Source organism: Anabrus simplex, chromosome 1, assembly GCF_040414725.1.
Source record: "Anabrus simplex isolate iqAnaSimp1 chromosome 1, ASM4041472v1, whole genome shotgun sequence".
In the NCBI taxonomy this organism is placed as follows: domain Eukaryota; kingdom Metazoa; phylum Arthropoda; class Insecta; order Orthoptera; family Tettigoniidae; genus Anabrus; species Anabrus simplex.
The window spans coordinates 268,992,702-269,281,059 of NC_090265.1; the positions used below are offsets into that span (position 1 = coordinate 268,992,702).

A 288,358-nucleotide genomic window follows, 5' to 3' on the forward strand; every position below is an offset into this window, starting at 1 on the left:
CCTCATCAGGCAACATGGCCCGTTTACATGAGGTTGGGTAGTCAGTTCCTTCCCACAGCACCACCTGCCAAGAGTATGTAACCAGCCTTCGAAGTACTCACCACTTCCACTGTTGCTCATCTATTGAGATTTCAAGGGATCCAAGATTTTGACATGGCTAAGCCATCAGCATATCTTATCCAGGCCTTAGATTATTTCAATGACTGTAGCCTGATGTACTGCTGAGCACAATAACAGTTCCAGTAATTCTTCTTCTTTAAGACCATGTTCTAACTCAAAAATTACAAAAGAACACACAATAAATTACCAAGCTCACTTATTGGCAGTTGCAAAATTCTCAGCAGAAGTAACTCCAAGAATTCTTGTTAGGATGTACATTTTTCACAAACTCGACCAAGAATATATAAAAAGATATCAGGTTATCATATGATTGCACATTTCAAACTTTGGAAGACTACACTGAGATGTTATATGTAATACCTTCACACTTTTCTCTTACAGACTACCATAAGTCACACTAACAACCCAGGCTCCACTCTGAGAGTAATTATTGCTGTCACATCATAGCTAAGTGTTACATACTTACTTCAGCAATTATGATGTAACAGCAATATTTATATTACACACCAAACTGTATCTTTCAAAGAAAGGAAATTGCAATATACAATCAAGAAGAAGCTACTCAGCCCTCCGCTTACAAAAAGCATCCATCAGACCAGAAGCACAATGAAACAGTCAAGTTCAAATTTTCTCCCACAACAGGACAGCAGCCTGGAAATTGAGGAAGCTGTTTAAGACTTTCCCTCACAATGTTTGTGGCACTGGCTGGTCAAGTCCTAGTTCATGAAGTAGGATTGCTCGGCCCTGTAAACCTGCAGCAACTCCTCCTGGTGGAAGAACGTATGTACGTCCATCGACAGCACGTCCAGGGTCCAGCTCCATCAGGTTCTCATTGCTCCTCTGAAGTTCATCGTATGGCCATAGAGCGAGGTGTCGACTCTTACCCTGCCTGGCTACTAAGTGAGGCATCTGCTCAGGTAGCGCTGAAGACACAACTCCTGATACTACAGCCCAATGGGCTTTGTGGCCCTGACGGCAACATGGAGCATGATTGGCATCGGCATCATAACTGATTGTTAAGTAAAGGAAAAGACTGACAATTAAATATTTCCAGTATTCTCTTATGTAGATACACATGCATATATAGAATTATTTTCCTCTCCTCTCTAAAAATCAGCCTTGGTCTTGTAGTTGTATAAAAGTGTATGGAACTCCTTGCAGTTATGGGAGTGATTGTGTTTTAGTTTCTGGTATACTCTAGTGAAATTCTTCAATGTTGTAAGAAAATTTGCATTTAATAAAAAAGAGAAAAAGGGAAAATATGTAGTAATAAATTAATTATATTTTTTAATCTTTCTATTTTTTAATTAAATGTTATTATCTAAATGGTAAATATAAACTAAAGAGTTTTGTCTGTACATTGCTCAGAATTTGAAAAGAATGGTATTTCTGTATTGGTCATGTCCATAGTAACAAGCAAATGCACTTTTTACTTTTCCGTAATTTCTGTCTGTCTGTATGTACACGCATCACGAGAAAACGGCTGAAGAAAATTTAATGAAAATCGGTATATGTCAGGGGATGAGTCACTACATTCCAGGCTATAAATCATTTTACTCATACTGAGTGAAATGGTAGTTTAGGGGAAGGCCTAACATTGAATTCTCAAATATTTATATTATTAGTGGTCCTATCGATAAATACTACATAACTAAAGTTATATAAAATTAAATTTCCGATCATTTATGTCATACATTATTACTGTACCGGCTTTGATAATACAGATATTCATGAATTTGTATTTTTGTTGCCAAGTCTATATCAACGCCGAGCCATGAGTCGGAAAAAAACTAAATATGAAGGCCTACAATATTGAAAGCGCATAACATTGGTCAACAATAATATTACATTGACCATTCTTTGTGGTGATGTTCGTCACTTATGCTGCCGCTCAACTCCGATAGATGGGATTACTGCTGCGTACCGAGTATAAAAGCCTGATGGAATATTGACGGGAAATATCTGGGGAGTTAGAAAACTTTCTTCTTTAGCATGCCATTTCTCTGGTTCATACATTTTCTGATACCGTACTGCTGGTATGTATCTCACTGGTTCATCATAGTATTCCAGCTATTCGATCCCTACTCTGATGCGCTGTTTTGAATGAGCAGTATGCACTCTTAAGGCAGAGGCTCACTTAGTAGTAGTAGTAGTAGTAGTAGTAGTATGACCTGGTCTAGAATTACAGTTTAGGCATATTCCAAATTAAAGCACCACAATTCACTAAATAACTCGAAATTCAACCCTTAAGAGAGCTGTTATTAAAAAGAGCTTCTTCCTCTTCACTTGTATTAAATTCTACATTCATTTTATTCAAAATTAGCAGTGAAGAGAGGCAATTTTTTCCTCCAAGTCAGATAGCTATTTCCGCCGCCAGTGTAGTGAACTGTGATCTTCTGACTCATCGGGTACTCCTAGGAAATAGATTAATAAAAGGGCATAATTTTTGTCCTGGGACTCTCCACTATTCAACACACACACCCCCCTCCGAAAAAAGACTAAGAGTGTTCACGGATCACAGCTGTCTGCGGCTGGTCATTCCAACTCTGGAACTTTGGACTGTTAGATTGGCAGTGTAGTACTGTAAAAAGTTTCAAACAAATTTATTAAAAACCACCAATCCAATATTTTACAATCTTTAAGTTCAAGATACAAATATTACATAGATGTTAAAATGGGACATGTTCCGCTTAAGCTTTGTGAGCATCTTCAGCCACACTTAATCTAAAGCTAAGTCAGGGCCCTGAACAGGGTTCCTCATTAAAGTATAATACATGCTTTAATACAAGATAAAACAGTCATAAAAATCTAGTCTGTGGAGAAAACAATGCTTAAATGTAACTAAAATTCAACAATAAATTTGTCATCTATATATATACAAAGCAAGATGTCCTGACTGACTGATAATCAATGCACAGCAAAACCTACAGGAGATAATTGCAAGAAAATTTGAGAATATGTTCCTACCATAGTGTAGGTGTGCACTAAGAAAGGATTTTTAAAAATTCCTATTTTAAAGGGGTGAAAAGGGGTGAAAAGGGGTGAAATGTAATTTTACATTTTGTGTTCAATATCTCTGTTTTTGTGAAAAAATTGTACATACTGTACCATTCTGTTAATTATGAGAATGGATATTTAACGCTGATATCATATTGCGCAGCAGGACGCTAACTGCAAAGGCGTGATGCTATACTGAAGGAGATTCCCGAGGCAAGGCGTGGTCATGTGTGGCGGAGAAGGAATATATGAGGAAGAAAGAAAGAGAGATGGGATTCTGTCTGGGGGAGAGACCTGCCATCTTAACAGAGATTTTCAACGGGAGCAGACAGGCTCACCACATTACGGAAATTGAGTCGAAATTCCTATATTTGAAGGTTTCCCAGGAAAATAAAAGGATGGAAATCATTGCCAGAATTTTATGAAGCCATAGGTACATCAAAGTCTATTAATATATAATCGAATAAATAACTACGTGGGAGACCGACTACCATGAGAAAATATTTTGAGGCCACATGCCAATCTCAAGTTGTCTCCCGGGACTTCCCAGGGCGTCGCGTGGGTTCCTGCATTCTATAAGAGCTGAGAAAGGTGGAAGGAGGTATTCAGTCCATGATAAGATCGCTGTCCGTGCGCGTCGCGTCTTTGCTGATATTTGCGCCAGAAACCTTTGTCTAAGACAAAGCCTGTGACTAATAAGTGTTGTGGCGATAACTTGATTCAGTAGATTCGAGATTTATAAACTTCCCGGTAGCAATTTAAGTGAATGACAATATGTAGACGTTTGCAGTGAGACCACGAGTGTTTAATTATTTGACGCAAAGAGTGCTGCATGTGTAAACTTTCATTATAAGGCGATGAGAGGGAAGTGGCAACGAGCGAAAGAAGTACCAATAACAATAAGCTAGGATAGTTGGCATTATTCCGGTCAGACGTAGAAGACTAGATTAGTGGAGTAGGAATAGTAAAGTCAGTTTCAAGATTACAGATATCCAATACTGATTCCCATGTCAAAAGGGAATAAATAGATCGGGAGGTGGTGTGCTGTAAATAAACTAGATATTTCATTTTAGTGAGGAGCGGTGAGGTGTGCAGGAGACGGGTGTTATGAACTACCGTCCACTACCCCAAGAAGACGACCAACGGGCCACCCAGACGGAAGGAGACATCATGAACGTGATACACTGGAAGACTGGACCTAAGGGATCAATCCGGGACAACGCTGCCACCATGACTGCTTAAGCAATCGCAGTCAGCCCGGACGGAGAGGAAGAGGAATCCAAGATGATGGATAAGTGAAGCATAATTAATATATATGTGCAGGGTCGGGGGGTTGTTATGCAGAAATATGGTGATTAATTTGTAAATATAGTAGGGGATATGATTATGGCCCATTAGGCCATTTATTGAGGTATTTTCTTTATATATTCTAGGGTAAGACATATACATTTTATTTTATTTTATAGAAAGCAAGGATTAAGGTAGCTTATGTGATAGTGTTGCTGTGTACATAGTCGTAGGGAAGCTTAATTATGAGCTTAGATCAATGTTTCTTAGTGCCTGGCAACAGACGATATCTGCTTGTAATTATGGGTTATTTATGATTGTGTACCATTTCTCTATATTGGGAAGGGAATCTGTCTGCATAATGTAGAGCATGCATGCTGCCTGGATTAAATTGTTTACTTCATGTTTGTATTGAGTTTGATCAACTGTGAGTGTAATGAAACTACACCGTAGGCTATGTCACGAATATTTGCGACCCCTCATACTCTGCCAAGTAAGGTGCTGAACCCTAGACTTGAGGGTTAGCAGGAACTCGTCGCATGGGTTGACGGCGAGGTTGGTGTGAATAACGGAGTGTAATCCTTCATATGTTATAATCAAGACCCAGGGCAGTCTGTCACGGGTGTTGGACAGTTAAAAAATTGTATGTGATTCCTCACTCATTTATATGGCTATTTTCGTCATGTGTAGAAGAGGGTAGAAGCCGTGGCGAAGGGCTCTGCCTGCTTGGAAACTAGGCTATGTTATTTTCTTTCTTTTGTGGTGAGGGTGTGTTTCACGGACGAGTCTTGGAGGTCATTCCCCCAGCCTGCACGGCAGGGAGGCTCACTGCCATTTTTTTAAAAGAGACAGTGGTGTGAGGAATTCTTTCTTGCAGGCGGGACAAGCATGCGACGGCGGTTTCATTCTTTCTTTCTTTCTTTCTTTATTAATTTTTTGTTTGTTTGTTAATTGAGGTGTCTTAGGTAAGAACTGGGCACTAAGGAAACTAGCTTAATCAGTACATTTTGTAAATATAACGTTTGTTTAATGGACCTAGGTTCGCATCCATAAAATATATTTTATGCGAGAATGGAAAAGATATGCCTGTAGTCGTAGAATCCAACTTGCTATTTTTGTTGTGTGCATTTCCCAAATATGTGTGGGGACCTTTTAGTGGCTTTATTTCTGCAGGACAATTTCTCACCCTGGCATCATATACTTTATTTGTAGGTACAGCGATGCTGTTCCGTGTAAGGACACATTTTGTTTCTTTGGTTCACTCATCGTCTCCCGCACGACATCAACCAGCTATTGTATATTTTTTTTAATGTTTATCTTTGGATTTATAGATGTGAGCCTTTGGGGCATTCATTTTAGTGCTATTAGTGCAATCAATTGTAAAAAAAGGAAAAAAGAATATTGGTTTAAGAATACACAACTCAGGCTCAAAATGTTAGTAAATGCATTTGTGTTCCTCATTTCGTAAGCATACGCATAGAACAATTTTTTTAAATCTCCTTACTCTCGTCACAAGAACCCAGTAAACGACCTTTCCTGCCAACTGCAGTTGAGCTGGCGCATTAATCAAATAACAGGTAAGAAGGTAAGATCGATTATGCAATGTTGTTTATGATGTAGATCATCATGATGTACATCATCTGATGGCCAAGCAGGCATCAATTTTTGATGGTGAGACAATGTCTCTCATAGTGCATTGGCACTGCCGGTGGCTGCAATTAGCCTACGCAGTGGCCTCCATGGTGTGCACTATCCAGCGTCTTGGTAGGTGTGCTAGGTACCAACTGATGAGCCCAGCCTAGCACACGGGGGCGAAACGCTGGCAGCCAGGAATGAGTTAGCTGGAAAATTTATAATGTCCAATAACGGACCATTTATATTGGTATTATTAATGTTGTTTATGCCCTATAGGGTATAATATATGTTCATTCAATGCCCCAAATCATCTCAATAGTACAGCAAAAATCTTGCATTTCTTGAAAAGTCAACGGAAATATATCTATTTTCAAGATTTTCCAGATGAAATACTTCCCTTGCGTGCGTGAATCTTTGGCTTTTGCCAATCAAAAATCGCCGCGGCACTTTCCAACAGCTCCAATTCACTCCGATTCCATGTATTTCACGACGGTAATCAACAAAGTCCTTAACGAAAATAAATACAATTAACAGTAGAGGGGCCTATATGTACGAATATTTGTGAGTGAATTAATGAGAAGGCACTTTGCACAGTGATGATAGCACATCGGTTAAGACAACGGCCTGCAGACTGCAAGAATGTAGGTTCGAATCTACCTCTCGGCGGGTTTTTTTAACACAGGAATTTTGTTTTATCAAGGAGAATGATTACCGTTTTATATTTTGTTACTGATTTATGTCCGCTTCTGTGGTGTAGTGGTTAGTGTGATTATCTGCCACCCCCAGAGGACCGGGTTCAATTCCCGGCTCTGCCACAAAATTTGAAAAGTAGTACGAGGGCTGGAACGGGGTCCACTCAGCCTCGGGAGGTCAACTGAGTAGAGGTGGGTTCGATTCCCACCTCAGCCATCCTGGAAGTGGTTTTCCGTGGTTTCCAACTTCTCCTCCAGACAAATGCCGGGATGGTACCTAACTTAAGGCTACGGCTGCTTCCTTGTCTGAAGCTCCAGGACACTGCCCTTGAGGCGGTAGAGGTGGGATTCCCTGCTGAGTCCGAGGTAGAAACCGACCCTGGAGGGTAAACAGATTACAATACAATACTGATTCATGCAGCCGCTTACAGTATAAAGGAATTATTTCATCTGTACAACTGGTAAAACAGGCTAGGCGAAAGCAATATAAGTTCATTATGATCGGCGTGCGCATGCGTCATTAGCAAAGCTGTCCAAGGTTCAAAGATATGTCACTCATATTGACGACTGAGAGACCAGAGGCAACTTGGATATTGTTGACCAGTAATGAATTGAGTGTGATAGAACTCTTGAGCAAGAAGGCTCTGAACCTTGGCACTCCTTGGTAATAACTATTCCTCCTTGAAGAGTACCGACTTTTCATATCAGCAGATTCAACATACTGGTGTTTGATATTTCAAGGAGACAGCTAAATAACAGACTGCAGCGCAAAAACCTATTTTTTCATGCGCACAGCATAATGTCAGTAACTGATCTAAACATCAATGGTGAAGTGTTGCCACATAACATTGTTTCTATTGTAGGTGATGGTGCATGTCTATTTAGATCTCTTTCTTACATTTTATATTCTACTCAGTTACCGGTACGGCATAAAGAAGTTCGTGAAGCTATTGTTTCGTATGTTGTGAACAATTGGGTCGAGTTCTCCATTTCGTACGAAAATCATCTTGGTAATAACTATTCCTCCTCAAAAGAGTACCGGCTTTTCATGTCAGAAGATTCAACGTATGGTGGAACATGTGAGTTGACGGCAGCAGGCAAAATATTTCCATTCCGCTTTGAAGTTTATGTTGATCAAAAGTTATACTGGGCATTTAGTTCTATAGCAAATAATTGTATTTTAACTCTGTGATTTGATTTAATAATGAAAAGTTAATTTTTAACATTGAAATGATTTAAATAACCTCATTTATATCCTTAATATCTCATTATTATTTCATTCCACAAATCGGGCAAATACACTGACTGACAGTGACAATGCAACACCAAGGAGGAGTGGTTCGAAAGGGATGAAAGTTGGGGAAAAAACAGAGACGGCACGGATGAATAATTGATGTTTATTTCAAACCGATATGCAGGTTACACAATGTGCACGGCATAGACTCAGTAGGATGTAGGACCACCGCGAGCGGCGATGCACGCAGAAACACGTCGAGGTACAGAGTCAATAAGAGTGCGGATGGTGTCCTGAGGGATGGTTCTCCATTCTCTGTCAACCATTTGCCACAGTTGGACGTCCGTACAAGGCTGGGGCAGAGTTTGCAAACGGCGTCCAATGAGATCCCACACGTGTTCGATTGGTGAGCGATCCAGAGAGTACGCTGGCCACGGAAGCATCTGTACACCTCGTAGAGCCTGTTGGGAGATGCGAGCAGTGTGTGGGCGGGCATTATCCTGCTGAAACAGAGCATTGGGCAGCCCCTGAAGGTACGGGAGTGCCACCGGCTGCAGCACATGCTGCACGTAGCGGTGGGCACTTAACGTGCCTTGAATACGCACTAGAGGTGACGTGGAATCATACGCAATAGCGCCCCAAACCATGATGCCACGCTGTCTAGCGGTAGGGCGCTCCACAGTTACTGCCGGATTTGACCTTTCTCCACGCCGACGCCACACTCGTCTGCGGTGACTATCACTGACAGAACAGAAGCGTGACTCATCGGAGAACACGACGTTCCGCCATTCCCTCATCCAAGTCGCTCTAGCCCGGCACCATGCCAGGCGTGCACGCCTATGCTGTGGAGTCAATGGTAGTCTTCTGAGCGGACGCCGGGAGTGCAGGCCTCCTTCAACCAATCGACGGGAAATTGTTCTGGTCAATATTGGAACAGCCAGGGTGTCTTGCACATGCTGAAGAATGGCGGTTGACGTGGCGTGCGGGGCTGCCACCGCTTGGCGGCGGATGCGCCGATCCTCGCGTGCTAACGTCACTCGGGCTGCGCCTGGACCCCTCGCACGTGCCACATGTCCCTGCGCCAACCATCTTTGCCACAGGCGCTGCACCGTGGACACATCCCTATGGGTATCGGCTGCGATTTGACGAAGCGACCAACCTGCCCTTCTCAGCCCGATCATCATACCCCTCGTAAAGTCGTCTGTCTGCTGGAAATGCCTCCGTTGACGGCGGCCTGGCATTCTTAGCTATACACGTGTCCTGTGGCACACGACAACACGTTCTACAATGACTGTCAGCTGAGAAATCACGGTACGAAGTGGGCCATTCGCCAACGCCGTGTCCCATTTATCGTTCGCTACGTGCGCAGCACAGCGGCGCATTTCACATCATGAGCATACCTCAGTGACGTCAGTCTACCCTGCAATTGGCATAAAGTTCTGACCACTCCTTCTTGGTGTTGCATTTGCTCTGTCAGTCAGTGTAAATTATTACAAAAGAAGTAATGTAAAACATTAACATATTTACATTTCGGGATCACAGGGAATTTTAAATTTCATTTAACAGGGAACTCGGAATACACGTGAAACTTTTCAATTCCGGTCGAAGCCAGGACGGGAAAACACATCATTTACGTTCACGTCTTTCATTTCTTACGAAAGTCGATGAACGCGTAAGGTTGGTTTGGTGGCCTTAAAAAAAAATGGGAAATAAAAAATATAATGGGACATAACTATGACGCGAGCGAAGCCGCGGGCAAAGCGCTAGTAGTATTATATGTACATGGAATGAATACTAATGTTTGTCTAAGAAAGTACAAGTTGGTTATTTGTAGAACGAGACATAGTCATAATGATCTGACATACAATTGGATCAAATAATTTGTTAATGAAGCATGCCTTTGCTGGCAAGATGTAGTGTTTACAGTGCACTATGTCTTCTGGTATGGGCTATATCAAATTTGTTACTTTCATTGACCTGTCTCAGTCTCATCCTTGGCTTTGACAATATGAAAGTGACTGAGGTATGAGTGATGCTAGTAATACAATTCCTTATGCAGCCAGTCCCTGTTATGAATGGTGTGAAAATATTGTTCACAGGGTCGGTTGGTGCTGCATTTCAGTGGGTTTGGCAGACCGATGTGTAATAGCAATGGCTGGTTCAGTGAGGAAAGCAACGGGAAACTACCTCACTCCTCATTTCCCTAGTACGCCTCGGCTGTTTGACAGCTGTTGGCGGAGCTGCAGAGGATCAAACCAGCCTTCGGGCTGAATACCCAACATACACATACATACATTAATGAAGCGTGGATTAATTAAAATATTGAAAAATAAATCTTCGAATGTTGTTGAATGAGAATCAGGTAGATAGAATTACAGTAGAGTTGTTGACTCCAAGTGGTTGCGTGATAACATCAAAAGGCGCTTGAAGAATAATCTTTGTAATAGATTGTAGGTGTGAACTGTCTAACGTATATTCAACAAATAGGGTGTTCAAAAAAGCCTTAGATGTGGGAGAATTCACAATGTGGCGCGTGTTGAAAACTGAAATGTGTAGGAAAAATATATGTAAGTTTTGGAACACAGAGAACATTCTATTAGTGAGTGGAGACTCCTAACATGTAACTAAACTAGTGTAGTACTGTTCGTTAAAAGTGAGAAAATGTGTGGTTTTTCATTTGATCGAGTATTTCATGTGAAATCATTGCTTTTACTCGCGCCATTCCTACTGACGTCATTGTAATGACCTATGTTCATTTCAGTTGGGAAAACCACTAAGGCAGTTTAACTGAGGATGTAAAAAGGCAGGTGGAGAGCGAGTGTCTGCCATTATATTGAAAACTCCCCAACCTGATTGTGACTCGGGCCTACCATTGCAATGAAAATTCCCTAACGCAGTCTTCTTATGAGAAAATACGTTTGGTGATTTCTCCATCGCGTTTCCAGGGTAACGTTAAGAGCTATGCAATAAAAATACAGTCTTGCTCACAACGTATCCTCTACCTAACCTACAATTCTGTATACAATGTAGAATTCCATAGCGAAGCACAGGTACATCAGCTAGTTTCTTACATAAATTATAAAATTTACATCATATAATGATGGTGCTAACTGGTGAAATTTAACTGAATATACTTTTTTTTTTCTTTTTGGAGGAGGGTATGCTGTTTCAAACATTGTGAAAACTTCTCAACTACTACTCACTCACATTGCCTCTTTGAAATGCAGAGGTAGAAAAGGTTTCTTCTGTGAAGGGTAAGATCACAACAAAACAAAAAAAAAGTATAAAACTAAAAATGTTGATTGTCTACTCAAAGTGAAGTTGCTTCATGAATAAAATGTACCTGGCTTGCTTGTTATTTAAAGAGGCCTAATGCCTAGGTTATTGGCCCTAAAAAGTATCTATTTGTTCTTTGATCTGCCCAATTACTGAAGATGATGATTATTATATTTAACAGATTTTGTGTATACCTTTACCAGATATTGTAACAGGAGGTGAATTAAAGCTGAGAACTGATAATATGGATGCAGAAATTTTCTCCTAGAACTAGTGTGTTTATTGCAGAAACAGGATAGACTTTATAGGAGGGGGAGTATTAATTCTGGTGAAAGAAGAATCTGTAAGCTATGAAAACATAATAGATAAGAAACATGACATTCCAGGTGTTAGGCTCATCTCTGAAGATAATAGGCAACTTGATAGTTTTTAGGGTGTATAGATCTAGAAGGCATAACGCTGATGCAGAATTATTTGACAAGATAATCAACTATGTGGAGAACAACATAGAAAAGAACGTGATTGTATGGAGTAATCTCAATTTACCAAACTAGGAAGATAATACGAATGACAAAAAGCATCACCAACAAATGGTAAAGTTAATCTGGGAAGGACAACTGAATCAGAAAGTGAGGGATCCAACAAGAGGGAAGAATATTCTAAACATGGCATGATAAAACAAGATGAGCTCTAAAACAGAAGTAGTAGATGGTGTAGGTGACCACAAAGGGTTTTTAATTGTAGTTAAAAATGTGTAAAACTAGGATTATTAAGTCACATCATATGTTTTAAACAGGCATGAGGGAGTTTTAAATATTAATTATGATCGGGGTAAAATAGTAAAAAAGAAATGGGATTGGTTTAAAGCAATTGCTGAGGAATGTGAAAACAGATATGTACACTCAACCACACAAAATTTGACCTATAGCTAAAATCAAAGAATCCACCACATTAGTCACCTACTCGTCACAGAATAACCTGTGCAGTACTGGCCATGACATGGAACCATAATACTGCCTGGCTTTAGACATCACTGAGATCCGATTCTGAGACCAAGGCATAACGCATAAACAACATATAGCGCAAGAAATAGTTTTTAACGTTCCAATAAACCTGTTTAACATCATCGCTAAGTGGAGGTTAAGCGACCTGTTCCGACAGTGGGATGTAGCATCAATCAATCAATCAATCAATCAATCAATCAATCAATCAATCAATCAATCAATCAACATTTACGACGGTCACCCAAGTGGCAGATTCCCCATCAATTGTTTACCTAGCTTTTTATCAAACATTTTCAAAGAACTTGGAAATTTATCGAACATTTCCCTTGATAATTCATTCCAATCCCCTCCTCATCCTACAAATGAATATTTGTCCAAATTTGTCCTCTTGAATTCCAATTCTCTCTTCAAGTTATGATCTTTCCTACTTTTAAAAGCTCCACTCAAGCTTATTTGTCTACTTATGTCATTCCACGCCAACTCCCCACTGACAGCTCGAAACATACCACACATGATACAGATGTTCATTCCCATAGGGAACTTGAAATATTTGTCCTGAATGAGTAAATTTATAATACCAATATAGTTGGTCCGTTATTGGACTTATAAATTTTCCAGCAAACTCATTCCTGGTTGCCAGCGTTTTGCCCCATTGTGCTAAGGTGGGCTCATCAGTTGGTAAATAGCACACCTACCAATAACTGATCAACTGTATTGGTATAACATACCACACAGTTGAGCATCTCTTCTTCTTACTCCAAAGTCTTCCTAGCCCAAACTTTGCAACATTTTCGTAACACTACTCCTTTTTTTTCTTCACTTAAAACCTTCTTTTAAGAATAATCCACCTTTTCAATACAATGTAGTTTTTATTTACATAAAAATTTTTACATTATTAATGGCTTCACAGGACATGTTCCGCCCACATTTTGGGCATCATTAGCCATGGTTTCTATACTCAATGATCAAAATATCCAGGATTCTGGGTATTTGCATCCTGATAAAATCTTTAAAACTAACATGCTAACTAGGGTGTTATTTAAGAAAACATGTTTTCGTATAGACATATGATTTAAGTTGATATCTGGCTATTTTTTTATTATTCCGGCTGGTGAAATAGCAAAACAATGATAATAAGTACAATTATTCTGTTAAAAATAAGCATTAATTAAAACCAAATTGCTATGTTTATATCTTATTAAAAGACATTAGCTGGTTTGATTATGCAGTCTTTACTGTCCAAATGGTGTACTATTCCATGATTGATCAAAATACGTAATCTACTAAGTTAATTATTTTAACAAGAAATGATAGTTGGTGTAGTGAAGACATCCATTGGCATTAGCGATAGAGGAAATATCCCTAGATCATAATATCCTTCTCAATTTCTCCAAATCCACTAGAAGACGGCAAACTTTGATTGGAAACTGGACATGAACGAGCTAGTCTGGATTTCTTTGCGACCTGCCCTGGGCGCAGGAATGGCACAAAGAAAAATTGGCGCTCCACCGTTAAGCTAAAAAGAGAGAAAAGAAAGATGGATAAAGCCAAAGAAAAAGTTATGCCTCAACGTGGAACCAAGAGAAAAGAAGGGTGACCAAAGAACAAAGAAAAATTTGCATTCCATCGTGGGACTCAAAAGAGAGAAAAGAGGATGGCTAGAGAAGAAAGAAAAGTTTATGCCCAACATTTGAGCTAAAGAGAGAAAAGAAGGGTGACCAAAAAAATTATGTATCAATGAGAGACTTGAAAAGAAGGGAAGCCAAAGAGACAAAGCAGAATTGGCAAGACAAAGAAAGTAAGAAAAAGATGATGCAAAGAGACAAACAAAAATTCACTTACAACAAGAAAGCAAGGAAGATAGTAAGAAGAAGAAGGCAAGTGAGAGAAAGCAAGAAAGAAAATGCAAGAGAGAGAGATGACAAACAAGTGGCAAGGAAAACCAAAGGAAAATTTATGCCTAATATGAAAATGGCGAGGAAGATAAAAGAAGACTTGGAAATAAACGTTGGAGTAAGAAAAAGACGAAAAGGATAGAACCAATGTATAAAAATAAACTGTGAAGCCCTGGATAAGAAAAGTAAGAGAAAGATACAGATATGAGGAGAAAACTTGATTCAGCAATAAAAATAATGGCTGATAGTAAAAAAATATTGCTACAATAATAGTTATAATTGTTATACATTTGCCAGAAATATGCAGATATACAGTTTAGATATTAAGAAATCACAGGATAAAATTTGAGAAAATAATGGTATGAAATTTTAATGACCATGTTCAAATGAAATCACATAATGTAAAATATTTAAGATGAGTGATAAAATGATAAAACTGGGATAAGTAATGTCACTCAGGAAGGTCGATTCCGGACAATCGAGCTACTTATTGAAAATGCATATACAAGCAGATTGTAGTTTGTAAGTTGAAGAATAAGAAATATTTTTCTTAGTATTGAAATAAAGATAGGGATATTAGAGTTTTTATAGAATATTAGAGAAACAAAGTGAATGTCAAGATGTCAACTTTGAGTCATATGAGAGTACAATTTGAAGATGATCAGAAGGAGCAGGAGGAGAAATCACAGAGAACGGAGGAAGTGATAAGAAATAACCAGGAAGAAATAGAGAAATCAAAGGAAGAACAAAGAGGAATGTTGTAAATTCTAAGAGAAAAGATGGGGAAACAACAAGAAATGATGGAGATGAGCAGGAAACACGAAGAAAAACAAGAAAAGATGGAGGAGATGAGCAGGAAACAGAAATAAATAAATAGAAGGCAGAAAGAGAAACAACAAGAAATCATAACGGATGTGAGAGAAGAGCAACAGAAACAAATGGAAGAAATGAGCAGAATTATCCAAGGAGGACAGCAAAAACAAAGAGAAGAGATTAGAAATATGGCAGAAAGCCAGATTGAAATAATGAAGACAGAAGTTGGAAAAATCGGGTCAGCAATAGTTAAAATCAAGAATGTTATAATAAATTTGAGAGGTGAAATGTTCGAGATAATGGAAAATAAAAATAGAGAAATACATGAAGAAGTTAGTAGACTTAGGGAAGAGTTATCAGAGAATAGAAATTGTCTCCAAAACTTAAAAGACGACAAAATTAAGAAGTTAGCTGAAAACAAAGAAACTATGAACATTGACTCACAAGGAAAATGGGAGCAATGTCCAGTGAAAATAAATAAGATGAATTAGGAAATTGGCATGACGAACAAAACCATAGAAGTAAATTTTATAGTAGCCAGAGATCAGATCAGAGATAAGTTAGATATCACGAAGGAAGATACAGAACGGAATAAAGTAGAGGCTAATGATAGGATAAATAGAACAGAAGAAGGGATTAGCCAAACCCAGAAAGAGATACAAGAAATACGAAACGAAACACAAATGACTAAATCGGTGATGTAGCTATAATGAAAGGTAAAGGGCAATGGAACTGCAAATAAATGAAAGAGAAACAACACCTACAAGGACAGCCCAAACTAACCAGAGTAATGGCGAAGTAATAATAGGAGATAGTAACGGAAACCCATCTACAGTATAATTAATATTATTAAAACTTACGATGACAGACCAAAACATTTTATAATTCTGCGAGTATATCTCCAAAGAGATTTCTAAGAGAGATGGAAGATTATTTCAAGGAGAATAAAATTCCCGAGGACAGAAAGTTAAAAGTAGTGGAAAAATATTAGATTCAAACACGAATCTATGGTTTCAGGCATCCAAATATAGTTTCCATGAATACAATGATTTTAAACAGCATTTTAAAGAATATTTTGGAACTCGGAAGTGCAACAAAATTTGAGACTACCATTGTATTCTAGAAGATATGCATCCAATGGACAAACCAGATTCAGTGACTATTTTGCGTATCAGCTTCATTGTTTCCAAGATTTGGATACAGCTCCTAGTGAGTTAGAAGCAATTAAGACCATCCCAGAAGCAATTTCCACCTGATGTGCACAGGTTACTGGTAGCTGCAAACGTAGAAAGGGCAACTGAAATATAAAATATCCTAAGACAACTGGATATGACCACTGTACGTCATACAGAGTGGTGCAAAATACAAATAATGAAGAAGCAATAAATACTTTAACTCAGGAGAACTTGGATACAAACATACCAAATGAACAGAGAGGAAATGAAAGAAGATATGAAAGAAGAGAGTGGACTGAACAAGAAGAAAGAAGGGGAAATTAAGATAGGTGTAAATGTAGAAGCAGTACTTATGGTTGTGAAAGGTACAATGGAAATAATAGATTTATATCATATAATCGAACTAGAAATCAATTTGAGGTAATGGGGATAGATACAATTATAGAAGAAAGGCAAGATATGAATGAACAGAAAATGGAAATGATAAGGATAAAGAATACAGGAATCAAAGATATATTCAGGATTTGAAAGAAGCATCTAGAAATAAAGATAAATGGGAGAGAGCAATTAAGGATCAAGACAAATGGAGATATTGAAGGAGCAGAAAGTCTTGAATTGCAGAGGTACAAAAGGAAAGAACAGGTAGGACAAAGATTAAATCCAACTGCTCGATCTTTTGATTATAGTTTAGAAGCAGATAAGGATAATAAAAAAAACATTGCCAATTTCTGGATAGAAGGAAAAGTAGAAAGTGTTAAGAGGTGAAGAAGATAACAAAATTTCAAGTTGGATTATAGCACAGATCAATTCTTGGGAAATAGAACTGGATGGGTTAGTAGAGGATATAAGAGCATATCCAGGAAAGCATAGATACAATTTACTCATAATAATAGTGAGGATAAATGACATGAGAACACATTGTCTCATACATTCTGGAGCAAGCATTAGTGTAATATCAAGAGAATTATTTTAGGAAATGGATCAAAAGATGAAATTACTGATAATTCCAGTGTCAAGAGTCAAATTTAGAGGAACAATACCAGATAAGTCTGTCGAGTGTAAAATCCAGACATATTTGAAAATCAGTATAGGAAGGATAAATTTTGAACACCCCTTCATTGTCATGAACAAAATAAAATACAATGTTCTACTGGGAATAGACTTGATCATAATAACAGGAATGACAACAGACATGGACAAGCAAGAAATAAGGTTTCCTATTCATGAACACGATATGGATGAGATTCGAGAGAGAACTAAATTAAATGAAGAGGCAGATAATAATAATATGAAAATAGAGGGACAGGAAATAACTAATCAAACTGAGAAATATTCCAGACATGAGGCAGAACAGGAAGAGATGCATGTAATGCAGAAAGAGATATTCAAGAGAATTGAAAGAGTGATGAATGTCGAAGAAAATTAAATTCCAAACATAGGAGAAGCTATCACCAATACCATGGGCACTGGTATTTCATTGTTGGTAAAGTCAAAATTATACGAAATCCTCAAGCAATATTCAGAGATATTCAGAAATAAACCCGGACAGATTCCAAATTTCAAATATAAGCTATTAGTAAAAAATTGGACACCATATAGAGGAAAATTATATGGCATACCAGAAAAACATTTTCAAGAAGTCAAGAAGCTAATAAAAGAAATGTTAGATGATGGTATAGTAATTAAAATGGCTACACCATATTTAAACCCACTCGTAATCGTAAAGAAAAGCAATGGAAATTTAAGAATATGTCTAGATGCAAGGAAGCTGAATGAAAAGTTAATACCAGAATATAACCAAGTTCCAAAAATCAAGGACATCATAAAGAAATTTAAAGACATGAGATACTTCACGAGTATGGATTTTAAGTTTTCCTTTCATCATGTTGTTTTGGAGGAAAAGTTGAGATTATTAACTGGATTTTTGTTTGATAATCAAACATGCACACTGGAGACATCCATTTGGACAAAAAAATAGCTGCGCAGTCTTAATAAGGGTTTTGGATAGAAACCTGACACCTGAAGTAAAGGAATTTTTAACTTATTATGTAGATGATTTGGTTTTGGCAATGGAAACATTTGAGGAACACACTTTGATAAATTGTTAAATCTGTTAGAGAATTTGAAAAATACTGGATTTAAAATAAACCTAGCGAAATCCAAGTTCTGCCAGAAAGAAATTCGTAGGACATGTTACAGTAGGTGAAGGAATATGGCCTAATCCTGTCAAAATAAAGGCAATATGTGATTTCCCACATCCGAACAAGATTAAGCAAGTGGGATAATTCCTTGGAATGACTCAATTTTTCGCAGATCGTTGTGAAGGCTATACAAATATTCCAGCACCATTACAAGATCTGTTGAAGACAAATAATCGATCAAAATGGAACGAAAAACCAGAAAGAGCATTCCAGGAAATGAAAGATTTGATGGTGAAAAGTATAAAATTAGGATATCCGGACTATGAAAAGGAACATACGAATAGGTGCATGCCTATACCAGGAAGAAAAAGGAAATCCTCAGAAATGAATTTATTTGGCCTTTACAAGTAGAAAATTAAGAAACTATGAAGTAAGGTACACCACAACAGAGCTAGTGCTGTTGGCAATCGTTTATGCTTTACAGCAATGGAAAAAGAAGATATATGGATACCCTACTGTAATAAGATCGGATCATAAGGCATTGATATTCAGATTAAAAGCCACAATGACAAGTGAAAGGATAACCAGATGGATGCTATTTATGCAGCAATTCCAGATTAAAATAGAATATTGTAGCGGAAAAAGTAATGTACTGGCAGATGCACTCAGCCGAAATCCAGTAGAAAAATAAGAAATTCAAAATATAGAGTTGATACAGCAGGATGAAGAACTTTTCGTTAAGAAACTTACAGTACAGAGATGAAAAATTATATCAAATTATAAGAGAGAAAAGAATAAAAAACTATTTGTTTTACGTCGCACTGACACAGATAGGTCTTATGGCGATGATGGGGTAGGAAAGGCCTAGAAAGTGGAAGGAGGCGGCCGTGGCCTTAAGGTACAGCCCCTGCATTTGCCTGGTGTGAAAATGGCAAACCACGGAAAACCATCTTCAGGGCTGTCGACAGTGAGGCTCGAACCCACTACCTGCCGTTTACTGGATACTGGCCGCACTTAAGTGACTGCAGCTATCGAGCTCGGTAATATCTTGATTGTGAATAAGGAAATGCTGAAATAGGTCACAGCATATCACTACCCAGAAATAACCCTGATAGACTGTAACTTAGATGGCAACTGTTCAGCAGGTTTTCAAATCCCTCACAGAGCCATAATTATTCCCCGTTGCAAATCAAATAATTTGATAAGTTGATGGCGTGAAGATAATATGGCAAAACTTACTCCTCTTTCTTCGTAGGAAATAACTATCATAGAAAACACCGATTATTCCAATCAACATTATGAAGATACACAATATTTTTTGTTTGATTACCTGGCGCATAAACAAACAAATTGATGGTTTTCATACACAGGAACAGGCTACATACAACTGGTCATGCGAAAAACATGGTTTTTCAAGATTAATGCCGCAAACAGTCAGTGACTGCCCCTGGGATTGATTTATGGTCATAGCAAAAGCAAGCTGCACTGGAAACTGCAGTCGTTTAAATTCAAATGGTATGTCAGTCGGAATCATAGGAATGCGTGGTATCAAAACGTCTTCTCCTTTATACTTCCCGATTAGAATGGTTGCTTCGATCACATTGCTCAGTAACTTTTTCACTGCTAGCCGTGTGCCATTACAAAGACGTGGTAGATTGATATTTCGCAACATTATGACCACGGATCAGACCTTTATTTTAAAAATGTGAGGCGGCAATCCTGGCAAATCCAGCGAGTTCAAAAATTCAGATGGATAGTTCTGATTACAATTTTGTGATTAGGCCTATCAGATGGCATGAGATCCAGGGCAGTTCTGAACAATCAACTGATTGTGTTGATGAAAAAGGTTTGTAATTGTTCTACAATAGACTTCTTCACTGAACTGTTATGAGCACAACGCAGATCAATTTCTTGTATTGAATTGCCCATGAAATAAATTTGCAGAAATTTGTAGTCGCCATCTAACACCGACAACAGTGAACCTGCACTGTGATATATTTGGCCTTGTATCTGTAAATTAAGAAGAACAGGTTTATTATTTTTGTCACAAAAACTATAAAATAAAGTAAACAAAGCAATATGGGGGATAAGTCTGCTTGATATATGTTACCTTGAAAGTTGGCATTAAATTGTCCCGAAGTACATTTGTTGGCCCAAATGAAGTCATTTGAAAGCAGTTGTTATATTTTTGTTTATTTGTAAGGAAATGCATAGAATCTGTTCCTGTTCCTGAAACCAATGAGTACAATGGATCTGGTGGTGAAATCAATGGCACTAATTTCACTTTGCCATTTGCGCAACACAACCCAGCGGCTTCATTTTTGTATTTCAATGCCTTACAATATTGGCAAACTGAGTTCATAGATCTAATAGCAACGCATTGATAGGCACTGTAGTAAATTGAAATATCGTAACTGAAAGCAGCTCGATTCAAACTTGCAAGATTATTAGCTGAACGACGCGCTGCACGGGTTTGTGATATCTGAATCCTTTCAGTTTTATTTCGCTCTTCATGTTGTTGTGCAGTTCTGTTAGACTGAAAATTGCCTTGGCTTGTAGCTTTACGAGTTCTTCGACTGAAGTTGCTCCGCCCGCGTCTTATAGGCGGCATGAGTCTTGAGATGAGTATACTGTGTATGGAAGCACACACAAAATAAATCAATCAACCAAAGAAATCGATGAACTTGTTTGTTGAGAAGCAAAGATTTAAAAACAATCAGGGTAGACAAAGGTCTCCAACTATAACAAAACACGACACTGCATGCGACTGTCTGGAGAGCATATGTTTGGGAGATCCGCACCGGCAGTCGAGGCAGCGGGACAGCCAGCCAGCCGAGTCATGCGCAAAACCAAACCCCAAGGAGACGTTCTTCCCGTCACAAACTGAGAACTAAGCGAGATAAGAACTTGGCGCTTGTTTTAAAAATAACTTCCATATCTAAAGACCATTTGCCTTGCTTTGACCACCCATGCAAATTCAATAGCAAAGAAGTTGGCCAGTGACTGACTTTTTCGTGCCTGCACATAAAAATCTCTGAACATGACTGAAAAGAAACACAAATAGTGCATGTTCTTATCATTTAAATTTAAAAACAAACCTATCTATGTCGAGCTGAAATGTTCCTTTACCAGCAGTGAAAAAATTACAAATAGTGAATACGAAATAGGAGTTATGGCATGATAATTTCTATGCAATGAAGATTTTGCATTTGAGGTAATATTCCATTATTTTAACATTTTCACACTCAATTATTTTGTAAACTGTTTTTTGTTAACGGCTTCAAATGCGGCTTGAAATTTTGTACATAATCCAATATTCACCCATTTTAACCGATAACATTCAGATTTATGGACATTTGGCAAATGTGCTGGATTAGAGGAGGACAGCGCTAAGCATAAATGTGGGAGAAGGAAAGAGAGACGAACAGTTTGAAATGAAAAAGAGAAATGGGACTTTTACATTTTTCCTGGCATTTTTTCCAATTTTTCTCTTCGTAAAAACCTTACCCGGACTTTGAGGAATATTTGAAAAGAAGAATTAGCTCAATTGGTCCAGCCGTTCCAGAGTTTTGGGCTTAGTAACACATTTAGCGATTCATTTTTATTTATATAGATAACATAGCAATTTGGTTTTAATTAATAACTTTTTAACAAAATAATTGTACTTATTATCATTGCTTTGCATATTTCACCAGCTGGAATAATAAAAAAATAGCCAGATATCAACTTAAATCAGGATAAATTTTAATTTTTATCAGGATACAAATACCCAGGATCCTAGATATTTTGATCATTGAGTACAGAGACCATGGCTGATGATGCCCAAAATGTGGACGAAACATGCCCTGTGAAACCATTAATAATGTAAAGTTTTTTATTTAAATAAAAACTATATTGCATTGAGAAGGTGGATTATTCTTACAAAAAAAATTTTAAGTGAAAATATAAGTTGTTCAATACAGACCAAAAATGAGATTTATAACTTGTAAGACCACTCCAGAACAAACCGTGCTGCTTTCCTTTGAATTTTTTTCCAGTTCTCATATCAAGTAATCCTGGTGAGATTCCTACATACTGGAGCCATACTCTAACTGCGGTCTTACCAGAGACGTATATGCCCTCTCCTTTACATCCTTACTACAACCCCTAAATACTCTTATGACCATGTGAAGAGATCTGTAACCTTTCTTGTTAACAACTTCGTCAATATGATTTACCCCAATGAAGACCATTCCGTATATTAACATCTAGGTACTTACAGTGTTCCCTATGAGGTACTATCACCCCATCAATACAAGAATTAAAACTGAGAGGACTTTTCCTCTTGGTGAAACTTACAACTTGACTTTTCATCCCATTTACATTCATACCATTGTCTGCTGTCAATCTTACAACATTGTTTAAGTTCCCTGCAGTCGCTTACAATCCTGCAACTCATTTACTAGGCTGCTCTATACAGTATAACATCATCTGCAAACAGCCTTATCTGTGATTCTAGTTCTTTACTCATATCATTTATATATTTAAGAAAACATAAAGGTTCAATAATATTGCCCTGCAAGGCTCCCCTCCCCCTCTTAATCATTACTCTAATTCTCCGAGTTCTATTTTCTAGAAATGTAGCCACCCATTCAACCACTCTTTTGTCTAGTCCAATAGCCCCCATTTTCATTAGTAATCTCCCATGATCTACCCTATCAAGAGCCTTGGACAGGTCAATAGCAATACAGTCCATTTGACCTCCTGAATCAAAATTATCTGCCATATCTTGCTGAAATTTACAAGTTGAGCATCAATGGAATAACCTTTCCTAATCTCGAACTGCCTTCTATCAAACCAGATAGTAATTTTGCAAACGTGTCTAATATAATCAGAAAGAATGCTTTCCCAGTGCTTACAAACACCACATGTCAAGCTTTCCCTTTCCCTTGTACACTGGGGCTACTATGGCAACTCTCCATTAATTTGGTAACACTCCTTCATGCAAACAGTAATCAAATAAGTATTTCAGGTATGGCACTATATCACAACCCATAGCCTTCAATATATCCCAATAAATTGTAACAATCCCAGCTGCCTTTCTAGCTTTCAACTTTTGTATCTTTTCATAAATGTCTTTATTATCACAGGTAAATTTCAGTATTTGGTAGTATTAGTGACCTCCTCTATCAGGACATTATCTTTATATCCACTGAATACTTCTGCCGTCTGGAAGTCCTCACATATACACTCGCCCTGTTCATTAATAATCCATGGAATGTCCTTCCTGGAACCTGTTTCTGCCATAAAGTATCTGTACATATCCTTCCACTGCCCCCTAAAATTCATATGGCTGCCAAAAATGTTTGCCATCATGTTATCCTTAGCTGATTTTTTCACTGAATTCAATTTCCTAGTGAGCTCCTTCAATCTCTCCTTACACCTGCAACCATTCCTAACTCTATTTCTTTCTAATCTGCACTTTCTTCTAAATCTCTTTATTCCCTGTTATAATGTAATGGGTCCTTATCTCTTTTAAAGGTACATATCTGTTTTCACACTCCTCAACAATTGCTTTAAAACCATCCCATAGGTTGTTTACATTTTTATTTACCTTTTCCCATTGATCATAATTGCTTTTTAAAAATTTCTCCATTCCCCTCTTATCAGTTGTATGGTATTGCCTAACAGTTCTACTTTTATGACATTCCTGTCTAAGACATTTATTTTTAACTATACAATAATGTAACAAAAACAATAATTGCAATAATAACGTTCCTTTCTGTGTCGTTTACCACATAGCTGATTATCTTACAAATAATTCTGCCTCAGTGTCAGTCCTGCATGGTCTGTACACTGTAGCTTAGTTGGTAGAGGCGCTGTATATAATTAGGATATGAATTGCAGTGATTTTAATTCACCCTGTGCTTGCTACCCTTTTCTTAAAAGTCACTAAATTGAACACCTTGTAAGCACAGTCGCTCTTTGGAATACACTAACAATATTAATGGGGAACAGTTTTCATAATTTCCTTTTTTTGTTTAATTTCTCAGTATAGCAGTATGTATGATAGTATTTGGTCCATTAGTAACTTAGGTAAGAAGGTAAGCTTAGAGAGAAGGCACATTATTTCTTTTTATATTTGTGATTACCTATTTGCACTTAACCGCTCAAGCCGGTTCGATGTGTACGTGTACGGACCTACAAAACACAAGCCAGGAGCAGTTAGACATATACCTGTACGGACTAGGCTAGCGATGTTTTAGATGTACATCTGCATGCCATCTGTTGGTTGTCAATGTGAACTTTTAGCACGGCTTGCAGCACAGGATATCATCCTATGCAGGGGAATATCTTCTACCATAATGCGGCATTGTGTCGGTGTAAAAAGAATTTGTTTCACCAATGTCGATCATTGTAAACAACAAGGCGGTGTCCTCGCATGGTCCATATTTACCTAATGCAGCTCTCGAACGCATATTACATGAAAGTAGCTATGGGAATAATCTGAGTGATAATGAAAGTGTCAGTGATGAAGATTATGCACAGCAGGAAATTACGTGTGATGTACATAATGATAGTAATATAAGTGCATGCTCACCCGAGTGGTCATGGACACCTGTTGATTCGAATTTTATTCCAACAAGAAGGTAATTAGGCATTTTTTTTACTTCGCATGCCACAATTTTGTTTGTAGATACAACATCTGCATGTTGTATCCTCTTATTTTGAACAAAATCAGACAAGTTGTTTATAAGTTATAGCAATGTTTGTGACAGCATGTAAAATTGTGATATTTTTCTCAAATTTATTACCGCTGTAGGGTAAAATTTGGCCAACTATTAATACCGGTTTGAAGGGTTAAGTGAACATATTATTTTGTGGTTTAATGTACAAAACATGTTATAGTCCAAATACTTAGTAGGCGTCCTGCAATGAGAAACGCTGCACATGTGGTAAGAGGCAAGCGAGGCGGTTGCCTCATCTCTCAGTCCTACCGCTGCCTAGTATTTGTTTACACATTGTGTTAAACTAATGTTAACAGTATGTTGAGGTGGATGACTGACAGGCTCCTTGCTCGCTTCTAGGTCAAGTTCTTAGTTCCTCGCACAGTTTCAATACGTGTTTATAGTTCTATAGTTTGGTTTGGTAATGATGTGAGCTTATATTTTGTTTATTTGTTTTTAGCAAAAGTACGCCTTATATTTAGTTTTAGTTAGCTTAGTTGTAACGAAACTGTAATATGTATGATACCTTCCATAACTGAAAAGTCTTATAACTCTGTGGTAAACATATGTGCATTTCCTGCCTCCATTCCAATCCTCTCCCTATTACAAACACACACATCAGTACAGTCACCACAGTTACACACGTTATTATATAAATTTTCACACTTATTGAGTACTTGGTGTTGTTGACCATGATGTTGCGAACCCCTGTCATGAAACAACAACAGAAGCATATGTGCATTAATTTCTTTGTTTGTTTCTTTGTCTAAATTAGAAAAGCAGGGAAGGTACTATCTTATTCCAAGCATACCATTATTAACCCATCGGGACGTGGTATTTTTTACCAATGGCAATGTGAACTGTGAAAATTTCTACTCTAACGGGTATTCTGCCATCCACCCTTTGTTACTTTCCCAACAGACTCTCCCAAGTATTCTTGATGGCTTGATATATTCCTAATGTCTGTGCCATCTTTGGTCTGTGTCATTTGAGCTGTTGACGAGTTTGTATGTTGATTTCAGTCTCGGATAATTTCTACCCAGTGTGCATGCTGATGTAAGTTTATACAGAGTTATAATTTTCTCACTGTTTGCAAAGTGATAATTATGTAGTGATAAAAATATCATGAAGTTATTAGTGGAAATGACGATGATATAGACTTAGTATGAAAGTGACCATAGAAATAACACAGAGTAGAAGAGCTGTGCATCAGACAGCAAAGTTTTTCTTTCAATTAATCTCTTCATAAAGTTGATCAGGACTACAGTATATCTTGTTAGCTATGAGACTTCATATTTATAAACATGCTAACTTATCACAGTAAGGTGTATGCTAATTTATTACCGAGAGGTGTAGACTTCATAATTCTATTTTTATGTTCCATCTGTATATCAGTCTAAACAGTTCTTTGAAGTCATTATTGTTTCATCAACTTAACATCAGTAACTTTAATAGGCTTATAGCAAGCACTGTAAGTAGTGCAGTCATTTAACTGAATACTTTATTTAACAATGCAAATTACTCATGATAAAAATAGACACATTTGATTCTATGTTGCCACAGGGTTAATATGCAGGATTAAGATTTATGTTTTGCATGAACGTTTAATTCACCAGCTTACCTAACCGCCGAATCGACGGGATGCACGAGCCTGTGCCCGGCTTACCTAACCGTCGAAACGACGGGGTAATGCAGCGTCCTGCTTTAACGATGGTAAAGGGAAGGTAGTACATTAAAAACTTAACAGATGGCATTACAATCATTCTTTATATCTGAAGGAAGTCTCTTCAGCTGTATTTGAGTCATGTTTAGGGGATTAACCACATAAATTGAAGAGAGCATTGAGCTGATGTCATGGGTATTCAGTGAGTAAAGATGAGCACGCGCGAGGCTATTACCGAGCGAGAAGTCGTGGATATTTTACTGAATACTGATTGTGAAGAAGATTATAATATATCTGAAAGTTCTTCCTGTGAATCTAGTGATGTGGATACATTATCTGTGCTTAGTGAAGTTAGTGATAGTAATACGAGTGAAGAAGCAGAGGTAAATATTACGAATGAAAATGTTCCGAGGCACCGTAAGAATTACTAGGTTAGTTTATAGGGCATAGTTCATATTTTTCACTGTAATGTAGCACATTCCATTGAAATGATTATTTTTTAGTATTTCTATGAAAGTTTGACAACATTTGAGCCAGTAGTTGCAGAGATATTATCATTTAAGCACAGTCTTGCATGGACCTTATAAATACCAGCATTTAAATGGTAATTTAAAGGTCTGGAACTGATGTTTATAAGGTAAGCGGATGAGTTAATGTAACTTTCTATCAACGATGTATTATTAGATTCTTATGTTGAGTATTCAACTTGAAGGCCGGTTTGATTCTCAACAGCTTTGCCATCAGCTGTTGTAGATAACCTAGGCATCACAGAAGAGGCATACTACAGAAATGAGGAGTGAGATAGTTTCTCACTGCTATTGCATATCACTCTGCCAAGCCCACTGAAATACATGCACCAACTGACCCTATGAGTGACATTTTTACATCAGTCATAACAGGGACAGGTTACATACGGAATGGCATTACAAGCATCACTCATACTTCAGTCACTTCCATATTTTTTGTTTGTTTGTTGCTATTTTGCTTAACGTCGCACCGACACAGATATGTCTTATGGCGACGATGGGATAGGAAAGGCCTAGGAATAGGAAGGAAGCGGCCGTGGCCTTAATTACGGTACAGCCCCAGCATTTGCCTGGTGTGAAAATGGGAAACCACGGAAAACCATCTTCAGGGCTGCCGACAGTGGGGCTCGAACCCACTATCTCCCGATTATACTGGATACTGGCCGCACTTAAGCGACTGCAGCCATCGAGCTCGGTCTTCCATATTTTCAAAGCCAAGGAAGAGACTGAGACAAATCTGATCTACCTCATCATCATCCTAAACCACCTCCAGTTTCCCGGGTGGGGTATATGCGCCTCCTCCATCTCATCCTGTCCTTGTACCATTCTTCCTCCACCAACTTGTCCCAATCATGACCTCTCAGCAGTACATCGCTCTTAACTAAATCTATCCATTTCCTTCGTGGCCTTCCCATGGGTCGTCTTCCTTCTACCTTTCTGTCAAATTCCTTCCTTGCAGTTCTGTTTACTGGCATCCTCTTCATGTGACCAAACCACTTCAGTCTTGATATCTGAATCTTATTGAGGAGAGAATCATCTATTCCTACTTCTTCTCTAATTTTCTAATTCCTAATCTTGTCTTTCCTGGTTTTCTGGATCATAGTGCGTAGGAATTTCATTTCAGCTGCCTGAAGTTTGGAATTATCTCTATTGGTCAGTGTTGTGGTTTCGAGACTGTATGTAAGAATTGGTGTATAATAGGACTTGTACAATGTCATTTTTGTTTTCATGGGTATTTGCTCATCCCACAGCAGGTGTCTTACCTGGTGGTAAAATTGTGTTGCCTTATTGATTCGATTGTTCACCTCATGTTTTACTAGGTTGTCATTTGATATAACGCTACCCAAGTATATGAAAACTGGAACGCTGTCCAGTTGAGCTTCATTTAACATGACTATTGGTTCTGCTCCTTCCCCATACACTTTCATCACCACCGTCTTGGTCTTGCTGATGTTTAAACCATATTTCTTAAACTCCTCATTCCAGCTTTGTATTCTCTCTCCCAATTCCTCTTCTGAGTCACTCCAGATCACAACATCATCTGCAAATGTGAAGGCTTTGATATCTCCATGTTCTTTCGTTTTAATAGATTTCATTACTACATCCATTACAATAATAAATAGAAGTGGTGACAATGAGCTACCCTGCTGCACTCCTCTCTTTGTTTCAAACCAGTCCGACAAACCACATCCTACTTGAATACAGCTTCTGTTCCCACTATACAACATTTTCACTTTGTCTATGAGGCTGTCTCGCACTTGAAGTTCTTTCATGCATTGCGAAATTCTTTCCCTTGGTACACTGTCGTATGCTTTCTCAATGTCCAAAAATATTAGAAATAAAGGCTTGTTCTTCTCCCAGTATTTTTTCATTAGCATCCTAATTGCAAATATAAGGTCTGTAGTTGATCTTCCTGGTCTGAAACCATACTGCTCTCCTTCCAAAATTGGTTCAACAATATCTCTGATTCTGGTCTCTATTATTATTTTTTCCAATATTTTCAGGACATGAGACAGTACTGTGATACCACGATAATTAGTACATTTTCGTCGGCTTCCTTTGTGAACAGAGGTACAATGATGCCCATCTTCCAGTCCTCAGGAATAGTATTTTCCTTCCATATCTTGTTGAGCAGTCTGTAGAGCCACTGGATTCCTGGAATTCCCGCTGCTTTCAGCATATCTGCACTTAGTTCATCTATGCCCACTGCCTTTCCTTTCTTCATGCTCTTGAGCGCATTTTCAACTTCAAGCCATGTAATTGGTGGTTCAGTTGTGGTTTCTGGACTTGGCTCTCCTCTATCCATTGTTATGTTTTCTGTATCTCCATTCAGCAGCTTTTCGAAATAGATCTTGAGTTCTTGTTTAATTTCTCCCTCTTCTTGTGCCAGAGTTCCATCATCACGTTCTATTGCTTTTATGGTCTCTTGATCCCTTCGCTTGTTTTTCACTACTCTGTATAGCAATTTCATATTTCCTCTACTGTCCTCTTCCAGTTTGTCTGCAAACTCATTCCATTTCTTCTCTTTTTCTTCCCTTACAATGTTCTTTACAGCAAGTTTCTTGTTCCTCTATACTCCTTGAAGTCTTTGTATTTCTTGTTCATTTTGTTCTTGTCCCTGTTTTTGTTTTTCCTTGTCCAGTGCTTTCTTTATTTGGTTTCTTTCTTTCACCACTGTTTTCACTCTATCATTCCACCATGGTGTCTCCTTTTTTCTTTTGATAGAACTTGTAACTCCACATAGGTTTTTGGCTTCTCCCACAAAGGTGTCTTTGAAGGCCTTCCACTCTTCATTAATGCTGGTTACTTCACACTTTGGCAAACTCTGTTGAATCCTTAGTTTGTGTTCTTCCTTTATTTGGACTGCTTGCAACTTCCAAGTTTTAACCCTTGGTTTTTTCATAATAAGTTTCTGTGTTTCATTTGTCCTATGTTTGAAGTCTACTACCAACAATCTGTGGTCACTGCCCATGCTTTCACTAGGGATGACCTTTACATCTGTGATGTACCTGCCACCATCTTTATTCATGATTACGTAGTCAATCAATGTTCTATACTGGCCATCCCAACTGTACCTTGTTATTCTGTGAATGTCTCTTTTTTTGAAGAATGTATTTTTGATTATAAGATCATTTCTTCTGCACAGATCTAATAGTTGTTCTCCTTCTGGGTTCCTTTGTCCAAATCCATGTTGACCAATGATGTTCTCGTACCCAAGTCTGTCTACCCCAACTTGCGCATTTAGATCTCCAATAACATTTTCCTCATTAACTGTATCTTCCAGGTCTTGCCGAAATTTCTCTTTGTCTTCCTCACTGCAGCCTGTTACATTAAGCATAACATAAATGGCCTCGTCTTTAATTCCTATAATTGAAGGTAATAGATAATGAAGATTGCTGTATTTTAGTGGAAGTATGTCAATTTATTGATGGACTGACCAGTCGAATAATTTAGTTCAGCCTGTAAAATGGATGGATAGTGTCAGATGCTGTAGTTGTAAATTGAGGTTCCAATGCCAGTTTCTACTTTTTGTGGGTGTGTGTGTGTGTGTGTGTTCAATGTTATTGTTATGTTTGGCATTACCAGCTGTCACACAATGCTAAGGAGGAATTGGAATAAGAATATCTCACCACAGTGAGTTAATGACTGCCGATGATATTTTTACAGCAGCTGCAACATATGAGAGTTGGGGCATAAGTCATGGCAACTATAGTTTTTTGCACGAATACAGGATCTGTCAGACAAATGGAAATATACAAATGGGAGTGGGGAGCGTAAGGTGCTGCAGAATGTATGAATAATGCTGAGTCGGTCTGCCAGATGTAGGATATAAAGCAAGGAAACTGTCAGCCATGAGGTCCCTAATGTTTATTCTTAGAAAGCGAGTACAATAACCTTGTGATTTATATGTTGATTCCCATAGGGAACCTGAAATATTTGTCCCGAATGAGTAAATTTATAATACCAATATAAATGGTCCGTTATTGGACATTATAAACGTAACCTTTACAACACATTGCCAATGATGCAAGAGACATCAGATACTAGTCGCCTCAACATGTGTGAATTTTGAAATCTCATATTTCACAGCACTGGCAATGTCCTCTCGTGTCCCAAACTATCTCCCACACAATGGTTCTTTCAAAATCCTGCTGGTAGTGTACCAAGTGGTCAGAGCATATGGCATACCGTGTCCACTTTTTCACATAAGTGAGTGCACGTGGCACCAACTGTGATGCAATTTTATGCAGATGTAGATCTTGCTGTAAAATTCTGTGGGTGGCTCATTTTTGGTGTGTTTTGGCTTGTAACTCAAGTAGTGTCCGTCTTCTGTCCGTGTCTTGTTGCTTGTTTCACGTCCATGCAGAAACGCTTCTGCCCATCTTGCAACAGTTTGATATGAAAGGGCAATATTCCCCACAGCTTCCACAAGCTCTGTATTTATGACATACTTTGGCATTGCAATCCTGGCTAATGCCTAGTCTGATGTGTGCAAGCATTGTCACATCCATTCTGCATGGAAGCTCACTCACTACTGCAGGCCCATCACCCACTGTGTGGTACTTGTTCAACACATCACCATCTCGTGCTGTGTCCATGTACTATTAGTGTCATACTTTCCAGGACATTGTCACTGCACAGCTGTTAGGAAAAAAAAAACTGCTTGCTCTTGGCAACCTCCTCCTAGACATCAAGAGCTAGATCCCGAAAGTCATCTTAGAATCTTGGGGAAGGGTCAAGCCAGTTCTCCCACTATGTCTCAGCTCACACATTTTTGAAGGCAATCTACTGGACAGGAGGAAGTGGAGAGCACTCATTCACTTCACCCGGGCAACTGGAGCTGGTTTATGATGACGACTGTTTTTGGAGTATCAAAAATGAAGTATTTTTCTTGTAGATTACAACCGTTTTTCCACAGCAATACAATCACATCAAACAAACCAAACAAAAATTACATTAATTATATACAAAAGCCAACAAAAAGGATACGGTATTAGGAGAATGCTGCCCTGCATGAGCTGATTCAAAACATAACTTCTATCTTGACCTAAGCCACCAGACAGAATCTCTACTTGTCGGCAACTCTGATGAAACATGTCCCGAGCCAATGTAGCCATGTCATCAACAGAAAACATTTCCCCGTGGTTGGTGAAACCACGACGATGAGCTTCTTGAAACAAATGTTCAACAGAAAGAGGCTGGGAAGTGCATGAGGATGCCATGCTTAGTGCTACAAGTCCACACCTGAAACAAGTGAATACTGTACCAAGTATACAGTACAACCAGTCAATAACCCACATATATGAACAAAGAAACAAATCAATACCAGACTTGAACAGACCAATACAGACGTCATCAGAAAAATGGCTCATTACATACATACTTTGTCTTCGTCTAAAGATTAGATAAGGAAGGATTTTCAAACAAGATAAAAAAGTGGAAGAAATCATTCAGGACTATGCATTTTGTAAACATAATTAAGCTCCATGTGAACTAGTAACAATATATTTTAAGCATTCTTAAATGCCAACAAACTAAGTTGATTCAATTCTACTACTCTGAGCACTGTTATACACTGTCATACTAAAAAGTAAGCTGTTTGTCGGTTGGTATAGTCTTGAAGGTAAATGCAGCTTTCATCCGAAAATCCGTATGTTGCAAAAGAAGTATGAAGTGACAATAACTACTAAAGAATGGAACCAACTTCACTATTAGTTTTAAGGGTAAGTATTCCTGTACTAATCGTCAGATACTGAGAACACTCCTGGTGTGATCTCTTGGGTAGAAACATTAGAAATCCAACTGTAAACTGAACAGGATCTTGATATCTACTGTATGTGGTAAATAACATTTCAGTGTTTTTTGTTTTAAGTGCGGTGGCACAGTACGAGTTCAAAATGTGTACCATCATGTGCCACACATTGTTCATAATGCTTCTGAACATCATTGATGTTGATGAACAAAGGTGTACGGACACAAAAAATTATGTTATATTCTCGTGTCATTCGGGAATATTTGTAGGTGGGTCATCTGTCTTGAAACCTGATTCTTTCAACATGCCACATATGTAGGCATCTGGAGCTGTGAAATCCAGGAAGCAAGAAGGGTATTTGAATGAAGTTCCACGAGAAATCAGGTAATCTCCAAAGTGTCATTTCGGAAGGATGACTTCCCTGCAGTGTGGGCTGTAGCTCCATCTTGTTACATTCACTGTCATTGCAAGACTAAGCTTCTAGTATGACAAAAACGTCGTAAATTCTGCATGAATGGAGTAATAATGAGGTCTCTGTAGACTACCTGGTTAACAGTTCTGGATTCTGTGCAGTATCCTCGACAAAATAAGGGCACAATATTACATGACCAGATACGGCACACCAAATCGTAACCTGCACACTGTGTAGTGGCTTCTGTGTAACGACATCAGGCTGTTCAAATCCTAAAAAGTGAGTTCTTTGTTGGTTGGTGTAGCCATCAAGGTGAATATGGCTTTCATATGGAAACTATTCATTGAAGAAGAAATCTGAATCCTCATATGTTGTGGCTGCAAAAACCGTAATTGAGCTCACGCATCCCTTTCTGTTAGACGCTGATCAAGTTGAATGCAGTAATGCAAATCCACTAAACTGAGCTTCAGTGATGTTCGTCATAAACTAAACTTTGGGGGCTGCAACACCTTGTGGAGATGTCATCCATGATTCTTATTTAAGTTGATGGCTCTTAGGTGTCATATTGCCCGCTTTCATTGACGTAAGACAGATCGCGTATGACAGAACTTGTCAACAGCAGCCACACTGTTCTGTTATTTGATGCCTCCTTATTAAAGTGCTCTCTGTACTGTTCTTTAATATGAAGCAAACTCGTCCCGTTCTGACGCCCTACTCTGTATGGCCGAAAATTATGTTGCATGATAAACACCTTCTCCTCTGTTGAGAGAACTATAATTGGGGAAATCAATACAACTCTTAATTCATATGTCAAACTCTTATATACAATAAATAAATACTTCATTGCTGTGGAAACGTGGACAGCAGATGACCAATAATTTCAGTGCCATCTGTTTTGCTGCATACCGTATACTCATATATAATTACTGTTGCTTATGCACAGTTATGAAATAATTACAGCACCTATGATGGTGCAAAATGTATCATTCGATTCATTGTTAATTGAATAAATGTGCAAACAATACTAAACCTCAAAATGATTGTAAATAAAATAAATGTATGAGTCAAATACCACTCACCGACATCTCTGACACCCTTTATTGTAGGAAATTCCAATTTCACTCAATGGTTGCCCTTATATCTTAGGTGCTCACATAGAAAGGGTTTGAATAAATTCCTCTCCTAAGGGGGTGAAACCTAAAAAATGAAAATATTCATTCCTCCCAAATTGTCTTAGATGTTAAATAAGACAGGCTTTTAAAACATTCCACCTCTTAGAGGGTTAAGTGGAGATAAAGAGCAGAAAACAAAAAAAAACAAAAAAAATTCATTCCTTTAAAACGATCTGACTTATAAAGGTGAAATTTCACATAGTGATTGCTCTTTTATGTCTTGGATGTTAAATAAGAGATGAGATGAAACAGAGTTAGACCCGATAACAGAAAAAAAAAAAAAAAACCTGTTTGACACATTTACATGTTTTCTGTCCTAGATGTTAAATAAGAAATGATTTTACAACATTCAAACCCCTTATGGGGGTTACGTCCAATAAGAATATTGATTCCTCCAAAACTATCTGATGTAAGTTGAAATTTTATATCCTAGATGTTTATGTTAAGCTAAGAAAACAAATAGTGTATGCTTATTAAATTATTTCAGATTATTTGAAGTACGAAGATGAAAAATCTCTTACTTTTCTGAGGTCTGAAAGGGGTTTAGATAATTTTTGCTAGTGGCTTTACGTCGCATTAACACAGATAGGTCTTATGGTGACGATGGGATAGGAAAGGCCCAAGAGTTGGAAGGAAGCAGCTGAGGCCTTAATTAATGTACAGCCCCAACATTTGCCTGGTGTGAAAATGCGAAACCACTATCTCCCGGATGCAAGCTCACAGCCGCGCACCTCTAACCGCACAGCCAACTCGCCCGGTGTTTAGATATTTCAGGGGATTAGAAAGGGTTCCCAGCTTGAAAATCAAAATTACTCAATCCTCCAAAACCATTTACATAAAAAGTGGTCATTTCACAGCATAGTTCACCTCATTTCCTAAGAATTTAATAAGAAATGGTTTTAAAAATTCAAATCATAAGGGCGTTTAGAAATGGGTTACACACCAAAAATCATGCTATGCACATACATAATTTCACTGAAAGAGATATTTGACTTGCAAAATTAATTCCTAGGAAATAAAATCTCAGGATTAGGGCATGGCGAAGATAAAAAAGACATAATAATGAACACTCAAGGACCCCACAAGGTCATGCACCATGCAAATACTGGTCATATTTTTACACTGCACATCTGGCACATGGTTTTGCTTCCCACCACTGTGTGAATGCATGGAAAGTATGCATATACGCTTATGTTTGGTTCATGGTACGAACCTGGCACTTGAGATTTATGTCTGTTACAGGTCTCCCTACTTCCACAGTGGAAGAACCTTGTGGTCATGGGCATTTGATCGTCTTCTTCCATAATCGTTAGGCCTCAAGTCTTAAAAGGTCCACATCGTGGTTAGCCAGTGTGAGTCCCATTGGGGGAAAAAAATTTCACCATTAGAATGTTGGCCAGCAGGGTAGGAGGGGTGGTGAGATGGTGGTATACAATTTTTAATCACTAGATTGTGTGCCGAAAACCTGGAATCAATTACAAACCTCTTTGCAGTGTTCATACGAAGTGAGGGAATATTGCTGAATTAAGTACCGCTTCCAACATGGAAACAGAACAATTAGAGATTACAAAGCTGGTATGCGAGTGATCTCAGTTAGAGGAATAAATCATTTGTGTTTGGTGTTTGTTGGAAGTAGACAAGACTAGTGATAATTTTATAAATTTCAAGTTGAGTAATGCTGTTGGTGTTCAGTAGATTATGTACTGTAGCTAACATAGGTTAGTTTTACTTTGTTTTGCACTTGCGTTGGACAAAATAGGATATAATATTACACTTTTGTTTTTGTTTAAATATAGTGTTGTTGGTAGGATACACATAACGACAGACTATTATATGGAGTTGTGCCTTCCATAGTTTCTACATTTATAATCATAAGGTACTAGACACAATGGCACATTTTGATATAGAATTTTAAGATTTGCTGCAACTATCACAGAGGAAACAATTTCTTTAAATAAACAATATGATACTGGAAGCACTGTAAGTTTAGTTAAAGAAAATAAAAAGACTTCAGGAGTATAAACAATATTTCACTGAAAAGATAGCCAAAAGTCTTTGCATTTTTGGTGTTCACTGCTGCTCTTCATCCTGACTGACTGACTGATTCATCATTGCCGAGCCAAAACTACTGGACATAAAGAAATGAAATTTTGGGCATAGATTCATATTAAGATGTAGGTGCTCGCTAAGAAAGGATTTTTGGATATTCCTTCGCTAAGGGGGTGAAAAGGGGGTTGGAATTTTAAAATGAGTGTATCTATATCTCAAAACTTTGAAAGTTTACAGATGTAAAAATTGGTATTTAGAATCTCCTTTAAAAATAAGGAAATACGTATTTTTTTGTTTTCAGAAAATCCCAATAGGAGGGGTGAAAACGGTAAAAAAGGGGGTTGAATGCCTTTAATCAGAACACCGGTACTTATATCTCAGAAACTGAAGATATTACAGACCTGAAAATTGGTACTTTTGATCTCTTTTAAAAATAAAGAAACACGTATTTTTTTGTTTTTGGAAAATCCAATTAATGGGAGGGTGAAAAGGGGGGTGAATTTTTTTTTTTTGCTAGTTGCTTTACGTCGCACCGACACAGATAGGTCTTATGGCGACGATGGGTGAATAAAAAAAAAAAAAACAGTGCATCTATATCTCAAAACTTTTCAAGTTTACAGATGTAAAAATAGGTATTTAGAATCTTCATTAAAAATAAAGAAACATGTATTTTTTTGTTTTGTTTTCGGAAAATCCCAATAGGAGGGGTGAAAAGGGGTGAAAATGGATTGAATGCCTTTAATGAGGATACTTATATCTCAGAAACTGAAGATATTACAGACCTGAAAATTGCTACCTTTGATCTCTTTTAAAAATAAAGAAACACGTATTTTTTGTTTTTGGAAAATCCAAATAATGGGGGTGAAAAGGAGGGTGAATTTTTAAAATGAGTGTATCTATATCTCAAAACTTTTAAAGTTTATAGATGTAAAATATGGTATTTAGAATCTCCTTTAAAAAAAAATAAAGAAACATGTTTTTTTTTGTTTTCGGAAAATCCCGATAGGAAGGGTGGAAAAGGGTGAAAAAGAGGTTGAATGCCTTTAACGAGGCTACTTATATTTCAGAACCTGAAAATTTGTATTGGGGATCCACTTTAAAAATAAGGAAACACGTATATTTTCGTTTTTGAAAAATCCGGATAATGGGGGGTGAAAAGGGGGGTGAATTTTTAAAATGATTGTGTAAAAACTTTAAAAGTTTACAGATGTAAAAATTGGTATTTAGAATCTCCTTTAAAAGTAAAGGAATAAGTATTTTTTCGTTTTCTGTAAATCCCAATAGGAGGGGTGTAAAAGGGTGAATAGTGGGTTGAATGCCCTTAATGAGGATACATATATCTCAGAAACTGAATATATTACAGAACTAAAAATTTGTATATGGGATCTCCTTTAAAGATAAAGAAACGCGTATTCTCGGAAAATCCAATGAAGGGGGGGGGGGGGGGCGGAAAGAATTCTACAATTAATTGACTTAATTGTATGAGAATACATACATCTAATAAAAACTACAGTTGTTACGGACGTGAAAATTGGTATTTTGATCTCCTTTAAAAACAAAGAAATACGCGTTTTGTGGGGGAAACCATCTTGGGGGGCGGGAGTGGAAAGGAGTTGAATTCCTTTCATGAGGACACATAAATCAAAAACTGAAGAAGTTAGAGTCGTGATAATTGCTATTTAGAAGATCCTTTACTATTAAAGAAACAAGTATTTTTTGTCGGAAAATTCACTTAAGGGGGGGGGGGGGGGGAGAAGTGTGAAAGGAAGTAAAAAGAGCGAATTATTTTTATGGGGACACTTATATCTCAAAACTCAAGGTAATAGACGTGAACATTGGGGTTTGGAATCTCCTTTAAACATAAAGAAACACTCCTCCTTTTAATTTTTTTTGGGGGGGGGGTAAATAAACTTAACGGCGGTGGGGTGTAAAAGGAGGTGAGACCAATTGATTTTGCTGTTCATAATGTACTTATAAGGAGCCTCCGTTGCTCAGGCGGCAGCGCGCCGGCCTCTCACAGCTGGGTTCCGTGGTTCAAATCCCGGTCACTCCATGTGACATTCGTGCTGGACAAAACGGAGGCGGGACAGGTTTTTCTCCGGATACTTCGCTTTTCCCTGTCATCATTCATTCCAGCAACACTGTCCAATATTTCATTTCATTTGTCATTCATCGATCATTGCCCCAGAGGAGTGCTTCGGCAGCCGGCACAATTCCTACTGTCACCGCTAGATGGGGCTTTATTCATTCCATTCCTGACCCTGTCGAATGACTGGAAACAGGCTGTATATTTTCGATGTACTTATTCTGATCATAAACCGATCTTTTTAATCTTTCCTGGGTTTGTTTTCAACAGCCAACTTTTCCTTCGGAGAATGTTCTTATATTACAGTAGATTCTCCTGGCATATGAATAAAAATTTAAACACATTTGAAATAAACGATAGGAATAAGATTGACCGTCCAATTGTTCACCTCTATAATAAGGTCAATAATGCACGGAAGTATGTCATTCGTATCGCCAGAAATCCCGCACACTTGCCTACGCGCGACATTGGTGCTGGTCACATTCTCAACAATAACAATGGCAGCAGATGTAATTTACCGCCGAGTAGCGGTCTTGCATCTTGCTGTGGGGTCCAGAACATCTATAATAATAATAATAATAATAATAATAATAATAATAATAATAATAATAATAATAATAATAATAATAATAATAATAATGTTCTGGACCGTCGTCAAATATGCGGACAGCGGTGGAAACGGGTCCTGGACGGGTAATGACTAAGAATGCAGTCTGCCCGCGGGTTCAGTACCGCCAAGGCACCCAAGACAACACCACGCCGGATCTCCTGAAAGATTTGTTCCATATTAAAAATGCTTATAAGAAAAGATGGCAAAGATTTAGGGACCCAACTGACAGGGTGGAATACCTGGACCTAGCCTGGGAAGTACGAAATCGATTGCTGGAAATAAAGATTGAAAAATGGGAGGAAACTTGCCATAATCTATTAGAAAACGAGTCAGTCGTAATCTATAATCTTCATTTCCGTATTGACAATTGCACAATTAAAAATAGGAGAGGTTTCCACCAATCAATAAGCCCAAGAAGAACACGAAGTAGTACATTACAAGCTCGCATGTCAAACACAACTCAGCTACACCAACAACAGTAAGTACATATTCCAATTCACACACATAACCCTTAGACATTCCTCCGCACAATATCATTTATAACTCAATCTTATCTTCCACAGATAAACATAACATCATTGCACAGCTACAAATGGGAAAGGAGCCACTACTTTGAAACCAATGTCACCCAGATTTACGGACGCCAATAAGTAAACATGAACTGGTTCTTATAAAAGGGCAACACACACAGCAGAGCTGAACATATTTTACTTGAATTTCATCCATACATTTGGCACCCTTTTTAAATTGAAAGTGTTTTATCTCACATACGCACAGGAAGACAAAACTTTTATCCATGCAATTTTACAAACTCTATGAATAGCAGCTGAAGTGTACAACTGTGAATAAGACTTAAATACGGAAGTTAGTCGATGTATTGACCACCAAGCAAGAACGAATGTTCATGTACATGAAGTGTTTTTATGTATTGTTTTTATCTTGTACATATATATAAGTTAGTTTAGGAAAAGACGTGTTTTATACACTAGTTTTAAGACCTTCAACATTTTAGACATACAGTTGCAATATTGCACAGAATGACATATACGCCAGCTCACGCTAAGACGTGCCCCATTTGTATGTAACTAAATGTACATCATCATCATATGGCATTCCTTCAACACCACAATCTTAATCAAAGCTTCATTATATTAATATGTATATATGGTTCAGCTGAAGATGACCTTGAATATGAGGTCGAAACCGGTCCTGTAGTTTAATGTGTACAATAAATAAGTATTGATTGGTGGAAATCCTCTCCTATTTTTAATTGTAAAAACGAGTCAGATCGCGAATTTTGGCGGATTCTCGCAGAAAACGATTCAGATCGTGAATTTCGGCTGATTATATATCTAAAACAACAGTCAATTATAAATTTCAGTATAATACCGTAGCGAAGCACGGGTATTTTGCTAGTCTATATATATAAAAGACCATGTCCTGACTGACTCATTCATCACCGCCGAGCCAAAACTACTGGACATAAGGGAATGAAATTTTGAGGATACCTTTATATTACAATGTAGGTGCTCGCTAAGGGAGGATTTTTGGATATTCCGTTGCTAAGGGAGTGAAAAGGTGTGTGTGTGTGTGTGTGTGTGTGTGTGTGTGTGTGTGTGTGTGAATTTTTATCTCAAAACTTTAAAAGTTTACAGATGAAAAAATTGGTATTTAGAATCTCCTTTAAAAATAAAGAAAAACGTATATTTTTTGTTTTAGGAAAATCCCACTAGGAGGGGTGAAAAGGGGTGTAAAATGTGTTGAATGCCTTTAACGAGGACATTTACATCTCAGAAACTGAAGTTATTACAGACTTGAAAATTGGTATTTCGAATCTCCTTTAAAAATAAAGAAATACCTATTTTGTTTTGTTTTTGGAAATACACTTAAGGGGGGGGGGGGGGGAGGGGATTGAAAAATTAGTTGAATTATTTGTATGAAGATACTATTATCTCAAAAACTGAAGATGTTACAGTCGTGATAATTGGTATTTAGAGGAACCTTTACTAATAAAGAAACAAGTATTTTTCCTGGAAAATTCACTTAAAGGGGGGTGGGGGGGAAGTGTGAAAGGAAGTGAAAAAAAGTGAATTCTTTTTATGGGGATACTTATATCTCAAAACGGAAGGTAAGAGGCATGAACATTGGTATTTTGGAATCTCCTTTAAACATAAAGGAACATGCCTTATTTTTTTGGGAGGGGGAAGGGGGGGTGTTAATCAACTTAACGTCAGTGGGGTGAAAAGCGAGTTGAGACCAACTGATTTTACTGTTCATAATGTATGTGATTCTGATCATAAACTGACCATCTTTAATCTTTCCTGGGTTCGTTTTCAAGAGCCATCTTTTCCTTTGGAGGACTTAAATTTAGATTACAGTAGATCTCCTGGCATATAAATAAAAATTCAAACACATTTGAAATAAACAATAGGGAATGATATTGACCATGCAATTGTTCACCTCTATAATAGGGTCAATAATGCACGGAAGTATATCATTCGTATCGCCAGAAATCCCGCACACTTGCCTACCCGCGACAATGGTGCTGGTCACATTTATCAGCAATGACAATGGCTGCAGATGTAATTTACCGCCAAGTAGCAGTCTTGGATCTAGCTGCGGGGTCCAGAACATCAACAATTAATAATAATAATAATAATAATAATAATAATAATAATAATAATAATAATCACAACAATATAATTCAATTAAAATCACCCACCCTAATAATAATAATGTTCTGGACCGTCGTAAAAATGTGCGGACCGCGCTGAAAACGGGTCCTGGCTGGGTAATGAATACGAATGCAGTTCGGCTGCAGGTTCAGTACCGCCAAGGCACCCAAGACGACATCACGCTGGATCTCTTAAAGGATTTGATACATATTAAAAATGCTGATACTAAAAAATGGCAAAGATTTAGGGACCCAATTGACCGAGCGGAATACCTGGAACTAATACCAAATTAAATGGTCCATTATTGGACATTATAAATTTTCCAGCTAACTCATTCCTGGTTGCCAGCGTTTCGCCCCCATGTGCTAGGTTGGGCTCATCAGTTGGTACCTCGCACACCTACCAAGACACCTGGCTAGTGCATACTGTGGAGGCCAAGCAGGCATCAATTCTTGGTAATGGGACAAAGTTTCTCATAGTGCATTGGCACTGCCAGTGGCTCCAAGTAGCCTACGCAGTGACCTCCACAGTATGCACTAGCCAGGCATCTTGGTAGGTGTGCTAAGTACCAACTGATGAGCCCAACCTAGCACACGGGGGAGAAACGCTGGCAACCAGGAATGAGTTAGCTGGAAAATTTATAATGTCCAATAACCGACCATTTATATTGGTATTATAAATTTACTCATTCGGGACAAATATTTCAGATTCCCTATAATAATAATTTCTTGTGGCTATTTCTAGCCGAGTGCAGCCCTTGAAAGGTAGACCCTCTGGTGAGAGGGTGGGCGGCATCTGCCACGTGTAGATAACTGCGTGTTATTGTGGTGGAGGATAGAGTTATGTCTGGTGTGTGAGTTGCAGGGATGTTGGGGACAGTACAAACACCCAGCCCGCGGGCCACTAGAATTAACCAATGAAGGTTAAAATCCCTGACCCGGCCAGGAATCAAACCCGGGACCCTCTGAACTGAAGGCCAGGACGCTGACCATTCAACGAGTCGGACAAATTCCCTATGGGAATCAACATCTATATCTGGAACTAGCCCGGGAAGTACGAAATAGATTGCTGGAAAGAAAGATTGAAAAATGGGAGGATTTTGCAGTAAGATCACGAATTTTGGTTGATTATAAATAAAATATTAAGCATTCAATTATAAATTGCAGTATAATACTGTAGTGAAGCACGGGTATCTTGCTAGTATTAAAATATTCTGCTCTTGGCATACCTCCACGGCACTTAACGCAGCGACTGCTGCTCAGCCCGAAGGCCTGCAGATTACGAGGGGTCGTGTGGTCAGCACGATGCATCTTCTCGGCCCTTATTCTGAACTTGCGAGACTGGAGCTGTCATTTCACCGTCAGATAGCTCCTCAATTCTAATCACGTAGGCTGAGTGGACCTCGAACCAGCCCTCAGATCGAGAGAAAAATTCCTGACCCGGCCAGGAATCGAACCCGGGGCCTCCTGGCGAGAGACAGGCACGCTACCCCTACACCATGGGGCCGGCACTCTTGGCATACCAAGTAAATCAGCTGTTTCATGTATTGTAGATATTTGTAGTTCAAGTCTTCTGGATAGTTTTGAGAGAAGTCCCTGATTTAGACATCGTCCCTTGTACTTTTGAAATTTCAGCAATCAACTTATTGGCAGTTTTCATTTCTGTTAGAGCATAGCAGATTGAAATAATAATAATAATTTTAAACTGCCGCCTGATCTCTGACTGTACCGTTATCTATTCTGATTTGACTGAACTACATTATATTATATCCTAGTAGTTTTATCTTTTGGGAACAGATGTCCCTAGCAAAAATTTTCTAATGCTACCTTGTGTTGAAGGACTGTAACTACAGTATTATTTCATATTATGAACAATGCCCTGAGCAAACCAAGAAGGCTAAATAATGGACTCCCGCAAGTTTCCATATTACCCCCTTTGTTATTCTGTGTTTATCCTGCAGACATCCCAGAAATGGTATCAAGACAATTTGCCTATGCCAATGATATTTGCATAGCCATGCAACATATAACAATCCACAGCCTTGAGGACATGCTAATTGCGCCGTTCCCGCTTCCAGGTCGAGTAACATGAGATCCAGGCTAGCTCGAATATATCTTAATTTCTCATTTCTCAGAATTTATGGGCTATGGGTTCCGCATTCGAGAAAAGATCGCCGGCTTATGCTTGCAGGAAAGACCTAATCTACGTAGTGGACGTCTCCTACCCGTAATTTGATTAGTTTCCACATTTGGCTCATGAAAATATAAAATAATCATTGCTTATATCTAATACTTATTCTAAGAAGTCACTGAAAGAGTGCTTAAGTTTTACAATACAATATTTATTTGAAAATGAAAATAAAACTTGACGAGAATAATTAAATGTTGAATTCTTCTTCAAAAAAGTAGATAATAAATAACTGACTTGATGTCGTATAAATTAAACCAAAAGAAAACATATATAATATCTCGGAAATATTAGATTGAAAATATTAGATGCATCTAATTGAATGAAGGGAAATATATCAGATTACATTATTTACAACGTCGTCGATTGAGAGTTATCACATGCGTTGGTCGCAGATTTTTACGACTGAATTACAATCACATCTTTCATCTTATTAACTCTTCTGCGAAATGTTCCTACAATCTATCTTGCCTTCATCAAACACTTGCTAATTCCATCACAGTGTAACGATTTCGCTTGTTTGTAACTGTTCATGTTCAATTACGGACAACAGGTTACTCATGAGAAAATGTTTTCAGAAACCATAAAAATATTCAACATGTATTACACTTTTCTAACATTCTTTCAAGATTCTTAGCGCTTTCTTCTTGCAGAGAAAGATAATTCATTTAGTTATTATATCCTTCGGAAAAATATGATTAAAACACAATGCCTAAAAATTACTCAAATTGTTCTCTTAGTTGTACGTCTTAATTAATTTAAGTGCTTATCTATGTCAGTCATAATATGGTACTATTATCTATATCTGACAATCACTCAACCACATCATGATGTTTTCCGGTGATGTAGGTTGTATGAAGACTCTGTTGATTATTAACAATCTTCAATTGTGAAGAAAAATTACCAGTGATATTGGGTAATGCAGTAAAATAAACTTCCTAGCTTTGCTAACCTGAGTAAGAATTCTTGTGGTTAGAAGAAACACATGAAAATAGGCTACTTCTATGTTATCGCTCTTATTAGGGATTATTTGATGATCTACCAACTGAATATCAGCATAAGAACATTACTGAGATTGTATTCTACGCTATATGTGGCTTATTCAAGTATCAATGGTCGACTGAAAACAAATTGTAATCATCCATCATCTCAAAAATACGCAAATTGAAACAATATCATCACTAAAATAAACTAAAACTTCACTGGCGATGAAACAATAAATATCACCAACATTATTCATCATAATCTCTTACCATTACTCGCATATAAAACCATCACTTGACATTATTCATCTCATATAACATTCTACATTACCTTAAACATATCAATTCATTTTAATCTGACATATATTATTATGCCATCATTGACCATTCACCTGATTATTCCGTTGTATTCTCAATCTTGAATAAATTCATAAATATCACATTTTACTATTAAGCCCTCAAAATCTTATATACGATCTCATTTCCACTCAATTTCATGTCACAAGTTCTTCTACAAACCTAGTGGCTACCACAACGTCGTATATCATTCACCTAAAGGAGAAACTTTTCACTTAATATTGACAGCATTACAAATGGAATACCTGAATACTGGTTAACTGCCTCCTATATATGGATTTGACGTCTATGTCAGATGATTACCTACCAACCTCTAACCTATTTATAGAAGTCGTCTTCTCATATGTTATTACTCCTACGATATTAAGATAGGACTTTCAAAAGAAATGAATTTCATTCACAATAATAACTCCAATGACTTATCTCTCTCTGTATTCCCTCGTTGTCATCACGTTTCGGTGGTTAGACATGCAGGCTTGCTTCACGGCATTTCCCTCATCTATTTGGGAACTCCTGGGACAGTCTCGGTCGGTTACCGGTCATCAAGGGTTGGATCCGTTATCTCGTGTCGCCATAATCTAGGTAGCTGTGTCTCCTCTTCCTTAGTGCATGATGTTCTTGGTCTCTTGTGCAATCAAAACAGAACAATACGTGAGCAGGGTTAATTTCGTCATCTTACACATATAGCCTCCTATAATCTATATGTCATATGGGAATACCGCTTCTTAAAAATGATCTTTGGGTTACTCTAAGACTTGTAATGTATCAACGAATATTTCGATTGAGCTCTGGTAGTAAACGTTTTTCTTTTCTCTTTCGCTATGCTGATATCACTGCTATGTGGCCTCTCAAAGTCAATTATACCAGCTAACACGTCGTTTTATAAAGATATTGTGACGTAGTAGTACGGAAGTCTTTTTATTCTGTAGGGACAGTTTCAATTTTCGAAGTGAAATATTATTCAGTGCCGATATCTCGCAAAATAGTTCGTGGACAGTAACCCTTATCTATCTAATGTCTTAAACTTCGTCTAGACGATATTGTTCTTCCTCTCGAGTAGTTCTCGATGAGGTTCTCCTTCTGTACCTTCAGTGCGAATCAAATGTTATATTCCAATAATAAATTTTAACAGTCTTCTTGCGTCTTTCTTTACCACCCCCTTCTATGCTCCTTTCTCATCAAGTACCTGACGAAAACAGTACTCCTTTGACATGTAGGAATATTCTGACGCTTTACCAATGACGTTCTCATGGCTCAAACTCCATTTTTGTTCCAATTAGACCTGCTTGGGAACAGTGAAATGGCACATAATGGAAGATTTCTGCCTACTGACAAATTTCCTTTAAAAGTGGCATCTGACACATAGCACAACCAAAACAGAAACATCTTAAATTCATCTGAGTAACATATTGGCTCATGCAACCTTAAAAGTGAATCTCCATGACAGCATTTTACTGTACAACCCAAACCCAAAATATCTCTGTAACACTGGATCGGACACTGTCATACAGTAAACACCTCTCCAACCTTGCAGCCAAACTAAGTACAAGAAACAACATCTCTGGCAGCATATGGGGACCCACAGTGGCAACTTTACATACTTCTGCCTTAAGTCTGATTTATACAACAGCTGAATACTGCTCTTCTGTCTGGCTGAATAGCGCCCACACCAAGAAAATTGACACCGTCATCAATCAGACAATGCGGATTATCAGTAGTGTCATCAAAACAACCCCACTGCACTGGCTTCCAGTCCTTAGCAACATCCTTCCTCCAGCTCTACGCCACATTAACAATCTCATCCAAAAAGCACGTAAAATACAGGCCAATAAATCACTTCCAATTCCAATCGCTTTAACGCGACTGAAATCCAGACACCCTCCCTTGCTGCTGGCTCAAAAACTGATGAAAGAAAACCACTGTGAACTGCAAACTTGGAATGAAGAATGGACTGCTAAGGCCATCGACGAATGGAGATAGATCTTTGACCCTACGCAGCCCCCGCCCGGATTTCATTTCCCGCGGAGTGTATGGGTCCCACAAAACAGAATGCACACTGAGCATGGAAGAAGTGGCTCTGCGATGCATTCTTGGGGCCTGCGATCATCTCCAACCTGTGACTGTGGTGAAGAACTCCAGATAATGCGACACATCACCTTCAGATGCCAACATAGAGCCTTCCGCGGAACTATTGACGACTTCCTGACAGCTTCAACAACTGGACATCCTAGTTTAGTTTTCATTTTTCATTTGTTAATATTTTACATCATTTTTTAAATTTTCATATTTTTTCTTCCTATTTTTCTGTATTGTACATATCTCTCTCGATTTACTTCATGTTTTATCTTGACTTTTTATATTTATTCTGTAAATAATTTGTTGCTTTCACATGTTACTCAATTTGTGTGCAGCTTAACTTCTACCATATGATGATGCTTGTTGTTTAAAGGGGCCTAACATCTAGGTCATCGGCCCCAAATGATATGAAATGTAATGAAAAACTGAAAGTCCAAAATCCTCCACTGACCAGAATTCAAAATGTGAGGACGAAGAATGAATGGATGGATATGAATTTAAAACAATCAGTGGATCTGACCCGCAATGCCTCACATTCACAGAAAATGACGTAAAACAATAGTATTACTGACCAAGGGAATGCTTCTATAGCATAATAATGAATCAGTGATATTGAAGTCTAAAGAAGTCCAAAATCCAAGTCATCGGCCCTTCATAATGGTACTTATCGCTAGGAAAGTAGAACCATGATATTTGTCATGTTGCGGTACTATTTAAAAGTAACGTAGACTCGCGGTATTCCACACATCATGGTACTACTTACAGATAATGAAATTCGCACATGTAATACAGACCTATGGCGTTTCGCACATTGCGGCGCCATTTACAGGCAACGCAAACCTATGATGTTCATCACAAACGTGTACTAACCACAGGGACTCGTACTATCCCGTGGTATACCTCCTATAGTAGGTACTAATCACAGATAAGCCAGAACCATGGTGTCATTCATATAGTGGTACTAATCACAGGTAGGCTACTGTATAAGCCGGCAACACACTCTGTTGCTACTAATTACAAACCTATTTTGTACCTAACATAGTGGTACTACACGCAAGTAAAAGCAACCCATGGTGTTCTCCGCATGATGGTATAAATCACAAGTAGTTTCATGGTTCTAATTCAATCATCCCTTGGTCGCCCCTTTTAGTCGCCTCTTACAACAGGCAGAGGATACCGTGGGTGTATTCTTCGTCTACATCCCCCACCCACAGGGAGTTGTGTGTTTGGTCTGCGAGAGGTATTTTATTTCCCTCATGTCCACCGGCAAGCCGGTTAGGACCCCCTATCCGCCACTTGGGACGCGCCACATGGGAGTATCACCTCTCCACCTGCTACGCCAGCTTGTACCATAAGGTAAATAAATAAATAAATAAATAAATATTAGTAAGAATGTTTGTGTTTGGAGGTTTGATAACCTAATCCACATTCTACATTGGAGTTATCAACACTGTTATCAAATTAATCCACCTACCAAAAGGCTTGATATCAAAATCTAATCTGTCAATCAAAAATAAAATTACCTAATCTGTTCTGGAGCTAGAAAAGCTGTGAGTTTTTTTTAACCAAGGGTCTTGCTACAGTGAGTAGTTGGCAAATTAATATTTTGAACAACTTTTTAATCTACAAAAGAGAGCTCCAAGGATAATCTTTCGCATTCCAAAACAAAGTACAGTACTTGCAAACATCCTTTCATAACTCATAATATTATGACACTTTCTTCCGTATTGTACCCAGACGGCCTAGGCTTTGTGTCGTAATTTGATCTACCATAGCAATATTATAATTTTATACTGGAATGTAGTTTCATGGCCCATGGTTTGTTCTCTATGGCAAAATATTAACTCCACACAATAGCTGCATAGGGAAACTGTTGTCTCCATGTATAATAAGGAAGTTCCATTCTGTAACAAAAGGGAGTATTGGTAAATATTAATGTTAAAGGCATTTCTAGTTAAGGAGCTTATATCTTGAGGGATTGGCAAGGCAGATAAACTGACATTAGAGAAATGTCACACGGCAAATTTGTCTCATTTTGGTAATGAGACAAAGTCTCTCAAAGTGCACTGGCACTGCCGGTGGTTCCAAGCAGCCTACGCAGTGGCCTCCATGGTATGCACTAGCCATGCGTCTAGGTGGGTGTGCTATTTACCAACTGAAGAGCCCAAACATAGCACAATGGGGTGAAACGCTGGCAACCAGGAATGAGTTAGCTGGAAAATTTATAATGTCCAAAAACGGACCATTTATATTGGTATTATAAATTTACTCATTCGAGACAAATATTTCAGATTCCCTATGGGAATCAACATCAATATCATAAGTGGTATGTTCCAAGCTGTCAGTGGAGAGATGGCACGGAATGACATCAGTAGACGAATAACTTTGAGTCATGTAGGAAAGATCACAATACGAAGATAAAGCTGGAATTCAAGAGGATACATTGGGGCAAATATTCGTTTATAGGAAGGGAAGTTAGGGATTAGAATAACTTACCAAGTTAGGGATTAGAATAACTTACCAAGTGGGATGTTCAATAAATTTCCAATTTCTTAGCAATCATTTAAGAAAAGGCTAGGAAAACAACAGATAGCAAATCTGTCACTTGGGCGACTGCCCTAAATACAGATCAGTAGTGACTGACTGATTGATTGATTGATTGATTGATTCATTCATTGATTGATTGACCTCATATGGCAAGCACTGCGAGAGCATGGCATACCAGAATACCTTGTCAACTGGGTTCAGCTGCTTTATGTAAATCCATGGAGCTATATTCAGGCCACCGCAGGAGCATCCAGTGACTTACCAATCACCGCCGACGTTCACCAAGGTTCAGCGCTGTCACCGCTCTTGTCCATTCTAGTGATGGACACTGTAACAGCAGACCTGCATCGTTCTTTGCCATTGACGCTTCTCTATGCAGACGATGTCATGTTGGTCTCTGAGACCCAGGTTGATCTGCAATGCCAAACCCAAGAATGGAGCGATCACCTGACACAATACGGCCTGCGCTTAAATAAAAAGAAGACTGAATATATGACGACAGATCCACAAGCAATCGGAACCATTCAGATAGAGGGTGAAGACCTTCCACGAGTGACAAGATTCAACTATCTTGGCTCCACGATCACTGATGATGGCCGACTTGTCGAAGAGGTCAATGCAAGGACATCCGCAGCTTGGATGAAATGGAGAACAACTAGCGTCACTTGCGACTGGAGAATGAAAGATAATCTCAAATCAAAAATCTAATCGTACTGTCACTCGACCTGTTGCACTGTATGGTTGGGAATGTTGGTCGACTACGACTGAGACAGAACGTCGACTAGGTGTCATAGAGACTAAGATGCTGAGATGGACAGCTGGCATCACTAAATTGGATTCCATCTCCAAAGAATCCATCAGGGAGAGAATTGGCGTTGCACCAATTCAAGAAAAAATGCGCAAGAGTAATCTACGATGGTCTGGACATGTACTAATGGTAGGCGCCGACACTATCGCGAAAACGGGTTACATGTTAGAAGTCGCCGGTAGGGAACCAAAAGGATGATCAAAACAGCGATGGCCTGGTACTTTTCACAAAGATCTGAGGAGTGTCAATCTCTACCCTGACATGGCGCAGGACAGAACTAAATGGAGACAACAAATCCACGTAGCGGACCCCGCCAACAGGAGGGACAAACGCTGAAGAAAAAAGAAGAAGACAATAACATCTGCTGCATCATTAGGCCCTGACATAGTGAGAATTATCAGTCCTTATTTTGGAACCTTATCTATTTTTTTTAAACTTTTAATAAACTTAAATTCACAATTATACGAATAATAAGGAAAACACCACACTTCTCCACACTATGAAATATACACTAAAAGACTGCACTGGTATTGGAAATGTTTGGAGCAGGCAGGATGTTTATGAAACCTCATCACCGAGCTCGACAGCTGCAGTCGCTTAAGTGCGGCCAGTATCCAGTAATTGGGAGATAGTGGGTTCGAGCCCCACTGTCGGCAGCCCTGCAGATGGTTTTCCGTGGTTTCCCAATTTCACACCAGGCAAATGCCGGGGCTGTACCTTAATTAAGGCCACGGCCGCTTCCTTCCAATTCCTAGGCCTTTCCTATCCCATCGTCGTCATAAGACTTATCTGTGTCGGTGCGACATAAAGCAATTAGCAAAAAATACCTCATCGTCATCAATGTCGCATTCCAGTCGCCCGGGTGTGGTTAACAAGATTCCTCCACTCCTTTCTGTCCTTCCACTTTTCCAGCTCCATTACTTCTGCCACATTCAATCCAGCTTGTCAAATGTCCTTCCAAATCTGATCCATCCACCTTCTTCTTGGTCTTCCAACTGATCTCTTTCCCTTAACTTCTTTTTCTAATTCTCTTCTTGCTACCCGTTCCTTTCTCATTCCTTTTACATGTCCGAAACATCTCAGTCTTGCTTTCTGTATGTTCTGTACTAATGGTTCTATATTTCGCTCTTCTCTGATTTTAATACTTTGGATTCTATCTCTTTTTGTCTTTTTAACCAATGTTCTTAAAAATTTCATTTCTACTGCTTGGATTTTACCATCTTGTCTCTTATTAGTTACCAGCGTTTCTAGTCCGTATGTTACAACTGGTATGAAATACTGTTTATATAATGTTAATTTTGTTCTCTTGGGTACTTTGTCATCCCATAAACGCTCTCTGAATTGATGATAAAATGTTGTACCTTTACTTAGTCTGGTATTAATTTCAGGCTTGATTTCATTAATTCCATTAATAATGCTACCCAGATATGTAAACTGTTCTACATTCTCTAATCGTTCTCCGCCTACGTTCAATTGGCTTCTCTTTTTCTCTTTTCCACAGTGCATGACTATAGTTTTCTTTTTACTAATTACCATTCCAAACTCCTTCAGATTTTCATTCCAAATGACCAGTCTCCTTTATACTTCCTTTTCTCCCTTTCCCCAAATCACATCATCATCTGCAAATACCAAAGCATTCACTTCAGCACTACTGATACTGTGTTTTACTCATTTTATGATTTCATCCATCAATATAATAAACAATAATGGTGACAGTGCACTTCTTTCCTTGAGACTTTTTTTTTTTTGTATAAAATGTTTCAGAGTCACCACTCCCCACTAGTACACTGTTTTTACTCTCAAGATACAACATTTTTATCTTGTTAATTAATGATTTCGGTACATTCCTTTTCTATAGGTATTCCCATACATGTTTTCTCTTAACTGTATCATAAGCTTTTTCCAAATCCAAAAATACGAAGATGATTTCCTTGTTCCTTTCCAGATGTTTTTCCATTATCATTCACACTGTAAATATCAATTCTATTGTTGATCTATTTGGTCTAAAGCCATACTGTTCTTTCTCTAACTGTGTTTCTATTATATCCCTCAGTCTTTTGTCTATGACTTTCTCCATTATTTTTAGCCCATGTGATAATAGGGTTATACCTCTATAATTTTCACATTTCTTCCTATTTCCTTTTTTGAACAATGGTACAATGCTTCCTTGTTGTCAATCTTCAGGTATCCTTTCATCCTTCCATATGACATTGAGGGTTCGGTATAGCCACTGTAGTCCACTACTTCCTGATACCTTAATCATATCAGCATTGAATTCGTCTTTTCCACTTGCTTTACCTTTGGTCATTGCTTTCACTGCCCTTTCAAGTTCCAACCATGTTATCAGGTTCTCTTCCTTTTCTCCATCTATTATTTCCATTTTCTTATCTTCTTCCTCCGAGCAGTCATCCTCACTATAAAGTTTTTCGAAATATTTTGCCATCACCTTTTGAGGACCCTTTTTGTCATGCACTATGGTTCCATCTTTCTCTCTCTAATGCCTTGATTTTTTTCTTGATTTATTCTTTTAGATTTCATTACTCTGTATAATAGTTTCTGATTTCCTCGACTATCTTGCTCAATTTTGTTCGTAAACTCTCCCCAACATTTCCCTTTTCTTTCTTGTTCCTCTTGTTTTAGCAGTGATTATTGTCAGAGGGCTTTTGAATTTGAGCAGTGAGTGGATGACTGATGAAGCAATCCATCCCTCTGATATGTTTTTTGTTTTTCCTTATCCACTTCTTTCTTCACCTCCTTCCTTTTGTTTATTTCTGTTTTTATTTTGTCTGTCCACCACCGTGTCTCCTTTCCTTTAACCTTTGCTTTTGTTTTCCCGCATACCTCAATTGCTTCGTCCACAAATGTCTGTCTTAAATTGTCCCACTCTTCTTCTCCACTTTGTATTTCTATGTTAGGCAACTTCCTTTTTATACAATCTTGGAATGCCATTCTTTTATCCTCCTATTTGTTTACCTATTACCTTTAAAAGTGCCCAGCTAGGGTTTATCATAAGATATCTGAGACATCTTATCTTATGTTTGTACAGCTGTGAGCACAAGCGGGTAAGTGTGTGGAGCCTCTCTTACAATGTGAAAAGTGGTCCCTTTTCTTAGTATTAAATAAATCTCTTGTTTCGGCAGTGATTATTGTCAGAGGGCTTTTGAATTCGAGCAGTGAGTGGATGACTGTCGAAGCAATCCATAGACATCAAAAACGAAGATTTGACACTTTATTCCCTTGAGAGGTTTTTAAAATTTTTTTTCTGAACTGTTGACCAAGAAGTGGTGCCTTTTCTTATGCACGCACACATATAATGACACTAAAAGTTACAGCATAAACCAAGATTAAGACTGATTCCAAAACGTGACTAATTTAATAAACATTTCTTCTGTTCATCACTTGCGACTGATGGACATGGTGCATATCTTCAAGATATATTTCACCACAGACTTGTATTTTAAAGTGTTTTCTTTTAAAAAAAAAAGTGTTTTGTGTGTTTCAATGTTTTTAATGTGCCAATTTCACTACGTAATGGCTGACGAAGACTAAAGCAACGTTGAAACTAGTACCATGAATTAATGTCTTTTCCATGTGAGGCGAATGGAGGAGGATAGGTTACCTAGGATAATAATGGACTCTGTTATGGAGGGTAAGAGAAGTAGAGGGAGACCAAGACGACGATGGTTAGACTTGGTTTCTAACAATTTAAAGATAAGAGGTACAGAACTTAATGAGGCCACAACACTAGTAACAAATAGAGGTTCATGGCGACGTTTAGTAAATGCACAGAGGCTTGCAGACTGAATGCTGAAGGGCATAGCAGTCTATAATGATAACGTATGTATGTATGTATGTATGTATGTATGTATGTATGTATGTATGTATGTATGTATGTATGTATTGTACCTTTCCAAGGCATATTTACATGAACCAGTTACCATTGTTCATAAATATGACGTTAGAATGGAGCACCATCGGTGAGCCTCGAACTCAGCTCGGTTTGTCGAAGCCTCACCCTCCCCTACTAGAATAATTCGCTAGCCGAGTCGGTATTGCATTTTCGGGTCTGTAGACTGTCCGATGGGGCGGTAAGTTCTTTAGTAATAGTCTCTATAGTAGGGGGAAAAGTTAATTATGAGAGGAATACCATTTCATTACTAATGAGAAGAGAGACAATATTTCGTATAACAAATTTTTACTTATACTAGTGAAACACATTATTTACATGGGTATGCCATACAAACACCTTACATACAGTAATTTGGGTGATCTTGACGTTTAAATGTTCGGTAGTCTTTTTCTACACTTCATTATACGTTTAAATATTCAAACTTAAGAAGGCGTTCCCTCTCGAACTATTACACTACCTCAGACTTAGAGAGGCGTTTTCTCTCTAATTATTTCACTTTACACTTACACTGATCACTTTACACACAAATCTATTCAACATAGGCATACCCCGCTGTAATTCTGTTTGTTTGCCGAGAATTAATATATTGAAACTATATCAGGTTGTGATATAGGCCTACGAACACATATGAACTGAAATATACGATGGTTACTTGTGTGTACGCTCCCAAGCCTTTGAAAGTCGTGTTACAACACTTCCCTATGTTAATCATTGCCGAATAGACAATATAATAAACACGCTCATTTCATTAGGATTTTTATCAATACACATGACATGACAGTATCCACACAACGTTGCTACCTATGGACAAGCACTTAGCGACTTCAATACCAAAACATTATAAACATAGCATTATAACACTTCCTGCAAGAAAAGGGGCAAGAACAAATACATTTCACATACACACAATGAATCACAGGTGGCTTTAGTCACCTGCCGCTTGTGACAGTAAGCTTTACTGTCTCCTGCAATGAACTCAGGACCTTCTGAGACAGGGTATATCTGTCCTGGAATTCCCTACACGCTCTGAATAATTAAAGAAATAAATTGGAGGGGTCCTTCATTTAATGCTCATCTGGAATCACCGCGACGTTGATAATACTTAAATCGATGCACGTAATCGTTGCACCGAGAGGCACGAAATAGCTACTTTTATCTGTTTACTTTCAGTGTAGAAAACACTTTTCTTCGTCCCTACAGCCAGGCTCGTAAATCTATTCAACTGATGGCCTTCCAAGACCCATCTCTAAAGAGCGGGCGCTGGGCTGCCTTCATACAATGACTTCACGGTAAACGACCTTGCTTTCTTTTTCTCGAGCCACAATGGCCACACATTCAATATCGGCTATGTCCGGCCGTAATTAACATATTCACAACACGAGATCCACTTCGTGTACCATTACTAAAGAGTTCCAAGGGAACTTCACATTTTTATCTCACAGTATATATCACGGCTATGGCCTACTCACTTGTTTCGTTTCTCCTCTCGATACTTCGAATACCATGCTATTTATTGATGAACTCCTGCCACACGGGTCCAAATTAACTTGCGCATTCGCGAACTAATTAGCGATGTAAGATACCCACTGTCTCGATGCCTTGTTCCAGGTGCCTTAGTTACTAATTAGGAGGGATCTCTACCAGGTGAAGTGCACCAAAAAAAAAATGAATTACTGAAAAATCTTGACGACTCGTATATGCTATGGAAAGATGATAACTGGAGTCACTTTTACAGAATATTTAAGCCCTCTCTACTTGACAACGCTTCACACTTAATTAAGCCAAGGTCCTTATAATTACGTCATGCATTTTCGAACCCTTATACAAGGATGGAAGTAAAATATGGTCGTCCCAAAACCATGATGAAAGTATAGACCCAAATAAAAATGAAATTATTATTATTATCCCTCTGAAATGGCGTGCTTGTAGTCTACGTTACATCTAATTGGAAAGTCTACATATTTACAATGGGACACGACCTTCAAAGATATAAATACTTGGAAATGTACTCAGCCTTCTGGATACCATGTTCACAGCTTTACAGGAGGGCACACCATGGGCTTAAGCTGCTTGCATCACGTCATCGGCGATGTGAAGACCCATGATGACTTCCTGGCAGGTCATACACATGACAGCGACGTTCCAGACGTTCTCGGCTACCAGGAGAAATTCCGGCAAACAGCTAGGTGACTCGTTCACTCCGGTACACAGGCAAAACTCTGGCATTCAGCTGGATGTCGACGTTCTCATAGACATGTAAATGAGAGGAAGTTATCTCATGTGAATGCGTTAGTTTAATACACATCACAATTTGAATATATGGTTGGATCTGCTCAATAGCACGAGCATTCCAACCCAATGCCGGTATTGTCTCTGTAGCCCGACACTGCTCCCTTCTCATGTACCTATTCTTTTATAAACAGCATACAGCTATTCTAGGTCCTGAATAAAGAATGTCACTGGTTAGGCCACTACTGGGTTAAAATTTCTCGTCTCACACGACCACACTTCATGCATATTCTATTTCACCTAGTCATGCGTAAGTCAGGCTCTCAACTGCATTATGGATTTATAGACATGACACTACCCTTAATTATGCCGACACTGAGCCGTTCACGCACTTTCTTTGTATCTCTCATTTATGTCGAGAACACACACGCAACTCCACGCACTGAGATACCTGGCTATTGAGGTTAATTGAGCCGTATTAGTTTAGGCACATATAAGGCTCGACGCACGACCTCTTCGACTCACGGACAGCGGTCATTACGGTTTCGTGCTGCTCCTACTATATTAATTAGCAACACACTGTACTCGCAAAAGCTTACTTAGATTGTGGGTATTTTCGCAGATATTCACAGGCTTTAATAAATCATTGCGTTTCACTGCTCACTTTATAAAAATTATTTCTCCACAGACGACTCTCACGCACTAATCACGACGAACCACTACCGAACTGGCATTTCACTGAAAATGCACTGGGGTGTCTGCCTCCCAGCTCTTGAATATATAAGCGAGCTACGCGAGAGGCTCGAATGCTGAGGGTGAGGGGAAAATGCAATTTCTTCTCAGAATTCGGTCCGGTAATATGCAACCTAGAGTAACGAACAGGGTATCAAAATGTAGCGCCTGTATTCCCATCTTCACTGAGTGACTGTTTTTGAAATAGCTTCGTAGATTCTCAAGCAATCTCAAAAGCGTCCTTTTGTCTCTGGCAGTGAATGATGACGAGCACAGGGGATTCCTTGTGTTCGCTGTCACGGTTAGGGTCCAACATCTGTTAGTCATTAAGACGTGCCCTTGTTTACAGCGTAGTTACCGCTCTGTCAGTTAAGTAGAGCACTTCTCGGTCTCATAATTATGCGTAAAATTCCCTGATTCAAATGAATGTTTGCGCTTAATTATCCATTGGGTATTTTGCGATTTATAAAAATTAACAGAAATAAAACAGCTGAACGCAATAAGTTGGCAGTGGTGGATGAGCGAGGAAAACAGGGTATAATGTTAGTTTTCACGTTGGATATACTCTCTGGGCTCAGCTAGTGACCTAGATTCTCTGTCACGTGACAACGCGTCTCCTTTCATCTCGCTTGTGGTTGGAGTGAGAAAACTTCGAGTACAAGCGCTCTTGCACTGCCTTGCTGCTAATTACCAGCAACTAGAGCTCGGTCGCGCGACTCTGGATACTGCAAATCAAGTCCTGGTGCGGGCAGAAAAATTCTAACTTGGGCAGTTTTTATCGTAGAATGACGCGGAAAACGGCATATTTCATCTCCTGGATATCATGACATACCACAGGTGACGTTGTGAACGGTCACAGTATGTATGTATGTATGTATGAGAATAAAATAACAGATTTTTATGAAATATTTATGAAATATTTGTCATCAATATTTATTAATTGAATAGTGGGACCCATTTTGCTTTATTTCAAGAATAACAACTGTCAATACCAATCTATGAAGTTTGTATCATATAAAGAATGAGTTAGCTGGAAAATGTATAATTTCCAATCACAGACCATTTATATTGAAATTATGAATTTACTCAATCAGAACAAATATTTCAGGTTCTCTATGGGTATCAACATTTTTATATAATGTCCAATAACGGACCATTTATATTGGTATTGGCTTTATGTCGCACCTACACAGATAGACAGATAGGTTTTATGGCGATGATGGGATAGGAAAGGCCTAGAGTTGGAAGGAAGTGGCCATGGCCTTAATTAAGGTACAGCCCCAGCATTTGCCTGCTGTGAAAATGGGAAACCACAGAAAACCATCTTCAGGGCTGCTGACAGTGGGATTCGAACCCACTATCTCCCGGATGCAAGCTCACAACCACACTCCTCTAACCGCATGGCCAACTCGCCCGGTCTCAAAAAGTTTTGCTACATTTGTGGAATTTAAGTGTTTGGTTCCAAGGTGCATCAAATAGATTCATTCGTGAAGAAACTTTATTTTTTTTACTTCCAATTGAAAATTGGAGCTCAAGATAAATCTTTTCCACCTCGTACTGCAAGTAATACCTGTGTCAAGGGACAATGTTACTGGTATGAGGGCACACGAAATGCAATGTCGTATGCCACACCCATGGAATGGCGTGAGCAGAACAATCATTATGACGACTGTTATCTTTGTATGACCAACATTGTCAGTTACGATACGAAAAACAAAAAAACGAAATTATATTTCCAAACCTCTTGTCAGCTTTTCAGCCCATTCCTCATGAACCTGACTTACAAGTACCTACTCCACCTGGTAACTTGAGTGATGAAACTGAAAGCAGTTCCTTGCAAACAGACGCAGAAGAAATAGATGTCGAGCCACATCAACATGACACACCAACAAACAAATTTACACAATCTGAATTGAAAGATTTGATAAGGGATTTAGAGTTAACCAAAGAAAAGAATGGATTACTTGGCTCAAGAATACGCCAAAAGAATATGTGTATTCCAGGGTTATACTTTTTTTGCTAGTACTTTACATCGCACAGACACGGATAGGTCTATGGCGATGATGGGATAGGAAAGGCCAAGGAATTGGAAGGAAGCGGCAGTGGCCTTAATTAAGGTACAGCTCCACATTTGCCAGGTGTGAAAATGGGAAACCACGTAAAACCATCTTCCGGGCTGCCGACTGTGAGATTTGAACCCACTATCTCCTGGATGCAAGCTCACAGCCATGCGCCTCTATCCGCACGGCCAACTCGACGGTATATAACATTTTGTACAATTACCATTTAACCAGATGTGATAATGGCAAAACAAAATTCATTTTTGAATTCAGCATTATGAAATTAATAAAACCCACCTATTTTAGTTTGTATCAGACAAAAAAAGTTTTTTTTGCAGGCTAATGAAGGATTTTTTTAAAGTAGGAAAGGTCATAAAATGAAGATAAAGTTGGAATTCAAGAGGACAAATTGGGGAAAATAGCCTATTTATTTATAGGAAGAGGAATTAGGGACTGGAAAAAATTACCAAGGGAGACATTCAATAAATTTTCTACTTCTTAGAAATCAAAAAATGAAAAAGACTAGGTAAACAACTTTTTTTTGCTAGTGTCTTTACGTCACAGCGACACATGTAAGTCTTATGGCGACGATGGGATAGGAAAGGCTTAGGAGTTGGAAGGAAGTGGTCGTGACCTTAATTAAGTTACAGCCCCAGCATTTGCCTGGTGTGAAGATGGGAAACCACGGAAAACCACCTTCAGGGCTGCCGACAGTGGGACTCGAACCCACTATCTCCCAGATGCAAGCTCACAGCTGCGCGCCCCTAACCGCACGGCCAACTCACCTGGTAGGTAAACAACTGATAGGGAATCTGTTACCTGGGTGACAGCCCTATACACTGATCAGTGGCAACATTGATTGGTAAACCTAGGAGTCAAAGAAGAATTCAGCCTATAAACCGTGAATTTTTGTCATTCATAAGCAAAGTAGATGATAGGTGTAGCCTTTTTGCAATAGCCAAAATACAGTAATAAAAGGTAAGTAAGTTTGTGTCCCCATATTTCTTGAGATGCTGCTGCAGGTCTTTTCAGTCACACCCCCCAATGGAGATGAGCAGCATATATGCCTTTTTTAAACACGCACCAACCCTCCCGCCAATCTAACAACTCTGGCAGTACCAGAAAGCGAATCAAGGCCTCTGAGGACAGCAGCTAGTATCAGATGTGTATACTAAATGCAAGCCAATGAAGTAGAAGACTTATCACAACATCCTCGAAGGTGCAGTTCTGTTAACAGAGGCAGAATCCTTCTTCTTAAATGGGCTCCCTTTAAGAATAGATTTTCGTAGCTGGAGATATACGATAGAGCGCTACCATTGAAAGCACTCTTTTCTTTTTCTACTAGCAGAAAATAGAAATCAGAGAGTCTTACTTTGGTCCATCCTGCAAAACTGGTTTAATGTGCCTATAGCACAGAATAGCTGGAGATTCTTGAGTTCCTTCCATATCCCAGAGGCGATTTCTAACTGCAAGCAGCTCTTCTTCTGGTGTTTGGATGCATTGATAAGCCACTAAACTCACAAGTGTGCAGTTACCTGTTAAAGGAATTACTGCACATGGATTGGAAAGTTGAGGTATATTATTCATAAGTAAAGGCAGAAGAGGAGGTGGTGGAGGTTGAGGATAATAAACTGCATCTCTCTCTGATGACATTTCCTGAAGGAGTTCAAAACTGAAAAAGAAAATACGAAGAAAGATAAAATATATGTTAATGAAAAATAATATAAGTTATTTAGAATCATTGGCAACTATGATGAAAAGACTGCAAAATTCACCTGAATTTTTTGTAAATGAACCTAAAACAGCATAATCACTTTTACTGCAGTTTCACCAATAGCCGTTCTTTAAAAACAGAAAAAGCTGGCTTTTTTACCAGCTGTTAATAATATTAGAGAGATATCCTAGATAGCGCCTGAAATGCCACTGACAGGTACTACAACAAACAGAATTACTTTTTTCGGTTTTCTTTTGTTTTCAGTAGATACAACTAGTTCGTAGGTTATGGTTCAGTGTGTTTACACACTTCATCTGTATCGTTTTACATAAATACCATTTAGTACATAGATGATCGACAGTTTTTCTACCTTTATATCAGTTGGAAGTGATATTTTAGCAATTACTTCCAGGAACCTATTTGAAATGGAAAAATTCTCGTGTTAGTCATTGTAAAGTGAGGATCGATCAAATGTTGGTACGAATGATCAAAGTAGCATGGCAGTGTTCATGTGGACAGGATAATATAGGACGAATTGTTTTGAGGAGAATTTAAACTAGAGAATGTGAGAATTAAAGTTAAATTGGTATTAATTGGCTGAAAGGCGTAGTCCTCTCTTATTGAAATGTACGTTTCACTTTTTAATCGTATCGTTTATGTTGAGTTTTTATGTATTCATTCTTCAAAATGTATGTTTTGCCACAGGACGTATTATACCGTACTGTTTTACTACATAAATCTGTAATCATATTACATTATACATTTAGAAATATTAAGACATGCTACTAATAAACTTGACCTTTTGCGTCTTGATTTATTCGCATTGGTACCTATCAGTCGATCAATACTGATCTGCATTTAGGGCAGTCGCCCAGGTGGCAGATTTCCTATCTTTCTCATAGCCGTTTCTTAAATAATTGCAAAGAAATTGGAAATTTATTGAACATCTCCCTTGGTAAGTTATTACAATCCCTAAATCCCCTTTCTATAAACGAATATCTGCCCCAATTTGTCCTCTTGAGTTCCAGCTTTATCTTCATATTGTGATCTTTGCTACTTTTAAAGATACCACTGGAACTTATTCGTCTGCTGATGTAATTTCATGCCATTTCTCCGCTGACAGCTCGGAACATATCAGTCGAGCAGCTTGTCTTCTTTCTCCCAAGTCTTCCCAGCCCAAACTTTGCAACATTTTTGTAACTCTACTCTTTTGTCTGAAATCACCCAGAACAAATCGAGCTGCTTTTCTTTGGATTTTTTTCCAGTTCTTGAATCAAGTAATCTTGGTGAGGGTCCCCTACACTGGAACCATACTCTAGTTGGGGTCTTACCAGAGACTTATATGCCCTCTCCTTTACATCCTTACTACAACCCCTAAATACCCTCATAACTATGTGCAGAGATCTGTACCCTTTATTTACAATCCCCAATGAAGATATTTCCTTATGTTAACACCTAGATGTTTACGGTGATCCCCATAAGGAACTTTCACCCCATCAACACAGTATGTTATGCGTTCCTGTCATGATTTAAAGGAATTGCATGATTTGGTTTTTGACAAATTGTATTATTTCAGTGTATACGATATAACACCAGAAAAAAATGCCTGCAATCGTTGGTCGACCTAAGAGGACCAAGGCTATGTGGGGAGCTCTCAAGGCACACATTATCAGGGAACGACAAAAGAAGAAACAAGGTGAGTGTGACTAACTACTGTGTTGTTAACGATACCTTAAGAGTGCAAGTTTACGCTACTGATATTCTGTGGTAAGCTCTGTTTATTGTCTCCTACTTTTAGCACATTTTATATTCAGACTTCTTTTCTTGTATGGTAATGAAAGTTGGGGGAATTCGGGTTATCACATGCTTAAGTTGAAAATAACTGATACCAAGAGGTAAGGAAAATGTTTGGGAGGGGGTGTGTTGAGTGGGTATATGTGATTAGCAAGGCCAGGATTTTGATGACCTAAAAATGTTTAAAAAATGATCTATAAAATGACAGCAAAAATCTAGTAAAATGACATAAATTTTAAATTAAATTTTACAATCAATTTACTAGGCCTAATCGAGTTGGTATAACGTATATTTATGTTATAGACATTATAATAAGTTTTTGGGCTTTTGTCTTGTCAAGAAAACAAGGTGAAATTTGTACGTTTCGCAGAGAAGTTTGCTCCATGGCTCGTGAAGAAAATCTCGACTATTGATAAGGAAGATCTTTCCAATTGGAGGTGTCTCTCCTGGAATGGGGACATTTCCAAGAAGTAAGTGATGAACAAAGATTCTTTAGTCCCCAGATTGACAAAACGTTGTGAAGATTCTCAAGTCTCCATGTTCATCCTCACTTAAAGTTGCGATAAGTGCAGTGTTAAGCACTGGAAGTACTTAGGTTGTGTGTGAATTTGTATATGATGATGCTGAATTTACAGTGTTAAACTAGTAGTAGGCCTATTTCTTGTAAGACCAGTATTTTCTTTCCATGGAATTGCTTGTTGTTTTTTAATTTTACTTTACCAAGCTCGATAGCTGCAGTCGCTTAAGTGCGGCCAGTATCCAGTATTCGGGAGATAGTGGGTTCGAACCCCACTGTCAGCAGCCCTGAAGATGGTTTTCCATGGTTTTCCATTTTCACGCCAGACAAATCCTGGGGCTGTACCTTAATGAAGGCCATGGCCGCTTCCTTCCCACTCCTAGCCTCCTCCTGTGACATCGTCACCATAAGACCTATCTGTGTTGGTGCGACGTAAAGCAAATTCGTCCCCACTACGGCAAACTAGCGAAAGTGACAAACTAGGGAAACTGTAGTTCTGAAGTTTTGGTCTAGATTTTATTATTTATACAATGTCTACCCTCTGCAGCTCCTTCCTTGTGGCTAACACATAAAACTGATCATTAAATATAAAAGTTGATTTGATGTGAGTAATCACAACTCCTTTCAACTCCCTTAATTTTTTGCCAATTTGCAGATTCGTTAGTTTGCCAGAGCGGGGACGAATTGTAAAAAAAAGAAAAAAAAAACAACTTTATCACACTATCTATTGTAACTGATCTTTGCCACTGGGGTATTTCCCAGTTGCAATGTATTTGTTTAATAATATCCAATACCACATGCATAAATGCTTCAAAATATTCAAACATGTAACAAAATGACTCAGAAAGTCTTAAGTTCTATAAAATGATCAAATAATGAGTTTTAGAAATGCAATGAAATGAAATGCAATGTGAGAAGCATGTCACGTATATACTGCATCGTTTGCGAAGTGTCTGTTTAAGTAGTACTGTAGCACATGTCTAGAATGACTAGTGTGAGTTCTCATTTATAGGTTGGCTGAAGAAAGGGTCCACGTTATTGAAGAGGCAGAGCAAAATGGTAATCGTGCTATGGGAAGTAAATATGATGTGAGAGTTACGGCACGGGCACCACCGGTCATTTCACGTGAAAAAAAAAAAAAAAAAAGCAAAGTTTCCAGATATCAAAAACATATTGTGCAAATATGAGAGAGAATATGTATGGTTATGAGTGAATTGTATGTGTTGAAAGGTATAGCAATAGCAAGAAGGTTAAAAATTATAGGTTGTAAGGTTACTCGTGGATGGCTCACATGTGGTTTTGAATGAAATAACTTAAGTTTACATATGAAAACTAGCAGCACAAAATCTCCCAGCCAGTTATGAAGAAAAGATTCCAAATTTCCACAGATTTGTCTTCAGTTTATGTTGGAAAAAATTGTATTTACTCTCGCAAATAAATAATGTAGACCATACGCCAGTATACTTCGGAATGCTGCTGGACTATGTTAATGAAAATTGTGATGCAACTGATTGCTTCATAATTTTATAACTGACCGTACTGTTTCATAAGTTATGAATTTCATTATGGTCCGTATTGACAATTGGTTGCTCTCAAAGGGTAGAGAAAAGTCCACCTATTCAATACCATTAGACCTAGTTACCATACTGTAGTACAAACATTTAACAAAGCTATATAAAAGGTAAAGAAAAAAATGAAGAAAAGAAAATTGAAAAATTCTCTTCCCAAAATTTGGTTGCGGGGTTTGTTAGATGGCAGAGATTATTCACGTATGATATTTTTTAGTTACATTCATTTCTTCTTCTCTTTCAGAAACAGTTGTTTTGAACTCCTCTGAGTTTGCTGGGTGATGTATATTTTTAGGTGCTCATTTCCAGTGTTCTGGGTTTTACAGTCTAATGCTGAGGGGTTTTAATTTAAGAACATTTTATTGTAAGAGAACTGTGGCAATAGGTTTACTGGTACTTTAAAATTACCTCTTTCAGGAAAAAATTCTGTTTTAGGGATCTTAAACGCGTAACATTATTTTACCCTATCAGGTGCACACCACAGTGATTTTTCTCGTCGTATCAACTAAAACATTGAAGTTCCTATAGTGTGAGTCCACTAATTATAGAGAAGTTACACTGGGTAATGATGTCTCATTCATAGTGAATTCCTTTTGGTTCTCTTCCACTGCGTACAACCATGAACAGTTGCAGTATATTCTTTCAAATGAAAATAATCTTATTATGAATATTTTATGAATCTTTCCTTTCATTGCTTATTTGAAAATATTACATCTAATATGCTGCTTCAAAGTTGTTGGTAATCTCTTTTAATTTCAAATTAGTTTTTTAAGTGAATGCCAGAGCACAGTTTGGTATTCTATGAATAATTTGAATGTCATAGAACAAGAAGCTGATGCAGAAGTGGAGCGGCAGAGGAAAGAACGAGAGCGGCAACAAAAACAAGATGTGATGACGTTGGGAGAGACCCGTGAGCAGATTTCACAGTTGGAGGCACGCTTAGCACAACTGAAAGAAGAGAAGCATCAGCTTTTCCTACAGTTAAAGAAGGTTCTGAATGAGGATGACAATCGTAGGAGACAACTTGTAAAAGAATCAAAGTATGTTGAAATGTTGTTTATGATGCTGTCAGGACTTGCAAAATGTTTAATGTGATAATTTGCAGTCATGTTTACAACTCAATATTTCATTATGCAAGCATTGACACTCAACTATAGGGGAGATGTTCAAAATATTCATTTAAATTTCAGTGTTATTTATAGCTAACAACTTTACAGTAGAGTATGTTACTACATTTTTACCAATGTTTAAGATGTTCTTCCTGCTGATGTCTAAGTTTGGCATCTTGCTTCCTGGTGTATAAATTATTAATGAAATCTACCTTTTTTATGTAATATTTTTGAAATATATGTGAAAATGTAATTACAGGTAAAAAGAGCAGTTATATTAGCTGGTAATATTGTGATTTGGAGCAAGGGTGAGAAAGATGTCTTAGAACAGTTTGAAGCAGTAAATAGGAAGATTCAACACAGATGAATGAGATTCAGTGTTAAGAAAATCAATACAGTGATGATAATGAGAGGGAAGTGGAGAAGGAAAGAAGCAGAAAAGTTCAAAGCAAATTTAATTAAAGTTGTTGAGAACTTCCAAGTACAGTACATAAGAAGTGACTTAATGGATAAGAAAGAAAGAAATGGCATATAGCTTTTAGTGCCAGGAGTGTCCAAGGACAAGTTCGGCTGGCCAGATGCTGGTCTTTTGATTTGACGCCCGTAGGCGACCTACGCATCGTGATGAGGATGAAATGATGATGAAGACGACACATACCCCAGCCCCCATGCCAGCGAAATTAACCGATTTTGGTTAAAATTCCCGACTCTGCTGGAATCGAACCTGTGACCAAAGGCCAGCACGCTAACCATTTAGCCATAGAGCCGGACTTAATATATAAATCAAGACTGGAATGAAATCAGTCCAAAATATACACTCGAGTCCATGTTAAGGGATTTTCGAGATCCACGAGAAATCATTGAGTCATGGCGATGATGCGCAGACTAAACTGTGGCTGGACAACACAAAAACACGTGACAAATTTGGCAGCCCAGTATGAGACCGATTAGTTTGCCTGAAACAGTCCATGTGGGCAGAGGTCTTGGATAAAGCAGTTCTGACTGCGTGCTGTGTGCATTTGGCACACAGTATTCAAGTCGTAGGGAAGTGGGATGGCACAGAGAACACAACTGAATGACATTATGCGTGGATGGATAATCAACAGATTAGAGGCCGGCCACAGTCAGCGCCAGGAGATGAATGTCACCCATAGTTTCATTTCACGGCTGTAGAGAAAATTACAGGAGGGAGGAAACATTCAACAGCAATATGGGCAAGGTCGCCCACGTGCTACAATCCAGCATCAGGATTGTTATCTTGCCTTAAGTGCCAAAGATGTCCAACCAGGACAGCATCTGCACTGGCTAGAGACCTCGCAGCAGCCTCTGGGTCACACTTCTCCCTTTAGACTGTGTCTCATCGGCTTTAAGAGGTTGCTTTGTATGCTTAGCAACCTGCCAGATGCATTCCCCTCGCACAAAGTTACCACGTGGCTCGTCAAACGTGGTGTCTTGCTCGTCGTGATTGAACCCAGGAACAGTGATGTAGTGTCCTGTTCACGGATGAGTCACGGTTTAGCCTGGAGAGTGGCTCTCACCATCTGTTCATCTGGCGTGCTCCTGGGACACGTTGCAACTTCGCCAATATTTTGGAAAGAGACCGAAATGGTGTTCCAGTGTTCTCACGAGGGGGTGACATCATGTTAGGAGCGTAGGAGCACGTACCCCAGTGCTTGTTTTTCCTAGGGGTACTGTGACAGGTGCTGTCTATATGACATTCTGCACCAATATGTGCAGTTTTTTTTTGTGTGTGCGTGCGTGCGTGCGCGCACGCGCTTGGGTTTTACCTGATGGACGATATTGCCTGTCCACACAGGTTTGGCCTGGTGGATGAGTACCTGCAAAATAAGGACATCATAGTCTAGAGTGGCCAACTCACTCCCTGGACTTGGATCCGATTGAACATGCATACGACATTCTAGGCTGAAGGACTGTATTCCGACCATCACCACCACGGCCCATTGTTGGCCTCCAAAGGGTGCTTGTCCACCAATGGAATGCATTACTGCAAGCCATGCTGGACAGTCTGATCAAGAGTATGGGGAGCCATTGTGCATCCTACATTGCCGTTGCGAGGTTATCACACCCCGTATTGACATTCTGTATGCCACCGGTGGAGGAACACCACACACGATCAGTGCCATCCTCTGTCCATGTCTGGTTTTTCTGTATACCTGGTATCGGTAACACTATGTAATGAGTCAAATTGTTGCCGGGGCACATTTTAGTACCCACATTATCACCGTGCCCCACATTTTTCGTGGCTCTTGAAGATCCCTTAACTTATGGAGATGAATGTATGACTTGTGAATGTTTTCGGTCATGAAATATATAATCTGCTGTATAAAAAGGTACCTCACCACTACGCTAGAGAAACGATGTACAACGTATCTCACTCGCCTTAAGATATACTCAGATTATCAATTGCCTCTATAATCTGAATTAAGAGCCTTCATCCAGGTGGCAGATTCCCTTGGTTGTTTATCTAGTCTTTTCTTCAATTATTTCAAAGAAGTTGGAAATCTATCAAGCATCTCCTTTGGTAAATTGTTCCAATACCTAATTTCTCTTCCTATAAACAAGTGCCACTTTTTTTTTCTTGAAAGCCAACTTCATATTATGATCTTTCGTACTTTTAAAAACTTCATTCGAGCTTATTTGTTTACTAATGTCATTCCATACTATCTTTTTGCTGACATCTCAGAATATACCACTTAGTCGAGGAGCTTGTCTCCTTACTCCCAAGTCTTATCAGCCCAAAGTTTGCAACATTTCCATAACACTACTCATTGGAGATTACCCAGAACAAATAGTGATGCTTTCCTTTGGATCTCTTCCAGTTTTTGAATCAAGTAAATCTGGTAAGGGTCCCATACACTGGAATCATATTTTAATTGGGGTCTTTCCAGAGACTTATATGTCCTCTCCTTTACATCCTTACTAAACCCCTAAATACCCTCATAACCATGTGAAGAAGGCTGTCTACTAGAAAAAGACCTGCACCAGTCTCAAGCTTTCACACAGAAAGAAACTATGTTGGAATTCACAATCTGAATCCTAAGTTAAATTTCTCACTACAATTGATGTCACTTGTGACACAAGGTATAACAGTACTCTTTAAGTTGCGAATTTTGAAGTCTTTACGACGTGAAAATATTCTAACACGTGTCGAAGTGTACTTTGAAGAATAATACAACACTTTCTGCACAATTGTGACAGAACTTTCCCTCAGCCCACCAGCACGGCTGGACTGTGGAACACAACTGACTGACAAGTCTCTGGCCGGGCTCTTTTTTTATACACAGGTTGCCTCGTGCAGTGCAGAATTCTCCAATTACTTCAGCCTGCTCTAATTTTGTTATTCTTACACAAATTTTCATGAAATTTATTAATCATGCATATATTAACATAGGCTACATGAAGGTGTACTTCTTATGCTTGGACGATTTTTATAGTAGAAGTTATTAAACACAGAAGCGATGGAAGTTTCTGTATGATGTCGCCTCACCTTGAGCCACTAGCAGCGAGCTCAGTCGAAGTCTGCAGGCTGGCTTGGCTCCCCTCTCACGCCACATATTTTGAACAAGAAATGCTTCAGATAGATCACGGAGATTGATAGACAAAAGTTTCCAGTACTATATATATATATATACACACACTAAAGAAATTTAGCAAACACTTTCCCCACTTGAGGGTTTGAGGGTTGCCTGAAAGACAAAGTATAGCAAAACCATGATAATATTTAAAAATGTCCAAAAGATTAGAAAGAAATATTATTTCTTGCCTGTGTTAAGGCCGGTCTACACTGATTAACATTTATCACCACCATGTTAAATTGAACATGTTAGAATTGACATGTATGTTTGTCATTGCATCTTCCAATTGATTTTGCATGTTAACTCAGAATGTTGAGGTTAACACTTTTAACATGTTGGCATGTTTTCTGCTCCAGGTGGAAAACTTGTCAAGTTAGTTCGTTTTTCGTGAGATGTTAGCACAGCTTTGGCAATTTCTATGCTGTTTCCATGCCAACAGATTGCTTAAACGGCTTGCTTCTCGTGCAAAAACCCAAAAAGTAGGATTATAGTTACAAGCTACAAATACAGTACGCGCACGTGTGTCGTTCTCTCTGCACTATACTAAAATTTATAATCAGAAATGGAGTGGAGCAGAGAGGTCACTCTGAACTTAATTAATGATATAATAGAAAGCCCTTCCTTGTGGGATGTCTTGTTGAAGGAATACCGAGATAAAGCGAGGAAAGCCGACAGTTTCTAGAAACTCAAATTTATCTATAATTGCTCCTGTGAATTCATTAAAAAAAATAGCATCTCTGTTCCCAGAACAGTTGAGAAATGCAAAAAGTTCAGAAAAGCCGGTAGTTGGAAGTTTATACTGTGCATAAACGCAGTTATCCCAAGACGCAGGTGAGGTGGAATAGCTGCTCGTAACTATGTGTCCTCATTTCTTATGGTAGGAAGTTTTTTCCCCCCAAATTATATTAAACTCATGCTCAGACATTCTCAAAAGTTTTAAAATCCAAACCTGTCTTCTACTTTTAGCTCATTCAGTATATCATCCACATTGTGCCTTTTATTGGGATATCGTCGTACCCACACTCCCCAATCCTTTCTTCTCAAGGTCTTGTAAGAAGCAACGGTGGCAGTAACAAAGGCCAAATCCTCTTCATCTGAGTCTATTGTCCTTGTTTGAAATACAAGACACCATCTGAATTTATTACCACAAACTGATATGATGAACTACCTGTATATAAAACAAAGGAAGTCAAGTTAAATAATAAAATTGTTTTCTTTACGTCTCACTAACTACTTTTACAGATTTTTGGTGACACCAAGGTGCTGGAATTTTGTCCCGCAGGAGTTCTTTTATATGCTTATAAATCCACCGACACAAAGCTGACGTATTTGAGCACCTTCAAATACCACCAGACTGAGCCAGGATCGAACCTGCCAAGTTGGGGTCAGAAGGCCAGCGCCTCAACCGTCTGAGTCACTCAGCCTGGCAGAGTCAAGCTTAACATGTTTATAAGTGCGGACACAATGTTAAATGAAACAATATTTAACATGTTAATGGTGTCACCATTTAACATTTAACAGTTTTAACATTTAACATGTTATTGTTGTTAAATGTTAATTAGCGGAGATCAACCCTTACGTTAAACAAGTTTTATTGTATAAAGCCTTTTTCAGTTATTGCATATCTGCTTAATTTATCAAGGGAGTACTGTTATGTATGCTCCAAACCAATATTCACCACACCTGCTGCTGTTTAACATGGATTTCTTCTTGATTGTTATGTTCATCTACAAATCATTGGCCTATGATGCAAGTAGATATGATTTTGTTGAAGTATCCTGTTTAAAGCATGAATTGTTGCATTTCGTAGCCCAGAAGTATTATTATTTTCGTCAAGCTGGGGTAACTTATGTCGAAAATCGTTAGATTTTTTGGTGCGCGTGAGTTTTACTGATAGCCCTTTTCAAAAGTTGGCAGGTATGGTATTGTCATCACCTGCTACCTCATCCTAGGCCGCACTGACAACCTCCCAGAGAGCGTTGTTTGTATTTGGCATGGGGTTGGGCCTGGTCTCCACCATTACTGTCTTTGTCTTGGTCCACTCTTGGATGGTATTCATAAACGGGATCAAATAGGCCTCCACGATCAAGCGATTGTCCTGTTCCTGGTTCAAGACCTGCCACAAACACGAGCCAGCACATCATTGTACTCTGTGGGATAGTATGGTGTCGTCCATCCTCTGTTGCGGTTAGATTTCCTTGTTCATCAAGAGCAACTACCTGCTCACGGATGTGAGGTCCTTGGTGAATCATTGTTGCCAGGAGAATAACCTGCCCGTGTGTGTTAAGCATGATGGTGACATCCTGTAGTCTGGTTTGGCCGCTGTTGCTGCCAGCGGAGTGAAAAAAAAAAAATCACAATCAGATTTGAACCAACCATCTTCCTGCTGTGAATCTGTTAACACACCTGTTAGTCTGCCCGCTACCTTCCAGCTCTCTCATATTTAAGGCTGTTTACAGGGAATGGTGCTGTCTAATTGCTTCCCACACTCATAGATACTCCAATTATGATGGCAACTTTTATATGAGTAATGTTTCTTTACCCGAGTATCGAACTAGGAACCTCAATATCATGGTTGCATGTGACAATGGTCGTCACTTGATATTTTACAGCGTATTAACATTTTGTGTCGGTAATTGTGCTTGGTAGTTTGGACTGTTGCAAAGGATATAACCTGTTGTCTGCCAGAGGAAAAGAAGATCCCAGTGTGAAGTGACTTAAGATGACAAGCACTTTGGAGGAGAAATGTAGAATACTATAAGTTGAGGAGTGACAGAAGGGACATCAGGAAATAGGGTGAGTTTGTTAAGATTGGTAATCCAATATTGAAGCTCAGGTATTGTAGTCTCTCATTGCTGAAAAATAAATAGAGGTACATACTTATGACTTTCAATTTTGGAGCTACATTTTAAAACATTTTGCTTTACTCTACAAGTAATTGCAAAGCTTTTTATTCAAAAGGTGTACATTTTATTTTTATCTAGCAGAAGATCCAAAATCTAGATTTTTCTCACTCTTCTCCACCTCTCATTTTTAGTTTCCAGTTATGGAGTGGAAACTTAATATTAATTTTCAATCTGTATGTCTGCTCCCATCGACAGCAGTTATGACCACTTTTCATTATGTATGTCATTACAAGCACTGTGTTCTTATAAGGTGGCAGGAGGTAAAGGAAGTTCTTATGCTGTTTTTGGGGATGTTCCCTGTCGAAGTAGGGCATTGACTTCATTTGCTCTGGTTGACCATTTTGCTCTGTATGTCAGCAATCTCTCTGAAGAACAGTACTTTGACTCCTCCTTTTATCCAGTTCTCTCAAGTAGTGTTCTTATGGCAATGGTACACTTGTCCCATGACATCAGTGTGACTCTCTCAGCACTCCATATGGTAAAATGTGAAGACTCATAGTGTGTGCTATTCCTCCACCAGGGAGAAGAGTGGCTGTATTACCTGAGGAAGTCAAGCTGGACTCGATGATGATGATGATGATGATGATGATGATGATGATGATGATGCTTATGCTTGTTGTTTAAAGGGGCCTAGCATCTGAGGTCATCAGCCCCTGGCCAGGACTCCATGTGGTAAACATTGATGGGGATCTTTCAGCATGGAGTTTGCTATTTCTCAACCAAGGGAAGGGTGGTTGCAATCCTTGAGGAAGTCACAGTCAGAATGATCAGAATGATCTTGTCCTCACTTCTCAGTTGGGCAGGAATCAAGTTTATCAAGTAGGTCTTTCTCGTATCTCCAGAAGCATCAAGAAAAAACAAAACAACAACAATAATTTTTCAGGCTGGTATCATTCGTAGTAGGCTAGAAAGAATATTTTGATAAACTTGATGCTGCTTGTTTGTCCGGTCTGGTTCATTTTGATCGACAAAGGACAACAGGCGGGGTTGTAGCTGATCTCTGACGTACTCAGGACAGTGCTACAGCCCATGAAAATCCACAGCCTGTTTCCAGTCATTTTACCAGGTCAGGAATGGAATGAATGAAGCCCTCATCTAATGGCAAGGATGGGAATTGTGCCAGCTCGAAGCCTGCCACACTCCTCTGAGGCAATGGTTGTTGAATGACAGATGACATGAAATTATATTGGAGATTGTTGCTGTAATGAAATATGACAGGGAAAACCAGAGTACCTGGAGAAAAACCTGTCCCACCTCCGCTTTGTCCAGCACAAATCTCACATAGAGTGACCAGGCTTTGAACCATGGAATGCAGTGGTGAGAGGCTGGTGCGCCGCTGCCTGAGCCATGGAGGCTCTTGCTACAGACCATACCCCTCTTAATTCTATAGACACTTGGCGTCAAGTTTTTGATGACCGGATAATTAGTAAATCAGCCATCCTAACTTATTGTGATTATTATCTTTGGGGAATCCTGAAGGCCAAAGTTTACCTAAATATACATCCCTTACTATTGATGAACTGAAGGCCGGAATAACACATGCAATAAAGTCTATTATCGAAGTGGAATTAGAAAGTGGCAAATAATTTGTTTAAAGGATGTGAGGCATGTCTTGCTGCATTAGGTCATTTCCAACTGTGTCTGAAATAAATGGTGAGTAATAAACCTATATACATGTACAGTATTTTTAATAATATTTAAATTTGTGGGGTTATTTTATTTTTACTTTATTCTGTAGTTAAATGTCTTGATTTGTCAGTAGTAATGGAACAGACACACCATAGGATGGTGTGAGCCGGTTTCCATTGTAATCTAGTTTCCTTGTTTTGTCACCTATCCCCTGGTTTCCCACGCTGCAGTTGAGAGAGCCAAGAAGTTGGCCAGTAGCAGAATGATCTGAAGTAGCCTTGTAAAAAGAGCACTGTAGCAGCCAGGTTAAGCTGTTGTGAGGTAGTCCTCAATCAGGGAGTCATATGAATGTAGATAAGTAAACTCTGTTCAGAAATACTTATTCTCATATTGCTACCTATGCATGCAAAAAGTTAGGTCTGCAATAGAGGTGAGGCGTGGAGGAAATCATGTGACCCGGACAAGGAGTGGGGTTGGTTGGGAGGGGGCACATAGAATGTGTGGACATAGACAGGTTATAGACCAATACACAGATAAAACTGAAATTGAACGTTTGCTCAGATGTTGCTCATTGGTTAAGAAAAAAGACCTTTCACAAAAGGTGTTTAAATCAGCTAAACACTAATGCCAATCAGCAGACTTAATTCATAAGACCTTTGATGCAAAGCAGAGAGGGGGGGATGTGGCTCAGGCAAGAAGAAGGTCAATCAGATGTGACTCCGGTGTCTTAGTGGCTTTGGTTTTGCTGGGCGGCGTTGTTTCATATTTAATCAAATTTGGATAACGTTTGGTAGTTAAGGTAATTATAGTTTTCATGTGTGGTGTTATATGTTGAGTTTCTTTAAACTGGGGTTCCGACTGTTTTGTATTCATTATTCTCGAAGTTCGGTTTTGCTTGTTTTCTCTTCATGGAGTTTCCTGGAAAACTATCACAATTAAAATAGTCCTAAGTGTGAGTCCATTGTCTCATCTATACCTGTACTAAATTTATGTTCAATCCATTGAGCCTGTTTTTACATCAGCTTGTTGCAACAAAACTTCACAGACAGGATACAGGCACCATTGCAATTTTATTTATATAGATAGCATTTAATCTGTCAGTCATCCAGAGCTGAACATGATGTAATGTGAGGATTTTAAACTTATATATTTGAATAATTTTACAATCAGACAAGATGAACTGTTAATCTAGCCGGGCTGAGCGACTCAGATGTTGGAGGTGCTGGCCTTTTAACCCCAACTTGCCAGGTTCGATTCTGGTTCAGTCCAGTGGTATTTGAAGGTGCTCTGATACATTAGCCTTGTGTCGGTGGATTTACTGGCATGTAAAAGAACTCCTGCGGTACAACATTTGGCTCCTTGGCATCTCCGAAAACCGAAAAGTAATTAGTGGGATGTAAAAGGCAATAACATTAACTGTTAATCTAGAATAATCAGGAAGTACAGTTTTCTGCCAAATTATTATACTCACAAGGAAAATGAGATATTTTTTATTTCCTTTTCGGAATATATAGCATTTACGGATTAGTAAAAGATTACACTTACTCTTACTCTACTATGTGGTCATTTGACATGGTTTACATTACATTTCCTGGACGAAAAACAATTATATAGGTTAATCGCCAATTTTCTTCATACTGAACGAACTACAATATCAGTACTTTGTGAAGTCAGGATTAGCTACAATCACTTGAAATGCACTTTCTTGTAGGTTCCTGTGATTCTCCAAGCCCCATTTACTGTTTGTACGAGCATATTTTTGTTGTAATAACTCTTTCTCTCTTAATGTATTTCTTCTGTGCCATCCAAATGTTCTCTATTATGTTCAAGCCAAGAAAACTTGTTGGCCAGCCTTAGACATTAATTTTACGATTGTATGAGATGGCTGTCAGAGATTTTTCCGTATGTCACGGTGCGGCATCAAATATGAGTGTATAATATTTAAGATATGTTAGTTACTTAAAACTACCTCGTGGTGATCCTTCTGAATTGTTTGTTGAACAATATACAGACTTCTTTACAAATGCAGTACCTACCAGCGAGTATAATAATTTGGCAGACCACTGTAAATGCTGAGGAGCATGAGGCACTGGGTGGGTTACACTTGCAGTGCCACAAACTCATCAGCATTGACACAGGTGCTGTATTATAAAATTGTGTCCTTGCTGTTACTTTTATCATCTGTTTAGAGCAGTACAGAACTGACATTGTCACAAATAGTATATCTTCCAATCAAGCTGTATATTTTTAGTAAACCATGATTTGTCTTACAGTTACAGTGACATGATGAGTATGCATGGATATCCCGCTGTTGCACTCAGTGGCCATCCACAGATTTTCCTGCAGCAGAACTTGTCTTTACCTGGTCGAACACCTATCTTTAAAGTAGCATCATCTCATGGAACACAGCATACACTCTTACCTCCAGTAAGTACAGTTGTGGAATATTTTATAGTAAATATGTGGAAAGGTAACAGTAGTGTTAATATTTTAAAATATTCAATGCTATAACTTGAGTCTTACTGGGAGAGTAATATTGATGGTGACATGTAATAACTAATCATTTGTGTTATAAAATCACTTGTAGAGTTTGTTCTAATAAAAGGTTAATTGTTGCCATGCGATCAGTACAGATGTTTTCTGGGAAAGATACCAAATATTTTATAATTGTTATTACAATACTGTACAGCACGTGCTTTTCTAGCCAGGCTGAGTGACTTAGACGGTTGAGATGCTGGCCTTCTGACCCCAACTTGCCAGGTTCAATCCTGGCTCAGTCCGGAGGTATTTGAAGGTGCTCAGATACGTCAGCCTCGTGTCAGTAGATTTACTGGCACGTATAAGAACTCCTGTGGGACTAGATTCCGGCACCTCGGCGTCTCCGAAAACCATCAAAGTAGTTAGTGGGACATAAAGCCAATAACATTATTATGTTTTTCTAATTCATAAAATAGTTTTCACCAAGCTAGTAGGCTGTGCGGTTTGGACCATATATACATTTGGTTGCATGTGGGAAGTGGTGGATTTTCCTATTTTATAGAATATGTATAAACCTTGCAGTTTGCAACTTGAGAAAATCTTTCATATTTTATAGGAATGTATTTTCCACAGGGTGGATTCAAGACGTCCGGAAGTCTTTCACCTCCACCACTAAATTATCATCAATTTTGGTTTAGAGGCAGTTTCCACTTTTAAATATTGATTATTATTATTATTATTATTCTCCATTACCTAGAACTAATACTTAGCTTAGTGTGGCTATTTTAGGGCGTTTCATCACACGTGTGAGACATCTCCAGCTAAAAAATGCATGCAAAAAATGACAGAAAATCAAAATGCATTGAAGCAGTTTGAGAACCTTAAAAGTATGTTGGACACTGATAAAATGTTTATATACCATATTCACTCGTGTATTAGACCCCTTCGCATGTTAGTTCCCCCCTGGCTTTTCGAGACGAAAAAAAAAAAAAATCTCGCATACAAGACCGCCAATGTAATTTGTCAGAGAAGAGCAAAGATTCTACTTCGAAGCGGGTACAAGTCTTATTGCAGCTCTGATGTCATCGCACAAATTTGTGAATAATTTCGTCTGTACAATCCACGCAATGAAACCACACAAATCTCTATAGAACACTTTCCCGCCTTGTCAGTACTTTACATATTTTGTTATATTTAGTTCCATACATGTTTTGAGAGCCAACTACTCTCTTCTTCAGCGGTGCCAAACATTAATTAATCTTTGGACTTGGTACATTGGTACAAATAGAACAATTATATGTGTTCGAGTCATCAGTCCATAGACTGGTTTGATGCAGCCCCCCATGCCACCCTATCCTGTGCTAACCTTTTCATTTCTACGTAACTATTGCATCCTACATCTGCTCTAATCTGCTTGTCATATTCATACCTTGGTCTACCCCTACCGTTCTTACCACCTACACTTCTTTCAAAAACCAACTGAACAAGTCCTGGGTGTCTTAAGATGTGTCCTATCATTCTGTCTCTTCTTCTCGTCAAATTGAGCCAAATAGATCTCCTCTCGCCAATTCGATTCAGTATCTCTTCATTCGTGATTCGATCTATCCATCTCACCTTCAGCATTCTTCTGTAACACCATATTTCAAAAGCTTCTATTCTCTTTCTTTCTGAGCCAGTTATTGTCCATGTTTCACTTCCATACAATGCCACGCTCCACACGAAAGTCTTCAAAAACGTCTTTCTAATTCCGATATCAATGTTTGAAGTGAGCAAATTTCTTTTCTTAAGAAAGCTCTTCCTTGCTTGTGCTAGTCTGCATTTTATGTCGTCCTTACTTTTGCCATCGTTAGTTATTTTACTACCCAAGTAACAATATTCATCTACTTCCTTTAAGACTTCATTTCCTAATCTAATATTTCCTACATCACCTGCCTTTGTTTGACTGCAGTCCATTACTTTTGTTTTGGACTTATTTATTTTCATCTTGTACTCCTTACTCAAGACTTCATCCATACCATTCAGTAACTTCTCGAGATCTTCTGCAGTCTCAGATAAAATAACAATATCATCGGCAAATCTCAAGGTTTTGATTTCCTCTCCTTGGACTGTGATTCCCTTTCCAAATTTCTCTTTGATTTCCTTTACTGCCTGTTCTATGTAAACATTGAAAAGGAGAGGAGACAAACTGCAGCCTTGCCTCGCCTTTCTGGATTGCTGCTTCTTTTTCAAAGCCCTCGATTCTTATCACTGCAGACTGATTTTTATACAGTTTGTAGATAATTCTTCGTTCTCGGTATCTGATCCCTATCATCTTTAGAATCATAAATAGCTTGGTCCAATCAACATTATCGAATGCCTTTTCTAGATCTACGAATGCCATGTACGTGGGCTTGTCCTTCTTGATTCGATCCTCTAAGATCAGACGTAAAGTCAGGATTGCTTCACGTATTCCTACATTTCTTCTGAAGCCAAATTGATCTTCTCCCAACTCAGTTTCAACTTGTTTTTCCATTCTTCTGTAAATAATACGTGTTAAAATTTTGCAGGCATGAGATACTAAACTAATGGTGCGGTAGTTTTCACACCTGTCAGCACCGGCTTTCTTGGAAATAGGTATAACAACATTCTGCCGAAAATCGGATGGGACTTCTCCTGTCTCATATGTCTTGCACACTAAGGGCCGGTTGCATAAAAATCGACTGGGCGAGTTGGTCGTGCGCGTAGAGGCGCGCGGCTGTGAGCTTGCATCCGGGAGATAGTAGGTTCGAATCCCACTATCGGCAGCCCTGAAGATGGTTTTCCGTGGTTTCCCATTTTCACACCAGGCAAATGCTGGGGCTGTACCTTAATTAAGGCCACGGCCGCTTCCTTCCAACTCCTAGGCCTTTCCTATCCCATCGTCGCCATAAGACCTATGTGTGTCGGTGCGACGTAAAGCCCCTAGCAAAAAAAAAAAGCATAAAAATCGCTAACTGTAGTTCAGTTTTGATCGAAGATCGGAAATGAACTTCGTTCTTTTCTCTGTGTGAGTTTTTACAATGCTTAGTAAAGCTAAAGGTTCCACCTATTCAATACGTTATCAGGCAAATGCTGGGGCTGTACCTTAATTAAGGCCACGGCCGCTTCCTTCCAACTCCTAGGCCTTTCCTATCCCATCGTCGCCATAAGACCTATGTGTGTCGGTGATAACGTATTGAATAGGTGGAACCTTTAGCTTTACTAAGCATTGTAAAATCTTGAGTCAATACGGACAAAAAAAATGAAGTTTTTAATACTGTGTGAGTTGTATAACACTAATCTGAGATCACTGAACCAAGTTCAGTTTTGATCTAAGGTCGACGAAACAGAGTTGACAACATCGCTAAACAAGAGAGATAATTGCGATTGTATCGAATCGAGTTGTATCGAACATGCGATTTAGATAGAAACGATTGACAATTCTCGACGCCATTCGACATTCATTTGTCTGCGATACATAAACAAAGCCGCAAAATGGAGAAGAAAGATGAGTAACAAGAAGACGCGTACTGCAAATTTTAAGAAAGAGGAAAAAGATATGTCCTTCTTACTTCACCCTCCTCAGCAGGCATCTTGATGAATTGAGGTTTTAGAGCTGCAATCTCTCTAGTGACTTTGTGTATAGTCCTACTTGCAGTTCCTTTATTTACATTGAATACATCTCCAATTACTAGCCTATTTGGAAGCTTCCAGTTGCGTAAAATCTTTAGTGTGAGAAGGATCATGAACATTGGATTCAGTGCATGATTTCGTTTAGTTTGTGTCCTTGATTGTAGATGTAATCTTTGTTCTAGTTCTTCAACTACACGTTTTCCTAATCGAAACCGTATTTTAAATTGTCGATCATTTAGTTCTAACAAGGGATTCCTTCTATGTTGAAACACGCGAGCTGTTCTTTAGAGTTCAAACTCTCCATTCTCGGATGGAACGTCAGAATAATCTGAAATCTGAAAATAGCATAACCTATAGGCCCTAAGCATAAAACATTGGAGAACAAACAACTTGTTAATAGTAGGATTATTGTTCAAATAATTACAATTAGCATTAGGCCTACTTATCATTTTACTTTAATTAACAGTAGGCCTATTTATTATTTTTCTTTGTAATTATGTCATAGACACCTAAACAGATTTATTTCTCACAAAAATAATAATTATATTCCTTCTGCTGAACTTAGTTCAACCAGGTTAATCTGAGAAAATTCACCAGTCAGATTTGATCTTCCATCAAGAAGACATGATCTTGGATTAATGTTTATACAAACAAAATTCTAAGTTCAACTTGACTGGAGATCAGTTTCGGGTGGTTGAACTCACATTAACTTTTATGCAACCGGCCCTAAATTAAATAACCTTGCCATGCTGGTTTCTCCTAAGGCAGTCAGTAATTCAGAGGAAATGTCATCAATTCCAGGTGCCTTGTTCCTATTTAGGTCACTCACAGCTCTGTCAAACTCTGACCTCAAAATTGGGTCTCCCATTTCATCAGCATCAATAACCTCTTCATGTTCCAGAACCAAATTATCTACATCTTTACATTGATACAACTGTTGGATATGCTCCTGCCATCTTTCTGCTTTGTCTTCTTTCCCTAGAAGTGGCTTTCCATCTGAGCTCTTAATATTCATACACCTAGATTTCCTTTCTCCAAAGGTTTCCTTGATTTTCGTGTATGCAGCATCTACCGTTCCCACAACCATACAGCCTTCGACATCTTTGCACTTCTCCTTCAGCCATTCTTCCTTAGCTACCTTGCACTTTCTATCCACTGCATTCTTTAATCGCCTATATTCTTTTCTGCCCTCTTCATTTCTAGCATTCTTGTATTTTCGTCGTTCATCAATCAGGTCTAGTATCTCCTGAGTTATCCACTGATTCTTAGTTGATCTTTTCTTCCTTCCTAACATTTCTTCAGCAGCCCTACTGACTTCATTTTTCATGACTCTCCACTCCTCCTCTATAGTGTTTCCTTCAGCCTTTTCATTTAGTCCTTGTGCAACATGTTCCTTGAAACAATCCCTCACACTCTTTTCTTTCAACTTGTCTATATCCCATCTTTTTGCATTCTTTCCTTTCTTCAATTTCTTCAACTTCAGATGGCATTTCATGACCAACAAGTTGTGGTCAGAGTCCACGTCTGCTCCTGGGAAAGTTTTGCAATCCAACACCTGGTTTCTGAATCTCTGCCTAATCATAATGAAGTCTATTTGATACCTTCCAGTGTCTCCAGGTCTCGTCCACATATACAGCCGCCGTTTGTGGTGTTTGAACCAAGTATTGGCAAGGACTAAATTATGATCAGTGATCAGTGCAGAATTCAATCAGCCGACTTCCTCTTTCGTTCCTTTGTCCCAATCCAAATTCTTCTACTGTACTACCTTCTCTTTCTTGGCCTACCACTGCATTCCAGTCTCCCATCACAATTAGATTCTCGTCATCTTTTACATATTGTATTAAATCTTCTATCTCCTCATATACTCTTTCGATTTCTTCATCATCCGCTGAACTAGTAGGCGTATAGACCTGCACTATTGTGGTGGGCATTGGTTTGGTGTCTTATCTTGACGACAATAATTCTTTCACTTTGCTGGTCATAGTAGCTTATCCGCTGCCCATTTTTCTTATTCATTATTAAACCAACTCCTGCATTTCCCCTGTTTGATTTTGTGTTGATAATTCGGTAGTCGCCTGACCAAAAATCTTGTTCTTCCTGCCAACGTACTTCACTTATACCAACTACATCTAACTTTAGCCTATCCATCTCCCTTTTCAGATTCTCTAACCTACCACAACGATTCAAACTTCTAACATTCCACGCTCCGACTCGCAGAATGTCAGTATCCATCTTCCTGATGATCGCCCCCTCTCATGTAGTCCCCACCCGGAGATCTGAATGGGGGACTAGTTTACCTCCGGAATATTTTACCCGGGAGGAAACCATCATCAGTACATCATTCATACAGAGAGAGCTGCATGTCCTCGGGAGGTAGTTACAGCTGTAGTTTCCCATTGTTTTCAGCCGTGTAGCAGTATCAACACAGCTAAGTCATGTTGAGTATTATTACAAGGCCGTATCAGTCAATCATCTAGACTGCCGCCCTTGCAACTACCGAAAGGCTGTTACCCCCCTTTCGATGAACCATTCGTTAGTCTGGTCTCTCAACAGATACCCATCCGATATGGTTGCACCTGCGGCTCGGCTATCTGCATCATTGGGACACGCAAGCCTCCCCACCGCGGCAAGGTCACATGGTTCGCAGAGGAAGAACAATTATATATAAATCTTGAAATTGATACAATATTTCTCTGTGTTTCACCTTTCACTTACTTACTATGTCATTTGTTACAGACTTTAAACTAGAATTTTCAAATTATAAATAATAAAATCTATTAAATTAATCACTGTATGTTAATTTTACTTCGTTATTTACATTTAAAAAGAATAAAATGTTTCTTCGTGTCTAAATTTAACATTTACTTTGCCATTTAGTGGAACCCTTTAAAATAAAATATTTTCAATTCGTAAAATAATAAATAACATCTATAAAGTTAGTCACTATCTTAAAATCATAAAATAATAAATAGCCAGTTCGTAAAATAATAAATAACACCTATAAAGTTAGTCACACTCTTAAAAATATTTTCTGCTCTCTTCTTTTTCTTCTTTCCTTAAGTCTGGTATAATTCCGAGACCTCACATGAATTAGAATTTCCTCCTGTTAATCCTGTCCAATTCTTCATTTCATCTAATTTATCCACAAATTAAAGTGATGTAACATTGGTCTGAACCAAGCAATATGTCCTTGCTGTCAGTGACCTTACGGGGCGAGCTGCTACTATGCTGCTGGTTACTTGATGACCATGCTAGCTACTTTTATAACTGTCAAATTCTTCAGTTCGACTGGTTGCCAAATTTAACCATGAACGAAATATTATTGCACTAGTCTGAATAAACAAACATGTTCTTGCTCTCTGCTGTCAATTACCTTATTAGGCGCGTTGCTACTTCATCAGTCATGCTATATGTCTGTTTTTGTAGTTGGGAATGTCCGCCAGCATAATGGTTAGCTCAGTTAGCTGCCATTCTCGGGAGCCTGAGTTCAGTTCCCAGTTCCATATTGCCAGAAATTTACGAAATGGTACTTGTAACTCCCCTCCACTGGGAGCGTCTCTAAAAAGAGCTGCACCACGTCGGGATGAGGAAACGAGTTTACTTTAGTTGAGAAATATTCACGGTCGTTAAGCATGCAAGATCATTTACAAAGTGATCATTTAATATCTCGTAACTCAGGCCAATATAGGTATTTTTTGGAGAGAAGTAAGTTTAAAATGTTGTAAAAACTATCCCGTAATAACGATTGTTTTACTCGTCAACGTACCTTGGTACCTTGTTGAATGCGCCAGCGAGTGGTTGGCTGTTCCAAGAGCTCTGTATTATCTTAGTAACGAAGTAGTTGATAATTGTAGAAATTTAGCAAATTTTGTGTGTGGGTGTGATACATTTAGTTCCACAAATATTGGTGTTTAGTGTTTGTTTGTAATAATTGAGATTAGTGGTACTTATTTACAATTTTTATACTGAGTAGTTCCGTAGGCATTCGCTAGATTACAAGCTGTAATTTAGGACTGCTTGAAAGAAGAATATCCTTTTTAAAATGTTAATAAATATCAGTAGGTTTGTTGATAAAATACTTACAAAGGCGGAAATGAGTCATAACTTCGGCAGCGGTTATGTTAGTGCAGGCAATTGACAGGGTATTTCAAATAGCAGTTCAACTGTTCCACCTAGCACGAAGGTAATAATTTCTTTAAATAACGCTATACTGTTGTAAATTTTGTTTAAAGAAAGGATTTCAACTGGTAAAATTGTTAACAGTCTTATTGTTATCAATTATTGCGTTGTTGGCTACAGTCGTGAAGAAAGGGTCTAGTATAGTCAAGAAAATATAAATAAAAATCAGCTGATTCTTGTATTCCGATCATTTGTAGTTCTGAGTAGGTAGTATCCATAATTTATATTTCACACCCTCCATCTTTCAGTATTTTTGAGCAGTTACCTAATAATAATCAAGTGCCTATATCCCAGTATATGCAATTCAAGTCCCTGGCGTAGTTTTGACAGAAGAATTTTTGAGAAATTATTGTAGACAACCTCATATTTTTCAGCATTTAAGGACACTTTAATTCTCTGTCCTGTGGAATAGGGAAAATAATAGTAATCCACCAGCTTTAATAATCACATAACCGCATTTCAGTTGAGAATTGTAGCGTAGATACGGTATATTAGATAGTATCTTGCCTGTTATATTCGTGTGTATCTTTGGTATGGTAACCCCTTCGATACTTTGATATTTAACCAAACAGCAGGTTTCATTTCTATTAGAGCATACCTGTAGTAGGATAAAGTAGTACTAATAATAGTCTGTCTACATGTTTAACTTTGTTGGTAATCCTTGAGTAGTTCTTGCAAATTTCAAACTTTAGGCCTAATTGCAATTTTCATTTCTATTTGTGCTTAGTATAAACCTGTTGTAATTAGGATTCGTCTGAACGTAGTTTAAAATTATTGTCGTGCATTGTAGTATCTGCACGTAGTTTAAAATTATTGTAGTGTTCAATCAATCAATCAATCAATCAATCAATCAATACTGATCTGCATTTAGGGTAGTCGCCAAGGTGGCAGATTCCTTATCTGTTGTTTCCCTAGCCTTTTCCTAAATGATTTCAAAGAAATTGGAAATTTATTGAACGTCTCCCTTGTTAAGTTATTCCAATCCCTAACTTCCCTTCCTATAAATGAATATTTGCCCCAGTTTGTTCTCTTGAATTCTAACTTTATCTTCATATTGTGATCTTTCCTACTTTTATAAACGCCACTAAACTTACTCGTCTACTAATGTCATTCCACGCCATCTCTCCGCTGACAGCTCGGAACATACCACTTACATGTAATTAATCTCATAATCGCAGTTACTCTTTAATGAGTTCATTATTGATGTTCTATGTTTTATACGTTTTCAATTTTATTGCTAGCGCGTGAATGTGGACTAGTTCAACTTGTATTTCCTTCTGGCATTGTTATTGTCTCTCCTACAGAACTCGCAACTACCGGAGATCACGTCATATCAACCTTGGTTACGTCGTCATGCGCCTTTTGACGGGTTCTATTTGACTTGTACTATTCAATTAACTCTATTTCAACTTTTTTTTTTTGCACAATTGAAAGAACTCCATCGTCAATAATTAATCCACGCTTCACGCATTGACGTATATTTTAAATGTCTACAATATCTGTTTTTTACTTTAACAACCCCACGATTGTTTTTAACTTCACAGACTACCATCGTTCAATGTATTTCACCACAAATTCTCGCTGTTGATCTGTACATACTGTTACAAATTAAGTCTAATGTTCATATTACTTTTTATTACGACATTGTTATTCTTTTAACAATTTTGATCACTTAAGTTCAGGGCCCTGACCTAGTCTTTGTACATTAACGGCTGATGATGTTCGCTATGCCGAACGAAACATGTTCCGTTATTTAAGCCATTATTTAAGACACTTCATGATTATTTTATAATTCAGTGAGTGTATTATATTGTATTGAGTAGGTGGTTGTTAATAAAAGAATTTTATAATTTTAACATACCACTTAGTCGAGCAGCTTTTCTTCTTTCTCTCAGTTCTTCCCAACCCAAACTTTGCAACATTTTTGTAACATTACTCTTTTGTCGGAAATCACGCAGAACAAATCGAGCTGCTTTTCTTTGGATTTTTTCCAGTTCTTGAATCAGGTAATCCTGGTGAGGTTCCCATACACCGGAACCATACTCTAGTTGGGGTCATACCAGAGACTTATATGCCTTCTCTTTTACATCCTTACTACAACCTCTAAACACCCTCATAACCATGTGCAGAGACCTGTACCCTTTATTTAAAATCCCATTTATGTGATTACCTCAATGAAGATCTTTCCTTATATTAACACCTAGATACTTACAATGATCCCCAAAAGGAACTTTCACCCCATCAAAACAGTAATTAAAACTGAGAGGACTTTTCCTCTTTGTGAAACTCACAACCTGACTTTTAACCCCATTTATCAACATACCATTGCCCGCTGTCCATCTCACAACATTTTCGAGGTCACGTTGCAGTTGCTCACAATCTTGTAACTTATTTATCAATCTATAGAGAATAACATCATCCGCAAAAAGCCTTACCTCGGATTCCACTCCTTTACTCATATTATTTATATATATAAGAAAACATAAAGGTCCAATAATACTGCCTTGAGGAATTCCTCTCTTAATTATTACGGGGTCAGATAAAGCTTCATCTACTCTAATTCTCTGAGTTATATTTTCTAGAAATATAGCAACCCATTCAGTCACTCTTTTGTCTAGTCCAATTGCACTCATTTTTGCCAGTAGTCTCCCATGATCCACCCTATCAAATGCTTTAGACAGGTCAATCGCGATACAGTCCATTTGACCTCCAGAATCCAAGATATCTGCTATATCTTGCTGTAATCCTACAAGTTGAGCTTCAGTGGAATAACCTTTCCTAAAACCGAACTGCCTTCTATCGAACCAGTTATTAATTTCACAAACATGTCTAATATAATCAGAAAGAATGCCTTCCCAAAGCATACAATGCACATCAAACGTACTGGCCTGTAATTTTCAGCTTTATGTCTATCACCCTTTCCTTTATACACAGGGCTTACTATAGCAACTCTCCATTCATCTGGTATAGCTCCTCCAACCAAAAAAACATCAAATAAGCACTTCAGATATATGTACTATATCCCAACCCATTGTCTTTAGTATATCCCCAGAAATCTGATCAATTCCAGCCGTTTTTCTAGTTTTCAACTTTTGTATCTTACGGTACCGTACTGTAAATGTCATTGTTATCATAATGTAAATTTTAATACTTCTTTGGCCTTAGTCTCCTTCTCTATCTCAACATTATCCTTGAAACCAACGATCTTTACATTCTGATGACTGAATACTTCTGCCTTTTGAAGATCCTCACATACACACTCCCCTTGTTCATTAATTATTCCTGGAATGGCCTTGTTGGAACCTGTTTCTGCCTTAAAATACCTATACATACCCTTCCATTTTTCACTAAAATTTGTATGACTGCCAATTATGCTTGCCATCATGTTATCCTTAGCTGCCTTCTTTGCTAGATTCAATTTTCTAGTAAGTTCCTTCAATTTCTCTTTACTTCCACATCCATGTCTAACTCTATTTCTTTCCAGTCTGCACCTCCTTCTTAGTCTCTTTATTTCTCTATTATAATAAGGTGTGTCTTTACCATTCCTTACCACTCTTAAAGGTACAAACCTGTTTTCGCATTCCTCAACAATTGCTTTAAACCCATCCCAGTCTGGGTCATCATCAGCCGATTATAACTCGAAAAACAATGCATAAGTAAGAAAGAAGTTAACGGTCAAGTCCACACAATATCAGTCGAAACCGGTACCACTTTTAATTAAATAAGAATGTAATCTCTACATCTCTTATTGTATTGAATAGGTTGAACTACCATATTTATTTATTATTTCAATTTAACTGTGATACTTTTCAATATGGAACAATGAAATTTTTATCTTTAAATGCACAAGCTAACCAAGCTAAACAAAAAGCCTTCTCTTACATCACTAAATTAGGAAAAGATATAGACTTCCTAAAACAATGCATTTCCTATAATCTTACCCCCAAATTTCTTCAATGTTGCATCAGGAAAACCCATTCTTCTCCTCACATATTAAAAACCCAAAGAACAACCAACAAAATTTGGTTAAAAAACGAAATTCGTTTCTTACACAAGAGAATTGCAGATCTCAGAACTCCAGTTGGATGGACAGTTCACTTGTGGAAGACTGGGTAAAGTGTGTTTGGCAACGTCGCCCTGGTGCCTTTATGGGACAAAAGAGCTTGCTTGTTCTTGATAGTTACCGCGGCCACATAACAGACGCTCTGAAGAAACATATAAAGGATGGGAAAACTGACCTAGCAGTCATTCCGGGCGGGATGACGTCTATGCTACAGCCGCTTGATGTCTGCGTGAACCGTCCATTTAAAGCAGCCTTGAAACAGCTCTATACAGAATGGATGGTGGCTGATAATCACACACTGACGCCAACTGGTCGCATTCAGCTTTCGGAACTTCAGCTGCTGTGTTCGTGGAAATGTAGCATTTCTAATGCTATGGATGGCAGCGAAGACGGCATTTTGTGGGAAGGTGATGGTGATGAAAGTTCCGAAGTTGGTACTGATGATGATGATGATGATGATGATGATGATGATGAATGAACTTGTTGGATATCGTTCTGGAAATGTTTGTTTACTTTTATTTGTATTTTCTAATCATTTGATGTGTGTTAGTAAAGATTGTAAATAATTTTGACTTTTTTTGAAAATTTTTCAAAGTAAGGGTGCAGGTCTTATTCGGTGGCGGGTGGTATTCGAGATTATATAGTACTTTGATAAATATAAATCACTGTCTTGATCTATAAATAACTTCCTGAACACTTGTACAAAATTTAAAGCAATTGGTGAAAAATTAAGATAGAATAGATTGATGTTAAATTAGATCTTAGTTGATTATGATTAAAATAAATTGAAGTACTAATTTTATGTTGTATTGATTAGGTGGATTCCTCATTTGTCTACAATAATTAGAATTTGGTCTTATCGACATGAATTAAGAAGGACTGCAGAATTTTAGTGGTGTTAACATTCTGCAGACAGTGTATAAAAGTAGGCCACCTGAATTGATTTACAACCAAGAACTTTTACTCTGCTGTTAACAGAGGATTCCTTGCTAAATTGTTGAGATTGCATTTTAGATCATTTATAACTTTTTACTGATCGAAAGTATTTTTGTTATGAAAGTTGACTCCAAATATTGAATATTTTCTTTTAGTTCAAGGTGTCGAATAGTAAAAATGTGCTCTTCAATTACCAAAGGGCAGTAGTAGAACCTTCCCCTTACAACATTTATAGCCACTGATTTAAATGGATTTAGCTGAAGCCCAATTTCTCTTAATGCCATGTTGGCCATGCCAGTAAGTACAACAGTGTATTCTTGGCTATTGGCTATTATAACGGTGTCATCTGCAAACTCCATCCAAGTTAGCTTCTGAAATCCTGGAACAAGCTGATAACCATACTCAGAAGAGGCTGACTCCTCCGAAAGTTCATCCAATATGAAGTTCATAGCTAAGTTGTATAGAACTAGTGAAAGTGGCGCACCTTGCGTAACTTCTCTTCTAGGTCGGATCAGTGCAGCGATGCACACCGTTCCCCATTTGCTTTTATAACGGTCAAGTTACCTGTTTCCAACTGAACTGTTATTTGCTTTAGTTTGGATGGTAATTCTAGATTGTCTAATGTTTTGTTGATATGGAGACAGCCTAACATCTTAGCCTTAGTGATGTCTAGAAATACTATGGTCACATAATCTTTTCTTAATTTTGCAGTTCTTAAGATACTGTCCAGAATTGTTACAGTCATACACATCCCAGGACAAGAAGAGAAACCTCGTGGATTTCTGTGGAAATTGACATAACTCTGCAATCTGAAGTCCAGTATTCTCTCAAAAATTCTTCTTGATATTGAACAAATTGTTATTGGCCTCTAGTTTCCTATATCTGTTTCATCGCCACCCTTGTGGAATAATATGGTTCTAGCCTTATAAAGGCGTGGAGGAACATAGCTTGTTAATGTCATACGTTTAAAAATCACTGTTAGGATTGACAAAATCTTTAACTGCTTTCATCAGTACTCGATCTGGACCAGGCACTGTAGCCATCTTAATTGACTTCATTGCTAGTATAACATCCTATTGGCTGGCTGAAATGTCGTAGGGATCATTAGTCAATTGTTCACTGCTGCTGGTAATATGTTCGTTATAATTTCTCTGGATGTTGGTGTTTTTCTGTGAAAACCTTGCTGAAAATGCATTAGGTAATTTATCATTAATTATTTTATATGGTTTATTGGATCCATTTTGTAATACAGTACATACAGTTATTCATTTCTGGTTATAGAAGTCAAATTTAGCTTTCGGGTGCGCATACTTTTCACACCTATTTTCCCCGAAGCATTTTGGAGGATGTAGCAGGATTGCTGGAATATTTGTAATTTCTGTTATTTTCCAAAATTAATCCTGCTTTTCGAGCTTGATAAAACTTTGTAGCTGGATTTTTAGGCCCTGGCAAAAGTGTGATAAATTGTGCTAGGAATTCAGTAAATGCTCTACCTTCTGACCAAATACATCTATTTCAAGATTCTCCGTGAATGTATTGTGTCATTTCTGCAATTCCGTGTTAAGAGCAGTAATTTGGTCGATGTTGCTTTGAATCTTAACTGCCAAATTATCGTTAGCTTCACTGTCATCATTTGAGGGAGTCGCTAGAAGGGATTGATTGTTAGCTGTCATGTGGAGGGCAATGTTCTCCCTATGCTGAGATGGTTGAGCTTTATTAATGTGAATGCTTACTGATCGGAATTGTTTACCACAAATAGGGCATGGAATGGTTGGTTTTTCACTTTGAGGTGATGTTACATCTTGGGGTGTAGTAGAATTATGTATTGTTGATTGGGAATTCTGAAGCGGCACACTATCGTTGACGCAAATACTGCTTGTCATTGTTACAACCTCTGAATAACCTCAGAAACTATCAGTAACAGTGGGAGGAGGATATCTGTTTGGCTCGTACTGAAGTTGCGATAGTAACATCTTCTATAAATCCACCAAATACTGTATCTATATATAAAACACTAGGCTGATTTTTATTACCGAGAGTTTGAGAGAACTGCTGAACTGATTGACATCATAAAGCATTCTGATGAAAGCACTTAGTTTGTAGATTTGCAGTGAGTCTTAAAAACATGAACATTTCTTGCCATATATTTTTAAATTATTAAAGAAAAATGGAGCATTCTTATTGGCCAAAGTGCTCACCAGTACTTCAAGGGCAGCCTGAACTGTAAGACCGCTGAGGCATGTGGCAAGATAAAGGGGGTGGAAGGGGATAAGCATGCATGAACATTCAGACATCTTCCTGGTCAGCTATACTTCAGCTTGTGCAGCCTGTGCTGTAGCAAGTCACTTGGCTGAGAAGAAGCTATTCAGTGCTATTTTACTGTCTCTTCTGGAGTTCACCCTATCTTTGCTAGCTTGAAATGATTTCAGATTTAAACATTTCTTTCTCTATGTTGTCACTCCCTATATTGGTTAGCTTAAGTGATTTTGGAAAAAAATTTACTTTTGTATGTGTTGTAATTGTAACGCTGTGCCTGTGAACTTCTTCCATTCCAGTGAGTTGATCCGCTGTGTCATACTGATGTGCTAATTTTCAATTTTGATTTAGCCGAAATGGTACTCATAACAAACCAAGAACAAATTCAATTATTAATGAAATAATTAAAGTGCTCCAACAAAAGAACACAAATGTCAAGAATGCATTTTTCATCAGTGGTCCCGGGGCCACTAGAAAAACATTTACGCTATATAATAGACTGCAAAAGTGTTTGAATTTAGGGCTTCATGTTATATCAGTAACATGCACAGGAATAGCCATTGTTTTGCTGCCCAGCAGTTGAACAGTGCATATTACATTCCAAATTCCTCTAAATTTAAATGACCGGGCAAGTTGGCCGTGCGGTTAGGTGCGCACGGCTGTGAGCTTGCATCCGGGAGATAGTGGGTTCAAATCCCACTGTTGGCAGCCCTGAAGTTCCCATTTTTCACACCAGGCAAATGCTGGGGATGTACCTTAATTAAGGCCATGGACACTTCCTTCCAATTCCTAGGCTTTTCCCATCCCATATCGTTGCCATAAGACCTATCTGTGTTGGTACGACGCAAAGCCACTTGCAAAAAAAAAAAAAAAAAAAAAGAGAGAGAGAGAGAGATTTAAGTGTCTAAATTAAAATAAAATTCCAAAGCAGGTGACGGTATTCGATTAGCATGACTCAAAGGCAAATATAGTAGAACCTTGATTATACGTTCCCGGGAACTACGTTTTCCCGTATTATTCGTTCAAATTACGTGGTCCTGTGAGCATCCTAATTAAATCACATTGTAAAAATCCTGCCTTATCCGTTCCTCGAAGAAATGATTTCCCGGATCAACCGTCCAGAAATTTCAGTCCCATCAACGCTAAATCCTCAATCACGCGGTTTTCAAGAAACTGTATCTTACGAAAGTACGGCTACGGCTTACTTACAGATCTTGGTGTTGACGTCCCATCATTGCGGTAATTTGAGGAAGTGCTGTACTGGAAAAGCGATCGGCGGTGAACTTGCGTAAGGGATCATCTTAGCATCGCATTCGGATAGTATTGTTAAGAGAATCCTCAGAAATCATAAAGTAGAGAGTGCCCACAGCAATTGGGAGGAGGCAGAACGCATTTCGACAGCTCTATTTGAAGACTGAACTAGTTTCGTCAAATGTTCATATGTGCAAAACATCTACATTATGTTCAGGGTTAGATGTTTCGAGTGAATCGCCGAACAGGTTTTCGGCATTTCCCGTAGGGCACTGTATAGTCACTGGTCTTTTAGGCAGGAATCGAAACTGCTCCTTCTTAAGCAAAACAAATTTAGTACCGGTATCTTAATATTATGGTACCGATTATGCTATCGAGACCAGAACGGATGTTGCATCTTACATACATAAAGCCATGAAATGTTTTGGGATTGCCTGTTACTGTTTTCATCCTAATACAAGACTGGGGATTTCATGTTTTTGTGTTAAAATGTTATAAAAACTGCAGTCGTTTTATTTGCGCATGTTACATTTAAAAACCTTTGTATCATTTCTCACTCATGCCGATTTTTACAGCGAGCGCGCTTTCCAGTTGAGTTCAAGGTTGCGAATAATCGTAATTTCGGAAATGTTAATGATATTTTTTCTCTTTCTAATTTGATTGTGATTAGTGACGGGCAGAATTGAATATAATGCATTAGAGAACTTTAGGACTGATACTTACATACGAAACCTTATTCTCGAGTTCAACATAACCTTTAAAAGTCGATATAGGCCTAATTTACGCGCTACAAGATTTCCATAAACTGACTATGAACAATATATTATACCGGTGACCAAATTACAATGGAAGATTAAAAAATAAAGGATTTTGCCATCATGCTGGGCGCTTTTGTATTTAATGTGCTTTTATTAGATTAGAGAATTAAAAACTACTTGTGGTCGATTGTTGTTTGGCTTGGCTTTACGGGTATTAGATTTTGCTAATCAAAGTTGGTGAACGGAAAGAAGTTTTCAAAGAAATTTGACGAAGTTTCCCCGGAAAAACTGAATGTAAAGTTTCGAGATTTTTAAGTCGCGTACTGGTAATTAACGTTTGAAGCCAGCCCCGCGGTCTAACTTGCCTGCCTCTCACCCGGAGAGCCCGGGTTTGATTACTGGCCAGGTCAGGCATTTTTACCTGGATATTAGGGCTGGTTCCAGGTTCAGTCATTCTACGATTATCTTTAATTGAGGAGCTATTTAATGGTGATATGGCGACCCCGGTCTAGAGAGCCAGGAATAACGGCCAAGAGGATTCGTCACACTGACGTCACCTCGTAATCTGCAGGCCTTCGGACCGAGGGTGGTCGTTTGATAGGCGGAAGGCCCATTGGGGCTGTAGTTTGGTTTGGTTTGGGGGCGTTTGTAAGATTATAAGGTAAGGTAAGGTAAGGGTGTATTCTGCCCGAAGGCAGGTCTGAATCTCTGCAGAGGTGTGCCTGAGTCGGAGTTGACGTTCGGTAAGGTGGCCAGTTCCTTTCCGCTCCTCCATTCCCTTACCCCCCCCCAGCAGTGCGTGGCAACCCATCAAAATCTTGACCACGTCCAATGTTGCTTAACTTCGGAGATCTCACGGGATCTGGTGTTTCAACACGGCTGGGACCATTGGCTGTAAGATTATAAGTGTACGTATTTCATTTTTGTGATGTTTAGCCCAATTGTGATGGTTCATTCGTTCCCGGATTTTTCGTTTTCCTGTGTTGTACGTTTTTGTTTTCGTGGTCCCTCCAAAAACGGAGAAACGAGGTTCCACCGTAGTAATTTATTAATGTGTGTGAATCATCTTCTAAAATACCATATATCATAGGTAACGGCATTCCATTCCTTCTGGTGGAAAAATTATTGTTCTCGAGAGAGATTTCATAAAGGTTTTGCCTATTTTGCCATGTGTTTATCTCCAAATAATTTTTTCTTTGTAATTTTATTAAATACTCTCCTCCTTGACCTTTCTTCAAAATATGCCGCTTACATTAAAATATGTGGGCTAAACCACAAAAAATGGAATTTGCAGGGGGTTTTTGCAAAAAATTGATAATGGCAACTACCCCTCTGTAGATGGTGATGGATCAAATATTATTGAACTACCAACAAGAATTTTAGCACATGGTGATAATGTGATTGAAATTTATGGCAAACGGCTCACTTCTGCAAAAGATGTCACCATTTTCTTGAAAGTTGGCATTCTTAATTAACTAATTAATTCATTTGGAGGTCATTGGGTTTATACCCGGTAGTTCAAGGCGATACACTAGTGTTAACGGATTAATACTGAAGTTGAAATTTAGCTACTTAAATTTCCTACGTAATTCTTGAATTCCTTGGAATTAATGGTTTGCCTCCACATATTCTTATTCAAAAAATTGGAGCCATAATTATGTTCTTTAGAAATCTGAATTTCCCAACAGCTCCAAAATAGAATCAGATTAGGGCCTGTACGAGAATTGTTTAGATTGGTAAATAATAAGTGGAGATAAAGCTGGGTGGAAAGCTCTAATCCCTCAGTATGACTTGACAATATCCGTTAAAATGCTTCCATTTTGTTCAAGAGGTATCAGTTTCCCATTCGCTTGGTATTTTGTATCATGATTAGTAAACCTCAAGTGATTTCAATGTCTCTGTTTACCTCGGCCAGTTTTCAGCCATGGCCAGTTAAATCTTGCAATGTCAAGAGAGCGATATTTTCAAGTTACAAGAGTGTCAAAGGGTAATGGGACAAGGAATGCACCGAGCAAGTGGCTGCGTGGTTTGGGTCACATAGCTATCAACTTGCGTTCGAGAGGTACTGGGTTCGAATCCCACTGTCGGTAGTCCTGAGGATAGTATTCTGTGGTTTTCCATTTTCACACCAGGCAAATGCTGGGGCTGTAGCTTAATTAATTAACGCCACTTCTAGCAATTTCCTATCCCATTGTCGTCGTAAGACCTATCTGTGTTAGTGCGACTTGAAGAAAATTGTAAAAAATAAAGTACAGTGATTGAAAGAATTTTGTCATAGATGAAGATAAAAATGCATAATTTATTACATCTCAAGGATTTATAACCAGACACTTTTCAAAATTATTATCATGCTTAGTACATATCTATAAAAAATAAGAAAGAAGAAAATTCATGTGTTCTTATGATGTTTATAGAAAGGAAGTGGTCACCGTGTAGGAGCGGACTAGTTAATACCTATCGGTAGGTCATAAAATGCATTTGGGAGTGGCGACACCATCTTAATAATAGCCTAAAATGTTGGCAAATATGGTTCAAACTCGAGAAATGCTAGGATGTTTTCGGCAGGCGAAGCGCAGTTCTCCAGATGCTGGGGGAGCTGGGAGAAATGAACGACCAGCGTCACGTTGTATCTGAATAGGGACAGTTAACATTTTAACCTTGATGGACAAAACTGAGGAGCTAGTGGAGTTTATGAAAGAGAAGGACATAGTTATCCTAGGTCTCAGTGAAACAAAATGGAAAGGAAAGTGGGAAAGGAAACTAAAAGAAGGATACAGACTATTTTACAGTGGAGGTCAGGAGGCAAGAAATGGAGTAGGGATGATTATAAGAAAGGATGTCCTAGAGCGTTATAAGGAAATAATAATAATGGGAAACCTAATGTCCCAATGGCGGAGAGAGCGGAAGAACCTAGTGGAGTAAAGCACGAATAAAAAATCATTTCGGACTAACAATCCGATCTTATCTTGGAATGAATTTCATGCCTTGTACAATGTACAATTTCAGTTGCAGAATGGAAAGTCCGCTGAATGAAAGCACTACCCCAGGTGGTAGCTCGGAAAAGTAATCCACCATTGCGTTATCCAATGGATCAGGACCTAGGGTTCTGGGGAGTCCCAACATCTGCAATAAGGGTGAGTCGGAGCATCCTTGGAATCCTTTCAGACTTAAATTTATGAGGAAATTCTTTGCAGGCACTCTTAATGTAAATTCCTTGCTAAAAACTGGCAAACAGAAAGAACTGGAAATTTTCTTAGATAGACATGAAATCCAGATCTTAGCAGCTCAAGAGAGACAGTTTGTGGATGAGAATGTAACAGAAACCAAAGATTATAGAATCTTTAAAGGTAAACCAGCAATCAAAATTATGAAAGGAATGCCACTACTAGGTACTGCCTTGTATGTCCATAAAGCAATAGTTGATAATGTTATGGAATTCGAATCTAGTTCAGAAAGGTTATCTCTTCTCACACTTAAATGCAAGAACAAAAAGTATACATTTGTTAACTGTCATGCACCAATAAATGAAGATAATAGGAAGAACCCAAGAAAACTGAAGAATTCTGGAGTCTTCTAGATGATGAAATATCAAAAATTCCAAAATCAAATGTTAGTATTCTACTAGCTGATTTTAATGCACAGATAGGCAAAGAAAAAGTTTTCAGTAAAACAGTAGGGGCATATCCAGCACACAAAAGAACAAACAAAAATGTCATGAGACTAATTAATCTCTGTAAATCCTTTCACCTGAAATTAATGTCGACCTTCAAGAAACTTCCAAGAAAGGCTAAAACATGGGTGTCCCCAAACCAGATGTTAGGTGAATTTCAATTGCACCATGTAGCTGTTTCTCAAAAAAGTATTAAGGAAATTATGAATGTTAAAGTAATAAGAAGTGGGGAGTTTGACTCCGATCACTACCTCTCTAAAATTAAGCTAAAGCTTCTACCTCGTAGGAATCAAAGAAGGCCGAAAAAATTAGTGAAATACAACATAGATAGGCTCAACATTACACAAGCAACTATAGAAAACTTTCAGGAAGAAATTAAAATAACTCAGCATGGCAAATGACCAGAATTATCTAAACAGATTAATAGTGAAGCAAAGAAAGTTTTTGGATCAGTTAAAACTAAAAAGAAAGTATGGTGGAATAACGCGTGTGAGAAAGCACGAATCGAAAGAACAAAAAAGTGGAAAAAATGGAAATGTTCCGGAAAGAATGAACGCTATGAGCTATCTACAAAGAAAAGAAACAACAAGAATAATAAGGCAGGTTAAAAGATCTTTTGAAAAATCACAGCTAGTAGAAATTGAGAATAATTTTGTAAGAAATAACTCCCGGAGTATTTGCTTCAGAGATGCAAATGGTAAAATTGACCTTAACAATGCCGAGAATTGTGAGATTCTGGCAAAACACTTCGAACACCTGCTGAACTGCCCTGAGCCAAATCATAAATTATCAGTTTTCAGAAATTCATGAAAATCTAGAAGCTGATTCACCTCCAGCAGTGGAAGAAATTAAGGAAGCATTAAAAATACTTAAAAATAACAAAAGCTAACGGGGAAGACTCCATAACAGCTGAACTTTTAAAATGGGCTGAACCAAAAATTATAGAAGATCTACAAATAATCTTCGAAGAAATTTGGCAAACAGAAAAGATCTCAGAGGTTTGGAAAGTGGCTCTAATACACCCATTACACAAGAAGGGTAACAAGCAAGATGTCAATAACTACACAGGTATATCTCTCTTGCCAGTTGCTTACAAGATATTCTCAACAATACTACTAAACAGAGTAAAATCGACACTGGACAGTCAATTAGGTGAATGTCAGGGTGGATTTAGAGAGGGAAAATCTTGCTCCGAACAGATTTTCAACCTGAAATCTATAATTCAACACAGATTAATAAACTCTAAAGACATAGTTGTAACATTTATTGACTTTAAAAAAGCTTTTGACTCTGTTGACAGGGAAACCCTAGATAAAGTAATCCATGAATTTGGAGTTAAAACTAAATTGGCAAACCTAATTCGTGTAACCCTTACAGACACTATCTCGAAAGTAAAATTTATGGGTGAAATATCTCGACCTTTCAAAATATATACAGGTGTCAGGCTGGGTGATTGTTTATCCCCACTCCTTTTCAACTGTGTCATGGAGAAAGTTGTAAGATTTTGGAATGAAAAACTGAAAGATTCCAAAATATTGCCACTTCTACTGGGGAAAAAGAACAAAGGTGTTGCAATAAATTGCCTAGCATTTGCAGATGACTTTGCCATACTTTCAGAAAGCCTTACAGATGCAGCAATGCAAGTCAGTCTCCTTGAAAAGACAGCCAACATTACAGGCTTGAGAATCTCTGCCGAGAAAACAAAATTTTTGACGAATATAAAAAGTGCCCCGATGTTTTGAGTAACAGATATTGATCAAATAGAAAAGGTAAAGAAATTCAAATATTTGGGTGAGACAATTCAAGAAAATGGTTTAGAAAATTCTGCTATAGAGGAGAGGATATAAAAGATGGAAAGAGCTTATGGTAAAACTAAGAATACTTACAACAAAAAGTGCTTATCAACAAAACTTGAAATAAAGCACTACAACACAGTAATGAAACCAGAATGCCTGTATGCCAGCGAATGTCTAGCACTGAACTATAAGCTTGATAAATTAGAAATATTAGAAAGAAGAATTGTAAGAAAAATATTAGGTCCTCTAAGAATTGCAGAGTTTTGGAAATTAAGAAGTAACAATGAAATTTACAAAAACATAGAAAACATATCAGAAACAATAAGAAAAAAGTGATTGCTATTTCTTGGACACATTTACAGAATGGATGACAATAGACTCACTAAACGAATCTTCGAGTACCTTTGGGAAAAGAAATCAACCACCACCTGGATACAAGAAGTCAAGAAAGACCTGGGAAGGAACAACATATGAGAAGAAGAATTATTGGAAAGAAAGATTTTTAGGAAGAAAGTCTTACAAATGGAAGGATTCCAAGGGAGGAAGGAAAAGAAAACAGGCACGAAGTGGACTGAAGACAGGAAAAAGAAGCACAGTGAAACAATGAAAGAATACTGGAAGAAAAGAAAGAACAACTAAGGAGGAAGAATTGAAATTGTAACGTGGTCCTTAGAAGACCGAAACACAAGAATAAGAAGAAGAAGAAGAAGAAGAAGAAGAAGAAGAATGGGAGACCTAAATGCTCAAGTGGGAAGAGACAGACAAGGAAGAGAGGAGATCTTGAGATCATATGGTTATGGAAGTAAGAACCCGGAAGGAGATGTTTTAATGGACTTCTGTCAGCGGAGTTCAGGAAGAAAAATAGCCAGAAGATAACGAGGTATGGATGGGGAGATAGAAGAATGAAAACTCTGATAGACTATATACTAGTGGAAAAAGGACATTGGAAAGAGCTAATGGATGTTACAGCCATGCCAGAAGAAACCTTTGGGGGTGATCATAGGACAGTGGTAGCAAAATTAAGAGTGAGAAAGGTCATTAAACAGCCAGAGAAAAGAGAAAGAAAGATTAAGGTCTGGAGATTAAAAGAAAAGGAGGTTGGAGAGAAGTTTAAGAAAGATTTGAGAGTACACATACCAAGGACAGATATCAGCAATGTGGAACAGGAATGGGAAAATTTTTAGGAGGACATTTGTAAGTAGTGCAGAGAAAACATGTGGATGAACATCGGGAAAAGACTACAAAATGGTGGAATAATAGAGTGAAGGAAAAGGTAAAATAGAAAAAGGAAACTTGGAAGGAAAGGAAAACTAAAAAGACTTAGAAAGCAAAACAAATATATAGAAGCAAAAAGAGATTACACAAAAGTAATTGCAGAGGAAAAGGAGAAAAGCTGGGAAGAATTCACCTATGATATCAGGGAGGATTTAAATTGTGGGAAAACATTATTATTTGGAGTTGTAAAAAAATAGAAGGAATGAGGTGAACACTGGATTCGTAAAAGAACAAAAAAGGAGAAATATTGATTAAACCAGAAGAGATGACGGACAGATGGATAGAGTATTTCAGCGAACTACTAAAGCTGAGACATCAGATAAGTGGAGAAATTACACAAGCAAACAAAATTGAGAAGGGAAAAGTAAAAGAAGAATCAGACATTACTATGGCTGAAGTGGAATAGGCAGTTAGTAAAATGAAGATGGGAAAAGCTGTGGGAATAGATGAAGTATCAATAGAAATGATCAAAGCAGCAGGACCAGTGGGATTGCAATGGACATACGGACTTCTCAGATGTGTGTGGAGAGAGAAGAAAGTTCCTGAGGACTGGAAAAGGGAATAATATTACCAGTATATGCCTTTGCTGGCAGGACCTAGTGTTTACTGTGCACTATGTCTTCTGGTACGGGTTAGAGCAATTTTGTTACTTTCATTGATCTGTCTCTGTCTTATCCTTGGCTTTGACAATATGAAAGTGACTGAGGTATGAGCGATGCTAGTAATGCCATTCCTTCTGCAGCCAGTCCCTGCTATGAATGGTGAGAAAATGTTGCTCATAGGGTCGGTTGGTGCGTGCATTTCAGTGGGTTTGGCAGACCGATATGTGATAGCAACTTCTGGCTCAGTAAGGAAAGCAACGGGAAATTACCTCACTCCTCATTTCCCTAGTACGCCTCTTCAGTGATGCGTAGGCCATCTATGACAGCTGATGGCAGAGCTGTTGAGGATCCAACCAGCCTTAGGGCTGAAGACTGAACATACACACATTACCAGTATTCAAGAAAGGAGATAGGAGGATATGTGATAACTACCGAGGAATCACAATCATATCACATATTGCCAAAGTAATGGAAAGAATACTAGAAAAAAGAATTAAAGGTAGAAAGCCAAATAGAAGAACAACAATTTGGATTTAGAGGAAGCAGGTCAACAGTGGAACCCATTTTCATCCTGAGACAAAATGTGGAAAAAAGTTGGGAATATGTGAAGGATATGATAATGACCTTTATTGATTTGGCAAAGGCTTATGATAGCATCCATAGAACAAAAGTTTGAGAATGCCTAATAAACAGAGGGATTGACAAGAAATTGAGAAACATGATAAATGCAATGTACAAAGATTGCTACAGTAGTTTGAAGACTACAGTAGGGGCATCAGAATGGTTTAGAATTGAGGATGGACTAAAACAAGGAAGTGTGTTGTCACCCTTACTGTTCTTAATGGTGATGAATGACATCGTGAAGGCAGCAATGAAATATTACGTTAGGAAGAAGATGAAGGTGATGTTTGCAGATGATGTGGTGATTTGGGATGATAATGAAGTGGTGGTACAAGAACAGTTAGGTGCAATAAATAAAAATATTGAAAAATGGGGATTGAAGATAAATGTGGAGAAGAGTAAAACAGTGGTGATGTGTAGAGGCGAGAAAGAAGGAAAAGGAATTATCAAAGTGGGAAATAAGAAATTGGAAGTAGTAAAACACTTCAAATATTTGGGAAGTGTACTGTCTGAAGATGGAAGAATAGATTTGGAAATTAACAGAAGAATACAACTGGGGAGTGCTTTCTATCAACAAGTGAGAGGGCTAGTATGGAACACGAATTTACCAATGAAGGCTAAAGGAGTTATGTATAAAGCTTATTATGTTCCTATAATGGCATATGCAGCAGGAACTTGGACAATGACTCAGAGGGATAAGAACACAGTACAACCAGCTGAAATGAAATTCCTGAGAAGTATGGTACAAAAAACGAGGAGAGACAGAGTAAGAAACGAAGATATATGGAAAGAACTGGGAGTACAGAAATTAAAGGACAAACTAGAGCAAAACAGATTGAAATGGTTTGGACATGTCAAACGGATGAATGAAGTAAGACTACAAAGACGAGCACTGGAAGGACGGATGACAGGGAAGAGAGGACGAGGAAGACCAAGAATGCAGTGGATCGACTTGGTGAAGAGTAGCATTGGATTGAACATCATGTCAGAAGAAGGAGGGTGGAACGATAGAACAAAGTGGGGAGGAATCATATTTGCTCCCACCCGGTGTCAGGTGGAAATGGGAAAATGATGATGATGATGATGATGATGAAGGAATGTCGTATATGAGGAAATCCTTCAAAAAATAGTGCATTTACCTCATTGACCGTCATGTCTTGATGGGTTTCAGCTAGATAAATATTAAAGCGTTTACATCAAATCACCTGTTTTTGACAGATATACTTCTGGTAAATAGTATAAATACCTTTGTCGGCAATCATATAAAAAAAACTTCAATCAATCAATCAGTACTGATCTGCATTTAGGGCATTCGCCCAGGTGGCAGATTCCCTATCTGTTGTTTTCCTAGCCTTTTCCTAAATGATTTCAAAGAAATTGGAAATTTATTGAACATCTCCCTTGGTAAGTTATTCCAGTCCCTAACTCCCCTTCCTATAAATGAATATTTGCCCCAGTTTGTCCTCTTGAATTCCAACTTTATCTTCATGCTAGCTGATGTACCCATGCTTTGCTACGGAATTCTACATTGTATACAGAATTCTAGGTTAGGTAGTGTACACGTTGTGAGCAAGATTGTATTAAATTGCAAAGCTCTTCACGTTACGCTAGAAACGTGACGGCGATGTCACCAAACATCTTTTCTCATATGAAGGGTACACGGGGAAAAAGGGGGAATGTCATATCTTCTACAAACTGAGATAATTAAATTTGAAAGTTTCAACCTTTTTTTTTTTTGCTAGGGGCTTTACGTCGCACCGACACAGATAGGTCTTATGGCGACGATGAGATAGGAAAGGCCTAGGAGTTGCAAGGAAGCGGCCGTGACCTTAATTAAGGTACAGCCCCAGCATTTGCCTGGTGTGAAAATGGGAAACCACGGAAAACCATCTTCAGGGCTGCCGATAGTGGGATTCGAACCTACTATCTCCCGGATGCAAGCTCACAGCCGCGCGCCTCTACGCGCACGGCCAACTCGCCTGGTAGTTTCAACCTTTAATACTGTCTACAATAATACATGTACATAAAATTATATTATGTAACGTTAGCGTAATGTATTGGTATTGTAAATAGATAATAATGAAAATATGGAATCACAGTCTTATGAACACATTATCACTGAAATAAAGGGGAATGTCACTTTTAACAAAACCTAACAAATAACCTGCCAATTAATAGTGAGGGAGTCTATCAATGAATGATCTACCCTCTGGTCCACAAAATGATTTAAGGACGTGCAGATCAGAAAATTTTGCTGTAGAGATTGGATGTAAGCCTGAAATAGAAATAAATTACATATTTAAAATCTCAATCTTGCCAGCATGTTTGCGAATGTAGAGCAACTTCACGTACACCAACTCTTGCACTTACGTTCATAAGATGCCTCTGGAAGTACAGACTCACTAACTGGTGTTTCTGGGAAGTGTGGAGTAGATTTTGGAGCATTTACAACAGGTCGTTCCCAATGGCCATTGTAACTGTCCCTGTATTCCATGAATCATGGATGCTCAATGGAGATGACAAGTTCCCTTATAGGTCTTGTTTTAAAAGGGCAAACTTTTCTGTACAAGGGAATAAAAAACTTGGTCCACAGACGAATCATTGGTTGATCAACTTCGATTTCATGAAAAGGGAAGGGCTTATTTCTGGCACTTCAAAAATGATCTGCCCAGTCTTCTGGCATTTCAGCTGCAAATTTCTGATTAATTAGTGCCATGTTTCTATCGCACTCTAAGTTCGAGTGCCCATGAATTGGAAATACTATTTTCACAGACTCGAGACGTTTGGCATGATGTACTATAAAGTGAAGAAATCTGAAAACAGTCCAATTCTTGTTCTGTCCACATGCAGAATCACAGAAGATTGTCAAGTGTTTTATCTCATCCCCAAGTTCACAAAATATAAAATGATGTAACACAGAACACACGTCATCTGCTGCTTTATGTGCAACTGTTTCCGAGTATGTATAGAATACCGAGTGTCCACTAGACAAAACATGAATATTTGAGGAGAACAGTGACAGCTGCCTACAGTAATCACGTCGTTAGTGGATAAATTAGGTATGCATAAATACTTTTGGAAATCCATCGCTATTGCCACATACCAAACTGACATTCCCCCTTTGTTTCTTGTTCTGTGATGACATTCCCCTTTCATCAATTGTACATGTATTCTTAAACTTGTTATATATCCGTGACAATTGCCTTTACTTGGTTGTACATTGTCTTAAACTATTCTCCTGACCATAAAGTATATATGGGTAGTGATAATTCATTTTTTGTTTTACATTGACATTCCCCTTTTTTCCTGTGTACCCTTCATATGAAGACTGGGTTAGGGAATTTTCACTGTAATGGTAGACCCGCTTGCATACCATCAGTTAAAATCAGGTTGGGAAGCTTTCATTTTAATGGTAGACACTCACTCTCCACCTGCCCTTTTTACATCCTCAGAAGGACTGTCTTACTGGTTTTCCCAACTGAAATGAACATACATTACAATGACGTCAATGGGAATGGCGCGATTAAAAGCAATGCTTTCATATGAAATATTCAATCTAATCACAAATCACACAATTTCTCACTTTTAACGAACAGGTCTAAGATTCCGATATTACATTCCAAAGTTTCAGAGCTGGAATGACCAAGTCGCAGACAGCCGTGATCCGTGAACACTCTTCATCTTTTTTTCGGCAGGGAGGAAGTCAATTAGTGGAGACTCCCAGGGCAAAAATTGTGCCCTTGTACTAACCTGTTTCCTAGGAGTACACGATCAGTCGGTAAATATCAATTCACTACACTGGCGGCGGAAAAATCTATCTGACTTGGAGGCAAATTTCTTCTCCAAGCCAGAGGAGAAATCCCCTCTTCACTGCTAATTTGGAATAAAATTAATGTAGAATTTAACAAAAGTTAAGAGGAAGAAGCTTTTCTTAAGAAACGGTTCTTTTCAGGGTTGAATTTTGAGTCATTTAGTGAATTGTGGTGCTATAATTTGGAATAGGCCTAAATTGTTATTCTAGACCAGGCCATACTACTACTACTGCTGCTGCTGCTGCTGCTCCTGCTGCTGCTGCTACTACTACTATTACTACTACTACTACTACTACTAAGTGAGCCTCTGCCTTAAGTATGTACACTGCTCATTCAAAACAGCGCGTCAGAGTGGGGATCGAACAGCTGGAATACTATGATGAACCGGTGTGTTACGTACAGCTGTATCAAAAAAATGTATGAACCAGAGGAATGGCATGCAAAAGAAGAAAGTTTTCAAACTCCCCGGCTATTTTCCACCAGTAATCAGTCAGGCTATTATACTCGATACGCAGCAGTAATCCCATCTATCGGAGTTGAGCGGCAGCATAAGAGATAAAGATCACCGCCACTAACAATGGTCAATGTAATGTTATTGTTCATCTATGTTATGCGCTTTCGATATTGTAGGCCTTCACATTTAGTATTCTTCCGACTCTGAAATACCACTCCTATCATAGTCGGTAGTGTTGGCTACTGAATGCATGATTCGAAGCAGTGTATCGATTCATTCAAGTGTTTGAGTGAATCGATTTACAGGAAAGGCGAGCTCACGGCACACGATTCAGCTTACTCCCAGCGGACAGTGCTGAGTGGCGCACTAACTGGACGTTGATGGGAGCCGAGCTTCTGCTGCAGCGAGACAGTGAATCATGGCACATTGAAAAAATCGTGAACGAGCGCGGCTCAGTGAGACACATGATACACACGGCTCCTTATTGGCTCACTGGACACGCGAAGAGCCGAGCTTCCGCTGCAGCGAGACAGTGAATCATGGCACATCGAAAGAATCGTGAACGAGCGCGGCTCAGTGAGACACATGATACACACGGCTTCTCATTGGCTCACTGGACACGCGGAGAGCCGAGCTTCCGCTGCAGCGAGACATACAGTGAGCCATGCTACACTGAAAGAATCGTATGCTATAATGGACTCTCGAGCTCAGCTCATTTGAAAATAATACCCATTTGCATTCACTGTCCTCTTCTTACAGGGAGGTTTAAATAATAGATGGATTTATTTGCAGTGTTAAAAAGGTAGTCACAACATAATTCTGAAGTAGCTAGTAAGTAGGTAGGCTATTAGGTTATACTATTTATTAGTTTAATGAATCTTAGTATTATAACTTAGTTGGCATTTGACAATTAAACTCGACTCTAGCCTGACCTATGACTATAAGTCATGCTCATGACCACTCAAAAGTACCTGTTTTATGTTGGGAAGAACGGCTCAGTATTCTCTCAGTTCATATGTCACATCGTTGCACAAGACTTCAATCATATGTGGCCAGACGCAATAACAGTATGTTGAATCAGAAAACAGTGGGCTATTGTACATCTCGGGTAGCCTATACAAAATATGACGATTAAAAAAAATCCTCAGCTGATAGAAAAATACTTTTTTTTAAAAAAATGACTGAGCGAGTTGTCGTGCGGTTAATATCGCGTGGCTATGCGCTTGCATTCGGGGGATGGTGGGTTCGAATCCCACCGTCGGCAGCCGTTAAGATGGTTTTTCTGTACTTTCCCCATTTTCACACCAGGAAATGCTGGGACTGTACCTTAATTCAGGCCATGGCTGCTACCTTCCTAACCTTTCCCACCTTGCGTCGCCGGAAACCTTCGATGTATTAGAGTAACTAGCATTGTTTCTAAGAACGGAGTTCATAGTATGAAGACCAGGTGGCAGCTGCGAGCACTGAATGCTGTTGCTGCTGTCTTACCAGCACATACTACACAGATGCAGTAGGAGCGGTGACCAATGAGCCGTGAATTGGATCACTGTATCGATTCAGTAACGTGAACGGAATCAAATGAATTGATTCAGTAAAATGAATCGAATGTCCCATCACTAATAGTCGGTACAGTAAACCTGAATAAAATATACATGATCAGAAATTGTATTCTCTGTAACTTTTGTTATGTAGAGCTTTTCGATAGGACTAATAACATAGGTATTTAAAAATTAAATTTTAGGCGCCTTCCCCTAAACTACAATTTAATCCAGTTTGAATAAAAATTTTTATAGCTTAGACTGTAGTTTCTTATTCGCTGTCTCTATGTACCGATTTTCATTCAATTCTGTTAACCCATTTTCTTGTGGGTCAGCGTTGATATGGACTTAGCAACAAAAATACAAATTCATGAATATCTGTGTTATAATAGCCGGTACGATAAAAATGTATAAGACATAAATGCCCGGAAATTTAATTCTATATGACTTTCGTTATGCAGTATTTATCGATATGACCACTAATAATATAAATATTTGAGAATTAAATTTTAGGCTTTCCCCCAAAGTACCATTTCACTCAGCGTGAATAAAATTATTTATAGCCTAGATTGTAGCGACTTATTTCTCGACTTTGCATACCAATTTTCATTAAGAAACCACCACTAATAACATAAATATTTGAGAATTAAATTTTAAGCCTTCCCCTAAACTACCATTTCAATCAGCGTGAATAAAATTATTTATGGCCTAGTTGTAGCTACTTATTCTCCGACTTTGCGTACCGATTTTTATTAAGTTCTCTTCAGCCGTTTGCTAGTGATGAGTGTACATACATACATACATACATACATACATACATACAGACATACAGATAGACAGATAGACAGGCAGACAGAAATTACGGAAAAGTAAAAATTGCATTTCCTTGTTACTGTGGACATGACCAATTCAGAAATACCATTCTTTTCAACTTCTGAGCAATGTACAGACATAACTCTTATTTTATATATATATATATAGATGTACAGACAAAACTCTTATTTTATATATATAGATTGTGATCTTTCCTACTTTCCACTCAAACTTATTTGTCTACTAATGTCATTCCACGCCATCTTTCCGCTGACAGCTCGGAACATACCACTTATTACATGTAACTAATCTCATGATTAGACCCGTATTGAACTATGCTATGATATACTAACAATTTGTTGGTTGTTTTGATCCACCTTTTCAATACGAATAATTCGGTGGATCAAAACAACCAACAAATTGTTAGTATATCACATACCACTTAGTCGAGCAGCTCATCTTCTTTCTTTCAGTTCTTCCCAGCCCAAACTTTGCAACATTTTTGTAACGCTATTATTTTGTCAGAAATCACCCAGAACAAATCGAGCTGCTTTTCTTTGGATTTTTTCCAGTTCTTGAATCAGGTAATCCTGGTGAGGGTCCCATACACTGGAACCATACTCTAGTTGGGGTCTTACCAGAGACTTATATGCCCTCTCCTTTACATCCTTACTACAACCTCTAAACACCCTCGTAACCATGCGCAGAGATCTGTACCCTTTATTTACAATCCCATTTATGTGATTACCCCAACGAAGATCTTTCCTTATATTAACACCTAGATACTTACAATGATCCCCAAAAGGAACTTTCACCCCATCAACGCAGTAATTAAAACTGAGAGGACTTTTCCTATTTGTGAAGCTCACAACCTGACTTTTAACCCGTTTATCAACATACCATTGCCTGCTGTTCATCTCACAACATTTTTGAGGTCACGTTGCAGTTGCTCACAATCTTGTAACTTATTTATTACACTATAGAGAATAACATCATCCGCAAAAAGCCTTACTTCAGATTCCACTCCTTTACTCATATCATTTATATATATAAGAAAACATAAAGGTCTGATAATACAACCTTGAGGAATTTCCCTCTTAATTATTACGGGGCCGGATAAAGCTTCACCTACTCTAATTCTCTGAGATCTGTTTTCTAGAAATATAGCAACCCATTCAGTCACTCTTTTGTCTTGTCCAGTTGCGCTCATTTTTGCTAGTAGTCTCCCATGATCCAGCCTATCAAATGCTTTAGACAGGTCAATCGCGATACAGTCCATTTGACCTCCTGAATCCAAGATATCTGCTATATCTTGCTGTAATCCTACAAGTTGAGCTTCAGCGGAGTAACCTTTCCTAAAACCGAACTGCCTTCTATCGAACCAGTTATTAATTTCAGAAACATGTCTAATATAATCAGAAAGAATGCCTTCCCAAAGCTTACATACAATGCACGTCAAACGTACTGGCCTGTAATTTTCAGCTTTATGTCTAACACCCTTTCCTTTATACACAGGGCTTACTATAGCAACTCTCCATTCATCTGGTATAGCTCCTCCGACCAAAAAAACATCAAATAAGCACTTCAGATATATGTACTATATCCCAACCCATTGTCTTTAGTATATCCCCAGAAATCTGATCAATTCCAGCCGCTTTTCTAGTTTTCAACTTTTGTATCTTACGGTACTGTAAATGTCATTGTTATCATATGTAAATTTTAATACTTCTTTCACTGAAGATGGCTCAAACGAGTCGAAATGCCAAATTGTACACATAAACACCAATATTAAATTATTATTATTATAAATTATATAAAAAATACTTAAATATACATATATCAATTCAGGTTGATTGTTTTCATCCAGTGCCTTCTAATCACCTTTCGTGCTTTATGAGAATGTATTTTCCACAGGGTGCACTCAAGAGGTCCAGAAGTCCATCACCTCCACCACCAAATTATCATCAAGGTTATGGATATAAACCTACAGCAATACCCGGGTATCCACAGCAAAGTGAGTATCTTGGGATTTCTGCTATGAAATACCCTTCTGTTGAAAATCTAGATAACGAAAATGCACCATAATTTACATATTGTAACAGTATTAATCCTTTCTGAAATTTTCACAAAAACTTTTCATTGAAAGGATGTTTTCACTTTACAAAGGTAAAATTAAGTGTATCCTCCTAATTCAATACAACAAATAATTCCATCATTAGATGGAGTAATCAAATTCAAAGATGTTTCGACGCGTTTGAGCCATCTTCAGTGAAAAGGGGGGGTGTGAATGTAATTTACATAATACAAGCTAAAAATGTGCCAAAAAACATAATGAAGGAACAAATGAAAAAAAACAAGAGATACACACATGATGGGAATAAAAACAGCACGATATACAATATTTACATCATCATATGGAGCAATAAACAACTCGCTGCATAAAAATTCAGTGAAAACAGGGGTTAATACAAAACATTCTTAATGATGGTTTTTAGGTCTCTTTGTATTTTATTAGTTGGATCTTTTTTTAGAGGTTATGAAGTTGTTCTCTGCAAAAAACTGATGTGCTTTATTAATATAGTCACTTTTGTCCATGATTACAGTAGCGTTCCCTTTGTCGGCTTTTGTCATTATTAAGTCATTGTGTTTGACTTTTTTCTTTAGTTTATTTACTTTAGCTATATGTTCTCTGTTTGGTTTAATATTTTGTTGTTGATTAAGGATAGAAGATAGCTTGCGTTTGACTTCATATCGGATTATCCCAATTATGTTTAGGTATTCCTTCTAACCGTGATAATTTAATTTCTACCATAGCTGAATCAGAATTGGCCATTAATAAATTACCCATAAACATACAAGAAGAGGTCCGATATGAACTCAAATGTAAGCTACCTTCTATCCTTAATCAACAACAAACCATTAAACCCAACACAGAACACATAGCTAAAGTAAACAAACTAAAGAAAAAAGTCAAACACAATGAATTAATAATAACAAAAGCTGACAAAGGGAACGCTACCATAATCATGGACAAAAGTGACTATATTAATAAAGCACATCAGTTTTTTGCAGAGAACAACTCCATAACCTCTAAAAAAGATCCAACTAATAAAATATAAAGAGACCTAAAAACCATCATTAAGATAGTTTTATATTAACCCCTGTTTTCACTGAATTTTATAACACCGAGTTGTTTATTGCTCCATATGATGATGTAAATATTGTATATTGTGCTGTTTTTATTTTTGTCATTTCTCTCTTTTGTTTTTTCATTTGTTCCTTCATTATGTTTTTCGGTACATTTTTAGCTTGTGTTATGTAAATTACTTCAACACCCCCCCCCCCCCCCCCTTTTTTTCACTGAAGATGGCTCAAACGAGTGGAAACATCTTTGAATTTGATTACTCTAATGATGGAATTATATGATGTATTGACTTAGCAGGATACACTTAATTTTACCTTTGTAAGGTGAAAACCATCAATACGGAATGACTCAAATATTTTTTAATTGAAAGGATGTACTTTTGGTCTTCTTGAAACCAGAAAACCCTGTGTAAACATCATGATTTCTTTTCAATATAAAAGTGAGTAAAGGAGAGAGTATATCAGACATGTGGATTCCTTAATGCTGCGTTGTTTTTCTGTGCTAAATGAATTTCTGTGCCCTGCTTGATCTTTCAGTGGTTGTTTTACTCTTGAAATATAGTATTTTTCAACCTGCTTTGATGTTTATGTAACTGTGTGAATGTGACCACAGAATCCTGATCATTTGTCATTACATTTTTGTTTTCAGTCAGTCAGTCACCATTGATCTGCATTTAGGGCTGTCGCCCTGATGGCAGATTCCCTATTGTTTGTTTACCTAGTCTTTTCTTAAATAATATCAAAGAAGTTGGAAATTTATCAAACATTTCCCTTGATAAATTATTCTAATTTCTAACTCCTCATCCTATAAAAGAGTAGTTTCCCTAATTCGTCCTCTTAAATTTCAACTTTTCCGTCGTATTATGATCTTTACTACTTTTAAATACTTTACTCAAGCTTATTTGTGTATTCACGTTATTCCAAGCAGTCTCTCCACTCATAGCTCGAAACTTTCCATTTAGTTGAGCTGTTTATCTCCTTACTTCTGCCCAAAGTTTGTAGAATTTTCATAAAACTGTTTGTTTGTCGAAAATCACCCAGAACAAATCACACTGCTTACTTTTGGATCTTTTCCAGTTCTTGAATCAAGTAGTCCTGGTGAGGGTCCCATACACTAGAACCATGCTCTAATTGGGGTCTTACCAGTGACTTAAATGCCCTCTCCTTTACTTCCTTACTAAAATTCCTAAATACCCTCATAACAATTTAAAGGTATCTGTAAACGTTATTTACAATCCTGTTTATCTGATAACCCCACTGAAAATCTTTCCTTATATACTGTATTTACTCGTGCATTAGACCTGCTCACGTATTAGACCACCCTTGGCTTTTCGAGACAAAGAAAATGAAAAAATAAATCTTGCATACAAGACCCCACAACGTAGTTCGTCAGAGAAGAACGATTCCGCTTCGAAGCGGCTGCAAGCCATGTATCTCTGATGACATCACACAAATTTGTGAATAGTTTCGTCTGCACGACCCACGCAATGAAAACATGCATCGAAATCATGCGGCACATCTGTGTTTCGTAGTTAAAAAATGTACGCCTCCGTAGCGTAGGCCTACTGCTGCTGTGATGACGTCACACAAATAGGCGAATAGTTTTGTGTCCGACCCGCGCATTGCAAGCACGCATCAGTCATGTATATATGTCTGTGTTTTGTAGTTAAGAATGTCTGCCAGCGTAATGGTTAGTACAATTAGCTGCCGTTCTCGGGAGCCTGAGTACGATTCCCAGTACCGTATGCCAGGGATTTATGAATGGACGGAAGGTTGATTTGTGGTAAAAATGGTACATGCAACTCCCTTCCACTGGGGACCTGTCTAAAAAAGAGCTGCACCATCTCAGAATGAAGAAACTAGTTTACTTTAGTTAGGAAATATTGACGGTTGTTGCTAGGCCTATTAATATAGGCAGGCGAGGTCATTAACAAAGTGATCGTTTAATGTCTCGTAACTCGGGTTAATATAGGGTTTTTGTGGGAGAGAAGTAGGTTTAAAACATGATCAAAACAATCCAATCACAATTGTTTTACTCGTCAACGTACCTAACCAGTAATAATAATATTGACTTTTAATGCCTCACTAACTTTCAACGATTTTCGGAGACCCCAAACAAAACATACTAGGGTGTGCGTTAAAAAAAAATGGGAGACAGCGAATGTACAAAATTAGACAGTATGATAATAAAACACATTACCTCCACACCTGTAGATATCCATAGATGCGGCAAGCTTTCCTGTTATTTATTTTTATTCTTTCCGTCGTGGAACTTCTGGCACTATTAAGGCGATACTATACCTAACCTAAACAATTAGAATTAAGGAAGGTTCAACCTTTCCAATACAAAATGTGTTCTACAAGGTGTTCACAACATATTATTTACTATATTATTAGTACTGGTTTCGACGCTTATTGTGTCATCAGCGTCGAAACCGGTACTAATAATATAATAAATAATATGTTGTGAACACCTTGTACAACACATTTTGTATTGAAAAGGTTGAACCTCCCTTAATTCTAATTGTGAATCTCAGTTCAATACGGGAAAATGAAGTTTTTAACTTATAATAACCTAAACTATGCGGTCTCTTGTCTCGTTTACAGCTGTGATAAATGTAGAGAACAAGCATGAAATATACTTAAAAATGAGGGTCTAGCTTTCAACAGCCGCAGTTATCAAAAGAATGCTTCTTCCCTTCTCTATAGTATGTATTACATTTGGAAATACAACTCATAACATACGCTAGTTATCAGCTGGTGTTTTGGCACGCTTTCAACAACATGGCTTTATTCAGAAGGGGTGGCTTCCGCTACGCATACAGTACACCAACTGAGAATATCAGAGACCATCTCCAGAAACCATTTGGGAATAGCTTCACACAGTTTGGACTCTATAGTCGGAAAAAAAACCAACCTATTTTTAAAAGGTTCAAAAGACGGGACCTTGAAGGCTCTCTGTCTTGATCGCTGTGCATGGCTAACGAAATGGCAATGAAGGTGACGTCACTTGGATGACGACACGCCGATAATAGGGAAGTTGGCAGCCCAAGACAATTAAAATGAAAGCAGTGATCAGGTTTACTGTGTGGTAGGCGTACTGCTCAACTGACAGAGACAAATGACTGGCCATTGAGTTATATTGTATTAATATTGCATTATATGATAATATGATACACTTATCCCTTTTCTCTACGGGGTCGAGTATGAAGTGAGAAGAATCTTCGTAGCAAGTTTTTACAACCATATGCCCTTCTTGACGTCAAGCTCATCAGAGGATTTAATTAAATGAAACGAATGACGTGATATGAGTAACTAAAACAGATTGTGTATACTTTATGTGTAGGCTTGAAAGCCGTGTTCACCATTTATTGACTTTTTACATTTAGAAATGCTGCCTTCCAACGAAAATAGCCAGTATAACTCAAATACATTCATAGGTTTGTTAAAGAACAGTGTAGAATGTTTACATGTAAAATTTATAGCTCTCTAAATCCTAGAAGTCATGTGTTCACTGCACAAAATTTGAGGTTATCACATATTGGACCCCCTTTCACTTCTTTTGGCTGTAAAAGTGGGGAAAACAAGGGGTCTAATACGCGAGTAAATACGGTAAACACGGTAAACACCATGGTACTTACAGAGATCCCCATGGGTTACTGTCACCCCGTCAACACATTAAGTAAAACTGAGAGGATGTTGTCTCTTGGTGAAACTTGACTTTTCATCCCCTTTATCATTGTACCATTGTCGCTGTCTGTCTCACAATATTGTCAAGGTCTTTTTGCCATCACTCACAATCTTGTAACTCATTTATTACTCCATACAGTATTACATTATTGCATCATTATTTGAAATAAGCTTGGTACCGCTTCACCTCAAACAATGGATCCCTTTAAACTATTGCATTGTCTAGTCTTGGCTTTTTGAGGTGCCTGTGACACGTTAGAATGAAGTGTGAATCACGTATGAAGCATGGCTACAAGTTCTCATAATCGCTCATTCACAGCGGAAGATAAGTTTAGGGTTATTGAAGATGCAGAGAACATTGGAAACTGCACAGCAGGAAGAAAGTATGTTGTCAAAGAAAGTTGTACTCATGACTTCAGAAAACAAACAGTATTCTCAGGGGATCTCGCACAACATGTTCCTATACAGCTAATAAGCTAATACTAGACAGCACACTCATTATAACAACTCACATGTAAAATTAGTATGTTGCATAGGTAAGCAAACCACATGACAATTCTGATCAGCCTACCCAACAGCATGTATTTTTTGGACCATAAGACACACTTTTTGTTACAAAAAATACTGCCTAAAATAAGGCTGCATCCTATGGTCTGAGGGTCTATCGTACTTGCACACTGAGTATATGTGACTTGCCACACCAATGCTCAAAATATTCCTTGCTATACTCTCAGCCATTGACCCCTTAATGATGTTTCTACTCAACATGATATAAAAGACCAGGAAGGACAAGTTCAGGAATGAAAATGTCTGAGAGGAGGTAGGAATAGGAGACTCTCTACGACAGAGGATCCAGAATGCAACACTTAAGTGGTTTGGCCATGTAAGAAGGACGAGTGCAAGCAGGACTGCAAGAAGAGAATATGAAAGAGAAGTAAAAGGAAAAAAGACCAATGGGCAGATCCAGAGGAAAATGTCCGATCTGGTGCAGAAAGGTGTTGAGGAGAGAGGAGAAGATTGGGAGTAGGTCACAAGAGAACAGTAGTTCATGGACAGATAAAGATGGAGGGGGCTCGTACACCACAGCCGGGCAACTGGAGAGGGTCGATGATAATGATGATGATGATGATGACTGTCATTAACTATTTGACAGAGCAGCTGATGCCTGAAGTATTGTGGACTCTTTTATACGTGGACGACATTGTGCTAGTTGGTGAAGTGTATGAAGAGCTAGAGGGAATCTTAGAAATTTGGAGGGAAGCATTGGAGACAAATCGACTTAGAATTGGTTAGGATGTTAAAGGATTTAATGTGTCACCTATTCCATACAATATACATTTTTAAACACTAGGAATTTATTATTAATTCCGTTTGAGACATGTTTCACCCTTCACTGAGGGCATCATCAGTCAAATTACCTCCTCAAGGCAGACTTGATTTTTGCCTTGAGGAGGTAATTTGACTGATGATGCCCTCAATGAAGGGCGAAACATGCCCTGATTTTTGCCTTGAGGAGGTAATTTGACTGATGATGCCCTCAATGAAGGGCGAAACATGTCTCAAACGGAATTAATAATAAATTCCTAATGTTTAAAAATTCATATTGTATTGAATAGGTGACACATTAAATCTTTTAGCATCCTACATTCACTATCTTCAATACGGACAACAATGATTTTTATCACTTAGAATTGGTTGTAAAAATGTGGAGTATATGTTTTGTAACTTTGCCAAGCCAGGAGTTCAAGGTCCACCTAATACAATCTACCTAGCTTGTGAGCCATTGGTAATAACAGACAAATACAAGTACCATGATCGATGATGACGCGAAGCACCATATCTTTGTTGGATGGACGAAATGGCGTTTGTTGAAGGTGTCTTTCGTGACAGGCAGTTAAGCTGAAAGGCAAGATAAAAAAGACTGTCGTGTGACCTGCTCATTTACAACTCTGAATGTTGGACAACACAGAAGAAGCATGATCAGCAAATGCACGCCACGAAGATGGGAATGCTGTGATGGTCAGCAGGTTGGATTGATTGCACATTGAACAGGTGCGATGATCATTTAATACTGCCTCTATGAGTGAAAAACTGGAAATGCGGCAGTTGCACTAATATGGGCACGTATGACGTTCAGATAAGATCACCCCGTACAGAGAGCTCTTGCTGCCGAGGACTCAAGGAGAGGACGTCCTAGAGCAACATGATGGCGAACAGCCGAAAAGGCTTTGAAGAAAAACAGCATTCCGCTGGTGCAGATATTAAATTGGAGGGAATACTCTCCGTGGATCAGAAGAGCCGACCCCGAGTGATACTCGGGAATGTTGATTATGGGTACTTACACAGCCTGGGAAAAAGAAGGAATACAATTACATAATAAGAGAAAGAATCAATCAATCACTACTAGGAAGTAAAGAATACAGGGAGATGCCTTGAAGCTCTGAGAGTGAAGCCCAATGACAGTGGTCTACATAGGGGGCATGGTCGTAATAGGCTCGAGAACGCATGCTATTTTTCGATAGTCGAATCCGTCACAGCTCATTGAAGTGAATACGGTGAACGCAAATTGTAATTGTGGGAATTTTCAGATGCAAACGCTGTACGACACGCTAAAACATAAAAAAAGATACTAATATTTAGTTGATGTTGTAGCTCTTACAATGTCGTTTTGTGCACACGGTTGCACGAATTGGAAATCCAAAAATATTCCTGGAATAACATTTCACAGGTAAGATTCTAAGTATGGCTTGTAATATGTAGTACAATATATTATATTACCTCCATTGTTATTATGCTAGTATTTCAGAGTCTCAGAAGTACTGTCCACTTTTCGTAAGAATTTTTAGGTTAAACTTGTTGTTTATTGTCAATTTTTCCTGAGGTTTCCTGTTCGTGAAGAAAGGAGAACAGAGTGGATTGAGGCCATTACAAGGGAAAATTGGATACCTTATCCTTACACCAGAATATGTTCAGCACATTTCAAACCGGAATTGTTTGATCGGTCCATGAAGAAATTTGTTTATAAGGAGAATGCAGTACCGACTATTTTCGAAGCATTCCCTTACCTACAGAATTAGAGCACTCGAGGCCTAGAGAGTTTAATTTTCACGCCCTTCGTGGCCCTTGTCTTCCTTTGGCCGACACCTTCATTGCCTAATTGTACTCCCTCTTAACGCAATTATCACCACCACGTGTGTCTGGCTCCATGACTAAATGGTTAGAGTGCTGGCGTTTGGTCACAGCGGTCCCAGCTTCGATTCCCGGCAGGGTCGGGAATGTTAACCATCGTTGGTTAATTTTGCTGGCACATGGGCTGGGTTTATGTGTCGTCTTCATCATCATTTCATCCTCATCTCAACGCGCATGTCGCCTACGGGCGTCAAATCAAAAGCCGTACACCTGGCGAGCCGAACATGTCTTCGGACACTCCCGGTACTAAAAGCCATGCGCCATTTCATTTACCACCACGTGTCTTAACCCTTTGGCACTCAGCCAATATGCAGGTGTTTGCTCGAAGACACTCAGACTAATTTTTGTGATTTTCCAAAGCAAATTACAAAAATTCAACACGTAAAGAGTTTAACACACATTAAAATAAAATTAATCACACTAATACAGGAAACTATGAGCATTTCAGAAATGAATATACTTTGGACGTATTATTATTGGTTAAGCCCAAAAAAATATTAAATTTCGAAAATAAATTTAAAAAAATAAATTATTGTTTTCAATGACAGAAAAATTAGACATTGTTGCGTCTTCCTTCTTTACTCTTAGACGTGAATGAAAGAACATTTAATTCTGAATAATTTGATATCAATATGATGTGTGTGCTGCAATTCACTCATGAAGCATTGCACAAAGTTATTCAGTGTACATGTAACGGTCATCGATGTCAGGTCCTCGCGGTCCGATGCACGGTGAGCAGTTACGACCGTGTCACTTCCCACATAACGGGAATCACTTTCGGCAAAAGAAGGTCATTACTACTGTCTAAATCATCTGAAAATTCAAGGATATCGGCCTCATTCGGTCTTGAATATGGCCTAGCCATTACGATAAGATGACGCAAGCACGTGCAACAACGGAGTTATGAAAAGGAGTAAAATTATAGTTTACGAAGTACATCGAACACACGATATACCAAAGGAACGAAATAAACTATAAACAAAACTCATAGCAAGATCAACGTGTTGTATTCATAAGCCAATCAAAACAGATCCACGCAATAACAACTTCAAATAACCACAGCATAAACATTCATGGTCAACAGATTTCATTTGTCGAAAATAAAAATATTTAGTAGGGCTGGTGGATATATCTGTTGAGTTAAACGCAAAATCAACGCTTTAAGGTACCGTCACGATCAACTGTTACGATTTAACAGCTACGCAAATGACCAAAATCCGCAAATAAGACAGAGCCGATGTATCGGCGCCGTGAGCGTTTTCGCCATAACCTCTCACGCCGATAGATCGGGGCGCTGAGTGCGAAAGGGTTAAAATAGGACTTAGGGGGCCCAAGGGGCTCTTACCTTCGGAGTGTGGTTTGGCGTCCAAGTGGCTCTTAGCTGAGTCGTGCATTGTTTCCACTTGTGTCAGAGGATGGTTTACTTGATGTTTGTACATCCTATTAAAACAATAATCACCACCACCATTCCAAAATATGGAGTAAGCAATGTTGCTATGCCCAGTTCGGTGATTTATTACGCATTCCCATAAAGCATTCGGATTGCGGTATGCCCTTATTAATAGCCTACTCCTTATCTTTACTGATATCTGGTGAAGATTTGCATCTCCTGTTTTTAAGATACTCGGTTTATTAGTACCGATAGTCAACTAGCAAGAGAGTAGATTTAAGGCTGCGGGTCATGAGAAACGCTTCCTTAGAGTTCATTCAACATTAAAAACTTCATATCTGGTCCATATTGAAAGGAGATAACATACAATAGAAGGAAATTTGATAGATCCACCTTTTTTCAATACATAATATGTTGTTAATATGATCACAACATTTTTATTCAGTACCGGTTTTGGTGTCTATGGACACCATCATCAGCTGAAACAGGTCGTATGAACAAAGGTATACAGGTATGTAGTACATATAATAGACCCTTAGTAAATGACATTAATAGGATGAAGTAAAAATACAATGCTTAAAAGAATATGAACAAGTTATGTGCTTGCTGGTCAAAGTATAAAATTAAAGTGAAGATATTAACAAATGTTTGAAGATATGATCACTTTGAAATAGTTAAAAAGTCTCAAGCGTAGCACTGCTAAACACTAGGTTAACATAAAACATGGACATCCAAAAGCTGTTGTAGTATGCAGTCCTTCCACAGAGTATTGAATATAAAGTAACATAAGTAAGTTTGATGGTGGCTTGTAACACCAACTCATAAAAAGAAGCCATCATTTATGAGGTACTCAAAGAAGTGGATCATATTGCAGGCAAAGAGAAAGTAGGTATATGGCCAGAAAGTTCTCGATCCAATTCGGAACCTGAATTATGAAGAGAAAGTTAAAATGAAATATTGGAAATAGGGCAAAACACTGTAAAGTAGGAGACTCACCTCTAACGGCCTGATGTGTGCGTGGAGAGTGGCAAGGAGCAAGTGGTGGAGTTTGCTAGAAGCATAGAACATCGTTAAGGGGGGAAAGGGGTGGGTCAGGAAGGGGGAGAGGAGGGGTGATGGAGAGGGCGGAGTCAGGTGGGCGTGGTAGGGAAGGATAACGTGTGACGTATAATCTGAAAAAACAAGCTGTTTTTAGGGAGTTTAACATTGTTGAGAACTGAAATAAGAAAATCAATAAAATTCTGGGCTTTTCGGAAATGTCGTTCAAGTTGAAATTAGGATTGAAATATTGGTCTAGATGAAAGTAACAGGCTTCAGTGATATCTAGTAGGGGGGCCTTTGCTCAACGTGTCTAATATTGTTAAATCTTGATTTAATCCATTAAATTTGTGTTTATAATCTTTTATGTGCTGACCAACTGCAGAAAACCTATTGTATTTAATTGCATTGAGATGTTCAGCTTATCTAATCTTGAAGCTCCTGCCAGTTTGTCCTATATATGAACTGTTACAGTCGCTGCACTCAAACCTGTAAACTCCTGACTTAGTAAAAGGGTCCGATTTGTTGACCAGGTTGGAATTGTGGAGAATATCCATATTTCTGTTGTTGGTGCGGAAAGCAATATTGACGTTATGTTTCTTGAATAGGTTGGTAACGCTGTAGATATTTTGATTGTATGTAAAAGTTGAGAATAATTTAGGCCTGGGATTTTTTATTAAGTTAGATTTAGATCGATGTCTGAATTTGTTGATAATACGTTCGATGAAACTTTTTTTATAACCATTAAACCTGGCTATCGCACGTATAGTATTAAGTTCTTAGTTTAGGTCTGCTTTCGACATTGGAATTTTGAAAGCGCGATCAACTAAGCTATTGTAAGTAGCACATTTGTGGGAATAGGGATGCATGGAATCCTGTTTTATTGTTGAGGCTGTATGGGTAGGTTTTCTGTATATTTTATAAGAGAATGAAGAAGGGAGTCTGGCGATCGTTATATCTAAAATGTTGACAGAAGCATTAGTTTCTAAATCCAGTGTGAATTTGATATCAGGGTCTATGTTGTTGAGGTTTGGGAGGGTATTCAGTGCATCGACAGAACACTCATCGATGATGACAAACGTGTCATTTACAAATCTGGCCCAGAACTTAATATTACTAAACTTATCATTCATTTCAATGGCATTGTGTTCCAGAAAGTCTAAGTATATTTCTGCTAAGATGCCAGAGGCCGGTGATCCCATAGCCAAGCCGTTTTGCTTATAGATAACCTTGTCAAATCTAAAAGAATTATTGTCCAGTAATAATTTTTAAAAAGACATAAAATCAGAGATTTCAAGTTTGCTCAATTGAGGAATAGAATTCAGATTATTCTCGATGATGGAAAAAAGTTTGCTTGTTTTTATGCTTGGGTACATGTTAATGATATTGAAAGAATGCAATGTGTGATGTGGTTGCAAGTTAAATTTATCTAGTTTCTGAATTAGCTCTAGAAGTGACAGTACATATGACAAACTTTGTTTATACAATGCACAATTTGTGTGCTGTATCTTTATTAATATATGATGATTAATAAAGTGTTTATTATTATGAATTAGCTCTACAGTATTTTTAATGGATTTTTGAACAGCAGAAGTGGAATGTTTTTTAAGGAACTGTTGAACAAACTGAGCAAGTTTGTATAAAGGGCTTGTCCTATAGTTTATTATAGGGTGTATGGGAACACTGGCCTTGTGGATCTTTGGTAGTGCTTTCACAGTTGGTAAGCTAGGGTTCATGTTGATGAGCTTCAACTTTTCTTTTTCAGTTAAAAGAAACGATGCATTCTTGAGTGTTTGTTTAAGTTTCCTCTGAATTATCAATGTGGATCTTTGAGCAATTCAAAGTTTCCCTACTCCAGAGAAAATGACTTAGTTTGTATATATCCACAACGTAAGAATTGCCATGTTTTGGTAACCATGGGGGCGTGGCCCTTGGCTTCAAGCGATAGCCACAGAGAGTAGTGTAGCGGGCAGCTCCCTGTATTCTTTACTCCCTAATCACTACTCATCTGCATTTAGGGCAGTCGCCCAGGTGGCAGATTCCCTATCTCTTGTTTTTTTAGCCTTGTCTTGAATGACTTCAAAGAAATTGGAAATTTATTGAACATCTCCCTTGGTAAGTTATTCCAATCTCTAACACCCCTTCCTTCCGTATCTATTCCAAAGACAGCAAAGATGAAAACATTTCGATTTAAGAAGATACAGTTTTTTAAATTGAAAGAAGCAGAATCTGACAGATTTTCTGATTATGAAAATTAAAGTTAAAGGAACTGGAAACTTGTTGGATGTTGTTGATTATGTGGTCAATAGAGGGAATTGCCGTTGCCCCTCCCCGCTGCAGTTACCGTTGCGAGTATTCACGGAATGCTCATGATCAAGGTCTGGATGTCCTCTTGTGGTACGCTTTCCCATTCTTCTTGCACTGCAACCTTTAGTTCAGGCAGATTGTTGAAAACTCGGTGCCGAAGGCAACAACCAGTCATGTCTCGCACATGCTCGATAGGGTTGACGTCTGAAATCCTGGCTGACCAGTCCAGAGTGGGAATGTTAACCTCCCGAAGAAACCCCGTGACACACTGAGCAGCATGGGTTCTTGCGTTATCATGCATAAGCCCGAAGATTTTGTTGTAAGTGAATTCAAATGGCATTATGTGATTAATGAAAATCTCCTCAACATATTTGTGTGCCGTCAGGGAGCCATTCTCAATGAGTACAAGATTAGTACGGTTATCTTAAGTTATACTACCCAACACCATCTTGGAATCTCCTTCAAACAGTGTAATCTCGTTGAAGATACAGGGAGAAAAGCGTTCTCCTACCTTTCATCACACCCTATCTCTTCCATCATGTGATCTCAGGTTGAATCTGGACTCGTCATTCAGAGTACGTGTCCCTACTGATCCTCAGTCCAATGTTCGTGCACCTGCGCGAAATGAAGACGGTCTCTCAAGTGTTGTGGCAGAAGTGCTGATCTCCTGGCTGGTTTTCTAGAGTCTAAATTTCCCTCATAGAACCTCCTCCTGACTGTGTTCTCACTCACAGCAACCTCTCTCGATTGCTAACCATCTCGCAAGTCATTTTGTGGATGTGTCTGGCTCTGGGAATTATCATCGTGATTTCCTTGCTCTGAAGCGGGAGGTTGAACATCGTCACCGTAGGTTTGCCCCTCCAGCTTCAGAGGCGCTTTGCAAGGGTACGTCTCTTGGGCCAGACAATGTCCATAACCAGATGTTGAAACACCTTAGTGAGGATAGTCTATTATATCTCTTTTGCGTGTTCAGCTGACTCTGGATAGAGGGTGAGTTTCCGTTTCAGTGGCGAGAGGGCACAGTTAATCCTGTCCTCAAGCCTGACAAAAATCCTAAGTATGCAGGAAGCTATAGACGTCTCACTAACTGTTTGCTTAAGCTATTTGAGAGGATGGTAAATTGCCGACTTGCGTGGTGTCTGGAGAAACAAGGACTTCTGTCTGATTACCAATGTGGTTTTCGAGCCGCTCGCTCGACCAGTGACCACCTGATACGCCTGGAGAGTTCTATCCAGGATGCATTTCTCTGCAAACAGCATTTGGTGGCTGTTTTCTTTTGACTTAGAAAAGGCCTATGACACCTCATAGTGATATGGTATCCTTTCAGTCCTGCATCAGTGGAGATTCCGAGGTAACTTGCCAGTATTTATTGTTGTGAATTTTTTGTCCCTCCGTCTATTCCGTGTCCGAGTTGGGAGGGCATGTTCACAATACTATGTTCAAGAAAATGGAGTCCCACTGGGATCGGTTCTTAGTGTCACTCTGTTTGTGATTGCCATAAACGGTATTGTCGCTGCTGTTGGTTCAGCAGTAATACCGTCGCTATATGTGGATGATTTTGCTCTGCATTATAGCTCACATAATATGGCAGTCGCAGAGTGACAATTACAGCAAGCTATTAGGAGAGTAAAATGGTGGATTTTAGAACATGTCTTTCGGTTTTCAAGTAGAAGACCACTGTTGTCCACTTTTGCCGGAAACGAACTGTTCATCTGGATCCTGATCTTTTCTTAGGGAATGTTGCTCTTCCTGTAGTTGACACTTACCGATTTCTTGGGCTCCTTTTTGATAGCAGATTATCGTGGGTGCCACATGTGCGGCAGTTGAAATTGCAATGCACCAAGAATTTGAATATCATTAAGTTTCTTAGCAGCACTACCTGGGGTGCAGACTGCAGGGTGCTCCTATGATTTTATCGGGCACATATGTTGTCCAGGTTAGACTACGGCAGTGCAGCATATGGATCAGCAAGGCAAAGCGTCATTATGCATCTGAATAGCATCCACCAGAGTGAGGTTAGGTTGGCGACGGGAGCTTTTCGTACAAGCCCCATTGCTAGCCTGCTCACTGAATCTGGTGTGCCGCCTTTACGCCTGAGGCGCCAGCAAATGCTTCTGTCCTATGTTGCAAATTTGCAACAGACGCCACTTCACCCAAGCAATCCTTGCGTATTTCACAATGGAAACCGTCCGCTGTACGATGCTCATCCTCAAGCAGCGCAGCCAGTTGGAATCTGCTTGGATAGCAGTCACAGAATGTTTGATGTACCTTTGGTTCCCTGCCTCATTAGCCAACCAAGTAGGGTGCCTCTGTGGATAATACGACGACCTGAAATAATCCTGGATCTGCACACTGACCTGAAGGAAAACACGGACCCTTCGATTTATCCGAGGATCTTTCTGTCCGTTGTTGGTAGGTATCCAGGTTCAGTTGTCGTTTACACGGATGGTTCAAGGACAGAAACGAAGGTGGGCTGTGCGTTCGTTGTCGACAATGATAGGTTTCTTTTTGCTCTCCGGAAACCTGTAGTGCGTACAGAGCAGAGCTCTATGCTATCTGTGAAGCTCTGCATTACGCAATGCCCGATGAGCGCCGACACTTTCTTCTGTGCACTGACTCCTTGAGCTCGCTACAATCTATTGATACCTGTTTCCCTCGGCAATCTCTGGTGCAGCGGATCCAGGACCTGCTGGCTGGGTGTTCGGATACCGGCACCAGAATCACGTTCATGTGGTTCCCAGGCCACATGGGTGTAGAGGGAAACGAGTTAGCAGATAGGGTTGCCAAGAAGGCAGTTACACTGCCCCCGTTGCCTTACAAGGTTCCAGCAAGTGATATTTATTTATTTATTTATTTATTTATTTATTTATTTATTTATTTATTTATTTATTTATTTATTTATTTATTTATTTATTTATTTATTTATTTATTTATTTATTTATTTATTTATTTATTTATTTATTTATTTATTTATTTATTTATTTATTTATTTATTTATTTATTTATTTATTTATTTATTTATTTATTTATTTATTTATTTATTTATTTATTTATTTATTTATTTATTTATTTATTTATTTATTTATTTATTTATTTATTTATTTATTTATTTATTTATTTATTTATTTATTTATTTATTTATTTATTTATTTATTTATTTATTTATTTATTTATTTATTTATTTATTTATTTATTTATTTATTTATTTATTTATTTATTTATTTATTTATTTATTTATTTATTTATTTATTTATTTATTTATTTATTTATTTATTTATTTATTTATTTATTTATTTATTTATTTATTTATTTATTTATTTATTTATTTATTTATTTATTTATTTATTTATTTATTTATTTATTTATTTATTTATTTATTTATTTATTTATTTATTTATTTATTTATTTATTTATTTATTTATTTATTTATTTATTTATTTATTTATTTATTTATTTATTTATTTATTTATTTATTTATTTATTTATTTATTTATTTATTTATTTATTTATTTATTTATTTATTTATTTATTTATTTATTTATTTATTTATTTATTTATTTATTTATTTATTTATTTATTTATTTATTTATTTATTTATTTATTTATTTATTTATTTATTTATTTATTTATTTATTTATTTATTTATTTATTTATTTATTTATTTATTTATTTATTTATTTATTTATTTATTTATTTATTTATTTATTTATTTATTTATTTATTTATTTATTTATTTATTTATTTATTTATTTATTTATTTATTTATTTATTTATTTATTTATTTATTTATTTATTTATTTATTTATTTATTTATTTATTTATTTATTTATTTATTTATTTATTTATTTATTTATTTATTTATTTATTTATTTATTTATTTATTTATTTATTTATTTATTTATTTATTTATTTATTTATTTATTTATTTATTTATTTATTTATTTATTTATTTATTTATTTATTTATTTATTTATTTATTTATTTATTTATTTATTTATTTATTTATTTATTTATTTATTTATTTATTTATTTATTGTGCGACCAACAGAGACACGCTCCAATTATAGGTGGCTTTTACAAATTATTTGAACAAATAACATAGAAATACCAAAAGGAAGAAAATGTATGTCCCATTGGGAGATTGATTGGCAGGCCATTCCACTTCCAAATAAGCTGAGAGCGATAAAAGGAACAACGAAGGTATGGAGAACGTCCCTTCGGGCTTCTCGTAGGGAAGCAGTGGTATTATGTTGTCTTTGGATCGGCCATGGGATATTAACGCACGCCTATTTACTGAAGGGTGAACCCCCTCCTGTGTGTTCTTGCGGCGATCATCTTACCCTGGTACACATCCTTACGGAGTGTGTGGACCTGGTCGATTTGCGCCCTAGGCTTTACCTCAATCTCCCTCATCGTGCGGGATGACGAGCAGTCAGCAGACCTCGTCATCCGTTGTTTGAGGGATAGTGGCCTTTTTTATCATGTGTAATGATGTCCTTTTTCCTTGTGTATTTGTGTTAACTGCACTTGTATCCAATTGACTTAATTTTAATTCGTGTTTGCATATTTTAATGTGTTATTTTAACTTCTAACTCGAATTGTATATATACACACACACACATCCAGGCTATGCCTTATTCCTTTGTCACCTGTATTTTCTATTATTTTATTAGCAAATGAGGCATTGCGAATTAGATCGACTGATTGTTTTAATCTCATAATCATTTTTCATCACCATTTTTTTTAAACTACAGTCATTGGATTCATTTTAAAATTTTAATTATCGTATCATATCATGTCGTCCATCTCGTTCCATTAGGGGCCAAGAATTTGGATGTTTGGCCCCTTTAAACAACAAGCATCATCATCATCATCTTTCCTCTTTTGTAGTTTATTGAATTACAATGAAAGTGATATATTCTCCATGATGTACTATTAGTTACCTTCATAAATTTTTTTGCTATTGACTTTATGTTGCACCGACACAGATAGGTCTTATGGCGACAATGGGACAGGAAAGGGCTAGGACTTGGAAGGAAGCGGCCGTGGCCTTAATTAAGGTACAACCCCAGCATTTGCCTGGTGTGAAAATGGGAAACCACGGAAAACCATTTTCAGGGCTGCCGACAGTGGGGTTCGAACCTACTATCTCCCGAATACTGGATACTGGCCGCACTTAAGAGAGAGAGTTGGGGGGAAAGGTGATGATGACAAACAGATAGACTGAGTTTGTTAGTGTTGATTTCTTTCTTTTAAGTACTCCTGATCTGCTTTAACTTTTTATTTTGCCATTACTTTTTCTCCATTGCAAATTTGATGAAACCTTCATTCATACAGCATTCTGTAAAACTTGACTGTACTTTTCTATGCATTACAGACTTTTAGTTTTCCAATCAGAGATATTGAATTCCTGCACCTGGAAACGATATTTCATATTGGATGTGCCTTTTTGTTTAGTGTGGTGTGTATGAAAATTTAAGTGCTAGAATTTTTATTGTAATTTGATGAAAATATGTACTTCTTCCTTACTTTCCTTCCTTCAAGCTGATTCCTTGTTAAAACTCTTAAATTCAGATTTCATCTTATTGATCTATACCTTTTGTTTCAGAAGTGGATGATGGTCGGAGAGGTCATGAATACGTGAGAGCAGTACTGTGGAATAGTAAGTTATGTTTTACTTCTCTTACATACATCAAAGAAAGCTATGAAGAAAACTTATACACGGACAGGTTAATGAGGGTAGGGGGGGGGGGGGGGGGGGAGATAGCAGAAACAAGCTTATCGATGAAAATACGGAAGGGCTAGGACATACTCAACATTTTTGCACGTGACCATCTTTGTGGATTGTTTCTCTCCTCATCAGTTTCATATCTTCCTATTCTATCTCTTATTTAACCTTCCCAGATTCATTTAGTTGAGTTGATAATTTTGTTCCTTGACTCCACCTGTGTTCTGTGTTTCTTGTCATCTTGTCCCTCTCCTTTCTTTGTTTTTATTTGGATTTCTGCTGACATCAAGACAGGTGACGTCTTAACTCATATATGAATTCAGATGCCCATCCTCTGTGGAAGCTGGCAGCAAGAATGAACTTGTCATGAACTGAGGAGAAATGGATTAGAAGAACTGAGTTTGATAAGGACAGAAGCAAGCTGTGGAGATCTGGAGTTTATCTTCTTGCACTGACCTGTCATTTTTTTTAACCTTTGTATATGCACTTATCCTCCTTTGTAGCTTTCTGTCTTTCATGTAAATTTGTATGCTTGTTTGGTCATTTTATGTTTATTACTTCCCTTAATTTGTTAACAAATTCTGTGTTATACTGTAATAACAATCGTTTGGCCTCAGCTACCATGTACAGACGTTTTGATTTGATGCCATCTGGCTGTCTGCTATCAGTTTTGACATTCCATTTTACCCTAGGCCTACTAGATGGCAAAGTAAACCAAATATCTCCTGGGCTTGTATTGCTGAGTTTTAATGAGTTTTGTCAGGTAAACACCAAATGTGTCAACAGAGATCTTTTATATGCTGATATCGTAATGGAGTATCGAGTGGACATTTTTCTGCCTTTCAAAAATCCAACTACCTCTGCTGGCAGTTTATAAATTTCATTATAATGATCTATAATAGACTTTGATACAATTTTGGTTCAGAGGCAGTTTCCACCTTTCATTGTTGTTGGTATCATCATCATCGTCATCATCTTCATCATCGTCATCATTATTATTACATAGAACTAACACTTAGCTTAATGTCTTGAGGACATTTGAGATCCTTAAAAGTATGTTGGGAACTGATGAAAGGTTCATTTACATGCCAAAAATGCTTTGTAACAATTCAAAATCCCTAAAAACACATTATACACAGGTGAAATGCTTGGCTATGTGTTGGTTTCTTCTTCCTATTCTGCTTTGTCTTCTTCTTCTGAAGAACGAGGTGTTATTGTCTTTTGCACTGCACGGTGATATGATGAAATGTTCAGTTTAATTGGACACTTATCAATCACTTACGTTGTTACTTATCAATCACTACTGATCTGCATTTAGAGCTGTCGCCCAGGTGACAGATTCCCTATCTGTTGTTTTCCTAGCCTTTCCTTAAATGATTGCAAAGAAATTGGAAATTAATGGAACATCTCCTTTGGTAAGTTAAACTAATCCCTAACTCCCCTTTTTATAAACAAATATTTGCCCCAATTTGTCCTCTTGAATTTCAGCTTTTTCTTCATATTGTGATCTTTCCTACTTTTAAAGGCACCACTCAGACTTATTTGTCTACAGATATCATTCCACACCATCTTTCCACTGACAGCACGGAACATACAACCTATTCAATACATTGAATTGTATTGAATAGGTGGTTAAATAATAAATTAATTAGCATCCTACAAGTATATTAATCTTCAATACGGAACCATAATGATATTTATCACTTGCAAAATACCACTTGGTCGAACAGCTCGTCTCCTTTCTCCCAAGTCTTCCCTGCCCAAATTTTTGCAACATTTTTGTAACGCTGTTCTTTTGTCGGAAATCACCCAGAACAATTCGAGCTGCTTTTCTTTGGATTTCTTGAATCAAGTAGTCCTGGTGAGGGTCCCGTACACTGGAACCATACTCTAGTTGGGGTTATACCAGAGACTTAATATGCCTTCTCCTTTACATCCTTACTACAACCTCTAAATACCCTCATAACCATGTGCAAAGATCTGTACCCTTTATTTACAATGATATGTGATTACATCAATGATGATCTTTCTTATATTAACATCTAGATACTGATACAACATTATCAAGGTCATTTTGCAGTTGCTCACAATCTAGTAACTTATTTATTACTCTGTACAGAATAACGTCATCTGCAAAAAGCCTTATCTCTGATTTGACTTCTTTACTCACATAATTTATATATATAAGAAAACATCAAGGTTCAATAATACTGCTTTGAGGAATTTCCCTCTTAATTCTTACAGGGTCAGATAAAGCTTCGCCTCCTCTAATTCTCTTGAGTTCTATTTTCTAGAAATATAGCTAGCCAATCAGTTACTCTTTTGTGTAGTCCAATTGCACTCATTTTTACTAGTAGTCTCCCATGATCCACCCTATCAAATGCCTTTAGATAGGTCAATCGCGATACAGTCCATCTGACCTCCTGAATCCAGGACACCGGGCGAGTTGGCCATGCGGTTAGGAGCGCACAGCTGTGAGCTCGCATCCAGGAAATAGTGGGTTCGAACCCCACTGTCGGCAGCCCTGAAGATGGTTTTCCGTGGTTTCGCATTTTCACACCAGGCAACTGCTGGGGCTGTACCTTAATTAAGGCCACGGCTGCTCCCATTCCCAGGCCTTTCCTGTCCCATCGTCGCCATAAGACTTATCTGTGTCGGTGCAACGTAAAAAAAAAAAGCCAGGACATCTGCTATATGTTTATATCTTGCTGGAATCCTACAAGTTGAGCTTCAGTGATATAACCTTATAAGCTTTCCTAAACCCGAACTATCTTCTATCGAACCAGTTATTAATTTCGCAAACATGTCTATAATATAATCAGAAAGAATGCTTTTCCAAAGATTACATGCATTGCTTGTCAAACTGACTGGCCTGTAATTTTCAGCTTTATATCTATCACCTTTTCTTTTATATTCAGGGGCTACTATAGCAACTCTCCGTTCATTTCGTATAGCTCCTTCATACAATCAATAATCAAATAAGTACTTCAGGTATGGTACTATATCCCAACCCATTGTCTTTAGTATATCCCCTGAAACCGTATTGATTCCAGGTGCTTTTCTAGTTTTCAGCTTTTGTATCTCACTGTATAGGTAAATTTTAATACTCTACCTGGACATTATCCTTGTAACCAACATACTGCTGACTGGATACTTCTGCCTTTTGGAGAACCTCACATACACTCTCCCCTTGTCCATTAATGATTCCTGGAATGTTCTTCTTGGAACTTGTTTCTGCCTTAAAGTACCTATACATACCCTTCCATTTTTCACCAAAATTTGTATGACTGCCAGTTATGCTTGCCATCATGTTAGCCTATCCTTAGCTGATTTCTTTGCTACATTCAATTTCCTAATAAGTTCCTTCAATTTCTCCTTACTTCCACAGCCATTTCTAACACTTTTAATTCTTTCCAACCTGCACCTCCTTCTTAGTCTCTTTATTTCTCTGTTATAATATAGTGGATTTTTAGCATTCCTTACCACCTTTAAAGGTACAAACCTGTTTTAACATTCCTCAACAGTTGCTTTAAACCCATTCCAGAGTGTTTAAATTTCTATTTACAGTTTTCCACTGATCATAGTTACTTTTTAAATTACCTCATGCCTGTTTTGTCAGCCATATGGTACTGCCTAATTCCTAATTTTAATACCTTCCTTTCTATCACACTTATTTTTATAGACATGATACTGTATAGACTTTTGGGCTTATGCAATAACAGGAAAATAAGGTCAAATTCTTTACGTTTTGCAGAGAACTGTGCTCTGCGTCATCAGAAGAAATCTCGACTGTCCACGAGAAACGTTTCTTAAACAATGACTCTTTAAAATTTAGATGTTATAATAGAAGTGGAAATGGTATGTTCATTCGCCACCAGATGTCTCCCAGGATGTGGCACAGCGCTAGCGTTCGAAGCGGAAGCTGACCGAACCATCGGCATCAGTCTAAGATGTTCACATAACCTGTGTACGTAACATAAGACATTGACACAAGCCTGGAATGAAACATCTGGCGATGAGGAACGTATGAATTTGGAAAATTCCGAGACGAAATAACAATAGTGAAGGGACAGGGAAGGGAACTACCTATGTAAATCGTTAATGGCTGGCAACCAGGTATTATTTAATTGATAGCTGGTGTTCCTGTTGAAATTGTTAGGATTTTTACATATAAGCTACCTGACAAGAGCTATTTTTCTTGTAGGCAGATATTAGAGACCCCCCAGTACTTTTGGAGCTGTTCTCTGAAAGAAGATTTCATCTCTTTCTCAAATTCTTACACTTTGTTGATAACGAAGCATACAATGAAGCCACATGTGGTCCAAAGAAAATGTACAACTAGAAACCTCTTCTGGACCACTTGAATTGCAGGTTCCGAAGTGTGTACACATCTGAAAGCGATGTGTCTGTAGATGAGTCTCTTATGTAATTGTAGGTTCCTGTTGCTTGAGCCAGATTCTATTTCCTTGCCCTTGACACTGTAATCATTTTAATAGCTTGAAAGTGAGACTTTGTTTTTTTTAATTTTTTAAACCTGATGAAAATACCTGACCAATTAAATGTATCTCACCGTAAGTTCCTGTTGCTTTCCTCAGCAAGACAGACACCTTGCGCTTCGTACTATGATCACTTTTGACACCTAGATACATATTCTGTACTTTTTAAACCTGATAAAAATACTGAACTACAAAATAGTATCTCACTGTATGTTACTTTCCAGTACCTTATGGAAAATGTGCCATTGTGTTAGTAGCTACTCAAAAGAAATTTACCACTTGAAAGGTTAACTTATAACAATGATTAAAGCAATATATCATGGCCGGTCTTTACTAAGGCCGTGACATTGGAGATCCGACAACGTCGCTTGGAGTCAAGCATGTGACTTCTGTGTTCGTAATTTGTAAACAAGTGTAACATGGTGTATCATTATAGTTTGTGTTGAGCGTGAATTCACTTGATGGCATTCTTTAAAATTCAAAGTATACTGAAGATATTTTATGTGTTATAGTTTTAAAAATTAATCTACACTCTATTTGGCATCCTGGAACGGCATTAAGTTACGGCAAAGGTGAGCTTTCTCATGTTGCAGTATGTATAAGAGTGACAATCCACACCGTTTTTTAAGCCATTCTGTGTTTGTAGTTTTTAAAATTGATTAGTTTGAAAGAGCAGAATGATAGTGTTATTTTATTTTACGTTGCACAAGTATGACAATAACAACTAAAGCTAGGCTTAATTTCAGATGCTAAGGCATTGCTGTGTTCCTTCGTGCTCTAGCAACTATGATTCTAATAGACAGTTGTGTGGTGCCAATTATAATGTATCTGTTTTGCAAGTTTTTGAAGCTGAGAAGAACATAAGAGTGCAGTGTTTGCTTAGGATTAAGGTCTGCAAAATATAAAGAAATATATTTAAGCAAGGACATGTTTGAATTAGATTCCGATTCATTGAACATAATTGACGAAACAGGTATATGCAATAAATTTTCCAGTGTGCTAGTGAAAGTAAATGAAATAGAAGTAGACTTTGATAACATGTTTCCTGTCATTTACATTTCAGGTTATGTAGCTGTTAAGCTGTTAAGCTAGCCAGTAAACTTAATTGCAGGTACTGAATCTCGAACATATCAAATGAAACAGTTGAAGATGGCATGTTTAATAGCTTAAACAGAGGTGGGTTATCGGTCCCATCAGAATTGCTCTTAAATGTGTGTACAAGTATATATAAGATCATGCAGATTTTAATCTCTGAGGAATAAGAAGTAGCATTCTTTCAGAGTAAGAATCAGAAATGTGTACTGATTCAGCTTGCTAGGCAAAGTGTAAGTGATACAAGGGAGTGAAAAACCTCTATATTAACTTCTCTGCCTATCTTTGCCCTATTTTGCAAATATTTTGATCAACAACTACACGAAACATGTTAATGATGCTGATGCCATGATTAAGAACTGGAAAAAATCCTAAGAAAAGCAGCTCGATTTGTTCTGGGTGATTTCCGACAAAAGAGTAGCGTTACGAAAATGTTGCAAAGTTTGGGCTGGGAAGAATTGAGAGAAAGAAGGAGAGCTGCTCGACTAAGTGGTATGTTCTGAGCTGTCAGCGGAGAGATGGTGTGGAATGGCATTAGTAGACAAATAAGTTTGAGCGGCGTTTATAAAAGTAGGAAAGATCACAATATGAAGATAAAGTTGGAATTCAAGAGGACAAACTGGGGCAAATATTCATTTATAGGAAGGGGAGTTAGGGATTGGAATAACTTACCAAGGGAGGTGTTCAATAAATTTCCAATTTCTTTGAAATTGTTTAGGAAAAGGCTAGGAAAACAACAGATAGGGAATCTGCCACCTGGGCGACTGCCTTAAATGCAGATCAGTATTGATTGATTGACCTAAAACAATACAATATATCCAAGGATAGGGTCCAAGACAGACAATATTAGAAGAGGATGACTAGAAAAGCTGACCCCAGATGATTGGGAGAATGCTGAAGAAGAATAAGAAGAAGAAGAAGAAGAAGAAGAAGAAGAAGAAGAAGAAGAAGAAGAAGAAGAAGAAGAAGAAGAAGAAGAAGAATACAACAGCAACAACAGGTGAATGTACTTTTCTTTTCATTATTCAATAAAGAATGGCCAAGGAGTGCAAGTTAGGGACTGTGGGTGTGGCCAGGCATTAAGGAGTATGTGGGATGAGTTGGAGAGTTTGAGGGAGATGATTAGGTTTCTCTCAGAGGACAGGAAGAAAGGTAGGCCTCCCTCAAACAATGTACAGGATACAATAGGTGTAAAAGAGGGATGGGAAGGAAAAAGGGGAATTGTAGAAGACAGGTGGTCTAATGGTTTAAGGGGAAGGAGATTGCAGGCTAAGGGCTCCATTCAGGATCAGAATTCAGGACAGGTGTCTGTGAGAAATCGGTACGAGTCACTGCAGGTAGAACAACCGAGGGAAGATGAAGAACAGGGAACTGTTGCTGAGAAGTATGGAAGTAGGAGAAAGGGAAAATGTAGGAAAGGGAAATCTGGGGTAGTGGATAGGAAAATACAGGTGAAACAGGATCATGGGATGGAGAAAAGGGAGAAGTAAGTACTGTAGCTTCTGAAGCTATCAGGAAAGATAGGACTGACCAGGAGGGGAGGGGATCAAATGAGGTGGGTAGGGTTGAGGCTCTGGTCATGGGGGGATTCCATTGTTAGACATGTGGGGAAAGAGTGTGGAAGAAAGGGAACCTCGGTAGAGTGTTACCTAGGAATTAGGTTGAGGCAAATATTGAGGAAAGTAGAAGAGAAGGAGGAGGGAAAGGAGAAGGTGGTAGTGTTTCACATTAGTACTAACAACGTAAGACAAGCAGGTATAAGTACAGTAAAACCTCTCTATAATGGACAACTTCGGGACCGAAAAAAATGTCCGTTACGAGAGAGGTTATAAAACCGGTACCGTTAAACATAAGTTGGAACACAATAACTCGTGTATTGTATATGTTAACAATTCTCGCAAATGTACCTTTAATTGTATACTGTATACAGTATTGTACAGTATACTGCACTGTACTCACATAAGAAAGTTGTAGATGGGCTACTGCAGCTGCGATGTACTGTATTAAAGAGACAAAAACACTTCTTTGGAAACCTCTATTGAACACACTGTACACTATTACCCTTTTCCATGTTAAGAACATATAAGTTTCTGAAACTTTACATCAATATGTAGACGTAGCAATCTCTAGCATAGTGCAGTAAAATATTAGCACTTGAAAAAATCCTTAATGTTCGTTTGTTTTGTCCATTTTGGTTTAGCAATGATATTTTCACTATGTGCAATTAAATCCTGGGTCGGATTTACACCTTTTTCATCGTTTTATTTATAATAGAATTCTTTCAGCCGCTTAAAAAGCCGAGAGCCTCTTTGTACGAGATTATTGGCAGCACATTAATTTCCATATTTTCTTCAAAGTCATCATTAGCTTCACCTTCACTCCCGCTTTTGTCAGAATCTTCATTTTTGTCCTTCTTCCCTTGGATTGACTGAAGAATCGTTTTCGTGTCTCCACTCTCACACTCTGTTGGAATATCTGAATCAATTTCGATATAGGTGTTCATTTGTACACTGTAACCTGCTGCATTAATCAACTGTTGTGTTGTTTCCATGCTGTCGAGAAAGGTATCCGATTCTATTTCGGAATGTCCAGCACTAGCGGGAAACCCAGCTTTCAGAAAGCAGTTACGAATTGTTGAGAATTGCTTGGAGAACATTCAGTTCCTTCGTCAGTGTTTGAAGTGTTACTCCATTCCCGTTAAGTTCTGATACTATGTGCTTCATCACTAACTGTCTGTACATAACCTTGAAGTTCTGGATCATGCCTTGATCAAGCGGCTGAGAAACTGATGTTACATTTGGTGGGAAAAAGACAATCTTCACATTTTGCAACCTGATTGTATCCGGATGCGATGCTGCATTATCGAGGAATAATAGCACTTTTCGCTCTTGGCGTATCATTTTTCTGTCCAATTGTCCTACCCACTCTGTCATTATTTCTCTGGTCATCCATGCTTTCCTATTTGCTTTCCATTCATTGCCAAACTTCGTAACATCCATATTCTTAAAACACCTTGGTTTTGCAGCTTTTCCTATCACAAGGGGCTTCTCCCGTTCTCCACTCATACTTGCACATGACAAGAGCGTAAGATGTTCTTTCGCAACTTTTCCACCAGTACAATGATTTCCTTTGAAACACAAAGTTTTGTCGGGTAAAGCTTGGAAAAATAATCCAGTTTCATTGGCATTCAAAATATTTTCCGGAGCATACCCGTCTATGATTGAAGGTATTTTACCTGCCAGTTTTCAACAATCTCCATATTAACACTGGATGATGATTCTCTACAAATCACTCTGAGGTTGATACCATGTTGGTTTCTGAATCTTTCTAGCCAGCCATGGGAGGCTTTGAAATCTCCAATACTTAATTCTGCCGCGAATTCTAACGCTTTTGCTTGTATCATTGGTCCTGACACAGGGACGTTCTGACTTCTTATTTTAGCAAAGCACTCTAGCGTTGCCTTGTCATTGAGAGCTCCTCTACCACTTTGAAACAGTTTAATGTGCTGTTCGTTGCCATTTAAATGCCATTCTTTCACTAGTTCCTCTTGCTTTTTCACAATTTCAGCTGCCTGTGTCTTTCCAATCTTGAACATTTCGGACAGTTTACGCACACCACACTTCTCACTTTTATGATAGTCTGTTATGCCTACCTTTTCTTTTAGAGTTAAAAACTTCCCCAGAGTCATGTTTACACTAATTTACTAACGTAAAACTGAACACAACAAAAGCCCACGAGTCGATGAAAAGTAACCTGACAGTGAAGGTACTAATTCCAGCGCTGTCAAGCATGTCAGATCACACAACTTCCGGAAGTGATATCGTAGCTTAGTGTTGCCTTCCAAGAATGTGTACAGCCTGGACGAAATGTTACGGTGTGTGTGATTCTATGCAAAAAGTAAGCGAATACATACTGTACAGGACACAAATACAGTAGTTTTTGAAAAAGAAAGTGTCTGTTAGGAGAGGTTTAATTGGAGTTTCTCGTGGCTATGGTGTGTCCGCGTCTGTAATAAAGGGTGTCCATATAAGAGGGGTAAATTACTCATACACAACATGGTATTTAATTACAGACCTAGAAAATTGTCCGCCAATGAGGGGTGTCCGCCGGTGAGAGGTGTCTGTTAAGGCAGGTTTTACTGTACCAACATAGTTAGGGATGTGTGGGACCTAGTAAATGCAGCATGGGTGAGGTTTAAGGAAGCAGAGATTTTATCAGTGGAATACTGTATAGGAGGTATACTGACTGGAAGGCGATTGGGGATTTAAATGAAATTATGGAGTGGTTATGTGGGAAACTGGGAGTGAGATTTCTAGATCCTAATGGGTGGGTAGGAAATAGGGATCTGCGCTCAGATGGCCTTCACTTAAATCGCAGTGGTACATATAAGTTTTGTTTAAAGGGGTTATATGGAGGTACATTGAGGGAAACGGGATGGCCTAGGGAGCAGCGATAAGGAAACAGGGAACTGGAAATCCCTACTTGATGACATAAAAATGTTAGTGCTGAGCTGTAGAAGTATTTAAAGAAAGTAATAGAATTAAGTAATTTAATAGGTATATACTTACCAGAGTTGTAATAGGAGTTCAATCATGGCTAAGAAATTATATAGTGGATGCAGAAATGTTCTCACGGTACTGGAGTGTGTATCGTAGAGATAGGATAGGAATGGTGTGAGGGGGAGTATTCATTCTGGTGAAAGAAGAATTTGTAACCTATGAAAAAGTTAATGACAAACATGAAATTCTAGGAAGGCTCATCTCTACAGATAATAGGCAACTTGAAGTCTTTGGAGTGTACAGGCAGGGAAAGGGTAGCACAGGCGCTGATTCAGAATTATTTGCTAAGATAATCAGCTGTGTGGGAAATGATAAGGAAAGGAACGTGATTGTAGCGGGTGATCTCAATTCACCAAATGTCAATTGGGAAGGTAATGTGAACGACAGGAAGCATGACCAACAAATGGCAAATAAGTTAATATGGGAAGGGCATCTGATTCAGAAAGTGATGGAACCAACTAGAAGGAAGAATGTTCTGGATGTGGTGCTGGTAAAACCAGATGAGCTGTACAGAGAAACCGAAGTAAAAGATGGTATTAGTGATCACGAAGCTGTTTTTGTGGTAGTTAAAAATAAATGTGAAAGAAAGGAAGATATTAAAATTATGACTATTAGGCAGTACCATATGGTTGATAAAACAGGCATGAGGGAGTTTAAAAATAACTATGATTGGTGGAAAACGGTAAATAAAAATGTAAACAGACTCTGGGATGGGTTTAAAGCAGTTGTTGAGGAATGTGGAAATAGGTTTGTACTTTTAAAGGTGGTAAGGAATGCTAAAGATCCACTATATTATAACAGAGAAGTAAAGGGAGTAAGAAGGTGGTGCAGGTTGGAAAGAAATAGAGTTAGAAATGGCTGTGGAAGTAAGGAGAAATTGAAGGAACTTACTAGGAAATTAAATCTAGCAAAGAAATCAGCTAAGGATAACATAATGGCAAGCATAATTAACAGCCATACAAATTTTAGTGAAAAATGGAAGAGTATGTATAGGTACTTTTAAGTCAGAAACAGGTTCCAAGAAGAATATTCCAGGAATCATTAATGAATAAGGGGATCTTCAAAAGGCAGAAGTATTCAGTCAGCAGTACGTAAAGATTGTTGGTTACAGTGATAATGTCCAGATAGAGGAGGTGACAAATACTAAAGAAGTATTAACATTTACCTATGACAACAATGACATTTACGGTAAGATACAAACATTGAAAACTAGAAAAGCACCTGGAAATGATAAGGTTTCAGGGGATATACTAAAGACAATGGGTTGGGATATAGTACCATATCTGAAGTACTTATATGATTATTGTTTGCATGAAGGAGCTGTATCAAATGAATGGAGAGTTGCTATAGTAGCCCCTGTGTATAAAGGAAATGGTGATAGATATAAAACTGAAAATTACAGGCCAGTCAGTTTGACATGCATTGCATGTAAGCTTTGGGAAGGCATTCTTTCTGATTATATTAGACATGTTTGCAAAATTAATAACTGGTTTAATGGAAGGGAGTTTAGGTTTAGAAAAAAGGTTATTCTACTGAAGTTCAACTTGTTTTTTTTCTTGCTAGTTGCTTTACGTCGCACCGACACAGATAGGTCTTATGGCGACGATGGGACGGGAAAGGGCTAGGAGTGGGAAGGAAGCGGCCGAGGCCTTAATTAAGGTACAGCCCCAGCATTTGCCTGGTGTGAAAATGGGAAACCACGGAAAACCATTTTCAACTTGTAGGATTTCAGCAAGATATAGCAGATATCTTGGATCCAGGAGGTCAGTCAGACTGTATCACGATTGACCTATCTAAGGCGTTTGATAGGGTAGATCATGGGAGAACTACTGACAAAAATGAATGCAGTTGGACTTTACAAAAGAGTGACTGATTGGGTGGGTATGTTTCCAGAAAATAGAAGTCAGAGAATTAGAGTAGGCGATGCTTTATTTGGCCCTATAATAATTAAGAGGGGAATTCCTCAAGGCAGTATTATTGGACCTTTATGTTTTCTTATATATATCAATGATATGTGTAAAGAAGTGGAATCAGAGATAAGGCTTTTTGCAGATGATGTTATTCTGTACAGAGTAATAAATAAGTTACCACATTGTGAGCCATTGCAAAATGACCTCGATAATGTTGTGAGATGGACTGTAGGCAATGGTATGATGATAAACGGGGTTAAAAGTCAGGTTGTGAGTTTCACAAATAGGAAATGTCCTCTCAGTTTTAATTCTTGCATTGATGGGGTGAGAGTTCCCTTTGGGGATCATTGTAAGTACCTAGGTGTTGATATAAGGAAAGATCTTCATTGGGGTAATCACATAAATATGATTGTAAATATAGGGTACAGATCTCTGCACATGGTTATGAGGGTATTTAGGGGTTGTAGTAAGGATGTAAAGCAGAGGGCATATAAATCTCTGGTAAGACCCCAATTAGAGTATTGTTCCAGTGTCTGTGACCATCACGAGGATTACTTGATTCAAGAACTGGAAAAAGTCCAAAGAAAAGCAGCTCGATTTGTTCTAGGTGATTTCCGACAAAAGAGTAGCGTTACAAAAATGTTGCAAAGTTTGGGCTGGGAAGACTTGGGAGAAAGGAGACGAGCTGCTCAACCAAGTGGTATGTTCTGAGCTGTCAGTGGAGAGATGGCGTGGAATGACATCAGTAGACGAATAAGTTTGAGTGGTGTCTTTGAAAGTACGAAAGATCACAATATGAAGATAAAGGTGGAATTTAAGAGGACAAATTGGGGCAAATATTCGTTTATAGGAAGTGGAGTTAGAGATTGGAATAACCAAGGGAGATGTTCAATAAATTTCCAATTTCTTTGCTATCATTTAAGAAAAGGCTAGGAAAACAACAGATGGGGAATCTGCCACCTGGGCGACTGGCCTAAATGCAGATCAGTAGTGATTATTTGAATTATTTGGATATTAAATAGAAGGATTGAAAATGGGAATTGAGGATCAGTGTGGAGGAGAGCAAGACAGTGGTGATGAGGAAGGAAATAAAGGAGTAAAAGGAGCTATCAAAATTGGAGACAAGAAACTGGAGATAGTAGAACACTTCAAGTACTTGGGATGTGAAGTGACAGAAATCGGAAGATTGGATATTGAAAGTGGTGGAAGGATACAATTGGGGAGTGCCTTTTACCACCAGGTAACGAGATTGATATGGAACAAAGATGTACCAATGAAGGCTAGAGAGGTAGTGTGCAAGGGATATTACTTACCTATTATGACATATATGGCAGAAACCTGGTCAGTGACACGGAGAAAGGGGAGTAGAGTATGTATGTTGTATATTGGGTGCTCGAAGGGTGGTTGGATCCTCAACAGGTTCACCATTAGCTGTCATAGATGACGTAGGTGTCACTGAAGAGGCGTACTAGGGAAATCAGGAGTGATGTAGTTTCCCGTTGCATTCCTCACTGAGCCAGAAGTTGCTATTGCACATCAGTCTGCCAAGCCTATTGAAATGCGTGCACCAACCGACCCTATGAGCGACATCTTCACACCATTCATAGCAGAGACTGGCTGCACAAGGAATGGTATTACTAGCGTCACTCATAACTCTGCCACTTTCATATTGTCAAAGCCAAGTATAGTCGTGAGACAGATCAATGAAAGTAACAATTTTATTCTAGCCCATACCAGAAGACATAGTGCACTGTAAACACTACATCTTGCCAGGAAAGGTCTGAGAGTAGAGTACAGGGAGAAAAAATGAAATTTCTGAGGAGTATGGTACAGAAGAAAAGGAGGAATAAAATGAGAAATGAAGACATTCAAAAAGAACTAAAAGTGCAAAAACTAAATGATGAACTGATCAGTTTGAGGTGGTTTGGACATGTCAAGTGGATGAAAGAAGAAAGACTGGCAAGACAAGCACTGGAAAGACAGTTGACAAGAAAGAGAGGACGAGGAAGACAAAGATTATGATGGATGAACTCTGTGAAGGACAGCATTGGACAAAGGAACCTGGACTAGAACACGGTGTTGGATGAGGAATGGTGTAGAAACAGGACAAAGTGGAGAGGAACCATATATGTCCCCATGCAATGTCAGCTGGAAAGGGGAAATTGTGGTGGTGGTGGTGGTGGTGGTGGTGATGATTGCTCCTGTCCAATATTTATGAATTTTCACCTTGAATATAATTTTATTGAAAAGGTCTGTAAACCACTTGATTCCTTTGGCCTTCATAGTCTTCCATGCTTCAGTGGGGAGATTAACTAGACCTGGGGCCTTTCCATTCTTCCCATAGCTTTCGCCATGTCTTCAAAAGATACTGGACACACAAGAACTAGATTGTTGCGGAGTTCTTAACTGGGAACTTTGGAAATCTCTGCATTCAGCAGTTCTTGAAAATATGATTTCCAGTGGCTCTTAACTTCCACCTTCTTTGTCAAGACAGTTTTGCTTCTTAATGCATGTAATATGGACAATGACCTTCTTTGTTTTTTTGTTTTTTTGCTATTTGCTTTACGTCGCACCGACACAGATAGGTCTTATGGCGACGATGGGACAAGGAAGGGCTAGGAGTGGGAAGGAAGCGGCCGTGGCCTTAATTAAGGTACAGCCCCAGCATTTGCCTGGTGTGAAAATGGGAAACCACAGAAAACAATTGTGTTTTTTTTTTTCTTTCTTCTCTCTTTTCTCCAGAGTTTCCAGTTAAGAGCTCCCCATCAATCTAGGTCTTGTATCATCACAAGTTACATTGTCTAAACATGTAGTTAAGAGGTTTTAGAATTGGGGATTATTAAGTGATATAATGCTATGTAGAAATGTAATCTTCAACAAAAAGCACAGTGATTGCTTGAAATAATATTTATTAGAACATAGAAAATCAATACATACTGTAATATGATAAGTGTAAATTATTTTAAAATGTTGGTTCTATTTGTTCTTTAAAAGAAATCACCAATTAACTTGGTGTGATAAGTTGTCCTCCAGTTTAATGCGGTAAATTGTCATAGAAGGAATATACATCTTTTGGTAAAACTTCCTTAAGCTGTTAAAGATGGTGATATTTTGAAGTCGGAATTTTCAGTGTGCTATCGTATATTTGTTTGTAATTTAATTCACAGCTGATTTTCTTTGGCTACCTTGGCAGATCACAGAGTTGATCAGAGAAATAAAGTTTGTAGCGTATGATTCCCGAGCAACTGAAATTTATAACCTTCAAGTCTCTGACAGTGCAATCTGATACACCAAATCCAGGTTGAATAGAAGAGTATCTTTGATGCTGTGGATGTGCAAAAATCAAAAAGAAATCACACGATATAAATTTTGCTTCAAGAGGGGAAGTTTTCCTTTGGGCCACCTTTGTTACAACTGCATAATCTGTTGGAAGGCAAATGTGTTTCTATTCCTTGGCTTGAGTTCAGTCATGGCATGCACACAGTCTACTTCCATGTGAGTGTGTCCTTTCACAAATATTTGTGCTCTATCTCAATATTATGTTTCCCTGGAAACTTGACTAAGGCATTCACAAGCACAGTATTTTTGTTTTGATGTCCACAGCTGTCACTTCAAATGATTACTTTCTTGGCATTCATACAGTTCTTATTCAAATAGTCAATTAAACAAGAAGCAAGATTTGATGCAAGAAGTTCAACTTCACACTTGGCTCACCAGTAATAAGTACAATGGCTGGAGGTTAAACCATAAATTGTGTAATTGTGCACGCACAGCTTTGTCTTATAATACAGTGCACAAGCCTTTAGGTTAGAATACGATTTGACTGACTGTAGGTCCACTGTAAGAACTTTTGTATTTCCGTTTCCATTTTTTGACAAAATTCCTTATCTCTTCCCTTCTCTTCTCTTCTCTTCTCTTCTCTTCTCTTCTCTTCTCTTCTCTTCTCTTCTCTTCTCTTCTCTTCTCTTACCTGTTCCTTTTTGAAAATGTAATTTTTCCATTCTTCTTCCCCTAAATTACCTGCCTGATAAGAACAGCATGCGTCATACTGATCCTTTTTCGGTTGGTGGAGAACAATGTTCTCTTGATTTGCTTAGATGTAAAACGTGTGAAGGTTTAATGGTTTCCTTCCATTGGATACACATTTCTCTTTGTAAATATCAAATAGCTATTGCTTGCTATTAATAACCATTTCAAGATACAACTTCGTGATGTTCTTCCTGCAGTAGTGAGCCAGAAGTTTTGGGAGATCCTTCAGGAAACGAACTGCATACTGTCCCCGACTAGGTCTGCCAGAGAACTAGACACCCCAGGGGTGCTCAGTTCGACGGCTGCAGACTTAGAAAAGAAATATGAAAGTGGCAGGATTGACATAAGGTTCAGAAAATAAGAATGTTCTAAATGTAGAGAACATATTATACATTTATTCAAATAAAATATTAGCCATCCTGACATCTATGATAATGAAAATGATCGCTACTTTACGTAAATTACTGTGGCTCTTGATGTAACAAAAAAAAATACAAACAAATGGGATGGTACACGTAACTTATTTGCCCTATCATTCTAACAGAGTGTTTTAACATAACATAGTATTTCTTTGTTTTAAAGTATTCATTTAATAATTGAAAGTCGAATTAAAAATTTTTTTTTTAAAGAAAAATTAGGTCTTGGGTATCATCCCTCGAACAATCTGGAAAAATGCATTAATTTTAATAAAGTGTATAATAAAGAAAAATCCAAGATTAATTAATTAAATTTTCTACCTTGACCAAATAAGAGTGAAATTCTGTTTATAAAATTTTTGTTAACATTAAAAATGAAAATTTGGATTTGCCTTTATTTTCTACAAGTTAATTCGAGACGTCGAATATATCCGTTCAAGTCTTCCCACTTATCTCCTCGTGAGAACTAATAATATAACTTATTATCACTTGGCCATTAACTGAATGAAAATAATTAGCATTATGACCTTACGGAAAAATATATCTCCAACGTGGAAGTCCCGTCCACAATCAATTAACACTATCGAAGTGTCACACATCAGCACACTACAAATGTATAGGAAATAACTGTCTTACAACTAGGAAATCTCTACATCTACTACTACTAGCCACTGAAAATGTCAAAGAAGAAAATATCTACAATATTTACACATCAGCATCAGGTTTCAATCACTCTCGCCAATCTCCTATCAACACGCTCCATTGTGTTCAAAAGATAAAGTCTCCATGTGAGTATGAAATGATACTTTGAAAAGTGAGCATGCCTGGGTTCGAACTGAATATTATTAGAATATATAATTGAGGATCTGATCTCAAGACCTAAGGTCTTCCAGTAAATTTACACATACCTTAAACTCGGAATTATTGACTTTCATGAACACTATTAGGATATTATCTCGAATTATGGAGTACACCGATTAACATGGACTTGTCCTTATCATCAAAAGACATTATCATCTTAACTACACCTCGAAAAATCTCGAAGATTCCATATTTCCTTTATATCATGATCAGCATCATGTATAAAAATATTACTACATTAACATGTGAAAAACTCAGTTTCACGAAGCCTCATATCGTACGTACAAATTCTTCATAAATTACATGTACAGTACAACATAACAATGACCCTAACTCATCGTAACCCATTATCACTCATGTGTAGTCATGAACGTTATAAGAACCTATCATCGTCCTAAAACACGTAATATCCTCCTTAAATTTGCCTCGATGATTAACTAATCCATTAATTATCACATACCACTATGCATGTACTCTAAATAAATTCATACACACGATTCGGAATTAATATCCTGATGACACACTATCGTAACTGTAAGGTACAAGTAAAAGTCCTATTTCCATGAAATGTTAAAAATATTAGAAAAATATCACCTCAATAAATTCGTCAGACACAGATCAGCTCACTGTCGTAATGAAATTCATACAATAAGACAGGATGGTTTCGATAACACATGGATAACTTCAACTGAACCATCATTGTCAAGCTCGTCAACACGTGGTCATGAATCAAGCAAGTATTCAAATTAAGCAACATGTCCTACCTCATATCTGAGAAACAACCAGTGAAATGTCGTTAAAATAAACCAACTAAATATTATAGAACAAGTCTAAGAAAAGATGAAGAGTAGAAATAAAGAGCTACATAGAACAGATATAAATAAGACGTAGTCGACTTATTTAGATGTCTTCACATCTGGAAGTCTGGGTCCTCAATCAGCCATTCTAAGGTGAAAGTCTCTGCATTTCGGTGCTGCTGACGATGGTCGTTGGCTTAGAACTACATGATGAAATATGTGGAGTCCATGGCACGAAGTCCCATCTTCTTCTGGCGATGATAACGTAGAGGTCCTTTTCCACAGTCACTCGTGAGGTTGCTGAAACTTGTACAAATGTGTTAAAACAAATCCTGAACACACACATAAGTTAGGGTAAAAAGAACACTTACTTTATAAATGTTATCTGCTCTTTCGACGTCTGTTTACTGCACTAACTCAAGTCGTAGTTTTGCATAATAGTACGAAGCGTCGAACACAGGAATAAGTCCACTATCCCTGATGATAGTATTCCCCTGATGTTCTACGTTGAAATCCGCTAGCGACGTATCCGAAGTAACTGCAGATAGAAGACTAGGAACATGTCAGCATGTGAGAGCTTGTACTCATATGACTTGCCTTAAATATCGTGCATGGCACTCGTGGTCGGAAGTGAAGTCAACTCAAGTACTGAATTCTTCTGGGGTTTGATTACATAATTTTATCATCATTTCTAGCCGAAATACTGTTGAAATTCAATAAAAATTCAGTTTTTAATTTTTATCATTTACACGTGATATTACTAACACGGTTCATTCAAATATGATCATATTATATTATAAATATTTCATTTATTACTAATCGGTGTAATTGCAAATGAACACACACTGGTTACTCGCCCGCTTTTATTTTTATTATTTTTTTGTCAATCAGCCAGCTACCCCTTCAAGTCAGAAACTGGTTCTCTATCACCTGGCTAAGGCCACACGTGCCTCGCCGACAAACGAAACCCACTAGCACACTGACCCATATTCAGTCAGCCGTGACCTGATTACAGTCACAATACATCTTATCAGATTTCTTCCCATCTCCACTTATGGCTAGATGTACGGTTTCGTTTCACTGAGGTTTAATTCTTTCCTGAAATTGGAATGCAACTCTCTCCTGGCATCCTCAGGAATGACATTACAGTATCTCCATTTTGACTTTTCACAGAATAATTTGGTGCATCTTTGACCAATTTTTCTGGCAGGTCTTGGGTCGTCTTGAATTGATTTGTAGCCCATACTATAGTTTCGTCGATAGCCAACGTACTGTTCTCCTGTTATATGAAGCCTTTTACTCATTTACCTCATGTTACCTGCAACATCAGCTTTCTTCCTTTATTTCCTTACTCCCACTGCCCGATACATTCAGGATGTTCTTGGCTTCCCTAATATTACTCGTGATAGGTGGCACAAGAGGTAATATTTGGTCACTCTGAATGTCATTGTCTACAGCAGAATAATCTGTATTATCTTCTTCGGTAGCAGCGAGGGTTTTTTCAATATCTGAACGAGTGTTGGCATTTGGATTAACTTGTTCGTTAGTTTCACTGTCCTGATGAATGTTGACATCACCAATGTCACACTCATCATAGCATTCTTGATTAGTAATCAATTCTGCCAAGTTTAAATTGGAATCTATATTTGGTATATCATTCCCTAACCCAACCACTTCAATTATCAAGCCTTCTTTACCATTAATATGAGGTATATTTTGTTTACTAGCAAGAGGATGTAACTGGTTTTGTAGGCTAATGATATCATACCCGTCATTTCCTTTCGCTTGCGAGTACCCCCAGTTTATAAACGTCAGGTCCCAATCTACAATCTACAATCTTCTTGGTTAATTTCTACGTCATTTGACAGGTCCAGCAAAGACGAATCACACTCCATCCTAAAAGCAAACAACAAAGATATTAGCCATGTTTAGCATGACAAGATACTGTTTCTGTATCTATCTAAACAATGAATAGTATTTATTAATGTGCAACTAATTCTTACAGGTCATGTTAAGTGTATACTACACCAACACAATTGCAAACATTCCCAAGTAAAGATGTGTACTATCTGCGCACTTTTTAGTGATAGATTTACACCCTAGTGCTGAAGCGGTCAACCTCGGCAATCTTCGAGATTCGTACTGGCAATCTTTGAAACACAAACTATGAATCACGTATGCATCGCTGTGCGACGTCTGGCATACTCTTTATGTACTAATACTGTTGTTATTAGGAATAAGATTCGCATCGAGAAATGTTATATAATGTTGTTGGCTTAAAATAACAAAGGTTTAGAAAATTCATATCGATCGATCGTATTATCGATTCAATTCAGATTTCATTTCCACTCAGTTGGCAGTACTAACGGAACCGGAAGGGCTCCCTCCTTACTCTTCAATACCGTATGCAAATCTATCGCTAAAAAGTGCGCAAATAGTATGTATATAAACTTACCTGGAACAACATATCAATCTTTAGTGAAATGGCAATGTGTATAACAAGAGCTCAACAACTACTATTTAATATAATCTCACAAAGCGTGCCAACAAAACTGACTTACAAGGTATTTTTATGTATCCACATGGACACCCCTCATACGAGCTATTGCAGTTGTTGATATCTGAGGTATTTCTGCTCGTAAGTACATAAAGGGTATCGCTTATTACGTTGTTTCCTAACAAACTAATTTTTTCTGAGTTGCGAGGTGTTCTCTATCTGAAAGAACACTTGTGTTTACATAAGAACATGCAAAACAGTAAAAATTGTCAAAAATTGACCTACGAGGTATTGCTTCTTAGCAGTCTATATATAAAGCCATGAGAGGACTTGGGATTGCCTATTACTGTTTTAGTTGTAATATAAGACGGGGATTTTACATTTACGTTTTTATGTTTAAATGTCCTTATAATAACCACTGTTTTTTTATGTGTGCAGCATAGCATTTAAAAAGTTTGTATCGTTTCCCACTCATACTGGCTTGTGCAGCGTCTCAACGCACTTTCCAGCTCAGCTCAAGGTCACAAATAAACCAAAATTTCTGGAGTCTCAGTGATTTTTTTCTCTTTCTATTGTGCTTGTGATTAGTGATGGGCAGAATTGTATATAATGTATTCTAAAGCTTTCGAGAATCGATTCTTACATTCAAAATTCTCGAGTTCTACATAGACTTTAAAAGTGATATAGGCGTAATTTATGCAGTACAAGACTTCCAGAAACTTACTACAAACAGTATACCAGTGACCAAATTACAAGATAAAAAAAAAGAAGGGATTTTGCCATCATGTTGGGCACTCTTTTATCGGATGTGCTTTATTGTATTAGATTAGAGAATTCAAAACTATTTGTGATTGATTGTTATTCAGCTTGGCATTGTTATTTAGTTATTTTTTGATGGGCTTGGCTGATCAAAGTTGCTGACCCGAAAGAAGTTTCACAGGAACCTGACGAAATTTCCCCAGTAAAACTGAATGGGGCTGTAGTTACTTGTTAATGGACATTAGTTTTTATGCATGTCATCATACACAGCGAATCAACTATGCTCGCGACATCATTGCTGTACTGTAACTTAAGTAATTAATGACCGAAGACGGCCTAACGGCCTAGCTTGTCTGCCTCTCATCTGGAGGCCTCCGGTTCGATTCCTGGCCAAGTTAGGCATTTTTACCTGGATATGAGGACTGGTTCTAGGTCCACTCAGCCTACGTGATTACCATTAATTGAGGAACTATCTAACAGTGAGATATCAGTCCCGGTCTAGAGAGCCAGGAATAACGGCTGAGAGGATTCGTCACACTGACTATGCATCACATAGTAATCTGCAGGCCTTTGGGCTGACTAGCGGTTGATAGGGAGGCCAAGACCATTGGGGCTGTACTTTGGTTATACATCATATCATTATTGTGAAGTTTAGGCAAATTGTTGATGGTTTTTAATTCATTCCCAGAGATCCTGTTTTCTCTTCTTGTGTGTTCTCTATCTGTGGTCTCTCCAAAAGCAGAGAATCAAGATTTCACTGTATTCATTTTTATCCCTTTTGGATTGTGTGTATAAAATAGTCAAATAATTCTGTATAGTTGAAACTGGTTAAGACGCCCCTCTGTAGCACGTTTCCCTGGTTATTACATCATTATTCCGAAGTCTCATTAAATACATGCTAAAGAAATCTGAATAGCACATTTACGTTACTCTTTAATACGTTCGTAACTCTCACCATAAGAAATTTGAATTTGCGTTCCTGGGCACGTTGCACACAGGACAGGCCAGCGATAGCTGGCCTGGGTAAGGATTTGGTGGAGAACTTAATTTCACGGCTCCAGAGCGTGGTTGCATGTTGGCCTACAGCTGCAGGGAGCATCAGTCTCAAGCCAGTCTTATTCTCTTTGCGTCTGACGTGTTGGTGCTTAATTTTACGTTTGTGAGGCCTCTCTCAGGTGGCGCAGTGTCGACCCACTTCCGCGCTTAACCATCTAGGCCTAAACTAAGAACTGATTGTTAAAATAGTATCTTTCAGACGACGCGAAGGCAAAGAGTAACTGCGCGCGGGAGAAATGTTTGAGCGGGCAGTCCGTAGTGAGTTGCGGTCCCTTGTTCGCAGATACTTGTTATTGGACATTAGTTTTTATACATGTCATCATACAGAGCGGATCGACCATGCTCGCGACATCAGTGCTGTACTGTGGCCTGTATCAGAACCCAATAGTGTACCTATAAAGAAATTGAAATGGATTTAGACAATAAAAAAATGGGTCTAAATCCATTTCTAGTTCTGCCATTCTGACATATTTATTTCTCATTTTCAATTTAAAAGTTATTTGTGTACTTTTTCCTTTACCTGTGTGATTTACGGCAGTTGTTATGGAACCTAAAATAGACATTGAGAACTTAATAACTTTAATGTCGGAAATACCAGTGGTCTCGTTGTGTTTGGGAAAGTATGGTATCATTTAGACCCGTTATTGACAGAGTATCCTCAAAATTGTACCCATCCTTTTCTCTAACGAATTGTGAAAGACACAGCATGCTTTGAACTATGTTTCTATTTTCTTAAGTGTAGATGGTAAACAAAGACGATGATGGTCCATATTTATTACCTACACTGAAAAGAGTATTGAAAATGATCTGCTGGAAAGTGCGTGGAGTTTTGTACCACTCAGTGCGCTGAGTGTGTATAAGTCAGTGGAAGCGGTTGCACCCGCGCATGGAGACGGGCGCGTTTTACTTCCATGCCGTCTGAAAGAGGCCTGAGTGACTTGTGCAACAATGTACGTAAATTAGGCCTACTATACTTACGTGTGTAACAACGTACGTGAATTAGGTCTACTGTCCTTATGTATACAGCTGACATGTTAGTGCTTAACTTACCGGGCGAGTTGGCCATGCGCGTAGAGGCGCGCGGCTGTGAGCTTGCATCCGGGAGATAGTAGGTTCAAATCCCACTATCGGCAGCCCTGAAGATTGTTTTCCGTGGTTTCCCATTTTCACATCATGCAAATGCTGGGGCTGTACCTTAATTAAGGCCACGGCCGCTTCCTTCCAACTCCTAGGCCTTTTCTATCCCATCGTCACCATAAGACCTATCTGTGTCGGTGCGACGTAAAGCCCCTAGCAAAAAAAAAAAATGCTTAATTTTACATTCGTAAATGAATTGTGTAACGATGTATATGAATTAAGCCTACTGTACTTATGCATAGTGGTTTGCAGGACATTCAGTTATGGAGGAGAAGAATGCTAGACAATTTATAGATGATGACAGATTAAATTTTATTGAGAAAGTGGATGCTAATCCACACATGAAACTTGTGCAATTCACCCAGATGTTAGACTTTCCTATGACAACTTTAAACATAATTGTAAGTGATGTGTATAGTTTGAGTTTCTAAGAACATTTTTCCTTGATGTTTTACTGTGTTGGTGTTCTTAAAATGTATTTTTTAAATTTATTTATTTAATTATAAACACTTGTTTCTTTCTTTTCATGATAATTATTTATATGTAGAAACCTACCTAACATTAAATTTAAAAGAGAAATTGCTTTTCATTTATTAGCACATTCCCTCTTTATGACATTTTCTTTTCGGTCCCCACAAAAACGTCCCAACACCAGTTTTGGTTGTATTTGATACTTCATGTCCTGTGTCTTGTAGACGTGGAGGAAGTGCTGATTTTTCATGCTTAGGTAGCCAAAGTGCTGCCAGGTGCTCTTGAAATCTGATGTCAAATTCTCTTCCAGTTTGCCCAATGCAAAAACATTTACAGTTGATTTTATATACAGTACACCAGTCAGAATTTGTCTGGTGTATTAACTGAGTATGGTAGAATCGGACCCAAGTTGTTTATGGTTGAGAAGTTAGTGAGTATATTTTGTTTCTTGCGGGCTCTGGCCTTTTGATATGATACCTTTCCAATGAATGCTATAATGTGATAATGCATGTCTTGTTTTTTGTGTTCACTTTCTTGCATTGATTTTTCTGCTGTGTTTTCCTGATATTTCTAAGCAAAGAGTGCCTCTGTAGAACATCGATGAGAGTGAAAGGAAAGGAGATACCGTGGTGGAATGAGAAGGTGAGAGAAGCAGTGAAAGAAAAGAAAACCTGGCAAGAATGGAATAGAGATAGAAGAAGAAAGCAAAATGAAGGATGTTGATAATGAAATAAAATGTAAGAAACTGGGAAGAGAAGAAAAGTTCGGAAAAATTTACACAGAAGATAGAAACAGATGGAGCTGGCAATAAAACATTGCTGTCTGGAATTATGCAAAGTAATAGGAAAGAAAGGAGGTGCATATGGCCCTGAGGTTCACTCAGCCTACACCAGAAATGAGTACCAGGTTAATTCCTGGGGGCAAAGGCAGCCGAGCATAGAGCTAACCACTCTACCCCATCACATGCTGCGGTTTACAATGGTGGAAGCCTTTACCTTCCACTCCTCCAAGGGCCTTCATGGCCTGTACGGAGGTGACTTTGTCTTTGTAATAGGAAAGAATGAATTTATACAAGGCTGATGAAAAAGGAAGGTGGAGAGTTGATAACACATCCAGAAGAAATAGAGAAGATGGAAGGAGTATTTTGATAAAATGCTGAATGTGAGAAGTTGTGCAGAGGAGATGGTAGTAATACGATGTGATGGCTCAACAGTAGAAGATGATATAACAAAAAAATGAAATGAAAATGGGGAAGGCACCAGAGATGGATTAAATTAGTGTTGAAATGATAAAGGATGCTGGACTTGTTGGACTACAATGGGTGTACAGATTATTAAAGTGCATATGGAAACATGTGCCAGAGGCTTGGGAAAAGGGAATAAAACCAGGGGAACACAAAAGTGTGTGGTAACTATAGAGGAATCACATTCTTATTACAAGTGGAAAAAATATTAGAAAGGATAAGAGAAAGGAGAATGAGAAGAAATATAGAGTTGCAAGAGGAATAGAATGGCTTTGGACGTGGACCCAATCTTCAGCATTGGGCAATTAGGTAATGGAAAAGAATTGGGGATATGGAAAGGATCTGGTCATGACATTCATAGATCTAACAAAGGCATACAATAGTGCTCCCAGGGAGAAAGTTTGGGAAACTATGGTCAGAAAGAGAGAGGGTACGCAAACTGTTGAAATGGTGCAAGCAATGTACAACTATGTCAGCAACATACAGATTCCATTTGGAAGGACGGAATGGTTCAGAAATAAAACTGGACTAAGACAGGGGGTGTGCTGTCATCTCTTTTGTTTCTAATGGTTATGGACGGAATTGTAAAGGAGATGAAGGAAGCATATGGGAATAGGGAGATGATTTTATTACTATTTGCAGACAATTTTGGAGCCTGGGCAATGAAGAGCAAAGAAGTACAACTTGGTGCACTGAACAAGAAAACAAAACAAAATATGCGTGTTTCTTTATTTTCAAAGGAGATTCCAAATACCAATTTTCACGTCAGTAAAATGTTAATTGTTTTGGATCAATCAATCAATCAATCAATCAATCAATCAATCAATCAATACTGATTTGCATTTAGGACAGACACCCAGGGGCAGATTCCCTATCTGTTGTTTTCCTAGCCTTTTCTTAAATGATTTCAAAGAAATTGGAAATTTATTGAACATCTCCCTTGGTAAGTTATTCCAATCCCTAACTCCCCTTCCTATAAAAGGATATATGCCCCAATTTGTCCTCTTTAATTCCAACTTTATCTTCATATTGTGATCTTTCCTACTTTTAAAGACGCCACTCAAACTTATTTGTCTACTAATGTCATTCCACGCCATCTCTCCGCTGACAGCTTGGAACATGTTACTTGTAACATACCACTTAGTCGAGGAGCTCGTCTTCTTTCTCCCAATTCTTCCCAGCCCAAACTTTGCAACATTTTTGTAGCGCTACTCTTTTGTCGGAAATCACTCAGAACAAATCAGGCTGCTTTTTTTATTTTTTTATTTTTTATGTTTTCCAGTTCTTGAGTCAGGTAATCCTGGTGAGGGTCCCATACACTGGAACCATACTCTAGTTGGTTTCTTACCAGAGACTTATATGCTCTCTCCTTTACATCCTTACTACAACCCCTAAACACCCTCATAACCATGTGCAGAGAGATATAGTGTAGATATACTCATTTCAAAATTTTACCCACTGTTCAATTATTTTCACTCCCTTAAGGTGATTTTCCGGATACAAAAAAAAAAAAAGTTTCTTTATTTTAAAAGGAGATCCCAAATACCAAGTTTTAATTCCGTAACAAGTTTTGTAGATATACTCATTTTTAAAATTCACCCATTTTTCATTTCTTTTAAACCCCTTCCAGTATCCAGTATTTGGGGCTGTACCTTAATTAAGGCCACAGTCACTTCCTTCCCACTCCTAGCCCTTTCTTGTCCCATCATTGCCATAAGACCTATCTGTGTTGGTGTGATGTAAAACAACTTGTAAAAAAAAAAAAAAAAAAAAAAAAAAAATTAAAGAAACACATATTTTTCGTTTATGGAAAATCCATCTAAGGGGGTGAAAAGTAATGAAAAAGTGGTGGAATTCTTCGTAAGAGGTTACTTATATTCAATAAATTGAAATTATTGTAATCCCACTTTAATACGGATCATGATGAAATTTCTAAATATCAAGGATACTTATATCTCAAAAACTGAAGATGTTTCAGACGTGAAAATTAGTGTTTGGAATTTAAATTTTTTATTCTTTTTTTTTTTACGTCTGTCACATGTTACATTTTGTAGATATACACATTTTAAAAATTCACCCCTTTTTCTCTTCTTTTCGCTCCCCCCCCACCAAAGTGGATTTTCCGAAAACAAGAAGTTGCTTGTTTCTTTGTTTTTAAAGGAGATTTCATGAACTAGTTTCCATGTTTGTTAACATCTTCAGTTTTTGAGATATAAATATTCTCATAAAAAGGATTCAACCTGTTTTTCACTTATTTTTAGCCCCATTATGTGGATTTTCTGGAAAGAGAGATACGTGTTTGTTTATTTTTAAAGTAGATTCCAAATACTAATTTTTGTGTCTGTATCATATTCAGTGTATGAGATAAATGCATTTCCAATTAAGGGATTCAACCTCTTTTTCAGTATTTTTCATCCCACTCCACCAGTTTATATAGATTTTCGGAAAACAAAAAATACACCTTTCTTTATTTTTAAAGGAAATTCCAAATACCAATGTTTATGTCTGTAACATGTTACATTTTGTAGATATACACATTTTAAAAATTCACCCCCTTTTCTCTTCTTTTCGCTCCCCCCCACCAAAGTGGATTTTCCGAAAACAAGAAGTTGCTTGTTTGTTTGTTTTTAAAGGAGATTTCATGAACTAATTTCCATGTCTGTTAACATCTTCAGTTTTTGAGATATAAATATGCTCATAAAAAGGATTCAACCTGTTTTTCACTTATTTTTAGCCCCATTATGTGGATTTTCTGGAAAGAGAGATACGTGTTTGTTTATTTTTAAAGTAGATTCCAAATACTAATTTTTGTGTCTGTATCATATTCAGTGTATGAGATAAATGCATTTCCAATTAAGGGATTCAACCTCTTTTTCAGTATTTTTCATCCCACTCCACCAGTTTATATAGATTTTCGGAAAACAAAAAATACATCTTTCTTTATTTTTAAAGGAAATTCCAAATACCAATGTTTATGTCTGTAACATGTTAAGTTTTGTAGTTATACTCATTTTAAAAATTCACCCCGTTTACATTTTCACTTTAAGTGGATTTTGCAAAAACAAAAAAATACATGTTTCTTTGTTTTTAAAGATTTCGTGTACCAATTTTCACTACTGTAACATCTTCAGTTTTTGAGATATAAGTATCCTCATAAAAAGGATTCAACCTGCTTTTCATTTACTTTTAGCCCCATTAAAGGGATTTTTGGGAAACAAAAAATATATGTTTCTTTATTTTTAAAGGAGATTTCAAATACCAATTTTCATATCTTTATAGTGTTATGTGTTTGAGATATATACTCATTTGAAAAATCTAGCCCTGCCTTTCTTTATATCCAGTAGTTTTGGCTCGGCGATGATGAATCAGTTAGTCAGTACGGACGTTATTTTATATTTACAGATTTCTTGCACAGAATGCCTTCCGTGTACTCACAAAATATTTGAGAGACACGGAAATTCCAGTAGAAGTGTATTGTGACCAACAATTTAAAAGAAGGTTTCGTTTCAGTAAAGTGGTACTTGTGAATATTCTTGTTCCCTCGGTTCAGAGAGTGAACATGACCTCTAGAGGACTCCCTATCTCACCATCAATAAAGATATTAATTGCTCCGCGTATTTGCTTAATAGGGAACATGCATGATCCGGGGTTTTAATTTAAAATGTGCCAATCTGATTCAAAATTTCATGCAGAATTCAAAAATGTGATCAGAATGTACAAATAATAACTCCAAACATGATAAAAATCTACGAAAATGTCACGTCACGCAAGTACGCGATCTCATTGGTCTGACGTCACCGTACAGGTTGACTGAATTAGCAGACGAAATAACACATAGTGTGCTGTGAGAAGCAGGATACACTTCGCGTATTTCTACTTTACGTTAGTGTCTAGTATGGTTAAATTCGAGGTCTATACATCGGATAATAATCTGAGTGGTATATTTTAGACTGAAAATGAATCCTGCGCAGACAGTGAGGCAGAAAACTTATAAATGGTGTAGAGTTCCGATGTGCAATAACACATCGCATACCATACCAAACAAATTGTTTATAAATGTTCCAAAGACGCTAAAACTAGGGAGAAATGGATTTTGGCGAGCCGGAGAAATGCTGGTGATATATCGGAAAAGTCTACAGTTTATTTTTTTGAAGATTTTAACGTAAGATGAATTTGTTTGAATTTTCAAATCACTTTTCCATGTCAGCTGTTCTAGTAGTAAAACAAATTTTAATGTATGATGCTTTATTTAAATGCTTCAATTACATCTTGGAATATGAAAGTAATAAACAGTGCATTAAATAATGCTAATTATTAAAGTATTCTCCAAACCTAACCTATGTTTTGGGTGATCCATATCAAGATAATAAATCAAAGGGGTTATGAACCATTTTGACAGCTCTAATTCTACCAATATATCTTGGCATGGGACAGTTATGTATGTATTTATTGAAGAGCTTAATTGGTAAAGATATTTAGGCTATATCTAAATACTCTGTAATGTAACAAAGAATAGGCGTGTACATCAGGAAAGGAAACAACGTGAATTTAACAAATGTATAACTCTACACAAAAGCAATGCTTGTCTGTTGGGGTCTTATAAGTTAACAATGCTCAATTATAATAATTATCATAATATTAATGAAATAAATAACATAATTGCACACAGGTGAAAATAGTGATGTAGGTGTTTAAAATATTATCCAACTTAGCCTAAGTTTTAAGTTATACAAGCCAAGTCAATAAATCGAAGGGTAAAAATACCGCGCGAGTTGGCCGTGCGGTTAGGAGCGCGCAGCTGTGAGCTCGCATCCGGGAGATAGAAGGTTTTGAACCCCACTGCTGGCAGCCCTGAAGATGATTTTCCGTGGTTTCCCCATTTTCACACCAGGCTGTACCTAAGGCCACGGCCGCTTTGTTCCCATTCCTAGGCCTTTCCTGTCCCATCGTCGCCATAAGACCTAGATGTGACGGTGTGACGTAAAGCAAACAGCAAAAACAAAAAAAAAAGTAAAAGTCACAGCACCCAAAGACATTCCTGTATTGAGCGATTAAAATGTCACCAGGACACTTTTCTTTCCTGATATGCTCAGCTTGTTAAAAGCCAAATGTAATTAATGTTATTGGCTTCACGCCCCGCTAACTACTTCTACGATTTTCGGAGACGCCGATGTGCAGGAATTTAGTCCTGCAGAGTTCTTTTACGTGCCAGTAAATCTACCGACACGAGGCTGACGTATTTGAGCACCTTCAACTACCACCGGACTGAACCAGGATCGAACCTGCCAAGTTGGGGTCAGAAGGCCAGCACCTCAACCGTCTGAACCACTCAGCCCAACTTGTGAAAACTAGATGAAGTCATATTTATCTTTATCATGTTTAAATTTTTCCCTCCACATAGATATTTAATTCTCTTTCATGGGCCCCGGAAGTGGGTAGGCCAGTTGCCCCAACCATAAATATATATTTTTTCAGAAATGATAGGTTATAGACCTACAGTACTATGATCTTTCTTTCTTTACTTCTTCTTTCTTTCTTAATCAGTTTATCCTTCAGGGTTCGTTTTCTCTCGGACTCAGCGAGGGATTTCACCTCTACCACTTCAAGGGCAGTGTCCTGGAACGTGAGACTTTGAGTATGGTGATGAAACTGGTGAGGAGGGCCATTACCTCGCCCAGGCGGCCTCACCTGTTATGCTCAACAGGGGCCTTGTTGGAGGATGGGAGGATCGGAAGGGATAGACAAGGAAGAGGGAAGGAAACGGCCGTGGCCTTAGGTGCCTGGAGGAGAAGTAGGAAAATACGAAAAACCACTTCAAGGATGGCTGAGGTGGGATTCGAAACCCTTCCACTCAGTTGACCTCCTGAGGCTGAGTAGACCCCGTTCCAGCCCTCGTACTATTTGTTTTCAACTTTCATAGCAGAGCCGGGAATCGAAACCGGGCCTCCGGGAGTGGCACACATTAACCACTACTCCACAGAAGCGGACTAGTACTATAATGCTACCTATATGTTTATGTTAGTGCTGAAATCCGATTTCTTACTTTACTAATGCTGAAAGCCCGAAAATGTAATGTTATTCTTTAATAGGGGAATCAGTCTAGAAGGAAATGTTGAAAGTGATGTGATATCTATCCAGGTTCGTTGTTATCCTAATACTATGGGTTACAGTACATTGCACGTATATAAAAGACGCCACTTACAAACTTGCTTGTTATCCGCTAATTTCTGCGGCCACAAAAGTCACATTTTTCAAGAATAATGACATCTATACATGGTAGATTGTCTGACTGTGCTGTTTTGAACCTTTTTTCTGTCATTTCGAAGTTATTCGCGATCACGAATAATAAACAATCGGCTTTTAGCAACGGCTGATGCACAACGGCTGGTAGAGCTGCATGCGGTACTGGATCGTGACGTCACAGCGCGCCGCTTACGTCAGAGGCCGTTTCACTCGCCTTGCGGAAAGGCACTATTAAATATTTTTTTAATGGTAGAAAACAAGGCAACATACCACAATATAATACGTTTACGTACTATTTCATTGGTGTACTTTTCAAAAAAAATATTTTTGAAAATGATGCATGTTCCCAATTAAGTGGTGTTTTGAAGGTGTATATGGATATATATATTGCATTTATAAGTGGAAGTGCTGCCCTTCAGACCATGGTACTATCTCTCTTTGAAGAGCTGAAGAGGCATCACTCTTCTGTCAAGGTAAATAAGTCATTTATATTCCTTTAAATGATTTAGGGTTATGTTCTCAAAGAGAAAAGAGAGTAGAGGTATCAAGAATAGCAATGTCAAATCCAAAGAGGTTGAAATAGATGTAGAAAACCAAAGAGTTACTATGTCGGATGAGGAGCTGGACGTAACCATGGAACTACAGAGTACGAAGACTACAAACCAAAGAGTAGGATTAGAAGAGATGCGACTAGAACTTGAGAAGTTAGTCAAGTATAGTGAAGATTTATTAGCATTAGTTAAGATGACTCCTAATACCAAAGCGGAGATAAAGAAAGGTATTAAAGAAATGGGACAAATGGCAGAAATCATTCGGAGTCATTTGTGGGAATGGGAACAATTTGATATGAATGAAGATCCAAAGGTTAGGAGTGATCTGGAACAGAGCTCTACCTCTAGTAAGAAAATAACCCATGATGTTGGGACACAGGCACAATTCAGTGGCAGAGTGCTAGATATAGAGCAGACCCTCTAGGAAGCTACGTGCTTTGAAGATTTTGCGAAGCTATTGGATAAGGAATTGCCTGACTGTGTTTACAGTAACACGCACGTCATCTCTGGAAATATAGGGAAATTAACTGATTGGGATATATCAATGGTTGTAAATCCCAAACATCTTACAGAGGAGGATGGAATTATGAGAAGCATGAAGAATATGCATTCAGAAATCTCGGACTTGCTGAACTCTAATCTGGAGGAAGGCAAGACGGAATTTCTGCGCACTGTTACCCAAACCTACACGAGTCGAGGAGGAGAGCGGGAGAAGCTGCGATATGTGTATGTAATACCATATTCATTTAATCAGGATGGAGTAAATGACCTGCAGAGCCTGTATTCATGTCTCACCCACTGGAGGGAGATAATCGAGACTCTTGCAAGAAAGAAGGTGCTGATAACTATCCCGGATACACTTGACCGAAATTATACAAGGAAAATCTTGGAATGGATGTTTCGTAAGGATGATATCGAAATAGGGTGCTTGGAATCGGGTAAAACACAGGTAAAACACAGGTAAAACAGGCTGTTTTTGTGGGGTTAACATCAAAAAAGAAATCCTTAAATGATAATACTCAGGAAACAGTTATGTGCAAAGCTGCGGGCAAAACGTATGCCGAATTGCTTAAAACAGTAAAGGAAGGAGTAAACATCGAAAAAATTGGTGTTAAAATAAAACAAATAAGAAAAACAGCAAAGGATGACCTTATACTTACTGTAGAAGGCAAAGGAAAGGCTGACGTATTACAACGTGAAATAACTAAAAATGTCAAAGAAATAGAGGTTTCAACAAAGAGGAAGGAGACAACAATTCTAATGTATGGTATGGATCCAGATTTAAATGAAAATTATCTTAGAGCAGCACTCTCCTTATAAGCTGCTGTTGAAGAATCACAGATCAATATTACGTCAGTAAGACCGGGGTGGTTTGGAAATCTGAATGCTACCATAATCTTGCCAACGGAACCATCAAAAATACTGTTAAAGAAAAAGAAAATAAATGTGGGATGGGCAACCTGTATGGCGAAGGAAAGAGTTACAGTTGCAAGGTGTTTTAAATGTCTTGGATTTGGACATAAAGCGCCACACTGCGACGGTAAGGATGACCGGTCACGGAGCTGTCTAAATTGTGGACAAGAAGGCCATTTGGCGAAGGATTGTGGGAACGATTCGTTTTGCACCACGTGCCAAGTGGAGGGCTACTGCTCAGATCAAATGAAATGCCCTACTTATAGGAAGTTAATATTAGAGGCAAGGAAGTTGAATTTAAACGACCAATAATGGACATACTGCAGGCGAATCTCATGTGAAACCCGACAGTCATGACGTCATGTATGTGACAGCCTTGTAAAGAAAGTAGACTTAGTGCTTGTTAGCGAGCCAAACAGAAGGCGAGTTGCTGAAGGTGGTTGGTTCACGGACAAAAGATGTGATGTAGATGCATATTTTTAAAATGATAGGTTGGAGGTGCTAAGCATAACGGCAGAAGAAGGATATGTGTGTATTCAACTTCAGCAATGTCAGATTTATTATTGTTATATCTCTCTTAACATCTCTTTTGATATTTTCAAAGCTAAGGTAGATGTAATAGTTCAGGACTGTATGGTGTCAGGTATTGAATCTATCATTCTGGGAGACCTAAATGTCAAGTCGCCTCTGTGGGGGGCACCAACTGCAGATCGTAGGGGAGAATATTGGGCGGAATGGATAGCGACCCTAGACTTGGTGGTTCACAACACTGGAATCTTACCAACTTTTTCCAGAGGGAGTTCAGAGTCTTTCATAGACGTCACCTGCTCAACGCAGGGTATAGCATCATGCATTGTTGACTGGGAGGTTATGGAAGATGAATCTCTCAGCGACCATTGTTTCATTTATTTTCAAGTTAAGGGATCGAAGAAGCTTAATGAAATCACAAAAACGGTGTGGAATTATAACTGGGGAAACTTTTAAAATTGCAATTGAATGGATGTCACAAACTGTAGATACAGTGCAACATACTCTAAAAGATGTAACTGCTGTTCTTAAAGATGCTTGTAGGACTAGCCGATTGAGGTAAGGTAAGGGTTATTCTGCACGAAGGCAAGTCCGAACCTCCGCAGAGGTGTTCCTGAGCCGGAGTTTACGTGCGGTAGGGTGGCCAGTTCCTTTCCGCTCCTCCATTCCCTTACCCCCCTACTAACAGCGCGTGGCAACCCATCCAACTCCTAACCACGCCCAGTGTTGCTTAACTTCAGAGATCTCACGGGATCCGGTGTTCAACACGGCTACGGCCGTTGGCTAGCCGATTGAGGGGATCAACAAAATATAAAACACGTGTCCCTTACTGGTGGAGCAATGAAATAGACATGCAAAGGAAAGACTGCAATCGCAAGAGATGAATTCTTACAAGATCTAGGAAAAGAATCAGCCAGGTCAACTTAATACTATTAGAAGATGACTATAAGACATCAAGAAGGCAAATAATGAAGCTAATAAAGGGCTCTAAGAGAAATCTCTGGCAAACGCTATGCGAAGATCTGGACAGTGATATCTGGGGGGCGGGATATAAGATAGTGACTGGTCGATTAATCAACAGGGTACCAGTTCAGCTCCCAGCTGATAGAAAGAAAGCCATAGCGATGGAGTTGTTTCCATGTTCTTGACTTGAAATGGAATCAGATTTTAATGTTGCAGAAAGAAAGAAAGCCTTGAGGAACCAACTCTTACTAGACTGGCAAGACCGATGGGATGGCACAACCGATGTTGGCCAGTGGACAAAAAAGCTAATACCCAACATAGGAGACTGGCTTAAATGTAGACATCAGCAGGTAGATTACTATCTGTCCCAAATCCTGTCAGGACATGGAAGATTAGGCGTATACGCCATGAAGATGGGAAAGACGCAGGGAGATGGTTGTCGGTACTGTTCTGAAAAGGATACAGTAGAACACACTTTTTTCTACTGTGTTCGATGGGAAGAAGAATGAAGGAAAGCCTGCCAACAACTTGGCCGACGACTCACGCCAGGGAATCTGGTTCAGATTTTGTTGGAGAGCCTGCTTGCCTGGAACACAGTAAAGGCAATGGCAACAAGCATTATGGGGACAAAGGAGAAAGAAGAGAAAGGAAGAACTTAATAACATACATCACTCCATTCTGATGTCATGCCGTCAAGCTGTTCCAGAATGGGCTGAGTGAAGAGGGCAGGGGATTTTAGTTGGTGGAAATCCAACTCCCACACAGAGTGGTGTCTTTAAAAGTTTTTCCCCTGCCACAACAACAACAAAAGAAGTAGTAGTAGTTGTAGTAGTAGTAGTAGTAGTAGTAGTAGTAGATGATTTAAAAATACCATGTTACAGCATTACCAATTTTTTTTTCAGTTGGTTTGTACTGATTTACATCAGGTTAGTCTATCAGATTATATCAGAAATTTCTGATGTTGTGGCATCCCACATAAAAAAAGTACATCACATTTCTTTCAGACCAGATTGTATTATTTTCCTTTAGGTATTCTGATGACCAAATACAGTACGGAAGATCTTCTAACCCCAAAAATGGCAGTAAATAGTGCACAGTATCTTTTGATAAACAAAGCACAATAGATCATTCCATTATTCAGTAGCCAGAACTATACCATCCAGAAAGTATAAGCATAATATACAGCATTGCCAAATTTCTATTGAATATTTATTGTATGAATGTGCGTGCTCATTAAGTGTTGTCTTTGAAATGTAAACTCATGTAAGTGATCCCTCATTACTTAAGGGTTCCACTTATATGTAGGTACTGTCTATGAATTTGTCCTTTAGTATGCTCAAGTTAGGGGCTGCCTAGCCGAGGTGGTAAAGACGTGCTCAGTTCACTCGGAAGGACGTTGGTTCGAATCCCCGTCAGGAATGGAAAATTCTAAATTCCCATGGAGGGAATTCGTCTTAGGTCTGACACTAGACTCATCAGAGTGGGATGTGTCAGACCCTACCCACTGACGCTGGGGTGTATGCAGGTGAACGTATCAGAAGCTCTTATAACAGGCACAGTCCGACTCGCTGGCTGAACGGTCAGCGTACTGGCCTTCGGTTCAGAGGGTCCTGGGTTCGATTCCCGGCCGGGTCGGGGATTTTAACCTTAATTGGTTAATTCCAATGGCACGGGGGCTGGATGTATGTGTTGTCTTCATCATCATTTCATCCTCATCACGACACGCAGGTCGCCTAAAGGCGTCAAATCAAAAGACCTGCACCTGGCGAGCCGAACATGTCCTCGGACACTCCCGGCACTAAAAGCCATACGCCATTTCATAACAGGCACAGTCTGACAACCGCATACGGGAGATAAATCTCCACAATGGAATTATTACCCACCTAGCAATTCCGAATTTTTGACAGGCTCTATTGGTGAAAAATATCAAATTCCCTCCATGGGAATTTAGCATTTTCCATTCGGAATTGCTAGGCGGGCAATAATTCAATTGTGGAGATTTATCTCCCATATGCAGTTATCAGACTGTGCCTGTTATAAGGGCTTCTGATACTACGTTCACCTGCATACACCCCAGCGTCAGTGGGTAGGGTCTGACACATCCCACTCTGATGAGTTTAGTGTCAAACCTAAGACAAAACGCTGGTTAATAGAGCAAACGCCTGAAAAATCCCCGCCAGGAACTCATAAAATTTAAGAAAGGAGATTTTCACTTCCGGAGGTGCACATGGCCCTGAGGTTCACTCAGCCTACATCAAAAATGAGTACCAGGTTAATTCCTGGGGATCTCAGAGGCACTTCCAGGTGGGCTGATCACTTGATGCTGCTTCAGTTTTATTTAGCTATGATTTTTTCCTGTTTACACTATGTTAACATCACCTTTCTGGTTTTCGCAGAGAGAAGTTGTAGTTTTATATTGATTGAGGTTAGGTCATTCAAGATTTATGCACTCCCCTAATGAGGGAAGACCACCCTAATGTGTTTATATGGTTTATGTGCAGACTATTTCACTGTGGCCTACTTTCTCAATTAAGCCTCATTTTGCTAGCTTCTTACTTTTGAATTCACTCGCTACATGTAAATTCATTATGTGTAATAATTTTGTCTAGTAAATTTGCTGCTCGCCCTGCTGATCTGAATAAAGTTGAATGTAGGGCTACTATATTTATTATATTTTGGTGATTTTACTATGCGGATAGTAAACTCTGTGATATTCCTAGTTTGAGAAGTTGCTACGTGTTTTCAGTGGCTACAAAATGTCTACAGTAGTAGTTTGAGCACAAATTGTAGTTGTTGCCCTTGCATTTCAAAAAGAGTTGGAAAAAGAAAAGGAGGAAATATAGAACACTGTGGGTAAAAGATTGGGTAAGAAGACAAGAAAAATATAGTGCATTCAAACACTATACTGAAGGATTTGAAAAATGGTGGTCCTATAGCCTGCTGGAATATTAGACAGAGTCCAATTTGGTGCTTTATTGCAGATGATTATTGGAATGATCAAGAAACAAGGCACCAGAATGGGAATGACAATCCGGACTGCGACAGAACTAGAAGTAACACTGAGAGATTTAGCTTCTAATGATTCGTTCAAGTCTCTAGAATAACTGTTCAATTTCCTGAATGAACAGTATCATTATTTGTATCTAAAGTCTGGTTGGCAAGTGAACAAGTTTACTAGCTGTGTGTATTGGACAGTTGCTACGCTAGCTGCAATATGCTTACCCTGTGTGCTGGCCAGTGCAATCGAGGCTTTAATGCATACATCTCTCTGACCTTAGATGAAACCCTAACCTGCTGGAAACATTCAGTCTCTTACTAAGTGATGATGAGGCCACTTTTGATCTCGTTATTCACTGTATATGTGTGAGTGGACATTATGACGTGTTCTAAATTCGAGTGGACATTATAATGTGTTCTAAATTCGAATGTATAGTTACTCAGGTAACATTTCTGTTTTGTTTTCTCTCTTTTAAATTCATTGATTGAATATTTGACCAGCTTTGCGGTGTAGGAGTAGCATGCCAGCCTCTTACCCGGAGGCCCTGGGTTTGATTCCTGGCCAGGGTAGGGATTTTTACCTGGATCTGAGGGCTGGTTCGAGGTCCACTCAGCCTACGTTGATTATAATTGAGAAGCTATCTGATGGTGAGATGGGGGCCTTGGTCTAGAAAGCCAAGAATAATGGCCGAGAGGATTCGTCGTGCATGACTACACCAACACCTCATAATCTACAGCCCTTTGGGCTGAGCAGCGGTCACTTGGTAGGCCAAGGCCTTTTGGGGCTGTTCCACCATGGGGTTTGGTTTGGTTTGGTTTGGTAATTGAATGTTTAATTTTATATTTATTTCTAATTTTTGTTTTTCTAGTTGTTAAGAGAAGCTGATAATTATGTTGTTTTCCTCTTAACATGACATTAACCGTGATTATTACCTGTCACAAGTGTGGTCTCCCCGCCCTTCATGCCGCTTGTCTTCCTATGGGCAATACCTTTAATTTTTCCCTCTGATTAGTGTTATATAGAGGATGGTTGCCTAGTTGTACTTCCTCTTAAAACAATAACCACCGCCACCGCTGACGCTACCAAGTCCTGCAGTAGTGGTCGAGATAATAAAACTTCAAGCTTACTTTTTTTGAAATGTTAGCAAGTGTTAATGGACATTTGGTAAGTGAACCTTTGATGAATGTCTGATTTATTGCTTTCAGAAAATACACAGTATGCAAGTTCTCAACCCTTCTACGCTCCTCATGGACCACAACAGGTACCTGCTGCTACTACTGTAAGTTATGCGCCATCACCTGGCCAGACCATCTATACTTATGCAGGGCAACAATATGCGCAACCTCCACCGGCTGCAGCAGTTACACCAAGAGACGAGTCGGCAAAGCAGCCACAGCATGGTGTCTACATGGGACAGCCACGTGCCAACTTAGCCACTTTACCTCCACATAGTCAAGGTACTGGATATTCATAAAATGTATGCAGAAAGGTGTAAAATTTGACCTCAGTGTGGTAACTGTGGTTATTTGAAGAATTTCCACTCCAGAAAATTGGCTTGGGAGCATTTTTAAAAAAATCATTATAGGAAATGTTGTAAATATAGTCTAAATCTAAGTAGACAAATTTTGGTATATTTTGCTGTAAAAAATCTACATGTGAGAATGAAAGAAGAAAAATCTAATTTAGTATTGCTTGGGTATTCTCAGACAACTATGCCTGTTCCGTTCTATTTTTGTAGGCTATAAAGACAGGTATTGCATAGTAAATTCAAGTGCAATCAGTCTCTGTATTTGTGACTGTTAGTTATTTTTATCATGATACCAAGAATTAATTCTGATTGAGACTTTTATAATATATCTTTTTTTTAGGTATACCTAGAGAAAATCAACATCTTTAAAACTGGGTCTTTATCACAAGTTAAAACAGTAATGCTGTATTGCAAATTAAATTTCTTATTTGCTTCAATGTGGTTCCCCCTAATGCCATTTTTTGATGGATGGAGTACTCTTGCATCTGTCTCTTGGCACAGTCCACAGCAAAAATGTAACTTCCATCGAAGTCTCAATCTCATCCATGGCTGTGACAATATGGAAGCTGCTGGGGTATGGATGATGCTGAGTAATGACATTCGTAGCACGACCAGTGCGTCTGGTTGTTATGAAAGATGTTGCTCACAGGGTCAGTCGTGCTGCAGTAGCACTTTCTGGCCCAGAGAGAAAAGCAGTGACAAACTACCTCACTCCTAATATGCCTCATTTCAGTGCCACCATTGGTTTCCCTATAACTGCATAACCTTTGGTGGTGCTATTTGACAATCCAGCCAGCCTCTGGGATGATGACCTAACAAAGATTCCAGCCATACTAGTAGTGATTTGACAATTGTGATCTACAGAAAAAGTGGATTAAGACAAGAAAATGCTCTGTCACCTTTGCTCTCCATTGTAGTAGTGGATGAGCTAATGACAAAAGTGTCAAGGAAAATTGGGGAAGGAAAAATGAAAGTGATGATGTTTGCAGATGACCTGTTAGTCTGAGGAGAAAAGGAAGAGGATATCCAGGAACGGTTAGATGCATGGGAAGATGAGGTGGAACAATATGGAATTAAACTTAATGCCAAAAAGAGCAAGATAGTGATCACAACTGGAAAGAAGGAGAGACCTACGAGAGGGATAATGCTTGGAGAGGAACAGCTTTGAAAGGTAGAGAGTTTCAGATATCTGGGAAATATCATAGAGGAAAGTGGAAGAAAATATAAGGAAATAATCAAGCATGGAAGACAAGCAGGAGTGTTCCTGGTGTCAGAATTGGAGCAAGGATGTCCCTCAGAGAAGCAAAAGAGTGATATACGGGATGTACTATGTACCCTTTCTGACGTATGCAGCAGGAAACGACCAAGAGCAAGACCAAGAGCAAGACCAAGAGACAGGTGGATAAAAGTAGTGGAAGAGTGTGTACAGAGAAGAGGAGAGGCCTGGGCAAGAGTGAGGAGGGAGAATGATGGGAAGAAAAGAGGAGATCAAGAGGCTTATGTTCCATGCAGACCTGGCCAGCAGCTGGAAACTCATATGATGATGATGATGATGATGATGATGAATCTACAACTTGCACATTTTTAATTTGATAGATGAAAGATGGTGTGAAACCTTATCTTCATTTCCCCTAATTGGTTGTCTGAAAAGAAGAGGTGATGTTGATAGTTAAGAATTTTTGAAATGAATATTTCCAGTGTTATTTACTCTTAAGTATGACAGTTTCTTGTTTTGTTACATTCCAGCTTATGTAACTCCTTTGCACCAACCAATGGAACATTCAGCCCAGAAACAGGGTTTCCAAGAAGCTCCTGATAAATACTATGTTACTCCAGCTCGTCCTGCTACTCATGTTCCCATACATGGAGGAGCTATTCCCATTCAGCAGCCACCCCAGGTAAGAGAAATAATTTCATCAAATGTAGAATTCTAGACTCAGGTTATCTTGAGTAAGAGTTTTGAGGCAATAGTAAATGATGTAATCAACTGTTGAATAGAGAAGAAATTATTTTCTAGGTTTGTAGGTCATGGTAGAATTGGCTTAGTAGCTCCCAACATTCCACCAGTATCTTCAGTGAGAGTGGACAGTTTCTGGTGAAATTCTGGGATCTACTAACGTAATTTGATCATGGCTTACATTGCCAGAACACATTTCTTCTATATTCATCGAGACACTGGCTGTGAACACCTAAGCTGTTATGTAAGTGTTGTTTGTGTTGAAGATTGTCCTTGTCCTTTCGTGTTTCCATGTTTGTTCTTGTCTCCAATTTGTCCTTGTTCCTCTGTGTTTCCATCTCCCCCCCTCATATATGACTTGATTTTACACTTGTTTGCTCCTTTCCAATACCTATATTACCGTCAACTTTATCAAACAAGCTTATATTCCTCTCCAATCAAGTCCTTGATTGAATTTTCTAGTATAACCAGCCAAGTTTCCTGAAGGTTATTATATTTTGATGTAATATAGTACATTGAAACCTCCTTAGTGCGTTCCTAAGTAACACGTTTTCCCGCTTAGCATGTCGTAAATTTTTAGTCCTGATTCTCATGGTATTAAATCCATATAAAAATACCTCACTTATCACGTCAATGTTATTTGTCATCCCTTGTGGAAGGAACGTGATTTCCAACTCGGGTAAGAGCCCTTGCTGCAATTGTGTGATAATTGGAAAAGGCCTTGAATCCTTGAACTTCACAGGATAAATTGCACCTTTGGGGAGCTTAGTTTTGCTTGTCAGTTGGCAGTGAAACTGCAGAATAACACAATGAGCATGTTTGTGCTTGTATTTCGCATTCCATTCAGGAATTAGAAATGTATTTCATGTTTAGTTGTACAGTGATGGGTAGCGAATATTTGTCGCGTGGTAGCTTATATCTGGAACATAATTGTGTGAAGTTGACTAGCGTGGTGCATATTTTTCTTGTGATAGCCTAATTATGGATGTGGAAAAAGTCGTGAAATTCCTTACTAATGAAAACAAAATTAAAGTCTGTCGGCAAGTTGACTGGTATCTACATCTTTAAGCGCGCTGAGTTGGTGTGAATATTAAAACTCGCACCAAGACCAACTACAGTATTATAGGTTGTAGTTCTTGGATAGTTTTTATTCATGTATTCAGTAGTACGTTTTCTCACTTAACACGTTCTTTTCCCTTGTCCCTTGCAGAAATGTCTTAACGAGGTTTTGCTGTATTAGCAGCACCAAAAGTACAATAAGATGCCTTTTTTTTCCCCTGCATAACACAAAGTAAATCCAGACAGTAATGATGCTACAGTAGCTACACTTCTTAACATTAATTTATTTTTATTTGCGATCCGCTGATAATATTTATGATTCTCCTCTTCCCAGTGCGGCACAGAGAAATGGCAGCAAATGTATTAGTGCGATATTACCTCCTGGCCCCATGATCACTACTGCATCCCCCCCTCTTCCTGCAGCAGCTCAGAGCCATGCCATACTTCCTTTCCCACCCACCAGCTGACCCTTTGAAGCGTGCCAAATTTAAACAATAGTTAAACACATAACACTTGGAAAATTGCACTAAGATTGCAGGTCTATAAATATTGGCATCGCTTACAGGACCCATTGTTGATAAATTTGACCATAATAGGTGTTATTTACTCCTGAATTGACTTATATAAACCTCATGGCGCAACAGCCCCGAAGAGCCATGGCCTACCAAGCGACCGCCGCTCAGCCCGAAGGCCTGCAGATTACGAGGTGCCGTGTGGTCAGCACGATGGATCCTCTCGGCCGTTATTCTTGGCTTTCTAGACCGGGTGACTTATATAATCTCATAAAAATCTACTTAAATAGGATACTGGGAATATCCTCCTTGCCAATACACTTTATGTTAATCTTATGTGTTCACTAAAAAAATCGTACATGTTTAGAGAAAACAGTGATAATATAAACTTGTTTCATCTGTCCAAGTCTTAAGTTCAAAACAGACAATAATAGTGACGTGGAATTAATACATTTGGCCCAGAAAAGGAAATTTATTAACATTTTAGAAAATTTAGAAATTTATCTTGTTCAGAAAAATAGTTTTAATACGAGTTTAAATGAAAAAATTGCTGATGAAAATCCATTATATAAACTAGCATATAATTATTTAGGAAAGAAAAGATTTAAAGAGCTCACGTATATATAACAAGTGAATCTTATATTTGTGGTGTCTAACCATTCTGCCAGATTCAACCATTTTTGAGCAATCGATTGATAATTTTATCTGTTAACACCTAGATGAACATTTAAGGACAAAGAACAAGTAGAGAGTAAGTTAAGAAGATATTCTATGATTTGATTGCACAAGAAGATGTTTACTACTACTAGGCTATTGGTGAAGGTAATAGAGGAGTATGATAGAACATATTGGAAATGACAAACATTTATTTATTTATTTATTTATTTATTTATTTATTTATTTATTTATTTTCAGACCAGATTATATTTGTGGATTTGGCAAATCATCTTATTGGATTGTTTTTGTTATAAATTAAATTTACCAATAAGATAATTTCATCTTATTTAACAACATCTTAATAATGACTTTTTGTGTTAGTAGTTCCAAATCTACTATTACTTTTATTCACTGATAAGATCACCGGATAAAAAATTAAGGTCACCCCTGGAGAAATCATTACAAACATCATTTAAGACTGTGTAACTCCACCTCTGGACTTGATAACCACCTGGATTTGGTTAGGAAGTGAGTTCACAAGGTCATGCAGGTACATTGCATCCAGGTTAAGCCATTCACTGAGGATTTGATCGTGCATTTCCACAAAATTGTGCGGATGCTGATGTCAGCGTTTTACCTTCTGTTCCAACATGTCCTACAGATTTTCAGTGGGGTTCAAGTCAGGTGATTTTGCAGTCCATTTGAGATGTGATAGGGTGGGGGAGTGTTCATAAAACCAGTCACATATGCGTCCGCCTGATGAAATCTGTTGCCATCTCGAAAAATTGGTATATGAATAGCATACTCATCATGCAGATGTTGACTGAAAGGCAACACTTGATCATCCAGATTGTTTAAATAAACATGCTGGTTTATATTAGTGGTCACCTTAGTGAGTGGGCTCAATCCATGATATGAAAAACACCCTCAAAACTTCACAGACCCACATCCAGCTTGAACCTGACCTTGCACATATCAAGGATGAAATGCTTCATTTGGCCTTCGGTGCACTCGACAACATGCGTCATTGTAATACAGGCAAAAACGTGATTTGTCAGACCACATTACCTTCCTCCAGTCAGCCACTGTCCACGTTCCATGATTTCTAGCCCATTGAAGATGCAGAAATTTATGTACCTGTGTGAGCAGTGGCCTCTTGCGAAGTGATCGACTTCAAATGTTCATTGCATGGAATTCCCGTCACAATGTTCTCTTGCTAGCAGGTTGGGATGGACGTTCATTCACTGACAGCAGCATTTCCTTTCGGATTTGGAAGCGATTTTGATTTACAAGCCATGAAACGCGTCTTTGGTCCCTCTCAGTCAGGATCTTTTTCCGACCACGATTCTGATGTGTTTCGTAGCTATGTGTAGTACACTACTGCTTGTAGACACGGTGAACAATACGCTCTGAAACACCAACAAATCTCACGATTTCACGCACCTTATGGCCATGGGCACGGCCACACGTTTATCCCTTTTTGCAACTCTGTCACATCCTTACATCTACCCATGTTGATGCACACTGTCCTCTTGAAATATCATCGTCTCACTGATTGCTACTGCCTTATGTTCACGTAGAGGCATTGTGCATGCGGTTGAGCACGGGACTCGTTCGCTGCACCATCTGTACAGGCTTAACGATCCATCTGTGCGTGCGAACTAGGGCGACTAATTTTTTTGTCTGGTGAGCTTATTATCTTGATATGAAAGTATTCTTTTAAAATCAGACTAAACAAATGAAAATTGTTACATTATTTTATTCATTGATTTTAAAAATTATTATATAAAAGCTCTGTTTTGAACTTAGCCAGCTACAACTCAGTGCAGCAATAAGAGAATGAATGAGATTCTTGAATATCTCTAGGGTGTGGGGTAATAAGCTTACTTGTGACAACATATCATATAAGTTCTGGGAAAAGGAGATTGGCATTCGGTTTCCCCATTAAATTTGAGGTTAAGAAGTTTTACTGTTTAAATAAAACGATTAATGAATTTGATAGAACAAAATATATTCTTGAAATAACAATAAAAATAGTGAGAACTGCTGCGATTAAAACAGATCAGAATATAAAATTATGACATTGCAACTGAAAGAAACTAGGCATGAATTTGAATTCTTCTTGACTGGACATTAAACAATTATACACAAAGTTTATCCCTCACTGGTTCACTTGACTGTACCTTCAACACTTTGAGTGTAATTACAATGTATTCCTTTGAATTGGTATTTGCTGTAGAGGTGTCAAGCCTAATTTGGTGATGTATCCTTTTAGTTTCACTGACGACTAAGTATCCATGTGATGACTTCGTGGAAAGTCTATCGTTCTATGATTTCGTGGTAAGCCTTCCCGTCCGTATCTTCAACTAAGTGACCGACCAACTGTGGCCTCACTCTCTCAATGACCAATGACTAATGACTCACTGAGTCCTCTCCTTCCTGTAGACTCCCGTTGACTTAATGACCAACTGAGGCCTCTCCATCTCGTTCACTCTCCGACCAACTGTGGCCTCTGCTTCCAATTGAATAATATGCAGCCACCTTTTATAGACGATTGACACACCTATGCAATCTCCAGAAATAACTATGATCTACTCCCACCTAGCGACAAATGTTACACCCTATGGTGAAACTTCCGGCGGCACCCTAGGTAACTCCCAGAAAGTGAGCTCATCGCTTAATGCTCACGATGACGTAGCAATGACTCTGCAGTTACGCCAGGAGTATTTTGCAATGTTACAATGTCACAAGTTATTGCACACACTACATCCACATCTGATATACAGCAACTCTTACTGTACATGTTTTTTTAAAGTATTAATCTACACATATATATATACACATAACAATTTGGCTACAATCACACAAGCGACAGGCATTGCAGAATTGAATTGAACAATAATAACAATGATACAATAATAGTAATCTCACAGATAAAATAATAATAATAATAATAATAATAATAATAATAATAATAATAATAATAATAATAATAATAATAATAATAATACAGATATCATCTTGTAACGGATTTGAACCATTACAATTCGCCTCCCTCATAAATAAATCGAAGAACAAAGAATCGATTGATTTATGAACAAAATGACATATATAACACTGACACATATAAACACTTTAAATGAGTATACAACAATAATTTTCTTTTTCAACATCCATACATTTTATAAAATATCACATATATGAGAATTTTTCTCGCACGTTGTCATCGTAGATAACTGTTCAAGACTTTGACAGATGAAACAAGTTTATGTTATTGCTGAGGAAGACCATACATACTTAAAAAATTGGCATAAATAAAACATTGTAATATACAAGGACATCTAAAGGTGAGGAAACACATTAAAATCAGTCTGTGATGAAAAACTTGATAATACTCATGTCCACACATCACCGTAAGTTTAAAATACTAGCAAGGTATTGTGTAATGTTCAACTTGACTTGCTTGGTCTTTACACTTATAAATGATCGAGGGGGACATCTGTATTTATTACAGAGATGAGTAGTGACCCAGTAGGTGTTAATCTGTTGATATGGATTAGACCAGATATCTGTAAAGAAAGAGGGAAAAGAAAGTGAAAATCTCTGAGCCGCTGTGGTGAAACTGAAAGGCAGAGAAATGTATAACGAGTACTCACCCCCATCTCTTCTCTCATTCTCCAATGGAGTCTTATGTCAGTGACAAAGTGCTGCACACTGAATGTTAGGTGTTAGCAGAAGCTGGCAGTGAGGTTCAGATTGTGAGAGGATTGAGGAAGGGGAGGCCATAGAGGGAAGTAGGGGCAGTGGAGGACTGGCATTGCAGCATCTACTCTTATTGGAATTGTGATAATTATATCAAATAAAATGTTAGGCTTCTCAGATATTTCATTAAGATTGCAATTCAGGTTAAAGTATTGTTGTAGATGAATGTAGCAATGTTCGAAGATATTGAGAAAGGTACCCTTGTCTGCGACTATCAAAATATACAGATCTTGATTGATACATGTGAAATGGTGATTTGAGTCAGACATGTGTTGATTCATAGCTGAACAGCGATTATATTTCTTGGCATTGCATTGTGTTGGCTCATTGGGGCTGAGAAGAGACAGATGTACTGTCGAAGAACAGGGATTAACATTGTTTTTCCATGTTTGTCCTTGTCTTGTATTTCTGTTACTCCCTCTTCAACACTGGCATGCCATTGTGTTCGTCCTATAATATGTTCCTTTCTTGTTCCTCTCTCTCTCTCTCTCTCTCTCTCTCTCTCTTATTTGACTCTTATTTGAACAAACAGTAACTGCCAAGTATTTTGCAGACAAAAAACAAAGTTTCCAGAAATCAAAAGCAGAATATGTGAATATGTGACTGAAAAGAGACTGTTTGGATGTGCGGCCATGTGTGAATATTGAAAGCTAAATCACAGGGTACGGGGTCACCAGTTCGAACTGTATCACACATGGGTATCTGGCCCTGTTTTACAGCTCGATTTCCTGGAACCAACTCTTTGAGGAAGACTGTATTCGTTATTGCGTGTTTCTATGGTGGTTAGTTGATATTGTGTGCGTGCGTGCGTGCGTGCGTGCGTGTGAGTGTGTGAATGTTGAGACAAACACAAACAGGTAGTCCCCCAAGCCAGAGGATTTACCACATGCAGCTAAAATCCCCAACCTTGGACCCTCTGAAGTAAAGGTCTCTGCACTGACCATTCAGCCATATGTATATCCCATACATATCTTGCTCGATATATATCTCACTGTTGATAAGGATTAGACCAGATGTCTGTAAAAAAAAAAGAGGGAAAAGAAAGTGAAAAGTCTCTGAGCCCCTGTGTGAATGGAAAGGAGGAAATTTTTGTCTGATGAACTGGATTGTGTTCGAGATGGAAAGCAACTTCCTATGATGATGTTGCATCCAAATCACCTGACACTCCTCACAGATGACTCACACCGGGCCTCCTCCTGCGCTCATAGCTGCTTTGCTCCTGTTACAAAAATTTTACAATGTTTCAAAAATGTTTATAGTTGTACACTGCTGTTTAATTTATTCATCAAGAAACTTTAAGTAATTTCCAAGTGGCATTTTATGAATAACACATCTTTTACACCAAGAGATGTCAAATAGTGACAATGAAGAAAAAACCAGACTCTTTAGACATTTTAGACCTCTTATCTTGTCAAGGATAAGTTGTTTTTAATATAAGTGGTTAATTGAGTTTTACTTATGTAACCTGTGTTTTTGTGCATGTTTTAACTGTAAATTAGTGCTGCTGCTGCTGCTGATGATGATGATGCAGCCTACTGTGCCCAACTTGGTAACATTTAAGAAACTCTGCGCTAAGGCATAAGTTCTTATTTGCCAAACTAAGAAAGCTTCGTGGGAGAGATATGTGTCGTCTATGATGTCACATACTCCATCATCTCAAGTGTGGACTAAACGTCGATGTATTTCGGGTATCCAAGGATCATCTTCTGTTCTGGGAATTTCCATTGAAGGCAGTATTGTCACTGAACCACTCTCGATTGCTAACCATCTAGCTAGCCATTTTGCGGATGTGTCTGGCTCCGGGAATTATCATCGTGACTTCCTCGTTCTGAAGCGGGAGGCAGAACATCATCACCTTAGTTTTGCCACTCAGGCTTCAGAGGACTATCATGTGCCCTTTATGGAGTGGGAACTCCGCAGCGCCTTGGCACTTTGCAAGGACACGTCCCCTGGGCCAGACAATGTCCATAACCGGATGTTGAAACACCTTAGTGAGGATAGTCTATTGTATCTCCTTCGAGTGTTCAACCGAATCTGGATAGTGAGTGAGTTTCCATCTCAGTGCTGAGAGGGCATAGTCATTCCTGTCCTCAAGCCTGACAAAAATCCTATAGACCTATTTGTCTCAGTAACTGCTTGTGTAAGCTATTTGATAGGATGGTAAATCGCCGACTTGTGTGGTGTCTAGAGAAACAAGGACTTTTGTCTGAGTACCAGTGTGGTTTTCGAGCCGCTCGCTCGACTACTGACCACCTGGTATGCCTGGAGAGTTCTATCCAGGATGCGTTTCTCCGCAAACAGCATTTGGTGGCTGTTTTCTTTGACTTAGAAAAGGCCTATGACACCACATGACGATATGGTATCCTTTCAGTCCTGCATCAATGGAGATTCCGAGGTAACTTGCCGGTATTTATTGCAAATTTTTTGTCTCTTCGTATATTCCGTGTCCAAGTTGGGAGGGCATATTTGCAATACCACGTTCAAGAAACTGGAGTCCCACAGGGATTGGTTCTTAGTGTCACTCTGTTTGCGATCGTCATAAACGGTATTTTTGCTGCTGCTGGTTCAGCAGTAATACCGTGGCTATATGTGGACGATTTTGCTCTGCACTATAGCTCGCATAATATGGCAGTCGCAGAGTGACATTTACAGCAAGCTATTAGGAGAGTGGAACAGTGGACCTTAGAACATGGCTTTCGGTTCTCCACTGCAAAGACCTCTGCTGTCCACTTTTGTTGGCAACGCACTCTTCACCTGCATCCTGTGCTTTATTTAGGGAATGTCGTTCTTCCTGTAGTTGACATTTACCAATTTCTTGGGCTCCTTTTGGATAGCAAATTATCGTGGGAGTCACACGGATAGTTCGAGAACAGACACGAAAGTGGGCTGTGCGTTCGTTGTCGACACTGATAGGTTTCTTTTTGCTCTCCCGGAAACCTGTAGTGTGTACACAGCAGAGCTCTATGCTATCTGTGAAGCTCTGCAGTACGCACTGTCCAATGAGTGCAAACACTTTCTTCTGTGTACTGACTCCTTGAGCTGGCTACATTCTATTGATACCTGTTTCCCTTGGCACCCTCTGGTGCAGCGGATCCAGGACCTGCTGGCCAGGTGTTCGGATGCCGGCACCAGAATGTTTATGTAGCTCCCAAGCCACATGGGTGTAGAGGGAAATGAGTTAGCAGATAAGGCTCCCAAGGAGGCAGTTACACTGCCCCCCTTACCTACAAGGTTGCAGCAAGTGATATTCACTCTCGCTGAAACATTTGGTTATGTCCCGTTGGGAGATGGAGTGGTAGGCCACTCCACTTCCAAATAAGCTCAGAGCGATAAAGGGTACCGCGAAGGTATGGAGGACTTCCCTTCTGACTTCTCGGAGGGAAGCAGTGGTATTATGTCGTTTTCGGATCGGCCACGGTATACTAACGCACTCCCATTTATTGAAAGGAGAACCCCCTCCGGTGTATGCTTGCAGCGATCATCTTACCATGGTACATATCCTTATGGAGTGCGTGGAGCTGGTCGGTCTGTGCCGTAATCTAAGACTCCCGAGTACCATCTCCCTCATCCTGCACGATGACGAGCAGTCAGCAGACCTCGTCATCCGTTTTATGAGGGATAGTGGCCTTTTTTATCGTGTGTAATATTGTCCTTTGTCTTAGTATATTTCTGTCAACTGCACTTTTGTCTCATTGACTCTATTTTAGTTCGTGTTTGCGTATTTTAACACATTGCGGACCTGGTGCCCTTCACCCCCTGCACAGCCCTGTTCCCGGCCACTTTCTAACTACCTCCAAGCGGGAGTGCACGCATTCAAATAAACTGTCAGAACTTCACTAGCTTTTGAAGGACTACTGTGTATTTTTCTAGTTTCCTTCCTGAATAGTTATTGAAATGCAGGGTATTCCTTGAAATCTATTTCGGCTCATAGTTTTCGGAAATATGGGTTTTTATTAGGGGATCGGTTGGCCAGTAATCTTTCAGACAGGATTTCTTCACCTGCCCTATCAATATACACAGAGCAATATTTTTTAAATTTCCCTGCTAGTGACATTAGTCTACTTTAGTGTTTTAGGGGATACGTTATGAGAATGTGAATACTGCTCATAGTATACGTTTGTCTGTTGATCTACATACTGAAAAAATTCCTCACCAAACATAAGTCCTGCTACTTGTCCTGTGTTTCCAGATTCATTAGGCCATACCTTTATACCAGGAGCATTTTCAAAATCCTCTAGCCTAGGTTCACTGTTGTCCATAACCCAGTTCTCAGAAAACAATACATTATTTACAATATTTAGAATATTTACATTCGTAACACAATTATCAGACTCGTTCTGCGCTACATGAGTTCCACACCTTGAAGATAAAACTATATCCTCATCACCACTTGAAACATTTCCATTAGAAGTTATTTCATCATCGAACTCCAAATATTCAGCATCACTTAGATATTCAGAGCCTGTATCAGCACATAATTCACGAATAATTTCATCTTTGTTTAAACACGTGCATGGCTCTTCGAACTTTGTAAACATGTTGTCAAGAAATGCAAAGAAAATCTATGATATGAAGAATACTCGAAAAGAAATGCGACTATCGATTGTGTAGAACCATACATAACAGAGTTCTATCACCCTTGACCTCCAAACAGTTCCTGTATATCTCGAAAGATAGCACTAAAGTTCAGTCTGCTGCTAACACAAGATAACTCGGGACCGGTCCGCAACGCTCGGCTAGGCAAACACGAGTTTTCTCAGGACCGGTCCGCATTGTGTTAATGTGTTATTTTGAAGCATAACTTGAATTCTTTCTCTTTCTCTCTCTCTCTATATATATATATATATATATCTGTATTTCCAGGCAATGCCTTATTCCATTTTCACCTGTATTTTTCTATAATTTTATTAGAAAATATGGCATTGCAAATTAATCCACTGATTGTTTTAATCTCATAATCATTTTTCATTACTATTTCTTTTAAACTTTAGTCAGTGGATACATTTTAAGTTTAATTATCTCGTTTTGTTTCACCTCGTACCATTAGGGGCTGATGACCTTAGATGTTAGGCCCCTTTAAACACCAAACATCATCATCATGTTAAGTAAGTTGACAAGTAAAACAATTGGATTGTTTTTATCACGTTTTAAATCTCTGAAGAGTCTAGTGTCAGACCTAAGACGAAACGCTGGTTAATAGAGCAAACGCCGGAAAAGCCATCCATCTAATGTTTGATCTGATTTTTGATATGCTCTATTGGTGGAAAAGAATCTAATTCCCTCCATGGGAACTTAGAATTTCCATTTGGAATTGCTAGGCGGGCATTAATTCCATTGTGGAGTTTTATCTCCCGTATGCAGTTATCAGACTGTGCTTCATAAATAAGCTTCTGATAAGTTCACCTGCATACACCCCAGCGTCAGTGGGTAGGGTCTGACACATCCCACTCTGAAGAGTCTAGTGTCAGACCTAAGACGAAACGCTGGTTAATAGAGCAAACGCCGGAAAAGCCATCCATCTAATTTTTGATCTGATTTTTGATATGCTCTATTGGTGGAAAAGAATCTAATTCCCTCCATGGGAACTTAGAATTTCCATTTTAAATCTACTCTTCCAAAAACCACGTATTTTGGGCTGAGTTACGAGATATTAAACAATCACTTTATTAATGATCTCGCTAGCTATATTAATAGCACCGGGCAAGTTGGCCATTCGGTTAGGGGTGCGCAACTGTAAGCTTGCATCCGGGAGGTAGTGGGTTCGAACCCCACTGTCAGAAGCCCTGAATATGGTTTTCCGTGTTTTCCAATTTTCACACCAGATAAATGCTGGCACTGTACCTGAATATCCCATCGTCACAATTAATTTATTTAAAGCCGTCTATTCAATACTTTACACTCTTTAAGACTTATATAATCACTCTAAGACTGTATTGAATGGGTGGTTTTAAATAACTTATCCTATGATTTGATTTTGTCAAGTGATGATTACAGAAAGACATCTAGGAAACGATTTACTGATATTAGTCATCATGCTCGTTCGAAGTAGTAAACAACAACTAGCTGATACAATTTACCAGAAAAGTACATGCACAAAGATATAATTCTTCCCCCCTCTAGCAAACTAACGAATGTGCAAATTTTCAAAAAATAGAGATCTGAAAGAAGTTGTGATCACTCAGATCAATTTTTATATTTAAATGTTAGTTTTATATGTTAGCCATACAGAACAAGTTGCAGATGTAAGACTTTGTCAGAGGATAGACGTTATATAAATAATAAAATCTAGACCAAAACTTCAGAACTACAGATTCCCTAGTTTGTCACTTTCGCTAGTTTGCCATAGGGGAAACGATTATAGGGAAATTGATGTCAATTGAAAGTGTATGGGAGTATCAAAGTTTGTAAGCAGTGGGTGTGTTGGAATTGTATGTTATTAAGCCTATACTTCATTTACTGTACTTTGTTGTGAGAGTGTGAGGCTGCTGAAGTATCAGCACCAAATTTAGTTGCTTTTTGTGTAGTGGCAGCATAGATTTAGCGTTTACTCTTTGATACTCGGCTGACCTCAAATTACAATAGTCAGAATTAAACCAAGCCATCTATTGAATTTAATACAGTTGACGATATATTTCCATTTTTCAAGGATAACTAACAAGGAAGGGTACCAACTGTTGTTGTGCACATTTTGAACCACAGGACTACTAATAACAAATATTTGAAATTAAATTTTAGGCCTTTCCCTAAACTACCATTTCTCTCAGTGTGAATAAAATTCATGTTTGTGGGTTACTGTAGTCACGTCCTAGTTCGTGAACCATGGGCAACGGCTGAGTGGCCTAGTAAGTGGTCCTGAGAGTCGGGATACCAGCTGCTATGGAATGGGAGTGGGCATCTCGGACATATTCTGTGTCGTGGCCCTCCTTGTGCTCAGGCGGCTAGGACTATACAATTCACCGGTGGTCCATAACCCGTTAGAGGAGAGATCCTCACTTGGACTATGTGCAAGTAGGGCAGCATCCTGCTTCATGAATTTACCGAGCTCAGAACACTTTAAGCAAGCCTCGGACCTATGGGAGTAACGGAGTCCCACTCCCATTTGACAGGCGAGGGACTCCTTGGAATCAACTTGGCGAATGAAATGGAATTCGATGGGGAGCTATCAATATTAATGGGGCTTATGGAAGAAAGAAGGTAGAACTGGCTGAGTCAGCAAAGAGGATGCATCTGGATGTGCTAGGAGTAAGTGATATTCGGGTAAGGGGAGATAACGAGAAAGAGATAGGAGATTATAAAGTGTACTTGACGGGTGTTAGAAAGGGAAGGGCAGAGTCTGGGGTAGGGCTCTTTATCAGGAATACCATTGCACGTAACATAGTTTCTGTTAGACACGTGAATGAGCGAATGATGTGGGTAGATTTGTCAGTGGGAGGAATTAGGACAAGAATTGTGTCCGTGTATTCACAATGTGAGGGTGCAGATGAGGATGAAGTTGACAAGTTTTATGAAGCATTGAGTGACATCGTGGTCAGGGTCAACAGCAAGGATAGAATAGTGCTAATGGGCGATTTCAATGTGAGAGTTGGGAATAGAACTGAAGGATACAAAAGGGTGATTGGTAAATGTGGGGAAGATATGGAAGCTAATGGGAATGGGAAGTGTTTGCTGGACTTCTGTGCTAGTATGGGTTTAGCTGTTACGAATACATTCTTCAAGCATAAGGCTATTCACCGCCACACATGGGAGGCTAGGGGTACCAGATCCATAATAGACTATATCTTAACAGACTTTGAATTCAGGAAATCTTTTAGGAATGTACGAGTTTTTCGTGGATTTTTCGATGATACAGACCACTATCTGATCTGTAGTGAACTAAGTATCTCTAGGCCTAGGGTAGAGAAAGTGAAATCTGTCTGCAAACGAATAAAGGTAGAAAAGCTCCAGGATGAGGAAATTAGACAGAAGTACATGGATATGATTAGTGAGAAGTTTCGAACAGTAGACAGTAAGCAGGTTCAGGATATAGAAAGTGAATGGGTGGCATACAGGGATGCTGTAGTAGAAACAGCAAGGGAATGCCTAGGAATAACTGTGTGTAAAGATGGGAAAAGGCGAACATCTTGGTGGAATGATGAAGTGAGAGCAGCCTGTAAACGTAAAAAGAAGGCTTATCAGAAATGGCTCCAAACAAGGGCCGAGGCAGACAGAGATTCGTACGTAGATGAAAGAAACAGAGCGAAGCAAATAGTTGTTGAATCCAAAAAGAAGTCATGGGAAGATTTTGGTAATAACCTGGAAAGGCTAGGTCAAGCAGCAGGGAAATCTTTCTGGACAGTAATAAAGAATCTTAGGAAGGGAGGGAAAAAGGAAATGAACAGTGTTTTGAGTAATTCAGGTGAACTCATAATAGATCCCAGGGAATCACTGGAGAGGTGGAGGGAATATTTTGAACATCTTCTCAATGTAAAAGGAAATCATCATGGTGGTGTTGCAAACAGCCAAGCTCATGGGGAGGAGGAAAATGATGTTGGTGAATTATGCTTGAGGAAGTGGAAAGGATAGTAAATAAACTCTATTGTCATAAGGCAGCAGGAATAGATGAAATTAGACCTGAAATGGTGAAGTATAGTGGTAAGGCAGGGATGAAATGGCTTCATAGAGTAGTAAAACTAGCGTGGAGTGTTGGTAAGGTACCTTCAGATTGGACAAAAGCAGTAATTGCACCTATCTATAAGCAAGGGAACAGGAAGGATTGCAACAACTATCGAGGTATCTCATTGATTAGTATACCAGGCAAAGTATTCACTGGCATCTTGGAAGGGAGGGTGCGATCAGTCGTTGAGAGGAAGTTGGATGAAAACCGGTGTGGTTTCAGACCACAGCGAGGCTGTCAGGATCAGATTTTCAGTATGCGCCAGGTAATTGAAAAATGCTACGAGAGGAATAGGCAGTTGTGTTTATGTTTCGTAGATCTAGAGAAAGCATATGACAGGGTACCGAGGGAAAAGATGTTCGCCATACTGGGGGACTATGGAATTAAAGGTAGATTATTAAAATCAATCAAAAGCATTTATGTTGACAATTGGGCTTCAGTGAGAATTGATGCTAGAATGAGTTCTTGGTTCAGAGTACTTACAGGAGTTAGACTAGGCTGTAATCTTTCACCTTTGCTGTTCGTAGTTTACATGGATCATCTGCTGAAAGGTATAAAATGGCAGGGAGGGATTCAGTTAGGTGGAAATGTAGTAAGCAGTTTGGCCTATGCTGACGACTTGGTCTTAATGGCAGACTGTGCCGAAAGCCTGCAGTCTAATATCTTGGAGCTTGAAAATAGGTGCAATGAGTATGGTATGAAAATTAGCCTTTCGAAGACTAAATTGATGTCAGTAGGTAAGAAATTCAACAGAATCGAATGTCAGATTGGTGATACAAAGCTAGAACAGTTCGATAATTTCAAGTATTTAGGTTGTGTGTTCTCCCAGGATGGTAATATAGTAAGTGAGATAGAATCAAGGTGTAGTAAAGCTAATGCAGTGAGCTCGCAGTTGCGATCAGCAGTATTCTGTAAGAAGGAAGTCAGCTCCCAGACGAAACTATCTTTACATCGGTCTGTTTTCAGACCAACTTTTCTTTACGGGAGCAAAAGCTGGGTTGACTCAGGATATCTTATTCATAAGTTAGAAGTAACAAACATGAAAGTAGCAAGAATGATTGCTGGTACAAACAGGTGGGAACAATGGCAGAAGGGTACTCGGAATGAGGAGATAAAGGCTAATTTAGGAATGAACTCGATGGATGAAGCTGTACGCATAAACCGGCTTCGGTGGTGGGGTCATGTGAGGCTAGGTTACCTAGGAGAATAATGGACACTGTTATGGAGGGTAAGAGAAGTAGAGGGAGACCAAGACGACGATGGTTAGACTCGGTTTCTAACGATTTCAAGATAAGAGGTATAGAACTAAATGAGGCCACAACACTAGTTGCAAATCGAGGATTGTGGCGACGTTTAGTAAATTCTCAGAGGCTTGCAGACTGAACGCTGAAAGGCATAACAGTCTATAATGATTATGTATGTATGTATGTATGTATGAATAAAATTATTTATAGCCTAGATTGTAGCGACTTATTCCTCCACTTTGTATATCGATTTTCATTAAATTCTCTCAGTCGTTTTCTCATGATGCGTGTACAAACAGAAATTATGGAAAATTAGAAAGTGCATTTCCTTTTTACTGTGAACATGGCCGATACTGAAATACCATCCTTTTTATATTAGCACACTGGTTGAGTGATTCTGTTGTGTAGTTGGGAGTTGAGCAACTTGAATCTTCCAGGAGCATTAAATACACCACATTCAACAGGAAATGCAAGTTTGTTCTAGGCATGTTTTAATTACAACATTGAATATTGGAGCACTGAACTGATTATGGATAGGCGCATGAAGTTTAATGATTACATTACAGGTTTTGAAGTTGATATCAATGTCGTTGATCAGAACTTGTTCACAAAAGCATTTATCAAACTTTTCTCATTCTTCTTCTTCCTGGCCTTTTCCCAATTGCTTAGGGTTTTAGCCCAGTTTTATGGCTGGATGCCTTTCCTGATGCCAACCGTGTGTAGAGGGTTTGTATTGTGTGTTTTTGTGGTGGGCTGTAGTGTAATGTGTTGTATATAAATTAAGATGAGTATTAAGACAAACATAAACCCCGGTCCCTGGACTAGAATTAATTATATGCCGTTAAAATACCTGATCCAGCCAGGAATTGAACCCAGGGCCCTCCGAACTGAAGGCCACTACACCAACCATTCAGCCAAGTAGCTGGAGGGCAACTTTTCTCATTGATGAAAAATATACATCTTAAGGTGAACTATTGAAGTTCCACCTTATGGTATGGTTGGTTGTTATCTGTGTACATTTATTTGTAACGCCAAACAGATTTTGTTGATGGAATAAAAAGTAACCAAATCTAGATAACATTTCAGCATTGTGAGCGACAGTTATCCTTTCATTCGTGAATAATATTAGTGTCCATTTTGCCAGATTTTGAACATGGTGTATTTACATATGGAGGTCAGATCAGGTTCTTTTGCACAAAGGGACTAAATGCACCACTTGGTTTTCATAAGACAGATTGTTAAGGCTGTATAGTTCCTCCATCCTGTAAAATTACCACTATGAGCTGCTAAAATTAGTATGATGAACAGCTTCAGCTGTCTGTCTTATTCAGTACAATATCCTATATCTGACAGGCACGGGAATTGCATTATGAATGAAAATTGAAGCCGCGGATAATTAAGATGTATGTGAGTGAATGAGTGTCCGAATTCCTTTAAGGTGACAGGGCAGGATTACCTTCGTGGAAAAGTTTGCTGCTCCTTAACAAAACTATTAATGCTGTGTTTGATTTTTTGTCCCTTATTGGACATGATTGTCATTTCTAAGTGGCCTTATAGATTGAACCCTTCTTATTTGAAGCAAACTGTATAATTTGGTTCTGTTGATGCTGCAGGGGGCGAAGACAGGTGGTATTACATCTGGATACCCCATTCGAGCACAGCCAGTGTCAGTGTCATCTAGCCCTCATGTCACCACTGGGAACTACCAGCCCAGCGTTTCCACACCACATGTTAGTACTCACATACCCTGGTAACTTCTTGTAGTTTGTTATCCTAAGCCTTTCTTTATGATCCTATGTTTTGAATAAGTGTAATATTTCTTATTAACTGTAACTTTCCTTAAGCATGCTGTTTGAACTTATTCAACAGTGGATATTAGATTTAAGGTGAAAGTGAACTCTACTGATAAACTTACAGATGTTGTTCAGAGATGTTGGCCAAGTAATTTTATATAAGGAACCCAATGTTTTTGGTGACTTAATATTAATTGCACTTTTCTTTTTTAAACTTGTGAACCTTTGTGCTTAGAGTTTGTAATATAGCTTCCAATCTTGCTACAGAGCTTGAAATCTACCGCTACAACGGCGAGTACTGTGGCAGTCAGTCAAATGGTTCTGCACCAAATAAACATAAGCAATGATAGATTAGTTTGAAAAAACAAGTTTTATGTTAACACACACAAAGGTAGTCAAATTCAAAAAATGGTAAATTACAATAACTCAGTGATGAATTACTATTAACCAATATCAATATCCTTGAACAACTTCAGGAAGTATGTTGGTAGAGTTCACTTCCACCTTGTATGTAAAGGAATGGCTGACTAGGTGTGTCAAGATTAGAATGATACGTAGGACAATTTTATGCCTACATTCTTCAGATATATATGGAAGGAATAATTTATTATACTGATATTGTGTTTGCCCTTTTTGTGATAAGAGTTACAAAAATACTGGAATTGTGAGTTGACAGTTGTATCCTCATGTAACTGTGAGATAATCTTGTGAATTTTTTAACTTGCTGTTTTTTTTATGAAAGAAAAGTTGGACTTAAATAAATGTTATGGATTTATGGGATTTCCATTAAATTAAATTTCTGGAGATTGATTTAAGAATTGAACAAAATCTGAATACAAGTTTGCTTCTGCAGTGGAGGATATTAGTTCAAAGGCACTTTTATTCTTTTCTTTTATTGGTATGTTATTCATCTTGTTATTTACTGTATTTACTTGCATATTAGACGCCCTTTTTTTTTCACATTTACAGCCAAAAAAGTAAGGAGAGTCCAATATACGATAACCTCAAATTTTGTGCAGTGAACACATGACTTCTAGGCTATAAATTGTACATGTAAACATTGTAAACATGTAAACATTCAATATTATTCTTTAACAAACTTATGAATGTATTCTGAGTTTTACTGACTTTTTGTTTGAGGCAGTTTTCTAAATTTAAATGGTATAAATGGTGAACACATGACCTAGGCCTTCATATAAAGTAAATATAGTTAGTTTTAGTTACAGTACTCCTATATCACAACATTCGTATCATCTGATTAACTCCTCTGATGAAATGAAATGTCATATGGCGTTTAGTGCCGGGATATCCCAGGACGGGTTCGGCTCGCCAGGTGCAGGTCTTTCTATTTGACTCCCGTAGGCGACCTGCACGTCGTGATGAGAATGAAATAATGATGAATACAATACATACACCCAGCCCCCGTGCCGCAGGAATTAACCAATTAAGGTTAAAATCCCCGACCTGGCCGAAAATCGAACCCGGGACCGTCTGAAGCGAAGGCCAGGATGCTGACCGTTCAGCCAATGAGTTGGACAACTCCTCTGATGTGGTTGATGTTAGGAAGGGCATCCGGCCGTTAAAACTCACTACGAAGATTCGTCTTGCTTAATACTCGACACTGTAGAGAAAAGGGATAAGGGTATCGTATTATGCAATATCAATACAAAAGAACATAGCGGCAGTCATTTGAGTCTGTCATGTAAGCAGTAGGCCTACCACACAGTAAACCTGATCACCGCTTTAATTTGAATTATCGTCATCTTGTGCCGCCAACTTCCCTGCTAATGGCATGCCGTCATTCCACATGACGTCATCTTCACGGCAATCGAGAGTATTCAATATCCCGTCTTTTTGAAACTTAAAAAATAGTTTCATTCCTGACTGCAGAGTCCAAACAGTGAGAATCTATTTACAAATGCTTTCTGGAGAGGGTCTCGGTTATTTCCATATGGTGTAACTATATCAGAAGCTACCCATTCCGAATAATGCCGGGCTGTAAATAGCATGCCAACCCACCAGCTGATAACTAGTGGACCGGGCGAGTTGGCTGTGCGGTTAGGGGCACGCAGCTGTGAACTTGCATCCGGGAGATAGTGGGTTCGAACCCCACTGTCGGCAGCTCTGAAGTTGGATGTCTGTGGTTTCCCATTTTCACACCAGGCAAATGCTGGGGTTGTACCTTAATTAAGGTCATGGCTGCTTCCTTCCCATTCCTAGGCCTTTCCTATCCCATCGTCGCCATAAGACCTATCTGTGTCGATGCAACGTAAAACAGATACCAAAAAAATATATATATAACTAGCGTATGTTACGAGTTGTACTTCTGATGTAATACATAATGATTGGAAGCATTCTTTGGATAACTGCAGCTATTGAAAGCCATGCCTTTATTTTTAAGCGTATTTCATGCTTTTTCTCTACATTTATCACTTCAGGATTTACCTAAACAGCTGTAAATGAGATAAGAGAGACCGCATTGTTTAGGTTAGGTATACTACTAAGTGCCCGGTTAGTGTCGAAGTTCCATGACGGAAAGAATCAAAATAAATAACAGGAAAGCTTGTCACATTTATGGATATCTACAGGTGCGGCGACAATGCGTTCTTTGTCTCAATATTGTTTTTATTACTACATAGTATGTTCTGTTTGGCATCTTCGAAAATCGTAAAAGTAGTTAGTGGTGATGTAAAATCAACATTATTATTATTATTATTATTATTATTATTATTATTATTATTATTTAGGTACATTGGCGAGTAAAACAATCGTTATCATTGGAATGTTTTTATCGCGTTTTAAACCTACTTCTCTCAAAAAATTACGTAGGCTATATTGGCCCCTGTTACGGGATATTAAACGATCACTTTGTTAATGATCTCGCCTGCTATATTAATAGCAACAACCGTGAATATTTCGCAACTAAAGTAAACTCGTTTCCTCATCCCAAGGCCGTGCAGCCCCCAAAGGAGGGGTGCTGCATATACCATTCTTACCGCATATCAACCTTCTTGCCATTATTAAATCTCCGGCACTATGGTACTGGGAATTGAACTCAAGCCCCCGAGAGCGGCAGCTAATTGTGCTAACCATTAGACTGGCAGACATTCTTAACTACAAAAAAGCAGACATATAGCATGACTGATGGATGCTTTAATTGCGCTGATCAGACACAAAACTATTCACCTATTTGTACAACATCATCAGAGCTGCAGTAGGCCTACGCTACCTAGGCGACGTTTCTTAACTACGAAACGCAGATGTACCGCTTGACTTTGACGCGTGTTTTCATTGCGCGGGTCGTACAGACGAAACTATTCACAAATTTGTGTGATGTCATCAGAGCTGCAGTAGGGCATATACTCTCTTCAAAGCAAAATCATTGTTATTCTCTGATGAATTACGTTGGGGAGTCTGGTATGCGAGAGTTATTTTTTCATTGTCTTTGTCCCAAAAAGCCAGGGGGATCTAATACACGAGTAAATACAGTATATTGATCTTGATCAGTGTTCATCCTTTAGATTTGAAAACTTCAGGATGTTTAAAAAATGTTGCTTTAATGATTCTGTTGCATTTGAGAGCATTTTATTATCAGTCCAATTTCTTCATGAGTAAGAGAAATGAAAGAAAAACAAAAGTTTTATAGTGTAAATGCCATAAACCTTCTATTGAAACATTTTACTTATCTGATGATAAATATGTTATTGTGTTTCAGAGTGTATATATGACTCAGGCTCCTGGTGGACGGCTATTATTCAGTCAGGCAGGGCCACCAGGACATCCTCCGGGCCATCAACCACCTCCTCAGGGTCGTTATCCTGTATCGGGTATGCAGCGGGAAGTGTGAAGTTAATCAACTGGTGTTTTCATCTTCATGCCCAAGAATATTGTATAAAGTTATAATATCACAAACATTTAGGCAGAATAGGTCCTACTTCATATAAAATTTATTTTGATGATCATTTCCTTGATCACCCTTCGGTATGTTTGAAGATATTAGGAAGTGGTCCGATCATCGTTCGATCCGATAATAGGAAGCTGATTGAAAGATTAAATAATGAAATGATTCCAGCCAAATGCCAGGTTAGGAAATGAACCCACAGCGTGTTATAACCTAAGTATATTTTGGCTGACCAAGTCTGAAATGCACCTCTGGGATGATGATTCACTTTACTGGAATGAAAGTGACCAAGAAAATTGGAAGTCATGTAAGAAATTTGTGTGCACACCTTGTATTGCACAAATTTTATTTCGGTTAACTGAAATAAGAACTTAAAAACAGCAATGATAGAACATCTCTCTAAAACACAAAGAGACCAGTTGTGATTGAATGTCACTCAGAATCACCGACAAGGACTCAAAACATACAAACTCTTTTTCTCTCCTGTTTAATGTGACTGCCTGAGCATCTGCACTTTCATGTAATATGAGCATACTGGGCTGTGATTTAGCGATGAGAATAATTGATAAGATGTTTATGAACTTCTCTGGAATGTAGCAGTTTCTGCATGTCTACTAGATATTAGTTGAGGAATTCATACTGCTAATATAGTAATGCTGACATTTAAATCAAATATAGTTTGCATAATTAATTAAATAATCAGTCTTTGTTTATGTTTCATACCTTTCCCTCCCCTGCCCCTCCACAACTCTCTCTCTTTCTAATAAAGTGCTTACATTTTTTGGCATCCTTAAAAATCATTGACTCTTAATTTGAAAATATAAAATATCTCGTATCTAAATTTATTTACTACAAATTGTCGATGTTGTACTTTTATTGAAAATTATTTAAACCTCTTTGGATTCAGAAAAATGTGTTAAAAATTAGGGAAGTTGTTGCACATTCCTAATTAAATTTTTACATTTCTTTTTAAAATAGGATTTTATATTCATTCTCCTATTTAATCTCTTCAGTGGTACGCCCAAGAAATTCTTGGGTGGCGCATGCTTGTCCATAGTGTCACCACCTGAGAAATTCTCGTTTAGCTGCAGTGTTCATTTCGCGATTGCCCAATAATTTCTTGGGCACTGTAATCTCTTTAAAAAATGTTTTCCAGCATTCTGAACAGATGGTGGGAGGGTTTCCAGCTGTATTCATGAAGAGTCTGGTCTAAAATATGCCTTATCTTCTCTACTTTACATATACAATCTCTGGCCAGCTGACGAGGTAAAAAGAAATGGCAAGCACGAAACAGAAGAGATGTATGAAGACAAAATAAGGATCTACATCGAAGATTAATCTCTAAGTGACATTAGTATTTCTGGTAATAGTGATAATGATTCTATTGATTCTTCGGATGATGACCTTCTTAGTATTTCTAGTGAGAGTGAAGAAGATATTACGTCAGAAGCTAAGGTGATGGTAGGAGATGTTTAACATGTTAAAAAAGTGTAAGCCTGGGGATATTGTGCAACCTAATATAATTCCATTTATGGAAAATCTTGGTGTTAGGGTTGGATTATTACCAGAGGCAAGTGCGATTGACTGTTTCTAACGGATGAAGTTGTAAATTTGATAGTGATCAAAACTAATTTGTATGCTAAAAGTGCATTGAAAAGCTTGTAAATAAATTTCTGCATACAAGGCACAGTTTTGGAAAGAAACAAAAACTTATGAAATTCGGCAGTTTATTGCATTAGTGTTGTTGGTGGGAATAATACAAAAGCCTGAAATATAAATGTGTTGGTCACAGGACAGTATTTTCAAAACACCAATATTTTATGAAACCATGTCACAGGCCTACTGTAAAAAAAGTGTAAATAGAGTGTAAAGTAAGTTTTTATTAACCTGAAATAATATATGAATGTGTTCTCTTAATAATTGTTACTCATTCCTTGCTTCCTAAAAATAAATAATTTCCTCCAGAAAAAAACTCACCTTTGTGGCACAGGAGAACTGCCAGAACCCGCCATTGAAGGGGTTAAAGGAGATGAATTTACCATGTACTGAACCTCCTGTGTTGTCCGCATTTCTCTTTGCAAGAATGAATGGAAGTAAATAACCAAGATGTCCCTTGTAGAGCAAAAGCCTCCTATGCAGGGTGTATCCATAGGGACTTCCTCGACAAGGATGGCTCCCAAATATTTGCTTGGCAAGTCATTTCAAGCAAGTTTGAGTTATTGTTAATTTCATTGTCTATGGGCCGACCATTATACTAACACTATTCAGTATTTCAGTCAGAAATCTGTATACTATATGTCCACTGTTTTCTGTGTTTCACTTTCCTTTACTACTTACTGTTTGCCTGCCACTTTTACAAACATATCTGATCATCAGACTCTTGTTCTTCCTTGGTCCCTCTTGCCTAAATGGGGTCCCACATTGTGGCTGTATGTGCCCGTTTTGATTGTTGCAGCTTCATCACATGCCTCCTCTTCTTTTTCAGGGGCGTAGCCGAGGGAGGGTTACTGGGGGTTAGAACCCCCTGTCCCCATGTAAAGTTTACAAAAATAAAATAAACAGAAACTGAAAATAAACAATAAACTAATTAGTAGGGGCCTTATTTTTTGGTGAAATAAAACTGTTGATTTCGGTGTTAAAACTGACACTATTTCGGTAGGTATTTCGTGAAATAAATTGTTATACTGATCGATGTTTCCTGCGAAATCTTCCTTGTAGTAGCGTATGGGGTAAATGTAACTAACTTTGTGATAAGGGGTTTTAAAGTAAACTCTTGTAATATATCTTCTTCTTGTTTTCGAATAGGTCTACTATGGACCACGTTAATATATCATTGTTATTAAATCTTAGAAAAACCAAATATGCAAGTTGTTATAGAAATAAATATATAAATCACTTTAAAAAAAACCAAATCCCATGGCACTACAGCCCTTGAAGGGCCTTGGCCTACCAAGCGACCGCTGCTCAGCCCGAAGGCCTGCAGATTATGAGGTGTCGTGTGGTCAGGACGACGAATCCTCTCGGCCGTTATTCTTGGCTTTCTAGACCGGGGCCGCAATCTCACCGTCAGATAGCTCCTCAATTCCAATCACGTAGGCTGAGTGGACCTCGAACCAGCCCTCAGGTCCAGGTAAAAATCCCTGTCCTGGCCGGGAATCGAACCCGGGGCCTCCGGGTAAGAGGTAGGCATGCTACCCCTACACCACGGGGCCGGCATATAAATCACTGATACTTCGATATGAAGTTAGGTGATCTGCCCTGTGATATACATTTATACATAGCCTACATTTTTAGACGTTGAATTACTTGTCTCCAAAGTACAAACTAAGCATGGTTTCAACATTATCAGGATGCAGAGTTGTGCGACAGTCAGATTGTGTCTTTGTGTAAGCAGAGAAGCTCCTCTCACTGACCACATTCGACCACCCTAGCACACGAGGGCGAAACGCTGGCAACCAAGAATGAGCTAGCTGGAAAATTTATAATGTCCAATAACGGACCATTTATATTGGTATTATAAATTTGCTCATTCAGGACAAATATTTCAGATTCCCTATGGGAATCAACATCTATATCATCTGATGGCCAAGCAGGCATCAATTTTTAGTGATGAGACAAAGTCTCTTAGTGCATTGGCACTGCCGGTGGCTCCAGTTAGCCTACGCAGTGGCCTCCACGGTATGCACTGGCCAGCGTATTGGTAGGTGTGCTAGGTACCAACTGATGAGCCCACCCTAGCACACAAGGGCGAAACGCTGGCAACCAAGAATGAGCTAGCTGGAAAATTTATAATGTCCAATAACGGACCATTTATATTGGTATTATAAATTTGCTCATTCAGGACAAATATTTCAGATTCCCTATGGGAATCAACATCTATATCATCTGATGGCCAAGCAGGCATCAATTTTTAGTGATGAGACAAAGTCTCTTAGTGCATTGGCACTGCTGGTGGCTCCAGTTAGCCTACGCAGTGGCCTCCACGGTATGCACTGGCCAGCGTATTGGTAGGTGTGCTAGGTACCAACTGATGAGCCCACCCTAGCACACGAGGGCGAAACGCTGGCAACCAAGAATGAGCTAGCTGGAAAATTTATAATGTCCAATAACGGACCATTTATATTGGTATTATAAATTTGCTCATTCAGGACAAATATTTCAGATTCCCTATGGGAATCAACATCTATATCATGCCTTAGAGATCGCGGAACTGAATACATATACTTTCGATACACAGTGCGTACCACTTTGTGTGCATTTGTGTGGGGAATATACAGCGCTATCAAGCAAATGAGAAGGAAACTACAATAGTCAAGTTCTCAGAAGCATTTAAACGTTTATTGGAGAGCTCTTCTGGTGCCATTTTGCATTTTTCGCACCAAATGGTGTATATTTCATGATTATTTGCACAATTCGCGCAGTAAATCAAATTTCGCGATATTTCGCGAGTTCATTTAGCTAAAATACGGTATTTTTAGTACCTGGGAAGTCATATATAGACAAGAAAGAAGATATCAAGAAAACTCGTGCATATCGTTATTACCAAAAAATACGGCCCCTACTAATTAGACATTCAGAGATGTAAAACCAACAGATGTGTTGAATATATTTTGTAAGAAGCCTTGAAAGTTGGATTTCAGGGTGTAAACTGAACATAACATTCGCTATAAAACTGTAGACTTTGATTGTATTGTTCTTGTTCTGTATTTTAATATAAGATTTTGTAGTGTACTGCAGTCTGAATATCAACATAATTCACTTGTATCATGTGTCCTTATGATGACAAGTCTTGCGTGCGCATACCACACACGCACAAGCACCTTCATTGTGTTCTATAATAATTTTGTAACTATAACCCTCTCATTGGCCAATCCTGATTACGCTACTGCCTTTTCCACTTTGTCATCGAACCTCATTCTGCTACATCGGTATTTGTCAGTTGGTGCAATATTTTATTTGGTACTGTACTCTACTTCTGATAAAAGTGCCTAGTATATTTCTCATCCTGCTCTGGCAGATCTTGATGGTTGATCATTTGCTTCTCTCTCAGCACCCAACTTTGATAACTATGCAGTAGAACTGGAAATATGCAATTCTCCAGGGCTTTGTATTGATGGCTGATTGTTTTATTCATTAGGATGAACTTCTAAACCTTGCCAACCAATGTAATTCTTCTGTTTATATCTTTTTATGTTAACAGGGATCTGCTGGTATAGTAAAACAAAACACTGAAATTGACATGCAAGCAGCCTAGATGACATCAAATCAAGATACCTGCAAATACTAGCTAAGGCCAAACAATAATAATAATAATAATAATAATAATAATAATAATAATAATAATAATAATAATAATAATAATAATAATAATAATTTATTATAAATTATAATAATTAATTATAAATTATAATAATTAATAATAAATTATATGTATTATATATATTATATAAATTATAATATATTAATAATAAATTATAAATTTATTATAAATTATTAATAATTTATTATTATTATTATTATTATTATTATTATTATTATTATGCGTTATGATGCCCAACTAAGGAGCGCGTATGAACTTATTTAGCAGTTTTTCTTCTTGTCTTCCCAGAATCTCTTCATCCTTTCGCTGTGCTTTTTTTTTTTTTTTTTTTTTGCATTCTTCTGTCCATCCTGTAGCTTGTCTTTTAGGTTCATTGATGATTTAAACAAGGCTATTTGTTCGAGGTGCCAATCTAGAAAGATTTTTGCCCCTACTTGCACCATATATATGTGAGAAATCTGCGTGTATTTTGTAAATGGCGGAAGTGTAAAATGTTGAATGTGAGGAAAGGAACGTTAGGACGACACAAAGACCCAGTCCCCAGGCCAGGGATATTAATCATTTACAATTAAAAACCCCTGACAGAGCTCAATAGCTGCAGTCGCTTAAGTGCAGCCAGAATCCAGTATTCGGGAGATAGTGGGTTCGAACCCCACTGTCAGCAGCCCTGGAGATGATTTTCCGTGGTTTCCCATTTTCACACCAGGCAAATGCAAAGGCCATGGCCACTTCCTTCCCACTCCTAGTTCGTTCCTGTCCTGTCGTCGCCGTAAGACCTATCTGTGTCGGTGCGACATAAAACAACTTGTTTAAAAAAAAGCCTGACCTGGCCGGGAATCGAACCTGGGGCTGCCGGGTGACAGGCGGACGCGTTGCCCCCTACACCGCAGGGCCGGGCTGTCTTTTAGGTTGATCAGCAAGTTTGTGTTTGTTTATGAGATTTCTGATATTTTTTTTTTTTTTCTGTCTTGCAAGATTTCTTTATTTATACCAATTTCCTGAAGATCTTTGTTTATTTCTGTAAGCCAGTTGGTGTGGCGATATTTTTAGAGATTTTGCAAGGTTTAGTATTATATTTGTTAGCCTATTGTTATCATAGAATTTTAATCTTCTTTTTCTGATGGTGTCTGTGATTTTTTCTGTTACTTGATAGATTTCTTTTTCATCCAAATACCATTTTCATTTAGATCCTAGAATTTTCCTCTCTTGTTTTTCGATGTTTTTTATTTGTGATCTGCCACCATTTATCAGAGTTTCTTATGCATAAAGGGCTTCTGGTTTGACAACTGTGTTGTAGTGTCATCATTTTGCATTTTGGGATATAGATTTTTTGTTGTATCTGCTCCAGACAATTTTGTATGCTTTTGTAATTTTGTAATTCTTTCTTTGTTTGCTTGCCGATTTATCCCGTTTGGTTGTATAATTTCGCCTAGGTATTTGAATTTATCTACTTGGGAGATTTTCCCATATCTAGTGATTAGAGGATGGTTGTTAAGGGACCCTGGGACACATTTTTTAAAATTTTCCACAATTTTTGAGCAATCACAATGAAATTGTTATGGAATATGTAGGACTATTATGGAAAGAACATATCTTAATTTCAGCTTAATATCCTATTAGTTAATGAGATATGAAGTACTTTGTGTTTATGACACTCGCGACACAGGCAATTTTCAAAAATCAATCAATCAATCAATCAGTCAATCAATCAATCAATCAATCAGTCACTACTGATCTGCATTTAGGGCAGTCACCCAGGTGGCAGATTCCCTATCTGTTGTTTTCCTAGCCTTTTCCTAAATGATTGCAAAGAAATTGGAAATTTATTGTACATCTCCCTTGGTAAGTTATTCCAATCCCTAACTCCCCTTCCTATAAACGAATATTTGTCCCAATTTGTCTTCTTGAATTCCAACTTTATCTTCATATTGTGATCTTTCCTACTTTTAAAGACGCCATCCAAACTTATTCGTCTACTGATGTCCTCCCACGCCATCTCTCCACTGACAGCTCGGAACATACCACTTAATGTAAAAGTTTCAAACAAATTTATTTAAAAACCACCATTCCAATACTTTAAAATCTCTAAGTCTAAGATACAAATACTACATACATGTTAAAATGGGACATGTTTCGCTTAGGCTTTGTAAGCATCTCAGCCATACTTAATCTAAAGCTAAGTCAGGGCCCTGAAATGGGTTTCTCATTAAAGTATAATAATACAAGATAAAACAGTCATAAAATCTAGTTTGTGGAGAAAGCAATACTTAAATGCAAATAAAATTCAATAATGAACTTGTCATAGTATTATATGTACATGGAATGAATACTAGTGTTCATCTAAAAAAGTACACGTTAGTTATTTGTAGAACGAGACAGTCATAATGATCTGATATACATTTGGATTGTACAGATTGTTTGACATTAATGAAGCGTGGATTAATTAAAATTGTCGAAAAATAAATCTTCGAGCGTTGTTGACTGAGAATCAGGTACGTAGAATACAGTGGAGTTGTTGACTCCAAGTGGTTGCGCAATAAGGTCAAAAGGCGCTTGAAGCAGCAGTATAGAAGTGTTGTGTCTCCTTCTAGAATAATCTATGTAATAGATTGTAGTCGCGAGCTATCTAGCATAGATTCAAGAAATAGAGTGTTCAATAATGCCTTAGATGTGGGAGAATTTGCAATGTAGCGCGTGTTTAAAACTGAAATTTCTTGTGTTGCACTAAGCCCGTGTCGTATTCTGCAACTGCATTAGAAACAGCTATTCCGAGTCTTTTTGAGGACACAAAGGTCTCTTTTGGGCACTTTTTCCATATACATGCATGAAGATTTTTATAGGCATTTTGAGTAGCCCCTGTACAACATCTAGACAGAAGTTCTGTCGATGCCAGCCTTTGGTATACAGGTACAATTTTCAGCAGCATTGCAGTTGTGAACTGAACAGACATTTTTTTGTGGGTTTGAGGGGTTAGTCCAGTTGCGATACTCTTGTTGTAGAACCACACTGTCCTTTTCTATACCCACTTCATCTGCTATCATTCGTAAGGACAGTCGCCGATCATTCGCAAGCACATGTCACACTCATTCGATGTTGTCTGGAGATGTGCTAGTGGTTGGTCGACCCGAACGCGCCTCGTCCTCAACACCTTCTTTTCCATCTCAAAAGCGTTTAAACCAGTCAAAAACACACTCTTTACTCACTGCTTGAGTGTAGTAAACTTGCACTAACATTGCGTGTGTTTCCATTGCCGTTTTGCCTAGGTGGAAGCAAAACTTCATGTTAATGCATTGCTCTTTTTTGCACCCGAGTCTTCACACTGACTCCATGCGATGTGTTGCAGTGTTCAACTCCATTTAACCGTGTTGAGTTGACCAATAGGGGGCACTTGGTGTCATGTCTCTTAATGCGTATGCGCATCGTGCGAACTAGCACGGTGTACAAACTAGGAGACCACCGAACTTTTCAGACACAGGTTGTAAATGAACCACGAGTTTCGCATCCATGGCTTTCAGAATACTCAAATATACATTACAGGAATCTGTGCTGCTGCACATCAATTACTAAAATATTTCTACCTTACTTTTCTTTAAAGGCGTATTTATCCTGAACACAAAACTCTTCACACAAGTGTATGATGAAAAGTAACCGGCAGCATCCTAATTACAGACGGTAATCATTTAAAGTTACATTCAAGAAAATGGAATCAACTTTACAATTTGATTTACAGGGGAAAAAAAAAAAAAAAAAAAAAAAAAAAAAAAAAAAAAAAAAAAAAAAACAGGTCGATAGCTGCAGTCGCTTAAGTGCGGCCAGTATCCAGTATTGGGGAGATAGTAGGTTCGAACCCCACTATCGGCAGCCCTGAAAATGTTTTTTTGTGGTTTCCCATTTTCACACCAGGCAAATGCTGGGGCTGTACCTTAATTAAGGCCACAGCCGCTTCCTTCCCATTCCTAGCCCTTCCTTGTCCCATTGTCGCCATAAGACCTATCTGTGTCGGTGCGACGTAAAGCAACTAAAAATAATAATTAAAAAATCAAGAATTAAAAACTTCATGCAGAGGTCTTTGGAGTTGCTGCCTTTCCTAAAACGCTTCAGTGAAAGACGCATAGCTCCAACACGCGTGCATTAAATCAGAACGGAATTACGGGAGGCAATCCCGGAGGAAAATTAGTTTTACCTGTAAACAACCAAATATGTTAATTAAAAGAAAAGGGAATTGCCTCCAAAATTTAAAGGATATGCCTAGCTGTAGAGCTAATGCATTACAAGAAAGGTGGCTAAAGCCAAGGTCTAAGGTAAACTCCAGATCTAAAAGTAATTTACATATTAATTTAAAGTTTGAGAGGAGAAAACATGTTTACCCCGAGGTGGCAGGAGCCCTCTGACTAGACGACACCCGAAGTGTGTCCGGCTGCTAGGCCGTAGAAAACCCAAAGATGCGGTCAAGAGTCCTGCTTCCACCAAGGACCGAAAGGCCGGAAACTGAGAAAAATGCAAAAAGCTAATGAGGGAAGCTAGCTACATTTAAGAGAATTTTCACCGATTACCATGGTTGTTAATCCAGCCCATTAAAATAGATCTTATTGTGACCAATAAGAACTCTACATTTTTATGATAAAAGCTTTTTACACGTTCTCGAACATTTCAATTGTGACACAAAAGTTTTCATCAGCAGAAACCACACATGCGGTATAGGCTGTCTCAAAAATAAAGACCCTTTTATATTTTTCAAACACATTTGAAAATGACAATACAATTTAGTTCAATAATTCTTCTTTAGAGTTTATGTTCTTCATAGGCTTAAATTTTAAATCTTAATAATAGTAGTATTAATTTTGTCCAATCATAATTAACCTTTTCCAGTCCAAATTAAAATTTTACATTCTTCCTAGATCTAATGAATTAAATGAAAAAACATATTACAATAAATTTTAGAACACAAATAAATTTCTCCGTCCTCTCTTGATTTCACAGGTCAAATCTTCGCCCCCTTTGAATTCGAGCTATGCTTGAAACAAGTATTTAAATTTCACTGGGGGTTTTGTGACCACACACCCTATCCGACGCACAATAACACTTATCTTGTACTCGTTCTCCCCGGGAACGTCTATCTGGATCAGAGTGTTCCAAGTTTGACCACTGGTTTTGCTGTTTATAGGGTCGCTGGCACTGGCCGGCTGCTAACAGCTGTATCCACATTCAGTCCCACCAAGGCCTCCAGCGTAGCTTCATTTCAGCTCACCCATGTAGTGAACTTACAATAAGCAAGTAGTGAAGCGTGGCACAGTACAGAGCAAATGCCACCACCAGGAACTTTTGGTCACTCAACTCCATTGTCGGATGCTAATCGGCCAGGAAATTCATAGTGCCCTTCCCACAGGCGCAGCAGAGAAACAAAGACAAGGGAAAGTCACTGTCCGGCCATCCAGAAGAGCTTTTCAAAATAAATGAAGGGTGGGTTTTCTATTTTTCTTCACTTAAGCTGATAACTAAATTAGAGGCACCACACCAGTGGCTCAATAAGTCAATGTGGGGAGAATCCTCGCACACTATGATTTCAGGATCTCCACCACCCTCCAGGGCAAGCACATTTAATAAATTTCAAAAGATGAAAAATAAAAGATAAAAGAAAGGGAGGTTTACCAGAGTTTACCCTTGGGCCTGAAAATATTACAGACAAAATCCCTAGTTATGAACATGAATGCAAATCTTACATAACCTAACCTTAATACAAAATTCATTACACTTGAAGGAAATAAATACCTAAGAAGGACACCTAGTGTGATTACCTAATTCCCAAGCAACTAAAACAACTCATCTGACCAGCATTTTTTTAAATTCAAAATTTGCTTACAACTAGATTTTCTTATAACTACCCAAATTCCTTATAACTAAAACACAAATGGTTACTAAAGGATCAATTCATAACTAAGGGATCTTAATTTGAGACATGTGGACTCTGCTAATCCTCTTTCTCTCAGGATCACTGACTAATCATGACACAGGGATTAGAAATTCTAAAATTGTGCAGGGACCTCGAAATCTGGGGGCTAACTTGATAATGACATGGTCTGCAGCACTGCTGACAGGATGGGTCTTGATATAAACCTGGTCACCCACAGACAGATTATGCGGTCTTCGCCCGTGATTGTAGTATCGTTGAACTTTAGCATAATAAACTTGCAAATTTTCTCATGCACGGTGCTAAGAAGTAAGGATCGTTTCTGGATTTGCAACGTCAGTAAGAAGATCAATAATGGACCATAGATTTAAAAGGGGAGAATTGGGGGTGAACACTAGCATTAATGAAGCAGGAGTTTGCTAATGACTTTCATGAACGGCAGTATTGAAAGCAAATAACCAACTGAGCGACGAATCCCACTTTGAGTGGTAGGCAATAAGAGCAGATCTAAGATTTCGATTGACTCTTTCAGCATAATTTGGCTCGGATAATAACGGGTAGTATTTACATGAGAAATTGACAACTCAAAACGGAAATCACTGAATTGCACAGAGGTCTGGCATTGTCACTTACCAAAAATTTACGGGGTCGAAATGAAGCAAAGATCTGTTTCAAACAAGAAATAGTAGCGTTAGCATTAGCCATACGAGTAGGGAACAGCCACGTAAAACGTGAGAATGCATCAACACACACAAGTATGAAACGATGGCCGATCCGTGACCTCAGGAAAGGACCAATGTAGTCAATAAATAATCTCCATAGGACGAGAAGGATGTTCGGATGACAACAGACCTAGATGAGTATTAGGTGCGGGTTTACTGATAGTACAGGTTTTGAAAGATTTGACAAAGGTAAGGATTTCACCATCCATGGATTTCCAAATGAAATGTTTACGGATTTTCTCTCTAGTTTTGCAAACCCCAAGGTGACCACCAACTGGAGATTCATGAAAATATTTGAAAAGGGCCGGCACTAAATTAGATGGAACGACAATTTTGGGGTTTCTGCGACCGCGAGCAGGACAACAGAGAACTCCGTTTTTAAGAACATAAGGTTTGATATGTTCACCAGACTTAATCCTGTCAATAATAGGCTTTAATTCGGCACCGTCTTCCTGATGTTGAGTGATATCTTTGAAAAGAAAAGGGGATTTAGTGAGAACCACATTGACAAAGGCCGAAGCTTGTTCAGGAGAGGGATTTGCAGGCTCTGATTGAGGATCAGAACTGCCAGGATAGAACATCCTACTGAGACTATCAGCAGCAACGTTTTCAATGCCACGAATGTGCTGGGCTTCAAATTGTGAGGCTGAGATGCATACTGCCCAACACGCAAGACGACCTGTCCTTCGTGACTTGGCCTGTATCCAACTCAACGCCTGATTATCTGTTTCAATATCAGAAGGGAGATATTCAAGGTACATCCTAAATCTTTCTAAAGCGAAAACAACAGCTAAGGCTTCTAATTCGTAAATCGAATAGTTGCGTTCAGCAGGATTTTGACTACGGGAAGCATAAGAAGTTGGACTACGTCCCTCTTCAAATTGCTGAAGGAGAACACAGATATATCTGTCGATGTGGCATCGGTTTAGAGAAGGAAACGTTTAGAAAAATCTGGCATAGCCAGAACAGGAGTGTTACATAAGACAGATTTCAAGTCAAAGAAAGCTTCAAGGTGGACATCACCCCACTCAAATTTAGCATCTATTCTTCTCAAAGCATTTAATGGAGCTGCTCTTTGAGCAAAATTAGGGATGAATTTACAGAAGAAATTAACCATACCAATGAACCTAGCTACAGCTTTTACATCTTTAGAGGTAGAAAAATTCTGGATAGCTGCAGTACGAGATTGATCAGTAGAGACACCTTTCTCAGACACAATATGCCCTAAGGACATCTAGGGTTGTGCGAAAGTAACCTTGGTAGCCTTAAGGGTTAGACCTGCTTTACGAAGTCTTGCAAGGACTTCATTAACACTCTGAGCCATAGTGTCCATTTTTATGGACATGGATTTTCTGTTAGTATATTGGACACCCAGGAAGGTAAATTTCTACTTAATAGATTTTGTTGGCTGCCATGATACCTTTTAAGCAAAAACACATAGATAATCTTGCTTTCTAGTGGAGAAACTCTGAACTGTACATTGTAGAAGACAAGATGGAGGCTTCTTGTTCATATGTGGTTGGTAAGTGTTACATTATTTTATGTTATTCGGTATTAACACTATGTTTTGTTGTATTTTGTTGGTAAAAATACAAATACTACGGCCTTAAAATGACATACCTATTTTAGTTTTTTAGTACTATATGTATTACCCATAAAATAATCCTTCTGAAATATGATGTCCATTTTTCTGGACATTGTTACTCAGGGGTGGCATTTGTAGCCATACATAACCTAATTGATTCTGTCTTTCAGGAAACCGTAAGAGCAGAACGTTGAACGCTGAAGAGATTCTGGATCAACTAAGGATGGAAATGCGTCCGAAATTGATGGTTTAAATGATAGTGATGATGAAGCAATGCATGAGGACTGCTTATTACGCGATTTAGACAATCTTTGGCCTAGGTACTTTTACGTATTCCTTTTTCTTTCTCTCCCATCGTTTGGCTTCATCTTGTGTCCCCTTCCCCAAGTAGTATAATATGTGCATGGGAGGGGTGGACAAATTGGACTTCCTGATTACACTGTACAGGATATTCATAAGGTCACGTAAGCGGACACTTCGTCTTATAACACATGCAATAGACCTCGCATTAGCAAATTCTTGGCTGGAGTACAAGCGTGATGCTAATGAACTAGGTTTACAACAAAGAAAAACACTTGACTTGCTCCATTTCCGGCAAGCTGTAGCAGATTCTCTCATAAAGTCACAGAGACAAGCCCAAAGAAAGAGAGGTCGTCCAGCAACAACAGACGAAGTCACAAGTCCTAAACAGCCCAGACACGATTCAGGAACTCCAGTCCCAGATGTCCGATATGATGGGATCAATCATCCAGACATGAATGGACTAAAGGAGGCATCAAGATGCAAGTTTGAAGGATGTAAAGGAAGACACATATCCTCTGCGGGAAATGTCATCGTCATCTTTGTCTAACCAAAGAAAGAAATTGCTTCAAGAAGTACCACAACAAATAAACAGTTGTATGAAAGTAACATTTATGAGGTATTACCATGTAAAATGTGTTCATTTCCATGGAAATATAAGTCTCAAGTGGAACAATAATTGTAACACTATCATATATCCCTCACCTGCTAAAACAACCATTGAGTAATTTTGTCCATAAAAATGCGACATTGAGGATCTGGCATACCTGAAGGTCTGTGACCATGAAATTTGGTCTGGAGGCTATTTATGGTCCCAGTATTGATAAGGAATCAAACATTTTTTTCTCAAAGCAATAAAATTCATGACTCAAAGGGTTAAGATAAACAAGGTGCTCTTCAAATGTTTCACTGAAAATTACAAATCGTCCAAGTAATTGTACACAAACTTGAATTTAATGTCTGATAAAACATTATCTAGTAACTGAGTAACGACAGCAGCGCCTGTACTTAATCCGAACAGGACGCGCTCAAATTTATAGAGGTTCCAATCAGTGGCAAAAGCAGTGAAATGCTTGGATTCCTCAGCAAGAGGTATCTGATAATATGCCTGGTTCAAATCAAAAGTGGTAAATATTTTGATATTAGCAAACCAAGAAAAACAAGAGTGCAAATCAGGAAGGGGAACCGATTTTTGAGCATCCGATAATCAACGACAGGCCTGAAAACACCCTGTGGTTTAGGGACAAGAAATATGGAAGAAGAATAAGCAGATTTTTGATCGATAATTGTCTTAAGGTCTTTCATTTTGGGAGGTGAGAACCGATACGTAGGAGAGCGAACAGGTACGTTGTCAGTGACTTCAATTTTGTACTCCAAAACATTGGTTACACCTAACTTGTCGGTAAACACATCTGGAAATTTATTGCAGAGATACTTGAGTTGGTTGGCCTGATCATCAGGCAAATGATCAAAATCAAAAGCTCAGCGTTCACCCGTATTTTTAGAAATAGCATTGACATGACAAAGTAGAATAGGAGACCGATTACACAGCTGAAAAATTCTCATGGAAAATCTAAAATGGAAATCATTGTACTGATGGTCCAAAATCATACTAGTTTTGGCAATAAAATTTGCACCCACAATGAAAGGACGAGATAAATCTTTCGCAACTAGCACAGACATTTTCCACGTGAAATCACGGATTCTGATTTGGACATCTAGAGATCCAATCATATTCAAAGTGTTAGAGTTAACAGTATGGCAGGTTAAAGATACAGTTTTCAATGGAGGGAACTTGCAAATAGTTTTTATCGAGTTATACCAGTTGTCACTCATCAATGTGATGCTACTTCCAGAATCTACCAATGCACAGACAGGTTCATTATTTACCTCTAAACATATGTAAGGTAATTTACAAGGAGGGGCAGCAGAAAGGCCACAAGTTTGTAGGAAATTAACCCTAGGTTCAGACTGGGACTTATTATCAGCTACGGAATTTGGTGAATCATCATTTAACCTACAGTTATAACAGACTAAAGATGAAGCTACACTTTGAGGTTAGCCAACAGAATTGGCGGTTATTCATCTAGAATTACTATTACCAGAACGCCCAGACCCGGAAGAATTGCGAGGGCACTGTCTAGAGAAATGCCTATTCGACCCACAGTATCGACAAGAATTATTTGTAGAAGAGACTCCACCCACATCAGGTTTTAGCTTGCCTAAGGACTCAATCTTAGGACAATTCCTCTGGAAATTTTCAGTGGGACCACCCACATTAGGTTTTAAATTGCCTATTTAAGGGAGTGTCAAAGTTTACTGCTAACTCTATTGATGAGGTCCTTTCTTTCCTTCGATTTTTAATTGAATTTACGGATCAGGCTATTGTGTACAATTCAAGTAGCGATCACTTTTACTAAGTCTTATATCCACCTTCGACAGAAACAACAAAGAAGATCTTCAAAAAGGATTGGACAGCATAGCTGCCTGGGCAGATGATAATAAATTCAAAATCGACGATAAGAAAAAAGTACAAATGATCTTCAGAAATGGGTGATATTTAGCAGCAAACGATAAAACATTTCATAAGAATAATCCATTAGAAATAGTCAACACATTTAAATACTTAGGCATTACTCTTGAGCCACACCCAACCTAGCTAACCTACACGCAAGGTTAAAAACGAGCATCGTAAATACATAAATTAGGCGTGGATCCCGAACAGGAAGGGCGAAATACACAGCCCTGAACTGCAAACGTTACTCTCCTCAAACAATTCAAGCTAGTAACTAACACTACTTCCAGTAAAAATCCGTATAAATGATAAATGAGAATTTATTGTAATGTAACGTGAATCAAAGAGATTAATTAAGAGAAATATCTAGTAATAATAACAAGCTAATACATACATACACTGCGTCAGCCCGAATGACAATCGTACCAAGGTTTCGCAACCTCATCTTTTCTTACATACATCGGCACAGTTATTATTGAGGTGTTAGGATTTATACAATCAGTGATCTCGTTACTCCGAACTGCGAGGTGAATATCAATTACAAGATTATTATTCGACCTTTTCTTCGGCGAGGAATTAAAACACAACTTCAAGCGTGGGAGTCATTTTTCAGTATCCTCCCATTTTTAAAATCCCATTTTTTAAACAATACCTCTCTCATTTCGATTCTCACACACCAAGGACTAGATAAAATTATAGTGTTATTAAACAGGAGAAATGGTGCACCAAGGAAATTGTCCACGAGGGGCAAAGAGAATGCTCCATGGAGCATGAACGCAAAGCAAAACAATAAGAGTAACGTGGACCTGCGCACGGCCACGGAAGAAATAAACCAACTTGGCAAGCTCCAGGCCGTAAACGACCAGGACGCACACCAAACAGATTAAAGACTTCGCACCCAAGAGAAAATGAGGCGCGTTAAGGAACAAATAAGCATTAATTCAAGAGACCGATACGTCATCTTAGTACCCAGCTCATTAATTTACACATTCATTCAAACACGCAATCTTTTTGCTCTCAATGTTAAATAATTCCAGCAGATTGGTACGAGCAAATAGTTCAAGGCAAAATGTAGAGTGCAATACAACATTTCACCAATAAGGCCTCACATCAATATTAGATATACAGCTCATCGAGTGCAAATGGCAGCAGGACGTTTGTGACCCCACGGTCATGCGTAGATCCACCATCTACACACTGCGTACGGCTAGAATAGACCTTCCGGCCGACACACAGTCCATACCTCCAAATGATGGCAAAACGTTCCACCGAGAAACTCGTTAAAATAAACAGAGACCAGATTTTGACGCACCGCAATCACCTTCTCAACTCACGCACATGTTATTCTCGCCCCGAGTACAAGGATGGGGGTAAACATGTAGCCCGGCTGTCATGTTATTTGTAATGTTATATTAAATGGGAAATAATGAAATCTTACTTGGAGAGCATCTCAGAGGAGAGATGTGATCATTGCGAAGTTCAGGAACCCACCATCCCGCCCGAAGAAGTATATTTACTTTTATAACCTAATGAAGACTGTTACATGCCATTTTTATTTCTGAAGTAGCTATTTGCATCCATATTGGCTAATGTAAAGTGCAACGTTATGTCGTTGCAGTCAGTTATGTTAATCATAATCCGTTACCAACCCCAGCACAATAAAAGCACAAGAAAAGGTCTTGTCCAGATCCTATTCTTAACCGGCCGCACGGCAAGAACTTTCTTGAGGTCCAGGGCTAGCTCCGACGAATAGGAGTGCTATGTCTGTGAATTCTTATTATCTTTGTGAATATGACTAGCGTGGGCAGTTAAAACAGCAAAATAGCACGATCCCTGGACCAATAAATATATTACTTTTGAAGTCCAGGGCTAGCACCGACGAATAGGATTGCTATGTCTGTGAATTCTTATTATCTTTGTCAATATGACTAGTTCCTAAGTACAGAGGTTGTTCCTAGAAGGCCACGAGCGTGTAAACAAACGACTATCGTTACGGGGGTGTGAATGTCAAACGACAATCGTTGCGCGGGTGTGAAAATCTTGACAGCCGGGTTAAAGTATTAATCAAGATGGACTTCTGTCGGCCACAATATAAAAAAGAAGAAAAAGAACGATAATACATCATATGATACAAATTCAAAGCGTTACATTACCGTCTATATCAATCGTCGAAGCATGCTAATGATGCAGTTGTTTAGCACAGTTTTGAACTTATAAAATATCCATATGAAAAGTATAAACGCCGCTCCTGTGTGTGTGGGATCCATGTCTTAATTAGCCAGTATAAACAGCATAACATTTACTTCAAGGAGAAGATATTCAAAAGGTCTCGCCGAGAAAAGATCCTTCTCGCTCGCGACAGAGGAAGCTGCCCTCTGTCGACAGAAAGTTGAAATACATAACCTATTGGAACAGTCAGATACCTATTCTTGGAGACATTGGTAAAATAACATTAGAAACCATGCTACACTAGCATGTTTCACTCTTCAAACAACAATCAAATCCTTAAGAATCCATATAAAAGATAGATTAACAACAGCAATAAAAGGTATTCATGATATACAAAACTTACAACAGCTCTCACTAAAAACTGCCTTGAAGCTTTTTATGCCAAAATCATATGGCCCAAATTATTCCTCCATGATCTTGCTACAGTGGAAAAAGTGAAAGCTCGGTTTTTGAAAGCTGTTTTAGGCTTATCAAAATATACCCTTTCAAGACTCTCGTACGAACTTACTAGGAGAAACATTCTTCATAGAAGATTTAAGGATAAGTCACGGTTTGCCTTCTACCGTGAACTATGAAAAATTAATTAAAGACAGACAACGAAAAAGATCTGAAATATGGAGTGAGTTTTATTCCATTGATGCTATGACAACCAACGATTGGAAGGAAGCTAACTTTAACCTCAGACATATTATAACAAGGTTTGCTACTCATGGGTTCCACTACAAGATATGTGCGAACAAACGATTTCACGAACCAGGACAAACGTGTGTGTGAAAGATGTAACCTCCAATGCGACAGGTATCATGCTATGTACTGTGTACTTAGAACAGAATCTTTGACAAAATTCTGTTCTTTTATAAATTTTTGCACATTGTGCACATTTTCTATTAATAATAATTAAATACAGCCATTAATGGGTGAGGTAATTTGGGAAAAAATCTGGGAGAAGGCAGCTTTAGGAGGTACCTGGGAAGGACTAGAGTGGTCCTGAGAAGGAATTACAGCAGCATAGTAACCTTGACTCGAGCGCCCTTGAAAAAAGGATGGAGTACTGAAAGTGAACTTAGGACTAGCATTAGACTGCAATGAAACAGGCGCAGATATTCTCATCTACGAAACATTCTCACAAATTTGAGAAACCACCGGTGCATTGACCACTTGTTTAGAGATTAAACAACCTAAAGGGACACTTGATATAGGTGTCACTTGGACAGGGGGTATTTTTGCATTATCGCATGAGAAACGTGTTGTGTAGCCACAGTAGGCTGACACTGAGAGACAGTAGAGTTACCAGGTGCCATAGGAAAATTAGAAAACATACGGTACCAACATGTGTAGACGACACATTACATGAATTACTTACAGGCACTAAAGCATTTGGAAAGAGAGCAGAAGAAGATCCCAGGGGAACATTATCACTAGTGACCACAGTGTAAGTTTGAGAAGCAGTAGATACGGAAATTGGAGTAACACGTTCACGCGATTCAGAAGGGGTAGACACTTGAACATCAGAACTTGAATTAGGCAATTCATTCCCTTCGAGCAAGGCTATGATTTTTATCAAATATCTTAGAAAATTGCATTAATAAGGATTCACACTCCTGCCGCTGATTTACTGGCAAATTGAGAGACAACAAATCGTGAATCCTATCCATGTAATGTTGCAGTTGGGCTTTCACACGTGTTAATTGACCATGTGAGGGCTCGGAAGAACACAAGGAGACAAGAATGGCATTAAATTTTGGCAATTTATCTTTAACCACCGCTAAAGATGCGCACAATTCGTCTGTCGTTAACGCAGGAATTGTTACAGGTAAATTAAGGGACTGTTTCAACAGGCTCGCGTCATCTCTAACATTTCCTGCCGAATTTAATTTACGAATTCGAAGTTTGTAAATTAATTCTTCCTTTTTCAAATGAAATGGATTAGGGATAACACGAGACATGCTGACAGCAAGAAACGGCAATTTTTTTTTGGTTAGTTAAGAGTTACCGCCGTCACCGTCTCTTTCTTATACAACGCACGCTCTGCTAACGGAATGTCACCCCAAAACAGGCAACATTAATGAAAAGAACACATTTAAATCAATAATAATAATAAGGATAAAGGGAAATAAATCAAATGACGAGACAACAGATACCATCGCAAGTTTCGGAAACACACGTTGCTAGCACCGAACTGCCTGCTCTATGCGAGGCTTTTTGCAAATAGGCTGCGATCTGCGACAAAATTTCTCCGCTAGATGGCAGGCATAGACGCACAATGTTCCAAACTTATTCTAAAGACGACAGCCTACAAAATACTATGCAGTATGGTCATATGTTCACTGAAGCTCGTAAATTACATCAGTAATATTAAATATCGGCAATATTACCTGTATGAAGTCGCAGTTGGCCCCTTCATGTCACAATTTAACGATTTTCCTGGACGAAGGCTTGGAGTGGTACTGTACTTTTTGTGATCTTGCCAACGCAATATCAGTTAATAGAGGTGTTACGAACTTGGTTAGGATAATATCACTAACAGTTTGCTGATGTTTTTCACCTCACATTGTAACAAAATACATTCTACCGGGCGAGTTGGGCGTGCAGTCAGGGGCACGCGGCTGTGAGCTTGCATCCGGGAGATAGAGGGTTCCAATCCCACTGTCGGCAGCCCTGAAGATGGTTTTCCGTGGTTTCCCATTTTCACACCAGGCAAATGCTTGGCCTGTACCTTAATTAAGGCCACGGCGGCTTCCTTCCTACTCCCAGGCCTTTCCTATCCCATCGTCGCCATAAGACCTATCTGTGTCTGTGCGACGTAAAGCAACTAGCAAGAAAAGAACATTCTGAAAGGGAAGACGTTGCAAGTCATCGTAATACGCTCGTGCATTTGAAGGACTTCGAAATTAGGGCACATCAGCTTAAACGAACTCCTGCAGCTGCTTCACCAGAGCAACAAAATAAGGTTTTGGGTATCGAACTCCCCCTCTGTTCTGATGGATAATCAATTCCATTTAGCGGTGTCGAAGTTCTAGGCAGTGAGATGTTGCTGACGCAAATGTCATACTCCATCCTCTCAACAACACGAACCAAGTACCCGCAAATTAGGATTTGATTTCCTGTTTCTAGTTTGATTGGGATATTATCATCTGAATATTTGAGGTTGTCCAAAATGTCCAAACATGAGGATGTTTGTTTTGTGAATGTCCGTCACAATTCTTATCACAAGGAATCCACTATCTTCCACGGCTTTAATCACCTTCTAAAAAATTCGCAGCCTATCTCCAGTCATTCGACCGGGTCAGGAATGGAATGAATGAAGCCCCATTTAGCGGCGAGGATAGGAATTTTGCCGGCTACCGAAGCCTTTCGCACTGCTCTGGGGCAATGATTAATGGTTGACAGATGAAGTGAAATGATATTCAAGAGTGTTGCTGGAATGAAATATGACAGGGAAAACCGGAGTACCCGGAGAAAAACCTTCCCCCCTCGGCTTTGTCCAACACAAATCTCACATGGAGTGACAGAGATTTGAACCATGGAACCAGTGGTGAGAGGCCGGCGTACTGCCACCTGAGCGACGGAGGCTTCATCACCTTCTGAAATAAGGTATAAAGGCACAGATGCGAGAGTAATCTGAGGATATCCAATTACTTCCCTAATTAGGTCCTTGCCTTGATAAAGCCGACAGTCGCTTTTCGCTTAATTCCCTTCTGGACGGTATTTCATGGAGTCATATCACCAACAGTAGAGACAATACGCGACACTCAGCGAGATATCGAGGGACAGCTATTAGAGCTCTCTCTAGCGGATTGACCTGAGAACTACTGATTCTGTCATAAGTGTATATATGTTGGGTATTCAACACCCGAAGGCTGGTTGGATCCTCAACAGGTTCACCATTAGCTGTCATGTATGGCTTAGGTGTCACCGAAGAGGCGTACTAGGGAAAGGAGGAGTGAGGTAGTTTCCCGTTGCTTTCCTCACTGAGCCAGAAGTTGCTATTGCACATCAGTCTGCCAAGCCCACTGAAATGCATGCACCAGCCGACCCTATGAGCGACATTTTCACACCATTCGTTGCAGGGACTGGCTGCATAAGGAATGGCATTACTAGCGTCACTCATACCTCAGCCACTTTCATATTGTCAAAGCCAAGTATATGACTGAGACAGGTCAATGAAAGTAACAATTTTATTCTAACCCATACCAGAAGACATAGTGCACTGTAAACACTACATCTTGCCAGCAGAGCACGTGTATTTGTGCGTGAAGTTTTTGGTGTTATTTATGCGTTTTTAGTGAGTTGACATAATTAAACAGTAGCGTGTGTAATTCCTTGAGATCTCCTCTCAACATGAGGGGAAAGGTATGTGCTGTGTTTGGCTGCAGTAACTATGAAGTAGAAAAGAATGCGCGGTCTTTCTTCCGTGTTCCTCGTGACAAGAAAATGTAAGTAATATTGTGTTTGCATATATATTCTTCCAGTGACAAAGAGATTTGTATAGTACTTCATAATCTTCTGACCTGTTCGACCCATATTTTAACTGGCTTAAAATATGATACTCATATTTTATTGTATAATGCAGCAGTTAACATTCAATACCGATGTGTTGTAGTTGTGATCTGTGGGTTTGATTTAATTAATTAAAACACATATGCATATGAATGTGGCTGGTTGTGTTCCAAGTTACCCCATTTGGAATGCCGTAATGTGTGGTCAAGCACTGAGGGAAATATGGGTGATTTAAGAAATCTACATATTTTGTTGAAACAATATGATGATGCAAATTTGCTTTACCCTAATGTAATGGCATTATGGCAAGTATTGCTTATAGGGAAAGTTTGAATGTTTTTGAGGCTAAATTTATAGATTTTCTTACTGTTAGTAGGCTTCAAGTTAAAAAGAACATTGTCCAGCTCTTAAATGTAAATTCATTGAATCATGTGTGTAAGGAATGTGTCGATATTTTTGTTGACAAGTGTTTTAATGTGATGATACAATGCTTTCAAATGAGAAAAAAGAGAAATCTAGCCGTGAACGTTCAGGCAGGAATTCTAAAGCTAAAAAAGTAATGCATAAATGAAAGATCAAGCCGTTTCACAGCAGTCCATTTCACATCTTGATTATATGTCTTATTTCAGTCTTTAAATAATAACCTGTTAAATAATTCTTCATTATTTATCCAGACTTGCTTTAGCAACTTTGAAGTTAATATCTTAGTAACCCTTTCTAGACGTAATTTATTTATCCATTTCCGTATATACATTTCCATTGATATTTGAATTTAGCGTGAATTTTCAGGTCAAACCATTAGGAGCGCCACTTGCGACTTGTCTCCCATTTTAACATGGCTAAATCCGGAAGTGTCGCGTATTGTCTTTACAGTACTTGATATCACTGATCTTTATACACGGATCGCTGATGGCAGCTCTCCACTGCAGGAGAAAGTACGCCAAGTTGAGCGCGTGGTCCGCCATGTTGGTGTATCCATCCCAGAGCTCTCCTTATGGGGAAGCAATGATAATATAATCAATTTTAAATCGCAATAAATGGCGCATTGGAATAATTAAAAATATAGGGACATGTTCACTCAAAGCATAAGGGTATTGGGAACACAAACGCGTTATTCCGAGGTCAGTAAATCTCCGAGATAGCAATAAAAAGGAGTGTATAATAACGGTCGATAATAATATTAACATAGGTGCAATATACATGCAATTAGCGATCGGTAACACAATACGTGTGAAAAACAGTTCCTGGAAACATCGGTGTAAATTGTATACCGGTACATGTATGCCATGAAATTATGCATTCTTAAGGGGAGGTATGACTGAATTTTTCGTATTTTGAGCCCAAAACTCGGTTTTTCTTTTTATTCATACAAAAATAGCTCAGTTCTTCCTCTTTCAGAAAATGTTTCTTTTTTAGTCATTCCGGCTTGTTTAAAGGTTGTAGAAGCCATTTAATATGATCCCCCAGGACATTTAAAAGCCCAGAAACAATCCACTTCTCCTATAATGGCATAATGATAGTTTACTGTGTGTTTTTCGCTGGATATTCAAGTATTTCGCAGCGTATTTGCCGTAGAAGTACACCTGAGCATGCTGACAGTCACTTGTTTACTACGTAATCAATACAATTACGTTATGTTAGCAAATATTTTAATTTGCTTTTTTTTGCTAGTTGCTTTACGTCGCGCCGACACAGATAGGTCTTATGGCGACGATGGGACAGGAAAGGCCTGGGAATGGGAAGGAAGCGGCCGTGGACTTAATTAAGGTACAGCCTGGTGTAAAATGGAAAACCACGGAAAACCATCTTCAGGGCTGCCGGCAGTGGGGTTCGAACCCACTATCTCCCGGATGCGAGCTCACAGCTGCTCGCTCCTAACCTATTTTAATTTGAACTGACGGAGAGAACGTTGTACCTCTTCCGAATAGTACTCAATTTATATCCGCCACACATGTATACTTTGATAGTTTACAGTAAATATATTATGTACCGTATTTGTATTATTTATTTACATTTAGGAATTTGTATTTGTGTTAACCGTATTAGGTTGTTTGTATTTTACTAACATGCAGAAGGAACATGTGGTTTCAATTCAGCGAGTGAAATATCTAAACTAGTGATTTTTCATTGATGTGTTTCATCTTAATTCCTTTGAAAATGTGTGATTTATAGCGTAGAGTTTATAGTGCGTCGTTTTAATATATAGAAAAGTAGTAATTATAGTGTTAACCACGTAAGGTCTAATCACGCCACCGTAACGCTTAACTGATACGTAAACACATCCAAATATTACACATATATAGTGATACTTAACACTTTTCATACAAAAAGGAAAGGAAATATTCCAAGGGAATAGCATTTGTCATAATCCTGAATAGTTTAAATCAATTAATCATAAGGAGCACGCTTAAATCGGGAAACACTCCGTAATGCTCTTCTTATGGAATACCGTCTTGTTTTGCCCTACATCAGCTGATCGCTCAGAGCTTGATGTTGGTGCCACGCTTGGCCGTAGAAACTAGAAACTAGAAACTGTTTGCATGCTTGAAGTAACTAAGCATAAACAAAGCAAGCGCGTTCCTCGAATTCTACTGCATAGTGCGCTCGCTGCCATCTTACTACTCCAGTCATCTTCTATTCGGCTTACTGCTACCCAAGCTACCAGCCATCCATGTATAGAGATCAGGGAGTCATATCTTTTCTGGCTGCGAACCGCCTTGCCGAGATTGGCAAAATGGTACACAACAGTTGAATATTTCGGAGAAAGAATCTGACGTTTTGGTTCTACAAAAAATATATCTTGCACAAACGAAAAGAAACCAGTAGGTAACGGTACGCCTTAAAATCACTTTTGAAATACGATATCTATAAGCATAACGTGATTATTTCATTTCACAGTTCTATACAATATATCTCATGTACGAACTTAAGTGACCAGACACGCTTACTCATTGTACAAAATAATTCAGCTTTTCACACACATTCATGCACCAATAACACAGTGCTACACCCACACTGACAGCGAAGATTGTGCGTCTACTACTGCACTCTTACGCCGACTTGAAGAAAGATTGGTATTCGCGCCTTCCAACGTTAAACTAGTGGCATAGAGCAGGTAGTATAAGAGGATCGAAACGGCGGTGGTTGCTAGATAAAAAAAAAAAAAAAAAAAAAAGATTACCAACATGACAACTAGTGAAGGATGCGGGTAAACGGGCTGGGATGGCTCTGGCTGGAATCCTTAAGATGATGGAGTATTACTTGACGTTGTAGGGAAAGAAACGTTAACGCGGTTACCCTTCAGTCCTCATTTATTGACAATTTAAAAGAAAGGCTTAACATGAGAACAGAACAGCAGCGAATAAAAAAAAGGTAATATTGGCAATAAAGGTATAACAAAGAGTAAAATAAATGGACCATGAAGGCAGTATATAGAGATTGAGATGGCGGTGGACAACAGTCTTGACGTATACTGTATTTTGGAATGTATATGGGACCACTTGAAGAAGAAAGACTTGAATGTATTAGAAAGTGTTCATTATATCATTTTCGTGTCCGGTCAGCATTTCCAAGAAACTGCGGCTGCAATAGCCTTGTTGTTTCCTCTAAAAGCAACTTGTGATGTGCATGGTTGTTCAGGAGAGGATAGAGAAGTAAGTGGCTTGGGTCTTGTTCAACAACACATTCACACGAGGTGTCTGAGTTTGCTGGAAGGGGGCACTACGTGTAGGGGGGCTTGTCCTTTTCCCCTGGACTTCCAAATATACTGTAAAGGTTTATGGTAAATAAATAAATAAAGAAAGAAAGAAAGAAAGAAAGAAAGAAAGAAAGAAAGAAAGAAAGAAAGAATGAATGAATGATTCCCCATTTCTTCAGGTTGGTTTTGCACAACGAGCTATAATAAATTATATAGAGTGGCTATCACGCTGCCATCTTTGAAGAAAGTTGAACTGGCGACCGCCATGTCTTATATGTACCTCAGTAGGTGGAGCGCTGCGTACGCGAGTGCGTAATAAAGCGGAAAATGAGTCGTTTTCACACAGATCTTATTCATTAGGTTTAACAGTTAGAGATTATTTGAGTTGATGAAAATATCGGATGGAAAGCGTAACTATTTGATGCGTGTAAATTTTCCTTAAGCAGAGGTTCCCTACGGAATCGCAATGTACTGTAACTTAAAATAGAAGAAACAAAATACCGGTACTTAACAGTTCGTTTTTCTTGAAGCGATATATTGTTGAAAACAATTAAATCAATAATTATTTTATCACAAAGATGTGGAGATATTCATACATCTCCAATTTATTAACATGCAACTGAGTGTAGGCCTACGGTACAAGATTACGGATTAGGATGCGAACGGTACCTAAACAGCAAGAAAATTAAACATTTCAAAGGCAAGTTTTCCAGGTGACATTTTTTATAACATGGATTGGAAATAAAATTTACAATAAACAAATCTAATTTTGTATTGATTTATTAACAGTCACATTTCTCGATTTGAAGCAGCTCTCTCATTCACATGAACCATACGTATTTTCTATCTCAGTTCCATTGCCCCATGAACATAATTTGTGTACATCTGCCAGAGGGTTACTCCTTTCAATTTTTGCGTTATAACTCTCAGGGGCGTATTTTCCTTGCATGCAAGGCATTCATTGCATGCGTTATATTAGCGCAAATGACTGTCTGAAGTAAGACTTTAGGTTGTTTCAAGGTACTGTAAGTATTATTAATTTCATCTCTCAGAAGTTCAAAAGTTCCGCACATCTGCACTAGTTCCGTTGGCTTGACTACGTGTGGCGCTGGTGTAGTCTCGCCATCTAATCCACTGTAGAAAGAAAGAGACAGTAAATGGAGGAGTTAAGGACGTAACGCATTCAATTTTAAAATTGCATTCAGTGGTAAACATAATTCTGAGACCCTCCGCATGATGTCACTGCACTTGACTCTTTGTCACCATTTACGTGCTACCCGCTGCCATCCGTCAGCAGCTTTGGAGAAAGTCGGAATGTCGAAGGTATGAAGGTAATGGTCGAGCGACAATCACGGATTACCCCTGGCGAGATGAACTTTCTTCGGTACGGATCCAATTCGGCTCTTCCATTTTCAAAGACTGGCCTTACGACGATAGCCAACCGAAAGTTTTGTGGAGGTTTTTTTAAAAATGTTATGCCCTGTTGCTGTTAATCCATTGAAATATTTGCCGGTATTTCTCTACCTTGTTCTAATGCAGAGGCAGAAGGTCCTTTCAGTCAGCTGAACTTGGTGAAAATAAAGATGTGTAACAGACTCCACGCCAGAACTGCTTCACGCTTCATGCCAAAACGCACTTAGTCGTTAGAAGTGTTAGGAAGACATGTTACACATAATTACGAGTTCTCTGAAAGTGCCTTGCGTAAGACAGGAACCTCAGGTGCATATTCATGTTCCAATTGCAACTAGACCAGAAGAGGAACCTGAGTCTTCTCATTTATTAGGTATGTTGTAGTTATTCACCCATTTAATGTTTCAATATTGTCCTCACGTAGACCTACTTCACGAAATTTCATGTAGATAGTGACATTTTAACCCAATTAGTGACTTGATGATAATTGGCAACACTGAATCTAGCAGCTTCCCAAGTTGAGTAAGGACTACCCAATATACACTTAAACTGAACAAACAGATCTATTCAATTTACAGTAGTATTGGCTTCGTTGCATAAACAAATAAGAAAATAACACAAATATTAATATCGCCCTATTCTTAAGAGTGTTAATGTGAAGAAAAAAAATCATTCCATTCGACTGGACACAATTTATAGGCTAATTTAATAGTAAAGTTAGCGCACATAAGGTGGAATAAAAGCATTTAAACCGGGCGAGTTGTCGTGCGGTTAGGGGCGCATAGTTGTGAGATTGCATCTGGGAGATAGTGGGTTCGAGCCACACTGTCGGCAGCCCTGAAGGTAGTTTTCTGTGGTTTCCCATTTTCACACCAGGCAAATGCTGGGGCTGTACCTTAATTAAGGCCACAGCCAATTCTTTCCAACTCCTAGCCCTTTCCTATCCCATCGTCGCCATAAAACCTATCTGTGTCGGTGCGACGTAAAGCAAGTTGTAAAATAAGAAAAAAGGGCATTTTAAAAATTCTTTAAATCACGCCAAATAAAAATAAAATCAATTTGATAATATATGCAAGTACCAGTCTATATAGCTGTTGCGCCTCAAAATATTGCTATGTGACAATGTTGTCGAAGTAGGTACTGACACGCGGCACATACATAATTATGAACGATAATTCTTTGATAGAAATTCGCACAATATTGAACCTTAGATAATTAAACCTTACAGGCCAGAAGCTGTAGTATTTCACACGATTGTTCTGGGCACCACGCAGTGATTGCAAGGAATGTTCATTTTTTGGTGATTTTCATAAGAAGCAATTCAGTAAATTGATCAAAGTCATTGGAAAATATTTTGATACCAGTACAGAACGAATTAAATCCGAAATGAGGGCAATGTTCACTTCTGAACAATTCAAAGATAAGATTGTAGCACAAATTCAGAAGTTCCTATTGACCAGTGGTCTCCATAGTGGTCTTCGTGAGCCTTATCAATTGTGTACATTGGCCCTTCCGCCAGCGATTCTTGAAGTCATAGGCGTCTCTCTGCATTAGGAATGTTGTCTATAGTGGGGAGGGGGATGGAGGCACATTCATGCATGTGGGCCTATGCCCTTCCCCCATTCACCATTCCTGAAATATTGTATCTACAATTTGTGGAAAATAAATAATAATAATAATAATAATAATAATAATAATAATAATAATAATAATAATAATAATAATAATAATGGAGGAGGATCAACTTGTTGAGTTGAAAGCATCTGATGACTTCTACAGTGACGTCACCAAGGCATTCCGGAAAAAGAATCGCTGGGTCGAATTCACCTACATGTAATTAGGGTGATTCTAATTGGAATTTACTAAATACATTGTGCTACTGCATGGTTACTAGTTGCATGCCTCCGTGGGGAATCCAGGATATGCCACTGATAACTCTGTATATGTGATGTAGTTTAAATTAAAATACTGCTTTAAGAGAACTTTTGTCATGCTGGCGTAGTGGGTTTCCTCACCGAACTCAGTAGCAGTAAATAAATTATCGTTATTGTAAAACAACTGCCCTGCAACTGACGAGAGAATTTCAGTTTGTAACTTTAACGTAAGGTTTATGTTACGTCTTCGCGACAGTGACTTTTTTCTGAACACTTCTTCAGCCACGTGACAATTTCACAACACCATGAGCTGGATAAAGGGACTGTATTTTATATCTTTCTAGGCAATAAGTACTTTCTTCTCTTCGGAATGCTAAGCAAACATAACCCTCAGACAGTCGTGGCTTTTAATTTTCTTCCCCACCTCACGGATGACATTTACTGCTATGTACTCAACAACATTTTCAGAGTAGGTACTTGGTGAATGACTCGTAATCTGTAGCGCAGCAATCATAATCAGTAGATGTGCTGTCATCAGAAGGAACCTTAGTACAAATATAAGAGAAGCATCCAGTAAACACTTCCTGTATGCTAACTGAATTGCTCTGCATTGGGTTATTTCTGTTTCTTCCCATATTACGTATGGATGAGAAGAGCAATTCCAAGTTATCGGAAATGCCTTCGGCAATGCCTCCTGTCATTAACTAAACACCTGGCCCCGTAGAGAAATGGGACAAGGATTAAACAAAAGCATGCAAAACAGAATGTAGGCATATTCACGCTACAAAAACTGAAGCCAAACTATAAAATAGTTTCTATCTACGATGAACTTGACACACGTTCAAGATTACTTAGACAGTTGTTGTCGTAGACGAGTTGTCTCTGGTGTTCCTCCAGCAACAGAGTCCTAGCAAGGAGCTCTTGTGGGATCTGAGGTGAGATCTTGCAGTTTGGTGACTATGGAGTGGATGTCGATGGTCATTCTCCTGCTTTGTTCTCTCGGCGTCTGCAGCAGTGGCCCTCCGGATGTTGGGTGGGGCTATTCGAACAATCGAGTACAGTTTCTGCACAGGCATTGGCATTAGGCATCCCGAGATTATCCTTGCAGTATCGTTGACTAAAGTATCAACCTGCTTAGCTTGTACTGAAGCGTTCCCCACAGGAGCGACGTACCTACTCAGCTGCTGACTCACACAGCGCAAGTGGAGAATGTGCGGGCTGGCTCCCCAGGTTCTGGCGATGAACGTCTTAAGTATGCCATTGCGAGCACTGACCTTCTGTTTCGTGCTCAGACGTTGCTGCCTGTACGTTAGAGCGTGGTCTAGTGTGACAACTAGATAAACTGGTGTTGGGCAATGTTTCAATCGCTCCCCTCGCCATGTGATGTTCAGCTGTCGCCGCGCTTCCTTGTTTCGTAGATTAAACGCACACACTTGTGTTTTACTGGGGTTCGGCTTCAAATTGTTGGCATCATAGTACTTGGAGAGTTAATCCATCGCTGAAGTCAGCTCTCCTTCCACGTCTTCAAAGGATGATCCCTCAGCAGCTACCACTATGTTATCGACATAAATGAAGAGACTGGTGCTTGCTGAAATTGGCTGATCATTTGTGTAGATGTTGTACGGCGCTAGAGCTAGCACCCTGTCTTGGAAGAGACAGTTCTTCTGCGTTCACCATCTACTCCTCTTACCAGTGGTGACTCCTGATTTCTGTTTTAGGCGATGTAACCGAAAAAATGGAATCATCAACACAAACAGACCGTCATTCCAAACACATTTTTCAATAGAAAACAACAAACAAGGCCAACAAAAGAGTTTATTTAAGATCTCACATCCACTAATCCAATGGTCTGTTTCATAAATATTTTCATTGAAGTGACGAACACACGACTTAAGCTGTGTAGTTACATTCAGAGTTGGACGCGATTGTCCTTTTCTCCGTAAAAGGAAGTATAATAAATGGTCTTCTTAATAATCGTTCAATTACACAATGGTTAGAATTCAATTCGGATTGCGCGGTAGAAACGCGTGACTCCAGCGCTTCTACATCCATGCCTGCTGAACTACTCTCTGATCGGTGTAATGTCATTTCAATATCGCATCATTCCCGTTTTTTCTTTGTTTGATATTTACACTACAAGCACACGAAACAACAACACACATTTGTCATATGTCATCATTTATAGCACAAAAAAAGAACCACTCAGAGAAAAAAGAACTCCAGTATTTTGCGAAATAGCAAATAAATACCGGCCACACGCGATAATTTACAGGATTCCACTTTGCACCGCCCTCTTGGCGGATGCGGCTGTTCGTCCCGCATTCCAACCCCACGAAAGAGATCAACAAACAATAAGGGTCCAATGCTCGTGCTGCAATCTCTGGAGTAGTTTGGCAATTAGTAGCAGTCACTAACCAGCGACGCTAGTTTCTTCCATCTCTGAGTGTCAACAACTGTGCGTTTGAATTTTATATACATAACTTCCATTATGAACAATTAATATTTATTTTTCGTTGAAAATACAAGGGATGTAACACATCACTCGTCATCATCATCATCATCATCCTAAACCATCTCCAGTTTCCCGGGTGTGGTATATGAGCCTCCTCCATCTCATCCTGTCCTTGTACCATTCTTCCTCCACCAACTTGTCCCAGTCATGACCTCTCAGCATTACATCGCTCTTAACTAAATCTATCCATTTCCTTCGTGGCCTTCCCACGGGTCGTCTTCCTTCTACCTTTCTGTCAAATTCCTTCCTTGCAGTTCTGTTTACTGGCATCCTCTTCATGTGACCAAACCACTTCAGTCTTGATATCTGAATCTTATTTAGGAGAGAATTGTCTATTCCTACTTCTTCTCTAATTTTCTCATTCCTAATCTTGTCTTTCCTGGTTTTCTGGATCATAGTGCGTAGGAATTTCATTTCAGCTGCCTGAAGTTTGGAATTATCTCTATTGGTCAGTGTTGTGGTTTCGAGACTGTATATAAGAATTGGTGTATAATAGGACTTGTACAATGTCATTTTTGTTTTCATGGGTATTTGCTCATCCCACAGCAGGTGTCTTACCTGGTGGTAGAATTGTGTTGTCTTATTGATTCGATTGTTCACCTCATGTTTTGCTAGGTTGTCATTTGATATAACGCTACCCAAGTATTTGAAAACTGGAACGCTGTCCAGTTGAGCTTCATTTAACATGACTATTGGTTCTGCTCCTTCCCCATATACTTTCATCACCACCGTCTTGGTCTTGCTGATGTTTAAACCATATTTCTTAAACTCCTCATTCCAGCTTTGTATTCTCTCTCCCAATTCATCTTCTGAGTCACTCCAGATCGCAACATCATCTGCAAATGTGAAGGCTTTGATATCTCCATGTTCTTTCCTTTTAATATATTTCATTACTACATCCATTACAATAATAAATAGAAGTGGTGACAATGAGCTGCCCTGCTGCACTCCTCTCTTTGTTTCAAACCAGTCCGACAAACCACATCCTACTTGAATACAGCTTCTGTTCCCACTATACAACATTTTCACTTTGTCTATGAGGCTATCTCGCACTTGAAGTTCTTTCATGCATTGCCAAATTCTTTCCCTTGGTACACTATCGTATGCTTTCTCAATGTCCAAAAATATTAGGAATAAAGGCTTGTTCTTCTCCCAGTATTTTTCCATTAGCATCCTAATTGCAAATATAAGGTCTGTAGTTGACCTTCCTGGTCTGAAACCATACTGCTCTTCTTCCAAAATTGGTTCAACAATATCTCTGATTCTGGTCTCTATTATTTTTTCCAATATTTTCAGGACATGAGACAGTAGTGTGATACCACGGTAATTAGTACATTTTCGTCGGCTTCCTTTCTTGAACAGAGGTACAATGATGCCCATCTTCCAGTCCTCAGGAATAGTATTTTCCTCCCATATCTTGTTGAGCAGTCTATAGAGCCATTGGATTCCTGGAACTCCCGCTGCTTTCAGCATATCTGCACTTAGTTCATCTTCGCCCACTGCCTTTCCTTTCTTCATGCTCTTGAGCGCATTTTGAACCTCAAGCCATGTAATTGGTGGTTCAGTTGTGGTTCCTCGACTTGGCTCTCCTCTATCCGTTGTTATGTTTTCTGTATCTCCATTCAGCAGCTTTTCGAAATAGATCTTGAGTTCTTGTTTAATTTCTCCCTCTTCTTGTGCCAGAGTTCCATCATCACGTTCTATTGCTTTTATGGTCTCTTGATCCCTTCGCTTGTTTTTCACTACTCTGTATAGCAATTTCATATTTCCTCTACTGTCCTCTTCCAGTTTGTCTGCAAACTCATTCCATTTCTTCTCTTTTTCTTCCCTTACAATGTTCTTTACAGCAAGTTTCTTGTTCCTGTATACTCCTTGAAGTCTTTGTATTTCTTGTTCATTTCGTTCTTGTCCCTGTTTTTGTTTCTCCTTGTCCAGTGCCTTCTTTATTTGGTTTCTTTCTTTCACCGCTGTTTTCACTCTAGCATTCCACCATGGTGTCTCCTTTTTTCTTTTGATAGAACTTGTAACTCCACATAGGTTTTTGGCTTCTCCCACAAAGGTGTCTTTGAAGGCCTTCCATTCTTTATTAACGCTGGTTACTTCACACTTCGGCAAACTCTGTTGAATCCTTAGTTTGTATTCTTCCTTTATTTGGACTTCTTGCAACTTCCAAGTTTTAATCCTTGGTTTTTTCGTAATAAGTTTCTGCGTTTCATTTGTCTTTGAACTCTACTACATCACTCGTATGTATGGGAATTCGCCATTGCCTGTTACCCTGTAGCGAGACTTGGAATCTTCTGTTCTGAAGCAAGGTGGTGATAAGGGATGTTAGTTGGTGGTTCTTGGTAAGATTATACACTTTCTTTAAAATCCTTTGATTTACAGTGTCGTAAGCAGTTGTTAAGTCAACAAATGTGACTTCAGTTATCTCACCACACTCAAAACCATCCCCTATGTGTTGGGTGAGATTCAAAATCTGGCTACAACATGATTTGCCAGTACGAAAGCCTGCTTGCTGTGAGATGAAATTCTCTTCGAGGATGATACTGATTCAAGTACCAGATGTTCCAGTATCTTGAAGGTATGGCATAGCAGGGAAATATATCGATTTTTGGGGGGTCGTTTGGTTCCTTTCCAAGTTTGAATAGTACGATGACTCGAGATTTCCGCCACATTTTAGGGATGTGTAACTTGGCGATACATGTGTTCATTAGGTTTAGTAACAACTCCAATATTTTATGGCCTAAGTTCTTCATCTGTTCAACTCATAGGTCATCGACACCAGCAGCCTTGTACATCTTCAAGCTGGATATGGCAGCTTCAAGTTTAACCATGGAGAAGGGATCTCGAAGAAAGTGATTCTCCGTTTCCAAATCACGCTGAAGAGGTTTGTGTCTTCGGTTATTAATCTGTCAAAATTCACCCCTTGCCGCCTGGTATATGTCCTGGCCCGAGAGTAAGTACTACTTTGAAGAACTCCGCATGCACTTGCACCTGCCTTGTACAGAGACCTATCAGCAATTATTGCACGAGATGCAAGGAAACCGGAAGGAAATATGGGACGATTTCTATGCGACCGATACAATGACGTCATGTGACTGGGTGAGCTCAGTCTATGAGCTACGACCTGTAGTGACCAGCTTTGCGGTTCACGAGTTTCATCATAGAGTGTGCAACGTGAGACAGTTCCACGTTCCGGATCTACAATGTTTATGTAAACTCTGTGGACAGCCATGTGACAGATATCATGTACAATGATGTAGTGCGGTATATTTATATGCCGCTAGATGGATGACTCCGGTAAATAGATCGAAGTCAGCTACCTGCCATTCTGTACGGCAAGATGGAGACCGCCGTTAACTCTCGTGATTAAGTTTGCCTTATTCATGCCTGTCATGTGCCTTGATTTTCTTTAAAAGGATGGTTATATCATGCAGTGCATATACGAGTAACTGTACAAATAGACAGAATAAAGATCTATGTATATCCTTTCATAGGCAAGTAATTTAATTTATTACAACTTATTCAAGGCGGTAACATTTCAAGATCGGTAGATTCAGTGTGAGTCTCGGCCCATAAGTGGCCACGTCTGGTCCGTGGTCTAACAGCTCTGCACTCTGACCGGCCAACCGAGCAGAGGGTGGATGGCCACGGCTCTACCATGGCTCTACGCCTCTGTCTTCGAGAGACGGGAAAGGGCTGAATCTCACGGCTGGTTCCTACCGTCGGCTGCCCTGACAATGGTTTTCCGTAGTTTTCCATTCACCTGCACTAAGGAGATTGCCGGGACAGTTCCTAGTATAAGCCACGGCCGTCAACCCCCTCACCTTCTCCGAGCATTTCCTTCACCGTAACAAATCTCCCGACCTGAGAAACGGCGTTACCGTCTGCGAGGCCCACCTCCCCCTTCAGGGGAGGATTGAAAACATTTTACTAGTAGTAGTAGTACTAGTAGTCGTAGTAACATTTCAATCGCTGAGTACATTAATAACTGTGTGTTCGACTTTCCGGGACACCTGAAAACTCGTAAAAAAAGAACCGAGCTCGATAGCTGCAGTCGCTTAGGTGTGGCCAGTATCCGGGTATTCGGGAGATAGTAGGTTCGAACCCCACTGTCGGCAGCCATGAAAATGGTTTTCCGTGGTTTCCCATTTTCACACCAGGCAAATGCTGGGGCTGTACTTTAATTAAGGCCACGGTCGCTTCCTTCACACTCCTAGCCCTTCCCTGTCCCATCATCGCCATAAGACCTATCTGTGTCGGTGCGACGTAAAGCAATTAGCAAAAAAAGTATCACAGCACAAAGGTAGGTCTCCAGCAGTTGACCATAACCTCAATTCAAGGCTTCAACCTGGGCCTTCTTGTCTAGAAGCCGATGCATTATTATTATTATTATTATTATTATTATTATTATTATTATTATTATTATTATTATTATTATTATTATTATTATTATTATTATTCAGGAATTGTTCTTGTACTTGCAGATTCCAGTTGAATAATATAGAGTTATTGAAAAGGTGTTATCCCTATCAAGCGGAAAGGATTTGTGCCCAACAAGTATAGTCATTTGTAGTGAACATTTCGTACCCGAGGATTTTGAAACACAGTCTTGCGGTGGAAAATGCTCGCTGTTAGGAAATGGAGTTCCAAGTATGTTCGACTTTTCGGGACACCTGAAAACTCGAAAAAAAAAAAAGTATCACAGCACAGAGGTAGGTCTCCAGCTAGTTGACCATAACCTCAGTTCAGGGCTTCAACCTGGGCCTTCTTGTATTGCTGATCACAATTATGGTGCTACAAAAATTCAACAAACTAAAACTTCTAGCTCTCTCCAAACAAGAAGGCGCTTAAGAAGCAGATCAAGAGTCTTCAACAAAAGGTATAGAGCAAATAATCGAGAATTAAGTACCGGTACTGTGAAGATTTAATTTGTAAACTGAAAGATGATGATATTAGTCATGAACATTCTGCAGCTGTTTTACACAATAACATTTCTGGAGTAGGCCTGGAACGTTTTGATAATCAGCTAATTAATGGGTTTAGATTTTCAAACGGTAGAAGATAGGCTACTCATATGAGGTCAAGAAAGTTTCACTTACTGTTAACTTTTCTTCCTCAAGTTCATTGGGAAAAAGGATGGGTTCTGTACAGGACTGTACATTCCTGGCTTCTTTTATGATGTCCTCATTGGTATTAATAAAGATCAAAGCTCTTCATTAGTAACATTATTAGTAGACAGCATGCACATGAAGGAAAGAAATGTGTATAATCCCTCTTTGGGGAAATATGAAGGATTCACGGATTATGGAAATATTGGCATTGAGGAACCTGATAGTTTGTCTACATAAGCATTAGTTTTCATGCTGGCTGGTTTAAGGAAGTTTTGGAAATGTCCAATTGGATACTTCCTTGTGAATAAATTCTGGCTTTAAAAAGGCAATTTCTGGAGGAAATTTAATTATGATGATAAAGGCAATTGATGACTTGATTAAGTATCGCCTAGGTTTGAAGACCTCTGAAAGTCTGCTACTGATAACCCACAGAAGGAAAATGTTTGTACTCGGATTTCTTGTTTCTTCACTGAGTCTCAAATCTTTAGCATTAGATTTTCTGACAAGAGAAAATGATACATTTAGCGGTTTGTTAACTTACAGATTCTCACAAGATCATCTCTAACTATTGTTTCCATGTATCAGAGTCAAGAATAGTTCTAATAACAATCCTGATGTTCAGCTGAAGGCATGTTTGAGAAGAATTTTAGAAATGCAATTTTGTCCTCAAGGTATTCCATTTGTTTAACTTTCGGTACAGATTCAGTTAATGCTTTCATTCAGTTAAAATGGAGGAGATCTTCAAAATTTTCAGAAAATGTACTCACTGAATAACCTCTTAAAGCCCTTGAAATGCCCTGTAACTTCGATTCTGTAACCCTGACAGCTTACAAAGAAGCAATTTTGTGTTACATTGGTGATTATATAATAAGACAGTTGTACCCTAAACTGGATTGTGAAACTTGTTTCAGTGCATTACTCTGGACTACTGCAACACCTGAGTTGCAAGACCATAGTTCTTACTCAGTTTCTGCAAGTTATTCTTTCTTGGAATGCAAGAATAGGGTTAATTAAACCAACTGAAGATGTAGAGAAAATGGTTACTATTTGTGAAAAAATTGTTAGGTTGTTTATTTCTGGTACAGAAGGATATTCCATAAATAACAAAAGGAGCTTGATGTTTTGTTGCCAAGTACTGCCATCAATTAATTTTTTCTGAAAGGTCAGCAATATTTCAAACATTGGCAGATCACCATGTGACTGTTGTAGCATATGATGATAGTCACAGGGTTAAACGTGTAAAACTTTATTACCAAATAAGACTTAAACCATACAGCCAATCTCACTACACAGAAGTGATTCCAAGAAAGACAAGTGGTTTCAGGCAACACGGTAATAAGATTGTATTATTTAAAGGACTGTGATCTTGTGTAAATACTGCCCTTCATTCAATATGATAATATTGTGTAAACGGTGTAAATATGTTTGACACAGTATCTGTAATACTATATTGCTCTTGTTGTTATTCATTTACGAATCCTATCCCGTATCCCCATTTCAAGTCATTGTCGTTTATTGTTTGGCTAACATGCCTTATACTTCGATTAGGGGATTAGGTTGTCAATTTCCGTTTATTATAGTGGACAATTCCGTTTACGAAATGTGGAAACATGTATTTTGCCATACAGTATGGCGCCATGTCCGGCTTCACTTGTGTGCGTTGAGACTGCGTGGAGTCATGCATCTAGGAGTATATGCAGTTTAAAACATCATTGTCAGCTATTGTGGTGTAACCGACATGATTCCTCTGTAAGTTCTGTGAAAATTAATTATTCCATGCACATTGTGCGAAATTGTGTATTATTATTATTATTATTATTATTATTATTATTATTATTATTATTATTATTATTATTATTATTATTATTATTATTATTATTATAACAAATAGCGATTCCTATATTGAACCGTATCATCAGTTCATGGTCCAATTGTCAGCATTTTATTAACCAGCTTATTCAAATTAGCATAATTTTATTAACCAGCATATTCAGATATACCACCATGTAGAGCCCGAATTCTGTGCTTTAAGAGAAGGCGACCCCATAGCGCAAGTATGATTGCTTGTACAGGCCCCGGACGAGAAGGAAGGTTTATTTCGAACTTACTGGTAAACAACCCGGAGATAGCGTCATCCAGCCAGGGAGAGGGAGAAAGGAGATCGTGCAAGGGTGACAGAGAGTTTTGAATTTATCACGGGGAGCTAATAGTGCCAACTATAGGTAACCAAATATGAGCACTTCAGGCCTGACAGGAAGTCAATAGGGCAAGTTAATTCCACACGAACGTCAGTTATATCGTTCACTGGGCACTTATACAGGGTGTTAGGTGTATACGTGCAAATATTTCTTGTAGCAATAGAGAACGATGTGACGAACCACTATATATCAAACTTTTAGTAATCAGCGGAAGTTATTTTCGAAAGCAAAGGGGTACGATGTTTTTAGAATAGGTAGTATGCCTTGTTCTGTGAATGAATAGCTTTCCGTTGATAACAGGCAAGTCACGCGCCACCCGTGCCAAACCGGTTTCTGTTTATGTTTCAGAGCAAATGTACTACTGTAACGAGATGTTACGTAATATACTTGCCAAACTGGTCTTATGTTTACGAGCAACTGAACTACGATAACAGCTGAAGGCTGCTACCGGTGTACGTACCTACATTTCGTGCTTCCTGCCGGGCTGTATGGCTCAGACGGTTGAGGTGGTGGCCTTTTTACTCCAACCTCGCAGGTTCGAACCTGGCCCAGTCCGGTGGTATTTGAATGTGCTCAAATACGTCACACTCGTGCCGGTAGATTTAGTGACACGTAAATAGAACCCCTGCGAGACCTCATCGTCTCCGAAAACCGTAAACGTAACGCAAATACCATTATTATTATTATTATTATTATTATTATTATTATTATTATTATTATTATTGACTACTCGCCAATAATGTCTGCCCAGAAAATACTTCTCATCGTTTATAACTATGGATCTCGACAGTTGTATAATGTCCTAAATATGATGATTTTCAAAATTGGCTTTACGTCGCACCGACACAGATAGGTCTTATGGCGACGATGGGATAGGAAAGGCCTAGGAGTTGGAAGGAAGCGGCCGTGGCCTTAATTAAGGTACAGCCCCAGCATTTGCCTGCTGTGAAAATGGGAAACCACGGAAAACCATCTTCAGGGCTACCGAGAGTGGAGTTCGAACCCACTATCTCCCTAATCCAAGTTCACAATTGTGCGCCCATAACCGCACGACCAACTTACTGCAAGCTCTAATGCCGGGCTGAGTAGCTCGGACGATAGAGCGCTGGTCTTCTGATCCCAACTTGGCAGGTTGGATGGAGGCTCAGTTCGGTGGTATTTGAAGGTGCTAAAATACGCCTGTCTCGTGTCTGTAGGTTTATTTCCATAAAAAAAGTACCGCGGTAAAAAAAAATCTGGTATTTCAGCGTCTCCGAAAACCGTGAAAATTAGTTAGTACAACGTAAAAACATTATTATTATGATGATGTTGATTATTATTATTATTATTATTATTATTAGTAGTAGTAGTAATATTATTATTACGGAAGTTCTAATTAAACGGGTCCATTACAGTCATCATTTTACCTATCGGCACTTACTGTCCAGTACTAAGCCTTCTGTCCGCCTCTGTGGTGTAGTGTTTAGTGTGATTAGCTGCCACCCCCGAAGGCTTGGGTTCGATTTCCAGCTCTGACACGAAATTTGAAAAGTGGTACGAGGGCTGGAAGAGGGTCCACTAAGCCTCGGGAGCTCAAATGAGTAGAGGTGGTTCGATTCCCACCTCAGCCATCATCCTGAAAGTGGTGTCCCGTAGTTTCCCACTTCTCCAGGCAAATGCCGGGATGGTACCTAACTTAAGGCCACGGCCGCTTCCTTCCCTCTTCCTTGTCTATCCCTTCCAATCTTCCCATCTCCCGCAAGGCCCCTGTTCAGCATAGCAGATGAGGCCGTCTGTGTGAGGTACTGGTCATTCTCCCCAGTTGTATCCCCGACCCAATCTCTCACGCTCCAGGACACTGCCCTTGAGGCGGTAGAGGTGGGGTCCCTTGCTAAGTCCCATGAAAAACCAACCCTGGAGGGCAAACAGATTAGGAAAAAGAAGAATAAGACTTCTATTACAAATGCCCGGCGGCAATTCCACAGTAGGTCTTTTTCCTTCGAGTAATGTTCACGCATGGATGCAACTACGGTTTTTTAAATGTGTCTCTTTAATAATAATTTCACTGAATATGTATAGCCTTTTCTTTCAGTGTCCACCGTCCTTTCATTGACATAAAATATTTATGAATAAGCATAGACAACCCGCATGGTCTATCGTCAGAAATTCATCGCAGACTGTCGCAATAACAGCACAGAAATGTTGCGCCCATTTTTCATTTACTTATTAACTATTTCCTTTCATTTTGTCAGCTTGGGTCACTGATTAATGCCACTGACGTCTTATAAATCACACACAACTACACAACACTTGATTTGCATGCATGTGCTGGTACGGATCTTCGACGTCAACGTAAGGATTCTGTGTACTTTTCACACAGGCTACCCTAGACCGGTTTTCGAGTACAGCAAGTGGCCTGGCAGGTGAGTCAACCTCTCCTACTTGCCAAGCCTTTAGGGGAAGTGCACAACATGTGTTGGCCTGCGATAAGGAACAGGTTCAACAAACTCTATACTCTGCTACTGTACTTGGACTACGCGTGGACAGAATGACATCACCGGCGTATCCAGCTACAGCCGTTCAAAACACATTGAGTCCTGAAATATTTGGTTCAGTTATGGGCAAACTAATAGGACAAGGTAAAAAGTACATAGCATATATTGTGAGATGTCTTTTTCTTTGCCGACTAGCTTAATATCTGCACGTATACCCCTAACACCCTGTATATGTTAGTTTAATTTATGGAAGGCTGATTGCACCATTGCGGCGAGAAGCAAGCAACTTTAGGGTTTCTCCACTCAAATTCAAACGACCTTTGATGGCCAACGGCCAGTACACAAAGACAGTCTGGAGAGAGAATGGGGAAGTACGCCCGTAACTGAAACAGACCTTTTCTATAAAGGAGATCCAGCAGAGGGGCTCGCCCTTGTGATTGACAGACCAGTGCGAAGTGCGTATCGTTCGCGTGAAACCTCGAAGACCAATTGCCTAAATTAGAGTGCCTAAAACAAAGTGATAGTAGAGATGTTAATAGGATGTAACTAGCTCGCCCGAGCATATACTGTGAATCGAGAATAGCTGAACTAGATCAAGTTCGTGATTTTTGGTGCGATTCGCGGAAGTTATATGCCTAATGAACTAGTCTATGACCGGTTTCTTACCGTAATAGGCTCTACTTGTGACGGGACTAAATTTTAAGTAGGAGATTAGCAAAACAATCTCGCCTAGATCACAACATTGTGCGCATTTACGTACGAGGCAGTAAAGAAGAATATTATCTTGCAGCAGCCTGTTTCCAGGACGTGCAGAGAACAAGAAAGAAGCAGACGGCAGCAGTGATAGCGTGCCCAAGAGTCGAGTGCCAGGATTCCAGATTTGGCGTCCGCAGCTCCATGATGGCTTAATTCTACCACGAGCCGCGGATGGTGGCCGGAGGCAAATGGCGGAGGATATCAGATGAGTTAAACTGCAACTGTTAAGCATGATGTTCAATATTGGCTCGAGTCAGGCCCTTTTTTCTTTATTAATCATATAAATATTTCATTATGTAAGTTCAATGCCTTAAGCGTAGTCATTTCAAGTATACTTTAATTAATTTAACTTGGGGCTGACGATACGCACCAGCCATGTGTTTTATCAGCATTGTTTAAGAAGGTTGAGAGTAATATTAGTTTAGTAGTTATTATGCGTTTCTTATGTAGTTTTTCGCCGTTTTTCGGTGCCAGTGTTAGTGATGTCATTGTCGTCACTTCAATTTGGAGGTAAGATCACCTCTAGCGTTTCGAGCGGGGAACCCGGTACCGAATATCATGTAGTTAATGTCAGGATGTGCATTAGTTGCATGAGGCAAGTTTTTCAGCTTGGAGTCAGACCAGTGAAATGTGATGAGCGAGGACCTTTCAGATTTATATGCAACAGACCGATCCGTAGCCAAGGGTGAGATGCGAACTCAGAAGGGGTAGATGTGAGGCCAGAATGAGCCCAGATATTTGTGTGTACTACCGCCACCGCCACGAGATAGTAGTGGAAGTAGCCGTGTGAAGCCTTGGTCAACAGGCTGAGAATGAGCCGAGATTCAAACCTGTATGTTCGAGATGCGAGACGCCAGAATCGCTAATGAGCATATATGTGAAGTAGGGGCTACTGTGAGCCCTGACCTGGCGTTTATTGTGACGCAAATGTTAGAATGTGAAAAGGGTTAATTTGTGTTGCTTTTCTGCCGAGGTGGCAGTTGAAGCTCGTTTTTGAAGCCACAAGGATAAATATTTGTGAGAAATTCAGGTAGTTTCAATGTCAACGACCCAAGACTTGGTAGATGATTAAGTGTACCGTCATGCTTTGACCGAGGCGAGGGGAAGTCTGTCTGCAGTTAAAGCTCCATTCCGCTGCTCAATCACTTTCATAGCTCAGCTGGTAATGCTAGCCTGGTCGACCGAGGCCCGCCATGTGTGCAGGATACAGCTGGTGATATCCCGAGCTCGCGACCAGGATATCAGACGACGACAACAAATGTATTTATGTGTTTCCTCTTTCAGGATGTGTTCCTGTGTATATTGTTTTGTTTGTGTGTGTATGTCATTTTGTCGCTTGTTATTTGTGTGCAGCGATGTATAATGAGTGTACAGCACGAGCTTGATTTATGGTTGCGGGGTTCTGACCTCTCCAGTTATCCGGGCGGATCCCGTGATGTTAAATTCAGTGCTCGTTTGGGGGAAATGTGTCAGTCCCAAGACAGTGTTTATTTATATATGGTTACCGACTTAATGGGACTGTTAATTTGTGGCGAGATATGTGAGCCTATAATTCTACGTCAGTTGCAGTGTATAGTTAACTTGAGGCTCCGTGCCATCCGTAGATTAACTCATCTGAACACTGCGCGAATGATACCACCGGTACAATGATACCACCGTAATTTCCACTTACGATGTTTTTAATTTGGGTTCGTGACCCATACTGCGACTCACACTTGTTACGTCGAGTTTTCTTGTATAATTTTGTAAATTTGATTTGTTTTGAATTTTTATTGCGTAGGTTATCATATTTCTCATGCGTTTTGATATTAAATTGGTACCACTCTTTATTTGACGATTTCTCATTTACTAAAACATGTATTCTAGATGCCGTCCTATTCGATTTAAGCTAATTTTAGATAGATTTTGAGACCCACTTTTCAACCGAACGATCCACGCAGTTTATCCGCCAAGTCAGGCCAAAACTTGAGGACAGGGTAAGGTACAATATCAACAACCACTTCTTCCATTGCAAGCCTCAAGAGGTGACACCATGTTCAGCGACTAGTAACCCTCATTGCCGGATACAAATTTGATACTTCCTACAGTTTTAGCTATGTTTGCAAAACTGACTGATTTGTGGATGTACTTTTAAATTGTGAGGTTTCATTTTCATTTATATTATATATGAAAACATTACACTTACCTTGGTATAACTCTTGGATATGTTCCTGCCATGTTTCTGCCTTGTCTTCTTTCTTTAGAAGTGGTTTTCTATCTGAGCTCTTACTATTCATACACCTAGTTTTCCTTTTTACAAAGATCTCCTTGATTTTTCTTTTTGCCCACTTTGGCAGCACATAATTGTGGGAAATAAATACATATTTTTATCGTATTTGGTACAGGACAGTGGGGCGAGCAATGGCCACGTTAGTGGACCGAATACAGTCATCATATTACCGAAATGGCATGATCAATTTTTGAGAAGACTTTGTGAATGCTATAAATGTAAAAGCAATGTGTAATGATGGTTTAGGGGCTAGTGACTCGAGCGAAAGTATTCACTGTCACAAAAACTAACCGACTGACTAACAGAGCAGTCATAGGTTTAGCGTGCTACTCCGTCTGGTGAAAGAATATCAGATGTAAACAAGTAGTAGTTAGTTCCTGGCATTTTGAACACAGAATATAATCAAGAACCCACTCAGCATTCTATACCTTCACTTCTACTCAGTGGCGGCTCGTGGTCTATTCAAATGTGTGTACAGCATTTCTTTCTTTCATACTCACGTGTTCGTTTTCTGTCTGCCTCTCTCTTTCACATACACAAATGTGCACATAAACAGAATAGCATACTTACCTTTCAATCAGCCGTTGACACACCCAATTGCTCTCCATCTTACGTTTTAGACAACATACCCATGAATGAACTCATCCTACGGGGCCCATTTGCTGCAAATTTATCTGTTACCAGAAAAGAAGGAGACGAACACGTTGGCAAGTAGCGGGGCGGCAAAGGCTGAGCATCGTAACTCACCTTTCACTCATTTGGCCTGGTCTAGGGTCTCCAGGAAATGCTGCACCCTGACGTTAGCCAGTGGTAGTATTTCTTTTTTTACAGTTTGCTTTACTTCGCGCCGACACAGATAGCTCTTATGACGACGATGGGATAAGAAAGGCCTAGGAGAGGGAAGGAAGCGACCGTGACCTTGATTACGGTACATCCCTTGCATTTGCCTGGTGTGAAAATAGAAAACCATATTCAAGGCTGTCACCAATGGGGTTTGCACTCACTATCTCCCGAATGCAAGCTGATAGCTACGTGGCCCAATCAGCGCAGCCACTTGCTCGGTGCCAGTGGTGGTGAAATTTCTTCGGACTGTGTAGTGCAGGGCCTCTCAAACGCCCAAAATCTCACGCGTGCAAACTGAGGCGCAGAGTTCCTGTGCACATTGCATCGGTCCCACTCGGCTCGGCTCGGACCAACGCTTCGTCTCTGGGCTACTCGGCTAAGCTCGGCTCAACTCGGCTCGGATTTGGAGCGCTACGGAGCAAGTGAGGAAGAGGGAGACAGGCGGAGCGAGCGAGACAGGCGTGGGGAAAGAGAGAGACAGCGCTATTGCTCAAAATCGAGGAGTGGGGGTCTACACTCTGGTCAACCAAGCGAAGTCGTCTTTTGCACCGTGCACAGTGCATGCACCCTGATAGGCCCTGGGTAGAGGTTTCCTACACCACCCACTGTAACACGCAAAAGTACATGCGTATAAGCTATCGCAATTTCGTATTCTTGTCTCAGATTGTCCTATACAAGACTGCCTCACGCGCTGCTACCCGGTAGCATAGGACCGCTCGCATAATCCTGATATTTCGATTCTGCCAGGAAAGAACATTCTCTAGAGAGGTGACAATAACAATGAGTAAATCACGCACAATGTCTGGTAACTTGCATTTTATTGAATATTCTTTGCTTTAAAATAAGTGCCATGCATGTTAACCAGTTCGGGTGTGCACTTGCGAGTATGCGAATAGCCAGAGGCCGCCACTGCTTCTATTTCTGATATCTCCCCCTGTGTCAGAACCTTAAATGTACAGTGTCTTCTTTTTCATACGTGGTCCCCATCGTGTGTAAATTTATAATTCACGATCGTTATGATCATTCATTGTAAGTGAACTGATGTCTTTTCGAACGAATAAGTGCACATGTGAACTAACTTTCCCTGTCAACTACAGAAATAACTAGTATAACTTGGCCTTATTCCCCGGCGGTGTACTACGGCTTCAAACTGTAAAATGAATATTCACGGGCGGAGGAGTGAAGGACACAGCTGACGAAAGTATTCGGTTCGGTTCTTGCGTGTGTCATGTTGGTCTTTAGCTTGAAATGTGTTTGGATTGCATACAATGTAATCTCTTCGGCAACAATAACGAATGATTCGGTATGTGTGTGGGTGGGTTTCAAACAGGTAGACCTGATACTATTTGTGTGAAAGAATTTCGGTAGATCCGAGTCTTGTGTGCAATGTAGCTCGTGATATCTTCAATTCTATACATCTGCTAATTCGTGCTAATAAGAACTACGAAGACAACCGGAGAGTGGGGATTTATCGTTGTCATCCCCATATTTTCCCCACAACTATTGGCTTTAGCGAGAATGAATATCTCCATCATATTATTAAGAATGAAAGTGCGGAATGTTTTGAAAGAAAAGATGTTTATTTTCAGTAATTTTTTTTCTCTTCTGGATAGTGTCTATTTCCTGTCGTTCCGTATGTACTGCTTTACTTGTGTATACTAATCTGTGGTGATTATAGCCTTGTATTTAACTTCTGTTTTTAATTTTTGTTATAGTAACTCTTAATATGTAGGTAAGGCAAATGGCTATAAACTTGTTTCTACTTCTTAACCATGAAATAGTATAATGTGTATGCGAGTATAATTTATTTTTCAGAAATCTCAACTATTATTGCCTTGTGAGAGCTGTGGCAATAACCGTAATATATACCATTAGCTATTATATGTTTTAGAATTATTATTATTGTTCCGGGGTTACCCGTGGAATGCAGAGGTGAAAGAAGGTGCGGGCTGAAATGGGTCTAACTACAAAGCCGAGATATTGATTAAAATGGCATTAAAGGTTATATTTTCAAAAATAGCAAAACAATTTTAACATAAAACTTCAGATTTTGACAAGTAACAACAAGTCAAATCAGGTACAATACCAGAAAAGCCAAGATTTAGAGATATTTTAACAATCTGGGCCACAAGCCCTACTTTTTACAATTTCTGAGCACTCAGCTCACAACCACATATTACCAAAGGGAAGAAATCCCCTCATTACATGGAGCACTTGCTCCCACTTAGAAATGTCAAGCCTCCTAGAGGCACATTTACCACAAATAAAAGAGCTGACCCGCTTTCAATGTTCTGAGTCTATCAAAGACCACCACGGATTTTTACTATGAACTTCCCTCAAGGCACACTTACAAAGAAACGGGGGTATCTTGTACCCAACCTAATGGGCCTTAGTAGGAAAATAATAGGTTAAGTTAATGGCCCAAAATGCAAAACTGAATGGAGGCGTGAATATGCACTCCTACATGAAACTTCTAAAAACCTAAGAGGCACTAGGGCGATGAAGCAGGGGCTATTCCCAAACTATGGAGGTGACTCGTATACAGAATAAATTTAACACATTAAGGAAGAGTAGAAGAACGGTTACGAAAACGTAGTCACCTCAAATTCAAAATGAAGGGGAACTCGAGAGGGTAAAGCACTCTCTATCCCCGATTTACAGTTAAAGTTATATGAACATTTTACATCAAAACGGCAAAAGTTACATTTTTGGACAGATAGGTTACATCAAAAAGGTTTCGGACCTTCCCCGAGGGTTAAACGGCTGAGCTAGCAAGAAAATAAAGATGTTAAACGGCCATTATCTTTGTGTAGAGCTGCTGCCCGAAGGAAGAGGCGCTACCAGCCCCCTGCTACACTTTCATATACTAGGCTAGATGTTGTTCGAGTGGCGGAGAGCCAGGAAAATCAGCAGTTTTTATACTCACGGGGAAGATTCGAGACCTTTCAAGAATAATTAAGACACACCCACAGTCGTTTATTGGGTAGCTTACAGTTACACATACAAATCGAAGAAGAAAGACACGATTGGTCAAAAATTAATTACAGAAATTCTGGATTGGCTAAGTTCAAAACTGGCGGAAAGAAAATATTTACATTGCCAACCCACAAATGAAAGAACGAAATTTAGTAAAGAACAAACTTATGAATACAAAATTTCTTCAAATAAAGTTCATCCACTTCGCACCAGGGTGCATGGTCATAGGTTTTTTGTAGACATCTTTCAGAGAATGTCCACACTTCATGATCAATAGAAAACAAAACAAGTTGAACTCCACACAGTACTGACAACTTCGTAATCACAAAATTTACGCTAGTGACATCTTCTGAGAAAACTTATGAATTGATACAGTTGTTAAAGTTCAGAGTTTCTCCAGTAGAGGAGTACTTTAAGGCGGAAAATTCAAATGTGCGGAGTAGAGGTGTACCAGCCGGTACAATTATTATTATTATTATTATTATTATTATTATTATTATTATTATTATTATTATTATTATTATTATTATTGGGATAAACCGAACAGCTAAATGCTTGATTGCACAATTTCGTACAGAATGTGTGCCCAAATACGGCTAATAACAGTCCACTCTACTATTTTATTATTAATAAAATACGTTTTCGAGGAGTCAAGGACACAGTTGACGATGCACTGCAAACACTTGACAATTTTTGATTCAGCTCTTGCGTATTTATGCCTTGAAGCCACGGTGTACCATCCGAAAATCTTCGGTTCGGTTCTTGCGTATTTGCAACTTGAAGCCATAGTAGGTCTACGCCGTTGGGGGCTGTGGACGAGTACTGTATCATTTATGTTTATATACCTCGTTGGTGTTGATCTTATACCAGCTGACCATGCTTACGAACTTTGCGTGACTCATTGACGTCAATACTTTCTCTAGCAATCCCTCCTTCTGATCTCATATATGAAGTGCGGGCTATATCGTATCAACAATGGCAGTCTGATTGGAATGAATCGTCACGAAAAAAGGGACATTTTTATCATCTATTACAACCTGTTATTCCTCATAAACCGTGGTTTTATTATGGCACGTACTCTCGGCGCCACATCGCATCTATTATTCGTCTAAGTTTTAATCATGCTCTTACTCCCCAATATAAAAATCGATTTCATCTTTCTCCCCCAACTTCCTGTGTTTGTGGCTTGCCTGATACTGACAGTAATCACCTCCTGTTACAATGTCTTGCTTTTGATGTTCCCCGCCAGCGCTTCCTATCCTCTTTGCTTAACATGAACATCCCCTTCCCCACAAGTATTTCGTGTTTACTATCCTCTCTAACTCCTACTCTTGTTAAACAGCATAAATCAGTTTCTTGATGATGCACATATTGTATTATAATCCTTTAAAAGTCTCTTTGTTCTCACTCTTCCATTGCAAAATGTTTGTCATATTTTTGGTGGGATATAAATCACCTTAACCTGTGTCTCATATGAGGTCATCATGTTTTTGTGTGAGTCCTATGTTCTTTTATATCAGCTATACCTTTTACGTTTGATTACGAGTGATATATGTGTCAGTGTTGATGTTATTAATCTGGTTTCGTGACTGGACGATAACAAATGAGTCCAATCACACCATTCTAGAAGAAGAAGAAGAAGAAGAAGCCGTCAATACTTGCGTAGGAGGGGTAGACCAAAATAACCTGTTTACTCTATGACTGCCATGGAAGTACGTGCAGAACGTCATGTTGGTCTTTAGCTTGAAATGTGTTTGGATTGCATACCATGTAATCTCTTGGGCAACAACAAAGAATGATTTGGTAGGTCGGTGTGTGGGTGGGTTTCAAATAGGTAGACCTGATACTATTTGTGTGCAAGAAGTAGATTCGAGTCTTGTGTGCAATGTAGCTCGTGATATGTTCAATTCTATACATCTGATTCCCTATAGGCTCGTGTTTATACATTTGTAATGGTTTGGATTTCTAAGGCAGATTGAGTTCATTTTACATTAGGCATGTCTAGAAAGAGCGTGAGATTTAGCATTGGTGTTTCAGACCAAGTGCCAATTCTAGAAGAGAGAAGAAAATCCTACCCTAAGGAAACTAGATGGTCTAAGGGATACACTTCAGAGTCCTCAGAAGAAAAAATGAAAATATCTGCTGCTGAAATACGGAAGGATCTTAGCGGTGCTTCGCAGCGACCTATTACGTTACTTCATAAGGATAATAAGGAGGATGATAGACATTCACCGGAGAATTCGAAAACGGTGAGAGAGGAAACACGTGAAGAACATTCTACAGGCATTTCTTCAAGAAAGCAGAAAAGGAGGGTAAGTTTTAGCTCTGATGTACGCGATGAGCCACATGCTGATAAAATCCGAAGAAGTTCCTGTCCCAAGGCGTCGAGAGGGTTAATGGATTCTACTTTTCCTCCTAGACTAGAAAAGAATAAATCCTATCCGGGAGAGAAGAGAGAATATATTTCTGGTACTTCAAAACAACCTACTCCAAGATTGGAAGAAAAACCTTTAAACAATTGGAAAAGAAGGGTAAGTTTTAGTACTGATGTACCTGATGAATCATTTTTTGATGAAAGGCAGGGGAGTTCGTACCCTAAGGAGATGAGATGGAAGATGGGTTTTGCTTTGCCCTCTAAACTAGAAAAGAATAATCAGGAGAAAGAGGAAATATCTAGTAGATCAGACACACGTAATGTAACTAGGATTGAAAAAAGGGGAACCAAAGTGAGATTTAGCTTTGATGAATCAGAAGCCTCGAGACCGTTCTTTGCAAAAGAGCCTGAAAGTCCATTTCCAAAGGAGAAAAGGTGGCATAAGGGCTACACCGCAGGAAGAAAGGTTTCATCAACGGGGCCCCATCTTGATGCTTCCGGAACCACCGGGCTTAGCGAGAGAAACAGACATAGTGCTGATTGGGAGTCGTTTATCGAAACTGTACGTAGGGAACGATCCAGAGAGAGGAAGGCAAATTTGAGATCAGAGCAGAGACTTTGGGATCCCGAGAAATTGGTGTCACAAGATAAATTAGGATGTAGTAAAGACCTGATCATCGACGATCAATTCAGTTGCAGTATCGACGATGGCTTTTATCGCCAACCAAGTGTTTATTTTTATGTCGACTGCAAAGGGCTGACATATTCTCATGAAATGATAAAGTGGTTTAGAGAATTTTGGGATTTCGTGAAGGCGCATCCAGAGATACGACCTTCCCCTGAAGGTAAAGTTCTTCGTTCAATAAAATTTCTCATCTATATATCTATGGCTTTCTTTTAAAACCTTGTATGTCCAAATGTTATTTTTACCCATTATACTCCTTAAGACTGGTCACGCCTCCCGGTCATATATTTGCATGCAGTCCATCAGAATAATTTTAGCTGTGTTCATTTTCCTATGCTAATGTGTAAAGGAAAATGGACCTTACCGTACCGTATTGTAGGGATGTTGTTTGCTTGGCGAATTTACAAACTCCTACAGTAAAATGTATTTAAAGTTCATTTCCCTTTACACATTAGCATAGAAAAATGACCACAACGAAAATTATTCTGATGGACTGCATATAAATATGTGACTGGGAGGCGTGACCAGTCTTAAGGAATATAATGGGTAGGAAGAGTATTGGGACATACTCGGTTTTAAAAGAAAGCCATTGTTATATAAAATAAGAATTTTGTCTGTACATTGCTCAGAATTTAAAAATAATGGTATTTCTGTATCGGTAGTGTCCACAGTAACAATAAAATGCACTTCTCAATTTTCCGTAATTTCTGTCGTCTGCCTGCCTGCATGCCTGCCTGCCTGTCTGTCTGTATGTACGCGCATCACGAGAAATGACTGAAGAGAATTTAATGAAAATTCGGTATTTAAAGTCGGGGAATAAGTCGCTACAATCTAGGCTAAAAATAATTTTATTCACGCTGAGTGAAATGGTAGTTTAGGGGAAGGCCTTAATTGAATTATCAAATACTATGTTACTAGTGGTCCTATCGATAAATACTATATAACTAAAATTATATAGTATTAAATTTCCGATCATTTATGTCGTATACATTTGTTGCTAATGGCTTTACGTCGCACCGATACAGATAAGTCTTATGGCGACGATGGGATAGGAAAGGCCTAGGAGTTGGAAGGAAGCGGCCGTGGCCTTAATTAAGGTACAGCCCCAGAATTTACCTGGTGTGAAAATGGGAAACCTCGGAAAACCATCTTCAGTGCTGCCGACAGTGAGATTCGAACCCGTTATCTCCCGGATGCAAGCTCACGGCCGTGCGTCCTTAACCTTATACCAGCTATGATAACAGAGATAGTATTGAATTTGGACTTTTGTTGCTAAGTCCATATTAACGCCGAGCCACGAAAAAATGGTACAAAGAATTTAATATGAAAATCGGTAGGCCTATGTACTATCGGGGAACAAGAAAATACAGTCTACGCCATAGGTGGGCAATTGAAAATGAAAGGGCGTATGGCTTTTAGGGCCGGGAGTGTCCAAGGACAAGTTCGGGTCGCCAGGTGCAGGTCTTTCGATTTGACACCCGTAGGCGACCTGCGCGTCGTGATGGGGATGAAATGATGATGAAGACGACACATAAACCCAGCCCCCGTGCCAGCGAAATTTGGCAGTGTCAAATGTTATCAATGCGGAAATTTAGGTAAACTCAAAATCAATTGGAGACATGTTCAGGTACTCTTGCGAGTCTTGTAAACGATTATTCCATCCGATTTAGAGATCTGGACGATTTTTCAATTGATCTGATAGTGTTTGCTGCGACCTCTTCAACTGCTATAGCAATTGATAACGGTCCGTCTGATGTACAGTGCGAGTTCAGTCGATGTGATAGTGAACTGAAGGTTAAGTATGAATCTCGAACAAGCCTATCACTATCTATGAACATTTTTCGCAAACAGATTTCCCAAATATGCCAAACTTCTATCAATGTTTGGCTCAACATATCAGTGTGAGAAACTGTTCTCTCTATTGAAGATAAATAAATCTCCACGAAGAACTGAAGCATATTTCACTGTCGTTTCTCGAATTACAAGCGCAAGATCGCACCAAATATAACTCGTCTTCTTCAGCGAAAGGATACGCATGCCTCCTCATCATTTGCAGAATGAAAGTCTAGATATACGAGCACATAGGCCTATGTTTTGTTTATGATAAATGATATTTATTCATGTAACTTATTTGTACTTAACCTATAGCTAGTTTCTCGTTCATTGTTTATGCTGTGTTCTAAAAAAGTTTTCATGTTGGCTTATTGTATTTTTAGGACTATAGGTAGTAGTCATCATCATCATCATCATCATCTGTTTACCCTCCAGGTTCGGTTTTTCCCTCGGACTTCGCGAGGGATCCCACCTCTACCGCCTCAAGGGCAGTGTCCTGGAGCTTCAGACTCTTGGTCGGGAGATACAACTGGGGAGTATGACCAGTACCTCGCCCAGGCGGCCTCACCTGCTATGCTGAACAGGGGCCTTGTGGAGGGATGGGAAGATTGGAAGGGATAGGCAAGGAAGAGGGAAGGAAGCGGCCGTGGCCTTATGTTAGGTAGCATCCCGGCATTCGCCTGGAGGAGAAGTGGGAAACCACGGAAGACCACTTCGAGGATGGGTGAGGTGGGAATCGAACCCATCTCTACTCAGTTGACCTCCCGAGGCTGAGTGGACCCCGTTCCAGCCCTCATACTACTGTTCAAACTTCGTGGCAGAGCCGGGAATCGAACCCGGGCCTCCGGGGGTGGCAGCTAATCACGCTAACCACTACACCACAGAGGCGGACATAGGTAGTAGTCAAAGCAGCATTTAGTTATCAGATGTCAAAGTAATTAAGTTTCCTACGCATAACCTAATGGAAGGAGTATAATTAAACGTATTTACTTAGTACCAATATCTAATGCACTGAATAGAACGAGACGTTAGACACAATAGTTGTAACGGCAAGCTGTGCAAGCAGCGACAAGGTTAACTTCCCTCAGAGCGTATGCTCTGCTCTTTTTCCTGACTTAGCTGGAGCACTGCTCATTGAGCCGAATTGTGCCCGCCACTGGTCTACGCTATGAATAAATAGCGTAGTTGAAATGGTACTTTAGAGGAGGGCGCCTGAAATATAGTTGTTCATTGCATATGCTATTGGTCCTCTCGAAAAGTATTACGTAACATAAGTCATATGGAATACAATTTTCGATCATTTATGTCTTATTCAGTTTTACCATACCAGCTATGATATGACAGGTGGTGGTGGTGATTATTGTTTTTAGAGTACATCTAGGCAACCATCCTCTATAATAATACTAATCCGAGAGAAAAAATAGAAGGGGTCCGACAATTCGAAGAATGAAGGCCTTAGGAAGACAAGGACCACGAAGGTGTGAAAATTAAAGACTCCTTAGGCATCCATACGTAATACGTGACCCAAACCGCACAGCCACTTGCTTGGTTGAACATGTCAGTAAAATTGTTTGTTAATTCATGATTTGCCGTACGAGTAGAATGCTTGCTTGCATATTTGTGTTCAGGAATCCTTTTTTTAAATGGATGAATCAACAAATGTAACGAGTTATTAAAAAAGGAGAACAATAAGGCAAGGTTTATTTCACATCTGTAAATTCGATGTTTATGAATTGAACCGACCTGTGGTGTGTACTATGTTCTAATTATTCAACTGTGATGAAAGGAAGCCGAGCAGCATCGGTTTCTACGATAAAACTTGACGAATGTGACGACAAGACGTGGGTTAGCAGTAGACTTAGGTTACCCCTTTTCGATGGCTGGTTTAGTGAACGTCAAGCCTTCAGCGTTTTGAGCTGCAGACAAAAGCCAACGTAGAAGCCTGCTGTGTTGTGAAGGCTGCTTCACAAGTTACTGCCCTGGCCACTACTACTGCCAATGCTCAACACCTGATCAGTGGAGATGGTAGCCGAAAGTTTATCAAATTAAAGTCAGGTTTTGTGGCTAAATGGTCCGATGGCCCCGGGTAAATTTTCAGAATCAACCTCCTCATACTGTTAATTCCCCTGATTTGGGGACTGGGTATTTATGACGTCTTCGCCATTCATTTTATCCTCAATAGGACACCACCTAGCCTACACAGATGCCATGCACCATTATTATTAGGTATTATTATTATTATTATTATTATTATTATTATTATTATTATTATTATTATTATTATTATTATTATTATTATTATTATTAAAGACAAATGCTCAATTTTACAGCGGTCGTACCCACCGTTCACTGGTTTATTCGCTTCCTCGGGAGATCAGTAGTGGTGTCTGATCCATGCTCACGGGTTCGATTCCAACCAACAAAAGAGAACCTGAAAGATTGCATTTCATTTTAGCAGTTGTGCCTATAAAAATAAAACTATATAGCTCCTATAAGAGCAGCCCTGCAATGTCTTCCTAAAAGGATATAGAAGAGAACGGGAGTGAAATACCAGCACTCTGTTATCTATATGATTAAGTCAGAACTATGAGATGAAGAAGTATATACGATGAGTAAAGCATGGTTGATAGTTAGCAGCGGCGATCTGACGGACCAAAGCCTAGCACACCTACCCCTCCCCTCTCGGTCCCCGCTCCTATCCGACGATATACAGCAGCAAGCCGCTATGGGTGAGTGGAGGGGAGAGGGACGAGAGTCTGGGCTGCAATATCAGTCTCCGATGCCTTGCTCTCAGAAATACGTGCGACGTTTTTTCTCACTGCTTTCAAGTTTTGTAAATGGAACAATGTGTCAGATGCTTGCATTATAATGTGCTTTAGACTTCTATCATTCTCAACTGAGGTTTGGGCTTTACCGATACGCCACTGATAAATAGTGTGAAAATGTTAAACCACGGAAAACAATATTCAGGGCTGCTGACAGTGGGGTTCGAAACCCATATATTCATAAATTTATATTTAATATATACGTAGATTATTGCACCCTACAATGCTAGAAATATTTTTAAGATCCTCTTTGCTCTCTCTCAAATACAGGTCTTAATGGGCTTACAGCGCTTGTATATCAATAAGTTGTTCTTTATTATCGTATCCTTCTGTATTCATGTACACTTCTTTAAAAACTAGTCGAGTTCGACGTTGTTCGAAGGTCCCTCCAACTGCTTGCTTTTTAGCTTGCTTTCTCCTCTTGTAAGGCCTATCAATCAGTGGCGGCTGCTTGCCAGAAGACTCTTGTTTTTAATTTATTAACCATTTACAAGATACACTGTTGGGCGCGCTTGTGAATGGTCGGCTGTTGAGAGTGCTCTTGCATTATCGAAGTGATAAAGTAGTTGAAACCTATTGAAATTGTTTAAATTTGTGTGTGTGATCCATTTAGAGCTATTTATATATTGGTATTTAGATCTTGTTGGTAGAAGTTGGAAGTAGTGATATTTATTTGAATTTTATATCAAGTAGTTCAGTTGGTGTTCAATAGATTACATTTTATAGGCTAGCTAGGTGTACCTTGTTCCGAATTTAGGTTTAGGAAATAATTTAGGTAATACTATTAACTTTATTTTAATATCTGTAGGTTCGTTGGTATAATACTAACAAAGGCAGATTATCATAAGAAGTTGTAACTTCCGCAACTTTTACATTCGTATAGGTAACGGTATCCGTTCAAACTATCATGAACGTAATAATTTATTCAATTAAATACCATGATACACCTGTAAACTTCGGTTTAAAAAAGAAGTTGAAGAGAATACACGGTCTTTCACTGGGGAATTACTCAGCAGTCTTTGGATTGTTGACGAGTGTTCGCTGCATTCCAACGAGATTAAAGGGTATGTGATAGTTGAGTAAACAAATACAAGAATCAGCTGATTACTGTATTCCGATAATTTGTAGTTCTAAGTCCCCGGTATACTTTATACTTTTGCACCTTCGTTTATCCATCGAGTAAAAGTTAATACTCAAATTCCTATATCCCAATAATATTACATTTCAGGTCCCCAGCGTAGTTTTGACAGAAATTCTTTCTTTCTTTTTTGAGAAATTATTGTAGACAACCTCTTATTTTTCAGCATTTAAGGACACTTTTATTCTCCGTCCCGCGTAGTAGGGAAAAATAATAGTAATCCACCAGATGTAAAAATCATATAACCACATTTCAGTTGAGAATTGTAGTGTAGATACGGTATATTAGATGTTATCTTGCCTGCTATATTCGTGTGTATATTTGTGTGTGTGTTTCTATTAGAGAATAGCAGGATAAAATAGTACTAACAATAATCTGTCTGCGCATTTAGCTTTGTTGGTAATCTTTGAATAGTTCTTGCGAATTTCAAACTTTAATTGCAATTTTAATTTCTGTTCGTGATTAGTAATAACATATTGTAATCAGGATACGTCCGAACGTAGTTTGAAATTATTGTAGTGTATTGTAGTATCTTATTAGAAATTAGCGTGCTTATTGTATTATTGTAAAATGTTTGTGTAGTATAGTAGAAGTACATGTAGAAACTCTCTTACTAGAATTCTGTTGTTTTAATTAGGATAGGGTAACTGCAGTTTACACTTGTGTAATTCTTGTGTATTCCTGTCGGAATTCAATAATCAGCGGCAGTTCTTATCCTGTTAGGGTTTTGTAGGATAAAATATAGTACGACTAAGCAGTATTGTAGTGTAGCAGTATGTTAATAACCTTATTGTCATGTGATCTTTGTGTACTATCCTACACAATATTTGTTTCCTTTCATCTTTTGCACAGAAAAAATATTTTATTTTTTATTTTATTTTCATTTTCCTGTACAGAATGGCTAAGGAGTGCAAGTGAAGGAACCGTGGGTGTGGCCAGGCATTAAGGAGTATGAGGGAGGAGTTGGAGAGTTTGAGGGAAATAAACAGGATTCTCTCAGAAAACAGGAAGGAAGGTAGGCCTCCCTCAAACAATACAGGATACAGTAGGTGTGAAGGAGAGATGGGAAGGAAAGTGAGGGATTGTAGAAACAGGTGGTCTAATGTGTTAAGGGGAAGGAGATTGCAGGGGGCTCTATTCAGGATCAGAATTCAGGACAGGTGTCTGTGAGAAATCGGTACGAGTCACTGCAGGTAAAACAATAGAGGGTTGATGAGGAACAGGGAACTGTTGCTGAGAAATGTGGAAGTAGGAAGAAGGGGAAAGTAGGAAAGGGAAATGTAGAGTAGAGGATAGGAAAAGACAGCTGGAACAGGGTCATGGGAGGGAGAAAAAGGAGGAGGAAGTAGGTTCTGCAGCTGTTAGGAGAGATAGGGCTGACCAGGAGGGGAGGGGATCAAATGAGGTGTGTAGGGTTCAGGCTCTGGTCATGGGGGATTCCATTGTAAGACACGTGGAGAAAGTGTGTGAAGGAAAGGGAACCGAGGTAGAGTGTTATCCAGGAATTAGGTTGAGACAGTGTTGAGGAAAGTAGAAGAGAAGGTGGTAGTGTTTTACGACGGTACCAACAACGTAAGGCAAGCAGGTACAAGTACCAACAAAGTTGGGGAAGTGTTGGATTTGGTAAATGCAGCACCGGTGAAATTTAAGGAAGTGGAGATAACTATCAGTGGAATACTGTGTAGAAAGGATACTGACTGGAAGGTGATTGGGGATTTAAATGAGACTATGGTGTGGGTTTGTGGGAATGGGAGTGAGATTTCTAGATCCTAATGGGTGGGTAGGGGATAAGGATCTGCGCTCAGATGGCCTATTTAAACTGTAGTGGTATGTATAAACTAGGTAATCTGTTTAGAAGGGTATAGGAAGGTACATTCAGGGAAACGGAGTGGTCTATGGATCGGTGATGAGGGTAGAGGGCAGTGGCGAATTTCCAATACAAGCGATTGATGTTTTACACCCCCTGTATTTTCGACGAAAAATACATATTAATTGTTCATATTTTAACGGAGGTTATTTATATAAAATTCAAACCCACAGTTATCGATACTCAGAGATGGATGAAACGAGCGTCGCTGGCTAGTGACTGCTACTAATTGCCAAACTACTCCAGAGATGGCAGCACGAACATTGGATCCTTGTTGTTTGTTGATCTCTTTCATAGGGGTGGAATGAGGAACGAACATCCGTCAAGAGGGCGATGCAAGGTGGAATCCTGTAGGTTATCGCGTGTGGCCGGGATTTATTTGCTATTTAGTGAAATATTGGAGTGGTTGCTTGTGAGTGGTTCTTTTCTTGTGCTATAAATTATGATGTATGACAAATTTGTGTTGTTGTAATATACATGATTCAGTTTCGTAGGCTTGTAGAGTAAATATCAAACAAAGAAAATGCGGGAATGATGCGATTTTGAAATGACATCACACCGATCAGAGAGTAGTTCAGCAGGCATGGATGTAGGAGCGACAGGGTCGCGCGTTTCTACCGCGCAATCCGAATTGAATTCTAACTTTTGTGCAATTGAACGATTAGTATACTTCCTTTTACGGAGAAAAGCAGAATTATAAATGAAGGAGAATCGCGTCCAACTCTGAATGTAAACTACACAACTTAAGTCGAGTGTTCGTCATTTCAACAGAAATATTTATAATACAGACCATTGGATTAGTGAATGTGAGATCTTAAATAAAATTTTCTGTTGACCTTGTTTGTTGTTTTCTCTTGCGTTGATGTTTGCACTTTCATTTCGGTTACATCTCCTAAACCAGAAGTCACGAATCGCCACTGGTACAGGGATTCGGAAGTCATGTAGCGATAACATAAAAATGTAAGTGTTGAACTGCAGAAGTAGGCCCTATTGTAAAGAAAGGAATAGAATTAAGTAATTTAACAGATATATACTTATCAGATATTGTTACAGGAATTGAATCATGCCTGAGAGATTATATAATGGATGCAGAAACTTTCTCACAGAACTGGAGTGTGTATCGTTGAGATACGATAGGAATGGTAGGAGGGGGAGTATTCATTCCGGTGAAAGAAGAATTTGTAAGCTACGAAAAGGTAAAGATGAGACAAACTTTAAATTCTAGGTGTAAGGCTCATTTCTAAAGAGAATAGGCAATTTGATGTCTTTGGAGTGTACAGACCGGGGAAGGGTAGGGCTGACGCTGATACATAATTATTTGATACAATAATTAGCTATGTGGGAAACGATGTGGAAAGGAATGTTATTGTAGCGGGAAATCTCAATTTACCAAATGTCAATTGGGAAGGTAATGTGAACGACAGGAAGCATGGCCAACAAATGGCAAATAAGTTGATATGCGAAGGACAAATGATTCAGAAAGTGATGTAAACAAATAGAGGGAAGAAGATCCTGGATGTGGTGATGGTAAAACCAGAGGAGCTCTACAGAGAAACTGTAGTAATCGATGGTATTAGTGATCACGAATCTGTTTTAGTCGTAGTTAAAAATAGGACTATTAGGCAGTACTATATGGCTGATAAAACAGTCATGAGGGAGTTAAAAAAGTAACAATGATCGGTGGAAAACGGTAAATAAAAATGTAAACAGACTCTGGGATGGGTTTAAAGCAATTATTGTTGAGGAATGTAAAAATAGGTTTGTACCTTTAAAGGTGGCAAGGAATGGTAAAGATCCACTATATTTTAACAGAGAAGTAAAAAGACTAAGAAGAAGGTGCAGGCTGGAAAGAAATAGAGTTGGCTGTGGAAGTAAGGAGAAATTGAAGGAACTTACTAGGAAATTGAATCTAGCAAAGAAGTCAGCTAAGGATAACATGGTGGCAAGCATAATTGGTGGTCAAACAAATTTTAGTGAAAAATGGAAGAGTTTGTATAGGTACTTTAAGGCAGAAACAGGCTCCAAGAAGGATATTCCAGGAATCATTAATGAACAAGGGGAGTGTGTATGCGAGGATCTTCAAAAGGCAGAAGTATTCAGTCAGCAGTATGTAAAGATTGTTGGTTACAATGATAATGTCCAGATAGAGGACAACAATGACATTTACAGTAAGATACAAAAGTTGAAAACTAGAAAAGCAGCTGGAATTGATAAAGTTTCTGGGGATATACTAAAGACAATGGGTTGAGATATAGTGCCATATCTGAAGTACTTATTTGATTATTGTTTGGCCGAAGGAGCTATACCAGATGAATGGAGAGTTGCTATAGTAGCCCCTGTGTAGAAAGGAAACGGTGATATACATAGAGCTGATAATTACAGGCTAGTCAGGTTTACATGCATTGCATGTAAGTTTTGGGAAAGCATTCTTTCTGACATTTAGACATCTTTGCGAAATTGATAACTGGTTCGATAGAAGGCAGTTCAGGTTTAGGAAAAGTTATTCCACTGAAGCTCAACTTGTAGGATTCCAGCAAGTTATGACAGATATCTTGGATTCAGGAGGTCAAATTTACTGTATCGCTATCAACCTATCTATGGCATTTAATAGGGTGGATCATGGGAGACTACTGGCAAAAGTGAGTGAAATTGGACCAGGTAAAAGTGTGACTGAATTGTTGGCTATATTTCTAGAAAATAGATCTCAGAGAATTAGAGCAGGTGAAGCTTTATCTGACCCTGTATTAATTAATGCAGTATTACTGGGCCTTTATGTTTTCTTATACATATATATAAATGATATGAGTAAAGAAGTGGAATCAGAGATAAGGCCTTTTGTGGATGATGTTATTCTGCATAGAGTAATAAATAAGTTACGTACGCTACAATATTGTGAGCCACTGCAAAATGACCTCGATAATGTTGTAAGATTGACAGCAGGCAATGGTATGATGATAAAGGGGGTGAAAAGTCAGGTTGTGAGTTTCACAAATAGGAAAAGTCGTCTCACTTTTAATTACTGCATTGATGGAGTGAAAGTTCCTTATGGGAATCATTGTAAGTACTTAGGTGTTAATATGAGGAAATATTTTCATTGGGGTGATAACATAAATGGGATTATTAATAAAGGGTACAGATCTCTGCACATGGTTTTGAGGGTGTTTAGGGATTGTAATAAGGATGTCAAAGAGAGGGCATGTAAGTCTCTGGTAAGACCCCAAATAGAGTACGGTTCCTCAACAGGATTACTTGATTCAAGAACTGGAAAAAGTCCAAAGAAAAGTAGCTCGATTTGTTCTGGATGATATCCGACAAAAGAGTAGCATTACAAAAATTTTGCAAAGTTTGGGCTGGGAAGATTTGGGAGAACGGAGACGAGCTGCTCGATTAAGTGATATGTTCCGAGCTGTCAGTGGAGAGATGGCATGGAGTGACGTTAGTAGACGAATTAACTTTTAGTGGTGTCTTTAAAAGTAGGAAAGATCACAATATGTAGATAAAGTTGGAATTCAAAAGGACAAATTTGGGGCTAATATTCGTTTATAGGAAGGGGAGTTAGGGATTGGAATAACTTACCGAGGCGATGTTCAATAAATTTCCAATTTCTTTGAAATAATTTAAGAAAGGCCATGAAAGCAACAGATAGGGATTCTGCTACCTGGGCGACTTACCTAAATGAAGATCAGTAGTGACTGGGTGACTCGAATACTTAGACATTAATACGTACAAACGTGGACATTCTTCAGATCTAAGTTACTTAGCTTTTTTATTTATTTTCATTTTAATGTTCTTAATCAAACACTAGGTTTGTCCAACCCTTGTCCCGTTTCTCTACGGGGTCGGGTATGAGATCAGGTGGATCTGTTGTGACGGTTTTTTGTGACCTGATGTCCTTCCTGACGTCAGCCATATCAGAGGAGTTAATGAGATGAAATGAATGATGTGGCATATCGTCGTTGCCGGGACAAAACCTCCTATGTGATAATATTTTTGGAGATATACTGACCCGCGCCACATACATTATGAAGAGGGAGAATGCCTTGACAATATTCACACAATATTGCACCTTAGATGACAGAACCTTACCGGCCAAAGTTCTAAGCTAAAACATTTCACATAGGAGGTTTTGTCCCGGCGGCGACGATTATGACAGTAGAAAGGGTGAAACCCGGTGCCGGCACATAGCCTACTCCTGTCGAATAGCACCAAGGGGTCTGCTCAAGGATTAACCTTTCCATCCGACGGACGAATCACTGTCAACAACGTCACATGCCCTCACTCTATATGAGCACTGTAGAGAGGTTTTGAATTAATCCATGGTTTCGGCACGCAATCTAGTGATTAGAAATTGTATACCACCACCTCCCCTACCCTGCCGGCCAACATTCTGATGGTGAACCTTTTTTTCAACCAACAGGACCAACGGTGCCAGATCATTTAGGCTTCGACGCCTTAACGATCATGGCCACCAGGCGGGCGTTCTTAATCAAACACTGTAAGAAAATAGAATGCTATTAATAGGAGAAAGACGGAGCAAATTTGTATTTAAAAATGATAATGCACATATCGGCTGATAATTTGGAGAGCAACACTAAACAAATATGAACTTGTCACTCTGAGTGCAGTTCTACCGGTCACAGGCTTTACGAAGAAAATTGATGAAGTACGTAAGGGACTTCAACCTCTGTGTTATAGTTGGCTACATTCCAGTCGATGGTCGCGCCATTAACAGCAGAATTTTCTATCGTACAGTAACAACAAACAAAAACAATAACACCATAAAGTTCTCTCATTGTATAATACATTTTCGCATGCTGTGACACGTCCTGTTTCTCCATAGTCCCGGCAGATTTCATCCTCAGCCATGTGGTCACGGAACCTCTTATGAGCTGTCGGAATATAAGGTCGCCTTCCACTGTGCTGGTAAGTTGGAGTGGCGAATATTGTGCCTTCCACTGCCTTTGCGAGAATTTACTTTCAATCGTTAGATGGTTCATTTTTCCTTGCAACATATGGAATTCTTGTTGCTCTTTCCTTTCTTGTGGAAAACTGTCAATAAACTGCCCATTATTGTTTGGAAGTTAGGGCGAATATGGCCGGACGATCTAAGGATTGGACCATTTACTGGTGGCTGTAGATATGTAAAAACAGACTAATTAGACGGCCACCTTGTGGCTCTGAGAATGGCACTTCCCAGCAGAGTACGGCATTTGAAGTCAAGCGCATGTGAGATTGGGACTTCCTTGGTTAGATGGTAAATAATGCTGTCCTCGAGCTACTCTGCACAAGGTTCCTCTTCAAAGGAAATGTCCGATACAAGATCCAGTCGCTGGCTGATGAGTTTCGGTGTGGAAAGGATTTGTGCTAAATATCATATCTTAGGGAATATATTTATATGTCATACTTTTTCGATCGGATTAACCAAGCGGGTATGTTGTCTCTGTGGTGTGAGGCGTACTTTGTTTGTGACTATCGCCCACTTATCATTAGTAGTATCTTGACACTTTTCTATGCAACACGATGCTCAGTATCTTTACTTTGTTTACTATAGGCGGCGATCATTCGGGTTCAGGTTAAAAGTGGTGGTTGAGTAGAAGCATTGCACATATTTGCACATTATGTTGGGATCTGGACACATCCTGGAATTTGTAGATTGTGTTCATCATAGAGAATTCATCCGAGGGAGTTGTAACAATAATGTAAACATCCTCGGCGTATACCCTTGTCGCTATTTTCTGATCATGGATCGTTATTCCTATGAATTTGTATTTATCCGATGGAGAAATAGTTCCAGAGCGGTGACGAAAGGATCGTGGATAGTGACCAAACTTTGCGAGCCGGTACTCATTTATATATTGGCATTTTGGATGTAAGGCAACCATTAACCAATACTTTTGATGTCGCTGCAGTGCATTCTTATGCATTCGATAATTAATTGTGTAGAAAACCCAAATATATTCATTACGTCTGTCCTTAGCTTTCTAGAAATCGAGGTTCACAAATGTAGTAGGCGGAAGATATGAGGGGCATTTTTCGTGTAAAAGGGTGACTTCACATAGCACCAGAAAGTTGGAGATGATATTCTGTCCTGTTGTTGCACAGGATCGCTAGCTTCATGTAATAATAAAGGCGTGTGGCTACTCCTCAGAACACGTTGTAGCCACGTGATGAAGTGGAAGGATCGGCTTGGCCTTTTGGGGATGGATGAACGCTGCTGGAGCGGGAGAATTAGTCCAGGGGATTAGGAGGTGTGTACGCAGATCCTAGAGGAATGAATTTTTATAATAATCATAAAATTAATAATCGTAATAACAATAATAACTGTACCAGAGGAATCCCGCCCCGTGTATTTAAAATAAGCACCTTTTAGAAGGCCATCTGAACAATGTACAATGAAACTCGTTTCGAAATAAGTTTGAACATTCACCGACAGATGTCTCTACTATCAACTTATGTTCTCCCTCTGATGAGAGAATGGACAATAAATATTCAAGAGAAATTTTGTAAATATTGTTTTCCTAAATTGTGTTGTTTGTAGATTGTTTTTGGTGTTCTAAGGTTATCAGCACTTCTATCTCTTCCCGCCAGCTTAAAATTGTAGTCAATAGGAAATTTTGCACATTTATTTAAGTAACCAGTCAGGGGCTTTGATATTTATTCGATTCTCCAATGGATATTATGGGTGTGTCAGGGCTTCGGCGCAGAGAAATCTGCAACTTTCCTCTCCGCTATAAAAGCTGGGACCTGTCGGGTCATATTGTCTTTTCGATCGCTCCAGTCCAGCAGTAGAGTGTATTAGTGGAGGAGGCAGGGGAGGGCTTTCCGCGTCCATGTCCGGAAGGTCCACCAGCTCAAGGTAATAGCAGGCATAGAAAGTTAACTCGAGGGGAAGGTTTCAAAATTCTCTTTGAATCTAATCCTGCCATGTAAATTCTACATCTGGTTTAAGATCTTAATTCAACTTAGGAAATAAAGAGTGGGAACCCTCTTATATTCCTCTTCAACTTGGCCTTGAGGTGACTATGTTTTTGTAAACTTTAAAATCATATTTTCCTTGTAATTTAAACTTTCTCTCCATCTAGTCACCTCCGTAGTGTCCGACTCGTTGGCTGAACGGTCAGCGTACTGGCCTTCGGTTCAGAGGGTCCCGGGTTCGATTCCCGGCCGGATCGGGGATTTTAACCTTAATTGGTTAATTCCTACGGCACGGGGGCTGGGTGTATGTGTTGTCTTCATCATCATTTCATCCTTATCACGACACGCAGGTCACCTACGGGTGTCAAATAGAAAGACCTGCACCTGGCGAGCCGAACCCGTCCTGGGATATCCCGGCAATAAAAGCCATACGACATTTCATTTCATTTTCATTCTGTAACTTAGGGCCATCAGCCCAAATAGGTTTTTAGGTATTTTTCAGGTGTATTTCAGAGGAATGCAATAGTACGCCTCCTGATATTTTGATTTTCGGCCAGTAACTTTAACCTTTTCTAACTAAGGCCATGCAGAATGGGTACTTGTTACCCCTGTTAAAGTTAACTTCCATTATTAATTTCCTTTTAAATATAACTGTTGAGCAGATATGTCGGTGAATACTGTTTGGTTTTGTGCCTTTAAGAGGCCTGAACTTGCAAAATTTGGAGAATAGTCTCCTAGAGAGTAAATGTGTGGATCAAAGACGCTCTTCTTGTTGTAAATTTTGGAGCTCAGTCTCCTTGAGGAGTTATTGAAGGGAGCAGTAGTGCTCTTGTTGAATTTGTAACTCATGTTGCTCATGTTTTAAGTTATGTTGTCTGTTCTAGGCTTTTCTCGAGCTATTTAATCTGTTCTCTATCCACCCATTAATGCCCGCACCTTCTTTCATGTTTGCGTTCCACGGAATCCCCAGAACAACAACAACAACAACAACAACAACAACAACAACAACAACAACAACAACAACAACAATAATAATAATAATAATAATAATAATAATAATAATAATAATAATAATAATAATAGTAATAATAGTAATAATTGTCCCGGGGTCATCTGTGGAACGCAGAGGTGAAAGAAGGTGCCGGGGTGAATGGGTTTATCTACAATAGCAAGGTTGAGTTAAAACTTTAAAAGGTTATATTTCTTTTCCAAAAACAAACTTTACAATATATTTCACTGAGTGAAAATAACAATACATCAGGTACAAGGTAATCTAGCAACAAAACTAGGAAAATCCGAGATTCAGAACATTAACAATTTTGGGCTTCAAGCCCCTATTTTACAATGTCAGCGATACCTGATTCAGTTTACCAAAACTATAATTTACACTAAGGAATCATTTATCTAAGGACAGAAATCCCTTTAATTTAAGAGCACATGCTCCCTCAATTACAATATCTAGCCTTCCAGAGGCACACCTTTACAATTACAAAACTTGAAAAAGAACTAACAGGCTCTCCGGTTTCTTTCAGCCTCCTCGAGGCAACCTCAAAAATCTTACACTCGCTGGCCTTCAGTGGCCCAACTTACAATTTGAAACAGGGGTACCTCGTACCTAACCTATAGGGCGTTAGCGGAAAAGAATAGGTTAAGTAAATGGCCCGAAACACAAACTGAATGGAGGCATACGGCGCTCCCAGATAATGAACACTTAAAAAAACCTAAGTGCTCTAGGCCGATGCAACAGGGGCTATTCCCAAACTACTGAGGTGACTCGTATAGAAATTGCATTAACACATTACTGTAGGAAAAAACAGTTAGAGAAAAACGTAATCACCCCAAACCAAGATGAAGGGGAGCTCGAGAGGGTACTTCACTCTCTATCCCCGGTTTACAGTTAAAGATTTTATGAAGTTACATTTTAGAAAGGTTATTATATACTAAAGGGTCGGTCCTTTCCCTCAGGTTAAACTGCGGGGTTAGCAAGAAGGAATAAAGTTATGTGGCCATTACCTTGTAGATGTTCTAGCTGCCGACGAAAGAGGCCACCCACCTCCTGCTTAACACATATACTCAGATAGACGTCGATCAATTGGCCAAGAAACGTGAAAAGCCGCAGTTATAAACCCTCAGGGAAGATTCGAGATCATTCAAGACTAAACCGACCACACCCTCTCAATTTAATTGGTCAATTTAAAAGTTACACTCAGAATCGAACAAGAAGCCTGTGATAGGTTGAAAATTAATTACAGAAATTTGGGATGGGCTAGATCCAAAACTGGCGGAAAGAAAAGGTAAATATTGCCAACCCAAAAATTAATGAACATCAATCAGTTACAAAAAACTAGAAATACAAAACTTCCTTAAATTATAAGTTCTTTCACTTCGCACCAGGATGCATGATCATAGTTTTTTGGTAGTGTCATCTATGGAAGAATGTCCAAACTTCTTGATGTATTGCACCCTTGCAGAGCTCCTTCGGTATTGACTGGATGTCAAATGTTGCCTCGGCTGCCCTAAAAAAATACTTACCGAAGGTGTGTGAGATCCTCTTCTCAGGCGCGATCAGTCCCCCGTCGTCGAATAGGGATGCATAGGGATAGTGCATAAGGAAAACTACTCACTATATTAATTATGACACAGACTTATTTCAATTTAAATGTGTATAATTTTTTTATTAATAAATAAAAAAATGAAGATATTTTCATAAAATGTAAAATAAAATTGTTAAAACCATATCATTACATTATGAGACTGTGCAAACTAAAAATTTCTTAATAACACACATGACCACCTCATTTGTTAATTTCAAATAATACACTGACTGACAGAGCAAATGCAACACCAAGGAGGAGTGGTTCGAAAGAGATGAAAGTTGGGGAAAAAAACAGAGTCGGCACGGAAGAATAATTGATGTTTATTTCAAACCGATATGCAGGTTACACAATGCGCACGGCATCGACTCAGTAGGATGTAGGACCACCGCGAGCGGCGATGCACGCAGAAACACGTCGAGGTACAGAGTCAATAAGAGTGCGGATGGTGTCCTGAGGGATGGTTCTCCATTCTCTGTCAACCATTTGCCACAGTTGGTCGTCCGTACGAGGCTGGGGCAGAGTTTGCAAACGGCGTCCAATGAGATCCCACACGTGTTCGATTGGTGAGAGATCCGGAGAGTACGCTGGCCACGGAAGCATCTGTACACCTCGTAGAGCCTGTTGGGAGATGCGAGCAGTGTGTGGGCGGGCATTATCCTGCTGAAACAGAGCATTAGGCAGCCCCTGAAGGTACGGGAGTGCCACCGGCCGCAGCACATGCTGCACGTAGCGGTGGGCATTTAACGTGCCTTGAATACGCACTAGAGGTGACGTGGAATCATACGCAATAGCGCCCCAAACCATGATGCCGCGTTGTCTAGCGGTAGGGCGCTCCACAGTTACTGCCGGATTTGACCTTTCTCCACGCCGACGCCACACTCGTCTGCGGTGACTATCACTGACAGAACAGAAGCGTGACTCATCGGAGAACACGACGTTCCGCCATTCCCTCATCCAAGTCGCTCTAGCCCGGCACCATGCCAGGCGTGCACGTCTATGCTGTGGAGTCAATGGTAGTCTTCTGAGCGGACGCCGGGAGTGCAGGCCTCCTTCAACCAGTCGACGGGAAATTGTTCTGGTCGATATTGGAACAGCCAGGGTGTCTTGCACATGCTGAAGAATGGCGGTTGACGTGGCGTGCGGGGCTGCCACCGCTTGGCGGCGGATGCGCCGATCCTCGCGTGCTGACGTCACTCGGGCTGCGCCTGGACCCCTCGCACGTGCCACATGTCCCTGCGCCAACCATCTTCGCCACAGGCGCTGCACAGTGGACACATCCCTATGGGTATCGGCTGCGATTTGACGAAGCGACTAACCTGCCCTTCTCAGCCCGATCACCATACCCCTCGTAAAGTCGTCTGTCTGCTGGAAATGCCTCCGTTGACGGCGGCCTGGCATTCTTAGCTATACACGTGTCCTGTGGCACACGACAACACGTTCTACAATGACTGTCGGCTGAGAAATCACGGTACGAAGTGGGCCATTCGCCAACGCCGTGTCCCATTTATCGTTCGCTACGTGCGCAGCACAGCGGCGCATTTCACATCATGAGCATACCTCAGTGACGTCAGTCTACCCTGCAATTGGCATAAAGTTCTGAGCACTCCTTCTTGGTGTTGCATTTGCTCTGTCAGTCAGTGTATTTATAATTAATTATTAAATTTTTATATCAAATAATAATTATTTCCAGATTTGTTCACCCAATTACTTGATATCAGTGTAACTGTACACATTACTAGGATAGTAGCGTTTATATAGCATGTGGATCAATAAATAACAGTAATAATAATAATAATAATAATAATAATAATAATAATAATAATAATAATAATAATAATAATAATAAGAATAAGAATAAGAATAAGAATAATAAGAATATTTGATAATAATAATAATAATAATAATAATAATAATACCGATGTGAATGAAATTTAATGTGGCTAACACAAGTTAATCGTCGGAATACTATTTGTCGTCTGTCGAAATAATAATAAGAAATACTTCTAAGATATGTAAATAAATAAAATGTTAATACTAATTAATTAATAAAAATTTTTAATATCACTGAAATGCATTATAAACTAATTTAAAAGAACTCAGCAATGTCTCCACAATGTATCACAAATGCCAATATAAAGTTTGGAAAGCAAAATGAAAATGTGATAAAATAATAATAATAATAATAAATAACTGAAATAATATGACGATTCTCCGAAAATCATAGTCCAAAAATGTTATTATTAACTCCCAAATTAAAAAGTATTTTACTGACAAACATACAAAAGTTACAGTAAAAAAATATTAATTTTATTTTTAACTAATTAAATTTTAATGAAATTAATTAATTAATTAATTACGTAGCTGACCATTATAAATCATTTACATTACTCTAAATCTTCTAATCTCATTATACCAAATGAATTTTGCAACGCATTGAAATAATAATAATATTGTAATAATAGTAATAATAATAATAATAATAATAATAACATAATTTAATGAATATTTATATTGGCTATCATTAAATAAATCCTTAAGAACATTAATAATTGTATACCAAAATTTAATACTGTTGATAACCAAACCGTAGATAAATTGAATAGGAAAATTATAAAATGTTAATATTGAATTAATCATTAAATCCACAATTGACTATCTCAAATGAATAATATTACACTTACTAGGCCTTCCAAATAGCCTGTGAATTGCACTGGTAAGATATTAAATAATAAGAACCAATACTAAAAATGATAATAATAATAATAATAATAATAATAATAATAATAATAATAATAATAATATGTTAACCTGACATGGAATTACAGTACTATTGATCCATCATCCTAATAAACCATAATGTATTTGTGTCTGTTGTTTTAGAACATTCATTTTACCATAATCCATACCATTGGTAATCAAAATTACATTAATAGAGCTTACTGAATTTTCTTCATTTATAAAACAATATTTGCCAGAATAGATTACAATTCAACGAAATACCTGATTCACTGTGTAAAGGCGTAAGCATCATTTTTCCAAAACAGGATTTATAATAATAATAATAATAATAATAATAATAATAATAATAATAATAATAATAATAATAATAATAATAACCTTGATCTGAATAAAACTGTTACTGACTTCCCGTATGAATTTTATAATTTTAAATATCCTCTTTCCAGGTATACTAAACAATACTTTTAAACCTTGGAATTCAGTAACATGTAACTCAAACAATGGACCTTGGTTGTTGCTGTATGTGAATCTAAAACTTTGCTTTTCATAGATGCGAGTGTCCTTTTCCTAGTTACCTTAAATTTATCCGGAGAAAATATACTCTCCCACTTAAAAATAAAATATATTCTAAATTATTCTACTATATACACCATGCGAGATAACACAGCCAGAAACACTAACCTAATGCATAAAATAGTGCTAATATATACATAAGTGTACATGGACAATCCTCATACTGAATTATTGGTTTATTTCAGCGTCCAAGTGTTTATAATTCGCTGAAAACTGACCACAACTCAGAACAATTATTATTGTGGTCCACACACAATAGAATACACTTGCAGTGTAAAGACAATAAAAAGAATGCACCTAATGATTGCTAATAAGAGGGAAAAAATATCTATATTTTAATAATAATAATAATCATCTGTTGTAACCAATGAAAGTAGTTCCTACAAGCGAGCATTCATAACAGCTTAGTTGGGTGTTCAATGTTGCCAACATAATATTAAAATTGCACTCAAACGCGTACGATAACTTTTATCTTAGTAAGCGATATTGTGTCACAGTTGAAATAGTATAAGTATCATTTGGTCCTTCTAAATCATACATCATCTTTGACTGGCTTAATTTTCCCACTACATTTTTCATTTATGGAGTCATTTCCACTTCATTCTGCATAAATTCATTTACATCTCAGCTATCACGCTGGATACCTTCATTTCCAGTCAAACTAGAGAATATGTTCACCATACTCTTTTATTTTATACTTTTCTTCAGCAAATAACATCATGTATCACTATATGATCATAAATATGAACCTTCGAACATCTCAAACATATTACCGTCACCCAATATCGTGCTTATTGCTCAACAGCATTTCATATATCCGAACCAAAATTATTTTATTAGTACTGTCCACCCAACTGTTTAATTATGGTACTTGCCACAGCAACAAAAATATATATGGATGTATATGTTACTGCCGACCAACCAGAATTTTCGACAGTAACTATCATATATATAGTTTCATCATTAATTCACTTCCTCATTCATCTACCACGGTGTCTACGTCTGCATTAAACAAATAAAATATCTGCATAAATGAAGTACTAATAATAATAATAGCGCAAGTATACAAAAACCGCTTATTATAATTGCCTCAAAATAAATATATATTAGTCGATACTGAAGAATCAAATTGTACTTCCAAACTATATCACACATGATATTAATAATAATAATAATAATAATAATAATAATAACTACTCTAATAATGAACTGAATTACTCTAACTATCTGGCTGTGCTCTCGGGTCTTCTTATTATACTACGGTCACTCGCATATTTATTTACATCAAGATATTATTATGAAAGAAAAGCTTTAGATTCTATTAGAAATATGCGATTTGTACTCACATTATTGGCACTTCAGGACCACCAGGACTTGAGGCAGCCATGTTGTTTTACAGACTCATGACAAACATATTAATACCATTCTTCCTGTATCCAACATTTGCTTATGTACTAATTTCCACCCGTATTAACACTTTTACACACGTTTTCTCTTGATGATAATACTAAATATAACAACTTGTTATAACACTCAACATTAAACACTTATAATATATATACAACACACGCAGTGCTCAAATACCTTGTAACTTAAGCATGATTTTCTGTACTGTACGCTAGTTCAAGTTTGCTCCTAACGCAGTGAAGTCTTTCGTGGTATCTGCACTCCCTTTGTATCAACAAAACAGCTGCGTGGGTAGGGCCTCCCCCTGACCTAAATCTCTGTAGATAGTGAAAGTGTCTCCTCCACACAACGTTTCAAACACCAACTAACTGCTCAGAGTAGCAAGCAAAATATTCTCCACTCAACTACAGCTTACATACATGTTAGAATGTCTAACTTCTTCTTCGGTCTACATATTCAAACTGTGTCATAATTGACGCAACTACTGCACAATTTCAAGTCTGACTTCAACCCTGCGTAGATTGAACACTTATAAATATGTTAATCTGTTAATCAACTCAATAATGTGGTTTCAAACAGTTACCAACTCAGCTTATGTTTATAAAACTTGATTCCATCTCAAATATAATGGTGAATACATATAACTCAATACAACTGTACTCGAGAACGGAGCGAAGTTAAAACACGTCTTGACACAAGGATACTCTAGATGGTGACTGACTAGCGGCAAGCTGCTTCTCGGGGATGTTTGGCGCACTTCTCGGCGTAAGAATACTAATTTTTGACACCTAAAATCCCAACTAAAATAGTGCTAGGTAGCTCCAAAATAAAGTTACTCAAAAATGAAATGTCTTGCACACAAAATTTCCATAATTGCCTGTTACCACCATGATGCATCGTGATTTTATAACTGTTCATTATTTCTCTCACAATATAGTAGGCGTCAGTTGGACTATATCTCGTCCTGCGCTGCCGAACCACTCTCCGCGCTGGCAAGGGATTCCCACTCCTGTTGCTACCCAACATCTGTGTACGCAAATATATCAATCTGTTTCCAACAAGCCATTTAGTTGGTCAAGAATATTTTCAGTAATTATTGACATCATATTGTGACACAATCTTCATTAATTATTGACCTGGATTATTTATGAGCCACATACAACTTTGTCGCGCTACTTTTGAAAATATTTGAATTCAGTGATCTGATTGGAGCACACATTCCGTTATTCAACTGTATGGACGGGTCTATTCCAAATCAAGGGAATTCAGGTAGCTAGGACCGCGATTCTCTATCTCACTCACTCCCAGTAACTTTCCACTACTGCTGCGTAATTTACAAAGATGACGCAACAGCAGGTGTCCCATAGATATCAAGTTATTTTTAGAGAAGAAAGGAAGCGCTGGCTTCCGTCAAGGCTTTGTTCTCACGCACTGGCTACTAGAAAATTCTAATGCTGTCCTTTGTCTCAACCTGCCGGACTATTACCATTAGCTATTAAATATTATTAATAATTATTAGCCAATCAGACTCATCTGATGGGTGCAGTATAGCAAACAAAACTAGGAGAAATTCAGTTTAGGAAACTTCACAATAACAAAATTTTTAGTGGTGACATCTTCTGATTAAAGTTCCAAGTTGGTGTAGTTTCAGTTTCACTGTTTTACCAATACAGGAGTTCACTTAGGCGCTAGTTTTTAATGTGCAGCGTTGAGGTGTACCTCCCGGTACAATATTAATAATAATAATAATAATAATAATAATAATAATAATAATAGTAGTAGTAATTTCTGAACAGGACATTGGAAAATAGGCGTCGTCGTACTGTGGAAGGCTTACGTAAAGCATGTAAGGATGAGTGGGAACAGATGGACATTGCTGTGTTTCGTCCTCTACCCAGAGGACGAGATTCCTACTGTTAATATCGTGCTCGACAATACTATCGTCACACATTGCACACTATCAGGACTTGTCTCCAAGAGCACCCAGATGTGTCAATCCCACCGAGCATGTCGGGGAGTTATTGGTCGGAATTGAGAGTCGCGTCAGGAACGCACCATTGAATCTCAGTAATTTTGCATTCCGGGAGAGCATCAAGTCACAACCTCGCATTTGTACATAGTGTTCGTTTAAATCTCGGGCCAGAAATATTCATTTCAGGCAATTAAATACGTACAGCCCTCAGAACCGTCCGTAACCAGCTTACATTCTCTTTCGTTCGTCAGATTCATGCGGAAGTGTAACACATGGACACACCTAAAGAGCGAGAGGAGAATGTCGGGAGACTTAACATGAAACAAACACCCACAGAGGGGAAGGTACTTGCTTCCCCGCCTACCCACACGCACCCCTGTCTCGACCTTGATTATGCGGCAGAGACGCAATGTGTGTCAATTCATTGAGGGTCAAATTCCCCTATTTCCTTGTATTTCATCAGTGCGAAGGCTGGCTGAAATGTTAGCGGTCTGGATTATGGCATTATTGTCAAATGGCATCGCGTCTGACCATTGTTAGAAATAATGACACATATTTTCGTCAATATTGGACCTATTAAATTACTCTACATTAATTAATTTGCAAGCGCTGTCAAGTGAAGAACTGATATATTTTGCAGTAAAATATGCACGGATATCAAGTTTAGACGCAAGAAATTAAGATGAAGGAAGATCACCTTCACTGAGAACTTAATAAGGCGATTCGTGTTTCATTTAAATACAATCTTTTACTTAAAAATCATACCACGCTTTTTCTTAATATAATTACGAGAAATGGGAGAGAAATTAAATGGGATAAAATGACGTATAAAAATAAAATTTAGAGAAAATGCTTATACTTAAAAGACTCAATCAATCAATCAATCAATCAATCAATCAATCAATCAATCAATCAATCAATCAATCAATCAATCAATCAATCAATCAATCAATCAATCAATCAATCAATCAATCAATCAATCAATCAATCAATCAATCAATCAATCAATCAATCAATCAATCAATCAATCAATCAATCAATCAATCAATCAATCAATCAATCAATCAATCAATCAAATCCCCACTAATCTGCATTTAGGGCAATCGCCCAGGTGACAGATCCCTTATCTGATTTTTACCTAGTCTTTTATTAATTAATTTCAAAAAATTTCGAAATTTATTAAACATCTCCTTTGGTAAATTATTCCAATCACAAATTCCCCTTCTTATAAACGAATTTTTGCCCCAATTTGTCATCTTGAATCCCAACTTTATCTTCATAATATGATCTTTCCTACTCCTTAAAACACCACTCAAATGTATTCGCCTACTAATGTCATTCCACGCCATCTCTCCACTGACAGCTCGGAACATACCACTTAGTCGAGCAGCTCGTCTCCTTTCTCCCAAGTCTTTCCAGATCAAACTTTGCAACATTTTCGTAACGCTACTCTTTTGTCGGAAATCACCCGGAACAAATCGAGCTGTTTTCTTTGGATTCTTTCCAGTTCTCGAAACAAGCAATCCCGGTGAGTGTACCATACACTGGAACCATACTTTATTTTGGGATTTTACCAGAGAATTATATTCCCGCCCCTTTACGTCCTTACTTCAACCCCTAAATACCAGCATAACCATGTGCAGAGATCTGTACCCCTTATTTACAATACCGTTTATGAGATTACCCCAGTGGAGATCTTTCCTTATATCAGCACCCAGGTACTTACAATGATCCCCATAAGGAACTTTCACCCCATCAACACAGTAAGTAAATCTGAGAGGACTTTCCCTATTTGTGAAACTCACAACCTGACTTTTAACCCCGTTTATCATCATACCATTGTCCACCGTCCATCTCACAACAGTATCGAGGTCACCCTGCAGCTGCTCACAATCTTGTAACTTATTTATTACTCTGTACAAAATAACATCATCTGCAAACAGCCTTATCTCTGATTCCACTTCTTTACTCAGTGAGGGCATATGACGCTGTTGGTGATTCGTACGTCGGATGGGGACCTAAAACTTCGAGCAGACCACCTGGTGTTATTCTATAGGAGTACGACATGTGCCGACACCAGGTTTCACCCTCTCCTTACCTCATTATCATCATCACCCCCACCACCACACACCACACACACCCAGACGCGTAGGTCGCCCATGGGTATCAACCAGAAAGACCGGTACCAAGGCCTGTCCGGAGGCTAATCAACTGGACGCCTTATCTTGATGCTCTCAAACGTTCTTTTACCGGCGTACCGCACAGTGCTGGGACCTCGTAATGATTCATTGGACTTATAACATTAGTATGCCAGTAGTTTCACAGCAGTTTTCACATTCTGAGATGCCGTACTCGACGAATGTTTAACTTGCTATTACAGCAGTAACCGGCAATCGCCATAAATCGTTTGGAGACATTTTTCTTGCATTTGTAATACCATATTTGGTTTCTTTTAAATCCTCCTTGGTCTGCAGAAAATTGGATGGGGGTTGACTGAGGGTCATCGAGGTAGATAGGCCCTACTGTTGGTTGTTTCTGCGATTCGAACCCCACTGTCGGCAGCCTTTCAGGTGGTTTTCCGTGGTTTCCCAATTTCACACCAGGCAGATGTTGGAACTGTACCTTATTTAAGGCCGCGGCCGTTTCCTTCCCACTCCTAGGCCTTTCCTGTCCCATCGTCTCCGTACGACCTATCTGTGTCGGTGCGACGTAAAACAAATTGTATAAACATGTTTCTTCGATGGGGTGAAGCATAAGATTGTGTGTTTGACCCTTATAGCACTTTTCTAAATAAAGGTCACATAGATTACGGTGTTTAAAATATATGAGGCTATTGGTGTCAAAAGGAGCAATCTCAACCTTCTTGCATTTTACAGTAGGAGTCAATTTTTATCTAACGAATTTCTGTCCACTCTACCTGAATGGTTTTTGCCTTATATATACAGAAAATGGGTTGTATGCGAATAATAAAAGAAAGCCAAGCTTATATTCCGATGTTTCAAATTTTATTTTGGAGATTGTCCCTTTTGATACAAACTGAACAATTTTAGTGGATATTGCTCTTTTTGATATCAACACGTCTGGAGATTGATATTTCTGCTACTAACGTACAGAATTGTGATACCTAACACTCTTTATCTGGTTATAAATACCATTAAAATATTATTTATATTCTTTACATTAAACTGAAAGGCATGGCACTATAAGGTACGTTTATTTAATAGTTACAAAAGTGATGGATAATATTACCTACACGGAAAAATCACTTAATTCATAAGGCCAGTACATTCTCAGCCTTTACTTATTACGGCAATAGTGTGATTGAACACACACTAAGGAAGATATAAATTTCACAAGGCTTTCCTTTTTTGGTCAAAATATTTGAGTCTTCTTATCACCCCTGCGATTTTCAACAGGCGGTTACCTGTTCGTGCATATGTTTTAGCTATGGTATCAACACGCTTTCTGGAGACACGAAGGATGTTCAAAAAAGCTTGCTGACATACAGGAATCTCTTCCTCCTCCTCCACCTCCTTTGCACAGGTTATTATTACCTTAGCTTTTTAGCAACAACTTATTTCAATTTCCTTTGATCCCGGGTCCATTTGCTCACTTTTGTGGTTAACACAGGCGTCAAGTTTTGTGGCATCGTATCCATCACAGAACACTACGAAGAAAGTTACAGCTTGTTTTGATAATGTACCGTATTATGTTCGTGCAGTCCGCCTCTGTGGTGTAGTGGTTAGCGTGATTAGCTGCCACCCCCGGAGGCCCGGGTTCGATTCCCGGCTCTGCCACGAAATTTGAAAAGTGGTACGAGGGCTGGAACGGGGTCCACTCAGCCTCGAGAGGTCAACTGAGTAGAGGTGGGTTCGATTCCCGCCTCAGCCATCCTGGAAGTGGTTTTCCGTGGTTTCCCACTTCTCCTCCAGGCGAATGCCGGGATGGTACCTAACTTAAGGCCACGGCCGCTTCCTTCCCTCTTCCTTGCCTATCCCTTCCAATCTTCCCATCCCTCCACAAGGCCCCTGTTCAGCATAGCAGGTGAGGCCGCCTGGGCGAGGTACTGGTCATACTCCCCAGTTGTATCCACCGACCAAGAGTGTGAAGCTCCAGGACACTGCCCTTGAGGCGGTAGAGGTGGGATCCCTCGCTAAGTCCGAGGGAAAAACCGAACCTGGAGGGTAAACAGATGGTGATGGTGATGATGATGATGATTATGTTCGTGCACCTTCATATAGTTTAAAAACACCGAATATACCTCCAGTATAAGTATAAATTAGACAAATTAGCAGGGCAGTCTCACTTTATAACTCCATTGAAACAATATGGCAGGCATTCACATGACCGGAACGGAAAGAGTTGATTGGTGATTTGATCACGACAGATAGCCGAGATTGTTCTGTTTGAAATCAACGTTGTACTTTCATGCCCTGAAACGATAGGGTTTTGTTCCCTTTTTTGTTACGAAAAACAACAACAAATACATAGTTTAGTATAGAGCTAGTAGTACAATACAATGGTGTCAGTAACTCAATATTGACAAAATTTGGAGATAGATCCCGGTGAGATCATATGGTCCTTGACGTTCATTATCACCTTACGAGTACGGTTCCTGGTAACGCGTGGATTTACCGGCATTTTCTTCTTTGAAATGAATCCCATCCGGGCTTTACCAGTCTTAATCAACTCGCAAGAGATGTTGTCCTTAAAAAAAAAAAAAATCAGAACTACGTTTCTTGCAGGCTTCTGTGATGCTGCTACAACTGTCCTTTGCATCGGAAAGGCCAGTAATATACCTTTGCCGATATGTCTCTATTTTCTTGGGTATTCCGTTGCAAGACACTTCCACACTCGATGCTTCATTCAATACTACTGCTATGTTGTGAATGCCTGGCGAAAGGAGCTGTCACATGTAGCGTGTTCCTGCTATCGTCTTTTAAACTTGTCACCGCAGATCGCTAACAACCCTCCACTAGTTGGCAGATTCGACCCTGCGTCAGACCGGTGGTATTAGGATGTGCTCAGATACACAAATCTCGTGGCACGTAAAAAAACTCCTGTGGGACAAAATACCGCCGCCTCAACGTCTCCGAAATCCATAAAAAATGGTTGTTGTTTGAGTCATCAGTCCATAGACTGGTCTGATGCAACTCTCCATGCCATCCTATCCTGTGCTAACCTTTTCATCTCTACGTAACTACTGCATCCTACAACTGCTCTAATCTGCTCGTCATATTCAGACCTTGGTCTACCCCTACTGTTCTTATCACCTACACTTCCTTCAAAAACCAACTGCACAAGTCCTGGGTGTCTTAAGATGTGTCCTAACATTCTATCCCTTCTTCTTGTCAAATTTAGCCAAATTGATCTCCTCTCACCAGTTCGATTCAGTATCTCTTCACTCGTGATTCGATCTATCCTTCTCACCTTCAGCATTCCTCTGTAACACCACATTTCAAAAGCTTCTATTCTCTTTCTTTCTGAGCTAGTTATCGTCCATGTTTCGCTTCCATACAATGCCACGCTCCACACGAAAGTCTTCAAAAACATATTTCTGATCTCGATAACAATGTTTGAAGTGAGCAAATTTCTTTTCTTAAGAAAGCTCTTCCTTGCTTGTGCTAGTCTGCATCTTATGTCCTCCTTACTTCTGCCATCGTTAGTTATTTTACTACCCAAGTAACAATATTCATCTACTTCCTTTAAGACTTCGTTTCCTAATCTAATATTTTCTGCATCACCTGCCTTCGTTCGACTGCACTCCGTTACTTTTGTTTTCGACTTATTTATTTTCATCTTGTACTACTTACCCAAGACTTCGTCCATACCATTCAGCAGCTTCTCGAGGTCCTCTGCAGTCTCAGATAAAATAACAATATCATCGGCAAATCTCAAGGTTTTGCTTTCCTCTCCTTGGATTGTGATTCCCTTTCCAAATTCCTCTTTGATTTCCTTTACTGCCTGTTCTATGTAAACATTGAAGAGGGCACGGGGGGGGGGGGGGGACAAACTGCAGCCTTGCCTTACGCCTTTCTGGATTGCTGCTTCTTTTTCAAAGCCCTCGATTCCTATCAATGCAGAATGATTTTTATACGGATTGTAGATAATCCTTCGTTCTCGGTATCTGATCCCAATCAGCTTCAGCATTGTAAATAGCTTGGTCCAATCAACATTATCGAATGCCTTTTCTAGACCTACGAATGCCATGTCCGTGGGCTTGTCCTTCTTGATTCGATCCTCTAAGATCAGTCGTAAAGTCAGAATTGCTTCACGTGTTCCTACATTTCTTCTGAAGCCAATTTGATCTTCTCCCAACTCACCTTCAACTTGTTTTTCCATTCTTCTGTAAATAATACGTGTTAAAATTTTGCAGGCATGAGATACTAAACTAATGGTGCGGTAGTTTTCACACCGGTCAGCACCGGCTTTCTTGGGAATAGGTATAACAACATTCTGCCGAAAATCGGATAGGACTTCTCCTGTCTCATACATCTTACACACTAAATGGAATAATCTTGCCATGCTGCTTTCTCGTAAGGCAGTCAGTAATTCAGAAGGAATGTCATCAATTCCAGGTACCTTGTTCCTATTTAGGTCTCTCACAGCTCTGTCAACTCTGACCTCAAAATTGGGTCTCCCATTTCATCAGCATCAACAGCCTCTTCATGTTCCAGAACCAAATTATCTATATCTTTACCTTGATACAACTGTTGGATATGTTCTTGCCATCTTTCTGCTTTGTCGTCTTTCCCTAGAAGTGGCTTTCCATCTGATCTCTTAATATTCATACACCCAGATTTCCTTTCTCCAAAGGTTTCCTTGATTTTCCTGTATGCAGCATCTACCTTTCCCAGGACCATACAACCTTCGACATCCTTGCACTTCTTCAGCAATTCTTCCTTAGCTACCTTGCACTTTCTATCCACTTGATTCTTTAATCGCCTGTATTCTTTTCTGCCCTCTTCATTTCTAGCATTCTTGTATTTTCGTCGGTCATCAATCAGGTCTAGTATCTCCTGAGTTATCCACTGATTCTTAGTTGATCTTTTCTTCCTTCCTAACATCTCTTCAGCAGGTCTACTCACTTCATTTTTCATGACTCTCCACTCTTCCTCTATTGTGTTTCCTTCAGCCTTTACATTTATCCCTTGTGCCACATGTTCCTTGAAACAATTCCTCACACTCTTTTCTTTCAACTTGTCTAGATCCCATCTTTTTGCATTCTTTCCTTTCTTCAATTTCTTCAACTTCAGATGGCATTTCATGACCAACAAGTTGTGGTCAGAGTCCACGTCTGCTCCTGGGAAAGTTTTGCAATCCAACACCTGGTTTCTGAATCTCTGCCTAATCATAATGAAGTCTATTTGATACCTTCCAGAGTCTCCAGGTCTCGTCCACGTGTACAGCCGTCGTTTGTGGTGTTTGAACCAAGTATTGGCAAGGACTAAATTATGATCAGTGCAGAATTCAACCAGCTGAGTTCCTCTTTCATTCTTTTGTCTCAATCCGAATTCTCCTACTGCATTACCTTCTCCTCCTTGGCCTATCACTGCATTCCAGTCTCCCGTCACAATTAGGTTCTCGTCACCTTTTACATATTGTATTAAATATTCTATCTCTTCATATATTCTTTAGATTTCCTCATCATCCGCTGAACTAGTAGGCATATAGACCTGCACTATTGTGGTGGGCATTGGTTTGGTGTCTATCTTGACAACAATAATTCTTTCACTCTGTTGGTCGTAGTAGCTTTGAGACGTAAACACATTGTTATAATTATAATAATAATAGAATTGTTTAAAAATCTTAGATCTGTACATTAATATGTAGTGTTAGTGGTCTAAATTTGTTGTTCCGTTTTGAATCTCTCCTTTTCCTCTTGCATTATGTGTATTATTTCAGAATCTCTTAAATATATTTACACAATGAAGTTTTGATAGTAAGCAAAATAACATTGAAAAGTACATTTAGGTGTAACAAACTTAAAACAAATGAAGTAATCGAATTCTTATTTTGCTTGTTAGCCATTTATGTGCAAATTTCTGAAATAAATGTTTCCTAAAGATTACATCCTTTACTTCACTAAATAACGGAACTATGTTAAATCATATAATGTTATTATAATAGAACTCATTCAAATACATTGTATGCTGTATTTTATTTCAGACAAAACATACAGTTCAGAAAGTACGCAAACGAATATATCTGGATTGTCTACTACAGTTAATCTATCTCCTACCGTGGACTACTTGGACGCAAAACCTTGGGTGAAGGCAGGTAAGAATAAGTAATACAATTAGAAGAAAAGACAAATAAAAAGTAGCAATATTGACTTGATTTTACCTTGAGCATATTGTTTTTGGTAAGAATGGATTAAAATTTTGAGAATTCAACATTCCCTTGTTTATGTGCTTCTTTGACTATCAAAAGGAAGAATTGAGAGAAAGGAGAAGAGCTGCTCGACTAAGTGGTATGTTCCGAGCTGTCAGCGGAGAGATGGCGTGGAATGACATTAGTAGACGAATAAGTTTGAGTGGCGTTTATACAAGTAGGAAAGATCACAATATGAAGATAAAGTTGGAATTGAAGAGGACAAACTGAGGCAAATATTCATTTATAGGAAGGGAAGTTAGGAATTGGAATAACTTACCAAGGGAGACGTTTAATAAATTTCCAATTTCTTTGAAATCATTTAGGAAAATGCTAGGAAAACAACAGATAGGGAATCTGCCACCTGGGCGACTGCCCTAAATGCAGATCAGTATTGATTGATTGAAGGACTTTGATTGCCTCTTGTGGACCAAACTGTGGCGTGTTCTAGAGAAAATGGGAATTCCGTCTCATCTCATTTCACATATAAAAGTCATTTACAGTAACGAACTGGGCAAAGTGAGAGTGGATGGTGAATTATCATCATCTCTCAAAGTTTCTAAAGGTGTGAAACAAGGTTGCATCTTATCACCTAAGCTGTTTAACTTCGACGCTGAATATGTTATTGAGGTATGCCCTAGCCAATTGGGAAGCAGCGTTGTCGATTGGTAGGAAGAGAACCAATCATCTACGTTTTGCGCACGACACCACACTTCTAGCCAGCAGGGTACAGGAGCTTGCTGAGATAATGGATCGTGTCCAACATGCAAGTCACAATCTTGGTAAGGAGATTAATTGGAGTAAGACAAAACCAATGATCGTCAACAACGGCGCAGCTATTCCACTCCACCTAAACAATCTCCAAAGAGTTAGTCAGGTTACTTATCTGGGTTCAATAATATAGGATGAAGGTAGCTATGAAAAGGAAATCAAGCGTCGCATCTTGCTGGGACTTATATTTATGACAAAATTAAAGACAATCAGGCAAGACAGAGAAATTACATCGAGTACGAAGAAAAGACTAGTCCACTCACTTGTCTTATCAATCTTCATGCATGGATGCGAGATTTGGACCATAAAAGCTGAATCAATGCCTTTGAAATGTGGCGTTGGAGAAGGATGTTGTGAATACCATGGAGAGCTCAACCATGAAGCCAAGTTGTATACCAGAGAATCCTGCAATGCTTTGGCCACATTATGAGGAGAAAGTATGTTAACCTGGAGAAACAAATTGTTCAAGGTAAAGTTTATGGCAAAAAGGTCACGAGGATAAGTCACAAAAAGATGGGTTGATCAGGTCAGAGAGATCATTAACTTCCCGCGGAGAACTACTGTCCGGAAAATGCAAGATTGCATAGATCAACTTATGAGAGAAGCAACAACAAAGTCCTTGGGTCAGACTAGTTAGTCATGAGTACAACGACTAGAGAGAGAGATCAAAATTAAAAATACTACAATTTTACCAAATCCGGGTTCATATAAGATACAGGTAGCTGTGAAGAAGAAATCAAGGAGGTCTGAAGCGATACTAGATCCATGACAAGATACCAAACATATCGAAAGTACGTGACGAGTATAATTCAATATAGGATTAAATTTGGAGTTTAAAAAACAACAACAGACTTTTGGTGTGTAAAATCGATGATAAACTCTCAAAAAATGAACAATGGTGAACGGCTAAGACAAAACTAGAAGTTGTTAAAATATTGAATAACTAGTGACGATTATAAGCTGCAATGTCAGATGGACAGAACAGATAAAGAGAGCAAATAAGGAAGGGAGTAAATACTTTGACTAGTATAAAAATACTGGATAGAAGGATGTCATACATCGAATATAAAATTTAGACAAACGTATCTAATTCAGTGTTATTGTATGGAGCAGAAATCCGTCGAGTTGATGTAGCATTGCAATGATAGGTTTAGCAAAATGTACTGCAAACAGTAGAGTAAGTGGATGAATATGCTAGCAGGTATTGTTAAACGAATAGTTAAATATTGGTTGAGAGTATAAACAGAGGCAGGAGGGAAAATTCTAAGGATAGCATACCAGCACCAAATGAAACACACTGAGGACTACTGGGTGAATGGGGTGAATAATTAACTAGATGGTATAGAAATGGGGTGCCACTGAGAAAGAAATTTATCAAGGGATGACAGAAGATTGTATGAAAAAGTGGTCAGAAGAGTGACGGACATAGAAAAACAAACAATAAGGACAGAATGTAACAGAAGAACACCTGTAGCATTTCATAAAGTAAGTAAAAGTTTGGTAACAATGCGTGAAATGTTAACAAAAGGGACATGTGAAAGATCAATCAATCAATCAATCAATCAATCAATCAATCAATCAATCAATCAATCAATCAATCAATCAATCAATCAATCAATCAATCAATCAATCAATCAATCAATCAATCAATCAATCAATCAATCAATCAATCAATCAATCCCAACTCCTCTTTCCATAAACGATTACTTCTAAAAACACCATTCAACCTTATACGTCTATTAATGTCAGATAATGTCTATTAACGTAGACAGGAAAGAAACAGAGTTAGAAATGGTTATGGAAGTAAGGAGAAATTGAAAGAACTTACTAGGAAATTGAATCTAGCAAAGAAGTCAGCTAAGGATAACATGATGGCAAGCATAATTGGTGGTCATACAAATTTTAGTGAAAAATGGAAGAGTATGTATAGGTACTTTAAGGCAGAAACAGGTTCAAAGAAGGACATTTCAGGAATCATTAATGAACAAGGGGAGTGTGTATGCGAGGATCTTCAAAAGACAGAAGTATTCAGTCAGCAGTATGTAAAGATTGTTGGTTACAAAGATAATGTCCAGATAGGAGATATGAGTAACACTAAAGAAGTATTGAAATTTACCTATGATAACAATGACATTTACAGTAAGATACAAAATTTGAAAACTAGAAAAGCAGCTGGAATTGATAAGATTTCTGGAGATATACTAAAGGCAATGGGTTGGGATATAGTACCATATCTAAAATACTTATTTGATTATTGTTTGGTTGAAGGAGCTATATCAAATGAATGGAGAGTTGTTATAGTAGCCCCTGTGTATAAAGAAAAGGGTGATAGACATAAAGATGAAAATTACAGGCCAGTCAGTTTGACATACATTGTATGTAAGCTTTGGGAAAGCATTCTTTCTGATTATATTAGACATGTGTGCGAAATTAATAACTGGTATGACAGAAGGCTGTTTGGGTTTAGGAAAGGTTATTCGACTGAAGCTCAGCTTGTAGGATTTCAGCAAGATATAGTAGATATCCTCGATTCAGGAGGCCAAATGGACTGTATTGCGATTGACCTATCTAAGGCATTTGATAGGGTAGATCATGGAAGACTACTGGCAAAAATGAGTGCAATTGGACTAGACAAAAGAGTGACTGAATGGGTGGCTATATTTCTAGAAAATAGAACTCAGGGAATTAGAGTAGGCGAAGCTTTATCTGACCCCGTAATAATTAAGAGGGGAATTCCTCAAGGCAGTATTATTGGACCCTTATATTTTCTTATATATATTAATGATATGTGTAAAGAAGTGGAATCAGAGATAAGGCTGTTTGCAGATGATGTTATTCTGTACAGAGTAATAAATAAGTTATAAGATTGTGAGCGGCTGCAGGGTGACCTCGATAGTGTTGTGAGATGGACGGTGGACAATGGTATGATGATAAACGGGGTTAAAAGTCAGGTTGTGAGTTTCACAAATAGGAAAAGTCCTCTCAGTTTTAATTACTGCGTTGATGGGGTGAAAGTTCCTTTTGGGGATCATTGTAAGTAGGTAAGGTAAGGGTTGTTCTGCCCGAAGGCAGGTCCGAACCTCCGCAGAGGTGTTCCTGAGCCGGAGTTTACGTGCGGTAGGGTGGCCAGTTCCTTTCCGCTCCCCCATTCCCTTACTCCCCACCAACAGCGCGTGGTAACCCATCCAACTCCTGACCACGCCCAATGTTGCTTAACTTCGGAGATCTCACGGGATCCGGTGTTTCAACACGACTACGACCGTTGGCATTGTAAGTACCTAGGTGTTAATATAAGAAAAGACCTCCATTGGGGTAATCACATAAATATGATTGTTAATAAAGGGTACAGATCTCTGCACATGGTTATGAGGGTATTTAGGGGTTGTAGTAAGGATGTAAAGGAGAGGGCATATAAGTCTCTGGTAAGACCCCAACTAGAGTATGGTTCTAGTGTATGGGACCCTCACCAGGATTACTTGATTCAAGAACTGGAAAAAATCCAAAGAAAAGCAGCTCGATTCGTTCTGGGTGATTTCCGACGAAAGAGTAGCGTTACAAAAATGTTGCAAAGTTTGGGCTGGAGAGATTTGGGAGAAAGGAGACGAGCTGCTCGATTAAATGGTATGTTCCGAGCTGTCAGAGGAGAGATGGCGTGGGAGGACATCAGTAGACGAATAAGTATGAGTGGTGTCTTTAAAAGTAGGAAAGTTCACAATATGAAGATAAAGTTGGAATTCAAGAGGACAAATTGTGGCAAATATTTGTTTATAGGAAGGGGAGTTAGGGAAACTTACCAAGGGAAATGTTCAATAATTTTCCTATTTCTTTGCGATCATTTAAGAAAAGGCTAGAAAAACAACAGAGCGACTGCCCTAAATGTAGATCAGTAGATCAGTAGTGATTGATTGAATTGAATTGAATTGATTGATTGATTGATTGATTGATTGATTGATTGATTGATTGATTGATTGATTGATTGATTGATTGATTGATTGATTACCATCTCTCCAATGACATCCCAGAACATAGCACTTGTAACCTTACTCCCAATTTTTCTCAGCCCAAAGTTTGCAACATTTTTCGCGTAACTAGTCTTTTGTCGGAAATTACCTAGAACAAATTGTGCTGCTTTTCTTTCGATCTTTTCCAGCCATCGAGAGTCCTGTACGCTGGAAACATACTCTAATTAAGGTTTAACCGGTGACTTATATGTCCTCTCATTTACATCCGTACTCCACTCGTAAATAACTTCATAACCTTATGAAGAGAACTGTACCTTTGTTTGTAATCCATTTTATGTGATCGCGCCAAGAAGATCGAGATACTTTCAGTGATTCCCATGCGGTACTTTACTCCATTAACAAACTGAGGGTACTCTTTCTCAATCAACCCTTCTACCATCATACTATTGTCTGCTGTCCATCTCACAACACTGTCGAGGTCTGTTTGCACTCACTCGCAATCCTATTATTTATTAATCTAAGAACATAACATCATTCGCGAAAAGCCTCTGATCTTTACTCATATTATTTACTTTGTTTATGGCCTTCATTGGACCACTTTAGTCAATTTTATACCGAGTATTTTTCAGTTTCCAGCTAACCAAGTACTTCTTACTTCTCTCGGATCTTAACTTTCTTTTTCTGAAATTACCCGTCCCATTGTCCGTCTGTTGATCTTGGTTTCTAGTCTTGTTTGTTTGTTTGTCTGCGAGTTTCTTGAATTTGTCTGTTTTTTAATCTTCTGTTATAATTTGTAGTTCCCTCATATATTCCTTGATTTTTTTAGTCCATCTAACGTTGCTCTTAACACTGCCGAAAATAAAATGCAGCACCCTCAAGGACTGTGTTCAGTGGCACCAGGATATACTATGTGCATATGTGCATATGTGCATACGGAGGGGTTACAAGTAACGAGCTTTAACAGCTCCATTATAACATCCGCAATGACTCCAAATCAAGTTGAAAATATTTAAGAATACACTCAGGTGTTCTACTTAAGGATCCGCCATTTCAATACATAATGTTACCTTAAAGTAGTTCATATTTCGTCCCCTAGGGGACATCATCAGTGAGAATAATATACATATATACACCTGATACAAAAAATGAGATTTATAAAAATGGTGAGACACAAGCCAAGAATCATGAGATAAAACATAACATTTAAAACTGGATGATAAATTGTTAACGTTAAAAAATAGGAGTTTCTAAGTCCACTTGTAGTTGAACTATGTTCGTTTCTCACCAAAAATAATCAATATTGGTGGATCTATAAAAATTTTGATTCGGGACTTGAAGTCTGTTTATTAAATTAAGATACTAAGTGCGATGTGATGTGATGTGATGTGATGTGATGTGATGCGATGTTTACATTAATGGTGAGAATAACAATATTGTTGATTAAATTTCTTCCGTTTTTAACATGTTGAATGCCCATACAAATCTTCTACATATTGAAAGAGTATAGGCCTACTTAAAACAGCTTTGGCAAATCCGTCCGTCTGTTCTACTGGACCGAATTGCTTCATTTTTGTTTTATTCTATCAGGAATTATCTGCCGGTGAATCATGAGACATTGATATGTGTGTAAGTTCAGCCAACTTTGAGTAATCATAAAATCTAATCATTATTAATGATCACTCCAATAATTGCAGGCGAAGGATTACCCTGACCCGCAATACCTTCTGTACTTAGCAGGTCGAAAAGCGACTAACACTTTCATTAATATTCTGATATATGGGATTTTCATCCTTAGTAAGGTCATTGCAAACAGCCATGTTCGATTACTACCTGCCTCTGATCACGGAAGAATACTGTTACGAATAAAACTTAATCTGTTTCATTACTCTAATTTATTTAAGGATGTCTGACTGCATGACCAAATGCTTAGCGTGCCGGTCCCCGGTCACAGGGGTCCCGGGTTCGATTCCCGGCAGGGTTGGGAATTTTAACCATCATTTGTTAGTTTATCTGGCACTGGGGGTGGGTGTATGTGTCATCTTTATTATCATTTCATCCTCGTCACGGCGCGCAGGTCGCCTACGAGTGTCAAATCAAAAGACCTGAACCTGTCGAGCGAACATGTCCTCTGACACTCCCAGCACTAAAAAACATACGTCATTTCATTTCAAGATGCCCTAATAAATGCACACACACATATTCAAACACAAACAATTTTAACCAGTTATTAATGGCCACATTTACTAATTACCAGTCTATTTACAAATCTCTCTACCTTATGGTGCAGCAAGGGTCCAGTCCGTTCCTTTACCTGGGGCACTAATCCTTACTTTCACTTTCCCAGAGTGCAGTAACCTCCTACAGCCACTATGCGTAGACAGCTGGATTTGAACACAATGCCATTGGCTATACAACACACGACGGCTGTTCGTCGGTTCGACTCCAATGGTAGTCCAGTACTTCACACAGTCCCATGTAGTGAACAATTAAACAGCTCAACAGTATTCAACGGCAGGACGATACTCACAACGGCGAATATTAACACAGGTCCATTTATCCTCGCACTCACGATAGCGCGTTTCCTCGCTGGCTCACGGCGATCCTCAGACCATAGAATTACATGAACACTTAGTACAATCTTTCGTTCTGTCGTCTTCACTTACTCACTGGTCTCTCCGACACCACAACAACAGCTCCTCGTTCAGACCTCGGTGGGACACTGGCGACAGCCAACATCTCTGTCGCCCTCAGCCCAGCCACCGAACCACAACTCACTGAGTGTCACACTGACTCCACCACGGAGTTCAACTCTAACTGACTGTCCGCGGCTAGCCTACCTTTTTATACCTCGCAAGATATGGGCCAGAAATTTCGCGATGTCACTAGATGCAGAGCATTCCCGTTGAATCTCCAAGAAACTCACAGGTAAGCCGGCCGCCGAGAACAATACACGGAAAGGCTGGCCCCACCCCACACGCCGGCTGGGAGATTCCAGGTCGTCTGAGTCACCTGCGCCTTCCTGGAAGTACCGAAAGGAGCTACCACGGGGCTGGCTAAACTAGAAAGAGTGAAGGCCATGTATCTTAAAAAAGTTCTCTGCCTGACAAAAAACGCTTCTTTGAGACTAACCTATGAGCTCACAACACAACCGTTTTATATAGAACACGGGTTTCCAGTTATTAAGGGCTCGAGACACACATTGGAAACTTTAGGCATGATCGCGGGCTGCACTTTAATAATAAGCCAATTTTTATAAAATTCCGCATATAGAAGTAGCAGTATGAAGTAACATGCATATTTCAATTGAAACGAAGGTTTAATAAATGTAAGTGCTTAACACACAATTTCGCAATTACATAAAATATTGAAATTAAAAGTGAACTCTATTATACCCAAAACAATTGAATTTGGAAGGAGTACACCAAACAATATTGTGATGTTTGGAACATCACAGCATGCACATAATTATCGAACTGTGTAATTAATTGGAAAGATGTATATATTTAACTAGTGGTGGCTCATTTTTAATTATTATGTTTATATATAGGGTTTCTAGTCATCTGTTTCACATCATCATTTCATTTCTTTGTATCACATCTATAACGTATTCTGAACGAACGACTTCTTGAGTAAGGTATTACAACATCAATCGTATTAATAGCTTGCAGTAAATTTCCAGTAGCCGAGTTCAGGTGACCGGACTCACCATGCTAATTTTAGCCCATTACCAGGAAAAAGACGTCATCAAGCTCGCAAGAGTCCATAGCCCTTCCATACTCTGAAGAGACAGTTAAAGCCTTGTTAACGCCTACTCTTCGAAGTTTGCTACATGGCGCTTTGATTGCCTGAGAAAGTTCAACCTATGTGAATGGACCTTATGGAACAAGATGATGGATATACAATGATGGATAGGAGAAGGGATAGTACATCAGATCTTACTGGACCGTCTGATATGGTACATGGAGGGAGATTTTGGAGCCTTTATACATCAACGACAAGAGCTGGAGGGGATCTATAGGGCTGTACGTCTTGACATCGAAGAAGGTCTTAACTGCTGAAGATCTTAACTTAGTTCACTTCGCATCTGAGTAGAGCACTAATCAAAATTACTATCATTGAGGCCTGATTATCTCAATGACGAGAGTTAAAGTCAACGAGAGTCCGGTTTTGACTGGTATAGGGCAGGAGAAATTTTGTTATGTAATTAGGACTCATTACAACATTATGTAAGGAGTACTGTAGGAAGTGTTAAAATCAGGAAAGTCATTGTTCAATGAGTGAATCAGAAATAGGACTGATACTTACACCGAGAGATGACGACGCCAGCACGCGAGGTCAATCAAACATCAGCTGCTACATCGAACGTGTCCAGATAACAGAATCTACAAATGGTGAGCTAATGGCATAAATTACTGCAAGTCTCCGCGTAACAGTTTATTTTATTACATTTTATTTCATTCAATCTTTCTTTTGCTTTCGTAAGTTCAGATTTCGTAAATACGCCGTCACGTTTTTCATCCTAATAAATAGTTTTTTTTTTTCAAGTTGCTTTACGTCGCACCGACACAGATACGTCTTATGGCGACGATGGGAGAGGAAGGGGCTAGGAATGGGAAGGAAGCGGCTGTGGCCTTAATTAAGATACAGCCTCAGCATTTGCGTGGTGTGAAAATGGGAAACCACGGAAAACCATCTTCAGGGCTGCCGACAGTGGGGTTCGAACCCACTATCTACCGAATACTGGATACTGGCCGCACTTACGCGACTGCAGCTATTGAGCTCGGTAGTTATTTAATTGGTTCGTGCAGAAATTCTTATTAACGATCCTTAATTTCCAAGCTAGAGTCTACTTAATGGTTAGCGTTCCGTCACCTCACCTCTGAGAGTATTTAGAGTCTCATTACTTATTATTATTATTATTATTATTATTATTATTATTATTATTATTATTATTATTATTATTATTATTATTATTATTATTATTATTAATCATCAACTATCGTCTTCAAGCCATAAGTTTGAAGGCTGGCGCCCATGGGATACTGCATAATATAGAAGTTTATGGGCAAGTATTTATTTATATTAAAATTAAGGTGACCCGGCACGTCACATATTGTCGCACATCTGTGGGGGAGGGTGGGTACGTCACAATGTCACTTAATTTGACTGGGCGAGTTGGCCGTGCAGTCAGGGGCACGCAGCTGTGAGCTTGCATCCGGGAGATAATGGGTTCGAATCCCACTGTCGGCAGCCCTGAAGATGGTTTTCCGTGGTTTCCGATGTTCACACCAGGAAAATGCTGGGGATGTACCTTAATTAAGGCCACGGACGTTACCTTCCAACTCCTAGGCCTTTCCTATCCCGTCGTCGCCATAAGACCTATCTGTGTCGATGCGACGTAAAGCCACCAGCAAAAAAGCAAAGCAGTTCATTTGAATTAATATTTAACAAATGACAAAAAAGAAAAAACCTAAACACAAACTGAAATTAATAACGTAGTCAAAACAAAACTCAAAGGAGAACTATTTATTGGGAGTAGTGTGAAGAGAACAATGTTATACAGTTGTGAGAGCCTAAAATCCCAGCAGTCTACTTACAGTACAAGAGTACTTCCCTTCAAGTGCGCAGCACTGTGTACCTACCAGTACTACCAATGAGAAAAGGACGAAGAATTAAAACCGCTTCTTACATCGATGGCGAAAAGAAAAGTCTTAGTATTAATTCCATGCTACGTTCCATAAAATGTACGCAGTGAGGTTGGCATAGAGTTCAGGATTTCGTATGGATCCTATAAGCATTTTATAATGGTTAAAACTTGAGCACTAGCATTCGTGAGGGCTCATTTTCCGCCGAAGTTTGGATTTTACATTTTAAAAAATAAAAAATCATCTATTCAGACCAAATGAATAATTAAAAGGAGGAAATAATATTAAAGAATGTATTAGTTCTGACTTGGGTGTACAGTATAAAAGGTATCAAAACTAATTCTTTTTGAACGAGCCATGAACATTTCTTTTGTACATTTTCCTCACATTTCTTAAAATATTTGTTTGTTAAAATCCTCTCGGGTCGCAAAATGTGCGGCCCGTGGGCCACCCTTTGGAAACTCCTGATATAGAAGAACTGCGATTAAAATACCACTGTCTTCTACGACACAATACCAAGCTTTACATCAAGAACTGATGGACGAAAAAGCGAATACATGGATAGATTTTTACATAACAGACGGCATGATGACGTCAGAATGGATGAATTTTGACTACTAACTGCGGCATACCATAACGCGCTTCTTATTAAATATTCATAAAACCATTGAAAAGGGCAGGCAAGACAATATGTCTACGACAGACACATCAAGGCTAGTTATCCGACCTATTTATACGGCTCCTCTAGTAACTTCTTAAAATTATTGTTGGGAAACACTCCATAAGAATTTTAATATCAGTTTAGAGGGCGAGTTAATTCTTGATTTGAAGTGAAAACGAAATGTGTTGATAATAAAGTGGGCCATGGGTCCTTGATTCGAAATTGTTTCGTCTGTTGTTGGGCCCGACGAAATATGTAAACTCACTAGTGTTGAGGTGTGGGGTTGTTTGTTAGTGCTCAGGAGGCCTGTCCGTGCGCACTCTGTTTTGACTACGCAGGTTGAGCTTAGAGGTGAACAGTGTTTGCAACATTCATTCTAGGGTACAACCCTGCCCCGACGACGAGTACATGCTCCTGATGAACAACTGCAGCCATTTGAACGGGGTCGCATTGTGGGCCTGCGGGAAGCTGG

General features: G+C 38.7%; 2 protein-coding genes across 4 annotated transcripts; one reads left to right on the forward strand and one right to left on the reverse strand.

Annotated features, from left to right (window-relative positions):
- Positions 1 to 313: 313 nt before the first annotated feature.
- On the reverse strand, positions 314 to 61,729 carry LOC136864823 (actin maturation protease). The gene is made up of 4 exons (XM_067142268.2): positions 61,587 to 61,729; positions 61,184 to 61,483; positions 32,156 to 32,410; positions 314 to 1,129 (listed from the first exon to the last, which is right to left on the reverse strand). The coding sequence occupies exons 2-4, from the start codon at positions 61,462 to 61,464 to the stop codon at positions 805 to 807; spliced, it is 861 nt and encodes a 286-aa protein (XP_066998369.2). The 5' UTR covers positions 61,465 to 61,483; positions 61,587 to 61,729; the 3' UTR covers positions 314 to 804.
- Positions 61,730 to 61,809: 80 nt separating this feature from the next.
- Positions 61,810 to 193,042, forward strand: LOC136864829 (G protein pathway suppressor 2). Of its 3 annotated transcripts, none has more exons than XM_067142280.2 (10): positions 61,810 to 62,090; positions 63,102 to 63,221; positions 66,228 to 66,444; positions 76,918 to 77,071; positions 110,691 to 110,790; positions 129,143 to 129,196; positions 168,487 to 168,738; positions 170,556 to 170,707; positions 188,267 to 188,383; positions 192,162 to 193,042. In XM_067142280.2, exons 2-10 carry the CDS (start codon positions 63,128 to 63,130, stop codon positions 192,291 to 192,293), a joined length of 1,272 nt encoding a protein of 423 aa, XP_066998381.1. In that variant the 5' UTR covers positions 61,810 to 62,090; positions 63,102 to 63,127; the 3' UTR covers positions 192,294 to 193,042. The 3 variants fall into 3 exon arrangements, with proteins under 3 accessions (XP_066998381.1, XP_066998385.1, XP_066998378.1); XM_067142277.2 differs by having other exon boundaries at positions 61,812 to 62,152; XM_067142284.2 differs by lacking the exon at positions 188,267 to 188,383 and having other exon boundaries at positions 61,810 to 62,152.
- Positions 193,043 to 288,358: the final 95,316 nt, after the last annotated feature.

What these genes read in the sequence shown, in the direction of transcription:
- LOC136864823 (XM_067142268.2), bottom strand. Translation starts at nt 61,464, where the DNA reads ATGTCATCAGAGAGAGATGCAGTTTATTATCCTCAACCTCCACCACCT. An exon ending in GTTTTGCAGGATGGACCAAA is followed by an intron (nt 32,411 to 61,183) that starts GTAAGACTCTCT and finishes CACTTGTTTCAG; the next exon opens with GTGTGGACTTGTAGCACTAA. An exon ending in GGCAGCATTCTCCTAATACC is followed by an intron (nt 1,130 to 32,155) that starts GTATCCTTTTTG and finishes CTTAACAATCAG; the next exon opens with TTATGATGCCGATGCCAATC.
- LOC136864829 (XM_067142280.2), top strand. Translation starts at nt 63,128, where the DNA reads ATGCCTGCAATCGTTGGTCGACCTAAGAGGACCAAGGCTATGTGGGGA. An exon ending in CAACTTGTAAAAGAATCAAA is followed by an intron (nt 66,445 to 76,917) that starts GTATGTTGAAAT and finishes TTTGTCTTACAG; the next exon opens with TTACAGTGACATGATGAGTA. An exon ending in ACCCGGGTATCCACAGCAAA is followed by an intron (nt 110,791 to 129,142) that starts GTGAGTATCTTG and finishes CTTTTGTTTCAG; the next exon opens with AAGTGGATGATGGTCGGAGA.